The 286901-nt window shown below is 46.8% G+C and overlaps 7 protein-coding genes and 1 pseudogene across 7 annotated transcripts in view; 5 read left to right on the top strand and 3 right to left on the bottom strand.

The window, feature by feature from the left end:
- The first annotated feature begins 12871 nt into the window (after positions 1-12871).
- LOC135877633 (dispanin subfamily A member 2b-like) lies at positions 12872-19697 on the top strand. The gene is made up of 2 exons (XM_065403147.1): positions 12872-13115; positions 16586-19697. Exons 1-2 carry the CDS (start codon positions 12918-12920, stop codon positions 16724-16726), a joined length of 339 nt encoding a protein of 112 aa, XP_065259219.1. The 5' UTR covers positions 12872-12917; the 3' UTR covers positions 16727-19697.
- Positions 19698-25065: 5368 nt separating this feature from the next.
- On the top strand, positions 25066-27404 carry IFITM5 (interferon induced transmembrane protein 5). The gene is made up of 2 exons (XM_065404086.1): positions 25066-25251; positions 27186-27404. Exons 1-2 carry the CDS (start codon positions 25066-25068, stop codon positions 27402-27404), a joined length of 405 nt encoding a protein of 134 aa, XP_065260158.1.
- A 9649-nt stretch (positions 27405-37053) lies between these two features.
- On the bottom strand, positions 37054-55493 carry PGGHG (protein-glucosylgalactosylhydroxylysine glucosidase). The gene is made up of 13 exons (XM_065404151.1): positions 55236-55493; positions 52741-52951; positions 50475-50910; positions 49445-49564; positions 49177-49308; positions 47267-47378; positions 45235-45307; positions 44815-44951; positions 43230-43363; positions 43006-43110; positions 42119-42216; positions 37901-38115; positions 37054-37118 (listed from the first exon to the last, which is right to left on the bottom strand). The coding sequence occupies exons 1-13, from the start codon at positions 55486-55488 to the stop codon at positions 37054-37056; spliced, it is 2091 nt and encodes a 696-aa protein (XP_065260223.1). The 5' UTR covers positions 55489-55493.
- Positions 55494-63267: 7774 nt separating this feature from the next.
- On the bottom strand, positions 63268-78432 carry LOC135877786 (NACHT, LRR and PYD domains-containing protein 3-like). The gene is made up of 9 exons (XM_065403337.1): positions 78150-78432; positions 72696-74412; positions 72070-72159; positions 69754-69924; positions 68567-68737; positions 67616-67786; positions 66951-67121; positions 64705-64875; positions 63268-63511 (listed from the first exon to the last, which is right to left on the bottom strand). The coding sequence occupies exons 1-9, from the start codon at positions 78430-78432 to the stop codon at positions 63268-63270; spliced, it is 3189 nt and encodes a 1062-aa protein (XP_065259409.1).
- Positions 78433-104986: 26554 nt separating this feature from the next.
- On the bottom strand, positions 104987-127138 carry LOC135877785 (NACHT, LRR and PYD domains-containing protein 3-like; annotated as a pseudogene).
- A 22311-nt stretch (positions 127139-149449) lies between these two features.
- Positions 149450-197184, top strand: LOC135877392 (NACHT, LRR and PYD domains-containing protein 3-like). The gene is made up of 12 exons (XM_065402820.1): positions 149450-149732; positions 152633-152665; positions 153146-154910; positions 156522-156611; positions 169025-169195; positions 173096-173266; positions 174496-174669; positions 181171-181341; positions 183048-183218; positions 189599-189769; positions 193643-193813; positions 197094-197184. The coding sequence occupies exons 1-12, from the start codon at positions 149450-149452 to the stop codon at positions 197182-197184; spliced, it is 3462 nt and encodes a 1153-aa protein (XP_065258892.1).
- A 14843-nt stretch (positions 197185-212027) lies between these two features.
- On the top strand, positions 212028-257726 carry LOC135877394 (NACHT, LRR and PYD domains-containing protein 3-like). Its single transcript, XM_065402822.1, has 10 exons — positions 212028-212310; positions 215624-217349; positions 223168-223257; positions 228811-228981; positions 233435-233605; positions 238619-238792; positions 240583-240753; positions 243442-243612; positions 246424-246528; positions 257642-257726. Exons 1-10 carry the CDS (start codon positions 212028-212030, stop codon positions 257724-257726), a joined length of 3147 nt encoding a protein of 1048 aa, XP_065258894.1.
- Positions 257727-283257: 25531 nt separating this feature from the next.
- Positions 283258-286901, top strand: part of LOC135877784 (serine/threonine-protein phosphatase 6 regulatory subunit 3-like) — a 14621-nt gene continuing 10977 nt past the window's right edge. Inside the window, exon 1 of the mRNA XM_065403336.1 lies at positions 283258-283534. Within this exon, the coding sequence (XP_065259408.1) occupies positions 283258-283534 (277 nt within the window). The remainder of the gene's footprint in view (positions 283535-286901) is intronic.

The following is a 286901-nucleotide window of genomic DNA, read 5'->3' as shown; positions in this document are numbered from 1 at the left end:
CTGTTGCAGTCGTTGGCAGGGGATCCGGTTCCACCACCTTTGTCTGGGTCTCTGGTAACACAGACGGGGCCCTGGTGGACGGCTCAGGAACAGGGATGGGAGTGAAAGCTTGCTTAGCCTGGCTGCGGGTGACTATTCCCACCCTCTTCGCTAGCTTCACATGGTTGGCCAAGTCTTCCCCCAGCAGCATGGGGATGGGATAATTGTCATAGACTGCAAAAGTCCACATTCCTGACCAGCCCTTGAACTGGACATGTAACTTGGCTGTAGGCAAGGTTACAGACTGTGACATGAAGGGTGGAATTGTCACCGGAGCCTCTGGGTTGATGAGTTTGGGGTCCACTAGGGATTGGTGGATAGTCGACACTTGTGCCCCAGTGTCCCTCCACCTGATAACCTTCTTTCCGCCCACTCTCAAGGTTTCCCTTCGCTCCGAGGGTGAGAGAGGCATCTGGGCCTGGGGATCTTTGCTGTGATTGTGGTGTAATGAATTGTAATCGGTTGGGGTTCTTGGGGCAGTGGGCCTTTATATGTCCCAGTTCATTACATTTAAAACATCGCCCTGCTAAGGTATTACCGGGGTGATGTTGGTTGGTGGAGACTGGTGTGGTGGGGTGAGAAGGCGTCTGGGGTTTCCCTTGGGATGTAGGTGGAGCCTTGGGTTGTCCCCGGTGGTAAAGTTTTGTTTCGGGTTGCCCCTTCTGATATTCGCTCCAACTGCTACTAGTTTTTTTCTTTTCTGCCACCTCCACCCATTTAGCTCCAATCTCCCCCGCCTCGGTTACAGTTTTGGGCTTCCTATCTAGGATGTACCTTTCTATTTCCTCAGGAACACCCTCTAAAAACTGCTCCATTTGCATTAGGAAGGGCAACTCTTCCGTAGATTTAACATTTGCTCCTAATATCCAGGCATCCCAATTTTTCCCAATGTGGTAGGCATGTCGGGTAAATGACATGTCTGGTTTCCACCTTAGGGCTCTGAACCGCCGACGGGCATGCTCGGGTGTTAGCCCCATTCTGATTCTGGCCTTGTTTTTAAAAAGTTCATAACTGTTCATGTGTTCCTTAGGCATTTCAGCCGCCACCTCTGCTAAGGGTCCACTGAGCTGCGGCCTCAGCTCTACCATGTACTGGGTTGGAGGGATGTTGTATCCAAGGCAGGCCCTTTCAAAATTTTCTAAGAAGGCCTCAGTATCATTGCCTGCCTTGTAGGTGGGGAATTTTCTGGGATGGGAAGCGGTACCTGGAGAGGGGTTGCTAGGGTTGGCTGGATTATTCTGCCTAGCCCTTGCTAATTCCAGTTCATGCTTCCTCTCTCTTTCTCTCTCCTCCATCTCTTTTTCTCTCTGCTCCATAGCTCTCTTGTGGGCAGCTTCTTCCCTGGCTTTTTCTGCATTAATTTCTAATTGTTTTAGTTCCATTCGTCTCTTATGTTCATTTTCTTACTCTGTTGCTTCCAGTCTAGCCAGTTCTAGTTTGTTTGCTTCTTCACTGGTAGTCATTTTCCTGCTTTTTTGTGCTGGGCCACACCCCTCTGCAGTTCACTGAAACTGGGATGCACTCAGCTCAGGGCTGGCTTAGTTAACAGAGACTTTCTAACTAGCTATCCCCGAGAGGTAGAAAGAAAAAAAACAATTCAGCTTGTAAATTCCTTTTGCCAGCTGTTTGCTCACTGCTTAAACCCTTCTCTTAACAAAGACCCTTGTTAAAAAAACTTAACACCTCTGCATTCAGGCAAGGAGAGATAAGATATGCATCTACCTTCAGCTCTACTTTCTAAGCAGCTAGAAAGGAGAAAAAAAAATCTTACTGGCTTTTGGTTTAAAATGATCCCACCGCTCTGCCACCATGTCAAGGCTCCTTCCCCACTCTTAACTTTAGGGTACAGATGTGGGGGCCTGCATGAAAACTTCTAAGCTTAACTACCAGCTTAGATCTGGTCCGCTGCCACCACTCCCAATGTGCTAATTCCCTTCCCTGGGTAGCCTTGAGAGACTCTTCACCAATTCCCTGGTGAATACTGATCCAAACCCCTTGGATCTTAAAACAAGGAGAAATCAATCAGGTTCTTAAAAAGAAGGCTTTTAATTAAAGAAAAAGGTAAAAATCATTTCTGTAAAATCAGAAAGGAAAATAACTTTACAGGGTAATCAAACTTAAAGAGCCCAGAGGAATCCCCTCTAGCCTTAGGTTCAAAGTTACAGCAAACAAAGGTAAACACCCTAGTAAAAGACACATTTACAAGTTGAGAAAACAAAGATAAAACTAACACGCCTTGCCTGGCTGTTTACTTACAAGTTTGAAATATGAGAGACTTGTTCAGAAAGATTTTGAGAGCCTGGATTGATGTCTGGTCCCTCTTAGTCCCAAGAGCAAACTCCCCCCAAAACAAAGAGCACAAACAAAAGCCTTCCCCCCACCAAGATTTGAAAGTATCTTGTCCCCTTATTGGTCCTTTGGGTCAGGTGTCAGCCAGGTTACCTGAGCTTCTTAACCCTTTACAGGTAAAAGGATTTTGGAGTCTCTGGCCAGGAGGGATTTTATAGTATTGTACACAGGAGGGCTGTTACCCTTCCCTTTATAGTTATGACACCAGGATATAAAGGAGACCAGGTGGGTGAGGTCATATCTTTTAATGGGCCAACAGAAGTTGGTGGAATGTACAACCTTGTCTCTTTTGGCAACAGAATTTGGCCCAATAAAAGGAATTACCTCACCCGTCTTGTCTCTCTGCAAGGCGAAAGACAAGCTGCTAGAAGACTGAAAGGAGTGGGCAGGATGAGAGGGAGCGAGAGAGCTGGTGAAATTGGCTACAGCAAATCTATGGGGAGACTTAAAAACAAGGAGGGAACCTGGAACTTAATCTGAAAAGAGAAGGGCAGTTCTGAGGATGCAGAAGATCCGTGTGTGCTTCTTGGGGCATGTGAGCAGGCAGGTAGGGTGGTTCCACACGTGTTGCTGTCTTGAGGCGTAGGGCTAAGGGAGGCCACAGAGGAGTTGCTGGAAATCAAGGTGAGGGGAGATGAGAACCTATGGGGAGGAGGATTTCAGCCAAGGGGCTGTCAAGGCAGTGGGGCACTTAGGCGAGGTCGCAGAGTGAGAGGCAGTTCCATAGGAACTATGAAGAGAGGAGAGTTCAGGGCCCAAGAGGAAGCTAAAGTCACAGAGTGGGGAGGTCTCAGATGTGCAGAGTGTCGGGAGTCACTCTATTCATTCCCCCCAAGCCTCTGCCTGCCAGCAGCACTGGCTAGTTGGAGCTGGATATTGAGAGTTGATGAGCACCCAGAACTTCCACCAAAGTCTTGAGAGCCGCAAGTGCTCAGCCGCCCTGAGAGGCAGGCCTTGGTGCCTCATTTCACTCTTTACCCTTATTACTTCCCCTTCCTCCCCCCAGGCCAGAGATCGTAAAGTCCTGGGTGACACCGATGGAGCAGGAAGCTATGGCAAGACTGCCAAGTGCCTGAACATCACAGTCCTGGTACTGAGCCTCTTGACAGTGGTTCTGATCATCGTCCTCGTGACAACAGGAGTTGTGGCTGTCTCAGATGCAATTCAAAAGGAGAACCAAAACAGGAACAACTACGGCATTAACTACGGCAACTAAACCACCCCTCAGGATTCTCCCCAGCTGGATGACTTCTCCCCAAGCTTCCCTTTCTCCGCTCTGCTTGCCTTTGTTCTGCTGTTTAAATTGTCAAGGGCTGGAGTGCTCAGTTGCTGAGTGGATGAAGGGGCAGCGCTCTCCTGATGTTCCAGTTGTTCTGTAACTGGAACCCAGCAATTCTCTTTGCGATGTGGAGATCTACACTCCACCACCACCCCCTTACAGCCACCACCCTTCTGCTGAGACTGGCTAGCTGATCCTCTTTCCAAAGCGCCACCAGCCAAGTCCTACCTTAATAGGAGGGAGGGGTCACTATAGAGATGGGGGGAGGAGGAGTTTCTAACATTGCTCTGTTTCCCCCACCCCAAAGCCCTCCGAGATCCTGCAGTTGTTAGGGAGGATCAACATTGTTCTTCTTGTGATTATTCAGAATTTTCTCTTTAGAGAATTATTTTTGTAGAGCTATTCTTGGCAGAAATGTGCAGGGACTATTTTCAAATAAAAGTTTTTTTCCTCTTCTAAATGGTTTATTCTTTCAACTTTTCAAAAGAAGCAGTTGAGTTCCTCCTAGAACTGAAAGGTTCTGATCCCCAAACTCTCCATCCCAGGGTCAACAATCCATTTTTAATCTGGTAGCACCTGCCTCTTGGGAACACCAGTGCTCCTATTAATGCTGATCTTGGGAGCAGCATGGATGTGGGGAACACGGAAGAGGAAACCAATAGAGTCCTGCAGGGGACTTAGTGCATACGACCTGCTTGGTGCCAGCCCCACAGCTTTCCTCCTGGAGACCTTAAACTCCAGAGGAGCAAGCAAACTTTCTAGTCTTCTCATGGGCCCCATGTCTGTTGTCAAATCCCATGAGACAGAGAGCCAAATACCAGAGGTAGAGCCCCACTGACACACAGAAACATACAGCCCTCAGAAGTCTGTGTGCGCCTGCAGAAAATACCCAGGTCCCTAAGAGACATTTTACATAGGGGATTGTGGGAGGCTTTTTTTCCTTTCCCAGGGGAGCCGAAGGACAGCGCTTTTGCCTCATGAAAGAGGGATCCTCACCATGCTGGTTGGAGATGCTGGGAGTTTGCTTTAGGTGAGAATAACTACTCGAGACAAGGGTTCAGCCTGTTTAGTTTAGACTCTAGACTTTAGAGGCCTGTAATACTTCTGTTTTACATGTAACCAGTCGGTTTCCATCATCCTTACTCACTACCCACTTGAACCTCTGATCTTTAATAAATCTGGTCTTATTTTCACTCCCCACATATTTCAGCGCTGTGGTATTAAGCAGAGGAGATCCTGAGTTGAAATAATTCAGGCTGGCGTGTACTGTCCCCTGGGGGACGGCAACCCTCGTAATTCTGTGTGTGTGCAGTGAAGGGCTTGGGCACTGCAGGGAGCGCTCTGAGGATGCGGAGGTTGCTGTGCGCCTATTGGTAGCCTGCACACAGAGCGCGAGGTCTGCGGCAGCCTGGCAGGTCGTGTTTGTGTTGCCAGAGGCTGGTGGTGTCTGGGAGCTGATGCACAGACAAGACTTCCTCATGCTAAGGACAGGTCGTGGTGAGGTGCCTCACAACTAGGGTGACCATATTTCTCAACGGAAAAATGGGATACCACATGGAGCTAGCCCTCAGCCCCCTTCCCCCTCCCCATGCAGGGCTTGCCTGAGCCCTGTCCCCCCTCCCAACTTGTGGCTCGGGTCGCTGCTTGTCCAAGCTCTGCCTGCTCCCCATGAGAGGCTGGGGTCCTGCCTGCCCCATGCACGTGAGGCTGGGGCAGGCATTGTTGCTTGCTTGAGCCCTGCCTCCTCCCCCCCCCCCCTGCACAGGGCTGGCATCGCAACTCACCCCCCCGCAGCACGTTCATCCGCTCTCTACTTTCTTGACAAAAATGGGCATTTGATCAATTGGCAAGAGCAAAGAGGACAAATACCCACTTTTGCTAAAAACCTCTGCTGGAGTAGGGCTTAAAAAAGGGACTGTCCTGGCACAAATGGGACATATGGTCACCCCACTCACAACGCTGGGTATCCCTGGGGGGCATCACAGTCTCAATCCCTCTCCTTTACCCTCTGACTTCTCTCTCTCTCCTGTAGCTCCACAGGACTCAGCCCATTGACTGTAATAATTTAGATGGAACATAGGGTCCCTAAGGTGTTAACACGGCCCCAATTGTCTTAACTCAACACAAGGTTTGTGGTTTGGCATACAGAAACCACAGCCGGCTTGGCACCATGGCTGCACAATTAAACATTCTTTTAACGCTTTATTGACGATGCAGCAGAAGGACAAACAGTTAAAATGTAAAGCATTAAATAAGGCATCCTAACAACATCCCTTGTTCCCTTTAGCAGGAGAGAGTCTTTAGGACCCCCCAACCCTCTCCTCAGCCCTCATCTGACATTCACTTAGAACAGTGGTAACAGCTGTCCTGTGTGGGGGAAAAGCGAGAGAGTTAGCTGAGATGGGCTGGAGTCGGATCCTGTTTGCTTCACGACAAAACAAGACCCACACAAGGGGAAAGAGAAGAACAGCAACGATAGAAAATGCAGCTCCTGTCGCTGGTGTTGATATTTCACTTGCAACCTCACTGCTGGAAAAACACAACACGTGGTCTCAGCAGCCTCTCTGAGACTTGGCAAACTTGTACCTTATCTAGCTGTTCAGCCTTTTCCTTTGAACTAGTTCGGTCTGTATGTCTCCCTTCGGCACCTTTTCCCACCAACATTTATTATTATAGGCTTACTGTGACATTTAATGACCTTTAACTCACTTTTCACAGTGGAGCTCACAAGTGGGGTCAGTTTGTAGGCCCAATTATTACACTGGTGGTGACAAAAAGGAAACTCTCTGGAGTGTGGGAGCGCTGCAGGAGCAGCTGTGGCCGAAGGCAGCCGGCACAGCTGTCAGGTCAGTGGGTTGGTGTGCTGGAGGGTGAACTTGGGATGAGTGAGTTGTAACGATGCGGTTCTGGCGGGACCCAACTGAGAGTGCCAATTCAGGACTAATTGCTTAAAACAGGGCAGTTACAGCCCAAGGCTGGGGTTTTTCCACCTCTAAGGCAAACCAAACCAGCCAGACTAAGAGGACTTTGGTCTCACCCCACTGGCTAACCACAAGTCTTACAAGCAACTCCCATAGCCACTCCAGTTTCCAGTATCACCACCAGTGCCACTCGTTATGGGGACAAATGGTTATGAAAACCAATACCCCAATAAAAAAAAAAAGGTTCTCCTGATCCCATAGGACCAAGCCCCAGACCCAGATCAATATACAAATCAGATCTTACCCACAAATCACGCTGTTGCCAATCCTTTAGAATTTAAAATCTAAAGGTTTATTCATAAAAGGAAAGAGATATAGATGAGAGTTAGAATTGGTTAAATGGAATCAATTACATACAGTAATGGCAAAGTTCTTGGTTCAGGCTTGCAGCAGAGATAGAATAAACTGCAGGTTCAAATCAAGTCTCTGGCATACATCCCCAGCTGGGATGGGTCATCAGTCCTTTGTGTAGATCTTCTGTTTGTAGCAAAGTCCCTCCAAAGGTAAGAAGCAGGATTGAAGACAAGATGGAGACAAGGCATCAGCCTTATATAGTCTTTTTCAGGTGTAAGAACACCTCTTTGTTCTTACTGTGGAAAATTACAGCAAAATGGAGTCTGGAGTCACATGGGCAAGTTCCTGCATACTTTGCTGAGTTACAAGGCGTATTTGCCTTCTCTCCATGGGTCAATTGTATAGCTGATGGTCCTTAATGGGCCATCAAGCAGGCTAGGCAGAGCTAACACCAACTTGTCTGGGACGTCACCCAGAAGCATAGCATAAGTTTGAAATACAGACAGTATAGAGCCAATATTCACAACTTCAACTACAAAATTGATACACACATATAGACAGCATAATTATAACCAGCAACCCCTAACCTTGTCTAAGACACCTCATTTGACCCCCTTTATACAAGATTTGGTGCCACTACAGGACCTTGGTTGCAACCATGTTCTATATGGTCCCAGATTATATCAATAACATCACATGAGTGTAGATGCAATGAGCATGGCTCAGAACTATGGCCCTCCCTTCCTAATGTATTTCATAAGGAAATATAAGGGGGAAGGAAGGAAGAACATTTGGAGTGACAAAGCTCTGTAGAGGGTGGGAAGCAGTGACCCAGCTGTGACTACATTCCTCCTGTCAGCCAACGGTTCATGAAAAATGAAACAAATGCTCAGACCAAAACTTCCTTAAGCTGGAATTAAGGGTGAGAGCATGTCACACTTGGGAGCATGTCAACATCCTGGAAGAACACCTCAGTTTTCAAAGTGAAGAGCCAGGGCATTCCGAGTTAAGGTTAAACTGAACATCGCCCGATATTTGAATAGATGGTTTGTGCAGCAGCTGTTCCCAGAAAGCTAAATAGGAATTCTCACCCCCCAGCCAAAGCGAGGGGAGGGGAGCTTGGATGCTGAATAGAATTTTATGTCTGGCCCTCCTCTATAACGGGTCAAACCAAATCCCTAGATCCAACATCCTTCAGTTCTTGGGGTTCTGAAATAAGAGCTGATTCTTGTTACAAGCTCATGCCTGGCTCCAGATAGCTTTAATAAAATTTTTAATCTAATTAAAAAAAAATTATATAATACATAGGTTGAGAAAAGAGTGTCTGTACATCTGGGTATAGTGCTTACATTATCCACAAATACAAAGTTTGTTTTTAAAGTCATAAGATACATATAGTGCATAATCAGCAATAACCCAAATTCAGGTGAATGAATTTAAGAATACAGTTTAGATATCTAGCATCCATACATTCAGGTACGTTACTCATAAAAAACGTTATACAGAGATTTGGTGGTGGAAAGCAAAATATATCAGTGAGTGAAGATTGTCCCTCAGTAAGTGAGAATTTAGGATAGGTTGTCCATTTAGAGAAAAAAACAGTCCATCAGGAAAGTATTTGAATTACTTTTCCAACTGCACTCCAGTACTACCCTCCCTCCGGACCCAAGAGTGAGGGACCATTTCATAGCCACAGATTTTCTTCTAACTGTTGTTCGTGGCTGGTCTTGTTTTCTCCAACCGGATGAACATTAACTAAACCAGGGGTAGGCAACCTATGGCACACGTGCCAAAGGCGGCATGCGAGCTGATTTTCAGTGGCACTCACACTGCCCGGATCCTGGCCACCGGTCCAGGGGCCTCTGCATTTTAATTTAATTTTAAATGAAGCTTCTTAAACATTTTAAAACCCTTGTTTACTTTACATACAACAATAGTTTAGTTATATATTATAGACTTATAGAAAGAGACCTTCTAAAAACATTAAAATGTATTACTGGCATGCAAAACTTTAAATTAGAGTGAATAAATGAAGACTCAGCACCCCACTTCTGAAAGGTTGCCGACCCCTGAACTAAACTATGGCATTCAGCTGTGGATATCTTGGCTTGGGCAGGTTTTTCCATCCCAACTCCTGCCCACACACTCTTGTAATGGTCAGAGGTGCCTTCCATTTCCATTTCACTGCCATGCCTTATCTGGCGGCTCAACACACTGGCCTAACAGTTCCGGATTCCCCCTGCCCCCGCATATTTCCATCCAGTTGCTCAAGAAGAATTTGGGGGTTTGTTTTCCACACAACTGGTAGCACGTGTTCAAGGCACATTCTGATACCTTTAAAAAGCAACAGAGGGTCCTGTGGCACCTTTAAGACTAACAGAAGTATTGGGAGCATAAGCTTTCGTGGGTAAGAACCTCACTTCTTCAGATGCAAGTAATGGAAATCTCCAGAGGCAGGTATAAATCAGTGTGGAGATAACGAGGTTAGTTCAATCAGGGAGGGTGAGGTGCTCTGCTAGCAGTAGAGGTGTGAACACCAAGGGAGGAGAAACTGCTTCTGTAGTTGGATAGCCATTCACAGTCTTTGTTTAATCCTGATCTGATGGTGTCAAATTTGCAAATGAACTGGAGCTCAGCAGTTTCTCTTTGGAGTCTGGTCCTGAAGTTTTTTTGCTGTAAGATGGCTACCTTAACATCTGCTATTGTGTGGCCAGGGAGGTTAAAGTGTTCTCCTACAGGTTTTTGTATATTGCCGTTCCTGATATCTGACTTGTGTCCATTTATCCTCTTGCGTAGTGACTGTCCAGTTTGGCCAATGTACATAGCAGAGGGGCATTGCTGGCACATGATGGCATATATAACATTGGTGGACGTGCAGGTGAATGAGCCGGTGATGTTGTAGCTGATCTGGTTAGGTCCTGTGATAGTGCTGCTGGTGTAGATATGTGGGCAGAGTTGGCATCGAGGTTTGTTGCATGGATTGGTTCCTGAGTTAGAGTTGTTATGGTGCGGTGCGTGGTTGCTGGTGAGAATATGCTTAAGGTTGGCGGGTTGTCTGTGGGCGAGGACTGGCCTGCCTCCCAAGGTCTGTGAAAGTGAGGGGTCATTGTCCAGGATGGGTCCAGGATTCTGATACCTTTAAAAAAGTTATCTGCTTTCTCCCCGTTTTCCATTGATCTGGAAATATTTTTGCTGCACACCGTTAAGCTATGGAACATGCTGCCACAAGAGCCCTGGGGCTCACTTCTGGTTTATGTCCTATGTTCCTATAGGTCATACTTCACCGGGTGGGCCAGGGCTTTGAGGTGGCACCGAGTATGCTCTCTCTGAGGTGTTTGGCTGGGTGGTTCTTGCTCATATGCTCAGGGTCGAAATGATCGCCATACGTAAGGTTGGGAAGGAATCTTCCCCCAGGTCAGATTGGCAGAGACCTTGGGGTTTTTTGAGCTTCCTCTGCAGTGGGTGGGTGCGGGTCACATGCCAGATTATCTGGGTGTTTCTCACCTAATTCCATGCCACTGCAGGAGCCTCAGCCATTGGTGCACCTCGGGTCTCCTGTTCTCTGCTTTTGGCACACAATAGTCTAGTCTCCTGTGGGCTATAATTCTCTGATCTAATTGCAGTTGCTGGGTTTAGTGTGTGGGTGCTGGGTGGTGTTGGTGGCCTGTGATACAGGGGAGGTCAGACTAGATGATCTGGTCGTCTCTTCTGGCCTTAAACTCTCTGATGCTAAAATGTTATTTAGGTAAAGAGATTAGCAGGATCATTAGAACACTCCCTCTCTCATTAAATGAGACAAGTAAGAAATACAACAATACTTCAGGGCATACCCCTAATTGCCTGGGGTAGGAAGACATTTTGCCTAGGGGTGGGTGGCTTATTACATACAACGGCTCAGTACAAGCCTCCTTGTAACTTCCTCTAGTTCAGCTGCCAGTGTCAGAAACAGGACACTGAACGAGGTGGACAATTCGCTTAATTCAATATGACAATTCTTATGTTCCTAAATGTTATTTCAGCAGGCCAGGAAAAGCGGCCAATCAAATACCAACGGGAAGTGATTTCCTCACAGTGTGGGAGTTGCTTTCCAGACCTTTATCCAGTGACCATTTGTGATCTCTCTCCTTAACCTAGAGGTTGATATTTTCCCCATACATTAATATGAATTATTGTGATGAAATCTCACTGTGTTCTAGCCGTCGGCCTTTTCCTGTTTCCCTGCTAGTTGTCAGTGACTTAGTGGTGGTGTGGGAGTTGTGCTGACATATTAACCCCTGCGCTTTGTCCCACTTTACACAGCACTCACACAGTTAGGCCCCTAGACTGTAGACCAGGGGCGGGCAAACTTTTTGGCCTGAGGGCCACATCGGGTTTCCAAAATTGTATGGAGGGCTGGTTAGTGGAGGCTGTGCCTCCCCAGACAGCCAGGCGTGGCCCGGCTCTGCCCCATATCCAACCCCTCCTGCTTCTCGCCCCTGACAGCCCCCCCCCCCGGGACTCCTGCCCCATCCAACCCCCCCTGTTCCCTGTCCCCTGACAGCCCCCGGAACCTATGCCACCCCATCCAACCCCTCCTCTCCTTCCTGACTGCCCCCTGGGGACCCCTGCCCCCATCCAACCCCCCTGTACCCCGCCCTCTGACCTCCCCGCCCCCTATCCACACCCCTTTCCCCTGACTACCACCCCGAACTCCCCTGCCCTCTATCCAACCCCCCCTGTTCCCTGCCCTCTTACCGCGCTGTCTGAAGCACTGGTGGCTGGCGACGCTACAGCTGCGCTGCCCAGAGCACCAGGACAGGCAGCCGCGCCACCCAGCTGGAGCCAGCCACACCACCGCACAGCACAGAGCACCGGGTCAGGCCCCGGCTCTGCAGCTGCGCTGCCCCAGGAGCTCACAGCCCTGCCACCCAGAGCATTGCACGGGCAGTGGAGCGAGCTGAGGCTGTGGGGGAGGGGGAACAGCAGGGGAGGGCAAGCCTCCCGGGGCAGGAGCTCAGAGGCGGGACAGGAGGGTCCCGCGGGCCAGTTTGCCCACCTCTGCTGTAGACCCCTTAAACTGTAAGTCTCTTGGGGCAGGGACCTCCTTGTAGTTCTGTGTGTGCAGCATCTAGCAAAATAGGGTCCTGGCCTAGGACTACGGCCCCATGGCACTACAGTAATACAACTAATCCACTCAGCATTTTCAAGGCTAGCTCCTTAGCCAGCGTTGTCTCTTCTGTGTAACCTCTCCAAGGGGCTGACATTTCCTAGGGGTGGGGGAGGCTGGTAGAGGAGGGAGTGGAGCAGAAGGGATGCGTGGAGGGGAGAGGCTGGGAAGAAAGGAGAGACAGGGAGTGTGGGGTCTCTAAAGGAGGTTGGGGTGGCAAGTGGTGGTGGCTCTGTGTGTGTGTGGGGTGTTGGGGGGCAGGAGGGGGTAGCTCTGTGTGTGTGCGGGAGGAGTTTCCTGAGGGGCAGGAGGGGGTGGCTCTGTGTGGAGGGGGTCTGGGGGGGCAGGCTGGTGGCTCTGTGCAGGGGGGTGTTGCGGGGCAGGAGGAGGTGGCTCTGTGCGGGGGGGAGTGTTGGGGGTAGGAGGGGGTGGCTCTCTGTGTGTGCAGGGGGAGGTGTTGGGGGGCAGCAGGGGGTGGCTCTGTGCGGGGGAAGGCCTGGGGGGGCAGGAGGGGATGGCTCTGTGCGGGGGGCGGTGTGGGGAGTAGGAGGGGGTAGCTCTGTGCGGGGGGAGGTGTTGGGGCAGCAGGGGGTGGCTCTGTGCGGGGAGTTTCTAGGGGGCAGGGTGGCTCCGTGCGGGGGGAGGTGTTGGGGGGCGGCTCTGTGCGCGGGGGGGCGGGTTCAGGGAATTTGTGCTGGGGCGGGGGAGGCGGCTGGCTGGGGCCGGGGGGCGGTTTCATTTTCTGAGTCACGTTTCCTGTCTCCGCCAGCCCCGCTTCACAGTCGCCCGCTCCCCACCGCGCTCAGACGCGCACTCGCATCGCCCGGACATGGCGTGCAAGGAGCAGAACGTGAGCATCGACCTGCAGCCCCGGGGCCTGCCTCCCCCCTATCCCGGCACCCAGCAGGGCTTCCCGGCCGAGCAGCCGCGCGACTTCGTGCTCTGGTCCCTCTTCAACGTCCTGCTGTGCCAGAAGCTCGCCTGCCTGGGCTGCCTGGGCTTCCCCGCGCTTATCTTCTCTATCAAGGTGAGAGCCGGGCCGGACCCTGGGCGCCTCCCGCCCCAGATCCTCCCCCCGGATCCCCCGGTGCCCCCAGCGCTCCAATCTCTCCAGCCCGCCCGGGCCTCCCCCCCAGATCCCCCGGTGCCCCCAGCGCCTCAATCTCTCCAGCCCGCCCGGATCCCCCAGCGCCCGGTTTCCTCCACGTCCCCCGATGCCCCAGCACCCGGTTCCCCCCCAGATCCCCCGGTGGCCGGATCCCCCGGTTCCCTCCAGGTCCCCCGGTGTCCTAGCGCCCGGATCCCCCGATGCCTCTAGCGCCCTGATTCCCCCCCCCCCAGGTTCCCCCCAGTGCCCCCAGCGCCCGGTTCCCCCCGGTGCCCCCAGGGCCCGGATCTCTCCAGCCCGCCCGGATTCCCCGGTGCCCCCAGCGCCCGGTTCCCTCCAGGTCCCCCGGTACCTCTAGCGCCCGGATCCCCTCCCCCGGTGCCCCCAGCGCCCCGATCTCTCCAGCCCTCCTGGATCCCCAGTGCCCCCAGCACCCCGATCTCTCCAGCCCGCCCGGTGCCCCCAGCACCCCGATCCCTCCAGCCCGGCCCGCCGGGAAGTTGGTATCCAGGGCACATTCATCCCCGCTCTCCGACCCTCCCCCATCCCTTCCCGGAGCCCCCGGGTCTCTCCCGTCTCCTGGCAGTTTATTTTCCCTTCCTCCACAGCCCTGACTCTGGCTTTTCTTTCTCCGCTCAGCCCCCCAGTCCCAAGGCAGGAATCCACCCTGCGGGGCAAGCTGGGCTGCCCCACACCCGGGACTGTCCTGTGCTGCTCCTGCTATCAGCTGTCCATGGCCCGGACTGTGTGTGGGCGTTTAGGGTTAGGAGTTTGCAGGATGTGAGCATCCAACTAATTACAGCAGGGTGAGCCTGAGGTTGGAACTTGGGGGCCCTATTGGATGTGGGGGTATTTAGGGGCCGCAGGGAGCTTTCCAGCAGAAGGAGGTTTTCAAAAAGAGGCTGGAGAGCCAGCCCACTTGGGTGGGTTAGATTAGATCTTTGCACCCCCTTCCTAACCCTGTGGGTCTATGGTTTTGTGATGCTGAGCAGCAGCTCAGTGATCCTCCCAGAGGCTGCAAAGCCACTCAATCAGTGGGAAGAGTTGTCTAGTTATGGTGCAACATCCTGATTGTGTGGCGGTTGTGTTGTGTCGCTGGTGCAATGAGATGTGAAGACTGTGCCACACCGGCTGGCAGGGTGTGATGATGCAGTTTGGTAAAGCGGTGCTTCCCTCTCACTCCCTCCTCCCCTTTAGAGGGTCAGGGAAGGACCTGGCATGTCTGGGGCACTTGTTCAGTGCTCCCTGCATTGCCTCTGGTGTGTGTGTGTGTGTGGGGGGGGGGGTAGCAGTGGGAATGGTGCCCCACATTAGTGCTCCAAAGAGATGTGCTAGTCTAGTGTGCAGACTGAGACCTGGCTGGGAATGATCAGTGGGACAGTGCAATAGGAACATCAAACCACTATGCAAGGGATGCACTTCAGCTTCTCCACGGGCTGGTTTGGATGCCCAAGACTCTCTAGTAAGTGAAGGCTCAGCTTGGGCTGTAGCCAGCCTGCCCTAGGAATTAACTGGCTCCATTTTCCACAAGGAGAGACTCAGCCAGCGCACTAGTGGGGAGTAAAGGGCTCCTTGCAGCTGGAGTATAGAAACGACCCACAGAGGAACACATGGGTATGCTGTGCCAGGGAGAGCGCATGCAAACCAGGCACGCAGTAGAATGTGGACTGCTGTGTGTACAGCTGGGTCAGCTTTAGGAAATTGCAAACTACATACTCCCTAAGTTTTGGGAACTGTGCATTTGTTTTTCCTTAATAGTATCTATTCAGGCTCTCTGAGGTCCAGTCCTCTGCAAGAACAACGAAGACCTGAGGTGTACCAAGGAAAAAAAGAAATGCAATATTTATCATTGGGGAAACAGCATTATCATGCTCCCCTGTCTGTCTCTCCAGTTTTCTTTCTATAATGTCGTGACTTACACACAATACAACATTTCCACAGTGTTTAGGGCATCCAGTGTATATGTACAGGGCCTAGCACAATTGGTCCCTGGCGAGGGCTCTAGAAGCTAGTTTATAATGACAATTAGTAACAGGATTTCCTGTCACAAGTGGGACTTTTTAGCAGGCTTAAGGATCCCCCATGCTAGGTTTTCAGTCAGCCTTTGTCAGGATAGCAAACCATTCATAGACATCAGAGGTGGGAAAACGCCCCAGTTAGGTCATTTTGTCCCCCTCCTCTGACAATGCCATGTTTTCCACCTAATACATATTTCACCGGATAGTTGTACATATTCCAGGTGATGTGGGCACACCTCCCATTAGGGAGTCATTTTTCTGATCTACTGCATCTTCCCTTGCTCAGTGGCACCCTCTTATTTCTAGTTGTACCCCACCGCACGTGGGCAGAGAGTGGTTGTTCTCACTGCTGGGGCTTCACATCTTTGCAGGGGGTTATATATTTATATAAGTGGGAATGGGGATCAATTTTATGCATTTGCCCAAGTGCCAGTTAGATTTTAAAGCTGAAATCCAACACACCATATTTGCCTATTTGATGTGTTATAGTGAATGTTGGAATGGAATTCAGTTAGGATACCCCCTTTTTATTGAGTCCAGGAAGCATTAGCTTACTAATTTTAGGTGGAAAGAGACAAGATCTGAGGAGGAGGGAAATATCCTTTTTTGGACCAACTTCTGTTGGTGAAAGAGACAAGCTTTCTAGCTACACAGAGCTCAATTTTAGGAGCAGGTTCTTTTGAGGGCAGCTTTTACCTTGGACATCCTCTCTCAAATCAGGGCACTTGTGGCTAATCAACAGTTTATTAATCCCCCCCATTACCATATAAGTATATAGTCAACAGATGTGGTTGCTCAAATGAAAATTGCCTGCTTAGATTCATATTAGCCATTTCATACATCAATGCTGTTAGGCTATAGCACCATCTTGTGGTCATGCTTTTTGTTGCTTATTTAAACTTACCCCCCTCCCTTTGTTTCCTGTTTAGTTAAAGATGGCACTGTAAAACAGAACAATAGTGAATCAAGGATTTAGCACTGGTGGGTGGGACCAACATGCAAACAAGCAACATTATACAAATGATCATTATGCAAACGAGCTGCATATTTACAAAAGGCCATGAACTGCACGATATGGAATGCCCTGCACAAGCAGTGCTTTTTGAAATCTTGGCTATTTCGCAAAACTGTCACTTGTATTTTCTACAATCCTAGTGAAACCTCAATGAATAAACATCTGAACTAGCTCCCTTTGAACTCTGGCTTCTTCTCTTTCTGCTGCAGAAGTCAGGGAGTTCTCTATAGCTCAATAAGAAGGTGCATGGGCTGTGGGTGCTTTAGCTTGGCCCAGAAGGGGCTAAGCAGTTAATAAAAATTCTCCCACCCTCTTGACTGCTCTGATTTTTCACATGCTCCTGTTTTCTTTTCCAGGCCCGAGATCGGAAAGTACTGGGGGACCTGGAAGGTGCTCGGAGCTATGGCACCACCGCCAAGGTGTTAAACATCATCGGGTCACTGCTGGTGGTAGTTGCTATTGCTGTGGTCCTTTTCTTTTGCTTTTGGAGACCTTAACAGCATCCCTTTAATGAAGTTCCTGGGACTGACACCAGCCAGGCATTCAGAGAGGGGATTGGAAGATAACTCAAATGGCGAGGAAATGACCCACTGCTGGCTGTGCATGCTGTGATGGAAATTCACAACAGGTCATGAGTTCAAAAATTGACTCATTAATAGCACCATTGTAGCTTTGATGCTAGTTATGTGGTCACCCTCATTTCAAATCTGTGCGGGCCCCCACTTCTCTGCTCCATGCACTGTGGCCATGGAATCGGCCACTACCTACTTGTTCCTTTTCCAGCCTGATCCAGCTGTTTACCTTTTTTGGATTTCTTGCACTGAAAATCATCCGCATTCACTGCTGTTGTGACCCTCCCTCTCTGCAGCGCCCAACACAGAGAGTAATAGATGATGAGGTCAGAGGAGGCTCCAGTCTACCTCACTTTGTTCCTAGAGATGGACCAGAACCACCCACTCTTTGGGGTAGTTTGGATCCAGGCTTTGCCATTAGCCCCCATTTCTACAATGGGCCAAATCAAAACATGGGTTCAAAATCCCCCTCCCATCCCCCCGCTCCCCATGCTTTGGGACATTTAAATCTGGATTCAAACTTTGTGCCTTGGCCTAGTTTTATCTGTCTGTATCAACCCAGCAATAATGTTCGCCCGGGGCAGTATTTACAGCAGTAAAGCCATCTGCAGAGACTCCGGCCTGCTCTTTTCACTGCAGCGACCTGCCCTGCGGGGAAGAGAGAAGTGTAAAGGGGACAAAATGTTTAACTTGATCTGTGTGATGGGGTAACGCACTGTGCAACACAGAGCTAATGTGGGACCAGTTGGCCCCACCCCACCTCTGAGAGATGTCAGAATGGGGGGTGCTTAAATGGGAGAAACCCAGCTGAGTTGGTTGCAGAGTGGGGAGGGGAGCAGACTGCAGCTCCTGCAGGGAGGGGGGGCTGAAGGCAGGAGCTTTTTGTACAACTGCTGCCCAACAGCTCCTCCTGGAAGGAAGGGTGGGCTGGCCCTGCTCGATGTGGATTCACCATGAGAGGGAACTATTTCTCTCGGTTTTCTTGTGAATTCATCAGTTTAGGGCCCCAGCCCGGTGAGCACCTTCTAAAGAACAAGAGCCTTAACCCAGCTTGGGGATGCTTCATTTGTATTAATTCCCCTTTTGTTCTGGTCACTGACGCCCACAGCCAGGTGCTCTATCCAGGGCCCAGCTGGACGTCTGAGCCTTTTAGGACTAGAACTGGAGTGGGAAAACTACCCGGGCATCGCAGAGCAGGGGCCTGGGTGAGTGCAGAGGTCCTGCCTAGAGCCTAGGGGGTGCCTGGGAAAGGCAACTCGGGTGTTAATCTGATTAAAAATAAAAGGCCTTGTGGTGGTTGGCAGCAGCACATTCTGTCCCCACACACTCAGTTCCCTCCACACCCAGGCCTCCTGCTGCCAGTTCCAGGACCCCAGTACAGAAGCAGCAGTTGTACTGAAAGTGTGGGGAGTTTCCCTTCTCCCTGTCCCCTTGGGTCAGGCTGGGAAGAATTGGGCTGAGTCCTAAATAAGTGAATGCATCAGACTCTGACACACCCCTTACAAGCAGAAGCATCGGGCACTCGGGTGCCTTTATTCCAGTGGTTTTCAAACGTTTGTACTGGTGACCCCTTTCACATAGCAAGCCTCTGAGTGCGACCCCCCCCCCTAAATTAAAAACACTTTTAAATATATTTAACACCATTATACATACTGAAGGCAAAGCAGGGTTTGGGGTGGAGCCTGACAGCTTGCGACCCCCCCATGTAATAATCTCACGACCCCCTCAGGGGTCCTGACCCCCAGTTTGAGAACCCTTGATTTATTTAGTATCCCATAGCTAGGCATGTGCTTCCTTCACCCCCTGACTCCATTCCTCCTCTTTACCCTTGGGCCCATTCCTACAATCAGTGCATCTATAGGGCTGAATTGTGCTTCCAACAAGAATTTGGGGAAAAAAATTCTCAAGTGGACTTTGAGTTTGCTCCTTGACCTGCCCCCTCATAGAAGGGCAGGATCTGGGTCCGAGGTACAGAGGTACGAGCCAGTGCTCTGATGGAGCGGAGGGGCGGGAGGAATGTGAGTGTGAGGTCCTACCCACCAATCTACATAACTCAGGAGACCATCAATTTGGTGTCCACCACCTCTGTGCCTGCCAGGGAACTGGGGAGGTCTCTCTGGGGAGAAAGTGATCTACAAGAAATGGCAGAAGAGCCACAGATGAGAAAGGATATTGTAATCTCATCTAGTCTGGGGTCTCAATGCTGGAGACTTCAGAGTGAAGCATGTTAGTAGATACTAAAACTGCTACAATTATTTTATATATTTTTATACATATTTTATATATGTTAACCAAAATCCTTTTTGGGGTATAAACCAAAGTGTTTTGTATCTACAAATCTAGTGCTCTGTACCTATCAAACTGAAAAGTTCTTTGTACTTAGGTTGAACCTTAGTGAGGGACCAAAGGAATGAATGTTTGTAATCAGTAATGGAATGTGTATAATCCTTTCCTCTGACCCTGTTGACCTGTGAAGAATTGCATTCCCACGTCCAGAGAGGGACCACTGTTGATTGGCAAGGGATGTTTGTTATTACACATGTATTCTGTGATTGATAAAATAATGAACCACTGGTTGATGTTTAGGTCAATAAGAACCACTTATTGTCACAAGTGGTTTTGGTAATAATGAATCAGTCACAGATGTCTTTATCTTATTCATGAGGTAAATTGAGGCATCTAAGATAGAACTCGCAGTTAAATCAGCCCATGGGAACGGAATTTCTTTGTCCCAAGCTATGTATAAGGAAAGAGTTTTGGGGAGTTAAGTCAGAAGTGGATTGAGCGGCTGTCACTTCTCAAGTGATCAGATTGGTAACATATGTATTCCTTTCTGTATTCTGTATCAGGCTGTATTAATCTTTGACTAATAATCTTTGATTGAATTGCAAATGAACCAGCTATCTGACATCTTGTGTTATTAATATTTTCATTATTAAATTTGAACATGCAACAAGCATAAACTCTCCAGATTGTGCCTGATGCTGCAAGATTATGTCCTGGGTGAAATTACTGTCTGACCCCAACTGGTGTTCTGAAGCGTGTGGGTCAAGACTAGAGCTGGAAGGAAAATTGATTTTCTGTCCACAAAAAAAAATTCAAGATTTAGATTTTTTTCTTTGTTCCAAAAAGGAACAAAATGCCAAAATTTCTTGTAAAACAAAATTAAAAAAAAAAAAAAAGTTTTGGGTCAATTGATACATTTTGTTTCAATTTCAACCCTTTTAAAAATTTATTCTTATTTTTTAAAATAAAGTAAACGTCAAAACAAAGTCATTTCAAAATGAAAAAATCAAAACGTTTTGTTCCAAAAATGTCAAAATGGGGGATTTTCCCCCCCATTTTTTTCCCAAAATGGAATTTATTTAAAATTGATACTAAATTGAGGCACAAAAAATGTAGGCTTTGTCAAAACAGCTATTTTCCAGGAGAGAACTGTTTCAATGAACATTTCTGGACCAGCTGTAGTTAAGACCCCCTGTGTTGGGGCGCGCTTGCCCCACACTGGTATTGCAAGGGTTAACTCTACTCTTTGGCCAAGTTATTTACAACATTAAAGCAGATAAACATAGATAAACAAATGAGTTAAAAAACCCTTAAGTTTCAAAAGGTAATAGAAGCTTCTATGTTCAGCGAGCTCTATGTGTCCTTTTGGGCTAACCCAGGCTAAGCAGCTGGGGACCTCTTGCTTATGCCTAGAAAATATTGACCCCCAGAGTCTAAGCAGCACAGAGATAATCAATTCCTTCTATTGGAGGTTTTTATATCTCTTCAGCCTGAGCTGATGGGAGGAATTCAGTTGCATAACTCATCTTCATGGGGGTGAAGAGAACAGGACAACTGAGTCTTTTGTCCTCTTTAATGTCCCACAATAGTCCGTCTGGTGTTGATGGACCTTTCCCGTTGGGCAGGACGAAACATCTTCTGTTGCAGATTAGCACTTTACCCTAGTTAATGTTTCTCTCCTGTCTGGTGATTTACATTGTCACGCAGGCTTACAATACAACTGCTCAAATACTACCTTACAATATAGCATATGGAGATTAGTGCATGCAGCAGCTCACAAGCATTTAATAAAGTCTAACCACTACACACATCCTTATAAGTCTAATACCTACTTGAACAATACTAGCACACGGCACCGTCACCAGCAGCAGCACAGAAGTAAGGGTGGCATGGTACCCCCGCCCCTCTGGCTCCCCCTCCCCCTGGCAGTGTCCTCCATTTGGGAACTTGAAATATGGTAATCCTAGCTGCAGTGATTACATCGCTTGTGTGTGCGTACACTTAGCCCCTTGTGTCAGCGCTGTGTGGCATCACCCGGAGCACTTGTATAAATTATACTTCCCCAGTGTGGGGCATTGTGGGAAGGCTCCTGAAAGCCGGTAACAGGCGACATAAGCAACGCAGTGTCTGTGCTGACACTGCATCCACCTAACTACGTTGACCTTGACGCTATGCTGCTCATAGAGATGGAGTTAGTAAGTCAGCGTAGCCAGGCAGTTACATCGACGGGGAGCGAAATTTAAGTGTCGACACTTCCATAGTTAGGTCGACGCAAGGTGGTTTATGTTGGCCTAACTGTAGTGTAGACCAGGCCTCACACTGGGGCAACAAGCTTAGTTATAAGCTTTCTGCTTTTCCTTCTGGCTTAAGTAACTGTCAGCGATCTGGCTGTAGGCTGAGGCAGCTGAACTGTCTGTCAGGCAGTCATTCCCTTTGCAGTGGTGTGGTAGGCCCACCGGGAACCTAACTCAACGGAGTTTCCCAACTGAAGAGTGGGAAAATTCTCAAACCAGTCACTCAGTGAAGGGAGCTGGATGCTCCCTCTCTTCCCTTTCAACTGACACCCCAGAAGGAGTGACTGCCTCCTCTCTCTCAGGCATCTGGGGTCAAAAACCAACCAGAGCTCCCCTTTTTTAGGACATCTGGGCAGCTGCTTTAGTTCCGTCTCTCTGGCCTCCTCTCTGCTTAAGGGAGGGTTGCCTGGCAACGGGGCAGCAACCGCTTCTGGGACTCCAGGCCCAGGTAAGTTTCACAGCCTCACTTATGGTAAGGAGGATGCGGGGCAGGGGGGAGGGGAGGAGGGAAGTTACATTTGGTATTTTTCTTAAAGCCCACATGACTGCATGGAAATCTCAACTTTCATTTAAAAAAAAAAAAAGTGAGTAGTTTCTAACCATCTCGATTGCAGAGTAGATCACAAAACTGGGACTTGAGAATATCCTAAAGCAGGGGTGGGCAAACTTTTTGGCCTGAGGGCCACATTGGGGTTCCAAAACTGTATGGAGGGCCAGGTAGGGAAGGCTGTGCCCCCAAACCCTAACCCTAACCCTATTCACCCCCTCCCACTTCCCGCCCCCTGACAGGCCCTGCTCAGAACCCCCGACCCATCCAACCCCCCCTACTCCTTGTCCCCTGACTACCCCCTCCTGGGACCCCTTGCCCCTAACCACCCCCCCGGGACCCCACCCCCTATCCAACTCCCCCTGCACCCTGACTCCCCCTCCCCCTATCCACACACCTGCCCCCCGACAGGCCCCCTGGGACCCCACCCCCTATCCAACCCCCCTCTAAAGCCCCTTTCGGAACCTGGCCCTGCGAACATGGGTGGAGGACTCAGGAGGATCAGGGGCAGCTGCGCAGCCGGAGAGAAGTGGCGGTTTCCCCTTCAAAGTGCCGCTTCTCTCCAGCCAGCTGCATGGCTGCCTGGTGCTCCTCCTGAGTCCTCCGGCCGCGCTCCCGCCACCCTCCCTGCTCAGCTCCCCTGCCCCCGCAGTGCAGCCCCCTCCCGCCCTGGTGGCATGGCGAGCTGAGGCTGCGGGGGAGGGGCCAGGGGCTAGCCTCCCCGGCTGGGAGCTCAAGGGCCGGGCAGGACGGTCCCGCAGGCCGGATGTGGCCCGCGGGCCATAGTTTGCCCACCTCTGTCCTAAAGGCTCAAAAATAAATACAAAGAACCCCCAATGTATTATTTTTTAAAAAAAACTCATGATTTTTAAGCCAATATTATGACTTTTTGGAGTCTGAGTCCTGATGTTTGAACAATACCAGGGGCTGCAGGAACAGACTTAGAGCTACATGTCGATCGTCTTCAATTCTGATAACAGCAGGTTAGAGAATGGTGGTGGGCTCACTTGCTTCTCGTTGGAGGATAAGAGTCAGAGCCTGGTATAGAGTTGTTCAGCTGTTGTTTGTTAGACTCTGTGGTGGGAACACCTCTGCCTGCAGAAACTTTGCTAAGTAAAGCCTGCAGGCTCTGTACGTAGCTCGTTGGCTTTTCACCCACATCCTTTTTGGTACCAAGGAGCCTTGCAAATGATTCATCCCATCTTCAGCCTTTCCAAGAGGAGATCCCACTGCCCCAGGTATACCTTATAGCCATTACAATTATTATTTATTTTACTGCACCCCAACATGTGCTAGGCACCTCCTGGACCCTGTGAACTGCTACCCCCTGAACTGCAGTGGTTACTGTTACAGATCTTGAGGGGCACCATAGCGAAGACCCTGGCAGAAAGCTATGGTGGTAGAAAGGGAAGTATCCTGCAATATTACCAGTACGGCTGGATTTAACATGAGCAGCTCTTTCCTTTTCCAGGTGTGTGACTGTAGTAGCCTTGGTCATATGGATGGTGCCCTCTAATACTACAGCTCTCCCTATTGTGCTGTATCAGGGCTGGTACTAGAATCACTGCCATCCATCTAATCTGTAGAATTGCTAAAGTGCTTGTCTCAGGTATCTAAGCTCTGACCTCCTGTCTCTCACCTGCATTCACTCTTCCATTGATACGTGGAGGGTGCCTGAGTCCTAAGCAACCCATCCCCTGAACTGCAATATCCAGTTAGTCTTTATTCTGGGCAAGTGACTTTGAAAGGCAGCAATCTCTTGGTTGTGAGAGTTGTATGTACCTGTAGCCAACCTGGTTTGGTAAAGACTAGAATCCTTAGTGTGACAGCTGTCTGATGGCCAATGTCAAACCTGAAAAGACAACACCAACATATTCCTGTGAATTACTGGGGGTTGCACTGAAATAGCCAGAACTTCTGAGCACAGAGACGTTAGAAATATTAGACTTGCTGCTGATTTGTCTTTACTCTTACTGAAGTCTGGTTGGTCTTATGATCAGAGCTGCTCCAGCCACTGCTAGGGTTGAGCCCTGGGGTTTCAGAGAGGGAAAAACACCTGCTCTGGACTCTGGAAGAAGAAAACTTGACCTGGATATCTGCCAGCCTGGAATGGACCCTGTGGAGCAGATTTTACTCCTTTACGTCAATGTAACTGAGGGCAGATGCTGGCTTCACATCTCCTCCTTGAATATAAGTACTTCAGTCCCATGCCATGAACAATAGCCCCTTGCTCGAACAGTCCTTGGAGCTGTCTTGGAGAACACTTCTACGGGACAATCATTCCAGGGTAGGCACAGGGCCCAAATTCTCAAAGGTATTTAGGCACTTAACTCCCATTGACTTTGGTGCCTAAATACTTTTGAGGGTCTAGCCAGGGGTTTGCAAAGCTAGCTCCGTTAGGGCCCTGTTTCAGCCCCTCCCTAGCCTTGGCAGCAGCTCTCCATTTCAAAGTGCTTTACCATTCATGGATGATTCATTTGTGAAGTTCCTGACGTGGGGGCATCACCTTGGGTCTCAGAGCTGTAGATGGATGGGAATCGTACATTTTAGAATATTTAGCAAAGGATAATGCAAAACCCAGAGAAACATATAGAGGCGGCAGGGGAAATGCAATCCCCTCTGGGAAGTTATTGATCTTTTAGTGCTTGAGAAGAAAGAGCTCTTTCAATGCACTTGTATTGCCCTGTACACGTACCTCGCTGTGCCTCCAGCTTCCCTCTCTGTCCCCGATGGGTTATAACACAGAACTGCCACGCACAGTCCTGTATGGTCCATGGCCCTTTGCAGCGCTCAGGATCTGCAGCACGTCCTTTCGAAGCCGGGTTCCTGAATCAGTGCCTCGAGCTGCCCAGCTCTCTGGAAAAGGCTGACAGGGAGGCCACAGCCCATGAGGCTATAAAAAGCGCTCCATACACAATCAGGGGAGGGCAGGCTTACAAACCCAAGTATGTTGCTCTCAGCTTTGGCCAAACATTTCTGATAACCACAGCCAGGCGAGGGCTGTAATTTCCCTGTTTTATATATAGAGGGAGATGGAGCTGTGCCTCAGGCAGAGACTATAAAAAGGACCTGCCCTGCACTGGCTCCCCTTACAGGCTGCTACCACAGGAGAGCTGAGGATTTCACCTTCCAGGACCATGGACACGTCTTACCCTCGTGAGGACTACCTGCCCATGACGTCCCGCAAGCAGGACACTTCTCCCACCGTCATCACCATCGGACCCTCCGTAGTGCCCCGGGACCACCTGATCTGGTCCATCTTCAACACCATCTACATGAACCTCTGTTGTTTTGGCTTAGTGGCTCTTGCCTACTCCGTCAAGGTAAGACAGCCCAGCTCTCCTCTGCCTCTTCTACACAAGCCCATAAAGGCTGACTCTAGTGCAGAAACAGACCCTTTTGTGTCCATGTCTCCCAGTCACTTGGAGATTTCAGGATTTCCTAGGGGACTCGGCTAGGAAGTGTACATCTCAGTGCATCTAGTTTTACATGGAGATTCCTTCCTGGGGGTCTCTAGTAAGAATGATACACTCCAATGATACATTGAGTTGACCTAGAGATGCTAGGATTTCCCAGGGATTATGGTAGGAATTATAAACTTCACCCAGGTTACCTAGCGATTCTGGGATCTCTCTCTGTTCTCTGAGTTGTAATATACCCTAAAATCGGGAAGTAATGTGAAAAATCTAGGAGATGCTGGAAGAATGTCATGACCCTCCCCCCTCCGGAGGGGGAGGGGGCTAGCCCCAAGTCTTTCCGGTACCCCGTACCTGCTAAAAAATCTCCTGCCGGTACTGCGTACCAGAGGGTACCGCCCTACTGGCACTACTGTGACCCAGTAGAAAGTTATCGGCAGTTGGCTTCAATTTGTCTCAGCCCTAAATCTCACCTTGTTAGCACTGTCCTAGCGGAGGAAATTGCCCAGTGCTGCCCACTAGCTGGAATTCTACCTTTAAAAAGGAAAAATACTGTGAAAAATACAACTATCTGTGACAGCTGCTCTGGCATTTCCAAGACAGACTGCCTGAGCCTCCTGATTCAGTGGCTGGGTCTGAAAGGGCAGTGATGGGGCAGGATAGCTGACTGCAGTGTTTGTGTAAAGAGCATCAGGAATTATGTGAGCACCCTGTGCTGGTGCAGCATCCTTAAGCACCACGTCCTCATGCTGGCTGAGGCTGATGTGTATCATCTAAATAATATCCCCAGCTAGATTGCCACACATCAATGAGGCTGCGAGCTGTCCTGGCAATCACACTTTCCTGTTATCCCATAATTAGTGCCATCTGTATATGGATGAGGTTCTGGGGACTGACTTCTCTACTCCAGAGGATGCCCAGGGACCATGATCCATGTGGAGGGACTCCTCCATATCCCACACCTTGCAGCTGGGAATCTGCTCTGTTCAGGAACGGGGGAGGGGTATATCCTAAACTGCTGGGAATGGATTTAATGAAGTCAGCAAGAGGCACGTCCTAGAGAACTGGGGGAAGGAGAGGTTTAGAGTAACCGTTCTGTTCCCAGATCTCTCTGCTGAGGATCATTCATATAGGGTCAGACGTCAGAGCCACTGCTCCTCCTTGGATTTGATTTGCTAAGAGATGCCAATAGCAAAGGAGCGCATGAGAGAGTGTGTGATGAGATAAAGCTGAGACACAAAGAGGCAGACAGTGGGCTAAGGTCAGAGGTGCTGTAAATCGCTTACTGATGCATAAGGGAGCTGAAAGTAGTTTAATTAACACATCAGAGAGCTGGAGGAAGGTGTAAATTAAAGTGGGATGGGAACTACTTTAATTCACACATTCTTGCAGTGCCCTGTGATGTTTCTAGTTACAGACCTCTCTCCTGGCCCCTCGTCATGTTGAGTTACACCAGCTGAGACTTAGTGGGCCAAATTCAGAGATGACGTGTATAGTAAAGGAGGGGTAAGTTATCAGTTGGTGAGTGGGTGAGTCTGCTTTGCTGTGACATGCCCGGTGAGGGAGCCAGCAGAAGGTGTCAGTTATTTGCTTAGACTCACTGGATTAGGCTGACAGAGAAGTTCAGAGAGAATGGAGCGGGGAGAGAACAGTCAGCTCCAGAGCAAGGGGCAGATGGAAGTGAGGTGAGTGACAGACAGCCGCTGAGAGCTGCAGTGGGTGGTTGCAGTCTGTTCTGATGCTTGTAGTTCGATTGCGTTGCTCTCAGGGCATTGCCTCATCCTTTGCCTCCTCTGCCATGTCACTAACTCGCTGCACCCTTCCTGGCTTGGCTGTTGCAGGCGCGGGATCAGAAGGTGGCTGGTGACATCGAGGCCGCTCGCCGCTTCAGCTCCAAAGCCAAATGCTACAACATCCTGGCGATGGTGTGGAGCCTGCTGCTGCCACTGCTGCTCATTGCCCTGGTGATCACAGGCGTGATCCACCTCTCCAAGCTCGCTCAGGAATCGATGGACTTCTTCAACTACAAGTTGTTCGCTAACGACGATGATGGAAAGTGATCCAGGGGCCTCGCGGGCTCCTGGAAACACACGTGGGCCACTCTGGTAGCCTCCTAAAGACACTGCTAATCCAGTATAACCCAGAAAACCAAACCACTGCACATTGCAACCTCCGTTGTTGTAACCCAGAGCAACCAATGCCTCACACCAACTACAAAGCACCACTGAGGTATTCATGTGCCCCGGAACTCATTTCACAGCTTGCCCTTTGATGTGGCCTGAGGTGTGAAAATAGTTCCTTTTGCATCCTGGTAGTTTGCATGGACTCGTGCTCAAGCTAGCTGAGTCTGTGCACTGTGGTTCCTCTCCTCCTTTCCTCCTCCTTTGGTCTTTGCTTGTCCTGGGATCTTGGCCATGGGGTGTTATCGACTTCCCTTGGAACCTTATTCTTTTGTTACTGTATCTAACGCTGGCTGCGCCATCAGTCTAACCTTGGTTGTTACTATTTAATTGATTAAATAACTTCACAAATCACAAGTCTCTCTATGTGTGGCAGTTTCTAATGGCAATGGAAATGGGGCATAGTTACTCGGTTACCCTGAGGTCCTGGTTTCAAACTTCCCAATCAGAAGGGCTAGAAACTGACTGTTCTTCTTAATGAAATCTCAGATTCTGTTGTGATCATGTGATTCCAAGAGCTCGAGGGTCTAAACATGGGCCTGTAGAACCTAGGCCTTAATCCAGGCCTGCCCCCTTCCTCGCGCCCTGGGATGCCCAAGCTGCAATGTACATGTCGGGACTAGATCTGGGAGGCTAGTGAATACAGGGGCGTGCCCAAGGGGGGAAAGGGAAAAGAAATGAGCCTGGGTGTTTGAATCCGAATCCCTAGCTCCTGTTAAGGGACCAAGGCCACTAGATGGTAGTTTGGTTTGAGAGATATTACCTAATATGAATTGAGTTATGACTGGGGCTATGACTTTGTCACGGAAGTCACAGAATCCATGACTTCCAGAGACCTCTGTGACTTGAGCCCCAGCACTTGGGAGCTGTAGGGTTCCCCCACGCCTGGTGGCTGGGAACTGTGGAGCCCGAGCTCCCAGCCACAGAGGGCGGCAGGAGTGCCCCGCAGCTCCCAGCCACTGCGGGCAGCGGGGCCCGTCTGCAGCTCCCAGCCACCACGGGCAGTGGGGCCCCGGGAGCTCCCCACCGCCGCAGGCAGCGGGGCTGGTCCGCAGCTCCTGATTGCTGCAGGCAGCGGGGCCTTGGGAGCTTCCTGCCACTGCAGGCAGTGGGGCCACTCCGCAGCTGCCAGCCGCCACAGGCAGCGGGGCCCTGGGAGCTACCGGCCACCGCGGGCAGCACAGGTGCTCCGCAGCTCCCAGCCCCATGGCTGGCAGGGGTGCCCCAGAGCATGGAGCCCCTGCGGCTGGCAGGGGTGTCCCAGAGCTCCGAGCCAGAGGCACCGCAGGTGGCAGGGGTGCCCCCAAGCTTGGAGCCATCAGTGATGTGGGGACCCTGCAGTTCCGAGCCAGGCACCCCTGGGCGACCCATTTTGTCATGCATATTTTTAGTAAACATCACAGACAGGTCACGGCTTCCATGAATTTTTCTTTATTGCCCATGTCGTCTGTAACGTTTACTAAAAATATGCATGACAAAATCTTAGCCTTAGTTATGACTTACAAATTCATTATACTGAAGATTCCCATATAGGGATGGCTGCTCTGGTTCTGATCAACGAAGAACCAACCTGAACCTTCACCCAAAACATTTTTCAGGTTTGAAAATCTCTCAACCCCTTCCTTCATGATTTTTTTTTTTATTTTTGCCGTGCCTTGATTCCATTCAGGAGCAAGGATGGGAAATCCAAATGATCACAAGGAAGGCTGTTTGGCTGGGTTTCTGGCATGAGTGGAAGCATAAAGCAATGGAAATCTGCCCATCTTTGTAAAATGTCCCGCCTGACAGTGCACTTTTGGAGAATTGGGGTGAGGTTCAGAGAATCATAGAAATGGAAGGCTGAAGAGGGAATCTAGTCCCTCTCCCCATGCGAAGGCAAGATTAAGCATCCAGAGGGCATGATGCGCATCTGAACAGCACCTCTGCCCCCTTTGAATTTTGCCCATCCCTTGAGAGAACCAGGGTGGGGATCTCAGGGAGCAATTTACTATTTCTCCATCTCCTGGCCTGTCAAATGTCATTAAATATCCCCCTGGGGTCCTGAAGGAACTTTGATCTTTAGTCACACTCGCTCAGCTCCGCCCCTCTGCCTTGCACATGGGGTACCCCAGACTTCCCTTTTAGCTGAACAGAACAACAGTGGGTTTTCCCCACAGATGTGGGTAACTAGTTTGCAGGCTGCTTTTAATGCTCCTCTTGGTATATTTGGCTTTTCAGCCCAGGGCAGCTTGACACTGTCAAAGCTGCAGAGACTCCAGGAGAATTGTAGCATATCATTATCAGCCAAATATCGTGCCTTTTGACTTTGGAAGCCAATGGGTGCGCCTCTCCTGCCAACCAAGCAATCTCATTGGCTGCCAGACTCGAAGAAGCAGAGTTCTGATTGGCTAGTACACAGATTCAACACCCAAAACATGCAAGGAACTCTGGTTATGGCCAATGCTGAGAATGTCCAGTCAGCGACTCCCTTGCCTTTCACTGCAGCCTTGATTGGCTCGTTAACTGGCTTCTCATTCGTTTGTTCACCATTGATCTTTGTCCAGAGTTTAGTTGTTCTGGTTAGGCAGCCAATTAATCTGGCTCTAGGCTAGCTGGGCTCCTGCTCCCCCGGCCTCCTGTGGTCTCCTAGGGTGGAGACGCTGTGATATTTCTGTAGATAACTTGGGCTGTTCTGTTTTACTCCTCGGGCGGTCCCTGTAGCATTCCAAGGCTGGCAGGGATATCACTGAAAGGACATAGAATCATAGAAGATTAGGGTTGGAAGAGACCTCAGGAGGTCATCTAGTCCAACCGCCTGCTCAAAGCAGGACTAACCCCAACTAAATCATCCCAGCCAGGGCTTGCACTGTGTGTGTTCAGATGCCCCAGTGAGCTCAGGCCATCCTGGGGATTGGCAGAGAACTCTGATGTCCATGGTCAGCTCAAGCCATGCTGGGAGCTTTGATGGCCACTGTTGCTGAAGGGACATCCTAATAATGACTCCCCCGAATCCACCTCTCTTCTCTGTGACCTGGCCCTCGTCTGATATTTTGCATTCTTGGGAATCACCAGATTCTGGGTGGTGGGGTACAGCTTGGAGGTGTCCAAGGGACAAACAAGGCAAGGTAAGAGTAAGCCCCAAGCGTCACATGCCCCTGAGCAGAAAGGCAAATTCCCTTGCAGAATTGGTTGTAGGGTCCAGCAACACGAGTTGCCTCTCCACTGGATCTCCCTTCTAAACCTACTAGTCTCGCCCATTAGCTGCACCCCAGAGCCATACCAGGTGACTCTGTGGGGCACCACGTATGCTGGTGCAGCCCTAGTCTATTGGGTGATTCATTCAGAGGATGGGTGGGGCCCAGCCAAGAGGGGTTTAGGCTTTGGGCCCCATGGCCAATATTGCTCCTGCTGTTGGAAAGGGGTGGAGCTGCACGATCTCCCCAGGAGATCAGGACAAGCTGGCTGACTCCTGTTTATACTCCAGCTTCCGTTGCTGCTGCCACCAGTGGAGCTGGTGAATCCTGGTCTGATTTGGGGTAAGGACTGGGCTCATTTGGGGAGTACTATTCTTTATTATTTATAATATCGGAGTGTCCCAGTCATGGCCCTGGCCCCCACTGTGCTGGGCACTGTACAGCCCCAGACCAAAAGATGGTCCCGTCCCCAAGGAGTTTACAATCTAACTATATGACAAGAGACCACAGATGGATAGAGACAGACGGGGGAGTCCAAAAAACCAATGAGACACTACTGGTCAGTATGGTAGGCCGTGGTCTCTGCACACCAGCAGCCGGGCCGAGGCTGTCCTGACGGGAAGTGGCCCTGGGCTCTGGAAGGGGAGTGTTCCCATGGCCCCGGTGGGGTCAGCTGGCAGAGGGGATCTACAGCTCAGGCTCTCTGAGAAGAGGGAGCTCCATCCTGTCTCTGCTGCTGTCCCCCAACGGGGCAGGGAGCTGGGAATCCATGACTCCCTGCCCCGTCTAGAGCAGGTTATTTTAATTCCTTCTCAAATACTTTCCTCCAGGATCTAAGCATGGATTGAAACCTCGAGGCCCTCAGGGCTGTTATCAGGGGGGCTGCCTCCTCCCACCCCGCCCTGGCCTAGCGGCCCAGTGCTGATTAGTGGCTGTGCTGCTCTGACAGGACCTAATTTACAGACAGCCTAATTACAAGGCAGGCACTCTTATTTTCTCCCTCCTTAAACATTGCCACATGCTGCTGGTGGCACAAAGAGGCTCTGGGGCTTTTTATAAACTCCATCGAGGTTAGTTTGAGGCTTCTGGGTTTTGTTTACACAGGACGGCATGTTGCCAAACCAGGGAGTGGCTTTAAAATGCTCTGGTTTGAAACATTAAGAGTGGGAGATGGGGAAGAAAGGTAGAGAGAGAGAGAGAGATGGCCCTTGAGCCTGCACTCAAAAGAGGAAGAAGTACAACAAATGCTGATAGCAATTGCATGCAGTGACATAGCTGGAAGGGGACCTGGTGCTTTAGGGCGAATGTGCACTGTGCAGGGATCCAGGAGATATAGGACCCAGCAGGCCCTTCCTCCATCTGTCTCAAGCTGCAAGTTCTGGGTGCTTCCCCTCCTAGCCCTTTGCACTGCTGAAGACAATGGGGCATTCTCAGCTTAGCCGCACACAGTATCTGCAGTACACGGGTTTTTTTAACGGGGTTGCTCTGGATTCACACCAGGGAGCAAAATTTGGCCCAGTCTCTGGAGCAGGGCTGGCAACATGAAGGTTCAGGGGAGGATGAGGGAAGGGTGAATATTTAACATGGCTCAGATTAATCCACAGTACAGGGAGTCTGATTCCTCATTGCTCTGCACCTTACATAGACATTTATACCCATGCACAGTGGGTGTAAACTGGTCTGGTTTGCCCTGATAAGTGGCCACAAAAGGCTCTGGATAAGTGTGGATCTTATCCAAGGCACAGGGCACTGGTGATTCTAGCTCAGGTCCCCCAAATTGCTCTGCAGGGCAAGGAGAGGGGGTGCTGCTTTGCTGCTGGAAAACAAAATCAGAGAGCATGCTGGGGGGAAATTATGGAGGGCCCTTTGAAGCCCGGGGCTCAGCTGATCAGGTCCATTTAATCAGGCATTAGTCGGTGCTGGCCAGGATAGAAGGAAGCAGGAGGGTCAGTACAGACCAAAAACATGTTGACATTGTACCTAGATACAACAGGTTAGCAGCAGGGCTCAGCAGTGTTGCTCAGTTTCCAGCTGTGACAATGTGCCCAGGGCATTGTAAACCCTTTCTTTTCAGGGGGATGTAACTCAACAACATTTCAGGGGCAGAGTGGTTCTGTGTGCTCTCCGGGGGCCCCTCGGTCCCCCCTCTTTGCTCTGCCTGTTCTCAAAGCACTCCCTGGAGTCTGTAACACTGTGTGCAACACCCAGCGTGACATGAAGTCCTCTCCTCCTGGTAGGCGTGAGCTGTTGCCTCTGCAGCACTCTGTCTGCCTGGGACCAAGGAATTCCCTGGGTGTTGCTGCCTCCAACCACAGGGACAGACGGGAATTGCTTTTTGATTTCCTAGGAACCCACATGGCTGCGACCCCCTCTCTCACACTCACCCACCCACGCATGCTGTAATTTCAGTTCCTTTCTCAGATGCTTTTTTTGGCCCTTGATAGCTCTCAAGTGGATTCTGTTCCTCATCTGTGGTTCTGGTGGCCATTTTGTTAGCTTTCTAAGGCTAAGAGGGGAAGACACAAGGCCTCTCTGGGGCCCTCCAAAACACTTGCTGTCTCTGGAGAAGAGCCTGCCATGTCTGAGGGAGCAAGACCCCCTCACTCCTCTAGGGGGACATCCTAGGCCTTGCTCAGTGAACCTCAGCTTCAGGTTCAGGAGCCCTAGGCCCAGATCCTTAAAGGAAAGTTCTGAGCCTAAATATCTTTGGGGATCTGGGCCCTAGTGTCTAGGGGAGGACTCACCGCTGGTCAGAAGACAAGCTGCAGAAATTGCTGGAGAAGAGCATTTGGCACCTTTCTCCTTAGCTAGGGTTCAGTTCTGCACAGCGCTGAGCACTCTTGTCCAGCAAAGCAGGAGTGGGCCCTTCGGACTAGGATGGCTCACAGGCTTCACGTTAGCCAAGTGCTTAAGTGTTTTGCTGAAGCAGAGCTACAGTGCTCAGCGACTTGCAGGATTTAGCCTCTAGAGAGGGGCCCAGATACTGCCACAGCTTGTAACTCTGTGCACAAAGGATTGTTTCAGGGAGGGAAAAGCCCTGTGTTATTGCTACAGGCTGAGCACAGGAAAGTGAAACTAACCTTCTTTGGGCACCATGGCTGCTGTGAGCCCTGCTGAGAGTCTGCACGAGGAAGCTGCCTGTCCCATCTGCCTGGTGTATTTTACAGGCCCATAGAGTGTGGGCACAATTTCTGCCGAGCCTGCATCACACAGTTCTGGGGAGGAGGGGGGAATCAGGGCCAAGCTACTCCTGTCCTCAGTGCAGAGGTGTTTAATCCCCAGAGGAACTTCAGGCCAGACAGGCAGCTGGCAAACACCACAGAACTAATTAAGTGTTTTGGGTTATGAACACAGAGAGAGCCAGGATGGGGAGGAAACAGTGAGAAACACAAGGAGGCTTTGAGACTGTTCTGCATAGAGGATCAAATCCCGATCTGTGTGGTTTGTGATAGATCCCAGGAGCATAGGTCTCACAATGTGATTCCAGTAGAGGAGGCTGCCCAGGAATACAAGGCAGGAAACTGCTCTGTATTGTCCTGATCCAGCGATGTTATCTTTACATAGTGACTTTTTAATATTAATTTATATTGTTTCTAGTTGCATTTAGAATCCCTCGCCTAATGCACCTTGGCATTAGGATGTAGTAGTATTTGACTGGTATAAGAAGCCGCTAGTATTACCAATTCTAAGCATTCAAAACTCATGAGTCAGGCCTCCCAAAATCATAAGATTGGCTCAGAAATCATGACATTTAAAAACAATAAATATTGGGTCTCTTTATTTGCCTTCTGGCTTTTGAGGCTTTAGGGTTCATGTTTCCAAGCTTTGGTCCGTGGACATGTGGGCGAGGAACATATATTTTTGTTTTTAATGAAAGCGGTAAGTCTCATATAGTCACCTGACTCCAGGAGCTGGGGCTTTAAGAAAACCATCAGCTACTGCGAGACTCAGAATACAACCATGAGTTTGCAACGCTGATTGAACCTGATCTCTTCCAGCAGCTGGAAGTTTCCTGGGATCAGTGTTAGTTTTCCTGTTGGTTTAATAAATGGGATAAAGCTAAAGCACAACTTAAATGGAATCCAGGCAACAGTGTAATGTTTTGTTTTGAGGGGGTGGGAGAGACCAACCCAGAAAAGAAAAACCAGATTGAACCATTTCCCTTCCTTTCCCTTAGGAACATATCTGGGGTTGTCTGGAGATTCTGAAGAAACAGAGAGAAGCTGTCCTTGCCTTTATATCACATGGAGAAAAGGAAAGCCTGGAACTGTGCTGTTGTCACTCAGGGCAAATTCAAATAGGGGCAGTTTTATTACTACCCTCTGGGCCAGATTGTACCCCCTTGTTCTATGCATGGAAGGGAACATCTACATATGGATTTCACCCCACCTGTGCAGAAAAGGGAAGGTATCTGCAGCCCAGGAAAGAGTGGCTGGATCAGGGCTGGGTGAATCACGGCAGCCCTCCCACTAACCCTATGGAGAGTAGATAGGAAAGAGCCCCTGCGGTCCTGTATGATTACTCTCAGCGCTGGCCTACACTGAAAACTTATATCGGCATAGCCACCTCTCTCAGGGTGTGTGTGAAAAATCCACCCCCCGAGGGATATAGCCATGCGGACCTAACTTCCGGTGGAGACAGTGCTAGGTTGATGAAAGAATTCTTCCATTGACCTAGCTACTGCCTCTCCGGGAGGTGGATTAACTACAGCAATGGGAGACCCTCCCATCATTGTAGTGAGTGTCTTCCTGTAGCATTTTAAGTGTATATGTAAGCAGAGTCTGAATGAGCTCTCCCCTGACATCTAGTGGTGAACTGTGGAAAAAGACTTCAGGAGCTGATCTCGTCCGCAGAGTTCACCTCCCACCCTGTGTGGTAGGGGGCGGGGGGTAAGGAGGCATCTTACACACTCCACTGCTTGGGTACTCGCTCATTGCCCCAATTGCCGATTGCCGTGCCTCTCTGTGGGGCTCTACTCTGGCCGCACCTCTCCAACAGCCACCCTGCGGGCCGCTTGCCGCACCTCTCCAAAAGACCCACCCTCCTACCCACACAGTCTTCCGCAGTGTCCCCAAGGGAGCAACAACGACATTAGCCAATAAAATACCTCCTCTGGGTTCCCCAGCGTGTGTCTCTTTTAAAGCGTAACCAACCTGGGGCAGGGACTGTCTCCATTTTGTGCACTGTACCCTCCAAGCGCCTGGCCGGTGATTACCAAGTAATAAGTTTGATTCCCCAGTCCATTGCGCCCGTGCGACCCGCTGGCTTTCGGTGGAGATAATCCCACTTTATGCTGGTGGAATGGAGAATAGAGTCAGGCCCAGTGGGTCTGGAACCCCTGTTGAGCCCAAATGAGATTGCCAGAGCCAATGTGCCATTCTCGGGAGCCTGCTCAGAATGACAGTAAATTGTAGAGTTGGACACTAAGCAGTGAAAGGGTGGGGTTGGGCATGAAGTTTCAGCCAGGGGAAGCCAGCAGACTATGCATTCTCTCTCTCTCTTTCTGGTTGGTTTTCTGCTACAAAGCAATAAATAAAGCCAGACAAATTCTTGGATTTCAGCAGACACCTATTTTTAGGGAGTTGCAATGCAGGACTCACTTGCGCAATTCTGTTCAGAATGGGTAGAAACATTCCTCCTCAGTTCCCAAGCTAACCTACCCATCTGAGTCAATATTCCTTCGTCTGGTGTGTTTTAGGTGGGTGGCCAAAATCAGACTTTAGGGAGAGATTTTCAAAGGCACAAATGGGAGTTGGAGGTGGCCTAGCTGCCCCTTGTGCCTTTGAAACTCTCACCATGTGATGGAAAATGACATGTCATATTAACTATGGAGCAGCTGCTGTCACTCCATCATGTGTGTGTGACACATTGTACCAGGCACGGAGGGCAAAACCCAGCTCCCATGCTGCCAAAGGTACTAGGTGCAAGCTTAAGGAAGTGCCATAAATGAGTGCTCAAAGGGATGTTGCAGGAGCTGAGCCCAGCAGAGAAGGGGTAAATATTGGTCAGCAAATCTGCAGGGAGGTAATAAGGGCAGGTAATTGGGAGGTGAATCAAATTCAGCTGTCAATAAAACCATTTCCCAAGGGCAATAAGAGCAGGAGGATGGTGCTTTCCCCTCCTCCCCACCCTGGTCTAGCATTTTCCAAGCATCCGGTCACTGGCCACAAAGGAAGCAGGGAAGTCAAACAGCCTCCCCCCGGAGCACGTCACTTATGCGCGGGGCCTGTGCAGCCAAACCTCAGTCTGCTCCACAATGCAGCAGGGGCTCCCAGGCCACGCTGCTCTAGGACGCCTGCTCCCTGCCATGTTTGCATAGCTTTGGTGGTTTTAATACCTGCCCTGACAAATACAACTTAAAATGACTCGGTGGGTGCTCTCTGGATCCAGCCAGCAGCTGTGGCGAAGGAGACGCTCTGCCCTGCGATGGAAACAAACAAACACACAAGTTGTGAGAAGGACCCTGGCTCTAAGCACCCTCTCTCTGGTTATTCCCTTTAGTCTCCTATGTTAAGGTACCATCCAGTGCCAGTGTGTTCTACTGAGTCAGCTTCAAAGCAGGAAATGCAGTCAGATAGTTATGCCCCCAGCCTACTCCAGTAGGACAGGCTGCGGAGGGCAGGAGATTACAGCCTTGGCTGTGGGGAGCTGACAGCTAGTCCAGTCCCTGCCTCTGCCAGCAGGTGGTGCTGTAAGCAATGGTCTAGGAGTGCAGGTCATAGGCCAGCTTGCACTATAGCAGCCACAGCTTTTCCCAGGAGGCAGGGCCGGCCTTAGGAAAAACAGCACCTTTGGCAAACTTGTATTTTGGCATCCCTGGCCCCTGTTGTCTCCCCATCCATGCTCCCATCCGCCCCTGGTCCCCGCTACCTCCCCAGATTCCACACCCATCCCCCCGGTCCCTACTGACTCCCCAGGCTTGCCAGCCCCCCATCACCTCTGGGCCCTGCTGCCCCCCCCCCATTGCCTGGAGCTCCCTTCTGTGGTCTCGCACCCCAGGCCCACCCCACTTCTTGCCTCTTGACCACGGCACTCTGGGCGGTCGTCCACGTTGCCCTCCTGTAAGGCCGGCTCTGCCAGCAGAAGTGACTCCAGGGAAGGGTGTAGGACTGGGAGACCCAGATGCCTTGCTGCCCCCTAACTTTTCCCAGCAGCAAAGATCAGAGATGCACAGCGCAGTGATGTAGTGGGGAGACACTGTACCTTCGGGCAAGGGAATGTGCTGCCCCGATGCTACCAGCACAGCCTCCAGGGGGGCCAGCTGCGGGTCACGGGAGGACTTTGTCACCTTTATCCTAACGTTCTCTTTGGTGAGTGTGAAGTTCAACTTGCTTCCAAGATAAGAGACTCCAGTGACTTTGAGTTTGCTGATGTTGTCCGGGCATATGGGGTCGAAGTTCAGGCTGCTCTTGGTGATCCTAGGAAAGGCAGAGGGGAGTCAGGGGCTATGTTAGTGAATTCCATCCACGGGGGAAGAGACACTGGGTATTCTCCTTCTTGGGCTGTCATTTTCTTAGAATATCAGTGAGTCTTCCAGCACCCCCTCTTGAGCTGGGAGCAACAACAGGACTAAAGCAAATACCAGCTGTGAGAACCTGAGCATCTCCCAGAACAGCCTTGCTAGAATACAGCACAGCTGCTGGTTTGAGCATGCAAAGTGTCTGCTATTACCTCCACCTGGAGCAAACCAGCTCATCAAATAGGGAAGGGAACCTCTGTGTAAATCCAAAAACCACAGCAGATTGTAGAAGAGGGAGAATCAGTTCCCTTTCTGTGAATAACTCCCTCCGGGCAGAGTTTGGTAGTGATGGTCTCATGTAGCTCTTACTCTCTACGGCCACTGCAGAGATGGACTTTAGGCTACGGTGTCTTTAGTTCTTTACAAAAAATAATTCCTAGTCAATCTGCTTTTTGCCGGTTAGTTTCCTTAGCAGTTGCTAAGTGGCATGCAATGTGCCACAGCTCATGACTGACTCTTCCAGCACTGTCACCTGAGCTACTGGCAACAGCTTAACTCAGAACTACATCACAAAAGATTGGGTGGCTCTGGAGCATGCTAATGGCATGTGGAGCCTTAACCTAGGTTACTGGTTCAACTCTGGCCCAGTGTCCTAGTGACAAATGGTTGTTAGCAGCCGATGTGATAAAGCCCCGGCTTGACAAAGCCCTGGCTGGGATGATTTAGTTGGGGATTGGTCCTGCTTTGAGCAGGGGTTGGACTAGATGACCTCCTGAGGTCCCTTCCAACCCAGATATACTATGATGTCTGTTTGGAGGCCCACGTGAAATGAGCTGGAGGAGGGGTGGAAGTCATCTCAGTCTGCTTTCTAAGGGAGATTTGGATTCAGATTCAAACTCTGTGGCTTGAGTCCATGTCTAAGTGGAACATGGAGTCCAAATACCTTTGACTGGTGGAAAGATGGCGATTAAGGTTGGAGTTTGGATGGTGAAACCTGCAACTCACACCTGTGTCTACCAGAGACTTTGGAGTTTCTCACACCTAATACTGACCACACACACCAACAATGAATGCAACTCATTAGCACTAAGTATTTTGCTACGTATCAATCTTACCGCCTCTAAACTCGATCTGACCTCAACTAAGCTCTTTAAGAATATGTTCCAGGACCAGAATCACATCTGTTTTGGGTATAAATGCTGTGGCCTTAGCTTTGAAAATCCATCAGATCTGACCACTCTAAAGTGCTCTCTGGGTGCTGCTTTTAGGGCCACTGAGGAGACTTTAGTTAAGTTTTTTCTAACTCAGAGGTTCAATTTTTTTTTCAGAACCACAACTTCCCATGCAGCTAACTGGCTCCCCTTTAAACCATTTACTTATTGCAGGTGCAACTGGCTTTGACCCATAGGGCAGGAACACTTGGAAATGGCTCCACATGTGTGTCAGGTGAGCTCGCAACTCTTGCTCTGAATTGGCTCCATTCTCACCGTGCCAGCCCAAGTTTTTCAGTCTCAGCTGGATATTTCCCTTCCTCAGAAGTTGATGTCAGTGGTGAGTTCCACCACGTGGTCTATTTTGGGCCCTTTAGTTATTTACAGTTTCTCTGTCACTGTGGGGAAGATAGCAACAGAGGGTTCTGTGGGGAAGATGTTGTTTTTAAGCCTGGAGGCTGGTGTGCCTGGTCATTAGGGTGATATCCAGATCTCTACTTTGCTCTAATTCAATATTGATTTAGCTGGCTTTGCTCTGCTCTGGGTCTCTTGTATCTGGATATAAATTTTGTGGCTGCAGCCACTTTCCCCACAGTTAATTATGAATAAACCAGAAAAAACTGCGTTAGTAAAAGGGCTCAGACATTATTACCAGCTTCTGGCAAATCTTAAACAGATTGAACAGAGTCCCCTGCAGAGCCATGTTCCTTTCCTGTAATCTCTCTCCCTGAATGCTGCTCACCAGGATATTTGTGTGTCAGTAGGAAACAATCTCCTTCCCCTGATGTCACAATAAATCACTTGATGGTGATATCCCAGGCCAATGATTCGTACACCACTGGGTGAAACCAAACCTTAGGAGATGCATCTGGCTAGAGAGGAGAGCGCTTCTGTCTGCTCATCACCATCTTCCTACCCAGCAGAGAAGAGAAAGGGAAGGTAGAAAATGGCGTTGTAAAATGGTAGTTTGCTAACGGGTTATTTTGACACCCCCTGCCCACAGTGGGAGGGGAGGTCTCAGATAGAGCTAGTTGGAAACTAGAATTCCTGTTCCGTGGGAAATTTAATTTAAAAATAAATAAATTCTGAATTGGAACAAAAAGTCAAAACTTAGAAATATCACAGCAGATCCAAAATTCCTAAATTTTGTTTCAGAAACATCAAACCAAAGCAGTTTAATAAGGTTGAAATGAAATAATTTGATCTCAATGAAACATTTTCCATCAAATGTATTGGAATGTATCAATTTAGTCGAATCAGCATTTTCGGATGGAAAACTCTTCTGTTGGAAAACATTCAACCAGCTCTACTCTCAAGTAGTACCCGAGGCGAGAAAAGATGGTCTTGTAGCTGAAACACAGGATTGAGGCTCCGGAGATGTAGCTTCTCAGCTCTGCAACTGACTTATCATGTCACTTTGAGGAAGTCACTTGCTCTTCTGAGCCTCAGTTTCCCCATTTTTAAAATGGGAAGGATGCTAGTATTATTATCGAGAGGGGAGACCAGTCCCCCTGAGATTCAGGCCAACTTTAATATTTACAATGTCAAAGTTTGACTTAGCCTTTTGTCACCTCAAGAAGTGATTTCTGTGATGTGTTTCCAGTGATTTCCATTAATTTTGAGAAAATCTAATCCAGCATATATTTCAAATACACAACAAGAGTCAGTCTATTTATGACATTACTTAAGAGGGGCAATCTCTTGCTATCTAATTTATAAAGCATCAATAGGCAGATTTAAAAGCTTACGCAAAATGTTCCGTTCTGTAAGGCTATACAGGGCACATTCAAAGATATTTACTTTGTTTGCTTTTAAAAGTGTATTTTAATGTTGATGGTTGACTTCCATTTTTGGAAACTGGCCTATTAATATAAAGTGGATTATAAAATTTTTTAAAAAATTTGTTATGGGTATTTGCACTAATTTTTTAATCAAGATAGATCGAACTAATACTTTCAGAATTAATGGATTCAGGTCTTAGGGCTGGTCTACACTACAAAGTTAGGTTGACACCCCTGAGAGATGTAGCTAAACTGATCTAAGCTCCAGTGTAGACACTGCTAGCTACCGCCGCTCGGTGAGGTGGATTTACTACAGAAGAATCCCTTCCATTGTTGTAGGAAGTATCTACACTATAGCACTACAACTGTGCCGCTGTAGTGCTTCTAGTGTAGCCATACCCTTGGTGGCCTTGTCCCTCCCACCTTAGTTGGTGAAGAAGCTGGAGCTACCCCCTACTTTGACTTGGCTAGGTCTGGATACCTAAGATAAAAATCTGGGAGGCTAAGGCATGGAACCCTCTAGGGAGTGTTATGGGATCCTTTGATCCTACTGGGGTTTCAATCTCCATTGGAGAAGCTGAGTGGGATTTTCAGAAGGGCTCAGTGTTGGCCTGACCCTGCTCCTATTGATGATAATGGGTTTACCATTGACCTCAACGGGGGCAGAGTTAGGTCAGTGCTTTTGAAAATCCCACCCTGTTCTCTGCAATTCACTAGTTACCATCTGGGCTCCTAGGGGATTGTAAGCGTTGTTGTTTGTCCATTACCTGCAGAGAGCTGTCAGAGGATGTGGATGGGATAGTACCCTCCATTCAGAGATGATGCCATAGACTGGAAAGACTTTAAGCCCCAGCATCCTGAATGCTTTCGCCATAGGACCAGTCATCTTGCTACATTTAAACGTGAAGGTTCTTAGAGATCTTTTGTTGTGGTTGTCAAGAAATTCAATGGGTTGCACTAGCGCTCTCACCTGAACCCCGTGTATCCGAAAAGGATGGCCTGCAGGAATCCCCCCATGCCCGTCAGGAAATTCACAGCTCCTGACCCGTCGGAGTTCTCCACCCAGATCTACAGCAACGCGTGAGAGAGAAATGACTTAGGCCATGTCAGGATTTATTAGTTACGCTTCATAACATTACATGCGGTTGGAAAGTGTTAATTATGAGCATCACTTGTCTGGTCCCCTGGGAGCCCAGAGAACTGCCCCCACTCCTGCCACAGAAGGATAGGGTGGGTATGATGCATTCTTCCCACATAGTCCTGCTGCCCCACTGTAGGGAAAAGGGGAACCCTATTTAGGTCTTCCCTGCTCCTCAGCCCTTTGCCCAGCAGAAGGAGAAAGGGAGCCATGGTGGGTGAGATCTAGTCACCATTGGAAAGAGGGGAATTGGGAGCTGAGAGTGGGCCCTCTCCTAGCACTGAGGGGTGGTGGTGTTGCAATGCCCCTGGCCCTGCGGCCCACCCTTGATACGAGGAGCTGGCCGGGAGAGCAGAGCAGGGTGCTGCTTGTCTCACTGCCCCCACCCATAACGAGGAGAAGGAATCTGGGGTGAGCATGATGCCTGCACATTAGCCCTGCTTCCCCTGGTGAGAGGAGAGGGAGAAGGGTGGTGGTGCCATTCCCCCATTGCCCATCAGTGCGCAGGGAGATGGGGGTAGTGAACTGCCCTGCAGTAGGCAAGACAGAAATCAATAACACAGAAGAGGCTGCAGTAACTGATAATACAGTTAATGTAGGTGCCAGTCTGAGTGACATCTGTCAGCATCATGGGCCGCTTGTGACCAGCCATTACAGACCTGCCCAGATAGACTCGCCTTCCATCTATCTACAGTGGTAGGGGGCAAACCCCACTGCACCTGCCTGACCTTGAATGGCTCGGTGATGTTGTTGAAACACTTGTTCAGTTGACTCTGCGCCCTCTGGATCTCCTTCAGCTCCATCCAGCCAACCGCAAACATGCTCTGCAGGAAAGAGAACCAAACAGGTGCCTCCTGGGTGCACTGCGAGGAGCTGAGCCCTGCAGGAGGCTCACCCCTTTCACACTGAAACCACTTGGCTTCCACTCCGCTTGGCAGCTTACCCAGGTCATGGCTGGCCCATCCAGCTCAGTGACAGGTTCATACATCTCCAGGTCATTCCTTCGGACTTCAGAGCTCATGGGATACATCATTGGGTATCCGAGCAAGACAACATCAGCTTGTTTCACCTGCTTACCTGGGGAAGGGACAGACAGAGGGGCAGGGCATATATGGGAACTAGGAATGACAGGTGATGGGCCCAACTTGAATCTCAGATCCCAGGGGGAGCGTGCAGGGCTGGCAGCTAGAAAGAGCAATGTTTTACTAGTACATTAAGCTAATTTGATAGGGAGTCATTTAATGCAATACACTGAGAACCATGTGATGCCATTTCAACAGAGCAAAACTATAATTGAAGTGCAAAGCAAGCCTAGAGACGGTGGGTCATGGACACAGGAGATCAGCTGGGTATGGCTCAGGTCTGGCTGGCTGGAAGTTAGATCAAGACACAGCGATTTCCAGTTTGTTTAGAAAGTTTTTCATGGACATGGTCCTAGCAGGTACCTTCTCTGGAAGCTTGTGCAGGGCCAGGATATCACCCCAAATGCCCAGTTTTAACATGGTGTTAACCAGGCAAGGCAGCTTCTCAAAACAAGGCACAATGGAGTGACTCACAGAAATGCAGGTGCACACGCACGACCCCAGATTTAGGACCAAGCAGGCACTCTCGTGGCAAAGCAGATGTTAACTGAGTTAACGTTTCAGTGCGCAATTATCTTTTTTGCATACACAGAACCAGGGAGCTGCAGGCATTACCGTGGAGCTCAGCCTTGCAAATGTAGCTTCAATGTCTAAACAAACATTCAAACAGTAACCGTGCCACTCGCAACCAGGGAAAGGGCAAATTCCCCAGGCACTATGGACCTATCCCTGGCAAAGAAAATCTTGACATAGGCCAACTTCTTTAATAATAACTAGGTGTGGCAAAAGTCGATTTTTATTTTTTATAGTTTTGATAGATAATATTGATGTTTATTTTTAAACATGTTATTAGATTTGTATTCAGTTAAATGTTCACTGTTGTGGGAAATTATGGGAGGGAGTCAGACAATAATTATTTAATGACAGTAGACGTTGAGATTCAGAGTTAAAGCATTATAACGATTAAAACAAAAACTGTCAACATCACGTGTCAAAATACACAAAGGAAATCGCCGTAAATCAAATTCTAAGACGTTCCCAAGCAGCATTTTTCTTATTTTGCCAATTGGTAAAATTCAATTATTATCACTGGAAATATTTTTTCATCACTTTGTGTATGGACAGTGAAATTGACATTTACCAATAAAAATCGAATCCTTCCAAGCCTAATAACAACCCAGAGATGAGAAACATCCCATCCAGTGCAGAGAACAGCTCAGTAGCCACACCTTCTACAATAAGAACCTGGGTTAGGTGACCCACCAGAACTCACACCGCATCAGCATCAACCCTTCTTCAATAGAGAAAGTACCAGGCCAGCAACGCAGTGCTTGCCCTAAGCCTTACGTAGTCAGGATCCGAGGTTACTATTGTGCTGTAAAGCATCCTCAAAGGACAAATCGAGGCTGAGATGCAGCCCCTCCCCTTCCTGTTCCTCCGACTCACCTGGGCTGTACCCATCGTACTCTGGATGGTAGTTCCTGGCTGCATCAAACGGCACTTTGACTTTCTTGGCAACCTCCTGCCACTCCTCAGGGACAGGGATCTGGAAATCACGGGCCACGTCGGCTGCAAAGTTCAAGCTGTGGGCAGGGGAGTGAGGAGAGACTGTTTATATGATATCTGCAATGCTTTACAGAGCAAAATATAAGAAGAATTGGAAGCAAAGGCGCTAACCCAGCCAGTCGCCCACAAGGGAAATAGCAAGACTGAAAGACCATGGCCCAAAGCATGAGCTTCGGAGAGCCGCTGATGCCTCCTGGAGCCTGGGCTTTCTTCTGAAACCCGCCAGCTTGCTAAGCAGCAGGGAAGACTGATCAGAGTCTGGAAGAATGGTTCAGTGTTTCTAGAAATCATACGTGTTACCTCCTCTGGGCCACGGCGTTGGTATAAACAGAGTTATCGACACTGTAGTGATACTCATCTGGGGGCATGACACCTGGAGGAAGAGGGAGAAGACGTCACACCAGGGCACTGCCTGTCCTTTTGTTTTAAACCCCTTGCTCCGGGGATTGGTGAGAGGCTATGGAACCTTTCCCCTTGAGGTCGCTGGTTTGCATTGTAGCTAAGGGCAGGTCTTCACTACGGGGGGGGGGGGTCGATTTAAGATACGCAAATTCAGCTACGCAAATAGCGTAGCTGAATTCGACGTATCGGAGCCGACTTACCCCGCTGTGAGGACGGCGGCAAAATCGACCTCCGCGGCTCCCCGTCGACGGCGCTTACTCCCACCTCCGCTGGTGGAGTAAGAGCGTCGATTCAGGGATCGATTGTCGCGTCCCGACGAGACGCGATAATTCGATCCCCGAGAGATCGATTTCTACCCGCCGATTCAGGCGGGTATTGTAGACCTAGCCTTAGTGTTAGTGGGTGGCCTTTGGGAAGCAAGCAGGGATCTCAGTGCAGCTCCCAGTGGAGAAGTATACATCACTGGCACCTGTGTTGGCAGCCTTACTAGAGAGGTTACAGACTCTGGACTACCTTCTGAGCCATAGTGATGTTTCCTTAGCCTCAGGGTTGAGGCCCATTGGCAGGGTGATGTGGATGGAGCGGCATGCGTGGTACCTGTTCTTTGAATTAATAGTTAGAGCTCCTAACTCCACAGTGGTGAATCTGGTACCTTCCCCTAGCACTGTGTTCAATCATTTACTATATGGGAGTGGAGAAGCTTATCCCTGGGGATAGAGAGGCGTTAATTTCCCAGTAGCAGGGGGATCCCTTAGATTAACAATAACCTTTTCTTTAAAACACTGGTGCACAGTGAATGGGATCTCAGGAAGAAAGAGCCAGTTGTAGGTAGTACAAGGATTTTCCAATATTCTGCAACCACAGCTCTGCTCATGCACGTCCATCCTGACACACAACAGCCCCCATTATTCCATCCCAGGCCCCACACAGCTCTGCCCAGGCACCCCGGTCCTGATCTTACTCTTCCTTCTCCTGAGAGAGACAAGGTGTGGGAGGGAATGTCTTTTATTGGGCCGTCCTCTGTTGGGGAGATAGACAAGGTTTTGAGGCACACTGAGCTCTCCTTTGGGTCTTTCTTCTCCAGTGAGCCCAGACAAATGGCCCAACTCCCAGCACAGAGTGAAGGGGCAGCTGTGACGCACCTTTTCCCCTCTGGCCTGCTGCCCCTCACTCAGCAAGGGGGAAGGGGAAACCATGGCAGGCGTAATATGCTTTGTCCATCTCATTGTCCCTGGAGCTGGCAGGAAGGAAGAAGGCTCCGTATCTCTTCTGGCTCTTGGGAAGAGGTGATGCTATGCTAGACTTCCACCTCCCCCAGACATGCCAAAGTACGTGTTGGGTAGGTGATGCTGACTAATTCGCCTGTGGGCTGTAGGATGAGACAAAAACACCTTTTCGCATGCAACTCACTGCAGTATTTGAACGCAGGTCTGCAGAGGCTAAAGGCCTGTGTGCTAGCCCACTGGGCTGTGCCACCATCCTCTCCTTGCTCCTATTTCTACTCTGATGAGGGCCACATTCTCCATTTCCCGCGTAGCACAAGGCACATCCTTATCAGAACTGAAATGAGATCTGTTTCTGATGCAGCGACAACGGCAGATACGGGGAGCTCCACGCCTATGGCCATCCTGTCTGGAAGGGTGCAATGCAGGGCCCGAGAGAGTGGGAGACTGGGTGAGCCTGGAAGGTGCAAGGGAGCTGCTCCAGCCACTCTCTGAGCACACAGTAAAGCTATGCTGGGTCTGAGTGGGAGCTGGGTGTTAAGCCCATAGTAGCTGCTCAGGAATGCAGGGGACCTGAGAGCCAGTGCATTCCATGCAGAGAACAGCTGTTACCATATGCCAGAGTGAGGCAGGCCAAGCTGGAGAAGCTGTGGGCTTTCACCTGCCAAGTCCTCTCCCAGAAACCAGCTCCCAGGCAGGGGAATTACCTTTGATGTGGTAGCACTGCTCCTCCTGACTCCACACCACCCTGCTGCACCAGTACTGAGCCACCATACTGACCACGTCCCAGGCTCCTTCCTCCCTGAACAGCTTCTGGTCCTGGAGGGAGCCAAACCCAGAGAGAGAGAGAGAGATGGGGAGCTACGAGGAACAGAGACACTGGTACCCAGACCCAGAGAGATGGGGAGCTGGAAAGAAGATGGACATTGACCCAAGAGCCTGTTGGCTGAAATCACAGCAGCTGCTTCCCTTGCCTTTTTCCAGCGTCAGCACAAGCACATTCCCTTTGTCCAATTCATCACTTGACTGATACTGCACTGCTCTTTGGGGGTGCTATTCCCAGTGGAGTTTGTGTACAGGCTTGGATATCCCTGAAGTTTCAGCAGTAGTGTGCAATATATCCTCCACCCTAGACACTACCTCCACAGTAAAGAACTAAGGCCAAATTCAGCACTAGCATAAGTGGATGCAATTCCATGGATTTCAGCAGGAGTTGCACCAGGCTGAATTTGGCCCATTGACTCATTTGAAGTGTGTGTAATCTCCTTAGTGAGGAAATCTCATACCACCCACTCTAAGCAATTCCACACAATGGAGGGGAGCACCACCCTCTCCCTGTGCTTGATGGGTAGAGGAGACTATAGGAGAAAATGAACCTCTGTCCTGTTCTGCACACATTGTGTGACAGGCTTTTCCCAGAGGAAACAGCTCTGTGGACTGGACTTTGTACCTGCCAGTAATTTTCAGGCCTAAGAGACATTTCAGGTATGTCTACACTGTAGTGTAAGCCCAGGGTTAGTACAACTCAGGTTAGCAGACCCTGGGTTTGTTAACCTAGGGGTTTGAGCATCTACACTCATTTGTAACACCAGGGTAGAAATTGTTGAACCCTGGGTCCCAACCTGGGGCTCCAGCGTCTACACTGCTTTATGGGGCCCAAATCCAATCACCCATATCCCAAATGTCCTAGTGCCCTCCCATAGTGTGGTGCTGTGGGAAAACATTTGTGGTGCTGTGTGGGAAAACTTGACTGTCCGTCTGATTATGCAGAAGAAAAAGAAAGTCATCCTATCGGATTGTGGTATACTTTTGGCGGTCTTGCAGAGCATAAGTCTAACAGGTCTGTGTCTACACTGCAAAGTAATAGGGCTTGAACCCTGGGTCCTAGCTTGGCTCAGGCTTGGACCCTCCACACCGGTGGGGTCCTGGGATGCTGGGTCTGAGCCCTGGATTAGCACGATGTGTGTGTAAATGGAAGGGTTACGCTTGAGCCTAAGTCCTAACCCTGGGCTTACAATGCAGTGTTGACATACCCTTAAAAGGCTTCATGTCAGCCCCACCCACTTTTGAGAAGACAGGTTTCTAACTGGATGACAGAGAAAACTGACAGCTGCAAAAATCAATGGGGGCTATTTAATGCTTCTCTTTACTTGGGGTTCTTTAGCTCCTACTCAGAGAGCGTTTAGACTCAGGGCAAGGGAGACACGAGAAAGATAAATGTAATACTCAGGGCACGAGGAGAGCAGCAGGGCTGTTAGGGGGTCCAGGGGACTCTGGTAACTGGTTGTACCAGCAGTAGTTAGGGGAAGGGTAAAGAGAGACTAGTCCAGGGTTGGAAAGCAAGATGCTGAAGAGTGAAATAAGGAACTATATCTGAGGAGCAGGCGTTGAAGAAGGGCCACTGTAGATTGTGGAGAGCCTAGTCAGGGAGTGTTACTGGCCGTTGTGAATGGGGGAAAGGACAGCAGAGACGATCTGCTCTGGGAGGGGAGGAGCAAAGTGACCAAGGACCCCATCCAAGGAATTGCCCAGTAGACTGGTAGATTTGGCCACTGGGCCTGCCCTGTTCCCTGGCACCATCATCATACCTGCACCACACTGCGCGCGTCTCGGTTACCTGTGTGGCGTGATAATACTGCTCAAATGCCAACAAAACATCCCCATTGATGTGAACTTCTTGAGCTCCATAAATCTCTTCAGGGCAGACTTCCTGGCCCGTGGCTGCGCTCTCCCAAGGGAACTTAGCACCCTGCCGGAAAAAATACCCCCGGAGAGGCTGAGCATGACCCTCTGAACTGAACAGATCAGGGCAAGCTAAGCATCAAGAGGTTTATTTCCTTTGGTGGCTGTCGTCTCTGTTTGTTTTCTGACAAGTCTGTTCCTACCTTGTATCCCTGCTCCTGGGCGTTCTTCAGGGCTCCACCTAGTGCTCGAATACGGTACTTCAGGATGGCTCGGGCTGCTTCAGGGTAAAATAACAGGATGTTTGGGTATACCCACGTGTCCTGGAAACAGAAAATGAGTCTATATAAGGTCAGACACTTAGTGAAACTAGGGGAGGTTAGGACAATGAGTGTGCCAGGACCCAGAGAGAACACCAGGGCCAGGGCTTGCCCTCCCAGCCTCTGAATACTGTGGGATCCATACTCCCGGAGCCGCTGAGGCCCTGCCAACACAACCACTGTTAACTGTGCATGTAACTGGCTAGTTGCACTGTCACCTTAGCTCATTAAAAGTAACATGGTTGAGCTGTGCCCACACAGGAGTATTTCTGCCCTCACACCCATGTTGGTGTCTCCATACCTGCCACGCTCCCGAGCCCTGTTTGTATCAGAGCATTCTGGGGGAATCCAAGCAGTTCTCCCATAGTGCCCCAGTGGGGGGCAGAGAGCCTGGAGGATGTTCCTACGCAGCAGCAGCACTTGGGGTAAGGTTGTTCCACCCCACAGATTGCTAGGAAGAAGGGCCACCCAAACCAGTTCCAGAGACCTGGTGTAACTGCTGCCCACACTACAAAATAGTCCATGCAGTGAGCCAATTATAGGAAGAAAACCGTGTGCTGATATAAGCCTCTGGCAGGGGGGAAACACTCTGAGCTGACTTTGGTCACCACACTAAACATACTTAGTCAACCCTGCCAAGAATGGGTTATGAATCTGGCATAGGGACAGGGTCTGGGTTCAGCAGGTTCTACATCCCACCACACTCCTGCCATTAGTTGTCTTCCCAGCCTCCGAGTGCTGTAGGATACACACCCCAGGGCACGGTGACCAAGATTTGCCCTATCAGCCTCCCAAGACGTAGACTGTTGCCACGCCTCCCACCCAGTGCCGCATTTCCCACTCCCAGGCTGGAGTGCTGTAGCATGTCTGATCCCCAGAATGGAATTATGGGCTGCAATCCTCTGTAGCCCACCTGGTCCCAGAAGACGTGCCCCCAGTAGTCTTCTCCCTGCGTGCCATTGGATAACCCACCGGGGCTGATTCCATGGAAGAGGAAGTCAGGAGAATCCAGGGGAGGAATTGCACTCAGTAGGTAATAGAGACATCCATACAGGGCCTGCCTCAAAGGGAGAGGCCCATCTACATCGACCCGGCATCCTTTCCAGAGTGCTGCCCAGGCCTGGGTGTGAGAGGAGTATAAGGAGCCAGCAGCAATCAGGGACGTTCCTTCGCTAAAGCACCTCTTCACTTCCTCTTCACTCTCTGCCACGGCGGTCAGGAACTCCCAGGTTCTCTCCTGCTCCTCCCCTGGTAGGGTCACAGCCTGCGGCACCGGAGTCCAGATCATGTGCACCGTGGGCTGGGGAGCCCCCTCCACCTCGGGGATCAAAGTTTTCCCATAGATATATCTGCAAGATACAGCAAATAGCATGGGAAATTGCAGCTTCGCCTCAGCAGCCAGAGAGGGGTCACAAAGTGCATGACTCAAGGGGCCAGATCCTCCGCTGGTGTAAATCAGTGTCGTTCTGTTTACTCCAAAATAGTTATGTCAATTCATCGTAGCTGAGGATCAGGCCCATACTGTTGTGTGGAACGGGCCTTCCTTCCCCCCCGGCCCATTTAGCTAAGTGGGACTCTCACCGCCAGAGAGAGCTTCCGAGTCTGAAATGTATCATGACTCTCATTCCACTGTTATTAGCAAGAGCTGTGGAGCACAGCGTAGGGGTGGTGAGAAGAGAGCCCAATAGACATGCAGGGGAAATAGACAGATGACCCAGAGTAGGGGAGAGTCCAAGGTTCCCATTTACACCCCCTCTTTCCTCCCCTGGATTGTCTCGTTGGCCCAGATCCTCTAAGGCAATGGTTCCCAAACTGGGGTTTGAACCCCTGGGGGTTCGCAAAATGTTACAGGGGGTTCTTAGGAAAAAATTCCCTAATGGCGGACAGAGCTGTCCCTAGGGACTCCGGACAGCACGGGGCCAGCAGCCTGGAGCCCCTGGACTTCCAAGAACTAAGCAGATCAAAGCAAGCATGTCTATCACACTGAGATTTAAACTTCAAGACTCCTTATAAGAAATGGAAAGAGAGGTGGATATTTTTTGCTGTTTTTAAAATTAAATAGGTAGCTAGTTTTGTTTTTAAAATTATTATGAAGAACAAGTTTAAGCTTTGTTGTACCGTGTATTGTTTGCCTGGACTGCTCAAGACCTGAATGCTTGTGTAGGACGAACTCTTTGAGTTGGCTTCTTAAATACCTTCATGCTGTTTCACATCTGATACTCCTTGATGAAACATAGGAGCCTTGTCTTATAACAGGCTTATTCAAAGTGATACAAGCTACAAAAGTGAGATCTTGGAAGAGTGTTGCTGTTTTCATAATGTAATAAAAATACCGTAATAATAAATAATTAATAATAGTGTGTAATAAGCTTGTCATAAAAAAAATTATATTTCCAAGATCGCTGCTTTTATAATTTATACTCAGGTAAAGGAGAAAATCCCAGGAAATATTCATTTTTAGGAGGGGGGTTGCGAGACTTGACATTTTAGTGAAAGGGGTTCACAGGTTGTTAAAGTTTGGGAACCACTGCTCTAAGGTATTTAGGCTCCCAACTTTCATTCATTTCAAGCCTAAAAACCTTGTGCTCTCTTCCCCCTTCAGATTGTCTTCCTCTCCACGCCCCTGGTGGGAAAATATGGCAAGATGCCCCTCCTCTGGGCAGCACCCACCTGCAATGGGACACTGAACAGCTTGAAGTTTACCTCCTGGCTGGCACCACCCGATGGGGTGGGGGTGGGGCTGTCTCCGTCAATTGAATTAACACCCTCCCGCCCCCGAACATCAAATAAACATCAAACAGGAAACTGAAGAAATCCCGACTTAGGTCGAGCTGGACTCTAGAACTCTCAGCTTTCCAGACTCTCCCTTCTCCCTCCATTCTAGTCAGTGGCTGTTGTGGTTGATATGTCTGTAGCTGTGACACGTGGCATCCGTTGCCATGGCACCACCAAAAGTACCGAGTGCCTGAGGCAGCTCCCAAGAGCCTGACTCTCAGGCCCAGCCCCTCTGGAGCATGGGTAAAGTTGCTCAGAGTCATTCCAGCCTAGATGCCTCTCAGAACCCGAGCCATTGTCCTAGCTCTGTTTTTGTCACCCATTTGAAAGTTGGAAAGAGGGCAAGTCCTTTTGTTCCTCAGGCCACATCCCTGCTGGGTACACCCTACCATGACCACACTCACTGAACTCCCTGGAAGTCCTGCCCCTTGTGCAAGTCCAGATCTCGGCTCTGTGGCGTGAATTGCATCTGGAGCTGCACAGTCACTGGCGGGCCTTTGGTAGTCGATCGCTTGATGGTGATGCTGAAGGCCAGCAGGTGTACGAGGGAGTGGTGGGCGTAGATCCTGTGGGTGGCGGTGTAACCTGGCGACTGAAGCAAGTGGCTGAAAGTCCCTGCAGACACAAACAGAGTTATCATTTGGAGCTTCCGCTCTCAGATGTTTCTGCCTGTTCTCTAAATCTAGGGCCTGATCCTGCTATTGGATCTGGGTGGGTGCAGACCTGTCCTGTATGGAGTCCTGTTTGGAGCAGGGAGAAAGGACAGTCGGAGGTACCACTGTAACAGGTACATAAAGTGCACATGGGCCCAGAGTCTCAAAGGTATTTAGGCACCTAACTTCCATTGATTTCAATGGGAGTTAGACCGCTAAATATCATTGAGAATCTGGGCCATAGAGCCTACAGGAAATATGAACCTCCCCAGTAAGTTTAAACCCAGCAGTGATTTATTATCAAAGCAAGAAATGAGCCAGGACCAACCCTCAAAACTGAACTCTGGATCCAAATCTCACAAGCCTGATTCTCCACTCGCTCCCACCAGCTTTATGTTGTTGTAACTGAGAGCAGAATCAGCCCAGTGTCTCTAAAACAGACCTACCTAAGTACTCAAAACGCTGGATCTGAACTCTCCCAAACTTTAAAAAAGCAACAGAGGGTCCTGTGGCACCTTTGAGACTAACAGAAGTATTGGGAGCATAAGCTTTCGTGGGTAAGAACCTCACTTCTTGCATCTGAGCTTATTCTCCCAATACTTCTGTTAGTCTTAAAGGTGCCACAGGACCCTCTGTTGCTTTTTACAGATTCAGACTAACACGGCTACCCCTCTGATACTCTCCCAAACTTTGGATTTCAAGATCTGGACCAAATTCAAAAACTTTCTCAAGTGCCAGTTTTTTAGAGTGAGATAGAGTAAGCGAGATTAGGTGCAAACTGCGAAGAGGGAGACTAAACTGGATCCATTCCTTATGTTGTGATCCAGAATCTTATTTCTGGCTGATCCACTGTCTACACTAGTACTGGAACCATTTTATCCAAAAATGTTTAAACATGGTTCTTGCCTGTAAGTACCTGCTAATATAGTTTACCAGGACAGAGCAGCCATGGAAGGAATTATATTATAAATAGGCTTGTCAGAATTCAATTTTTTTTTTTAGAAATAATTTCAACTGGTAATATCAATGTTTATTCTTAAGCATTTTTAAAATCTATTTAAATGGGAGGGTTGGAGAATTATTTAATGACAGGAGACACTGAGATTCAAAAAGTTAAAGCTTCATAGCATCACATGTCAAAATATACAAAGTAAATAGCCTTAAATCAAACTCTGATAAATTCTCAAGAAGCATTTTTCCTACTTTGCCTATCTGTAAATTTCAATTATTACCAATGGAAATATTTTTTCATCGGTTTGTCTGTGAAATCAACATTTATCAATAAAAATCGAATCCTTCCAAGCCCAGTTATAAACTGTTTTACCGAATGTCATGGTTAAACATCATTTACTAGCATGGTTCCAGCAGGTGCATAGACATGGCATAAACACTAGTGTCTTATTCTCAGCTAAAGGGAAATTGACCAACCTTAAAAGTGTAATGTGAAGGTGGAAAAAGTCCTCTGTTTTCAGAGTCCAGTATAATCAGGCCTTACAGCTTTCTATGTGTGTGTTTATTTTTAAAGACATTTAGCCACTATTCTGTGAAATTCGCCCCTAAAATGTGCATGTGAGCGCTCCTTGCTAGCGCTGCAGAAGCCATTCACTGTTCCCAGACTGCGGGGTACTGAAAACTGTGTTTAAAGTGTAAGCTATCACTTTAAATTTCTAAGGGGTTTCCTGGTCCTGCTTGCAGGCTAGTGGGCTCTGTAGGGAAACATGCCATCATCAGACTCAGTTCTGCAGACAGCCAGCCTAGAGTAAGGTGGGATGAGTTGTGCCTCTCTTTTTTAGGGAGCAGCCTGCTTTGTCTCTCTCTGTTTTGGTTTTTTTGCGTATGATTGTTTTGAATTCTAAGAAATAAAGTCGTTACATTGCAACCCTTCCAACAAGAGTATTTTATCCTTTTTATCTGTCTTCACTGTGTGTATGCTATGAACATAGCACAGACTTATGCATGCTTTTGTCTGACCACTGTCCATGATGCCATGCACACAGCAAGAAGGAAACACAAAGCCCTGCTCGTTTCTGGCTCTATTAGAAACATGGGGCCAAGAATGGAGGAGAGAGAATGTGTCGATCCGATCACATAGAAAATGAAAACATTGGTAGGGAGATTTAGAGATTTAACTTCTAGGCTTCTAAGAGGGAGTCACTGACAATGAGGAGAAAAGAAAATCAGGCAAACAAAACATTAAAGCACAAGAACGTAGTTGCTACTTGGGAGCTGAGGCTCTGTCTGTTTACCTGTCCTGGTGTTCAAAGTGAAGGTCTCTGTCAGTCCATCCTCACCAGGCACGTTGATTCTGACGTTGACAGGGCTGGGGACATCGGCACGGTGAGTGTCCCCCACTGCCCCATTATACACCCCGTTCACATGGAGGATGTCCCTATAAACTCGGGTGCCCAGGTAGGCATTGGTCACTGTCGCAAGGAGGCGGGGATCTGAGGGCAGAGTGCTGGAGGTGAACACAGCAGGATCTGTCCCACCATCTGCCATTGCTACTTCCTGTAAACAGGGAACAAACAGAATCGGAGACGAGGATTAAATAAAACAACACCATACAGTGAATTTTTGTCAAAGACAACCCTGCACCCCCACAATCTTACTGCAACATTATCATGGTGCCTGGCTGAGATTGCAGAGTGAATTCAGGATGCTTGATGTAGTTGGTCCTGCATTGCTTGTGGGATGAGGAAATACCCCATTTGTTTGGTGGCAGATCGATGAAGGGGTATTAGGAAGTTGCCATGATTTGTAGCTGGTGGCAGGGCATTTCTGACAGTGAGAATGGTGCGTGGAACATGGTTATTTTCAATTTCTCAGGCCTCCATGGCCTCTAGACCCGAGGACTGGAATAGCCATATTGCAAGTCAGGGTTAAGGTGCATTGGTAGAATTGTGGTGAATTTACCACTGGAATAGCAGCCGCTGTTGCAGGTTAGGACTCAGGTAAACTGGTGGGCCTGTGTGGGGCCCAGAACTGGAAGCACAGGGCTGCAGGGGCAATCTGCATTCTCTCCCTGGAAAGTAAAGACTGGCCCAAGGATGAGGAGGAACCAGGAGGGAGTCTGCACTCATTGCATCTTAAAAACAATTCAAAAACTCCACCTGTCAAGGAAAAATACTAGCTGCAACTCACGTGACAATCCTCTCACCTGGCGATGGAAAGCATGCCAGTGCCCAGTTCTGTAATGCACCCCAGGCAGTCATTCTTACCTGTGGAAAGTGGGTGCAAAATGCTACCAAGTCACGCTCTAGCTCAAACAGGAATTAATTTGGGGGAATTCCTGTGTCATACAGGAAGTCAGACTAGATGATCACAATGGTCCCTTCTGGCCTTGGAATCTATGAATCGACGAACAGAAGAGTTTTAGACCCACTTTGAACTAAGTAAATGATTACAAGGCACCAGTCGAGAATCAGGCACATTCTATTTCAAATGAAAATGTTTCTGTCAGAATGTTGTAGGAAAATTCAAGTGGCTGATGCAGGATCTCCGTCCCCACCTGCATCTTACTGCAATGGATGTCTCCCTTCTCTTCTAGATAGTCACTGCACTGTTTGTTTTGGGAGAGAGACACAATCCCATGGGAGACTTTGAATTTAGGGATCTGGTCCAACTCCCTTTGAAGTTCACAGAGGAGTAAGATCAAGGCAAGCCTGGGTAGTTTTTCTCCCTGTAAGGGCTAGGCATGCAAGAACTTGGCAGGCCAGGCCAGGATTCATAAGTTGCTGGCTGTTTGGGACCTTAAGTAATGAGAACGCAGCCGGGTGGCAGCTCCCCTGCTATTAATCTCTCTTTCCCAGTGCCAGGCTGGCAGTACTGGAAATCCCTCCCTCTGCTCATGGCTGGCAGCTCTCCTGTCAAACTCTCATGGCAGTTTCCTGCCTGTAAATGCCTCTTTCTGTGCTTGTGCCTGGCGGCCCCCAGGAATCAGCCAGGCAGAAAACAAAACCCACAAGGTTTCAGGGAGAAGTTGAAAAGTTAGATATTGTATCTTGCCTTCTCCTTCACGGCTCGGCTGGACTCTGGCAGCTTGAGGCTGCTGCTGCAGCTGCAGGATCTCCTGTAGGAGGGGCGAGGGAGGGCAGAAGGAAGTCACTGAGCGGAGAGGAGAGGAAGGAAATAACTTTTTTTGAAAGAAAAACATTGAGACAGGTACTGCTCTAGGGGGATCTCCTGACACACTCCTCTCCGTGTAACTGAGCTCACTGCTTAATGTATACAAGGGGCGTGAAGTGCTGAGGCCTTATCCATAAGGACTGGCTGTCTAGAGATCAGATTGCTGCAGGGGCTGTCCCAGACTCAAGTTCCTGTAGGACAAGCAGAGGGAGGGAAGCCCCGAGCCGAGTAGTTTTCAGCTGCAGATTGCACAAGAGATTCCGTGAGGATTGGGATTATTACCAAGCATGATCTTTGTCTAGGGACTGGCTGTTTGTCCCTCCCCGTTCTCCCCCTACAATCCCATGGGAGGTGAGGGGTGGAAAGGGGGGAAGGTGGAAATATATCACTTTTAATGGTGAATGAAGGCAAGTGACAGGGAATGGGTTCAAAATGCTGTCCCCGTTTGCCATATAAAGGAGGGGAGAGCATGTCTACACTGCGGCCACTACAGCGACACAGCTACAGTACTGCAGCTGTGCTGCCATAGCATAAATGCTTCCTACATCGGCAGAATGGGTTTTTCCATTGATGTAGGGAACCCACCTCTCCCGGGGTACTTAGCAGGTCAATGGAAGAATCGTTCAGTTGCGCTAGCTGCATCTACACTGGGAAAGGGGGCAAGGGGGAGTTAGGTCAACCTAACTACAGTGCTCAGGGTGCAGTTTTTTTCAGTCTTTAGTGCCGTAGTTAGGTCAACCAAAGTTTGAGGTGAGTATGTTTACACAGCATTTTGGAGCAAGTCTCTTAGTCCAGATAAACAGACAGGCTAGCAGGGCTCCCACTTGCGCGCTAGAAATAGCTGTATAGACACAGCTTTGAAGCTGCGGCTCAAGCTCCAAAGCATAGGGGGGTGGGCTGATCTGCTGCAAAATATCCAAGGCCTTGTGAGCCGTCTGAGGCCCAGAGGGCTGAGAATACAGGCTGGCAGCATATTTTGATGATTTTACTTAGTAAAGAGCCAGATTAAGGCAATCCGGAGCCACAGGCCCACCACAACACAGGCCTCTTGGGTCCACTCCTGAGCTGTGGCCCCACTCCTCATTTGGAGTAGCAGTGGAAGGGAGGCCCATTTCCTCTCCTAAAGAGGATCAGGCCGTGGCATGGGCCTCCCCATCTCTCTCCAGGAGCAGTGGGGACCTCCCCCTTTCCTAGGGACGCAGGGGTGTGCTTGGGTGGGGGGAGTAGGCCCACTGTACTCTTCTCCTGCTGCCACACACAGAGTCCTCTTCTGGGGCGATGCCCCGCATATAGCTCGGTTGCCAGGAGGAGGTGCTGTCTACCCTCTCACACCTCACAGCCTCCCCGGGTGAGTTTCCAACCCTGAGAAGGGTTTGGAGAGCAGATCCCAGGTCTCCTGACTTCCTGCCGGCAGCGCCTGGCAGGCTGCCTCTCCCTGCCCCGCCCGTGATGGCTGCTTCCTCCCCAGTGTGAGCACAGAATCCGAGAGGGCAGAGAGCCAGGCTGGCTGCTCCAAAGCAGGAGCCCACCAGGGACAGAGCCTCAAGGCAGCAGGGCACAGAGGAGCTGGGACATGTGGTTGAGCGGAGCTAGGACACGGGATTGAGGGGAGCTGGGGCAGAGGTTTGGGGACTGAAGCTGAGGGGAGATGGTCCAGGGCAATTCAGGGGAGCTGGGACATGGGGTTGAGGGGAGCTGGTGTGAGGGCTCAGGGGGGCTGAAGCTCAGGGGAACTGGTCTGGGGCAGTTCAGGGGAGCTGGGGTGAGGGTTCATGGGGCTGAGGAGTTGGGGGGGGGGTGAGGGGAGCTGGTCCAGGTCAGTACAGGGGAGATGGGGCACAGGGTCGGGGGCAGGGGGAGAAAAGCATTTATATTTCTTTAAGCCAAACCAGCCCCATCCTCCCACAGCAGGTCTTTGCTTTGAATGGGTGTTATCACCTTGTGTATTGCACCAAGTGACCTCAGGTGTGTCAATAGCTTCTTGTAATTCTCAGGTATTAAGTTGTTATTACAGGATATACTGTAAGTAACTAAGTCTTATGATCTGTTTTGTATTAGCACCGGTGTCATCACTGTGCTATTTACTGTTTGTTTTTATTGTACTCAAATTCTTGGAAAAGAACTTGAGCAAAATTCAGCCTTGGTGTAATTTCCTTGAAGTCCGTGTTTAAGACAGGCTAGCAAGGCAGCTGGAAAGGTGATACTGGATAGCTTGGGACAGGGTGGTTAACCTGAGAGTTTTCTCTTTCCCCCATAAGCATCTATAGCTGTAAAGGCTGGAAATACATGAGATGTGGGGAAGACATTTGTATAGCACCATAAACTTACCTTGCACTTCAAACAGAAAGAATCATGATCCCTTGCCATAGGAGCTTAAAGTCTAATGCTGGATTCTGCAAACACTTATGCATGAGAGTTACTGTACTCATGTGAGTAACTTTACTCACATGCATATGCGTTAGCAGGCTCTGGGCCTAAGTCAGATTAGACAAACACAAAGCAAAGCCCAGGATGACAGCTGAGGGGAGGAAACAAGGGCATTTCTGAGATGTGATTTGAATGCAGGAGCGGGTGATCCAGGCACAGGGGCAGTGTGACAGAAGAAATGGAACTGAAAGCAGGTAAAATAAATGAAGGGAAAAAGCAATGACCAGGGTGAGTAATGAAGATAGAAACAAAGGGTTCGTTCGGATCCCTTTCTACTCTCTCTGAAGGAAGGGGTGTCATTGAAGCCCTGGAGTCTAGTAAACCAATTGGCATTTTATTAAAGAATTAAAGCAACCAAATGTCAAATAGAAATTTAAAAATACAGTTCATTACAGAAAAATTACATTATTGGCGCTTGCAGGGCGGACATAGCTGTCATTCTCAGCAGGGCACTGAATCAACATATCAGACAGTTATAAAGCTATCTAGGCAATTGCACCAGGTATAAGTAACTGTGACCTGTTTCCAGGTAGCTGATCGAGATTCTAACAACCTTTAAGAATCAGTTCGACATTCAGGCATTACAGCCCAAAGATCTTCAGGAACATCAGCAGAAAGTGGATGATTTCAAGAGTGATTTGGAGTGCTAGGATGTGTGTAAACCTACCTTCACCGGGAAGCTTTCACTATAATAGATAAGTGAATGTGCAAATTGTGTGTGTGTGAAGCCTTCCCCTTTGCACAACTGCACAAAAGCTTGACACAGCTGCAGTCCTTGTGCTCACAGGAACACAGACACTCTTTCCTGGTACCTGTGGGATCCAAGAGCAAGAAGACACTCTGAAGGGAGCATGGAGGAGCTGAGTCCTAGAGGGAAGCTGTAGCTCATGCCCAGTGCAGCCCAGTGAGTTAAGACATTAACCAATCTTGGCTTAGGAATTGGTGCTATTTGTCAACAAGTTGCTATGTCTGATAGTCACCACGCAAAGGCAATTTTAAAGCCCTTTGCTGAGACCATATTAAAGATGCCAGCCTGAACCAGTGTTGGATGAGCCATTTAGTGCTCTCATTAAAATAGCATGATTTCTGGGGTTCTAAATGTATTTTTCGGGGATTTGTGTGCTGGCTCAAAATGGTTTTCCCGTCCTGTGAACATTTTTGAGACTTCAAAAATGAAACTGAGACCTCTGAAAATGTTCACAAACAAGAAGAGACAGACTACCCACCCCAGAATAGCCAGTAGCTCAGTGGTTGGGACAATCAGCTGGGCTATGGGCCACCAATGTTCAAGTCCTACTCTCAATAATTCGGGCAGATTCAGTCTCTCAGATCTGTGTCCTGACCACTGGGCCATTGGCTATTGGGGGTGGGGTTGGGTTTTCTCTCTCTCTGGTTTTGACCAGAAATTCCATGCTGGACCTGAGAAGGCTTCCTGACGAAAGTTTAGTTGAAAATGATACGTTCCTGCGAAAAGTGTCTTTTTTGACGAATGAGCATTTTCTGATGAAAAACCTTTTTTGTTGAAAAATTTCCAACTAGCTCTAGTAGAGTGCATTGAAAAGGGCTGTTCTTGAAAGCCTTTTCTGCCACCTTTCTCATGATGGATATTAATTTATCCAGTGAGTAACCTCCAGTACAGGAGTAAGGTTCTACTCAGCATGAGTAAGGATGACAAAATTAGGCCCTTAATTCTCTTTCTCCCCGCCAGGGCTCATAGACTTATAGACTATTAGGGCTGGAAGAGACCTCAGGAGGTCATCTAGTCCAACCCCCTGCTCAAAGCGGGACCAATCCCCAACTAAATCATCCCAGCCAGGGCTTTGTCAAGCCGAGCCTTAAAAACCTCTAAGGAAGGAGATTCCACCACGTCCCTAGGTAACCCATTCCAGTGCTTCACCACCCTCCTAGTGAAATAGTGTTTCCTAATACTATATAGGGAGAGTATTGGTTTGTGCCAACCAAATTTGTTTCTATTTCTCAAGGTCCAAGGAGAGAAATCACTTTCTGTTAACAAGATAAGAGAGCATTGTTACTGGTTAGGGATGTTTTGTTTCTTTGATCCCATTAACTTCTCTAACATTCAAGGGTATTAAGTTTAAATTATTTGTCATAGCAACACAGGAATTGCCAGACTGCATCAGACCCAACGTCCATCTAATCCAGTATCCTGTCTCTGACAGTGGCCAGCACCAGATTCTGCAGAAGAAGGTGTAAGAACCCTGCATTAGGCTGATGTGGGACAATCTACTGGATGACCCTCATTTAAATCTCATCCTACTCTCTCATCGTTAGAGATCGCTTAAACATGAGGTTTAATAGTGCTGCCCCAAAGAGTTAGCATTAACTGTTACAGCTCCGGATATTCTTCATAGCCACACACTTGTCCAATCCTTTTTTGAACCTTGCTACATTCTTGGCCTCAGCAGCACCATGTGGGGCCAAATTCCACAGTCTAATCGCAAAGTGTGTGAAAAAGTATTTCCTTTTATCATTGTTGAATTTGCCATCTTTTGGGTGAAATCCTGGCTCCACTGAAGTCAATGGGAGTTTTGCAATTGAATTCAGCTGAACCATGATATCACTCTTTAATTTCATCGAATGGCCCCTTAGTCCTGTGGTATGAGACAAGGAGAACAGAAGCGCTTGATCCACCATCTCTGTGTCACTCATGATTTAACATACTTTTATTATGTTCCTTCTGATTTGTTTCCTTTCTAACATAAGCAATTTCAGTTTTTTCAATCTCTATTTGTAGGAGAGTTTTTCCAGGCCCTTGGTCTTTCTCATCACCTTTCTCTGAACCCCTTTAGTTCTGCAATATCCTTTCTGAGGACTCTGCACACAGAATTCCAGAGCAGGCCACACTGTTGATTTATATAATGACATTAAAATATTATCTGCATTACTCTCCATACCATTTCTTATGCATCCTAACATTTTGTGTGCAGTGTCTGACTGCAGCTACACATTGAGCAGAGGACTTCATTGAACTATCTAAAATGATACCAAGGTTGTCATCGTACAAGAAACTCAAATTCCTCCATATGATTTGACACTGCTGTTTTTCACTTTCTCCACCAGATGGCTCTCTTTTACTGTTGCAAGGTCAGTACGGCAGTTGTACTGAACTCTATTTCCTTTCTAGCTTTTCAGCGTATCCTATTGTGCTTTATGGAATTAGAACACCGCTGTTTGTGTCAGTCAATATAAATTAACTTTGTCCTTTTATGTTCAGTCTTAAATGTTTCACGGATCAAATAGCATTTTTTAACCGACCACCTATCTATTGCTAAAGTGCCCATCACCCTGGTATTTAGGCACACTGATTTCATGACACTGCTGCAAATCACATTCCTCTCTGATCCTGGTTCTCAAAGGATTTGTGGGACTGAGCAGGATTTGTGAAAGTCTGAACGGCAGCCAATATCCCATGAATAAAGCTGGCTGAAATTTCTTGAACTAATTTGTTGTTGAAAAATAGGCATTTTTTTAAAACAGAAAAACGCCTTTCTTTGGCAAAGCTGATCTCCAGTGATGTTATGCTATCCCTGGAACCTACTTTGTGGGATTTTAATCAGTTTATTCATGTATAATCTGTTTTCCCCTAAAAGAAAAGGTGTACGTGGTTTGTTTGATCATTTGCCGTTTCTAGAAGGAGAGGCCGAGTGATTTTAAAGCAAGTGGGAAAGGGTGAAAATCCCCTAAAGCGATATTCTGCTGACGTGGTCAGAGATGATCTTCAGGATTGTAGTCTTCATCGCCACTGTAGTCTTCATCACCATTGTAGTCTTCATCGCCATTATAGCCCTCTTCACCCTTGCCATCTCCATCTCTCTTAATAGCTTCTCCATTCAAGCTAGTGAGGAAGAAGCACGAGTATGTTGTGAATATGTCACCAGTACCCGAGATCTCAGCCCCTGCTCCCACGGCCACGCACACCACTGTGGTCACATACATGTGGTCTGTGGTGCTACCGGAAGTGCACTTTTGGACAGAAAGTGATTTAAATCTCTGTGCTTCCCCAGGAGCAAGGTCTGCCATGTGTGTGATGGAACCATGTATATCTCCCCATTTATCTTCTCTTTTAACCCCCCACCCTTCCAGCCAGTGTCTGTCAAGCAGAAAAGACAAGCTGGGATACTCTTTAGAGCCCATCAGTGTAATTCCTTAGTCAGCTGCAGGAGTTCTTATTAACTGATACCAGCCACACTCTGACCGTGAGTGCACTGTCTCCTCGGCATTCTCAGACCCTGCCTGCTGGGACAATGGCAGACTGGGATTAAGAAAATTGAACCCCTTGAATGGAAACAGGGAGCATGATCACAAGACTACTGGCCTGGCCCCATTCTCAGAAACCTGCTTTGGGGACGTGAGATAATTCAAAGCACAAATAAGTGGAAGGTCCTACTCTAGTGGGAGTTAGCACCAGGATTGATCTGGAGAAAAAGGGCCAGATTCCCTGGCCTGATTCATTCCCTCTCTGCTACTCTAAAGGTGCAAAGGGGACTGAAGCTGGGCCCATAGGCGCTGACTTCTATTGGTGCCGTTGGGTGCTCGACCCCCCCTCTACCCCCGGCCCTGCCCCAACTCCATCCCTTCCCCACCCCCTCCCACCCCCATTCCAACCCCTTCCCCAAAGTCCTTGCCCCTATTCTGACTCCTTCCCCAAATCTCCGCCCCTGCCCCGCCTCTTCCCTGCCTCCTCCCCTGAGCATGCCACGTTCTTGCTCCTCCCCCTTCCCTCCCAGAGCTTGCTACAGCTGTTTGGCGGCAGCAAGCGCTGGGAGGTAGATGGAGGAACGGGGACGCGGCACGCTCAGGGGAGGAGGCAGAGGAGGAGGTCAGGTGAGGTAGGGCAGGGAGGGGAGCTTGGCTGCCAGTGGGTGCAGAGCACCCACTAATTTTTCCCCATGGAAACACCCACGGAGTCGGTGCCTATGGCTGGGCCCATCTTCCCTGCTGGAGATTTCCCAAGCATGTGGGAGTCTATAATAGAGCCAATGCAGCTGGATCTTAGACCATGCCCCCTGTGGACCCCAGCATAGGGGTGTATTGGGGGCAGGGAGAATTGGGAAGGAGGGTGAAACCAAAAACCAGAAACAACTGTTAGTCATTTCTTATGACTTCTTTCTTTCTATGTCAGGGCAGCCGGTGGTCACTTACAGCAGTGTCTGCAGCTTACAGCTTGCGCTGTTCAGTCCATCACGCAGCCGTTTCATTCCCGAATCTCCCAGCGCATCGTGATTGATATTCAGCTCTGTCAGTGACTGGTTTGTAGTTATGACAACAGAGAGATCTTCGCAACAAGCAGGTGTCAGACCACACCCGGTCAGCCTGCAAGAGGCAGGGACATGCCAACACAGGCATACCATACATGGTGTCCCCCCTCCCCCTGCCATTGAAGCCAAATTCATCCCTGATAGATTTTAAGGCCAGAAAGAGCCATTATGATCATCCAGAGGCAGACTTGCAAAGGTACAAATGGTTGCTAGGTGCCGAACTCTCACTGGTTTTCAATGAGGTTTAGGTCCGTAATTACCATTTGTGCCTTTGAAAATTTCCCTTCTACTCTGACCTCCTGAATAAGGCTGGCCATAGAATTTCACTCGCATCTAGGTTGTGATCCCTGTATTTAGGCCGATCACATGTGGATGAGCCAGAACATATCATTTAGGATGACATGTTATCTTGATTTAAAGGCTCCAAGAGTTGGAGAATCCAGCACATCCCTTAGCAGTCTGTTCTAGTGGTTAATGACCCGCATAGTTAAAAAGTTGTGTTGCTCAGGAGATTTTTTATGCCGTAATTCAGTGAGAAACATCAGTGATTTTACAAAAACAATGAGGGGGACTCCTCATTGTTTTTGCTGATACAGACTAACACAGCTACCCCCTGAAACCTGTCACCATGCAAGGCAGTGATTTTACAGTGTGTTGTGCACATACTTCCTGCTGTGTGGATTTCGCTCTATGAGCACTTGCTGACTGTTCTACTCATTTATTTCTGTGTTATCTGAAGAGGAAAAGTGTTGGCCAAATTCAGCCCTGGCCTTATTCCACTGAAGTAAACTGGAGTTAAATCAGGGATTCATTTGCCCCCGTGATTCTAACCATATTAGGAAAAGCTGGTGCCATTTGAGAGTAGGTATGAAAACCTGACACTCGTCTTTCTACCCTGGTGGGGTTCGGCAGGATGTTCCCCAATTTAAGGTTGGCGATTTTTTATGAACATTGCTAGTGCAATGTAGTTCATTTGAAGCTCTTGAATGTTGTGCACAAATCTGTATCTTGACAAGCAGGCCTGGCCCAGCAGGCTCACACTGAAAAGGGTCACGCCTTAATCACCGCGTAAGAAAGAGATGGAAGCACAAGACAGAGACAGAGTCAGCAGAAAACACCCAGCAGCCGCTGGAGAGAGGGAGATGCAAGGAACAAGAACAGGGATTGTTACGATCTCACAATGCCAGTGTGACTCTAATAGGCGCATAGTGGCATCCAGTTTTGCACATCAGCTGAGGTTTCATTACAATGACACAGTGCCACCTGGTGGTTTTTGGGCTGTCACTCCTGTTCTTGCTGGGGAGTTGTCCATACAACCTGCCATCCCAGCGGGTAATACTTAATGATTTAGCTGGCAGGCTCCTCACGGGTACCAAGTTTTTGAACGAACCTGGATGGGTTTAGAGGCTGAACTATGTTGACCAGATGTCCCAATTTTATAGGGACCGTCCCAATATTTGGGGTTTTATCTTATATAGGCTCCTATTACCCTCCGCCCCCATCCTGATTTTTTACACTTGCTATCTGGTCACCCTCGGCTGAACATCACTCTCAGCCCAGGGCAGAGCCAGTTCTGCTTTCGGGGCACTTGTGGCACTTCCCTGCTCAGAAGGAGAGACAATAAAAGCAGGTGTGGACTCATCCCTATTCTCTGCACCATACCCAGATGTTAATTTAATTGACTGGACCCTGCCTACAATTCTGATCAAGGGCTGGCACTGTCAACAGGGAGGAGCTGGCAGTGAGGTCGTGGAGCTGTACCTGTTCTGTGGGCAAACAGAGCACTTCACTCTCCACAGCGGCCAGTTTGGCACATTTGATGACCACTAAATGCACAAAAAAAGACCCCACCTTAAAAAGAAAACAGAGACTGTCTACCGGCCTCCAGTGGGGCAAGCTGTGACAAGCTGATCCTGGCACTGTGAGGGGAATGGATGGGACTATCTGGCGACTCACATTGCTAAACGTAGAAAGATCCCACTGTTGCCAGAGATCAAGGAATAGCTGCAATTGCTGGAGATGTTTAATTTAAGCAGCCACAATGTGGTGATGGAGGAAAACGTGCCCAGATTAGCCAGAAAGAGCAGAGCCAAGACCAGCCAATCACAAAGGAAGCCACTGGTGACTTACCTTAGTTTCTGTAGTTTGCAGTCTGGCTGTCTCAGCCCATCACACAGCAGCTTCATTCCTGCATCTCCCAGTTTATTATAGCACACGTCCAGCTCTCTCAGGGACTGGCTTTTACTGAGAACGGCAGAGAGAGCCCCACAACAAACTACTGTGAAATAACAGTTCGACAGCCTGCAGGGGACAGACGGACAGAGAGGACAGTGATCAGGCCTCGTGAGTCTTGCCCTGGGGATTCCCATTTCCTGGCACCCTCTGCTAGCCTCCTAAGCAGCTGCTTCAGTCCTCTGCTCTGAGCAGCATCTCTATGGGTAGAGTCCTGGAGGAGTCCAACCAGAGAGGCATTTCCTACCCCCAGCCTACAGATATAGAGGTCTGCATAAAGGAAAGCCCTTTGGTATCAGTGGGCTCGACCTTGCAACGCTTTCACATGGGAATGTGTGCTGAAGGATCCAGCCCTTACTTCTGCAGACTTTGCCTCTTTATTTGAGATGCTGTAGCTAAATCCTTCCGCACGAAATGTTCTCTCTTTTAGTACTTCAGGTTGCTCATGCCCCCGGTCTCACTGGCACTGCACCTCCACCGCCCACCTGGGGAAACTTACACATGTGCCTCTGAAATGAGCAAACACTAATCGGAGGCTTTTAAGGAAGCCCGGGAGCACTCACACGAGTTTCTGTATTTTACAGTTCTCTCGTTTCAGTCCGGCACACAGATGTTTCACTCCAGAATCCCTCAGCTCATTATTTCTCAGGTCCAGCTCCGTCAGGGTCTGGTTGGTACCGAGAACAGAGGCAAGGTCATCGCAACAAGCAGCTGTGAGAAGGCAACACTCCAGCCTGCGGGAGACAGAGATGGACAGAGAGAAAAGTAACAACCTGTTTCTGCACCACTCACTGCACTCAGGGGGCCGGTTTCAGAGGTGATGTGCAAGGTGGTGAAAATTAGATTCCCTAGGTCAGATCCAGAGTCCATTAAAGTGAAAGCGACTCTTTCCGTTGGTTTCAGTGGGCATTGGAGCAGGCCTTCTGGGCTCAGTTCTGCGCCCATTTACACAAGTGTAGCTCCCCTTCATTTCAATGGGTGGTGTACCCCTATAGCTGACAGCATAGGTGCCGACTCCATGGGTGCTCCAGGGCTGGAGCACCCACGAAAAAAAATAGTGGGTGCTCAGCACCCACCAGCCACAACTGATAGGTTGCGGTGCCAATCAGCTGTTTGGAGGCTGGGGAAGGCATTTGCGGGAGGGTGGAGAGCAGTGAGCGTCAGGGGCCTGGGGGAGAGGTTGGAGGGGAGGCAGAAAGATGCAGATTAAGGGCGGGGCCTTGCGGAAGGGGTGGAGTGGGGGCAGGGCCTCAGGGCAGAGAGGGGATGGAGCATCCCTGGGGAAAAATAAAAGTCAGCGCCTATGGCTGAGAGGAGGGGTGATGTTAGAGAGGGTTTAAAGGATTAATAGTATAATATTTGGCTCTAGATTTCCAAATACTGCCGGAATAGCAGGAGCCCTACATCTGAATATGAGGCTGTTTGCCCATGCCTAGCACACACAGATCATTGGTGAAAAGAGATAAGGAAATACAGTATGAAGAAAATGCTCATCTAGACCAGTGGTTACTCACTTTATTTTCTGTAGTTTACAGTTTGGATGCTTCAGTGCTTTGTACAGCAGCTTCACTCCTAAATCTCCCCATTTACTATAGCTCAGGTCCAGCTCTGTCAGGCTCTGGTTTTTAGTGAGCACAGAGGCGAGATCGCCCAAGGAAGTAGCGGTGAGACTGCGACCCCTCAGCCTGCAGGAGACAAAGGTATACGGAACACACAATGGCTCTTCATTTGAACACAGCCACTTGTATCCCTGTCACAGCTGGGCTCCTAGGAAGCCAAGCTAGGCAGCTCGACACCTGCAGCAAAGGTGTGAGTTGAAATCCAGCAGGTCTGAGGGGTATCCTGGCTGTTCCAATGTTAAGGAAACCAGAATAGCTCTGGGAGTGCTGGGCTGGCCACTGCTACATTCTCTGAAAGATGCCATGCGAGCGGCCTCTTGAATTACCCTTGGTCCTATAATTGGTGCAGAAGACGAATAGGGCTACGGCCCCAGCCCCATCACACCATGCCCATTAGAGGACTCCAGTAGCAAAAGTGACACCATGGCTCTTCTCCTTCTCTCCCATTGTGTTCTGGGCATGTCAGGACTGGGGCTGTGTGCCCCTTTGGCAAGGGCGTATCAATGGAAGGCTCCTTGGTTGGTGCCCTTTTCCCCACTTCCACTTTGTACCCCTAGTCAGCAGCCACAATCTGGCCCATAACATGCCAGCAATTATTAATCATTATAATTGATCGTGACCAAGTCAAAGTCCCACAGGGGCTTTATCTCCCTACATCAGGGCTTGGTAATGTTAATCTTCCACTTTCAAAAGGAAACCAAAAGGTTTGGGACTAGCAAGAGTCAATTTGCTGCCTCCTTCCAGCTCAGAGATCACAGACTCGTGTTTAAACATTCCTGAGGACTTCTCCTCTGGCCTGAGAGTGCAGCATGGCCATTTTCAGACCACAAGGGGGTTTTCATGAAAGTTACTGGGGAATGGAAAACTGGGCTTCTGCTGGAAGGCTGCGTGCAACCTTCACCATAGTGTAACTAGCAGCAGCTCCATAATCCTGGGGCTGAAATCTTCTGAACCGGGTCTCAGAGCTGAGTAGAGGGCTATCACTGACTGTGAACTGAAGTGAAGAGTTCCTCCTGGATGTCGGTTTCAGTTATAATGCCATGACTATAACACAGTTATAATGAAAATCCATGGTTACTTACCCCAGTTTCTGAACACTGCAGTTTTGATGTTTCAGTCCCTTACAGAGCAATTTAATCCCTGTTTCCCCCAGTTTGTTACCACTCAGGTCCAGCTCTTTCAGAGACTGGTTTGTCTTGAGAGCAGAGGCGAGATCCTCACAACAAGCGGAGGTGAGACGGCAGCACCCTAAGCTGCAAGAGACAGATGTGGTTACTGCTTGTTTTTACCCAGTTGGCCGCCTCCACTTTATTCATATCAATGTATTCCTGTAAAGAGATTTAGAGCTTGATCCAAAGCCTAAAGACTCCTATCATCTTCCCTGGCTTTGGGTCAGGTCCTTAGCCAGCTGTATTGTTCTTAAACCAAAGTGATCGCTAGCCATCCTATGGCATGTGCCAAACACTCTGCTGATGTGACGTTGACATGGCAGAAGCGTTCCTAGGCAATTTACAGACTGGGGTGAGGGCATGTTCAAGTTGACCAGTGCTGAACAAGAGAACAATCTCAAGCCCTGCTCCTGGAAACACCTAGGTACATGTTTAATTTGAAGTACATGAGTAGTCCCATTAAATTCACATTTAAAAAATAATAGGAAAACTGAAGAACTTCATGTGACGTGGAAGGAATTTCTCTCTTCTACAAAAGGAAAAGACAGTGTGCAATGGAAGGCACATGGGAAGGTGGAATGATTTAGCAGGCCAGGATTTTATGTTTGTAACATGTTTCCTTGCTTCCCTATGATCATTTGGGGTGTTTTGCAAGCACAGTTTTGTATCATTGATTTAAAATAATTAAAGCCATTTTAAAAACAAACAAACACTATGCCAATGTAATAGGGAAACTGAGATTGTAGCAGAAGTCAGGACAGTCAGAGTTATGGTTAACTCGTCCCCTGGTGCATGCCTTCTGCTCTCCCCCTTGGCATGCATTCACTATAACAGGATCTTTCATTACAGGGAAGATGCTTCATAATATTCCATGTTTAATTAGCAATCCCAAGAGCTGAACTGTAATTGGTTTGTGTTTGATAAAGATTCAGTTGTGAAAAACTAAGCAGGATCTGGGTAAGTAAACAGGAGAAAGGGAAGACTGTTTAGGGTAGATTTAAGTCTATGTGCCATTAGAGAGACAAGTTAGATGAGGTAATTTCTTTTATTGGACCAACTTCTGTGGGTGAGAGAGCCAAACTTTCGAGCTACACAGAGCTCTTCTTCAGGGCTGGGAGATGTACTAAGAATGTCACAGCTAAATATAAGATCAAACAGATAGTTTAGCATAAGTAGTTATCATATATTCTAATCCAGGGACCATTCAAGGGGAAGTGGCCCCTGTAGTCATAGGACAAACAGGGGGGTTAGTGGGTTGCAGATTGTAATAAGCCATAACTCCAGTGTCTTTATTAAGACCATCATTTTTAGTGTCTAGCAAAGTTATGAATTCAAACTCCCAGGCTCATCTTTTGAAAGCCTTGGTCAGGTTTCCTTTGAGGGTGAGGACTGATGGGGTCAGATGTGGAGTCATCACTTTGTGAAAAGAGTTCACCCACAGTTGAAAGGGTGTTTTTGTCTTTGATCATTTTCCTGTGGGAGTTCATTCGAGCATGTAGTGATTGTCTTGGGGCCATTGACATTCACTGAAATCCCTTAGGTACCATACGTTTGAAAATTCTTCCTCATGTCAAATGTTTGAGGGGTTTAAAAACCAATCACCATTGGGACTTCTTGGTTTGTTAGTAGCATTCTTGGTCAAAATTCTCCTCTGAGATTCTTGCCTAGGCTTGCACTGACTTCAGTGAGAGTTGCTTCCATGTTGACCCCTGAATTTTTTCCCTCTGGGAACAGAGCTTCCCATTCAGGAAATAATGCAGCTGTGGAGCCCCACGCTAAGTGGGCATTTTCAGGAGCACATCCAGTGTGTCATAGACCTGGACACCTATAAAAACCATTATTCCCGTCAACCAGCTCTTTTTCCATAGAACATAAATAAACTGCTCTTATTTTGTATGGGTGAGGGGAAGCGAAAGAAGAAATCAGGTCTGTTACACTGGTCAAACATATAGGACATACTTAATAACAGAAATACATTTCATAATAATGTTCTTATCTAGATACAGTGCACAAAATGGCAATAATAAATAATAATGATACATAAATATGTCTAGCTCAAGTAACCTCTGAATTCCTGGGTCTTTATCACTAACACATCATGAAGCTGGCTGGTTCCATGTGAATTAGCAGTCACTCTGCTGCTCAGAGATTAAACCCCAGTGATACATAGCTGCTAAGCCCCTGAGAGAACAGCAGCAATGATAGGCTCGTAGAAGAGCAAACACTTACGATATTTTCTTTAGTTTACAGCCTGGATCCTTCAGTGCTTGACACAAAAGGTGAGGTGGGGAATATTTTGGCTCCTTCTCCTCCAACTCCCTGGAAAGAGAGAAAAGAAACGTTCCATTGTGGGTGCTGAAAAAAAAATTCACTCTCATTTCAAGAGGTTGGCTCAGTAGTTTTTATTCTGGAGGAGACAATTCAATTATTTTTTTGAAAAATAATCCTTTTAAACATTATCGGATGCTACTACCTCTTTATTCTGATGCAAAATTAGTAAATGGCAGATTTCTGGCATCAGAAATGTGTATTTTGAAAAGTGTAAGTGAATCGGGCTTATTTGACAGCCCATGGAATTGAAGGTGTCTGTTATTGGCCAGGACAAAGATCCTGAACGAAAGCCCATTAATGTTTATGGGAAAGACTCTCCTGTTGACTTGAATAGGCATTGCGCCAAGATTGTGGCAATGTAAGCTGTGGCAATGTATCATCAATACAATGTATTGAGTAAGGACGTCTGGATTTAGGCCTATGGTTGACAGATCCATTTGCACTCTGACAATAGCAGGTGCTATTATAACTACACATGCTGGATATTCATATCAATAAACCGACACACTCACCAAGGAACTAACTTTCGTAGCACTGACTCTTGTCTTTCCTCCTGCTCTTCTAGTCCAAACGTACAATCGTTCAGAGAGAGCGACTGCTCATTACGACAATTCTTTATGCAGAATGAAAGAACCATGTGGTCGACTTTTGTAAAGGGAATATTGCTCAGACCAATTTCTTGGAAATGATCCATTGCACTTTTGACAAACTCTTCTTCCTGAATCTCGTGCAAACAGTGAAGCAACTCAAGCTGGAATTGCTTTTCCTGGAGGTATCTGAAGGTCAGACCGCAGCTTCTTTTTGCTACAGATCCAAACCACTTCAATAAATTCTGTTTAATTTCAGGTGAAATTTTACAGCCAAAGATTTTCTCTGTGTTATTCATTCTCTCTTTGTTTAAGAGACCAAACAGGAAACGTACCGTCAAGGTAAAAGAATTATCTCTAGATTTTCCATAATTTTTCAAAATTTCATTCACATCTTTCTTCAGAGTCACTGAATCGCACCCTTTTTCTTTATCTTCCACCAAGAGATAGAACAAAGCTGCAAAGAACTCTTGGAAACTTAAGTGAATGAAGCTGTAGACACTTTCAAAGCCGATATCTTTTTGGAAAACATTCTTAGTGAGAAAGAGGGACTGAATGTCAGATCCATCCAAACCATGCTTCCTCGCATCTTCTTCTTCAAAGAGTATTTTATTGTTCAAGATCCCATCTGCAGCTAGGGAGCATAGCTTCTTCAGGTCAGTGTGTACGGATTCCTTTGAATTGGAATGGTTATCTAATAAACTGGACAGAAAGAGCATGTATACCGAGGTGGTTGTTTTTGAGCTTTTGGCTAGATCTTCTCCGCTCTCCATCTGTTGTTTCATCACCGTGCACAGGATCCAGCACACGATGGGAGCAAAGCACATGGTGAAGAGCATTTCATTCTCTTTTACAAAATCTAGAGCTTGTTTTGCTTGTATGGCATTTGCAAAGAATTTGCAGAAATACTCCTTCCTGTCCTCTTCAGAGAATCCCAGGATTGTTGCAATATGGGGAAACTTCAGACACTGCCGGAGTTTATCCAGAGCGGTGGGTCTCGTAGTGATTATTAAGTAGGATTTTGGAAGAATTGTTTTCCTTAATAAACTGCTCAGTATGATTTCCACTGGCTTTGTCTGACAGGGATCAGTGCACAGACTACTTTCTTGCTGATCAAAGGAAAATTTAAGTACATCAAAACCATCAATTATGAACAAAAGCTTCTCTGGATTCACCAAAATATCTTTGATGGGTGCGTTTCTGTCAGGACAATTGTTTAAAATCAGATCTGCGACGCTTCGACGCTCAGAAATACAGTTCATTTCCCTGCTATTGATGTAGAAGATGTAATCAAACTTGCCAGGATAGAGTTTTCCAAATGCCCAGTCTACCATGAGCTTCTTGGCTAACATTGTTTTTCCAATCCCAGCAGCTCCCTGCAGCACAATGGTTCTCAGTGGTGTTTGCCTGTTTCCACTAGCATCAAATAAAGTCTCCAGTTTAGTAGAACTAGCTCGCTTTGCCATGATTTCTGCATGCTCTTTCCCTTTGGCTCTTATTTCGTGCTTTCTCTCCTTCTGGTCACGATGTTCCTTTACAATCAGCAGCTTTGTGTATCTTGTGTTTAGTTCCACACACTCTCCAACTTGATTGTTCCTCTCTTCTATTAGTTGGTATTTTTCTCGTGTATGTTCCTTATACTTTGGTCTGTAATCTAATTCAGTGATATGGAGAATCAGAATCCGCGAATGCAGAAATTCAGGGGAAAAAGACAGATTTGTCATTAAGGAATTTCATGGTAGTGTTATTTAGATGCATCCCAGATTCTAGTTAATAAGGGGAATAACAGATCATATTGCTGTGGGGGTGAGGGGGATTTCAGATGATGAAAAATAGATATTTTGAAATTAAATTTTAAAAATTGAATTCAGCTGAACATTGACTATACTAGTGAAACGTTTCCAGAGATAGAGATTCTTCAGTATGGAGAGATGCAGGGAGTAGAAGGGAAAATATATACATGCAAGTTAATAGCTGATGTTTAAAAGTAGAATGACTCCCTCTATTTCAATGGTCTTTGGATCACCCCCCAACTCAGTTACTCATGAATTTGAGAATTTGGAAAACACACTGGGCCAAATTCTGGTCTCTGTAACACTGGAATAAATCAGAATAATGACTTAATTACAGGTACTCTAGATTTACACTGGTGTACCTGAGGTCAGATTCTGTCCCCAAATGACTATTATTTTGTCTACTGATACACTGAACACTTGATAGATGCACTGTAATGTCTGCAACGCTGCTAACAACTGGGTACTTTTTCAACACGTATGTCCCATATGTTACCTTGTGTCATTTTCAAACTCAGAGTTGCAACAGATAGAGATCGAGTAGATTGAGACTGAACCAAAACTGAAAGAGAAATAACATGGGGTTAGTATGAGTCTCAGAGAAATGAGATGGGCATGAGCCACATATCAATGGATCTCCACTCCTTTTGTGGGAATGATACTTATAGAGCCAAGACTCAATCCTCTTGTTCTCATTAAATATCAAGGATGCTTACAGGATTAGGGGAAGTACATTCTAAAGAAACTTCATTACACTTTGGTCAGTTGCAGTGAGGGCCAGGAAGTGATGAATCCTGTGATGGGGCATCTGCCCCGCACTGGCCCTGATAGGGTTAAAACCCAGCCTACAGGGCTGCAAAAAAACAGCCAATTAGGGCAGTGGCTGCAGCCAATTAGGGCAGCAGCTGGACCAGCCAATCAGGGCCCAGCTGTCCCATATAAAAGGAAGCTGCAAGCCAGAACCAGGAGTCTGCTGCAGGAAGCCCAAAGGAGGGGACTGGCTTCCTAGAGGGATGCAGAGACTAGCACCGTGTACAGGGCTGCTAGGGCTTGCAGGCCCGAGGCCCTGGGAAGAGGGTGAAGGAGCCAGAGGCAGGAGCCAAAGGTGCTGGGGCTGCGGGGAAGTGGCCCAGGGAATTGAGACAGACTGGTGCAGAAAGAAAGGAGGGGCAGTGGGAAGCTGTTGTTTAGAGGATCCCTGGGCTGGGACCCAGAGTAGTGGGCGGGCCTGGGTCCCCCCCTCCCCACTTGCTGCTGAAAAAGCGGCTAGGCTATGGACTGCCAAGTCGCTGCGAGGAGTGGCTAGACTGTTGTGGAAGGAGTCACCCTGGAAGGGGGGAACCCAGATTGTGACACAGCCAGAGGGCTGTGCCACGAAGCAGAGGCAGTGAGACTGGAACTGCAGTGAGTCTGCAGGCGGAGATGAGGACGGAAGAGCCACCACCACCGGAGGGCACACCTGTTGACCAGCACTATTTCCTGAAACGGCCAGCAGGAGGCACCAGTGTGGTGAGAGACCCCACCAGGGCCGGCTCCAGGCACCAGGCAACCAAGCTGGTGCTTGGGGCGGCACCTGGAGGGGGGCGGCCCGGCGCTCTGGCCGCCGGGGGGAGAGCCGAGCCCCCGCCGGGGCTCGCCGCCCTCTCGCCGCCCTGCCCCCGGCGCTCTGGCCGCCGGGGGGAGAGCCGAGCCCCCGCCGGGGCTCGCCGCCCTCTCGCCGCCCTGCCCCCGGCGCTCTGGCCGCCGGGGGGAGAGCCGAGCCCCCGCCGGGGCTCGCCGCCCTCTCGCCGCCCTGCCCCCGGCGCTCTGGCCGCCGGGGGGGAGAGCCAAGCCCCCGCCGGGGCTCCCCACCCTCTCGCCGCCCTGCCCCCGGCGCTCTGGCCGCCGGGGGAAGAGCCGAGCCCCCGCTGGGGCTCGCCGCCCTGCCCCCGGCGCTCTGGCCGCCGGGGGGGAGAGCCGAGCCCCCGCCGGGGCTCGCCGCCCTCCTCCCAGGGCTCCGGCCGCCCTGCCCCCGGCCGCCTCCCCCCCCCGCCGGGGGGAGAGCGGAGCCCCCGCCGGGGCTCGCCACCCTCGCCCCGGGGCTCCGGCCGCCCTCCCCCCGGCGGGAGAGCAGAGCCCCCGCCCGGGCTCCGCCCCCCCCGCCCGGAGGCTTTTTTGCCTGGGGCGGCAAAAAAGCCAGAGCCGGCCCTGGACCCCACGACAAATCCTTAAAATATGTAAAAAGCAACAAAGAGTCCTGTGACACTTTATAGACTAACGGATGTATTGGAGCATAAGCTTTCGTGGGTGAATACCCACCTCGTCAGACTCATTAAAATATGAGTCCAAAGCAACAGAATAATACTTCAGGTGGAGTGGAGGGGGAAAGTGCATCATTTTCAAACTAGTGTAACTCACAAAAATGGCAAAACCAATTTTATGCAAATTGTCCTTATATTCTCAATGGGCTGAGATCATCTTGGACACCTTGTTTGAGAAGGTTACGAAGTGTGTGTGTGGGCGAGGCAGAGGGTCTAGAAAAGGGGGGATAAGAATGGAAGGGGGAAAAGATCGGTAACTGTAGCACTATCACAGCAGCTTTGGTCTATATAGTGAGGTCCAGCAACTCTGAGCCACAGAGCCACCCACAGGCAGTGGTGTCAGGCTGCTGGAAATCTGAGCAGTCCCTGGGGCTGTTATAATTCATGCCAAGGGCCTGGGCCCTAGAGAAGCCCCAAATCTCAGGGGGTCACGAGGTTATTACATGGAGGGTCACGAGCTATCAGCCTCCACCCCAAACCCCGCTTTGCCTCCAGCATTTATAATGGTGTTAAATATATAAAAAAGTATTTTTAATTTTTTAGGGGGGTCACATTCAGAGGCTTGCTATGGGAAAGGGGGTCACCAGTACAAAAGTTTGAGAACCACTGGTTTAGCTCCTGTGTGATGGGCGGTGCTTTCTCCCACATAAAAATAAAATGTGGGGCGTGACCATGCAACCTGGAAGCGCAATAGGAGCAGAATCAGGCTCTTACAATAGCATTCTGCTTCTCCCAGGTCTCTCTCTTTCTCGGTTACCTGTATGGTGTCTGTCTATATTTTACATAACGACTTATGTAGAAATGTATTATACACTAACTACAGCTGATTCATGGCATAATAAATGCAGTGCTCATCTAGAGAACATGCAATAAGAGCTACTAATAAAAAAGAGGCACAATAGTTTCACTGTCATTCTAGAAAAATATTATGGACCAAATTTTCAAAGAGCAGCATCCCTTCTACTGGTGCAAATTGACGTATAGGTGCAAATCTGGGTACTCCCAGTAGGTACAGAGCAGGTTGTTAGAAGTGCAAATGCTCTGATTTAGACCTGCAGTTATGGGGCCGCACTTTTTGCAGGTGCAAAAAAAGGAGGCTGGAGTTTTGCAAGTTCACCCCATATGTATCTCTGCCTTGATTGGTGACTCCCACCGGTTTCCTCAGGGTTTTGGAATCCGTTAGGTGGCATTAGCTTGCTGCTGCTGCTACTACTGCTGTTCCTTCTGCTGGAGCTGCAGTGGGGAATATTAATGAAGAAGGACTCACAGGGGTAGCAGCTGCGTTAGATTTTTTGTACCTGTCTCTTTTTCCTCTTGGAGTTTCATGGCAGAGTTTTTCAGACCGATTTTGGTGAAGATTTCGATCGCTACGTTCGCTGCACTGTCTTCGCCATAGAACTCTATCAGGAGACTGGCCACATCCATTTCGTCGGCATTCTCCAGCTTGCCCCGGGGGATTTTACGTTTCGTCCCCTCATAACGAAAATCAGATAATTTGTGTTTAAATTTTTTTAAATCTTTCTTTTCGAGATCCTCCAGTTCCTGCACGAGGATGTCAGTCAGGGTCTTGTCTTCACTCATCGTGTGCTGTTAGGAATGGTCTGAAACTGAATCAAGAACATTAGAAGATTAAAGCTAAACTATTAAAACCAAGAGACATCATAAAGTTGCAGTCACTGCACAAAACAAACACCTCCCCATGGAACCAAAGGAATTAGCTCAGCAGATGTTATCGTCTGTATTGTGTGTTACTAGAGATTTCTTGTAACACTTATTTTCCTAGTTTACTCTTTACAGTGTAAGCATTGTCATAGCAGATCAGATCAATGATCCATATAGTCTGGGATCCTGCCCTCAGCACTGGCAGCCCCTGAGGCTTCAGAGAAACATGTAAAACTCTTGTAATGGACAGTTATTGAATGACTTCTCCATAGGACTTCTTCCTATCCTCCATCAGTTAGGGCGTGACTACAGTCATAAAGCAGGAAAGTTTAACCCCCTACTGGATGGAATCAGAGCTGCTCAACTGAGTGTCAGATTAACTGAAGCTGGTTGGAAAAATGTGAGTGTTTTCCCCCAAAAATGAGAGCGATGAGGTAGAGGAGGCAATGTCTTTTATTGGACCACCTTCTGTTGGTGGCAGGGACAAGCCTTCAGGCTCCACAGAGCTCTTTGTCTGGAGAAAGTTACCAGAAAGTCTGAGCTAAATACAAGATGGGACAGATTGTTAAGCATAAGGGTTTCACACATGTTGCAGGAGACACTTAAAATGAAGTGGGCAATCAAGGTTAGCAGACAATAGGGTATGTGACCCTGTCATAACTATAAAGGGAAGGGTAACAGCTCTCCTGTGTACAGTACTATAAAATCCCTCCTGGCCAGAGACTCCAAAATACTTTTACCTGTAAAGGGTTAAGAAGCTCGGGTAACCTGGCTGACACCTGACCCAAAGGACCAATAAGGGGACAAGATACATTCAAATCTTGGGAGCGGGGGAAAGGCTTTTGTTTTGTGCTCTTTGTTTAAGGGGTTGTTCGCTCTTGGGACTGAGAGGGACCAGACATCAATCCAGGTTCTCCCCATCTTTCTAAACAAGTCTCTCATATTTCAAACTTGTAAGTAAAAAGCCAGGCAAGGCGTCTTAGTTTTACTTTGTTTTCTCAACTTGTAAATGTACCTTTTACTAGAGTGATTATCTTTGTTTGCTGTACTTTGAACCTGAGACTAGAGGGGGGGTCCTCTGAGCTCTTTACGTTTGATTACCCTGTAAAGTTATTTTCCATACTGATTTTACAGAGATGATTTTTACCTTTTTCTTTAATTAAAAGCCTTCTTTTTAAGAACCTGATTGATTTTTCCTTGTTTTTAGATCCAAGGGAGTTGGATCTGTATTCACCAGGAGTTGGTGAAAGGAAGGAGGGGGGAAGGGTCAATTTCTCCTTGTTTTAAGATCCAAGGGGTTTGGATCTGTATTCACCAGGGAATTGGTGAAAGATTTCTCAAAGCTTCCCAGGGAAGGGAATGGTGGCAGCGGACCAGAACTAAGCTGGTAGTTAAGCTTAGAAGTCCTCATGCAGGCCCCCACACTTGTACCCTAAAGTTCAAAGTGGGGATACAGCCTTGACATGGTGGCAGAGCGGTGGAGATCATTTTAAACCCAAAAGCCAGTAAGATTTTTTTTTTCCTTCTAGCTGCTTGGAAAACAGAGCTGAAGGTAGATGCATATCTTATCTCTCCTTGCCTGAAGGCAGAGGTGTTAAGTTTTTTTAACAAGAGCTTTTGTTAAGAGAAGGGTTCAATCATTGAGCAAACTGGTAAAAGGAATTTACAAGCTGAATTGTTTTTTTTTTTCTTTTTACATCCTCGGAAGTAGCTAGTTAGAAATTCTCTGTTAACTCAGCAGCAGCCTGAGCTAAGTGCATCCCAGTTTCAGTCAACTGCAGAGGAGTGTGACCCAGCACAAGAAAACAGGAAAATGACTACAAAAGAAGAAAAAGCCAAAGAGGAGGCCCACAAGAGAGCTATGGAGCTGAGAGAAAGAGAAGAGAAAGCCAAAGAGGAGGCCCACAAGAGAGAGATGGAGTTAAAAGAAAGAGAAGAGAAAGCCAAAGAGGAGGCCCACAAGAGAGAGATGGAGTTAAAAGAAAGAGAAGAGAAAGCCAAAGAGGAGGCCCACAAGAGAACTATGGAGCTGGAGAAAGCCAAAGAGGAGGCCCACAAGAGAACTATGGAGCTGGAAAAAGCCAAAGAGGAGGCTTACAAGAGAACTATGGAGCTGGAAAAAGCCAAAGAGGAGGCGAGAGAAAAAGAGATGGGGGAGAGAGAAAAAGAAAGGAAGCATGAACTGGAAGTAGCAAGGGCTAGGCAGGATGCACCAGCCCATCCTAGCAACTCCTCTCCAGGTACCACTTCCCATCCCAGAAAATTCCCCACCTACAAGGCAGGCGATGATACTGAGGCCTTCTTAGAAAATTTTGAAAGGGCCTGCCTTGGATACAGCATCACTCCAAACCAGTACATGGTAGAGCTGAGGCCGCAGCTCAGTGGACCCTTAGCAGAGGTGGCGGCTGAAATGCCTAAGGAACACATGAACAGTTATGAACTTTTTAAAAACAAGGCCAGACTCAGAATGGGGCTAACACCCGAGCATGCCCGTCGGCGGTTCAGAGCCCTAAGGTGGAAACCAGACGTGTCATTTACCCGGCATGCCTACCACATTGACAAAAATTGTGATGCCTGGGTATCAGGAGCAAATGTTAAATCTCTGGAAGATCTGGTTTCCCTAGTAAAAATGGAGCAGTTTTTAGAGGGTGTTCCTGAGGAAATAGAAAGGTACATCCTAGATGGGAAGCCCAAAACTGTAACCGAGGCGGGGGAGATTGGAGCTAAATGGGTGGAGGTGGCAGAAAAGAAAAAAGCTAGTAGCAGTTGGAGTGAATATCAGAAGGGGCAAGCCGAAACAAAACCTTACCACCGGGGACAACCCAAGGCCCCACCCACATCCCAAGGGAAACCCCAGACGCCTTCTCACCCCACCACACCAGTCTCCATCAACCAACATCGCCCCGGTGATACCTTAGCAGGGCAATGTTTTAAATGTAATGAACTGGGGCATATAAAGGCTCACTGCCCCAAGAACCCCAACCGATTACAGTTCATTACACCCCAATCACACCAAAGATCCCCAGACCCAGATGCCTCTCTCATACCCTCGGAGCGAAGGGAAACCTTGAGAGTGGGCGGAAAGAAGGTTATCGCTTGGAGGGACACTGGGGCACAAGTGTCAACTATCCACCAATCCCTAGTGGACCCCAAACTCATCAACCCGGAGCATCCAGTGACCATTCAACCCTTCGTGTCACAGTCTGTAACCTTGCCTACAGCCAAGTTGCATGTCCAGTACAAGGGCTGGTCAGGAATGTGGACTTTTGCAGTCTATGACAGTTATCCCATCCCCATGCTGCTGGGGGAAGACTTGGCCAACCATGTGAAGCTAGCCAAGAGGGTGGGAATAGTCACCCTCAGCCAGGCTAAGCAAGCTTTCACCCCTATCCCTGTTCCTGAGCCGTCCACCAGGGCCCCGTCTGTGTTACCAGAGACCCAAACAAAGGTGGTGGAACCGGATCCCCTGCCAACGACTGCAACAGCCGTAGTGGATCCAATCCCAGAGGCCCAGCCAAAGCCAGTCCCAGAACCGAAACTGGCAACGCAGCCAGCACCAGAACCATTGCCAGCACTGAGTCCAGCGCTTGCAAACCCGTCTACAACTCCAACACCAGAGGGCACCAGCGAGCCTGAACTGGTGGAAGCAGCAGATAACCCTACCCAAGAGGCTCAGCCAGAGCCTGAAATACCACATAGTGCACCAGCGGACAGCGGTTTACAGTCAATGGAAACAGCCCCAGCACCTGCATCGCTTCCAGAGGGACCAAGCCCCAGTCCACAGTCCAAGGAGAAACTGATGTCTCCAGCATCAAGGGAACAGTTCCAGGTCGAGCAGGAAGCAGATGACAGCCTTCAGAAAGCTTGGGCGGCGGCACGGAGCACCCCACCGCCTCTCAGCTCTTCTAACCGATCCCGGTTTGTTGTAGAACAAGGACTTTTATACAAGGAGACTCTTTCTGGTGGGCACCAGGAAGACTGGCATCCTCAAAGACAGTTGGTAGTTCCCACTAAGTATCGGGTAAAGCTCTTGAGCTTAGCCCATGATTATCCCAGTGGCCATTCTGGGGTGAACAGAACCAAAGACCGGTTGGGGAAGTCCTTCCACTGGGAGGGAATGGGCAAGGACGTTGCTAATTATGTCCGGTCTTGTGAGGTGTGCCAATGAGTGGGAAAGCCCCAAGACCAGGTTAAAGCCCCTCTCCAGCCACTACCCATAATTGAGGTCCCATTTCAGCGAGTAGCTGTGGATATTCTGGGTCCTTTCCCAAAGAAGACACCCAGAGGAAAGCAGTACATACTGACTTTCATGGATTTTGCTACCCGATGGCCGGAAGCTGTACCCTTAAGCAACACCAGGGCTAAAAGTGTGTGCCAGGTATTAGCAGACATTTTTGCCAGGGTAGGGTGGCCCTCCGACATCCTTACAGATTCGGGAACTAATTTCCTGGCAGGGACCATGAAAATCCTGTGGGAAGCTCATGGGGTGAATCACTTGGTTGCCACCCCTCATCACCATCAAACCAATGGTCTGGTGGAGAGGTTTAATGGAACTTTGGGGGCCATGATACGTAAATTCGTAAATGAACACTCCAATGATTGGGACCTAGTGTTGCAGCAGTTGCTTTTTGCCTACAGGGCTGTACCACATCCCAGTTTAGGATTTTCACCATTTGAACTTGTGTATGGCCGCGAGGTTAAGGGGCCATTACAGTTGGTGAAGCAGCAATGGGAGGGGTTTATGCCTTCTCCAGGAACTAACATTCTAGACTTTGTAAGCAACCTACAAAGCACCCTCCGACACTCTTTAGCCCTTGCTAAAGAAAACCTAAAGGATGCTCAGGAAGAGCAAAAGGCCTGGTATGATAAACATTCCAGAGAACGGTCCTTCAAAGTAGGAGACCAAGTCATGGTCTTAAAGGCGCTCCAGGCCCATAAAATGGAAGCGTCGTGGGAAGGACCATTCACGGTCCAGGAGCGCCTAGGAGCTGTTAACTATCTCATAGCCTCCCCCATCTCCAACATAAAGCCTAAGGTATACCATGTTAATTCTCTTAAGCCCTTTTATTCCAGAGAATTAAACGTTTGCCAGTTTACAGCCCAGGAAACAGATGACGCGGAGTGGCCTGAAGGTGTCTACTACGAAGGAAAAAGGAATGGTGGCGTAGAAGAGGTGAACCTCTCCACGACCCTTGGACGTCTGCAGCGACAACAGATCAAGGAGCTGTGCATAAGCTTTGCACCGATTTTCTCAGCCACTCCAGGACGGACCGAACGGGCATACCACTCCATTGACACAGGTAATGCTCACCCAATTAGAACCCCACCCTACCGGGAGTCACCTCATGCCCAAACTGCTATACAAAGGGAGATCCAGGACATGCTACAGATGGGTATAATCCGCCCCTCTAATAGTGCATGGGCATCTCCAGTGGTTCTAGTTCCCAAACCAGATGGGGAAATACGCTTTTGCGTGGACTACCGTAAGCTAAATGCTGTAACTCGTCCTGACAACTATCCAATGCCACGCACAGATGAGCTATTGGAAAAATTGGGACATGCCCAATTCATCTCTACTTTAGACTTAACAAAAGGGTACTGGCAAGTACCCCTAGATGAACCCGCCAAGGAAAGGTCAGCCTTCGTTACCCAGGCAGGGGTGTATGAATTCAATGTACTCCCTTTCGGGCTGCAAAATGAACCCGCCACCTTCCAAAGACTTGTAGATGGTCTCCTAGCGGGATTGGGAGAATCTGCAGTTGCCTACCTCGATGATGTGGCCATTTTTTCTGATTCATGGACAGAACACCTGGAGCACCTGAAAAAAGTCTTCGCGCGCATCCGGCAGGCAGGACTAACTGTTAAGGCTAAAAAGTGTCAAATAGGCCAAAACAGAGTGACTTACCTGGGGCACCAGGTGGGTCAAGGAACTATAAATCCCCTACAGGCCAAAGTGGATGCTATCCAAAAGTGGCCGGTTCCAAAGTCAAAGAAACAGGTCCAATCCTTCTTAGGCTTGGCCGGATATTATAGGCGATTTGTACCACACTACAGCCAAATCGCCGCCCCGCTGACAGACCTAACCAGAAAGAAACAGCCAAATGCAGTTCAGTGGACTGATGAGTGTCAAAAGGCCTTTAACCAGCTTAAGGCGACACTCATGTCTGACCCTGTGCTAAGGGCCCCAGACTTTGACAAACCGTTCCTAGTAACCACAGATGCGTCCAAGCGGGGCGTGGGAGCAGTTTTAATGCAGGAAGGACCAGATCAAGAATTCCATCCTGTCGTGTTTCTCAGCAAGAAACTGTCTGAGAGGGAAAGCCACTGGTCAATCAGTGAAAAGGAATGCTACGCCATTGTGTACGCGCTGGAAAAGCTACGCCCATATGTTTGGGGACGGCGTTTCCAACTACAAACAGACCATGCTGCACTAACGTGGCTTCATACCGCCAAGGGGAATAACAAAAAACTTCTTCGGTGGAGTTTAGCTCTCCAAGATTTTGATTTTGAAATACAACACATTTCAGGAGCTTCTAACAAAGTGGCTGATGCACTCTCCCGGGAAAGTTTCCCAGAGTCAACTTGTTAAAAATTGTTCTTGGACTGGAACATATTGTTAGTTTTTATATAATCAGTAGTATGTCTAAAGGTACATGTGTCTTATTAACTCTGTTTTCTCCTAGAGCTCCAGGAAGAAATCACAGCCAGTGTGGAACCGGACGTCCAACACTATCTGTGATTTGGGGTGTGTGTCATAACTATAAAGGGAAGGGTAACAGCTCTCCTGTGTACAGTACTAAAAACCCCTCCTGGCCAGAGATTCCAAAATCCTTTTACCTGTAAAGGGTTAAAAAGCTCGGGTAACCTGGCTGACACCTGACCCAAAGGACCAATAAGGGGATAAGATACTTTCAAATCTTGGGGGGGGGGGGGGGAAGGCTTTTGTTTGTGCTCTTTGTTTAGTTGTTGTTCGCTCTTGGGACTGAGAGGGACCAGACATCAATCCAGGTTCTCCCCATCTTTCTAAACAAGTCTCTCCTATTTCAAACTTGTAAGTAAAAAGCCAGGCAAGGCGTCTTAGTTTTACTTTGTTTTCTCAACTTGTAAATGTACCTTTTACTAGAGTGTTTATCTTTGTTTGCTGTACTTTGAACCTGAGACTAGAGGGGGGTCCTCTGAGCTCTTTAAGTTTGATTACCCTGTAAAGTTATTTTCCATACTGATTTTAAAGAGATGATTTTTACCTTTTTCTTTAATTAAAAGCCTTCTTTTTAAGAACCTGATTGATTTTTCCTTGTTTTTAAATCCAAGGGAGTTGGATCTGTATTCACTAGGAGTTGGTGAAAGGAAGGAGGGGGGAAGGGTCAATTTCTCCTTGTTTTAAGATCCGAGGGCTTTGGATCTGTATTTCACCAGGAGTTGGTGGGAGAAAGGAGGGGGGATGGTTAATTTCTCCTTGTTTTAAGATCCAAGGGGTTTGGATCTGTATTCACCAGGGAATTGGTGAAAGGTTTCTCAAAGCTTCCCAGGGAAGGGAATTAATTTTTGGGAATGGTGGCAGCGGACCAGATCTAAGCTGGTAGTTAAGCTTAGAAGTCTTCATGCAGGCCCCCACAGTTGTACCCTAAAGTTCAAAGTGGGGATACAGCCTTGATAGTGAGTATCTGTGTCAGCCTGCAAACTCCATTTTGAAAGTGGGGCTTGCTGCCTTCTCTGTTTCCTTTAACTCCATGTTGGATTGAAATGCCTAGGGATGGTGGCCCAGGACTAATCATAGAGAGTCATTAAACCTTGATCTGTTTCTATTCAAATAGAAACAGCCTGAGACAAAAGGTTGGCTACCAATCAGGAGACCCAATCTGTCCAGGTGGGCTGGTAATTAAGCAACAGGTCGTATGATGAGTGACTCTGATCACCTGATGAGGTAGAACTTCAGTCACTTGACAAAGGAGATGGGAGGTTATAAAAGAGAGCTTCTGGGTCACCATCCATTTTGAGAAGAGAGCAGAAGCAGAGGAAGTTTGGACAGGAGAGCAGAAGGGTATTGACTGCAGAGGTCAGTGTCCGAGAGACTCCATGGTTCAGAGGAGAAGGCATGTGCAGGAACACATGCCTTCTCAGAGGGCTCTGCCCAAGCTCAAAGAACTCTGCAGAGTGGTTGGAAACAGAGGCAGGAACATGCATACAGGTGTGTATATTACTTTGTCTAGATCTGTGTATCTCCCATGCTATCTCATTAGAGAGCCAGGGTGTTTTAGACTCCTGTGCAAAGTCTGTGTGTGCATGTTTGCTTCATTATCACATGCCCCTGAAGAGATGAACTGTAAACCCAGAGTGCCCACACCGCTGGAGTTCTGGGGGAGGGTGTGCTTAAGCTACAGAAAAGTCTGAGGGGTCAGCACTGGTCCTAGGGGCTAGACAGTTGGACTACAGGATCTCAGCTCTCAAAGAAGGTGCTAGACAGAGAATCTCCACCCACAACTCCTTGTCAGGGCTTTCATTTCTACAGTTCTCAGATGGCCTCCAGGTAGTCCTTAGAGTACCTGTGGCCTGAGCTTTGCTGGAATAAGCACTCTGGTACCGCTCATTAGGCAATGCTGACCTACACTCAGCTGATTTTTTTTTTCAAACAAGAACAGCTGGAGGCAGTTGTTTGCATGCATTAGTCCATCCACTCATCACAATGTCATGCCCCTGGGCCAGCAGGGGATCATGTTGAGTATTGTGTTGTACCATATCATTTGTCACTGGCAAGGGGTCAGGACATAGTGACTGTCTTTGGTTCCACTTCAGTATTCTCACGTGTTGCTTTCAATGGCAAGTTTGACAAGCAATCCATACTCACATCATTGGCTGGTACTTTTGAACTCCGAGCAGGGCCGGCTCTAGGCACCAGCAAAGCAAGCAGGTGCTTGGGGCAGCAAATTTGCAGGGGCGCAAGAATCCAGCATGGGAGCTGAGAACCAACAGGGAGCCCTGAGAGCTGTAGTTCCTTGGTTAACTCCCTGCCTTTAGAGCCAGCCCTGGAGCAGGGAAAGAACTACATTTCCCAGCATTCCCTCGGCCGCAATTAACAGGAAAGGGAGGGGGAAGCAGTGTAGAACTGAAACCTCATGCTACAGCTTGCTGTAAATGGTAGGAACAGAGCCAGCTCTAGGTTTTTTGCCGCACCTCAGCCCTGGGCTCCCCCCACACCCCTGTGTTGCCCCAGCCCTGGACTCTCCCCCGCCCACACCCCCTGCTGCCCCAGCTCTGGCCCCCACCTGCACCCCCCTGCTGCTCCAGCCCTGGGTTCTCCCCCCACCCGCATTTCCTGCCGCCCCAGCCCTGGGCTCTCCCCCAGAGAAAGAATTGGGTGGACTAAATGGACATTGCACCTCACTATCTGAAGCCTAGCAAGGCAGGTATGTGGGATCCCACTTGAATTTAAAATGAAAAGTAAGGGAGGGGAGGCTCTACTAGACTGGGCAGCTTTAGATACAGTACCAGGCACGTAGGAGGATTTACACTTCTGAGCCACGGAAGCAGAAATTGACTTTTCTTTTCCAGATTTAGCTAATATTCAGAAAGGGAATCCAGCACCTGCCTTCCAAATTTGAACACCCTCAAAATTCAGGAGTGCTCAAGCTCAATTTGGGCAGCTGTTACTTCATTTCTCCCAAATCAAATATACTGATCCACTGTAACTTGCTGTAGGAAAAAGTAGAATAAATTGAGCAAGAAATGCTTCCCAGTGGTTATTAGGACTGGAATTGCTATTTTCAACAGCCATTGCTTTTTATTATTATTATTATTATTATTATTTTTAAGTTTTAGTTTTATTTGTTTAAAAGGAAGACAGTGATATTGCATTGGCAAATTCCCCATAGAAACAAAGAATGGAACAAAAGAATAATAAAGGCACCTCAACTTTTCCTCATTTATGTAGGACAGTCTTATAATATGCATCCAGATAGCCTTCAATCACACAAGCTGAAAATTGTTCCACTTTACTGCAGTTCTGTAACCATATGGGAACCAATCCTGTCTGTGTTCTGTGCACATCCAAAATTCCTGCTGAATGACCCGCCCTGGGAGCGAGTTACCAGTGACCCAGGGCTGGGGCGGCAGGAGGGTGCGGGGGGAAGGGGCAGCCAAAATTTTTTTTGCTTGGGGCAGCAAGAAACCTAGAGCCGGCCCTGACTCCGAGAGCCCCCCAAGAATATCGCTCAGCTCTGTAATCATGCTGGAGCCGTTGTCAGGACTCCTTTCGGTAGGTTAAAAATGGAAACTAGAGCTGGATGTCTATAACTAGAGTAAGGGCTTATCTGCACAGGGAAACAGCCCGGAATAGCTATTGCGGACTGGCTATTTGGCACTAACTCTCCATATAGACACTCTTATTGCGCACTAAGAGCGCTTCTGGACTTGCATCAACTTTCTTTTGATTTATGCAAATCATCTTATCAGTGGTGTAGCTGCCATGTGCAATTTGAGTCTTTGAAAAACTCACATTTAAGCTTATTTTGCTCTGTGACTACACTCAGCAGCCTCTCAAGCAGCCTTTCACCCCGCTCCAGTCAGAAAGGGGTTAAAACCAGCTCTGGGAAAGGGCTGCCCCGAGGAGCCAATCAGGGGAGGGCAGGTAGCAGCCAATCTGGGCCTGGGAGGGCTGGTATAAAAAGGGCTGTGAACTAGGAGGCAGGCAGTCTGTCTCACTCCAGCCTTGGAGTGGGAAGGACCTGGCTGTCTGGGAGTACAGAGTATCTTCAACAGAGCAGTGCTGGGGAAGGGGCAGTCTAAGATGGGGAGCTCGGACCTGGTGATCTACCAGGCTGAGGCCTGACAGGAAGGTCTAAGGAGGTACTGGGGCTGCAGGGAAAGGCAGCAAGTCCAACCCCCTAGCCAATGATGACTGGCCATTGCATACTGCAGTTTGCCCCTGAGTAAAGGGGCTAGATAAGGACTGGCAGTGGGTCGCTGAGGCGAGGTGGGATCAGGGGAGTGGGGTTCCCTGTGTGCGGGGCAGCTCCCGTGGTCTGGGAGGGACGTGGGGCCCTCACGTGCTGGAGATAAAGGGACTGCAGAGGGGCAGGTAACAGAGGGTGAGACACCGGTCCATAGAGGGCGCTCCAGGGCTGAAAGAGCTAATTCCAGGACGACCAGCAGGAGGCGCCGTGCCGGTGAGTCACTGCTCTGCTACACCTCCAAAGTGCAAGGCCTAGCTACATATACACACTGTTGTTCTGACTGGTATCTGAGACACAGAACACAGTGAGCAGTACTAGAGGGCTCACAAACTATTTAAAAGGGCACTACCCTATACACTACATTTTTGTAACTTACACCATCACTTACATGGGCTCTGAACGTAGACCTACAAAATCGATTTCATATAAGGTGTCTCAGCAAAATGTCTACCACATATACAGAAGTCAGGAGAAAGGGGTGTCTATAGAAAGTGAGACTGAGTCCCCACTCCATCTGGCAGTGGGAGTCAAATTTTAGACAACAGCAATTTGAGTCTTTGAAAAACTCACATTTAAGCTTATTTTGCTCTGTGACTACACTCAGCAGCCTCTCAAGCAGCCTTTCACCCCGCTCCAGTCAGAAAGGGGTTAAAACCAGCTCTGGGAAAGGGCTGCCCCGAGGAGCCAATCAGGGGAGGGCAGGTAGCAGCCAATCTGGGCCTGGGAGGGCTGGTATAAAAAGGGCTGTGAACTAGGAGGCAGGCAGTCTGTCTCACTCCAGCCTTGGAGTGGGAAGGACCTGGCTGTCTGGGAGTACAGAGTATCTTCAACAGAGCAGTGCTGGGGAAGGGGCAGTCTAAGATGGGGAGCTCGGACCTGGTGATCTACCAGGCTGAGGCCTGACAGGAAGGTCTAAGGAGGTACTGGGGCTGCAGGGAAAGGCAGCAAGTCCAACCCCCTAGCCAATGATGACTGGCCATTGCATACTGCAGTTTGCCCCTGAGTAAAGGGGCTAGATAAGGACTGGCAGTGGGTCGCTGAGGCGAGGTGGGATCAGGGGAGTGGGGTTCCCTGTGTGAGGGGCAGCTCCCGTGGTCTGGGTGGGACGTGGGGCCCTCACGTGCTGGAGATAAAGGGACTGCAGAGGGGCAGGTAACAGAGGGTGAGACACCGGTCCATAGAGGGCGCTCCAGGGCTGAAAGAGCTAATTCCAGGACGACCAGCAGGAGGCGCCGTGCCGGTGAGTCACTGCTCTGCTACACCTCCAAAGTGCAAGGCCTAGCTACATATACACACTGTTGTTCTGACTGGTATCTGAGACACAGAACACAGTGAGCAGTACTAGAGGGCTCACAAACTATTTAAAAGGGCACTACCCTATACACTACATTTTTGTAACTTACACCATCACTTACATGGGCTCTGAACGTAGACCTACAAAATCGATTTCATATAAGGTGTCTCAGCAAAATGTCTACCACATATACAGAAGTCAGGAGAAAGGGGTGTCTATAGAAAGTGAGACTGAGTCCCCACTCCATCTGGCAGTGGGAGTCAAATTTTAGACAACAGCCCCTGTGTCCTCTCCCATCCTGCTGCAGATCAAAAGGTCTCCACGCCAAAAGAAAACCTAAACCTGGACTGTTTCCTCCCTGAGATGTTACTGATATCAAGGCCTGTCATAACTATAAAGGGAAGGGTGACAGCCATACTGTGTACAGTACTAAAGTCCCTCCTGGTCAGAGACTCTAAAATCCTTTTACCTGTAAAGGGTTAAGAAGCTCGGGTAACCTGGCTGACACCTGACCCAGAGGACCAATAAGGGGACAAGATACTTTCAAATCTTGGGGGGGGAAAGGTTTTTGTGTGTGTCCTTTGTTTAAGGGGTTGTTCGCTCTTGGGACTGAGAGGGACCAGACATCAATCCAGGTTCTCCCCATCTTTCTAAACAAGTCTCTCTTATTTCAAAATTGTAAGTAAAAGCCAGGCAAGGCGTCTTAGATTTACTTTGTTTTTCTCAACTTGTAAATGTACCTTTTACCAGAGTGCTTATCTTGTTTGCTATACTTTGAACCTAAAACAGAGGGGATTCCTCTGAGCTCTTTAAGTTTGATTACCCTGTAAAGTTATTTTCCATACTGATTTTGCAGAGATGATTTTTACCTTTTGCTTTAATTAAAAGCCTTCTTTTTAAGAACCTGATTGATTTCTCCTTGTTTTAAGATCCAAAGGGGGTTTGGATCTGTATTCACCAGGAGTTGGTGAAAGGAAGGAGGGGGGAAGGGTCAATCTCTCCTTGTTTAAGATCCAAGCAGTTTGGATCTGTATTCACCAGGGAATTGGTGAAAGGTTTCTCAAGGCTTCCCAGGGAGGGAATCCATCGAGAATGGTGGCAGCGGGACCAGAGCTAAGCTGGTAGATAAGCTTAGCAGTTTTCATGCAGGCCCCTACATTTGTACCCTAAAGTTCAAAGTAGGGATACAGCCTTGACAAGGCCCAAGGCGGGCTGAAATGGAATCAAGTTCTTGACCATCTTCGCAACACACTGTCAACCTCTGGAACTCCTTGCCAGAGGGTGTTGTGAAGGCCAATACTATAACGGTGTTCAAAAGGGAGCTAGATAGATTCATGGAAGATAGGTCCATCAATAGCTATTAGCCAGGATGGGCAGGAATGTTGTCCCTAGCCTCTGTTTGCCAGAAGCTGGGATTGGGTGACAGGGCATGGATCACTTGTCTGTTCATTCCCTTTGGGGCACCTGCCATTACTGTCAGTATACTGTCAGAGGACAGGATACTGGGCTTGATGGACCTTTGGTCTGACCCAGTATGGCCATTCTTATGTTCCCTAAAAAGGAATATACCCATGAAGGGTTGGCTGGCCCTTTAAAGGAGGTTACAGGCCCGGCAATGCCCTGTTCCTAGTTACGGTCTAGGATTTCACAGCAAGAGATGTTGAGAAGGGGAGTCTGGGGAAACAAGCAGCCCCATTCCTTCAGAACAGGGAGAGCCTGAGGGGAACAGGGAAAACCCTCTGTGCATCTCTGTGTCTCTCTCTCTCTCTCAGGTTCCAGTTCTTATGAGTGTATCGCAAATCTCATGCAATTTGGGTGGGGTTTTTTTTAAGTTTCTCATGATCTTCTGATTTCCCACATCAAACCTGAACATTTTCACTTGCAATGGCCACCCATTATTTCCAAGGGGACTGAAATCACAGGCTGCCTCTGCCCTCAGTCAAGAGGTGTCTAATTCCCTTATAAGTTGGGATGTAAAAGTGAGGCTGCCCTTGGTAAAGCTTGATGATGTTTCCACTGGGACTGAAGCCAGGCCTCCCACCACCAATATGGCTTTTTGTGGCTACAGAACAGGCCAGGACACTGGGACATGGAAGGGGAGTGTGGGATGCAGGAGGAGTCCGAGGAGCTGCAGAGGAATGTTATGGGAACAGAAGGGCACTGGCAGGGTACAAGGGAATATGTGGGGCAGGAGGGGACTGAGAAAGTGTAGGGGAATGTGGAGAAATGGCACACGGCGCCATAGGGCAGCCATAAGGGCTCTAGACCAGACACGGGCCTCTATGCCAGCGCAGAGCCCATGCAGTCAACTCACAACTGCCTCTGCAGTAGCCACAGGGGCCATTCCTGGGTAGGGAGCAGGTGTGGGATGGAGATAGGCCAGAGAAGGGAGGGGGCATGTTGGGTATGGGAGGAGGAGTGGCCGGAGTGATTCTGAACCTCTGCAATGGTCTCTAAGTGCCTTCCAACAGGGGCACAAACTAGGGTAGCCTTCCCGCCTGGCCTGGCCTGCACCGAAGGCCAGGCTAGCTTTTGGTAATGCCAGAATAGGGCAGCACAAGCTGCCGTCATGTGATTTGTCTTACATAAATATGACACCTCGTAAATGTCTTATGTCTACTTTCGTTCTGAATTTATCGACTGAGTTTGCACTGTTTGAAGAGGAGATGGCAGATAAGCCAGGTGAATAGTCCCTGTAGACCAGTTACCTGCTATAAGGGAGCTAGGTGCTCAGCAGCAGCTACGGCTTTAGATAAGAGCAGTTCTGCACTTCACTTGAATGATAGCACAGCTCACAAGGCCAGTCCTAACAGCTTAATGACTGATCATAAAGAACAACAAAGGACGTCTGTGATCCAAGAGCCTGGTACCTGCAGGGTTTCCCAGTGTATTTTGCTGTCACATTCAGAAAGTGATACTTAAAATTTCTATTATAAAACCTACATCCAGGTGTTAACAGTCAACGGAAGTATTATGAATTGCTGCTGTAAACCCACTGCATTCAGTGGCCATTATACAAGGGATGGATTTGACCCCAAATTTTAAAATGTGCCTGGTGAATTAGAAGCAGTTTTGTCTCTCACACAGATTCACGGCAGTGTTGCATGCTTGGTAACAGGAGAGCCGTGAAACTCTCAGGCCCTGGGTGGAACTCTGGCATGTCGTTCAAGAGAAGAGTTCTAGGCACAGGAGTAACACCATATCTTCTGTGAGAGCACCTCTGGCTAGATGATCCATAGACCAGTATTAGCTTTGGCTTTAGAAGAGGCTGTTCACCCACTCGGACACATGCTGGAGATCTCATGCAGCCAGCAGCAAAGCATCATTAGAGTTTCTGGAACTTATAGATAATTTTCTAACACAAAAGGTTTTGCACCCAACCAGAGGCAACTCTATTTTGGACTTTGTTAGGATGGATAAAGATGACTTGATCACTGGACTGGAAGTTGATGGTTGCCTAGGGACCAGAGATCATAGCCCGATTACCTTTATTCTGGGAAAAAAGAGAGAGTCAATTCTTTAAGAAGTGATTATTAGATGGCCCAAAAGCCACACTTCCATAATCAAGAAAGAGGACAACATTGGCTAGGAGCCCATCCCTGTTCAGTGGAGAAGCGAAGTCAGCATTTAGAAATAAAAGCACAGTATAGAAAAAATGGAAAGAAGAGAAATAGATAACAACCAATATAAATTAGAAGTTATGAGGTGCAGAAAATTCAAAAGGGAAGCTAAAGATATTAGGAAAAATCCATGCTGGCAAGATGGTAAGAAGGAGTTTTTTAAAGTTGATCAGGAACAAAATAAAACCTAAAAATGCTACAGGCCTGCTATTAGATGGAGGTGGTGAAATTGTTAATACAGATGTAGAAAAGGCAGAAGTGTTCAATAATTGTTTCCGATCTGTATTTGGAAAGAAGCAGGATAATGTATTCATATCACATAGACTCATAGACTTTAAGGTCAGAAGGGACCATTATGATCATCTAGTCTGACCTCCTGCACAACGCAGGCCACAGAATCTCACCCACCCACTCCTATAACAAATCCCTAACCTATGTCTGAGTTATTGAAGTTCTCAAATCATGGTTTAAAGACCTCAAGGTGCAGAGAATCCTCCAGCAAGTGACCCGTGCCCCACGCTGCAGAGGAAGGCGAAAAACCTCCAGGGCCTCTGCCAATCTGCCCTGGAGGAAAATTCCTTCCCGATCCCAAATATGGCGATCAGTTAAACCCTGAGCATGTGGGCAAGACTCACCAGCCAGCACCCAGGAAAGAATTCTCTGTAGTAACTCAGATCTCATCCCACATGAGGATGAAGAAGTAGTTTCCAGTCCATTAGTAACAACTGAGGATGTTAAACATCATCTACTAGGGATAACAGGCCCCAGATAACTTGCACCCAAGCATCCTAGAAGAGCTGACTAAGGATATCTCTGACCTGCTGATGTTAAGTTTTAATAAACCTTAGAATCCTGGAGAAATTCCCAAAGACTGGAAGAGTACTAATGTCATGCCAATATTCAAAATGGACATGTGGAATGCATATGTAACTATAGGTCGGTTAGCTGGACATCAATCCTGGGCAAACTAATGGAAAAGCTGATATGGGATTCAATCAATAAAAAAATCAAGGGTGGGAATACAGTTAATGCCAATCAACATGGTTTTATGGAAAATAGGTTTCGTCAAACAAACCTGATTTCATTTTTTGGAGTGATTACAAATGTGGTTGACAATAGTAACTGTTGAGATGTAATAGACTTTTGTCAGGTATTTTGTTTAGCACTGCACAACATTCCGATTACAAGATTAGTATGATACAATATCAAAGCACACATTCAATGGATTAAGGACTGATTGACAGAAGTCAGTTGGAATCAGTATTAAATGGGGGTGGGTCTAGTGGAGTTCAGAAGGGTTTGGTTCTAGGCCCAATGCTAGTCAATATTTTTATCAATGATCTGGAAGTAAACAAAAATCACTGCTGGTAAAATTTGTGAATGACACAAAGGTTGGTGGAGTAGTAAATAATACTGAGGACGGGGCAGTCACGCAGGATATGTCTACACTGCAATCTGAGTTGCTATTGCAGCATGGGTAGGCATACCCGAGATAGCTTGGAACAAACTAGCTGCCCAAGTACATACCCAGGGTCCTAGACAGAATGGTCATTGGGCGGCTAGCCCATCCTCTGCCCATGCTTTGGTGACTACACTGCTGTTTTTAGTTAGCTAGCTCTATCAAACTAGCTCAGCTGTGTCTACACATGCTGCAATCACACCTCTGGTTGCAGTGTAGATATACCCACCACAGAGCCATATGCATTGCTTGGTAAACTGGGCCCTTCAAACAAAATCCAGCCAAATGAAAGGTCATACATCTAGGAACAAAGAATGCAAGCCCTGCCTACAGAATGGGGGACTGTATCCTGGAAAGCATTGACTCTGAAAAAGATTTAGGGGTCATAGCAGATAAGCAACTCAACATGAGGTTCTAGTACGTTGCCATGCCAAAAAGGGCTAATGCAAACCTTGGATGTGTCAATGAGGGATCAGTGAGTAGAGAAGTGATTTTTACCTCTGTGTATGGCATTGGTGAGACCAATACTAGAGTATTGTGTACATTTCTGATGACCACGTCTGTAAAAGGAGGTTGAAAAATTACAGAGGGTGCAAAAAGGAGTCACAGAAATGATTCAAGGGCTGGAGAAAATACCCTTCAGGGAGAGACTTAGAGCTCCATCTGTTTAGCTTATCAAAAAGAAGACTGAGAGGTGATGTGATTACAGTGTATAAATATCTTCATGGGGAGAAGATACTGGGTACTAAGGGACTCTTTGATTTAGCTGGGAAAAGCATAACAAGAACCAATGGCTGGAAGTGAAAGTCAGACAAATTGAAAGTAGAATAAAGGCACAAATGTTTACCAGTGAGAGCCCCTAACCATTGGAACACACTACCAAGGGTAGTTGTGGCTCCTCCCTCTCTTGATGTCTTCAGATCAAGACCGGAGGCCTTTCTGGAAGATATTCATTAGTCAAACACAAGTGATTGGGCTCAATACAGGAGTAACTGGGTGAATTTTAAGACCGTGTTATCCAGGAGATCAGACTAGCTGACGTAATGCTCCCAACTGGCCTTAAAATATATGAATCCATCTTCTCAAAGATGAGCTTGTGAATGTACAATTAACTCTTGGAACTCATTTACACACTGTATACCTTGTGGCAAAGAGTATTTATTAGTTTTAAACTTGTTGCCTTTCAATTTTATTGACTATCTCCTTGCTCTCATTTTGTGAGAGGCTAAATAAGACCTGCCTTCTCTAACCCATTCATTACTTTATGTTCCGTTCTATCTTGTCACCTCTGATAATATTTGCAGTATTTTCTATTCCATTCTTTACACATCATAAGTACTTTTTGGGGGAGGGGTGGGCATGTTGACCTATATTACACATTCAGCAGAGGTTTTCACTGAGCTGCTCACCGTGATAACTTTTTCCTCAGTGGTTACACTGGATGTGGAACCTAGTAATGTGTATGAATAGTTCAAATTATGTATCACCTTGCACTAGTCAACATTTAATTTAATCGGTCAGTGTGGCCCACTTGCCTAGCTTTGCATGAAGTCCATCTGACGTTCCTCGCAGTCTTCTCTAATCCTGAGAAACCCAAATAGTTTTGGCCACTTCACTATTCTTGCCCTTCTCCATGTCATTAGTGAATCCAATAAGCAGCAATGCAATGCACAACTGGATGGTACTTCACTTTTAGCCTTTTGCCATGTTGAAAGCTGACCATTTATTCTTATTCTTTGTCTGTCCCAAAACCAGTTTCTAATCCATGACGGTAATTTACTTCTCACCTGAGGGTAAATTTCTTTAATACCCTTGAGAAAGGCTTTGTCAAAAGCTTTCTGAACATCTAGATAAACTATGTCAACTATCCACTTCCAATTTGCCCACTATTTTATCATCTTGCTCAAATAATTCTGGAAGATGAGAGGGGCCTGGGTTTCCTTTACAGAAGTTATGGTGGGACTGTTCCTATCACATTGTATTTGGTTTAAGGCTTTTATAATTGTTTCTTTCATTTTTGTTTCATTCAGTTGACCAGGTGCACAAGTAAGGCTCACTGGTATATAATTCCCAGGAGCACCCAGCACATTTCTTAAAAGTAGGTTTGCTACTGATCTAGGTTCTCTGATATAGCAGCTATTTTTCATGAGTTTGCATATTGTTGTCAGGAGCTGAGCCATTTCATCCTTCACTCCTCTCTGAACTCATGGGTGTGACCCATCCAGGCCTGCGTGCCTGATGCTCTTTGATGGACCAGTTTGTTCCAGGAGCTCACTTGTAACCCCACAATATTATCTGAGAAAGACTCTTGGTGGATTTCTCCTTCAGCTTCCAAAAACTCTCCCTCCCATCTTCTCTGGGTACCGCCCCACAACTTTCAATGTTCCATCACCCTGCAGGTCTTCTTTCTCTCCTTAGTTTCCTATGGGCTTGTCTATACTACCAGTTACGTCGCTCAAGGGTCTGAAAAAACCACCCCCTTGAGCGACGTAACTTTCATCGACTTAAAGTGGTGTCTACACCATGCTATGTCGTCTGGCTGAGGTGGAATAGTTACGTTGACGTAATGCGTCTTCACCAGACGTGCTGCAGCGGCAACGATTTAGCATGGTAGTGAAGACAGGCCCTATAATTCTTCCTCTCTCTCCCACCCTCCCCTGTTCCCATTCCACATCTCTTCTCTTCTCATTCCATGTGCCCTTTTCCTTCCCATGTTTCCCCTCTCCTTTCTCCTCTTGCCACATTCCATCTGTTCCCCACTCCTTTCTCCTATTTCCATGTTTCCCCTTTCCCTCTTCCAGGTCTTCTCTTCCCTCCTTCAGAATACACAGGTGTGTGATGGCTTTCAAGACAGCGAGAGATCATAAACAACCACCTGTGGCTAAAACGTTTCAAAGCAGTCTAGGGGATTAAGATACCTCTTCTTTAGAAGTTAATGCCAGATGCGTCTAAAGCCCCTATACTGCTTCAAAAATCTCACCCTATGATTTTAGGGGGGAAAAAACCTCCATGACAAGATGATAGCTCTGGTGAGCAGCTTACTCTTTGAAGACTAACTTTACCACCAAAAAGGCTACAAGCTTAACTTCTATTTTAAAGGTCTCCGCTATGTTTTCATACTGATAGCCTTATACAGGCAATTATTGATGATTAAATATTTGACCACTAGAGTCACAGGTGTCTAGTTCCAGGGCCGCCCAGAGGATTCAGGGGGCCTGGGGTCTTTGGCGGCGGGGGGCCCCCGCCACCGAATTGCCGCCGAAGACCCAGCACTTCGGCGGCGGGTCCCGGGGCGGAAGCACCCCCCGCCGTCGAGGGCCCCGGCCCCGTGAGAGTTTTCCGGGGCCCCCGGAGCGAGTGAAGGACCCCACTCCAGGGGCCCCGAAAAACTCTCATGGGGGCAAATTGCCCCACTTGCCCCCCGCCTCTGGGCAGCCCTGTCTAGTTCATGAGTTTGCAAGAAAACTCTTTATAACTTTCTAAAGACCAACCGTGTTCAAAACGGCAAATGCAGGTCGTTCAGGTGCAGGCTTAGTAGTGGCTATGGAATCCTAACCTCTGAAGATGTAAAGCTGCCAAGGAAGCAAAAAGCTGCAAGATACTAGCGGAGCAAGGGGAAAGATTCCTCCTTAACACAGCTTTAGGTTTAAAATTGACAGACATCAGGCAGCATGAGATAAATCCCCTCCTCTAACTTCATAAAGCTTTTGATTAAGCAAGATTAATTTAAGTCAAGGTAAAACAGAGTGTGATGCACTTACTGTGAAAGTCCACAGAGAACTTGGGAGCCAGCTTCCTTTCTTTGCTCCGGTTTGCTGTTTAGTCCCACAAATACAGAGACAAAAAGAACCCAGGACAGGGAACAAGCAGCCCTTCCACCCTCTCTCCCCAGCCTGCAATCTGCTTTAGAGAGTGAGGAAAACACCACCTGTGAAAGTGAAATTCAGAGCAACCACTTTACAAAGTTAACCCTTCACCCACCTTAACACAGTCGGAGCCTCTTAGGACCAATTTTTGCCTGGCTTTTAGTGCATGCATGGGAACAGGTGGGGGGAAGTGCAAATAAGCGTTCCCCCCACCTTGCATGGCCTGTGCAAAGGCCAGGTAAAATTACAGTACTGGCACTCAGTCCCTATGTACACTGAATTGTAGGAATATAGGGGTGGGAAGGGATGTTGAGAGGACATCTAGGCCAGCCCCCTGCACGGAGGCAGGATCAAATGAACCTAGAGCATCCCAGACAGGTGTTTGTCTAACCCAGTGGTTCTCACCCTATTTACCATTGTGGGCTGCATATGTAGCTCTCTCTGTGTTATGTGGGCCGCATCCACACAATACATATACTACCTGGATGGACTTGAGGATGTCACATGGGCCACAGCTGTGTGCTGATTGGACTGCAAGCTGCCTGCGGGTTGAGAACCACTGGTCTAATCTGTTCTTAAAAATCTCCAATGATGGGGATGCCACAGCCTCCATAGGTAACCTGATCCAGTGGTTATATATCCTTACAGTCAGAAAGTTTTTCCTATTATCCAATCTCTCTCCCTTGCTGCAAGCTGAGCCAATTACTTCTTGTCCTACCCTTAGTAGACATGGAGAACACTTGATCATGAGCCTCTTTATTCTGATCCATTGTTTTACAATCTATAAAATCCAGCTTTTAGGTGCCCGGCAGCTGCAGACATTTTTGGCAGATGTAAGCTAGGAGGAGCTTTTCCAAGCTTTAAGCCCCACTCAAAATGGCGACTGCGCTGGGGGACATCACTTCTAAAGCAGATTGTTGGCCATAAAATGGAATGGTCGCTGGCCCCTGCCAGGCTGTAATTCACCATAAACCCCCTCTTTCTCCTCCCTTTCCCTGCCCACATCTCTACCAGCTGACCAACGCGCCATCCACTCCACCATCCATGTGCCCAAAATGGCGACCACATGCTATCTCTTCCCCCACCCCCGCTCTCACACAGCTAATTCAAATAATCAAACTTTGAACTGGTGAATAAGTTTACTGAAACATGATATAGAAAAACAAGCCATAAAAATAAACAGTTTGCATGCCCTGCATGAGGATAAGGCTATCATAGCGTTGTATAAGGTATCTTTAACATCATTTTATGACGGCATTCTAGGTAGCATATGTCACCTCATAACAATTATTGCTCATAGAGATTGCACAGCCATACTAATCTTATGGCACCAGGAAGAGGTGTATTTAATAGTCAATTCATCATTGCAATCGAGGAGGTAAATGTAACATCATAACATTTCACAGGCATAGGAATTGCAGAGGCAACGACCTAGCAATTATTAATTATTAAAGTTCTCGACAGTCACTGTGGAACTCCCCTCGATTTTTCTGTGCACGTTGTGCATGTCTGAAGAGGATAGAAAGCAGTGTTTAAGGCAAAGAAAGTGCTCCATTTTGGTAGAGCAGCCCTATCATTTGTGCTGGCATAGGCTGCAACAGCCTTCCAGTCTTGCAGCAGTCCTTGTGAATAACATCACACATCTTGCTGATCTGTCCTTAGCCTTCTTGAATAAGCCCCTTCTCTGCTTCCTAGTCACCTGTATCAGCGTGATGTCATCCAAAGTCAGGGTGGCCTGAAGAGGCGCTTGCAAGTGCGTAAGTCTTTAAAACATAACATACTATATGTGATTTTTTTTTCAGCTGTTTGAATTGCCCCATGCTGTTAATTGTTTGTGCTGAGCTGGGATCTCCAAAAAACAAGCCTGAAACTTGAGTTTAAAATCTCATGATGACTAATCTTTTCTACTGGGCTTGTCCCTTCATGGGATGAGAAAGAGAGAGACACACACACACAAGAGGATGTTTGTTTTTCAATATTTCTTGGTGTTATCCATAAAAGACTTTCCTGGGTGACTGTCTAGAGCAGTTCCTCAATCTGTCCAAGTGTTCTTCAGAAAACAAAGGTTTTGGGGCCAGCTAGGGCCTGAGCTGAGAAATGGGCCCTGCTTGGTACATCTCCACACAGAAAAGTTCCCCAAGGAATCAGTGTAGAGGGCCTATTTCATGCATCATTTTTACAGTGCAATCATTGGGCCTAACGTAAAGGTGCTGCACATCCTCAGGCTGCCAGCACCGTTACTAACCTAGCATTCCTGCCATGGTTAGTGCGCCAATGGGGAATTTTAAGGAAAAGGTTTAGGGTAATCCCAGCTGTACAGTATGTCAGTGTAGACATGACCTGCCTTTCTAATGTAAAACAGCAAACAGAAAAACTAAGTTGTAATGGGGATGGGAGGGGAGCGTGTTAAGACGAACACACTCCAACCAGAAAACAAACAACTTTCTCCTCTCTGTGACTTGTGCCCCACCCCCAGAACCCAGTGGTGGAGACAGACTTTGGTCATTGACCCACCTCACCTCAGGCATATTTGGTGCTGTTCTCTTATGTCCTGACAGGCAGAAGGGTGATTTAATTTCCCCAAACTCAAAACTTAACTGCATTCTCACCAAAATGTCCTAAACTGTCACATGCAAATGAGACTGTTCAGTCATTTCCCCTTGCTCACCAATAGATGGTGGCAGAAAACTCCCTCGCTTATGGAGCTTCTGTTCATTTCGTGTTCTCCCAGCCCTGCTCTTCCCTCTGTTCACCAACTAGTGTCAACAGCGAGCTCCTAGATCTCATGGGCTTCAGGCCACAGGACCTATATTCAGGGGTGAAAGTAACTCTGTAGACTTACCAGTACGGGGGCTGGCTCCAGCCCCCCCCCAGAAGGGGCAGGGCTTTGGGTGGAAGGGGTGGGGCTGGGGGTCAGCATCCCCCAGTAACTCTCCCTGGCCCACGCTGCCTGGGGCTCCAGTGGCGGTTTAAAGGGCCCAGAGCCCCGGGCCCTTTTAAATCACTGGCCCAGGGGCAGCTGTTCCTTTTGCCTGCCCCCGTCAGCAGCCGGGGTGGAGGGTGGTGGTGGGGAAGCAGGGATGTTAAAGCATCCTTTGCCATGGCAGCGCTTTAACATCGCGGCCACTTCCCCGTGGGTGGCCCTGCCAGTACGGACCCTACCGTCAGAGCCGCCGACAGGGGAGGCAAAAGGACCAGGAACGTTAAAGCACCTCCTTTAATGTGGGCTGCGTATGGGCCGGTATGGCCGACTTCTTACCAGTACCAGCTCACTTTCACTCCTGCCTATATTGGTTATTCCACGCAACTGCGGGAGACATGGTGTAACAGGGTTGGCACCCACCTCTCATGAGTGCCCCCTTCTGGCTGGGCGTATCTGCATTCTTTAGTTCTGGTGACCTCTTTCGGTGGTTCTCAGGTGGGTTTGTCAGTGACACAGCGCTCCAGCCATGTCACACTGTCTGCCTGTTGACCAGCAAAAACTCCTTCCGGGTTATAAGGCCTATCGGAGCCTGTCTCTCTCTAGCCCTCCCTGGGCTTTGGTCTTTAAGTAGTCCAGCCCTGGTATGGGGCTGTATCCCCAGGGCTTCCTCCCTGGAGACACTATCTTCCTGCAGCCCTCCCCAGGCTCAGTCCCTACTCAGTCCTAGCAACCAGCCAGGAGCTCCCTCAGTGCTCCCCCAGCCCCCGCTAGCAAACCATCTGTGGCCCTACTGCTCTTCCAGGCAGTCAGACCTGCAGTCCTTTCTTCTCCTGCTCCAAGCAGCAATTGACTACTGTGTTCCTTTGCAGCTCCTTTTATATGGCCCTCCTGGGCCCCGATTGGCTGCTTCCCCTGCAGACACTCTAGCCTGCTTGGAGGACCTCTCTATTGCTCCATCCCTGGGATGGGTGTGGCAGAATCCAGAGGCCTCCAGCAGGGGGCCTTTGGGCCTAGTCCACCTCATCACAGATGGCCAATGAAAATCCACGTCCACATGCTTGTGGGGGGAGGCTCACATTTAATGTCCAGTAACTTCTCCTGTAGTCCTAGGACTCATCCTAAAATGTCTTTACCTTCTGCATTATTTTCAAGAATGTCCATTCTCTTTGTAAGATTGTATTGTATGAGAAAGCTGAATAAACACCACTCAGAGCATAATGGCGCTTCATCTAGAGTGTCAGCACGTGAACTTGTCTAGGCCTCTCCAAGATGCTCCTTTTCAATTACAGAGTGTCAAGAAATGCATTATAGTTCAGGTTCTGTTGCAGTTTACGGCTAATTTTCCAAAGTGCTTTAAAATCCATACGCATTGTCAGATTGCCTGAAAATTGCCAGGTTAGTAGAGGTCTAGGGGGAGAGTTAATGGTTCAAATATGGAATCATTCAATCTAGGGGTCCTTAAGCTACAGTCTCCCCACCCCTCACACAAATTACCTTCTTTCAAAATGTAAATTTTTTCTAACATTTTTTGCACTGTGCCAGGGAAGGCCCAGTCCTGCTCCTGCCCAGGCCAAACCCAGAAATACGAGCTGTTTGTCTCACTCAAACTTATACTCTGTGTGTTTGGGAGGTCTATCAATCAGTGTGAGTAAATAAACGTCTATGAGGCAAGTTTTTTCACGAGTACCTGATAAATTAGTTGTGTGTCAGGCATAACTAGCGTAGCAGCATCTGTCTGAGTACATGGGACTCCTGTTAGGGTTTTTGAAAATGCCAGGAGATCAGCCATAAACATAGCCTTCTCCCCATCCAAAGCCTTTGTTCTCCACTCCTCACTGGGCATTCAGAGACCTTTTACCTTTTGGAAAAAGCTGGGAGTGCCCCGAGAGGAAAAAAACAAGCCCTCTTCTAGCTGCCTAAATGGAAATTTTCCCTGAAAAATCTTCTGACAGTGTTGACTGTATTGGATAAGAACCTGGGACCATGAAAAAATGCCCTGACAGACTGAACAGGGGCAGTTACCAGATCTCTCCATCAAGTTTCCACATCTCTCCCTCTCCTGGGCCCTGACCCCCTTCCTCCATCTTGATCACTCCCCCCACAATCCAACTTCCCCCACCAAGGTCAGACCAAAAGCAGAGCAAATCCTGCTCCTACTCCTGTCTCTCTCACTCTCATGCAGGAGGGTTGGCCCTGACAATTTCTACCTAGCTGAAATACGCTGTTGGGAGTCCCTGGGGATGGCAGGGATTCTCTCAAAAAGAGGCAAGTGTCCATCTGTCCCCAAGCTGTTGCCCCACCTGGGGGCAGGCCAGCCAAACCAGACCCACAATGGTGCAGTATCTCCCGCTCACAAGCTCTGCTATCTCTCTATGACCAGATCAGGTTTTATCTTTTTCACAGCATCCAGCTCTGCCTGTGTTTCTTTGGTTACATGCCACTTGGACAAGCTGTGGGGAAAACAAGGAAAGAAAAGGCAGTGTTAATTCTCTCAGTAACTGGTTGAAAGAGAGGAAACAAAGGGTAGGAATAAATGGTCAGTTTTCACAATGGAGAGGTGAACAGCAGGGTCCCCCAAGAATCGGTACTGGGGCCTGTGCTGTTCACCATATTTATTAATGATCTGGAAAAGGGGACAAACAGTGCAGTGGCAAATTTTCCAGACAATACAAAATTATTCAAGATCATTAAGTCCAAAGCAGACTGTGAGGAGTTACAGAGGGATCCCACTAAAATGGGTGACTGGGCAACATGAAATTCAGTGTTGATAACTGCAAAGTAATGCACATTGGAAAAAAAAATACAAGCTATACACCCACAACGATGGGTTCTAAATTAGCTGTTACTACTCAAGAAACATCTTGGAGTTACTGTAGCTAATTCTCTGAAAACTGCTGCTCAATGCGTAGTAGCCATCACAAAGGCTAACCAGTATTAGGAAAGGGAATAGATAATAAGACAGAACCATTAGGAAAGGGAATAGATAATAAGACAGAAAATATCATTAATGACACTTATGAATCCATGGTATACCCACATCTTGGCTACTGTATCCAGTTCTGGTCGCACCCATCTCAAAAAGGATATAATGGAATTGGAAAAGGTTCAGAGAAAGGCGACAAGGATGATCATGGCTATGGAACAGCTTCCATATGAGGACTAAAATGATTAGAGCTGTTCAGCTTGGAAAGGAGATGACTAAAGGGGATATTAGAGGTCCATAAAATCATGGATGGTGTGGAGAAAAACTGTTGTTTACCCCTTCAAACAATGCAAAAAACCAGGGATCATCCAATGAAATTAATAGGCAGCAGGTTTAATACAAACCAGAGAAAATACTTTTTCACACAATGCACAACTGACTTGTGGAACTCATTGCTATGGGATGCTGTGATGGCCAGAAGTATAACTGAGTTCAAAAAAGAATTGGATAAGTTCATGGAGGATAGGCCCATCAGTGGCTCTTAAACCAAGATGCTCAGGGATGTGACCCCATGCGCGGGACAATCCTAAACCTCTGACTACCAGAAGCTGAGAGTGGAAGATTGGGTGGATCACTCCAAAATTGCCCTGTCCTATACTCCCCCTGAAACTCTATATGGGCCATTGTCAGAGACTGGCCACTGGACAAGATGGACCATGGTCTGACCTAGTGTGGCAGCTCTTATGTTATATTCTCTGCAGACATAACGCCTGTCACCACAGTTTCTCTAAGGCACAGTGTGCTACCCACCACTGGGTTCTTTCTCATCTGCCTGCCAGAGCCCACAGGATCTGTGTCACTGTCACTCCCCTGCCTGCTGAGCTCACTGCCAGCAGGTGCCTTTCCCTTGGGGGAAGGGAGGAGAAGTGCTGGTGCAGTCTGTAGCCTGGCCTGCTCCTCCCACACCCCATTCACCCTGTGAGCTCTGGGCAGGGACAGCAATGTCCTTTCTGCACATAAAGGACTGGATTGTGCAGCCTTTGCTCAGGGCTGGGAGCACTTACTGACACGGACAGTCCCATTGATCGCTGTGGGGCTACTCAGTGCTCACAGGGAGCAGGGGCTGCAAAATCCAGCTCACAGACTCTCTCCATGGAAGCAGAGTGATCTCAGCTCTCATTGCTGCAGGGGATCCTCATGCCCCCTCCCCACAGGCTTCAGTAACACGGCCCTTGAAGGGGGAGAGTTTGCAGCAGCTGTTGTGGGGCTGCAGACTTGGCCGGAAACTACTGCAATGCAGATGGGAGCTCAACAACCATCCCGGCTGCAGGAAGATATTAAAGTTTCACTTATCCTTGTGTTTCTTTTACAGCCAGTTCAGGGGAATGGGGTTTGTCTGTTTACAATAAACGTGGGCGGGCAGGCTCCCATGCTCTAGTTAAAAGAATGGTGCTGTTCTACAGGGACCTGCTGGTGTAACCCACCCTTACCCACTGCGGCTCTGTCCCCCTCTAGTGGCTGGTTTACATAAAAGTTTGAGACGGCTACAACGGTCAGCTAACAGATCTGGGGGTCTCCACATTACACTGGCCCGGTTACATTTACATCCTGCCACTTATTCCCAAATGCTTGATTTAAAAATATAAAGTTTCCAAATCTAAATTGTTCTGAAAGCTGCCTTGAGGTGTCTCTGCACAGGCCCATTTATATATCCCAGAAATAAACGGGGATCTCTAGGACTGTGCGCACACATCTTTTTTTAAAGGTATTTGCTACCCCGAAGCTCCACAGAATCTGCTTCCGTTCCTCCCATCTGGCTTCAATCTGCTCTAGTCTTGTTGTCTCTCCTGTCCTTCTCTCTGACTTGTTTAAGCAGTTTTCCTTTTCCTCTTCAGGAAAACCACTATATTATCCAACTTTTTTAACTACTAAAATGATCCCTACCAGCACCGCAGTGGAAGAAGCATGTGAGCCAGTTCCTGGGTTGGGGGCATGGCCAGTAATACTGATTCTAGTAAAAAGGGATCATTGTAACCCCGTGTGACAACCACAGATTACAGGGGCCCAGCTCTAACGTACACCAGTTTCTGCAGGTTGCAGGCTGGCTGTGTCAGCCCCTCACACAGCAGCTTCACTCCGGAATCTTCCAGTTTGTTCTCCCGCAGGTCCAGCTCGGCCAGGGTCCGGCTGGTGCTGAGAGTGGAGGAGAGCTCCCCGCAACACGCCGCTGTGAAATCTCATTTCTCCAATCTGCAAAAGCCAGAGCTACACCAAGAGGAAACAATGCTTATTTTTTGCCCCATTCCCTGGTATCAAAGGAGATTCTCTACGCTGGACATGCAGAGATACATCACAATGCTCCCATTGGCACGACAGACCCTGGAGGGATTTCCTCTCCACGTGCACCTGTTGCGTCAGTTAGTGTGTAGAAATGTCATTGATATTGAGGGGCCATTTCTAATGAGTTGGGGAGTCATAACAATATGCTGTAGTGAGCTGCTGGTCCAGTACTGGGTACCCCACCATCGAGAATGGGGTGAAGGGAAAGAACTGGGCCCCGAGGTTATTCTGTGAGAGGCAGGGACCCAGAATGACAAGGAAAGAGAAGTGACATCCTTGGGACAGGGGGGAAATCAGGCAGAGAGGGAGATGGCCAGTGTGGCGAGCAGCAGGCAGCAGGGTGGGAAGGCCAAGTAGCAGCATCCTGAGAGCCAGGGCAAGGAGGCAGGTGGGAAGGTGAGAGCTGATCAGGGAAGAAGGCTGTGGCTGGCAGGGGCTGGTAGCAGCAGCCCCAATGCGGTGGGGGGAGGAGCCCGCAAGCAGGAGGGGAGAGATAATTGCTAAGGTTGGGTGACAGGAAGAAAATGCAGAGGGACCCCGAGGAGATCAGAGATGACAGGGCTGAGCTCTGGCCATTGGGGCCACAGACCAGCACTTAATTATCTGCCATGAGAAGGATGGGCCAGAAGGGCACCGGGGGCAGCCCACAGCCGGCTCTCAGTGACACACTTGCTGGCTGGGCTGTGTTATCAGTAGCTGGGTGACACTGCAGATTTTGGCCTGAAATGACAGGTGATGAGCAGGGGGAGTCCCAGCCCCTTTGTGGGAAATGCATTCATCCTGATGTTATTTATTGTTTATGGCCAGTTTGGGAGAACAGAGCAGTGCTTTGTTTTCTTTTCTTTCCAGACTTTTGGGAGAGCAGGAGTGACGGCTCCAGTTCAGGGCAGTGTGTACGTGGGTGGCTACTGTCTTAGTGAGTAAAGTAATTGTCTTTCTAGTATCAAACTATGCTGTGATTAGGGTTTGCTAGAAGCCACTGGACTCTGTCCTCAGTTCACATGTGGCACCCATGAGGAGACTTGGAGGTGAAGAAATTGGCACTAAGCCACCTTCTGCTCCCCTGATCCAGGGCTAGATGGGGGCTCCAGTGGCCTCTCATATAGTTCAGAGAAACCTCAGGGCTGCTCTAAGTTACCCCAGCTGCTGTGCCAGCTTGGAACCTGGGGGAGCACCAGGCACTCTCTCTGCTCTGCTCCCTTATATCTATCCATGCAGCCTACACAACCCCTAAGCTGAGCAGGGGAGATGGGTGGCACTGAGCTGGTAATACTTGCTTTGCACCTTCCAAGGTTGACCCCCTGCCAGGGGGATCCTTGGATGCCCCTTTAGGGCAGTTGCTCAGCTGCTCTGCCCTGCTCAGCAGGGGCTGGGGACTGAATAATGTAGTGGGCTCAATTATTTAACTAGTAAAATGTGACCAGTGAACACATTGGAGCAGAGTGGGGCTGGTCCCTGGCTGGGTTCTGCGCACTGCAGGATATTGCGATTCTGGTACATAGAGTGTAACTCACACCACTACCGTGTTAACAGGCTAAAGGGAGCCTGCTGTTACTACGTTAGTTTCTGCAGTTTGCAGTTGGGATGTTTCAGCCCCTCACACAACAGCTGCACTCCTGACTCTCCCAGTTTGTTCCCCCCTATGTCCAGCTCTGTTAGGACCTGGCTGGTGCTGAGAACACAGGAGAGGTCCCCACAACAAGCAGCTGTGAGACTGCAAGAGTGTAACCTGCAGGAGACAGATGTACAGAGAGTAAAATGACTGTCTAGTGTGCCCCATTCTCTGTGCTTCCCTTCCTTGGTATCCTTGTGTAGCTCTACAAAGATTCTTAATTTGGAGACAGCTGAGAGAAATCATTTTGTTGATTTATTGTGATTTAAATGATAATAAAGACACTTATATGAAGCACTAGGCCCTTGATGTACATCAAAAAGCAAAACAAACCAAAAACAAATTCATGTTAAAAGAACATTAAGGCTGCAAAGTCAAACACTGAGAATGTAGGAAATGCCAGACATAGGTTGCCCATGCAACCTTAATTGTGAAAGCTGCCATTGATGTGTCTGTCCAAGGAACCTGTTGCCGTCTTACAGAACTAAAATGCGGGTGAGGGATCTAGGACAGTGTAAGGGATTGGAGCTTCTAGAACGGTATTATTAACCCCAAATGCCACAAAAACGTGCTTCCATTCACTCGCATCCATCCCTCCTCATTTTCTCCTCTCTGGTTCGTTTCCTTCCCATTCTCTGGTGATGAAGAAGCCAGCCCAGAGACTTTAAATCCACAGCTCCAAGAGAATGTTGTAACCACTCAGCCAGGTGTCTGGGCTGGACTGAAATGGCACTTAGGCTCCTACTCTGGGATTTCATCAACTAAAGAGCTTCACAATCATTTATAGCTGCCTGGAATTGTTGCCTGACCAGGCAATTGGACCTGCAGAGGTAACTGGACCTGCCAGTGCCTAGATAGATGGGCAGGCTGAGGAAGAGAGGGGTGAAGAATAAAGTACCTGGGCCGCCCCCATAGACAGTCCCCAGCTAATGATTGTTCCTGATTCATTTCATAGTCTTTTTATTCTTTCCCACTTCCTTTTTCCTCTTTTTCTAGTTATCAGGCTTTGTCCCAGGATTAGTTCTTGTGGTGATGGTAAAGGGTTATTCTAATCAAACTGTGAAAGTCTCCTATAACTGTGTTCTCCTTCACACTTAATGAATAAAATGACCCAAGTACCTACTTTAAAATGCACTTCATTTATAGTTTATGAAGTATCATTGTGTGATCCAACTCAGTTAGTAACATATGACAGATCTATACAGCAGTGGGCCTCTTTCCCACTCCTTGGGAAGAGTAGGTGTTTTTCAAGAGTTGTTGGTGCATTCATAGCATGCTGTGATCCTAGGAGAATGAGCTGAAATCAGGATAGTGCAATGTTTACTAGCACAGACTAGAGGAAATCAGCTGTTCCTTACCCTAGTTTCTGTAGTTTGCAGTTGGGATGTTTCAGTCCCTCACACAGCAGCTGCACGCCTGAATCTCTGATGGTGTTGTTCTTCAGGTCTAACTCTGTCAGGGTCTGGCTGGTGCTGAGAACAGAAGAGAGATTCCCACAACAGGCAGTTGTGTGACCGCAACTCGGCAACCTATAGGAGACAGATATATACAGAGAGCAAAATAACTACTTGTTTGGGCCCCATTCTCTGTATTTCCTGTCACTTATCAACATGCATCTCCAAAGAGATTCCTAATTTAGAGACAATAGTGAGAGATCATTTTATTTCAATTTAAATATAGACACCTGTGCAGAGCTCTAGGCCCCTAACACATAATTAATACTATAGTCAATCCACAGCAGCATTAAAATAAATAGTCAAAGCTCTACACAAAAATTCCTTCCTACCCCTACATCCTTCTGGGAAGCAGCCCTCTCCAAAACCCAGGTTAAACAGGTGTCCTTTGCATCATGTCTGGAATATCTGCAGGCTATTTTGTACCAAGCTGGCCCTTCTCTTTTATAACAAAGGGGACCCAGTTCAAACATCCCAGCTGTGGCAGCCTGTCACAGGAAGAGAGGTGATTTCTCAGGTGGGCTGGGCCCAGGTGATTTAGAAAACCAGCTGTTACATAAGAATGGCCCTACTGGGTCAGACCAAAGGTCCATCTAGCACAGTACCCCGTCTTCTGACAGTGGCCAGTGCCAGGTGCCCCAAAGGGAATGAACAGAACAGGTAATCATCAAGTGATCCATTCCTTGTCGCTCATTCCCAGCTTCTGGCAAACAGAGGCTAGGGACACCATCCCTGCCCATCCTGGCTAATAGCCATTGATGGACCTATCCTCCATGAATTTATCTAGTTCTTTTTTGAACCCTGTTATGGTCTTGCCCTTCACAACATCCTCTGGCAAGGAGTTCCACAGGTTGACTGTGTGTTGTGTGAAGTTACTTACTGTATCTTCTGCTTTTTGCAGTCTGGAGGTCCCTCCCACAGCAGCTGCACTCGGGAATCTCCCAGTTTTTTATTCTCCAGTTCCAGCTCTGTCAGGCGCTGGCTGGTGCTGGAAGCAGAGGAGAGATCCCCACAACAAGCAGCTGTGAGACTGCAATGCCCCAACCTGCCCAAGACAGAAACATACAATCACTCCCTGTTTGCTGCGGTTCCCTCTCTGATGTCAGCATCTGCCTGGAAGGGGGTGGTACATTCAGAAGAGACCAGCCAGGGGGCGCTAGCAGGACTGCGGGATGTCGGCACCAAAGGCCCCTGTGTGAGTCCATGTGTCCCTGGCTCTGTCAGTCACTCTGTGCTCCACAAGGGAATGTTCAGATGAGCTGAAGGGAGGGGACCAGCACATGGGGGCATTCACAATGGGCTGGAGAATCTTAAAAGACACCAAGGAACAGTTCAAACCCTCTCCCAGTGCTGGTATCCTGGTTCCTTTCTGCTCAAGCAAATGAAATCTAAGGTTCTATATAAGCTCCCCTGCCTTTCCCCAAAACATTCCCCAGTGTGTAAAGCTATCAGCCCTGACGTAGGAGCTGAAACCTTCTCAAACGGGAAGACAAGTTACCCTATTTTGCTCAGTCAAACTCTCAACTATTTATATTGCTCATGATATCTGGGGACTGGGAAGGGCTCAGCTTCCTAGGCAGAGAGTCTGGATGGGGCTGTGGGAGGCTCTTGTTGTTCTGCACAGCCTGTTTGGAGCTGGACACAGAATAAGAACCTAAGCACTAGTGATCACTCGACACCACAGATATGATGCGCAACCCACTTCCACAGTCTGTCTCTTTAGCACCATTGGGTTCTGCTCTTCCAGAGGGATTTTCTGGGTGCTTGAGAAATGATCTTCCTCCCCTCCCTGTATCAGACCCACTTACGAAGGCCAGAGATGGGGTTTACAGTGCTTGTAAAATGAAGGATTTGCAGTGAATCCCACCTAGTGCTCCTTGTAATGTGTTCCACAGCTGGGACACGTGATCTCAGGAACCAAGAGATCCCAATAAACTACGTGCTGTTGTGCTGGCTCCGCAATCAATAAATGCCTCTGAATGGGGTGGTGGTGGGGAGAGGGTGTTTCTTGGCCTATTGAATTGCTATGGGAAGTTTGTGGTTATAAAGGGTTCACCCATGGAGGTTAAGTGGCTACATATGAAGGAAGCCTGGGCGTGGATCACAGAATGTATTACTGGCACATCTTGGGACACTCAGGTAAAATCTCCCTTACCAGTAAAATGGGGATAACAACATTGACCTGTCTCAAAAGAGCGGCCTGGGGATTGAATAAATTATGTTGTAAAGTTCGACCTAAGCACAAAATGTTGTTAAAGTCCGTCACTGGCAGAAGTGGGAATAGATGGCAGGGATTCATGGCTGTTTGTTCCTCTGCTCCGTGCTGTCTGCAAATATAGGTTCAACATTTATTACCTTCCGATCCTCTGGGGCAGTCGCTGACAGATTGCACATTCCTGTAAGCAACTCAGCCACGTCATTCTTCAAGTCCTTCAGAACCCTTAGCAGTGCAGCATCTGTGGACTGGTTGCTCTAATTTATCAGTTTGTTCCAATACCACCTCCGTGGACATCTCACTCTCATAGTCCTTCATCTCTATTACTGACCATGGCTGGCGTTGGTGTCTCCCCAACAATCGCTGAAGACTGAGGCAAAGAAATCATTTAGCCTCTCTTCAGTGTCCTTATCCTACATAATTGCTCCCTGTATCCCCCGGGGGTCCAGTGGACCCACTGATTTCCATGCAGGCTTCCTGCTTCTGACGTACTTAAAGAATTCCTTGCTGTTTGTTTTTATAACTTTGGGTATTTGCTCTTGTCATTTTGCTTCCCTCTCTGATTTGAGGGGTGTGGGCCTTTACAGACTCTATTATTGCAGCCTCCAGGAAAAATCTAATTGTAATGTCTTGACTTTTGACTGTAGTGCCTTCCTCATTTTATTAAATCTGCCTTTCTAAAGATTAGCATCACCATTCTACCTTCCCTCCCTCCCCCCACCCCCGGATGTTGAATTTAATTATACTGCGGTCACGGTTACTTAGTGGCTCAAATATCGTTACTTCTCACACCGACTCCAGGGTCTTACTTTGGATGAAGTCATGAGCACCCTCTCTGCATGTGTGCCTTGCTACTAACCGTTCCAAGAAGCAATCATTGAAAGTGTCAAGAAATTGCATCTCTAAACCTTGCACTGTGAATACTTGACCATTTTAGACAAGGGTTGTTGAAGTCTCCCCTTATTCCCAGCTTCTTAGACTTTGTTGTCTTTGATCACTCTTGTACCCTTCATACCCCTTCCCCGATAGGGAGCCCTTATTGGGCAAGGCTATGTTTTCTCCACAGAAACAATGGTGACCTTTTCAAAGACCAATATATAAGCTGAAAAATTCCCCCTTTGCAACAAACCTGATGGTTTGGGTAGTTTTTATGCAGTTCTAAAGTCCATTGTTTTTGTCACAATATGTTGCCAGGTTTTCAAATTAATCAACTTGCAATAACAAAGCAGGACTGTTTAGAGCCTCCAGGGCCAAAAGTGGCCTGCAGACCACAGGTCTGATGCCACTGTGATCGACAGATCCAAGGGCTAGATGTGCCTCATCTCCTGCCAGGCCCTGGGGAGAAGGGCCAAGAAGGCAATCCTGTGTCACATCCTGTGATATTGGAGCACCTGAAAGAGAGCAGCAGGGCAGTGCTGACACCAGGGGGCCCTTACATCAGCCTATGCCTGATGGTGGAGCTTCAACGAGCACTTCTGACCAGGGGTTGCATCTCTGGTAGTGAAAAATGGTCTTCTCACAGCAGCCATTTTTGATTGGCTGTGACTCTCTAAGCAGGAAAGTCCATCTCAAAGTTCGTGGGTCTATGCAGCAGTAGCTCCTGGGTCCTGGAGCTGTAGATTGAAGAGCCTTGCTCCAGTGGGCTAATTGAGTGTAAAACAATTCTGTGTGATCTTCCAGCTGTACCCCAGGAATGGGTTTGTTGCTAGTAGAGGACACTATGGTCCTGAGAGAGAATTTCCTGGGTGCTCGGCTGAACCAAGTGATGATGGAGGAGTTTGAGGAGTAATTGCAGATCCTGGGCTTAGAGATAAGGTACTCAGCACATTAGAGCATTTGGTACATCCATGAGAGCCTTGTGACTGAGATTTCAGACTTGTGATCATTCGGTATGGGCAGTAATTGAATGTTACTCCATGTCATTACAGGAAGCAGACACCAGCCACACATGCTGGAGAGCACGTTACACAGAGGACACCTGTAAATATGCAGAGGAAGCCAAATGTTACTGACCCCAGTCTCTGCAGTTTGCAGTTTGGATGTTTCAGTCCCTCACACAGAAGCTGCACTCCAGAATCTACCAGAGAAACATTATCACGCAGCTCCAGCTCCGTCAGGCTCCGGCTGGTTCTGAGAACAGCAGCGAGATCCCCACAGCTGGCTCACTTGAGATCACAATTCCACAACCTGCAGGAGAGAGAAAACGCCAAGCAAAGCAATCACAGCATGAACGGGACTCATCACAGCTGTTATAGCAGGTGGCCACACCCACCAGCCCCTCTGCCCAATCAGCATAAAAAAATGGGCCTGAAGTCCTGCCCTACACCCTGTCCCAAGACCCATCCCTTGGACAATGAGAAACCAATGTTGGATGTGACATCCTGCTTAAGCCTCACTGCTTGCACTCCACCCTGACCAATCAGCAGTGAGAATGGACCAGCAATTTCAACCCCCCAAAACCTCTGCCATTGGCCAATAAGAAATAAGGGTTCGGGTAATTCTTCCTCCCTAAGCACCTCCCAGCCCTTTCCACCCACCAACCAGAATTCAGCCTGGGCAGAAGGCTGGCCCTTAAGTCCCACCCACTCAGCTCTCAACCAATCCTTCTGGACTTGGTACTGATCAACCCCGGAATGGTGCAACCCAGTCACAGCAGGCCCATCACTACAGGGAGACTTTAGGGGGAGCCACCTCCCCGGGCAGCTGGGACAGGCTCAGAGCAGGAGCTGGGAGATTCTGCTCCTCCCTGTCCCTGGCACTAGTTTGGTTGCTCTCCGTCGAATGCAGCCATTTGTCTATCTGTCTCTTCCACCAGCTCCCAGCTCTGACGATCAGGCCTGGGGAGGAGAGGCACTGCCAGGCCTAGAACTGGCAGCATCACACCCACCTTCCGTTGAGACCAGGGATCTAAGGGAGGAGATGAGTCCCATGAGAAAGGGGATCTCTGAGATTTGAGGAGAGCAACCATGTGAGCTTGTTCACAGGGCCCTTGTGGGGTTATAAACACAAGTTTGGTTGTGTTCTGTAAATTCCCTGCAGTCTGGGCTCCTGATGGAGCTGCTAGCCAGCTAAGCTGGGAACTATGGTAGCAGTCAGCTGCTTATCTCCATATGCAGCTCAAGGACCACCTGCAAGCATGTCTGCCACATAATGCTACTTCGCCCTTCCTCAGAGTCTCACAGGGAGCCTCCTTGACTCCCCCGACTGATCCCGCTCCACTCACAACTGCTAAATCCGTCACACGTGTCCCAGACACCCCACCCACCAGAACTGGCCCTTGTACAGCCAGTCCTTCATAACTATAGTTGCTTTGAAACTTATGTCACTCTACCAAAAGGGGAGGGGAGCCCACAAAGTTTGGGAGAGAAAAAGGGCCCTTGAGGACAGTATGGGGTAGAGACGTCTCCAATTCTGTAATGGTGAGTACAACCCAGACTCGGGCCCAGACACTAGAGACGCACACCCCCCTGTCAAGCACTTTACATAGAGGACACCTGTAAATACACTGAAGAGGCCAAATGCTACTTACCCCAGTCTCTGTAATTTGCAGTTTGAGTGTTTCAGTCCCTCGCACAGCAGTTGCACTCCGGAATCTCCTATATACTGATTATAACCCAGGTCCAGCTCTGTCAGGCTCTGGTTGGTTCTGAGAACAGCAGCAAGATGCCAACAGCTAGTGATGCTGAAGAAGCATCCGTTCAACCTGCAGGAGAGAGCAATGCAGAGAAGAGCGATCATGGCATGTATGGGGCTCATCACAGCTGCTCTGACAGGTGGCGGAGAGAGAGGAGGAGCACTATCAGAAAACCAGGAAATACTCAGTTAAGGTTCCTTGGATAGAGATTTCTCAAATAAAAACAGCTTGACCCTTTTTCCTGAGCCTTTTGAGTGCACTTTGGGAAGGAATGATGCACCGAGTGATATTCTGGTACACGTCCCTCCCTGAGATAGATAAGGCATGGACATGAGTCTGCTACGATGTAGAAAGTTGTACAGGGGGTAGGACCCTTGGACAGGGTGGCAAAAGGGGAGAGATAAAAACTATTTAGATTTTTTGTTAAGCCAACAGGCAAAGGAAAGTTAAGAGGGATTGTGTACTCTAGTTTATCTATAACACACCTATCGCTAAGTCACACAGTGAGCAAGGGACACAAACACAGCAAGTGTGGCACTTCAGAGCCATGGGTGGTAAAAAGAAATTGAGGGGCAGTCGGGCCTGCTCTGTCCTTTATGTTTTCAGCTGGGGAGTTGTCAGAGCACACCCAAGGCACAGGTGTGGCCCCAACAGACACTGCTATTCAAAGAACCTGATGCACACGGGGAGCATGCGCACCAAGAATGGAACCCATGTGGACAATCACTTGAGGAATGAGTCTATACTTATTTTGTCCTCCTTGGGACATTCCCTTTCCCGATGGGAATTTAATACTCAATATTTTCTTTAGTTAAAAAATGTCTACTAACCGCCTGCCTCTTTTTCAGTGATACTGCCTCACAGAATTCTCAGCAGTGTGTGAGGAAGGTTTGAAGAGGATGTTAATAAAGTTCTCCTTCCATCATCCTTATACATTTATATTGTGCAGTGCCCCAAAGCACCAATCAAGATTGCAGCTCCATTATGCTGGGTGCTGTGCACTGAGTGAGACAGTCCCTCGCTAGAAGCTTTACATCTAAAAGGCACAAAACACAGGGTTGAGGAATGGGACATAACATTCACTTCTTTGCATGTGTGGTGGTGATTGGTGCAATTTTGTTAGTCCCATGTTTTCTTGTTTAATTGGGGCAGAGCGTGAGTTAATAATAGTAAGAAGGAAAAGGGACAACATCTTCATTCCCTGAAGGACCTTCTTTCCCAGGAAGACATGCAGATGATCTTGATATAGCTGTCAATGGTACAAGAAACAGCAAAGCACCACCTTTCGGATACCCATTAGTCTAAACAACTGGGATCATTTATTGTTTCTAATAATGAAGGTATCCTGGAGCCAGCTAAATATCTTCAGACTCACACCAGCAATCATCTCCCATCTCTATGTGGGCAAAGTGCCTCTATCAGGGCCCTCCAAACAGGTTTGAATATTTCTATTCCCACCTTGGCACTGGTTGTAACAGCTGCTAGCAGATGCCTGGATCTTCTAGCCAGAAATATGTCTTCTCTAGCCGCACTCTAGGTGCAGATGGCCAACCACCAGGAAGTGCTGGCTAATTATGATTTCCTCACATGGAAATCACCCTTCCCATCCTTTCCTTGCCATCATCTGGGAGCTGTTTGAGAAGTACATGAAAGTGGGTTGTTTCTGAAGGTCAGCAAGCAGCTATTCCAATTATGATGCCTTGGCTACTGTGCCAGTGCCCACAGTACTTATGAGTAGAGTCTCATGGCTGAAGAGTTCAAGTCTTTGGCCACCCATCCAGACTATGACTGAGGACACCTTTCAAAGGTTTGGGATTGTTCAGTGTTAAACAGATGATGTCTTTCAAAACTGTAAAGACTCTACAGCTGCTCTCAGGCCATTCAGCCTGTGCCCACCCACACCGCCCTCCCAGTCTGCAAGAAATCAACACTCAACTATTTTTAGAGGCCAGGTGAGGGATTGGATTTTATTCATTTCTTTAGTAGTTTTGTTAGTTTTATGTTTGTTTTTTCCAGTTCTTGTTTTGTTGTTTCATGGTTTGGTTTTGGAGCTGAACTAACAGTTTCTTTCTATCCTGTGTTTCCCTTGTGGGGAGAGAGAGAGGAGAGTGCTCTGGGCCCAGAGGAAAAATACCCCTCGGGGTCCTCCCTGCAGCTCAGAATTCTTACCCAAGTTCTCCCGCACCTACAGGACTAGGTCTCACCGTCTCTGGGTGATGTGCAGCATCTTGGGGGAGGTTGGCAGCAATGAGTGGACGATGGAGAACCATGGAAAAGTGGATTTAGTTGGGATGTAAGAGTAGAGGGGTCATCCAGCTGTTAATTCATTAATTAATTATCTTGCTCTGTGTTCTCCTTTGCAGATCTCAGGAGTGTGGAAGTTGCTGATGAGACAGTGAACAGAGAGCCATGGCAACCCTTCAGTGAGATCAGTGGATTATGGGAGGTAGATGAGCATGCGCATGCCATGCCAGTGCGAGCTAGCCCCTGATTTTGCCTTTACATTTTTCAAAAGAATTCCCAAGGGATCAAAGCAATATTTTTCAAAGTTGACATGTTTTTGAAATTCAAATGCTATCACATTATATTTCTTATTCCATCTGTCTTTGTTAGTCCAGGGTTGGGGGTGTTTGTGGGACGTGGTGGTGGACAGGAAGTGATTGCAAGAGATTGGCTCTGAGCAAGGCTGATGTGAGCACTTGTGTGTGTGGATGTGCAGTGTGACGGGGTGGCAGGTAGCTATGCTGCTGCTGGCAAGGCCAACTTTCTGTAGCATAGACCTAGCCTCAGAGACTGCTTATCCATCCAGCACCCTGCAGAACAACTCGGCAGCTAGACCCTGGCCATAGAATTCCTCGTCAGAGGGGATCAGAGTGAGCCTTGGATTGGCCACATTCAGAGCAAAATGCAAGATCGTCTCTTTGCCAAAGCCTTTTCCAGTAAGACCACCAGGGTCAGCAGGAGATGCAGACAGTGAGGGATGCGAGTGTAAGAAGAGGAGAGGGAGGGGGCTGGAGGTAAAGAGAGACAAACTACTATTCCCCATACCACCTCTTCACCCAAAACAATCCCACAAACCAAACCCACCTACGAATCAGGGAGAAGTGAGATCACATGAGGATAGGTGGTTGTTACATGGATTGTTACTCAAGAATATTTACAGGGCTTAGATACCATGGTGACAGACATCTTAAAATTCCATACAATGGACAGATCTTCTCTCTAGCCTCTGGAGTCTTTCCTGAGCTCCAACAATTTCCCCTGGCCACACTGCTTACCTCTGTCTCTCTCCCTCATCTCTTCATATGGTAATTGGATTAAATGTAATTGAACTGCTAAGGTGACCAATAGCCCTTATGCCAATTCCACACAAATTAAATGGAAATTTAAACACATTCCTAAGTAGTTAGAGGCAGTTGCAAACAGCAGCCATGCCACAGAGAGCTGAACGGCTGTAGAATTTCTAGGCTAACAGCAGTAACATGGGGATTTTAAAAAGAAGGCATTAATTTCTTACTGTAGTTTCTTTAATTTACAATTTGGATCCTCCAGTGCTTGACAGAGCAAGTAAATACTCGATCGCTTTGGTTGTCCCCTAAAACGAGAGAACAGAAATTTTCTGTGGTGTTCTCTGGAGACAGATTTTTATTTCCTGAACATTAAAACAGCACCTTGAATGCTGTGATCATATACTACACATGAGCTATTCTGCAGTTTCAGTTCATTGCAAATCCCCCAGTTAAAAAATGTATCTAGTACATGAAGATGGACCTTAAATGCACAGAGTCAAATAGAATAGCTTTTGCCAAGTGTCACCCATTCATTTTCTGAACCTGTAGTACTCTTGGGCCAGATTTACTGGAGATGCAGATAGGCACCTAGTGGGATTTTCAAAAGTGCCTCAATACCTAATTTTCACTGATTTCAATGTACTCTAGTACACTATCAATCTATCAACCCCTGCCTCTACTCTGCCAACAATGCCAGCCTTCATTAAGCTTTAATCCAATTCTCTCTCAAATATCTATTTTCATGTTTTCTCCCACAATGCCTGTATGCATGAGCAGAGCCCACTATAAATTCAGACATCAACTACATTAATCTCCTCCAAATCCCGCCTTGAAACTCACCTCTGCTATGAATTGTACAAAACACTTGTCAAAGCTGAGCTCCTGGGGTGCTTGCCCCCTGCTTATTACCAATGCTCATTATACTAAACATTATTTCATTGTTACCCATAACAAATGAGAGGACGAGGTAGCTGTTATCTCATATGCAAAGACTACGTTCTTTGGGGCAGGTGCTGTCTTTATTATACGTGCTAGTGCTTTGCACAATGTGGACCTTCTTTCTAATAGGAGCATTCATTTGCTTATATTTGAAGTATTCGGAGTACAACAATTCACTGGCTGCCTCCCTAGATACATATAATACACCCTCGCTATAATGCCCTTCATTATTACGATCCTTCAGCTATAACTAACCTGGTCTCTGAATCCCAACTACTGTACAGTGCTGTATTCGGGGGGGAGGAGGGGGAGGGGAAGGCTGCTGCACATGCATGCATAATTTTTTATCCAGCATCATATGCTGAGCCCAAGAGTAGAAACTAAGGAGTGGGCCCCCATCTAGCCTCCCAGATCCCCAGCCCCACCCTAGCGGGGCTCACAGCCCAGAGCCCCAGCTGCTGCAGGGGCTGACAGCAGACAGTCCGAGCCCCGCTGCCCTGGCTGAATGCACCAAGGTCACCTAAAATCATAGAATCATAGAATATCAGGGTTGGAAGGGACCTCAGGAGGTCATCTAGTCCAACCCCCTGCTCAAAGCAAGACCAATCCCCAGACAGATTTTTACCCCAGTTCCCTAAATGCCCTCCCTGAGTTTAGCAGGCCAATGCTCAAACCACTGAGCTATCCCCCCCAAATCATGCTCTGTGGCTGACTCCTAGCCTTAGGTATCATTATGAATAATAATTAATTAATTTAGCTAATGCCTCTGTCTAAGGCGACTTCATTAACTTACTCCAGCAGTTTATCTTTCCTTTTGATTGTCCTTTTGCTAGAATGACCCCCTGGCTATAACGAACAAAAGGCTTGGATCCCGACAGGTTCGTTATAGCGAGGGTGTACTGTACTCAGGCAGCTAGCCCTCTCTGCCACTTGCCCTGCCACAGCTCAGCTTTGATTTAAATGCGTTAGCGCCATCAGAGCTAGCATGGGTATGGCTACTCAAGCTGGAAGTTACACCTCCTAGCTCCAGTGCAGATCTACTAAGGTACTGAGGTACTAGGGGTGTGATTCCCAGCTCGCACAGACATACTCTTGCTAGCTCTCATTAAGCCAGCAGGCTAAAAATAGTGTAGCCACAGTAGCACTGGCATATTTGTACTGTCCTGAGTACAAAGCCCCTGTGTCCCATGGGTATGTACTTGGGCAGCTAGCCCGTGCCACTGTCCAGCACCCTGTGCTATCACAACTACACTGTGATGTTTATCATGCTAGCTTAATGAGAGCTAGCGAGAGTATGTCTGAATCACACCCCTCACTCCAAGTGTAGACGTAGCCTAAGTGAGCAGTTCTCTACCTTTCTTGGAAAATTTTTGACACAAAGCAAGCTCACTCTCCCCCCCCAAATCATTGGTCTCAGCTACACCTCTGTTCGTATCCCATACATATAAGATTACAGCAAACATTTGAGTTGCTGAGAGGGCAGGTCAGACGAACAATCGTAAGAAGAAAGGAAGAATATTTTTTGTTAGTGTGAACCCAAGAAAGCCTCCATAACTGTACCATAGCTTGCTGAAAGATTAGAATTGCTATGTGGTAGGTCACTCAACCATTTATTATTTATCAAAACACAGGGGAAAATAATGTTTCATTGGTTAAAGAAAATTTGCATGTTTCTGAGCTCAAATACTTACTGACATAGCCACTTTGGTAAGCTAGGAGATTCTTCTTCCTCATGGTCTTCAAATCTAAATACACAGTAATGTATAAGAAGTGACTCCAGTTGATGACAATGTTTTACACAAAATGAAAGAACCATTTGATCCATTTGGGTAAATATTTTTTCCAGTGAGGGAAAGAGGGGGAGAGAATCTACCTGATCTAAGCCATACTTCTTGATTTCTTCTTCCTCAAATAGTATCTTCTGTTTCCAGATTCCATCAACAGCCAAGAAGCCAAGTCTCCTCAGGCTAGCTTGCATGTGTGGCTTTGAACTGCTGCTGGGAGACTGGACTAAACTGAAAAGATAGAGCAGATACACTTCAGTGAGTGTTTTTGAAATTTGTGCAAGATCTTTACCCTTTCCATCTGTTGTTTCAGAACCGTGCAGATGATCCAACATACAATGGGGACAAAGCACATGGTAAGGAGAATTTCATTTTCACATACAAAGTTAAAGGCTGTTGTTGCTTGTTTTTTATCTCTGAAGAATTTGTTGAAATATTCCTCCCTGTCTTCCTTGGAAAATCCCAGGATCTCTGCATAACGTGGATATTCCAAACACTGCCTGAGTTTCTCCAGGGCAGTTGGTCTTGTAGTGATTATTAAGTAGCATTCAGGGAGAACTGTTTTCCTAAATAAACTGCTCAGTATGATTTCCACTGGCTTCTTCTCCCAGGGATCAGAGCACAAGTTATCTTCTGGCTGATCAAAGGAAAATCTCAGTTAATCGAAACCATCAATTATGAACAGAAGTTTTTCTGTATTTTCCAGAATGTGTTTAATTGGGGCATTATTATTGGGACAGTGTTTTAAAATCATGTCAGCCATGTTTCCCTGCTTAGTAAGAAGGTTCATTTCCCTACAATTTATGTAGAAAACATAGTCAAACTCCTGATAGAGTCTTCCAGCTGCCCAGTCCAACATGATCTTCCTTGCTGTCATTGTTTTCCCAATCCCTGCAGCTCCCAGCAGCACAACAATTTGTGGCGTTTGTCCATCTTCATCAGGTTTAAATAAAGTATCTATGGTAATTGAAGAATGAGCTTGTTCATTCATGATTTCTGCATGTCTCCGTCCCACTGCCATTATTTCATGTTCTCTCTCCTTTTCATGACGATATTTGTTAACAGTAATCAGCTTTGTGTATCTGCCGTTTAGATTCACATTCTCACCAAGACAAGCGTTCCTGTCTTTTATTAGTTGGTACTTTTTTTGTATATGTTTTCTATACTTCACCCTGTAATCTAAGACAGTGACAGGATGCTTTAGAAATTCAGAATAAAGATATATCTACACAATAAAACTTTTTAACAATAGAATGATAGTACCTTAAATGTATTAAACCTCATCATAAAGGACCCCCAAAACCATTTAACTATAGCGTGATCCTGCAACCCTTACCGAAATTGCCCATGTGAGTAAAGACTGTAGGAATCACTTCACCCACCCCTGAAATGCAGCCACCTATAGGGTGAACTATGATAGCACTGCACAGTGCCACTTGTAACAAATGAGGACACAAAAGTGGGGAAGAATGTCACATCCATTTAACACAGCAATGAGAATGTAGGTGGGAAGATTGTAACTGCACGAACTAGAGAAGTTGCTCAGGACACAGGGGATTTTAAGAAGCGCTGTAACATCTTCTACGACCATAAATGGGGATTTCCAATTTCTGCCTCTCTTAGACAATGGTATCCCGCAGCAGTGTGGGTCCTCCAACACCATCCTGGTGCAATCGCTCTGTACTGACTCAGGAGGTAGGTCTCCAATTAATCACCAGCACCATTCTCTGCAGCACCTGGAATTTTTCCTTGAGGTCCCCCGTCCATTTCCTCACCTCCCACCCAACCCTGCTGAGCTTGAGTGAGCTGAGGAGACGATCGTCGGAGAGGTTATTTGTTATTCTACAAGTAGACAGAATGTGAGTGATCTGTTTTCATGCCTCTAATCATTGCTAATAACGAAACATTTTCTGTTAGAATATCACATACCTTCTGCAGATGTTCCTGGTGTCTGACTGGGACCCAAAGCTGAAAGAGAAATTGCATGTGAACATCAGTGTAACAGTATCACAGAGTGTGTCACACAAGTGAGAAAGCTGGGGATAAGTAATTCCTTCAGGGGTCTGGGCTTTAATAAGCTTCCCCAGGAGCAGGCAAGCAGAATTTCTTTGCAGGCATTACTTCAGTGAACTCTGTTAATAATGGCCACCACATACCTTGCTCATTGTTTGGCCATTCTATGTAGCTATTAACACAGGCTTCACTGTCCCCTTTTCTTTCTATGTCTCACGTATTTAATGTGATGCACACACAAAGCTGTCCCCACCCATCCAGGCACTAAGGATAAACTCAGCACTGGTGACACCCTGATGCAGGAAAGCTATTTTTGACCTGTTGGAGTTGAGCAAGAACTGTTCTTAAGGCTGACATGTTCTATTGATTCTCACCACAAAGGTGAATGTTTCTGAACAGTCTGGTAAAATTCCTTAGCTTCAGTTTTGAGAAATCAGATACAAAAGGAAATTTTTGTACTACAAGAAATTATTCAGCTGCTCATTTAGAGCTTGGCAATGAAAACCAGCATGTTAAACAGGTATTTGTTCTCAGTGACACTATGTCCCTTTGCCATGTTTAGATATATTTGGTTTAGAAATAAAAAAGGTGTAAGTGCATGCAAGTCATGCACAGTACCCAGTTCTCTAGTCTTGTGTAGATTTTTAAACAAATCATGCACAGAGGTGAAGAACTCCACGTAGATGCACTATAAGGCAACTAGATAATCACCCTAAGTAAAATATTGGCCAGATCCCAGGGTCTAGCTGAGCAAACTGGACTGTTCTAAGTTACACCAGCAGCACTGTACCAGGATTGCTGGAGTTCATTGCAACTCCAGCTGTGCCCCTAAAATATGCTTGTGATGGGCTATACCAGACCCTCTGAAGCCCACTCCTGGAGGCCTTGTGGCCCTGCCACACCCCACCCCAGAAAAGGGCAGTAGAGAGGGTCCTCTAAACTGCCTAGAGTGGCTGTGTGGGGGACAGCCAATCAGGGCCCAGCAGCCTAGTATAAGAAGAGCTGCAGGGGCAGAGGGCATTCAGTTCCTTGCTGGAGCGGGAGGTGTGTGACTGGCTGATGGAGCTGCAGAACCTGGGACAGGGCAGTGCTGCCAAAAGCCAGGGAGAGTGAGAAAGGAGGAACCAGAGCTGGTTGCTGGGACTCCATTAGGAAGGCCCTGAGGGTAAGGGTGAAGGTGACATGGGGCCATGGGGAAGTGGCCCAGGGAACTAGAGCAGTGGTGTGACATAAAGGGACACAGCAGATGGCTGCTATCTACAGGGTCCCTGGGCTGGGACCAGGAGTAATGGGCAGGCCTGGATCCCCCCCATTAGCCACTGGGGGGAGTGGCCTGGACACGGAGGCACCACAGAGGGGGAACTGAGCTGTAGTGGCCTAGGTGGAGAGCTGTGGCCAGAAAGGCTGAAGACCTTGTCTCCAGGGAGGGAGCCCTGGGGCACTGCCCATTCCGGACCAGGGATAAAGTGAGAGAGTGCAGGCACGTGCACTTGGCCAAGGGGGTGCTTGCGAGAGATGAGTGTGCCCCATCACAATGCCCTTTAATCCACATCAATTAACCCTGTGCCAGGGCAGGGATGAGGTGACAGAACTGACTAGATCAGAGAGATTCCCAGCTGCCCGCTTGAGGCAGCTTTGCACTGCCTAAACAGAGCAGCCAGAGGCATGGCCAAGGTCTGGCCTGCTGTGTTTATATAATAAAAGTATTATGAGCATGTCCCATGTCCATACATTATGAACCCCATGGACAATAAGTCAGGAAATACAGCAAGAGATAAAGGGACTCATGACAGCAATCCTTAAAATGGGGAAATCCATAGATACAGCAGTAAGAGCTATTCTATTAATAGAGAATCTACCCAGTCCCCCACACTAGAAAAGAACTGTATCCTGGGCTACTTGGACATTTTCAGGCTTCCTTAGGATTTGGAACATGTTCCCTTTCTTAGTTTGCTGTTGTTCCTTCTGCACCTGTTTCAGGGACTACTGAAGGAGAGAGGCCGAGATGTTGCAGTCACTGTAGGTTTTCTTACCTTTCTCTGTGAGCTTAGCAGCAGCATCTTTCCTATTGATCTGGGTGAGAACACAAATAGCTACATTCACTGCATCATCTTCACAATAGAAGGTACACCGCAGATCCACAAGTTTAAACCGAGTGTTGGCCTCCTCCAGCTGATATCTGGGGATATCCTCTCTTCCATCATAATCAATATATGATAATCTGTGTTTAAACCTGTCAGACTCATCTGCCAAGAGGCTTTCCAGTGTGTTTAGAAGGCTGTCTCTTAGATTCCTCTCTCTTGTCCTCATTGGATATCATACATAATCTGAAAAATGTAGGAGATTAAAACTAAATTCTTCATTCTTTAATCCCAGACCCACCACAGCAAGTTTGTAAACAGGAGCTGCCACGCACCGGTATTGTAGGCACAGTACTTCCTACTTTACCAGTCAGAGACAGACACCTGCAAGAACTGAAAAGGCAGCAAGAGGTAGATGAATTACTGAACCAAATCACTGCAAAGAGCTGGATAAAACTGACAAAGTCAGAAACTTCTGTGAACCATACTTGGCCATTTTCAGGGATCTTCAAGACTAGTGAAGAAGGAAGATCAATACAAAACGATTAGAAGGGGGATTTTGACAGTGCATCTACAGTGCAAAATTATTTGGCAACATTTAGGTACATACATGAATAGCTACCCAGCATGGGTATCAATAGCAGGGTAGAGGGTGAGGCACAGATTAAGCCAGGAGAATAAAGACACAGCTGAAGAGGGTGGACCAGGGTATGTACCTCCCTGTTCTCTACTGGCCCAAGCTTTTTAGCAGTGTAGTGTCCCTCTGGCTCCCATTGCTGGAGCCCTTCCTCACTGGTGGGAAAGCAGCAGGGAAAGGCTGCCAGCTCCCCGCTGCTGGAGCCCTTCCCCACCACAGTGCCAGGCTCTGGCAGTGGGGAGCAGCTGAAGCCCCTCTCCCAGAGCCTTTCACTCGCATGTAGCTACACACTGCACGGTGAACATGATGTGCTTTTCAGTGTCGTATGTAGCTACACGTACAGTAGAACCTCAGAGTTACGAACTGGCCAGTAGGCAATCAGGCAGCAGCAAAAACTACCCCCCCAAAGTAGCAAATACAGTACAATGTTTAAACATAAACTACTAAAAAAAAAGGGAAAACAGCATTTTTCTTCTGCATAGTAAAGTTTCAAAGGTGTATTAAGTCAATGTTCAGTTGTAAACATTTGGAAGAACCACAGTAATGCTTTGTTCAGAGTTCTGAACATTTCAGCATTACAACAACCTCCATTCCTGAGGTGTTGGTAACTCTGAGCTTTTCCTGTACATGCCGCCTACCCTGGTGTGTAGTGTACGTAGCCAGGAGATCACAGTTGGGGTGACAGATTCTCAGGAAAAGGGGACTACACAGCAATGTACTAGCACACCTGGACTCTGCTTTGTGAGGGTGCCAGCAGGAATCATCCATTGGAACCACTGGCGTCTTATTGCGTTACCAGGTGGATCTCCAGTACACCCGGATCGCTACCCCGCGACTGCACTTGTGAACAACACCCCACCTGTCCCCCACAGAGCCTCCAGCCTGTTCTCCAGATCCTTTCCCTGGTGTCAGGGTTGGGGAAAGGATCCCAGGTCCTAGCCACACACCTCTGCACAAACACTAACCCTGCCTGCTAGAGGCTGAGAGTTACCCCCGGAACAGACACCGCACCTAACAATAACACCACACTTGTAGCTAGCCCAGGCAAAGCCAGGAGCAGACCCGGGTCAGGATCTCCCCCCAGCACAGCGCAAAACAGCTCCTCCTCTCCCCATGTGTGGCTAGACACACACTGACTCTGCCTCTCGCCCGTGCTTGCAAGCCCTCTGCCCGCCTTGAGTCAGCCCAACCTGTCGGGGTGCCAGGGGCGGCTCTAGGCACCAGCAAAGCAAGCACGTGCTTGGGGCAGCCCATTTGCAGGGGTGGCAGGGATCCAGCATGGGAGCTGAGAACCAACAGGGGGCCCTGGGAGCTGTAGTTCCTTGGTTAGCTCCCTGCCTATAGAGCCAGCCCTGGAGCAGGGAAAGAACTACATTTCCCAGCAGTCCCTTGGCCACTACCAACAGGAAAGAGGGGGAGGGAGTGAGGAAGCTGAGACCTCATGCTGCAGCCTGCTGTGAATGGAGAGCTGCACTGTGAGTAGGGATACCATATTTTAACATTCCAAAAATAGGACACTCCATGGGGAGGGAGGGTAGCCCCACCCTGCCACCAGCCACTCCCTCTGACTGCCCCCACAGAAACCCCAACCTATCCAACCCCCCTGCTCCCTGTCCTGGAACCCCTGCTCCAACTGCCCCCCAGGACCCCACCCCTATCTAAGCCCCACTGGTCCTTGTCCCCAACTGCCCCCTCCTGAGACCCCCCAACTTCCCCCCTAGGACCCCACCCCTTACCTGTCACCTGACAAACCCCTGGGACTCCCATGCCTATCCAACTGCTGCCTGTCCCCTGACTGCCCCCCCGAACCCCTGACCCATCTAACCCCCTCTTCTCCCTGCCCCTGACTGCTCCCCTGAACCGCCGCCCCATCCAACCCCCCCTGCTCCCTGTCCCTTGACTGCCCCCCCCCGGAACCCACTACCCCTTCTCCAACCCCCTATCCCCCTTACCGTGCCACTCAGACCAGCATACATGCTGCCGTGCTCCCCCACAGAGCCACAGCCCCCCCCCAGCACCTGCCTTCCAGATTTGAACACCTCAAAATTCAGGAGTGCTCAAGCTCAGTTTGGGCAGCTGTTACTTCATTTCTCCCAAATCAAATATACTGATCCACTGTAACTTGCTGTAGAAAAAGTAGGATAAAATTGAGCAAGAAATGCTTCCCAGTGGTTATTAGGACTGGAATTGCTATTTTCAACAGCCATTGCCTTTTGTTTGTTTGTTTGTTTAAAAGGAAGACAGTGATATTGCATTGGCAAATTCCCCATAGAAACAAAGAGTGGAACAAAAGAATAATAAAGGCACCTCAACTTTTTCTCATTTATGTAGGACAGTCTTATAATATGCATCCAGATATCCTCCAATCACACAAGCTGAAAATTGTTCCACTTTACTGCAGTTCTGTAACCATATGGGAACCAATCCTGTCTGTGTTCTGTGCACATCCAAAATTCCTGCTGAATGACCCGCCCTGGGAGTGAGTTACCAGTGACCCAGGGCTGCGGCGGAAGGAGGGTGCAGGTGGGGGGGGGGAGAGCCCAGAGCTGGGGCAGCAGGGGTGTGTGTGTGTGGGGGAGAGCCCAGAGCTGGGGCGGCAGGGGTGTGTGGGTGGGGGGGTGAGAGCCCAGGGCTGGGGCGGCAGGAGGTGTGTGTGGGGGGCAATGGTGGGGGGGCAGGGGGAGCCCAGAGCTGGGGCGGCAGGGATGTATGTGTGTGGGAGATCCCAGGGCTGGGGCGGCAGAGTGGTGCGGATCGGTGGGGGAGAGCCCAGGGCTGGGGCAGCAGGGGGGTGCGGGTGGTGGAGGACAGTCCAGGGTTGGGGCGGCAGGGGGGTGCGGCGAGGAGCCCAGGGCTGGGATGGGGGGCAGCCAACATTTTTTTTGCTTGGGGCAGCAAAAAACCTAGAGCCGGCCTTGCGGGGTGCGCTCCGCTGGGGTGCGGGGGGAGCTCAGACTGCAGGTCAGTTACCGGGCTCGGTCCCTGCCAGCTCCAGGCTGGGCATGTGCAGGAGTGTCCTGGCTCCAGCAGCTCCCTCCCAGCCCAAGGCTCCTGCTTCGTTTCTGTTTCTGTTCTCAGCTTCCCACTGGCCTCAGCCCACCCCAGCCTGCTCATTCTCTCCAATCCTCCCACGGCTCAGAGATATCCCCAGTCTTGGCTGGGGCTCAAGAGGGGGAGGGTGCCAGCCAGCCAGGGGTGTGCAGAGTTTGGGGGCGGGGGGTGGAGAAGGGAAGGGGATGGAGCTCTCTTGCCAACTCCCTGCAGGTGCAGAGCTGTCCAGCAACAGACAGATGTTCTTCCTGCATTCCTGAACGATGACCTTAGGGCTTGACAGTTCAATAGATCCACCCTGACGCGAGGTTGAAGGTGCCGGCAGCTTGCCCTGTCCTTCTCGGGGCTGTTTGGTGTTGGTATTTCATCCCGGGTGTACACACTGGGGTGGTGCTTAACGATACGTTTAGAAAAAAGTTTTATCACCCCTCTCCAGAAAGTTTTCAACATTCAGAGTGACCACTAGGTGGCATAAAAAGAGTCAAGAGTCTGTGTAAACAGGAAATTAATCCAGTTTTGCATTCACTCCAGCCATGGTGTGCTGGGTCTTTCTAATCTTGGGGAAGGAGTGGGAGTCCAGGGAAGAGAATAGGGGCTGAGTAAGGAGGGAAAGGCAGGAGCTATAGAGGAGGAGGACAGGAGCTGGGGGTGGTGGGACAGGCAGGAGGTGGGAGAGTGGAGAGATAGGAACAGAGGGGAACAAGGAGAGGCTGGGGACACAGGGTCTGTAACCACTAAAGCACCAGCTCTCCAGAGCTGGAATGGAATGTTCCTTTGCTGTCTGGCAAATAGCTGTGAAACCCACTGGCAAAGTGTGCGTTTCCATCCCTCGCTAGTGAGAAGGCCACATAGACAATAACAAGCTTCCGTTGCTACCGGTTACTTCATTAGCTCCAGAGGTGCTGTGCTGGGAATCTAAATATCCCAGCCCTGCTGATGACCCATGTGTGGGGTCAATATGGTTCCACATGGTAAAACTTTTGATTGTTCAGTTAAAAAAAACCCAACAACAATGTAGGAAACTACATTAAAAGGCACGTTCAGGTTACAAAGTCAAGCAGTCAGAAGTTAGAAAATGCCAGACTTAAGGTTGCCCATGCAACCTCGATCAAGCCCTCTTGTGCTTATGCATTAGAATTAATTACATGATCACATACTATTTTTGTCACAGGACCCCTGCCTCATTCAGTGCAAAGGATGAATGGAGCAGTGAATAGGTAGCTATTTAATTCTTTTTATCTTCATCATTCACTGGGTGGCCCCATCGTTTATTTACCTCACACCATCCAAACCCTGCTCTGAAGACAGAATTATTAATCTCCTCTTGGGTTTTTATATCATGCCCTCAGCATAGTATCTTTATTCTTCATTAACATTAATTCATTAATCTTTACAGCACTCCTGTGAGGTGAGGTAAGATAGGATTATTACCCCATTATACATATAAGGAACATATATTAAAGCCAAAATTTTCAAAAGTGCCAACTAATTTTGGGTACCCAATTTGGGAAGCCTAGGGCCTGGTTTCTTGGGCTATTTTGCATTTTGAAGCACTTTATATGTTCAGAGCAGAGCTCTCACTTCAGATGCAGTTGTGAGTGATCAGCGCTTCTGCAAATCAGACTCCAGCTGTCTGAAGCTAAGTATACAGAGAACAAGGAACACACCGTGGCTGCCTATGGAAAGTTTAGAGTATGTGACTTGCTTTACATTACATCAGAATTCTATGACTGAGACAGGGGGAGAATCCAATTCCATAAGGCAGCATTCGATTGCTTTAGCCACAAGAGATCCTCCTTCCACTTCCTGCAATCCCCTGCCTTCTTCACTACATACCTTCCAATGTCTGTAATTAGTGAGTCAGGGATCCTATAGACAACAGCCTTCTTCCGTACACAATCCTGATTTGTTCCCAGAGCAGGTCCATCCTGTACACTGAATAAGGTTGTGGTTCTCTCGAAAAAAAGAATAGTATGTGATCATGTAATTAAAGACTGTATCGTAATGTATACACACTAGAGGGGTGGGTTGCACAGCCTAAATTGTGGCATTTCCTAACTTTCAAGTATTTGATTTTCAACACTAATAGTCTTTTAACATAGTTTTTGGATGCAATTATATTTATCCCTCCACTGTAAAGCCAGGCTGTTTAGGACTGTACCAGACTCCAAAGGTACAGGATTCTGCGGGAGAGAAAACAATAACCAGTGCATTTTAGAAACCTCTAAAAACTACCTGGGATGAGAATTAGCTGCACTTGGCAGCTGTTTGATGTCACCCGGCTCACCATTCACAAGGCATTTCTAGCTCCTGCTGTGCTAATTACCTTTAGGAGAGCCATCTGATCATGCTGAGGGGGTCACTGTCGATCTGTTTTATATCCACAGGGCCCTACAACTACTGTACTCATTACACCAGAGCAAAATAAGTGCACCGTGGGAGTAAAATGTTCCCCAGTCAGGATGGTGGCTTGTACCTGCCCCATATAAAGCTCCATTATCGTAAGGGCTATTTCTCAGTCATTCATTCCCAGACAACAGCTGCTCAAACTCAGAGGCAAATCTTAATATGCAGCAATGTAAGTACATGGGACAGAAAGTAAACTGTGCACATTGGATGGAAACAAAGCCTGGCAGACAGTGCACTTTGGTTTCACTCATCTGTTTCTGCATGTGATGTTATCACAAACAAGAAGTAATTAAACCTCAAGAACAGAGTGGCTTTCTATTTCCTGAGTGATAAGCAACCATTTAGGCAGTGACACTGAGTATGTCATAAGAGATCTGGACATCAGAATGCACCAGTAGTAAAATCTCAGGCAAAACTTCCGTCAAATGGCTCGACACACTCAGGGTGATATTCTGCCATCTTCACTCATATTGATTTCAGTGGGGTTACTTACCTGTGAGCAAGATATACTCACGGTTAGTAGAGGTGACAGAATCCAGCCCATACAAATTAAGTCAAATTTTGCTTAACAAAAACATTTTGTTTTTGAATTTGTTTTGTTGAATTGTTTTTGAATTTGAACAAACCAGTTTTGGTTAATCCTTTGCAGGATTGTGGCTTTAGCCGACAGGCTAATGGATGGTGCCTACAAATCAGAAAGACTTGTAAATGCCATCACTGCAGCCAGGAGCGCCACCAGCTTTTTTGCCGCCCTAGGCGGCAGAAGGTCCTGCCCCCAAAATGCTGCCCCCAACAGAGGCGGCCGAAGATCCGGCCGCCGCGGTTGCCGACCCCCAAATGTTAGTGCCCTAGGCGACCGCCTAGGTCGCCTAATGGGTTGCGCCAGCCCTGACTGCAGTCCATGATTCAAACTCCCAAAATGGAGCCCCCCATTTGATTGGGGGGCAAAATTGGAGGCCAATTAAAAAAATTGCTCTTAAATAGAATTTTCACCAGAGCTGTAAAGAATAATAACTAATTTGGCCACCAGCAGATAGGCACTATAATCAAAAAGCAAAGAAAAAAGAAAATGGCTTCACAACCAAAAATAAAGACAAATGGTGACGAAATCTAGGCAAAATAACTGAGTGCTCTTCCTGAATTTCCCACCAGACACCGCTGAGCTGCAATGCTTAACCACAGTCAGATTCTATAATGAGGAGAAATTTATCGTGAGGACTACGCTTTGAAGGAAAAGAGATTTAAAACATATTAGGGCAAGTATGACCATTCTCTCAAAGGAACAATTATTTAAAAATGAAAATGTTTCAGATACCCCATTCTTTCCTGTCTACAGCCAAATCTATGCATTTAATACTCAGGATGTGAAGGGTTTCCAGAGACCTTTTACAGAAGTGGGAATTGTAATATCCTGGTTTTTAGGCTATGAGCCTAAATTTTATAATGTAACCAGTTATTCCGGGTACCTTAGTTTCTGGGTGCCTAAATTTAAACAACTTAAAAATTAAGCTCTTTTCAAGTATCTCCTGTTGGGCACCCAAAATTACCAGTCAGTTCTGAAAATCTTAGCCTAAATGTTCGATTGCCAGCTTCTATATAGAAATCACAGACATTGATATGGAGGAAAAAATGCGGCCATTAGTTAAAATGGGAGAAAACTGCGGAGAAATCTCTTAAGAGCAGTGGTCCTAGATTTGGAAGAGAGCTGCCACCACCTCCTCTGTGTGTTTCTATTAAGTAACTCACTGTAAGGTGCTGTTCCAATGACATATCACTACCTCTTAAAAAATTTAAAGCAGTTCCGAGGTTTACTAGAGACAGCGTAGAGGGAAGATTCCATTCACAACATCTGAAGGGACATCCATCCTCAGTTTGATCTATGAAATCAATGGATCCTGAGTGCCATCGGACCACTTGGTGATATTGCTGTGTCACCGTGTAAAAGGGAAGTGTGAACTAGGGATAAATTCCTGCCCTCATTGAAGTCAAGGCAAATTCCCATTGACTTGAGTGGGGCCAGGATTTCACCCTTGAAAACTCTAAGCTTGGGCCTAACATACTGATTGCAACAAAATTCCCCTTAGCTGCATGTTAGTAAAAGAACAATCTTACAGGAGCAGTCTCTTATAGAGCAATTCACGTGGGAAAAAGAAAGAGAACTGCTACCAGTAACAAGTCAGCATGTATGCCCATCATTGGGCAGGATCCCCTGGGAGAATAACATGAAGGGCAAAAAGCAACAGAGGGTCCTGTGGCACCTTTAAGACTAACAGAAGTATTGGGAGCATAAGCTTTCGTGGGTAAGAACCTCACTTCTTCAGATGTAAGAAGTGAGGTTCTTACCCACGGAAGCTTATGCTCCCAATACTTCTGTTAGTCTTAAAGGTGCCAGGGGACCCTCTGTTGCTTTTTACAGATTCAGACTAACATGGCTACCCCTCTGATACATGAAGGGCAAAGGGGTCCAGGAGAGCTGGCTGTATTTTAAAGAATCCTTATTGCGGTTGCAGGAACAAACCATCCCGACGTGTAGAAAGAATAGTAAATATGGCAGGCGACCAGCTTGGCTTAACAGTGAAATCCTTGCTGACCTTAAACGCAAAAAAGAAGCTTACAAGAAGTGGAAGATTGGACAAATGACCAGGGAGGAGTATAAAAATATCGCTCAGGCATGCAAGAGTGAAATCAGGAAGGCCAAATCGCACTTGGAGTTGCAGCTAGCAAGAGATGTTAAGAGTAACAAGAAGGGTTTCTTCAGGTATGTTAGCAACAAGAAGAAAGTCAAGGAAAGTGTGGGCCCCTTACTGAATGAGGGAGGCAACCTAGTGACTGAGGATGTGGAAAAAGCTAATGTACTCAATGCTTTTTTTGCCTCTGTCTTCACAAACAAGGACAGCTCCCAGACTGCCGGACTGGGCAGCACAGTATGGGGAGGAGGTGACCAGCCCTCTGTGGAGAAAGAAGTGGTTCGGGACTATTTAGAAAAACTGGATGAGCACAAATCCATGGGGCCGGATGCGCTGCATCCGAGGGTGCTAAAGGAGTTGGCGGATGTGATTGCGGAGCCATTGGCCATCATCTTTGAAAACTCATGGCGATCGGGGGAGGTCCCGGATGACTGGAAAAAGGCTAATGTAGTGCCCATCTTTAAAAAAGGGAAGAAGGAGGATCCGGGGAACTACAGGCCAGTCAGCCTCACCTCAATCCCTGGAAAAATCATGGAGCAGGTCCTCAAGGAATCAATTATGAAACACTTAGAGGAGAAGAAAGTGATCAGGAACAGTCAGCATGGATTCACCAAGAGGAAGTCGTGCCTGACTAACCTAATTGCCTTCTATGAGGAGATAACTGGCTCTGTGGATGAGGGGAAAGCAGTGGATGTGCTATTCCTTGACTTTAGCAAAGCTTTTGATACGCTCTCCCACAGTATTCTTGCCGCCAAGTTAAAGAAGTATGGGCTGGATGAATGGACTGTAAGGTGGATAGAAAGCTGGCTAGATCGTCGGGCTCAACGGGTAGTGATCAATGGCTCCATGTCTAGTTGGCAGCCGGTTTCAAGCGGAGTGCCCCAAGGGTCGGTCCTGGGGCCGGTTTTGTTTAATATCTTTATTAATGATCTGGAGGATGGTGTGGACTGCACTCTCAGCAAGTTTGCAGATGACACTAAACTGGGAGGCGTGGTAGATACGCTGGAGGGTAGGGATCAGATACAGAGGGACCTAGACAAATTAGAGGATTGGGCCAAAAGAAACCTGATGAGGTTCAACAAGGACAAGTGCAGAGTCCTGCACTTAGGACGGAAGAATCCTATGCACTGCTACAGACTAGGGACCGAATGGCTAGGTAGCAGTTCTGCAGAAAAGGACCTAGGGGTCACAGTGGACGAGAAGCTGGATATGAGTCAACAGTGTGCTCTTGTTGCCAAGAAGGCTAATGGCATTTTGGGCTGTATAAGTAGGGGCATTGCCAGCAGATCGAGGGACGTGATCGTTCCCCTTTATGCGACATTAGTGAGGCCTCATCTGGAGTACTGTGTCCAGTTTTGGGCCCCACACTACAAGAAGGATGTGGAAATATTGGAAAGAGTCCAGCGGAGGGCAACAAAAATGATTAGGGGTCTGGAGCACATGACCTATGAGGAGAGGCTGAGGGAACTGGGATTGTTTAGTCTCCAGAAGAGAAGAATGAGTGGGGATTTGATAGCTGCTTTCAACTACCTGAGGGGGGGGGGTTCCAAAGAGGATGGAGCTCGGCTGTTCTCAGTGGTGGCAGATGACAGAACAAGGAGCAATGGTCTCAAGTTGCGGTGGGGGAGGTCTAGGTTGGATATTAGGAAACACTATTTCACTAGGAGGGTGGTGAAGCACTGGAATGCTTTACCTAGGGAGGTGGTGGAATCTCCTTCCTTGGAGGTTTTTAAGGCCCGGCTTGACAAAGCCCTGGCTGGGATGATTTAGTTGGGAATTGGTCCTGCTTTGAGCAGGGGGTTGGACTAGATGACCTCCTGAGGTCCCTTCCAACCCTGATATTCTATGATTCTATGATTCTATGAATGTACGGTTCTGTGTCCTAAAACAAATATTAGAGATACAGAACTAATTGGTAAAACATTAACGCTGGGCTTGGGGGAAAATGTGTGTGTGGTTTTTTTTTTTTTTTTTTTTTGCTTTTCACACAACAGACATAATATGAAGGATGGCATGGGCACAGTGTGGTCCAGATAACTATGTTCATTGAATATACACACCACACAAGGCTGTCTGGTTGGGTTCTAATGCATAGAACACAGTGAGTGTCGCTAGAGGGTTCACATATTTTTTAAAGGGATATTACACTATTATGTACTACATACTCCTCCCCCTTTGATGTACAGGATGTTAAAGTTACAAATACATTTCTGTCAAAACTACTATCAGTAAATATACACCGTGCTACAAATTCAGTCTGAGAGGTAGTTTACAACTTCTCTCTGGATAACACGGGCATCACAACAGTATCTGGGACAGTTTCTGCTCTATCTGATGCAGCTGTATCAGCAACACCTTCCTGTTCTGTCATTTTAGGGTAATCTGTCATAGAAACAAACATGAGGCTCACTGGTACTAATACAAGGAGTTTAAATTCTCTCCGCACTGGCACTGCTCTATTAATTTCCTTAATTCAGCCACTATTCAGAAATTGTTTCATTTCCTCTTCAATTCTGTCTGTAAGTGCAGAAACGTTCTGCAATCCCCGGTGGCTTTGGGGATGGGGGATTTTATAGAATTTTCGCAATCAGCAAATATTGTGTCTGTGGGTTTAATAGTAGCTGTCCTGCTGTGCAGCGGGTTACACGTTTGAGCCCCCGTTACACTCAGTAAAAATGCCACCTTTTTCTCCTCAGTTTATATCATTGGCTATTATACAGTGTTCCAGTCTCTCTAGTCCTCTACTGATCCATCAAAAAAGTCCCTTTCCCACCAACGACCAGTCACTTTTAGCCTTTGTTTCCGCCTAAATAAGTAGTTTACTCCCAGCGCCAGTGGCTGCAGCTTTCTTTTTAGTTTCCCTTCCTTGAGACCTCTGCAGTCACACTCTGTCACTGCAGTCCTGCATTAGGACCCCAACCTGATCACCAGTTGTCTTTTTCTCTTCACACAACATACATAATACGAAGGAACCACATGAGCACAGAGGGGGGGCAAATACCGACGCTGATGGAATATACATACCATGCAAGGCCTAGCTATGTGCACCCTACTGCTGTGGTTGAGTTCTGGCAGCTTCTAAAATATAGAATATAGTGAGGAGCATTAGAGGGCTCACAAACTATTTAAAGAGATACTACCCTACTCCTGTACACTACAATTACATATACACGACTTGGGCGATCTGAACCAAACCTGTTGGGCAGGGCTACAAACCTCTTGTTCACCCCCCTCCTTTTTACTTATTTCTTCTAATCCTCTTCCTCAGCACAAGGGCTAGTGGGGCCGCGCTGTCTAGGCAGGAGGGATAGATAGATTCTGCTTCCTTCTGTCTGCTCCTGTATCGTGAGTGTTGCCTCAAGTATCCATTTAAAAAAAAAGCCTTTGCGTGATCGCACTGGATGGGCTCTTGGGCCTTCAAAGCCATCTCTGGGGCAAAAACAGGCAACTTCCGCTGCTCGAGTCTTCTTCAGAACCTGCCCCCCTCAGAGCCTCAAACCCCCTCTGCTCCTCCTCAAAGGCCTCCATAGAGCCACCTTGCTGTCCTTCAAATCCCTCCTTGAAACTCTCCTCGGCCATCATGCCTACAAAATCTCAATGGTCAGGCAGATGGTGTGCTGTGACCACCCCTTCCACACTGACCAGTTGGTTTCCTTTTGCTCCACATGTCTCTTGCCTTACACTTATATTCTGAACTTCTTGGCTGGTGGCAAAAGAATAACAAAAGAGGGTCGTTGATGTTAAGTGATTTCCGGTTGAAATGAAATAGCTCTAAATAAAGCACTGACTCCCAACCAGGAGAACTGGTTTATCAGGGGAGAGGTTTCCTTGGCAACAGAGTCATCTGACAAGGGACAACAGTCACCTTTTGAGGCTGAACAGAGAGTCACCTGACAGAGAGGACTGGGACATTATAAAAATGTCAGAAGCTGTTCTTTTTGGTTTCTTTTCTTGGGTCATTTTTCTCCAGCTCAAGGGAAGGGAGTAGTAACCTAGCATGTCGGAGCCGGGTGAGGCAGGGGACACTGCCTATCTTCCTGAACAGAGATGGTCCCCCAAGAACTCCCAAGGGAAGGGTGAGCTGCATTGAGGATGTTTGGTGTGTTCTATGTAGTCTGTACTCTCTTGTGCTTTATCTGTTACGTAAAAGAGCAATGGTGTTAGAAGCTGCTCTGTGTCTGTATGTGTTATAGGCTTTACACTTCCCTTGTGCCTCCTGAGTTAAAATGTACTCCAGAAGGCTCACAGAGGGTGTATTTAAGCTATGGGGGAGTGTAAACGGTCAGCACTGAGCCCGCGACCAGGCAGCTAGACAGGGCCTTGCAACGCATAAGGATAGTGTACTAGGCAGAGGGTCTGCATCCCAAGACTGTGCCTAGGGACCCCAAACACTGGGGCCATGTGGGTCCCAGGTCAGGCTCTGGAGGTTAAAAACATGTGGGGACCCAGCAGCTGGATTCCCTCAGCAGTGGCCGAGATGGGTTCTTGACTGGGACCTGCAACAAGGTAACACAAGATAGCTGTGACCCAAAGCATGGAGGTATTGGTAAGCAAACATGGAGTCATCAAATTATGTTAACTAGGGCCAAGATAACAAGGAGTCAGATGTTCAAAAACAGGAGCCTGAAGTGAGGTTCCCTCCAATAAGAGATCTGAGTTTCAAAAATGCTGAGCTCCCATTGACCTCAGCTGCTGACCTCAGAGACTAGACCAGGGAACAGAGTCTTCAAACCTCAACTGCCCGGTCCTTTTTACCTTCTAGGACATGAGATTTAAGATTTCTGCTAACCCTTCCTTAGTGTATCGTTTCTCCCTCTTCCATTTTCTCTCTGTTCTTTTCCATCCTTTTTGTCTTCTCTATCAGCAGTTTCAGGCTTGGTCGATTTTGGAATTGGCCCGGTTCCATTATATGATTGCTGTAATCAGTTTGGAAGGCTAAAGCAGCCTGAGAATCCCTGCACTGGCGTGAGAGAGAACCGGTGGGAAGAAACCAGTGCAAACGTCAGCTGAAACTGGAGGAGTGAAGTGAAACCCAAAGGTCGAGCGGCCGGTTTATGACCAAGTTGTCCATGTGTCCTGCCTGCAGCACTCTGGAGAAGCAAGAATCATAGAAGTTCCTGTTCTTTTCTATCATTTGCTTAGAGTTGGTAAATCATTAGAAAATAGGGTATTATAAAATCATAGAAATGTGGGGCTAGATGGGACCTCCCAGCTTGGTGTCATCCACAAATTGTATAAGTATACTCTCCAATCCATTATCCAAGTCATTAATGAAAATACTGAATAATACCAGACCCAGGACAGACTCCTTTAGGACCTCACAAAATACACCCTCCCAGTTTGACAAATAATCACTGATATCTTTAAGTGTGGCCTTTCAACCCGTTGTGCGCACACCCTATAGTAATTTCATCTAGACTGCATTTCCCTAATTTGTTTATGAGAATGTATGTGGGACTGTGTCAAAAAGCTTACTAAAAGCAAGATGTATCCCGGCTACTGCTTTCACCTATCCACTAGGAGAGTAACCTGAAGGAAATTAGGTTGATTTGGCATGATTTAGCATGGTTTGGCATGATGACAAATCTATGCTGGCTGTGTCTTATAAACCTATTATCCTCTAGGTGCTTACAAATTAATTTCTTAATAATTTGTTCCAATTCCCTGGGATCTCTTTGTTTCCCCTTTCAAAGATAGGTACTATGTTTCTTTCTTCAGTCCTCTGGGACCTCACCCATCCTCTAGGAATTTTCAAAGATATTTTCTAACAGTTCTTCAGCTACTTCCTTAAGTACACTATGATGGATTTCATCAGGCCCTGCTGATTTGAATACATCTAACTTATCTAAATATTCTTTAACCTGTTCTTTCCCTATTTTGGCTTGTTTCTTGCCCCTTGTCAATATTAATTTAGTTGAGTATCTGGTTACCATTAACCTCTTTAGTGAAGACTCAAGCAAAATAGTTATTAAACACCTCAGCCTTCTTGATGTCCTCAGTTATTAACTCTCCTTCCCCACTAAGTAGAGGACTTACACTCAGAGCCATCCCTAGGGTATGGTGAATCGGGGCCACCGCACCAGGCCTTGCGCTTTGGGGGCCCCCACGCTAATCGTGAGGAGGCGGGCGGGGACGTGAGGCAGAGGTGGTCGAGTGAGCGGGGTGAGGAGGTGAATGCGGAGATGAGCGTCAGGCAGGCGGGGGGAGGGCGGCGAGGAGGAGCCCCCTTACCAGAACCTCCCCCCCCCAATATTTCCCACCAGCCAGCAGGCCCTACCAATCAGTGCCTCCCCTCGCTCTCACGCCTCCCCCTGCCACGGATCAGGTTTCACAGTGTCAGGAGGCTCTGGGAGGGATGTGTGTGGGGAGGAGCGAGGATGCAGCGCACTCAGGGGAGGGATTGGAACTGGGTGGGGAAGAGGCAGGGTTGGGGGAAAGAGGCGGTGGTGGGATGGGCAGGGGTGGAGTGGTGGTGGGAAGAAGCGGGGTGGGGATGGGGCCTTGGGGGAAGAGGTGGAGTGGGGGCGTGGTCTGCGCAGAGCTGTGGGGAGTGCCCCCTGACAGATTAGAAACTCGCGCCTATGTCCTGGGCCCTGCATCTCCCTAAGGACGGCCCTGCGTACACTTTCCTTCATTTTCTCTTGCTCCTAATGTAATTAAAGAACCTCTTTTTGTTGCCTTTTATGTCCCTTGCTAACAGGACTTATTTTATGCCTTACTCTTTCTGCTTTTGTCCCTACATGCTTGTGTTATTCTTTTGTTCCTCCTTAGGAATTGATCCAGGTTTCCATTTTTTGCAGGATTCCTTTTTGATTTTCAGGTCATTATGGAGTTCCTGATGGAGCCATATTGGCCTCTTACTGTTCTTCCTATACTTCCTTTGCATCAGGAAAGTTTGCAGTTGTGTGTTTTAATATTGTCTCCTTGAGAAACTGCCTGCTCTCCTGAATGTCTTTATCCCTTAGATTTTCTTTCCATGGGACCAATTCCTACCAGTTCTCTGAGTTTGTTAGTGTGCTTTTTTTTTTTAAACTCTTCCTTATTCTGTGCTCTCACTCCTTCCTTTCCTTAAAATCATGAAATCTGTCATTTCATGATCACTTTCACCCAAATTGCCTTCAACCTTCAGATTCACAACCAGTTGCTCCCTTGTGGTCAGAATCAAGTCTAAAAATGGCTGTCTCCCTGGTTACTTCCTCAACTTTCTGAAACAAAAAGTTGTCCCCCGTACTCATGTTTTGCCATATTATTTTTCTAACAGATGTTTGGGTAGTTAAGGTCCTCTTGTGTTTTGGATGTTTCAATTGTTTGTTATAGAAATGCCTCGTCCACCACCTCCTCTTCCTGATTTGGTGGTTTATAGTAAACTCCTATCATGTTATCACCTCTATTTTTTTTCCCTTTTACCTTCACCCAGAAACTTTCAACTGGTCTGCCCCTTACCTCCTTTTGGACCTCAGAACAATTGTATATGTTCTTGCTGTATAATGCAACACCTCCTCCCCTTTTTCCTACAAATCTAAACTAAAAGTTTCAAGTTACTTTTTTCTGAAATGTTTTGGATTTTCCCCACTTTCTGTTTCACGAGTTTTTCCAGTAGGAAAACAAAATAAAGTGGCAGGGGAGGGGGAGACAGACCCGGGGCTACTTTTTCAAACTTTTTTGCTGTTTAACACAGTGAGAAAGTGTGATGAAGTAAGTTTTCACCCCACTTTCTCACATTTTCTTACTGTTTTCCAACCTAAGCAGCCTTTTTGTATGACTATAAAAAGGTTGTACAGCAGTTTATGAAGTCTTGGGTGTTAGCAATGTGTTGCGGAAAGAGGGTAGAAGTAGGTAAGAGTTGATAAGTTTAATATTGGTGCAGGTAGCGAGCATATAGATGTGTGTTTTTTGGCCTGTTGTTCTTAGCTCCTCAATGCTTGAGGAAAATATTACAGTTGAATAGAGCTACCTTAACTAATAAATGATTTGTTGTGTGTGTATACATAATATATATAAAATTACCCTTTAAAAAAATTAGCAGCCAGCTAAACCTGTCATGGGTGGGTCATGGGCAGCCAGCCGTAGTAGTCAGAGCCAAAGTCCGCAGTCACAAGACAGGAGACAAGAGATGGCTCGGCGGGGACACTGAGGCTGGGTTTCATAGGTCTCAGGTAAGCTATTGCCAGGAGGCTGTTAGATGGAGGGTTGGAACATTCCTGCTCCTCTGAACCTTGTGGACCTGGGTTCGGGGCCCATGCCAAATTCACACATACAAACCCCTACAAAACAGAGAACTCATCAGTGAAGGCAGGCTTCATTGTACCATAAAATCCATACATCCCATCAACATCTCGCGCAGTCAGACCCTGTCCCTCCCTAAGGGACTCGCTTCCACCACACACACATGGATACCCAGTGAGACACAGTATTCCTCTCACTCACTCTATAATGCAACTTCTGAACCCCACCCCCGCTGCCCATATGTAAGGATACTCCTCAGTCTGTCTATGGAGGCTGGTAGGTTTTGGCTCATAAAGCTCAAAGATTAGTATAAAAAATTAAAAGAAGAATCAGATAGTTTAACATTTCTGTCTGAACCCAAGTCCGGGCAAAAATGAAATTAATTAAACAATATTTGATCAGTGTGGTTATCTTTGGTGTAAGATGTAGCGTGTTGATATTGCTGTGTTGTCAAGGGAAGGCGAATTAGCGGGGAGTGAGTAGGTGGCACATACGATGGATGGTGTGTATATATTCACGTACTCAGTATGGAATGGTGCAGGGGGTGTCTGTCAAGCTTAAGACATTTGCTCTAGAATGATAAAGTTCAGTGACCCTTTAGGGTGACTTCACTCTGCATTTTCATACTCCACAATATGTTTTTTAAATGAAACTTTCCTTTGTAGGTTTAAAAGGGAAAAAAAATTGGAAAGACATTCATATCTCTAATAATAAATTTTACCTTTAAAGTACTGATAGATATTTGCAACCTTAATTCCTGTTGCTGAACTTTTTTTTTTTTTGACTAGGAAAGGGGCAGGGCTGAGTCTAATAGTGACTGATTTTAAAGACACTGGAAATGCAGAGCCCATATATATACTATGAGAGCACTCTCAGATTTCACCAGATTGCAGAGAACAGCATTCCTCCACTTCAGCATGAAAAAGTTCTAAAAAAAAATTCAAGCTAAATAAGCTCTCGTCAGCGCCTCAAGGTGAGTCCACGATGCATAATATTTTTATTGATCTGTCATATTGCTGTCAGTCAGGTTCTCTGAAGAAATCCAGAGTTTTCTGTGCAGACAGAAAATGGACACACATGTAGAGAGCTCTCTGGTCCCTTGTAGAGACAGAGGGGTGTATGTTCCAGATAATATTTTACAGTGATTTCTCTTGTACGAAAACCTGAAGGGAGAATGTGTGTCATTTGCTCTAGTTTCTGAATCTCTTGTCAGGTCTCTTGTATTTGTGTGTGGAAAAGTGGAAGAAAGAGACTCTGGGGGGAAGAAGCAACAACCCCTTCGGTGTCTGCAAGTGGAGGCTAGAGCTGGGTGAATTATTTCAGATGAAACCTTTTTTCACCAAAAAATGCAGATCAGTGTTGGCCAAATCATTTTGCAATTTGATTTTGACAAATTTTTTTGGTCGGGGGAGGGAGAGGGGAAGCAAAAAATATTTATTTATTTTATTTTATTTATTTTGGAAAACTTGAAGTGGTTTGTTTAGGCATTTTGGAAACAAAATATTTCAACTTTGCATTTAGAAATGTCTTGGTTTTGGAATCTCCTTTGATTTTTATTTAAAAGGTTAAAAATGAAATAAAAAAAAGAAGGGTTTTGTTGCATCCAAAACAATTTTGTTTTGATTTTACAGAACTGCCACTACACTGAAAAATCAGTTATTTGCACAGCTGTAGTGGAGGGGAGAGGGGATTTGAGGATCCCAGCTCCACAGGGGAAGGAGAAAGCAATGCTTGCTCTGCAGCATCTTTCTGTTTTTGCCCCCAGTCCCAGTGATGCCCTTCCACAGAGTTCAAGCTCTCTTATATGGTGAGGAAAAACAGTCCTGGGGTGGGCAGGAGAAATAGACCCTCTTTGTGACATTCTTGTATCTTGATTAAAAAGCCTCCTTTTTTTTGGTACCCTCCTGTCCCATTGAACTCCCTGTTCTTTATCTACATTAATATTACATTAAATCTGTGAAAGCCAAACTTTCATGTGGCGTTTCAAGATCACAGCTACTTCACAGATTGCCGACAACATGTGCATGTTAAAGTTACTCTGAGACCCTTAGCTTATGAACTTCCTGGACTCCTGCATTTTCACTTTCATCCTTCATATTGTATTAACACAGTGTATTTTTGCATTTAAATATAGTGCGGTGTGTTATTCTGTGTAGTGTTGCCTGTGCTGTGTTGCTTCTGGTTCCCAGCTTTTGGGAGTGTTCAGTTTCAATGTTTCTAGTTCCCAGGCAATAAGAGTTCCTTTACCTGGTTGGTAGAATTTGAAACAAAATAACAGACTTTATAGGGCTTGTGATCTGCTCTACAAATGCCTGAAAAGTAACATTAGTAAAATCTTTAGAGTAAATATTTTACACATCTGACCTCAACTTCCTTCATTAACGAAGGTAAGGTCAGACCTTCCATATTGCTGACCTTAAACACAGAAGAAAGGCTTTGCTGGTTTAATTTAATATAAAGAATAACAAATATTATTAAAGTTGTTGCGTTTAGAACATACTCTAGCTGGGATGCTTTCCTGCACTTAATCTTTGTCAGAAACATATTGGGCCTTATTGTCACTTCATGACACTATTGCTATGCCGGTGCAACTCAGAACAAGGGAGTGACACCAGCAGAGCACTAGTGAAATACAGGAGGGAATCAGGCCCATTTAGATTTTGGCAGCAACTTTTCTGAGGCACTTTCCTGCCTTAGACAAATTCTTCTTAATTTGAGTAAGTAACTGAGGTTTTGACACACATAAAAGAGAAAATATCTGTCCGGTCACCCCAAGTCACACGTCTGTAACTGTTAGCTCTGAATATCTCAGAACTTGCCGCTTCCCAACCCAGAGCTTATTTTGGCCCACAAAATGCTGCCCCGTGTCACACCCTCTCTCAGCCGCCATTTTGCAAGTGCTCATTGAATAACAACATGGGGTTTGAACGTTTTCTATTAATATTTTTAGTAGGTCAAGAAAATGTATAATAATAAAAGCATCTTTGTGACTTTTTTTTCTTGCAAAGTGTTTTCAGAAATAACACAAAAGAATAAAAGAAAGATGATATGGGAGAGATAGGACACCATAATCAGAAAGGAAAAACATACAGTAAAAATTATGAAACAGAATAAGAAGTAGGTACCAGAAACAACAAGGAAGCCCAAGTTACATCAGGAGAAGACTTTCATGTCCATATCATATAGTAAAGCAAAGTGGTTAAATTCATCTGGTGGCTTATGGGACATGGGGGATAGTTTTGTTCAAATGCTGAAAAGTGGAGCCAAATTGTTGAGAAATAACTAGGACCCCCATTTCCCTTTTATTAGTAAAGTTCTTCATAAAACCAAATGAGCCTGCAGCATTGTTTAATCAAATAATTGTGTATGGAGACTTGTTCTCTTACTAACATGCAGCTAAGGAGAATTTTGTTACTATCGGGCGATTAGGCATAAGCTTAGAGTGGTCTAGGGTAAAATTCTGGCCCATTCAAGTCAATGGGAATCTTGCCTTTGACTTCAATGGATCAGAGTTCGTCTGTGGTACTCCCCGTCACAGGGTGGCACAGTAATATCACAAAGAAGTCCAGCTGCAATCTGGATCCAATGATTTCAAAGATTAAATAAAGGGTAGATATCTAAACATTTGCCACCTTCAGACACTTATCTGAATGGAACTCCCCCTTCCCCCACCCCACCCCACCCCACCCTATTGAGCTGCTTTATTTTAAGAGCTAGTGAGGCATCATTGGAACAGCAGCTTATACTGAGTTACTTTCAGAGGAATGCATACAGAGGAAGTGGTGGCTCTTGTACAAATCTGGGATCACTCCTCCAGAGATTTTGCTGAAGTTCTTTTCCCATTTTAACGTATTGACACTTTTTCTTTCCATACCAATGTTTGTGCTTTCTATGGAGAAACTGGCAATTACACAATTTAAGATAAGGTTTTCAAGAGTGGCTCATAATTCTGGGTGCCCAGCCTGAAACACTGAAAACTGGGGATTTTTCAAGTAAGTGACGAACACTCACCCTCTGAAAATCAGGCCCCTTCAAGATGTCTCAATTTAGGCACCCCAAGTCACTGGTCACTAATGAAAATCTTGGCCTCAAAGCCCAAAACACAGGATATTACAATTTCCACGTTGGTAAAAGGTCTCTAGAAACCCTCCACATCCTGATTATTATATGCATAGATTCAACTGTAGTCAGGGGACAATCAGGGTCTGAAATATTTCCATCCTTAAATACATGACTGTTCTGCTGAGAGAATGGTCACATTTGCCCTAATGGCTTTTTTTAAGCTTCTTTTCTTTCAAAGCTTGATCCTCCCTAGAACAAATGTCTCCCCCCCCAGTATAATCTGACTTTCTGTGACTAAGCGTTTCAGCACAACAGTGTCTGTGGAAGGGGGCGGGAGTAACTCAGGAAGAGCACTGAGGTTTTGCTTAGATTTCTTAGGTTTGCTTAGGTTTTGCTTAGACTTTGTGGTTTTGCTTAGATTTCTTAATTTTCGATTGTTAAACCATTTTCCTTTTTTTTTTCTGTTCATTTTTTATGGCTGCTGTTTGCTGATGGCCAAATTAATGATTCTTTTGCAGCTCTGTGAAAATTCTATTTAAAAAACTGGCCTCCAATTTTGCCCCTAATCAATTAGGGGCTCAGATTTTTGGAGTGCAAATAATCATGGTGTTCAGTGTTGGCATTTAGAAGTCTCTCTGATTTGGGGGCACCGTCAGAGAGTCAGTCAGCTGAGGGCACAGTAGTGCAAAGGAACCTGTATGTGTGTAATGGTGGCCCATCTGTCCCTTGGCAGGCTCGGGGCCAGTCACCTGTTGTGCCTACAATGATTTGCACCCACAAAACTGCACCTGCTACTGATCGCAGATAGAAAAATTGAGGCTATTTTTAAACCTGTGGCCCTAAGTCTCTAGCTAGTAGATTTGATGTAAATAGGTGCATGGGGATAATTCTTATTTAGGTAAGCATTTGTCATATTTTCAATCAGTGGCTTTTCAGGGATCTGTCAGACTTTCCTTTGTTCATAAATTCATTAGGAAATTTCTAGAGATTTGATGAACAACAATTCACCCCCAAAACTTGGTTTAATTTTTAGAGCTATATTCTGCCCCCATTATTCACCCCGAGTATACCTTACCCACATGTAGTCCCACTGAAATCAACCTGAGTAAAGATGGCAGAATATGTCCCAGAACACACAGAACAACTGGGATGTAGTCACACAAATCTGCCTGAGTGTGGGTGCAGGATGATGTCCAAACCTCTTATGACACAGTTATGGCCTGTGAGTTAGATGAGTATGATTATCCCCATTTACAGATGGGAAAATAGAGGCACTGTGAAACAAAGTGAGCTGTCCAGTGCTTCATTTGTGAGGGAAAAAACTGAGGAGTTATGAGACCCCATGATTTACTCTCATTACTAGACTACACTTCTGTCCTCTACATGGGAAAAATTGCTGTTATACCCTATTAAGTATGAATAACAGGATTTTATTTTGTGTATTAGTTTCCTTTCCTGATACCCAGTGATGGAAAACAGAAGCAGCAGGATCAATGACCTGCTCATACATGCCCTCAACAACCTCTCTCAGGAAGAGTTCAAAGGATTTAAAGACAAATTATCACACTCTGGCTTTGAGGGGAAAGGTAACATCCCCCGAGGTCGGCTGGAGAATGCTGATGCAATAGATACGAAGAACCTCCTGATGGCATTCTATGGTGGAGATGCTGCAGTAGATGTGACCATAGAAGTTTTCAATCAGATCAATCTCAGAGAAGCTGCTGCTAACCTCAGAGAAGAAAGAGAGAATGGTAAGAAACCTAAAGTTCCTATAAAACCTGGGAGTCTCCCCAAGGAATCTGCCCTGGGCCAGCAGCAGCAGGAGCAGAAGGAGAAACAGGCTGATGGCAGGAATGACAAATGCTAAATCCCAGCAGGAAGCCAGGGGAACTCAGAGCAGAGATGCCCACAGTGGGCCAGATTCTCTGACTGCTCCATTGCCTTTTTTCCACTCAGTGGGCACCAGGGGAGCAGAGTCAGCCTGTAACTCTCCCTCTGAGGAAATCCTCAGGGTGTAGAGCCAACAGAGCGGTGCAGAGGGAGTGTCCTGGACAGAGAGAGGTGGGGAGGAGGAGTGACTGGAGTGCATCCCCACCTGGGGGACCATTCCTTGGGGACCAGTGGCAGCTGGTGTGAGTTAGAACAGCCCCCAGGCGGCTCTAACCTGTGCCGGGGCTGGGACAGAGAATCAATGATCTGTAATTGGAAACTGATCACAGAAGAGAATCTGACCCAGCATATTCTCACTAAACAGCTGAATGGGACCTTTCTAGGATTCCAGGCAGGAACTTTATCTTCAAGGCTATATTTAATTAAAGAAACAAATTTAGTGGAATACAAATTGTTGAGTAGCCAGCAAACCTAGGGAGCTGCAGTTTCCAAGGCCTCCAGCTGCTTTTCAATGTCCCACAAGAGAGCGAAGTCCAGTTCATGCAATCAGGGTGGTGCTGGCCTGGGGCATCTATGACACCACCTTCACAGTCCTCGAGACTTGTCTACACATAAATTATATCAGATTAAGGAAGGTCTGAATTTAAATTAGAGTAGCTGTTCCCGAATAACTCCATGTGTGGACACCTCTTATTCCAGAATAAGAGTGCCTTTTTTCAGTTTAGCTTAATCCACTTTCAACATATATTAAGCAAACTGGGAGTAAGAGTGTCCACATATAGAGTTGTTATTCCAGAATAACTCCAGATGTAGACAACCCTTCAGACCATGGTTAATGAAGTGCATGGCTGCTCGTACAATCTCACATGTACAGTTTTAAGAGTATAGACTGGCACAGGTGTGGTTAGCTCAGTACCAAATCCCATCCTCAAAGTTAGGTCCTATAGAATTAGCACCTCCTTTACTCAGTTTCCAGGTGTGGGGAAAAGCAGACCAGATCCAGTCCATTTGAGATTTTTCCAGGCCTTGAAAGAACCAATTCTAAGCTGCTGAGAGATTTGAAATAAGAAAAACATGTAAGGTGCCATTTTAGTTTTTACATGATGCCTTAAAACCTTTTATTTTTGTATGTAGAGGCCTCTTCAGCTCATGGTTTAAAAACCTTTGCCTCAGGCAGGTCTTGATTGACCAATCTTTTGGATGGGAGCCAAACACTCTAGCCAGCTGAGCAGTTATGGCCAGTATCCCATCCTTATTTCGACCCCTTAAACTGTCTTACATACAACTTACCTGTGACTTGGCTCTGTTTGAATTGTTTGGGGTCTCCTGGTCAGTTCCAGAGTTTCAAACCACAGCTGTGCCCAAGGGCTGGCCTCATGCTTTGTCTCTGCACTGTCCTTGTGATGACATTCATCGTCCTTTACCATGGTTGTGCAGCTCTCATGGCTTGGTCGTGGTGTATCAAACACCAATTGTACCAAAGGCAGATGTGTTTCTTCAGTTCCCACCGTCTCGCTCATATAACATCTGTTTATGAGCTGCTTGGCTATGGGTGGTGGCAAGATCCAATTCAAGGTGCCTCCATCTTTATCCCACAGGCTATGTCAAATGGCACATCCTCTTTTATACAATGGTTGGACAGTGCTGCAAAAACTGTCCCCCTTGCACACAGCCTGTGGGTCCAATCTTTATCTCTGACTCATTGCCTGCAGACAAAAAGTATTGCAAAGGCTAGATACCTCCTAGAATCATAGGGCTAAAAGGGACTGCCAGGGTCATTTAGTCTAACCCCCTGCTAAGAGTGACCCTCACTCTTAGCACCTTCTGACAAGACTGACACTGTCAGAAAGAAAACCAGCTGTCTCCTTCTGAAGGGACAGCTTGTGAGCAGGGTGGCCTCCCAGGATTTGCAGGGCTTCTTTTGAAATGTTTTTTTTCTCTGTCAGCCATAATATATTTTCAGTGTGTGCACACATGCATTCAATGTAATTTTTGTATTTTCTTTGTAGTTTGCAAAATAAGCCAAGTAATAATGGTAAATATTTTCTACTAAACTATTTAAGATATGTAGAAACTTAAAGAAAACCTTTGGTTTGCATTTCCTGCCCCATAATTACTAAACTGTAGCTTCCTCTAATATTTCAAGGCTATTTTCATGTATTAAATCCATGTTTAACCATTTTCATAACATTACTCTCCATTATTGAAAGCACAATAAAAGCAGATACACTTGTACTCCTATATATGGATACCTTAAATTTGGCAAGTGTTACAGTTTAACTTACAAAATGGGCACAGAGTGTGGTAAAAGCAGTCAAAAATGTCATCAACAGCTTTACAGAGAATAGTTTAAACGAGGCTTGCATGTTGTCTCATAATTAATCAGTTTTACTAAAAAAAATATAGATTATTTGTATCTTGGTTAGTAAATTAGCAGAAAAAAAGTAAAATGGATATTTCTCATACAGCTAGATTTCTTTTGCGCTAGGACATGTGTATATTTTCTATAAAATAATGTCACGATTGTCAGCTCGTTAGGGCTGCTGCCATCTTTTCGTTCTGTTTGTACAGTGAGGTCCTGAGCCAAGGCTAGGGTTCCTGGATGCTACGGTCATACATATTATTGCTTGTGTATTATTATAGCTAATTAATTCTTATTCCTGCAGAGACCACTGATTGGATGAATTGCCCCATCTTCCTTAACTGCGTGACACACTGTGATTCTGTTACACTAACGTTCATCTGCAAATTTCTCTTTCAGCTTTATGTCCTAAACAAACACCTGGACGACCAGGTATGTGACATTCTAACAGAAAATTGTGTTGATTACAGACATTGGATCAGAGCAGCCAGATGTTTAGTTTACCACTAGAAATAAGAAATAACACCTCAGACTGTGTAGTCTTATCACATCAGACTGTGTAGTCGGGGGAGGCAGTCAGGTACCCCACACTTCCGGTTATCTGAACACCCAGTTAGCCAACCGCCCAGTTATCCGAACATTTCAGATGTCCTGCAGGCCATTCAGATAAATAGAATTCTATTGCATGTGCATGGAAGGTCCTATAGCTTTTACTCACATGACTAATTTCAATGGGACAACTTATAATCAGGCCCATAGTTAATTGATTTGGGGATAGTTTATGCTGGAAGTTGCACTATAAACTTAATGTAGCATTATTATTGTTTAAATAGCTTAACTGTAACATTAGTGATAAGTCTTTTTTCTGAATTTCTGATTCCATATTTCTAATGCTTCACGTCAATCCCTTAGATTACAGGGTGAAATATAGAGAACACATACAAAACAAGTACAGAGTAATAAAAGACTTGAACTCTCGGCTTGGTGAGAGCGTGACTCTAAACAGCAGATACACAAAGCTGATTATTGTAAAGAAACATTGTCACAAAAAGGAAAGAGAACATGAAATAATGACCTTGGGATGGAGACATGAAGAAATAATGACTAAGCGAGCTAGTTCTATCACCCTGCATAATTTATTTAAATGTTATGAAGATGGACAAACACCACAAATTGTTGTGCTGCTGGGAGCTGCAGGGATTGGAAAAACAATGACAGCAAGAAAGATTATGTTTGACTGGGCAGCTGGAGAGCTCTATAAGGAAAAGTTTGATTATGCTTTCTACATAAATTGTAGGGAAGTGAACTTTGGCAGTGAGGAAGGAAGAATTGCTGATTTGATTTTAAAGAATTGTCCTAATAAAAATGCACCAGTTGAAGAGATTTTGATAAATCCAGATAAACTCCTGTTTATAATTGATGGTTTTGATGAATTGAGATTTTCCTTGGATCAGCCAGAAGACAATCTGTGCTCTGATCCCTGTGACAAGCAGCCAATGGAAATTACATTGAGCAGTTTAGTTCGGAAAACTGTTCTGCTTGAATCCTATGTAATAATCACTACGAGACCAACTGCTCTGGAGAAACTCAGACAGTGTTTGGAATGTGCACGTTATGCAGAGATTTTGGGGTTTTCTGCAGCTGAGAGGGAGGAATATTTCCACAAGTTCTTTGGGAATGAAGAACAAGCAAGAAAAGCCTTTAATTTTGTAAAAGACAATGAAATGCTGTTCACCATGTGCTTTGTCCCCATTGCGTGTTGGATCATCTGCACGGTTCTGAAACAGCAGATGGAAGCAGGTGAAGATCTTGCACAAACATCCAAAACAATCACTGGTGTCTATATGCTCTATCTTTTCAGTTTATTAAAGGGTCACAGCAGCAATTCAAAGAAGCACACACCAGCTAACTTGAAGGGACTTTGCTCCTTGGCTGCAGATGGAATCTGGAGGCAGAAAATACTCTTTGGGGAAGAAGAAATCAAGAAGCACGGCTTAGATATATCTGACTCTCTCTTTCTGAATGAGAACATGTTTCAAAAAGATATTGACTGTGAGTGTGTCTACAGCTTCATTCACTTGAGTTTTCAAGAGTTTTTTGCAGCTTTGTTTTATGTGTTGGAGAAAGAAGAAACAACAACCGTGGAAGATTCAGAAACTGCTATGAACAATGTGAAAAAATTGTTAGAAAATTATGGAAAATCTAGAAATTACTTAATGTTAACAGTGCGATTCCTGTTTGGTCTCTTAAATGAAGAGAGAATGGAGGAGATGGAGAAAAAACTTAGCTGCAAAATTTCACCCAAAATTAAACCAGATTTACTGCAGTGGGTTAAAACAAAGCCAAAAATATCGTCCTTGTCCCTGGAGTCTGAGGAGCTTTTTTTGGAGCCTGATGAGGAGTTGTCATCCTTTAAACGTAATGCTGAGATGATTTACCAGCTTGAGGAGTTTCACTGTTTGTATGAAATTCAAGAAGAGAGTTTTGTGCAAAGTGCACTCAATCGCTTCACTGAGCTATATTTAGCTGAATATAATTTTACCAAAATGGATCAAGTGGCTCTTTCATTCTGTCTAAAAAACTGTTGTAAGCTGGAGACGCTCTATCTAAATCTGTGCACATTCGGATTTGAAGACCCGAATGAAGATTCCCTACGGCCACCCAAGCAGCCACGTTTGTAAGTAGTGTCTGAGATAGGAAAAACACCTACATAATTTCTTAAGTAGAGAAACATACATTGTGGAGGGAGAAGGTAATTTAAAAAGGAAAGATGGCAGCAGTATGAATGACAAAGGTCTTACAGATGAACTTCAGATCAATGGGAGAAACTGGGCAGTCGGGTGACATGTCAATGAGGCATTAAGTACCAAAGCAGCTGGTGATTTTAACAGTAAAACTGAAAGGATCTTGTGTATGTGACTTTCTGTTCCCTCAGCTGGGCTGACACCTGTGAGCACTGCTGCCTCCTGTTTCCAAGGAGGCTGGGAAGATGGCGCTGCTCTGGGGCTGCAGAGAGTCACCCTCTCAACCACATTAAGGTGTTCACTGAAAAGACACAACTGCTGAAGCTGGGTGCCCGAATAATGACATCCAGGGCAAGGCACAAAAGGGATTTTTAAAATCTAAGTTACACAAGTTACTAATAAGTGCAGGGGAGGGGGAGGACAAAAACATCCCCACACACCTACCCTTTTCACCTCATGTGGAGGGTCAACAATCTTCTCCTCCACCCCTGTAGGCCTCTCACCCCACAGGGGTGCTCCTCCTGACCCAGGCCAAACACTCCAGGAAGGTCCCACTCCCTCCCTTGTCAACCTCTGTCTCAGTAAGGGGATTCGCATCTGCATAATCTTGTCCCCTGCCACAGAGATGGGACACTGGGAAAGAGTGCCAGAATCAGGAGAGGGCCAATTCACTGAACATGTGTTAGCTGATGACCGGAAAAAAAAATCTGTCCCATATTATCAGTACATGCTGCACTTTGCGCAAAATAGGTGAGGGCAAGAGTGAGGTGATTATGGGTGGCTGGGAACAAGGAATGCAGAGAGGGTCTGCTGGTTCTGGATTCATGTCTTCAAGCTGGTTGACTTTTACCAGCCCCCCCAAAAAACAGTGCAATGCTCGAATCCATTTCAAGCCCTTTTGTTTTATATCAGTTCTTATAGCATGCTCATCACTATCATCTGAGGGATTGCCAGTAGTGTTTGTTCTCTCATCCTCTCCCCAGAGGGAGAAGTGTGTGCAGCAGGGGTGAAAGCAATGTAAAAGACTTACTGGTACGGGGACCTGACTCCGGGCCCCTGGAAGGGGCAGGGCATTGGGCAAAAAGGTCGGGGCTGGGGGGGTCAGCCTCTCCCAGCCAGCCCTTCCACGCTGCCCGGCCTGCACCACCTGGGGCTCCAGCGGTGATTTAAAGCAGTGGCAGCTGCCCCTTTTGCTCCCCACTGTTGGCGGCTCAGGCGGGGGGGGGGGGAGATGGGGACAAAAGGGGCACTTTAACGTCAGCTGTGTACAGGCCAGTACCGGCAGCCACTTCTTTCCGGTACACCGTACTGGCCTGTACTGTCCACTTTCACCTCTGATGTGCAGTGTCATGTTTTGTGTGTGTGTGTGTGTGTGTGTGTGACCATGGGATGGCTCCCTTGTGAATCCCACTCACAGACTCATGGAGTAACTCATATGCAGTGTATGATTACGCCATCCAAGAGGATATTAGCATGTTCAGGAAAGAGAATTAAAATCTGTTTACAGAGATCAACATAGAACATTTCTATTCTCTCTTATTTAGGGAACGGCATCAGGATGAGCCGACATGTTCGCCTATTTACCTGCTCTGTCAAGCATTGAAGGATCCAAACTGTAAATTAAAGAAACTAAAGTAAGAAGCTATTTTTTTCTTTTTAATATCCTCCTATTATTGCTGTTATCCCAGAAGTTCTACAGCACGGTAGCTCTCCTGACCCTGTCTGCTGTAGTGACTATATAGAATTGTTTAGGTGCTCAGGAATTTAAATTTCCATTTACAGTATACTCCCTATTGCCCAAATAGCTTGGGGGACACAGATTTTATATGGATAATTGGGAGTTTGGATAGCCAGGAGCATGTCCCCTCTCATTCACTCCCATGACAGTGGGGCTGTAGTGAGCTCCCTGCACTGCTGCAGGATACACGATCCCTGCAGGAGCAAGGTGCAGCGACTGGTGTGGTCCTCAGGGGGTAGAGCAGAGAGCCCCAGCCGGGACTGCTCTGCCCTGCCAGTACCACAGCCTTCTTGCACTTGTGTAACGCCGACAGACCCCGGTCGCTGGCGTGCAGGATCGAACCGGGGACCTCTGGAGCTTAGTGCATGAGCCTCTACAGCATGAGCTAAAAGCAAACTGGCTGTTAGCTAAAGCTGTAGAGCAGACTCATTTTATCTCTCTCTCTAAGGGTACGTCTTCACTACCTGCCATATCGGTGGGTAGCAATCGATTTATCCAGGATCGATATATCGCGTCTTGTTAAGACGCGATATATCGATCCCCAAACGCGCTCACCATCGACTCCGGAACTCCACCAGAGTGAGCGGCGGTAGCACAGTCAACGGGGGAGCCGCGGCCGTTGATCCCGCGCCGTGTGGACCCCAGGTAATTCGATCCAAGATACTTCGACTTCAGCTACGCTATTTGCGTAGCTGAAGTTGCATATCTTGGATCGATCCCCCCCCAGTGTAGGCCAGCCCTAAGTGGTCTTCGTGCCACAAGATGGAACAGAACAGCACACCCAGGAGGTGCGTGGGTTACACTTGCACCTGCAGGGAAGGCTACGGTTCTGGTGCGGCAGAGCAGAGTCCTGGTCCGGGTTCTCTGCTGACACACACCAAGATGTAGGTGGTGCAACCTAGTGGTCGGAGCAGAATCAGAGGGCAGAACCGGAGTTGTGGTCAGGAGACAAGCCAGTGGTCAGACACAGGGGTCAGAACAGAAACAAAGGGCAGAGCTCGGGTTGTGGTCAGGAGACAAGCCAGTGTCAGAGTTAGGACTCAGGAGTTCAGAGGCAGGTAGGAACTAGGCTGGAGTGGAGCAGGCAAAGGCTGGACAGGAGGCAGGTCTGGTGCCAATGCAGGCGTGGAACGCATTAAGCAGCCACAGTGCTGTTCTTGCTACAGAGCTTCAATGATCAGTCAGGGAGCACAGTCACTTAGTGAGGGTTTATTGGTCCCAGCTGAACTCATGGGTTGCTAGGCAACCAAGCCTGGAGGCAGTTGAGTTCATGACATCTGCTCTGCCCTGCTGGGACTGCAGCCTCCCCTCCACACCTTGCACCCACAGGTGTCACCAGCCCAGTGGCAGTGCAGGGAGCCCTCTGCAGCTCCATTGGCATGGCCCTGCTCGCTCACTCTCATGGCAGCAGGGCTGCAGAGGGCTCCCTGCGCTGCTGCTGGGCTGGTGACAACCGATCCCTGCAAGCCCAAGGTCTCTGCTCTAGTCCACATTATCCGAATCCCTAACTTGTCCCCCAACATGAGATGCATGCTGCAGAGGGTATGTGTCCCCCAGCGTGAGGTATGTGAGACAAGAGCTGTGAGAAACATGTAGCCAGGATGATGGGCACATTTAGGTGAAAGTTCAAGATGCTCCTGGGAAGGAATCTCAGAGGAGTCTATACTATGACCTTATCTTTGTAATGTCTGGTAAGGTGGATCAGTCACTAGAGTCTGAGGCTCACTTGCTAGCTGAGTTACAGTCATGCTCAGTAGGAAAATGATCTTCCATGTAAGAAAATTAAGCTCATGTTACAACGAATGCTTCAAAAGGAGCTTATGACACAGGGGCTGTTTAATGGGGGTTCAGAAGTGTCAATCCCCATATGAACCAGAGGATAAGGGCTGCAGAGACACTTTGTCTGGTTCCTGATAGGCTGGAATGGCTGACAAATGCCCCTGGATGGAGTTAGTCTTTAGTGAATACTCAGATGAAGGAGTCAGTCAAGCTGTTTTTCTGTGGCGCAAATACAGGGGTCCCATGGACATGTCTGCATCCCACCAGAAACACTTTTCACTGGACATTATTGGTACTTCTTGTAGCTGGCAGATATGATTCCAGGAAGACATGAGCCGTGTGCTCTTGTCTATGGCCTGGTCCACACTAACCCCCCACTTCGGACTAAGGTACGCAAATTCAGCTACGTTAATAACGTAGCTGAATTCGAAGTACCTTAGTCCAAATTTACCGCGGGTCCAGACGCTGCAGGCAGGCTCCCCCGTCGATGCCGCGTACTCCTCTCGCTGAGCTGGAGTAGCGGCGTCGACGGCAAGCACGTCCGGGATCGATCCGGGATTGATTTATCGCGTCTAGACAAGACGCGATAAATCGATCCCAGAAGATCGATCGCTTACATCCGGACCAGGAAGTAAGTATAGACGTACCCTATGGCTCTGTACACTGTCAGGAACCAAGCTATCAGGGAGAGGGCTCCGGCGTAGGATGGAGCAAGATGTCTTCATTTTACATGATGATTCAAGACTAGACTCTCAGCCTGATGGGATCATCTTTGATCATCTGCGCCACAGCTGAGAGCCATACCTGTCCTGGCCAGTATGAGGCTATGAGGATACTAGAACCCTTGTCTCTTCTCTGATGTGCCAGTGCCTTTGTTATAAGGTGCTGGTATCAAGGTATGCAGGAGCATCCTTCTCCAGGGATAGAGAAGACATCCCTTGCAGCACTCTTCTCGGGGCTATAGATTCATGGATTCCAAGGCCAGAACACACCATTGTCATCCAGAGTGACCTCATCTAGAACACAGGCCATAGAACTTCCCCTAGAGCATATCTTTTAGAAAAACATCCAATCTTGATTTTAAAATTGACAGTGAATGGAGAATCCACCATGACCCTTGCTAAATTGTTCCAATGGTTAATTACTCTCACTTAACATATATGCCTCATTTCCAGTCTGAATTTGTCTAGCTTCAGTGTCCAGCCATTGGATCCTATTACACCTTTCTCTGCTCGATTGAAGAGCCCATTATAAAATATTTATACCCCATGTAGGTACTTATATGCTGTAATCAAGTCACCCTTTAAACTTCTCTTTGTTAAACTAAAATGATTGAGCTCCTTTAGTCTATCACTATAAAGCAGGTTTTCTAATCCTTTAATCATTCTCATGGATCTTCTCTGAACCCTCTCCAATTTATCAATATCTTTCTTCAATTGTGGACACCAGAACTGGACACAAAATTATAGAAGTGGTCACACAAGAGCCTCATACAGAGGTAAAATAACCTCTACATCCCTGCTTGAGATTCCTCTCGTTATGCATCCAAGGATCGCATTAGCTCTTTTAACCACAGCATTGCACTGGCAGATCATGTTCAGCTGATTATCAACCACAATCCCCCAATCTTTTTCAGAGTCATTGCTTCCAAGAACAAAGTCTCCCTTTCTATAAGTATGACCTACATTCTTTGTTCCTAGATGTATACATTTACATTTGGCCATATTAAAACATGTATTTGTTTGCTTGCAACCATCTTACCAGGCGATCCACTGTGTATCAATGACCTGTCCTCTTCATTATTTACCAGTTCCCCCAATTTTTGTGTCATCTGCAAACTTTATCAGAATTTTTTTATATTAAATTAAATTATGGAGATGTACCTATCTCATAGAGCTGGAAGGGACCCTGAAAGGTCATCGAGTCCAGCCCCCTGCCTTCACTAGCAGGACCAATTTTGCCCCAGATCCCTAAGTGGCCCCTTCGAGGATTGAACTCACAACCCTGGGTTTAGCAATGTTTTCTTCCAGGTCATTGATAAAAATGTTAAATAGCATAAGGCCAAGAACTGCTCCCTATCAGACCCCACTAGAAATACACCTCAATGATGACTCCCCATTTACAGTTACATTTTAAGACCTATCAGTTAGCTAGTTTTTAATCCATTTAATGTGTGGCATGTTAATTTTGTATCATTCTAGTTTTTTAATCAAAATGTCTTGCAGTAGCAAGTGAAATGCCTTGTAGAAGTCTATGTATATTACATCAGTAGTGTTCCTTTATTAGTCAAATCTGTAATCTCATCATAAAGAGCTATCAAATTAGTTTGGCAGGACATGTTTTTCATAGAACCATACTGATTGTCATTAACTGTATTACCCTTCCATAAATCTTTATTAATCAAGTCCCATATCAGCCACTCCAGTAACGTGCCTGGGATCAATGTCCGGCTGACAGGCCTATAATTACCTGGATCATCCCATTTACCCTTTTTAAATATTGGCATAATACTAGCTTTCTTCCAGCCTTCTGGAACTTCCCAGCTGTTCCAAGACTTACTGAAAATCAACATTAATGGCCCAGTGAGTTCCTCAGTCAGCTCTTTAAAATCTCGGTGAGCACGGGGGCATGGCTCAAACAGCAAACAAGATAGTGGTTTAATCTAGCTCTCCACAATAAATGGGGAAGAAATGAAAACAAATTAAGAAGATAAAAAGAACTAAGCCAACCTGAATCCACAGATCTGTGCCCTAAATATGAATAACGCCTCTTGGAGCCAGTTTTAAAAAGAAGGCTGAAGAAAGTTGGACAGCTCCCAATCCCAGAGAGCAGACTCTGAGTTAGAATATCCAACAACAGAATCCAGAGCCCTCAGCCTGCAGAATATATTGATAATTACTGTGCAAACGGGGAGATGTTGAACTGGACCCTCGTTATCCTGTAAAGAGACAGAGGGTGAGTGCAATAAAAATAATAATTAAAATTGTACTATTGTGTCTGGGGGAGGAAGTGGGTCATCAATGGCCATTTTGGAAAGGTCAGACAAACAAAGGGGAAGTGTGGTGGCAGCCATCTTGAGAGAGGTGTAACAAGCAGGAAGGAAAGACAAGAAGAAGATCTAGGTGTCTGGGAAGGAAAGATCTCCTCTTGTACAAACATCTGACCCCCCTAAAACAAAGACACGGCCACAAAAAGTAGTAACGGCCCTTCAGCAAACAAACTATGGAGGCAGGTGGAGAAGCACCAGTCACTAAGGCTGATGTGAAAAACCCGCTGTTAGAAATCAAAGAAGTGAATAAGTAGGGTGACCAGATGCCCCATTTTTAAAGGAACAGTCCCATTTTTGGGGACTTTTTCTTATATAGGCACCTATTACCCCCCACCCCCTGTCCCGTTTTTTCACAGTTGCTATCTGGTCACCCTATGAATAAGGAAATGAGGGAAGAGTAATGCAGGCTTACATTAAAGATATAAAAATTAAATTAATGATAAACGAACAGATGTGGAAATAGGATTAAATGAACAATCCAACAGAATTACTAATCTAGATTGAAGAATCCAAATAATTGAAAAAAAGAGAACAAGAAATAGAATTGAAGCTGCAAGACATGGAAATTAGAGAATGCAGGAATAATTTAAGGATTAAAGGTTTTCCAGAGGAGACTGAAGGGTGAAATCTGCTGGACACATTGGTCAATATTTTTCATACCATTAAAACTGGGTAATAAAGATGCATTCGTACTGAGAGGGCTCACAGATCTTTTTTCCCCAGGCCCCAAGCAGACTCCAGACCAGAGATGGGATTGTCCATCTACACTATTATCAAGACAAGGATAAAATACTGAGGGCTATGAGGAAGAGAGCTGAACCATTGATGATTCTTAGTCAGCTCATACAAATGTTCCAAGATCTGGCATCTGCAACCTTTAGAAAGTGAAGAGAATATACAAGGTGACCACAATTCTTAGAGAGAACAATATAAGATATAAGAGGAGTTTCCCATTTAGATTAGCCTTTAGATGGAAGAGCAGATGTCTGTCTCAGATCCAAAAGAAAGGAAACTAGTACTTATGGACATGGGTACAGGCAAATCAGCTCAAGAACAATCTGAAGGGGATCAAGGGCATCGGTCCCCCAGGTCGCCAAGAGTCAGTGAGATTAAAGAGAGCCAAAATAGCTCAAAAAGATGCATCATTAAGACAACTGAACAGACATGAGAGCAGAAGAAAAAGTCCAGATCCCAAAGAACATGATCAGTACTGTAAGACATTACAATAAATAATGGATATTATATCCATGTGGTTATAATGATAAAGGGTTAGAGTTAAATGGAAGCTGCATGCAGGATAGTTTACTCTGTGTGGATATAGTATCTTTAATGGTTATAAGAATATAGGTTTTTTAATGTTGTGAATTATATTTATATTATATAAACAAAAATTAACAACAAAATAGCAGGAGACCTAGATCTGCCTTATTGAAGTAAGTTTGACTTTAAAGTAATAACAAACATTCCAAAATTTACTTTAATTGAAAATGGGTCATTGTCAAGGCTGCTTTCCCACTCTGAACTTTAGGGTACAAATGTGGGGGCCTGCATGAAAACTTCTGAGCTTAACTACCAGCTTAGATCTGGTCCGCTGCCACCACTCCCAATGTGCTAATTCCCTTCCCTGGGTAGCCTTGAGAGACTTTTCACCAATTCCCTGGTGAATACAGATCCAAACCCCTTGGATCTTAAAACAAGGAGAAATTAACCATCCCCCCTCCTTTCTCCCGCCAACTCCTGGTGGATCAAGATCCAACCCCCTTGGAGCTAAAAACAAGGAAAAATCAACCAGGTTCTTAAAAAGAAGGCTTTTAATTAAAGAAAAAGGTAAAAATCATCTCTGTAAAATCAGGATGGGAAATAACTTTACAGGGTAATCAAACTTAAAGAGCCCAGAGGACCTCCCTCTAGCCTTAGGTTCAAAGTTACAGCAAACAAAGGTAAACACCCTAGTAAAAGACACATTTACAAGTTGAGAAAACAAAGATAAAACTAACACGCCTTGCCTGGCTGTTTACTTACAAGTTTGAAATATGGGAGACTTGTTCAGAAAGATTTGGAGAGCCTGGATTGATGTCTGGTCCCTCTTAGTCCCAAGAGCGAACTCCCCCAAAACAAAGAGCACAAACAAAAGCCTTCCCCCCACCAAGATTTGAAAGTATCATGTCCCCTTATTGGTCCTTTGGGTCAGGTGTCCGCCAGGTTACCTGAGCTTCTTAACCCTTTACAGGTAAAAGGATTTTGGAGTCTCTGGCCAGGAGGGATTTTATAGTATTGTACACAGGAGGGCTGTTACCCTTCCCTTTATAGTTATGACAGTCATCTATGGTGGAATATTTTAAGAATAAATGAACTCAAAGATAGCATTGTAATCTCAGAATGCCCAATGTTACAAAGGTGTTTGATAAGATTATATAAGACTTGGTTCTTGAAACATTAATAAAAGAAAGAAAAGAAAACCTTCCTTCAATAGGGAGCTAACGTGCCCCCGGAGGACATAAGGAAAATCTGGATCCTCACAGATAGAGGGGACCAGATGACTATGGGAGAATCAATAGGGAGGGGAATGAGAGGGAAATAGAGGATAAGAGAACAGTAACATGTTAAATATTGTTATATATTTCAACAGAAAAATTATACTAAAAACTTAGGGCTCAGAATTGAACATTATAGTAAATCAGATGCAGAATCAAGGTACAATAATATAGGTGTTAAAAAAAGGAAAAGTGATGTATGTGAATCTTAAAATTACTATGTGTAGGATGTGAACTCTATCTAAAATGTCTTATTTAAAGAACAGGCACAAATGTAATGGGGACATGGCATCTGACTGGGGTAATATACTGGGTGAGAACAGACTTGGTACTTATGGGTGAGTTTATTATGCAATGACTGTTAATGTTAAGGGGGATAAACAATCCAATAAAAAGGAGAAGGGTATTCTGCTCACTGAAAAAGGATTTTCCTAGTGTAATCTAGTTACAGGAAACACACTTGAAGAAAAATGATGATAAATACCTGTATACATCTGGGACACAGCTACCTTGTCTCCCCAGGGCAATCTAATAGAAGAAGGATGGCAATATTCTTTGCCAAATGCTTCCATTTATTTTTTCAGCACAACTCATAGATACAAAAGGCAGATATATTTTAATTAAGGGGCCCTTGAAAGATAAACTTCTCACATTAGCCAATGTACCTGCTCCCAGACAAGGGCAAGCTTCCTTTGTTAATAGTTTTTTAGGGGTTTATGAAGTTTTAGGGAAGGGGATATTATTCTAGGGGGGATTTTAACGAGGTGCTTAATCCCACTTTGGATCTATCAAATGTACCCAGAGGGCGTTTGGGAGGAGCAAGTGCAAATTTGTTGCATCACTTTAGAAAATGTCTGGCAGGAGATGAATCTGGATGTTAGGAACTATACATATTCTGCAACTCATGGATCTTATTCCAGTATTTATATGATTTTTATTTCTAGGACCTTGGCTAATTTATTAAAAAAAGAGCTTTGTTATATGACCCCCTTAGAATTCAAGAGCTGAAATACAATTTTCAGAAGTGTGTATATATAGTAATAAGAAAGGGATTAATAAAAGTGTGTTCTGGGATGCCAAAAAGGTGGTAATGAGGGAGCACCTTATAAATAAAGCACCATACCTCAAAAAGATGAGAGTTCATGAAGAAGAGAGTTTGGTTAATAAACTTTCTATTTTGGAAGGTAGACATACAAGAGTGTATAAGAAAATAATTGAGATAAGAGGGAAGATTAGCTTATTACAAACAGGTACAGATGAGTAAACACTTAAATATATTAAACAAAAATATTATGAAAAGGACAATAAGGCTGATAGTCTTTTCCCCAGAAAGTTAAAAAAGAAATCAGCTTTCCCCCTGATTAGAAATAAAAAAGGGAGATTTAGTAACTGGCATCAAAGAGATCCCTGAATTGTTTGCTAACTTGTCCATTCTTAGTACACTTCATAACAGCCAAACCCTGAACTTATAAATAGATATTTGAGAAGTGTGACGGTACCTCAACTCTCAACGGCTTATGGGGCAGCTCGTGATAGGCAAATTGCTGCAGAGGAATTTGAAGTTGTATCCAACAAAGCTCCAGGTGCCAGTAGGTTTTCTGGCATCTCTCTGATAATATCAGAAGAACTCTCAATTTGATCTATAATGTTAATTCTAGCAATTCTTCCTGTGTGCTGCTTTCTTTGGATGCTGAGAAAGCTTCAACCGGCTGGAGTGGGAGTACCTCAGACAGATTTTGGTAAGGTTTGGTTTTGGCCCTGCATTCTCATCCTCAAGTATCTGCTTTGGTTAATGGTCATCACTCCACTCCCTTTAATTTGTTTAGGGGTCTGAGATAGGGTTGTTCCTTATCCTCCCTACTGTTTGCTTTGGCAATGGAGCCATTTGCAATAAATGTGAAAAACAGCCCCTTGTAAAAGGCATCGAAACATCTTCTGGATTAGAACACAAAATAGCGTGTATGCTGATGTCTTGTTATATTTGCAGGATCCAGAAGCCTCATTAAAAATGATAGAATAATTGATTTTGGAATTTGGGCTTCAAAATAAAGGATGACAAATCTGAAATTTTTAGGAATTAATATTCCTGAAGGGGTCAAAACAAACTGTTGACAGCTACATAAATTTAAAAGGGCTAAGGAATCTTTAAAATATTTGGGAATAAATATTGTGGAGAAACATAAAAATTCTTTTTAAAGGCAAATTATCCTGCACTGTGAAATAAAATAATAAAATACTTGGAAGAATGGAACTAATATGAAATTTCTTGGCTAGGTAGGGCAGCCTCGGTAAAGATGAATTTCCTCCCAAAGTTATTATTTTTGTTTCTGTGGATCCCTGTTGGTATCCCTGACATGACATTAAAAACATGGCAGGATGTGCTATTAAAATTTATATGGAAACATAAAAGACAAAAGGTGAGTTCTAAAGTTCTGTTTAAGCCTATAAAGTGAGTTGGACTAGTTTTCTCCTAATTTGTCGTCTTCTTCTTATGCATCACAATGGAAAAGATATGATAAATTAGGTTCACAATAGACCATCTGAACATTGGGTAAAACTTGAACAAGACTGGAGCTCAGATAAAGCTATTTATAGTAATTGTTGGTTTTAAGAAAAAATTTAGGTCACCAAATATAAAAGTCACCTGTTCATCCAGTCTACCTTAACCACTTTGGACAATTTTTTAAAATTTGTGTTGCGAAAGGCCCTCTTCCTTAGCTATTTTCATTAATAATCAGGAAATTATCCCTAGGAAATATCAAAGTGACTATTCATTGTGGGTAAGAGTTGAGATGACTCAATTTGGACAGCTGTTCCCGGGTCCTGATTTAAAATCACACCAAGAGATATGTAATAAGGTAAAAATCCTGTATTTTCAATATTTACAGGTCGAACACTTTATTGTGAAATCTAGTTACAAGACAGCTCTATCTAGACTTTTAACTGCATTTCAGGAGTTGCCCCAGGAGCAAGCTGGAACAAAAGGTTTAATTGCTAAGACATATACAATTTTGATTGAAAAAGATGTTGATAAGAAAACAACCCAGATGAAAATATGGGAGAGGGATTTGGACAAAGAAATTGATCTGGATGAGCAGGTCCCTATATGGCAAAGGAGATATACATCTTCAATTTCTATAGCTCATAAATATTTATTTTTTTATAAAATACTGTATTCATGGCATGTTGCTCCAGTTAAGATCCATCATATTTTTGCTACTAGGGAGGTGCTCTGTTGGAGGGGTAGCAGGGAAAGGGGAAAATACTTGCATATGTGGTCACTGTGTCCAAGAATTTGATAGTTTTTGGTGGAAATTGTTAAAGATTTTCATCTTATAACAAAACGCCAGCTTCCTGGGAGACTCCCTGACCTGCTTAATTAATGCTCCAGTACAGGATCTATGTTTTAAACTGAAAAACAAATTAATTTCTTTTTTATTGTTAGCAGTAAGACTTTGTATTGCACATTATTGGAAAATTCTGACTTCTCCTATGGAATTGTGGTATAATAAAATATGTACTGTCCTTGTACTGGAAATGCTTTCAGACCAAATACGTACACAAGAGAGAGGCCAAAAAGAGGATAGGCATTTAGAAATTTCGTTACCCTTTTTAGCATACTCAGAGGAGGAGAGCTCCCCAACCAGCAAGCCAATATCTTTAGCCAGTTTCTATGAATATTAACTGGATCCTGAATAAGTAATGTACAATGTGGTATTTTATTGTAACTTTGCCTTACTAAAAAGTTTCAGAAAGAAAAAATCTGTATGAGCAGCAGGCTAGTAGCTTCTTGTTCAGATGGGTGGCAAAGTCCTCTGGTGTCCACCAATGGAGGAAGATATGATCTCTTTGTTATAATTTCCTATCATTGTATTACAGCTGGTGCAGTTCCCCTGCAGGTAGCAACAGACACCAGCATTTTTACTAAGAGCATGGTTAGGTGACACCCTGGTTAATGACACTGGCAGGCAGTCTGCACCAAGGGAGCTGCAATGGTGAGAGACTATAAGAACAATTTCATTGTGGGTATGTCCACAATGCAACAAAAAAATCCTGTGGGACCGAGTCTCAGAGCCCAGGTCAGCTGACTCGAGCTGGTGGGGCTCAGGCTGCAGGGCTATAAAACTGCAGTGTACACGTTCAGGCTTGGGCTGGAGTCCAGGGTCTGAGACCCCATGAGGCTGGAGGGTCTCAGAGCCCAGGCTCCAGCCTGAGCCTGAACATCGACAATGCAGTTTTATAGCCCTGCAGCCCGAGCCCTGCCAGCCTGAGTCGGGTGGCCGGGGCCAGCCGCGGCCGTGCCATGGGTTGTTTATTACACTGTGGACATGCCCTGTAGGCCCAGCCTATGAGACTTGGCTTCCTAGGGAAATTCCAGCCTTTTCTAGTCTATGGTCAAGCCCAGAGAAAATGGGAGAGGGAGGGAGGACTCAAGAGCTGGCAAAATGGAACCCAACCCTAAGTCCTGAATGTTCAATATTAAATATCCCATAGATGGAGGCTTGTTTGCTGAGCCCTAAGAAGAAATGATGGAACAAAGAGAAGAAAGGGCTCCCCACCCATTCACAGAACTGTAACATACCTTCCAGTAGCATGTTCATTATTTTCCAGTGAGATTCCTTTTGCTTCCTTTCTTTCCCATCCTCTGACCCCTCATTGATGATAATTTCTTTATTAAGGGAAACCCAAGTGTTTCTGCTCAGGGAATGGAGTTTGGGAATTTTGCCTTTGAATAACATTTGTATGTGGAACAAAGGATTAGTGAGAGCTACAGGTGCATGTGGATTGAAACCCACAAATGGTCATATGATCCTCAGCATTCACTAGCACAATGCTGTGATTTTATTCCCAGAACAAAGGACTCTTTCTAGGGACACACTGGTACCCACCGAGGAACCGGACAGACAGAGGTGCTCATTTCCCTCTCTGTTTAACTGTCTCCTGCAGGCTTACTAACGGCAATCTCACCGACGCTTGTTATAGGGATCTCTCTTCTGCTCTCAGTACCAAACACACCCTGACTGAGCTGGACCTGTCCATGAACAACCTGAGAGACTCGGGTGTGAGGCTGTTGTGTGAGGGACTGAACCATCCAACCTGCAAACTGCAGAAACTGGGGTGAGTATTTGCAGGTTTCTTTCTGTAAAGAACTCAGCAGGCCAGGAGGATGGTGTGTGACATCAGCTCTTGTAGGAGCACAAAGAGGCTGAAAGCTGAGTGTCCCTCCAGCATCAGGAGTGTCAGTGGCTCCCCACAGCCTGATGGCTGGTCATTTTTGGAGAATGGAAGTTATAAATAAGGATGGTCCCAAACTGGAACACTAATTCCAAATTCCCCTAAAAGTGGCCTTCACTTAAATGGATTTTTGAATAAAAATTGAAGCATAATCTCATCTTCTGAGAGAAAAGCCCACTTTAAACACCACTTTATGATCTTTAAAACAATTTTACATATATTTTGCATCTAAGCATCTAAGGCAGAGGTGTGAAACTCACTCAGCGAAGAGGGCTGATTTGTATGGTTAATTTTAGTCTATGGGCCAGGGTATAAATACAATGTACTCCCTATGATGCACAATAGACTCCTCCCCTGATAGCAACGATCAAGGGGACAATTTGGGCTTATGTAATAACTAATTGTTTTGTTTATTATTTGTTCTGCACTTTCTTGCCACATTCTTCCTCAGTGAGAAAATCTGCTTCCCTTTAAGGCCACTGCATTTCTGCCCTTGATTTCGCTTCCTTCTCCATCCTGCTTTCTGTTTCTCTTCCTCTTGCTGGTGTTTGGGAGTTTGCTCTGTTCCATGTCTCTGCCTTTTCTTCTCTGTAGCAACTTCCAATCCGCAAGCTACTGGGTTTCACTCCCACCGCTTCCTCCCTCTTCCAGCCACCAAAATGATCAGTGTTTTATAGCCCATTGATGATGGTTCAGTGTCAGTGTTAACTAAGTTGATACTCATGTCAGATTATTAGGCAACAGGAGAGTTCAGACCCCCCGAGTCATTGTTTCAGGCTGTCCACCGACTCAGGTAAACATCATTGTATCAGTTACACTGGATTCACATTGAGAAGGTGATCTCTGCTGCCATGAGAGCTAGAAACTTACTTTGTTTAAATGGCAGCTTAGATTCTGGAGAATCTGAGAATGTCACATGGGCTGCATAAATGTATCATGCACATCAGATCCTCCTGCAGGCTACATGCTTGGTGCCCTCAGTGTAAGGGGTTCCCAGGTTCCATGGCTGATCTGGGCAGGATTAAGGAAGTAAAGGGGAAGCCGGTGTGGAGGAAGCTGCCTAATGGGGAGGCACTGTCCTTTCCCCTTCCAGCTGACAAGGTCTTGGGAAGTTATTACCCAGTATGATGAGTTGATTTCCTCTTGCTTTTAGATCTTGTTTTTCACAGTAAAGCAAGACCCAATGAAAGGGACTTGAAGTGAGTTGTAGCTGGGACTTAATTTTTCCTCACCAGCTGGTGAGTCTGCCCATTGGCTTACACTGTGCCATAGGGAAAGAGGAAACCCTGTATCTGGAATACTCCCTTGGGAAAGGCCAAACTCAGCCTTTGGTGAGCAACATCCAGGCCTCCGTGGACAAGCCTATGCCTATGTCATGGTTACTGGGCTAGCTATACCCTGTCCCCTTTCAGGTCTCTCTGAGTGCCCCCATCTCAGGCCCCGGGCCTCTAGTCCTTGCTTCTCTCTGGGTGGAATCATGCAACTTCCCCACTCTTAGACCAGGCCCAGGGTAGCAGTCCCCTTTGTGTCCACTGTGATTGCCCTGCAAGTCTGACTGGTTCAGCCAGTACCTGTGTATCCACCGCGATTATCCTGCAGGTCTGAGTGGGTTCGACACCTGCGATCCTTCCCTTCGGGAGTCTGTGACTAGTCAAACCCAGTGGCCAGAACAGCCTTCTGAGAACACAAGTATTGCTTATTTAATAAGAAGAAAGCCTTTTAGGGGAAAAAAGGTTTCAAAACAGCAGAGTCTATATGCATAGCTATCTTCCCCAGAATCCTATCACCCCCACCCCCATCTCTGCTGGAGATCTAGGCTGGCCTAGCTTCCTCAGACACTCTAGTAGATTCTGGGGTGTGACCCTCTGTTTCCCTTTGCCTTAGCTCTAGCTCCCTATGTGTGTCTCCTTGAGGAAGCATGTCTCTCCTTAAACCCTTCTGTGGTCCCCTAGTGTAAAAGTGGAATCTTGTGTCCCAGCAGGATGGGGAGCCAGTAATACCCAGGCTAATAGTTCTGGCATTGTCTCTTGAGGGTGTGGTGTTAGGTGGTTATCTCAAGCAATCTCCCCCTTCCTGACAGCCCTGCTATTAAGCTGGCAGCACAAAGTTGGTCATGGCAAGTCAGCAGGAGCTAGAGTTGTAGGTGTTTCTTCTGGAGGTGGGCAGATCCACTTGCGGGAAGTGTGCATTGCTTATTTGCACCCATTTGAAGCATAGTCAGCCTTGCATGCTGCAGGTCATTTTCATCCGTTATGGCCCTCCAGGCAGTTTTAAGAGTGATGGCATCTCGTTGAAGTTTTGGGGGATCTATATGAGCCAATGCATATAAATTAGATGTGAATGTGTGGCTAAGGCGGCCACAGCCACTAAAGATATGGGTGGCTGTGTTCAGCTCTGAATCAACGAGATGCGTGGGCTGACTCCTGCCCCACACTGCTGCACAATATTCTGCTGGAGCAAACACTAGTGTCAGGACTGAAGTTTGCAGAACATTTGCCTCTGCTCCCCAGGCGGCACAGGAGGTGAACTTTTTCTTTAAATGGGACTGGTATGTTAGCCTGCAGTCCAGTTTGAGTCCTAAATAAGTGACAACTGGTTGGAAAGGGAGTGGATGATCCTCCACACAGAGTGTAAGAGGCTGATTAAGAAGCACTGGCCATGTGCTCCCTGATCAGTTTCCACGCTAAGGGCCAGATCCTCAGCTGCTGTCAATCAGCAAAGCTCCACTAACTTCAAAGTCGCTTGTCTGATTTACGCCATCTCAGCATCCGGCCTTGCGCATCACTGGGAATTCAGTCGCGGTTTCTTAAGGGAAGTCATTTGGCATCTATTGGTTTCTTCTTAACATTGTGCACTTGTATGTAACAGGTACAACACATCAGGGCTCAGTCATTCTATCCACCTTTCAGTGCTTCCCGAATGCTCTGCAATCTAACTCCTCCACTTCTGATCTCTCCCCAGCCGCATCCCTTCCATAGCATTTTATGATAGTCCAACACACACACATTTTCCACAAGCACCTTTAGGTCACTGTTTATTGCATTGTCTGCTCGGAGCTCTGTTAAAATGTCACTAAGAAAACGGCACTACTCCCAGTGCGGCTGCGAGGGTGTTAACAACAGATAGTGGCATTTTCCCTAAGAGCAGGGCTAGGCGCGCCAGTGGCTGAGAATGTTGGCAGGCAGTCTGCCACTGGTAGAAATGCAATGGTGAAAGACAGTAACAGTTTTCATTGTAGGCCCAGCCTGTGAGACTGCCCTCCCTAGAGAAATTTAGTGTGTGGTCAAGCCCAGGCAACATGGAGAGTGAAGGGGGACTTGAGCTAAGGCAGTACTCACCCATCCCTGAATATTCAATACTGCGTAAGCCATAGTTGGTGCTTGTTTGCGGAGTCCTAAGTAGAAATGATGCAGCAAGAGAGAGAAAAATGGGCTGCCCCCATCCACAAAACTGCAATAGACTTTCCAGTGAAGTTCCTTTCCCCCCCTTTCTTCACCTTCCTATCCTATCAGGTGTAATAAAGCTTTTTTAGTAGGGGAAACCCAAATGTTTTTGCTCAGGAGATGGAGTTTGGGAACTTTGCCTTAGAATATCGTTCAACTATGGAACACAGGATCAATGAGAACTACAGATGCCCAGGATTGAAATCGACACCTGGTCATGTGGTCCTCAGCATACAATCCTACAACTCTGTAATCTTTATTCCCAAATGAAAGGAATCTTCCTAGAAACCCACTGAGACAGAAGGGCTCATTTCCCTCTCTGATTATCTGTCCCCTGCAGGCTTTCTAACTGCCATCTCACGGCCGTGTGTGGTGGGGATCTCTCCTCTCTTCTCAGCACCAAACCCACCCTGACGGAGCTCGATATAGGGGAGAACAACCTGGGGGATTCAGGCGTGCAGCTGCTGTGTGAGGGACTGAAACATCCACACAGCAAACTGCAGAAGCTGCGGTGAGTATTTCTAAGTTTCTCTTCTGGAAAGAACTCAGCAGGGTCTGGGGATGGTGTGTGATGTCAGTTCCATGCAGGTACAAGGCGAGGCTGAAAGCCGAGTGTCCCTGCAGCCCCTGATGTGTCAGTGGCTCCCAACATCCCAATGGCCCCTCATGTTTGGGAAATGGAACTTATAAAGAAAGACGAGCCCAAACTGGAGCCCTAGTTCACCCCCCCCCCTGAAATTGAGGACTAAGTTGTAGTAATATTCACTAAAAATATAAGTCCAATAAGGCTTAAAGCATGATCTCACTCCCTTCGATAACAGCCAATTCTTATAAATATTCTAACGATCTTTAAAACAATGTTACATTTACTGCGATTTAAGATGCATGAAAGGACAAGAGGCCTTACAAAGCCTCAGACTCTGAAATCTCTCACAGCCCTGCCTAAGGGAGGGAGGTGAGAGAGATTCTGTCTAAGGGAGGCAGAATTCTTCCTGCACATCCTTCACCTGCAGGGGAATTTGCCTGCAGCTAAACCCTTCCAGGAGCTGCACCATGTTCTTCTGTTTGTCCAGCTGGCCGTGCTGGCCAGCGAATCGCGGGACTTTATCGTGCCCCCTTCTGCTCTGCTCTTGCCTACTTTGGTGCTACTTTTGCCACTGTGGTGGAGAGAGAAGGGATCAGACCTTTTGCTCAGGGGAATACAAGGGCTGTGGCTGTGCCCAGCCGTAGTGTGGGGTTGCAAGGAGAGGGAGGCTTCCTGTGCTTTTCCCTCCCCTCGAGTACCTTGAAATGACTTCATTTTCCCACTGCTGCTCTGAGTCTGCCCAGTGGCTTACAGCCTGCCATAGGGAAAGGGGAAAGCCTGTATCTAGAATGCTCCCCTGGGAAAGGCCAAATTCAGACTTTGGCGAGCAACATCTAGGCTGTGTTGAACATGCTCAATCCTGTGTCACAGTTACAGGGCTAGCTACACCCCTGTCCCCTTTTGGGTCTCTCTGGGTGCACCCACCTCAGGTCCCGGGCCTCCACCTCTCTCTGGTGGAATCAGACAATTCTCCCACTCTTAGGCCCACTGAGAGCTAAAACTGCATGTGGACTGAAATCCTCATGTGGTCCCCAGCATCCACTACTACAGCAGGGTGATTTTATTCCCAGAATAAAGGACTCTTTCTAGAAACCCACTGAGGGAACTGGACAGACAGAAGTGCTCATTTCCCACTCTGATTATGTTTCCCACAGGTTGATGAATTGTGGTCTTACAGCCGGTTCCTGTGGGAATCTCTCCTCTGTTCTCAGGGCCAAACCAACCCTGACTGAGTTGGATCTTGCGCTGAACAACCTGGGAGAGGCAGGAGGAATGAAGTTGCTGTGTGAGGGACTGAAACATCCTGACTGCAAACTGCAGAAACTGAGGTGAGTATTCACACATCTTCCTGCTGGAAAGAACTCAGCAGGGTGTGCGGATAGTGGAAGATGTCAGGTCCATGAAGGAACACGGAGTGGCTGAAAGCTGTGTGTCCCTCCAGCACCTGATGTCTCAGTGGCTCCCAATATCCCTATGGGCTATTCCGATTGGAGAACAGAATTTATTAATAAAGATGGGTCCAAACTGGAGCAGTACTTCAAATCCCCCTGAACTTGAGGATTGAGTGATTTCCACTTGCATATATTGTTTTCAATAAAAATTGAAGCAGGGTCTTTTAAACACCTGTTTAGTCATCTTTAAACAATACTACATTTATTTTGATTTAAAATGAATAGAAACACAAGAGGTCCAAGGTGCTGGGGAGCCTAAATCTCTCTGCCATCTGCCTCAGGGGGAACTGTGGGAGGGATACTGTTTTAGAGAGGAAGAATTTTCCCTGCACATGCAATGCTGACAGACCCTGGTCGTCAGCGGGCAGGATTGAACTGGGGACCTCTAGAGCTTAGTACATGAGCCTCTACCACATGAGCTAAAAGCCAATTGGCTGTTAAGCAGACTCATTAATTGCTTTCTCTTTAAGTGGTCTCAGTGCACTAGATGGGACAAAACACCACACCCAGAAGGTGTGTGGGTTACATACTTCCCCTAGCTGAGGAAGTGTGTCCTGAGCTTCAGAGACTTCCCAGTTGGAATCCCGGATGAGCCCCCACTTGTAATGCTGACAAACACCGGTTGCCGCCAGGCAGGATTGAACTGGGGACCTCTGTGTATGAGACTCTACCACCTGAGTTAAAATCCACCTGGCTCTTAGCTAAGGCTGTAGAGCAGACTCATTTTATCTCTCTCTCTAAGTGGTCCCGGTGCCACTAGATGGGACAGAACACCACACCCAGGAGGTGTGGGGGTTACACACATCCTTTTCATGCCAAGGGGTCGGGGAGATTTGTCTGTAGCTAAACCCTCTTCAAGAGCCACCATTTGTTCTTCTGTTTGCCCAGCTGCCTGTGTTGGCCAGTGCACTGTGGGATTTTATCATGGACCCCTTCTGCTCTTCATTGGCTGCTTAGTTGTTTATTTTGCCCCTAAGGGCAAAGAAGGGATCAGGCCTTGTGCCCAATCTATAGATTATAGAGGAATATAAATATAATCCCCAATTATCACTTTGAGGGTTGACAGGTTCTTGTCCCAAGATCAGGCCCAGTATTTATGCAAATCATTATATAATGGGAAACTCCGATGTGCACAGCTGCAACACTCACACTACAGGAACTCCTCTATATTTACAAATAGTTTATTAATACATTTAGCACAGTCACAAACACCCCAGGTCAGGATACTACAGAGTGTACATCTGCACATCCACATACTCACGCCATCCCTTGTAGAACAACCTGAAATGTGAGCCGTCATAGAATCATAGGACTGGGAGGGACCTCAAGAGGTCATCTAGTCCAGTCCCCTGCACTCAAGGCAGAACTAAGTATTATAGACCATCCCTGACAGATGTTTGTTCAACCTGCTCTTAAAAATCCCCAATGATGGAGATTCCACAACCTCCCTAGGCAATTTATTCCAGTGATTAACCACTCTGACAGTTAGGAAGTTTTTCCTAATGTCCATCCTAAACCACCCTTGCTGCAATTTAAGCCCATTGCTTCTTGTCCTATCCTCAGAGGTTAAGAAGAACAATTTTTCTCCCTCCTCCTTGTAACAACCTTTTACATACTTGAAAATTGTTATCATGTCCCCTCCCAGTCTTCTCTTCTCCAGACTAAACAAACCCAGTTTTTTCAGTCTTCCCTCAAAGGTCATGTTTTCTAGACCTTTAATCATTTTTGTTGCTCTTCTCTGGACTTTCTCCAATTTGTCCACAGCTTTCCTGAAATGTGGCGCCCAGAACTGGACACAATACTCCAGTTGAGGCCTAATCAGCACGGAGTAGAGCAGAAGAATTACTTCTTGTGTCTTGCTTACAATACTCCTGCTAATACATCCCAGAATGATGTTTGCTTTTTTTGCAACAGCGTTACACTATTGACTCATATTTAGCTTGTGATCCACTATGACCCCCAGATCCCTTTCTGCAGTACTCCTTCCTAGGTAGTCATTTCCCATTTTATATGCGTGCAACTGATTGTTCTTTCCTAAGTGGAGTACTTTGCATTTGTCCTTATGGAATTTCATCCTATTTACTTCAGACCATTTCTTCAGTTTTTCCAGATCATTTTGAATTTTAATCCTATTCTCCAAAGCACTTGCAACCCCTCCCAGCTTTTTATCATCCACAAACTTTATAAGTGTACTCTCTATGCCATTATCTAAATCACTGATGAAGATATTAAACAGAACTGGACCCAGAACTGATCCCTGCGGGACCCCACTCATTATTCCCTTCTAGCATGACTGTGGACCACTGATAACTACTCTCTGGGAACAATTTTCCAACAAGTTATGCACCCACCTTATAGTAGCTCCATCTAGGTTGTATTTCCCTAGTTTGTTTATGAGAAGGCCATGTGAGACAGTATCAAAAGCCTTACTAAAGTCAAGATATACCACATCTACCGCTTCCCCCCATCCACAAGGCTTGTTACCCTGTCAAAGAAAGCTATCAGATTGGTTTGATACGATTTGTTCTTCACAAATCCATGCTGACTGTTATTTATCACCTTATTATCTTCTAGGTGTTTGCAAATTGATTGCTTAATTATTTGCTCCATTAGCTTTCTGGGTACAGAAGTTAAGCTGACTGGTCTATAATTCCCCAGGTTGTCCTTATTTCCCTTTTTGCCCTTTTCCATTCTTCCGGAATGTCTTCCATCTTCCATGACTTTTCAAAGATAATTGCTAATGGCTCAGATAACTCCTCAGTCAGCTCCTTGAGTATTCTAGGATGCATTTAATCAGGCCCTGGTGATTTGAAGATATCTAACTTGTCTAAGTAATTTTTGACTTGTTCTTTCCCTATTTTAGACTCTGATCCTACCTCATTTTCATCTTCCTCATCACCATCATCTTCCCCCTCATCACCAGTGGCCATCATTCTGGCACCTCCCAAGGGCTACATCTCCTTCTACTACTGCCCCTAGGCGGGGATGCAACTTTTATAAGATGTTATGCTGATGCCACTATGTTTGATGCAAGGCTTTCCCCCCTTTTCCTTCTTTGTATTTCCTCACCTTGATAACTTTGGAGTGTCCTTCTCCTGTAGGTTAGTATATCAGTGTTCTCAACTTATTATCACATAGGTCAATTTGTTACCATGGCCATTTTGTTGTTAGGTATTTGCAGATGTAGCTCATGTATCTGTTACATATGTCAGTTCGTTGCCATAACACTCTTGTGGTTGGGCCATGTTCCTGTGGTCAGAAATCCCCCTTAAGCACTCTATTTGGGGCATTTATCTGTTCAGAGTTCATAGGCCTCAAGCCTTATGCCAACTTGCTGAAGTCAGTGTCTTATAGGATACAGGCCTGTAGGTTCCTTGCATTACTGATGAATATAATGTGAAGTCCCTGTAGTGGGAAGTGAAGCGAGGCTCAGCCAAGAGAAACCACCAGTTTGTAGAAATACCCTTGACAAGAAGCCCCTCCGGGCATAGAAAAGTGTTTCTAGTTACTAAGGTAGCAGTGGGTGGTGACCTCTGTCATGTGACAGGCCATTATCACATTAATCCAAGTCGTGGGACTAGGCAGGGCCAGGAAATAGCAACCAGTTTCTCTCCAGCACTCCTTTGTGTCAGACCCTTATCACCTGGAGGCACAAGTGAACTAAAAGCTTTCACTGAATGAAGCCCCTTCAGTCTCTCACTCGGAAAGGTAATTTGGCAGAGATGGCTGCACTTCCAGATTTTCCTGGAAGCAAATGGAGTTGCAGAGAAACCAGTGAGAGCGACCTCCTCCGTGCTGCTACAAGTGGGATTGGCAGTGGGAGCAGATGAATGACTTCCCAGCCCCCCCAGAATCCTGTTGCTCAGTGACCTCCAACTGGGGTAGGGTGAGCTGCAGCATCACATCCATTTTCCAACACTGACAAATAGGGTTAGGGGGGCCTCTGACATGTTGCTTAAAGGAATTGCCAGGCCCAGCCTGGGCACTGGAGGCTGATCTGCTGCTGTGACCAAGAAAGGGGGCGGTTGATTTTCTTGGATGGCGGGGGGAGCCTACTGATGGGCAGTTTGTATTGGTGCTCTGGAAGGCTTTGCCCTTTCTCAAGAGATCTTCAGGTGAGTTGGGGACCAATCTATCTCAGCCTGGGGCAGCTGCATGAGCATTGGCTGCTGGATTTCAGGTCACTGCTACATGTGGGGTTGGAAGTTTGCAACACATCCCAGTGGGAGCACCCAAGCTGCTGTGAATAGTCAGTCACAATTATTTTTAAAAATACAGTGATCCAGGCAGCAGTATCTCTTGGGAAAGGCACTTCCCCAGCAGCAAGGTGACATCACTGACCAGTATGTACAGACCACAGGGCTGCCAAATGTCAGGTATCTCATCTGACACTCGTTTGGCAACCCTGTCACTCCTGTCCTTACTGCAGGTGGAATCCAGTGAAGGCAGGGACTGTAGTTCCTCCTGTCAGTCACTAGAGGTCACTGTTGCTTCATATTTTGGAAGCAGGCAGGGGCAGGGAAGTACTTGCGAAATGTTCCGTAACAGGTAACATGTTGTCAAGTTGATGATGCACACAGGGCCGCTGTGCCAGGTTATGAAATGTAAACGTTGTATTTCTGCTTATATAAGATGCTTTGCTTTTCCTTGGGGAAATGTCCTGGTTTTCTGACCTTTAGGGTTTGCCCCTCCTGTTCCTGATGGGGCAGAGGAAACTTAACTGGTTTTCTGAACTTGAAATATGAGCGTGTACCACTCCACGTTCTGGAAGGCTGCGTGCTGGGCAGTAATCAGAGCTCCCTGAACACAGGGCTCTGTAAGGGAGCAGAGAGGCTGGTCTGGCATTTAGATCTGAACATGGACAGGCGCAGGCTCAGTCTGATCTTCCCTGGGAAAGAGCTTCCCAGCCAGGGCCTGCTGCTGAGAATGCTCCGCCTGTGCCCCAGGAGTCTGACCTGGGCTTTGTTAGCTGTAGTGCCCCTGGGCAGTGTAGCCAGGTTGGTGGATCACGGGTGGGTGAACAGTCTCTGAGACAGCGTCACCTTGAGGTATTACGAGTCTTGTAAATCAGGGCTACTGCTAGGGTTTGGAATGCTATCCTGAAACTCATGGGGGTTTGATACAGTTTGAGAGCCATGGTGTGATATGCTCAGATAATTTGGCTGCTGCACACTGTCTGAGCTGTACTTTGTGTGTGACATTTACCTTCAGTCCCAGAGAAGGAATTCCAGTCTCAACCAGGGGAATTCAGGAGTGACACCACTTTGTAGAGGCTGAAACGTCCCAACTGTAAAATACAACAATTAGCGTCAGCAGCCACTGGCTTCCTTTGTAATTCCCTCCCCAGTCTTCATTTCCCACACCAATCCATGTATCTTTTCATCCATTGATAAATTGTGACTCCTTACACTATATGTCAGGGAGTTTATGGCCACTGAACTTCCACACTAAGGGCCAGATCTTCTGCTGGTACAAATCAGTATAGCTCCACTGACTTCTAAGTAGCTTCTCTGATTTACACCAGCCGTGGATCTGGCCTTGACCATCACTGGGAGTTCCTTTGAGCTTTCTTTAGGGAAGTCCTGAGGCACCTATCGGTCTCTCCCTAGCATTATGAGCCCATATGTAACACAAACACTAGCTCTGGGCTCATTTTATCCCACTTTTTAGCTCTTCCCATATTCCTAAGTTTCTGACATCTCTACAGTCACTCCCACAATGCTGCTGTCACAACAGTGGGGCTGCAACGGTGAAAGACTGTCACAATTTAATTGTAGGCCCAGCCTGTGAGACTGGGCTCCCTATGGAACTCCCAGCCTTTTCTAGGGTCTGGTCAAACCTAGGGAAAATAGGACAGGGATGGGGGAACCTGACACTCAGCAAAACTGAGCCCATCCCTGAATTCTGAATGTTCAGAACTAAGTACGCCATAGAGGCTGGCTTCTTGGCTGAATCCTAAGTAGAAATGAGACCGTGAGAGACAACAACAGGCTTCCCACATCTGCAAAACTAAAATATAGCTTTGACTGCAGGAACAGTTTCATTATTTTCCATTGAGAATCTTGTCCCTCCCTTTATTTCCTCTCCTCTGGCTCCTCCTTTATTGCTTTTTCATTAGCAGAAGCTACAATGCTTATGCTCAGGGGATGGAGTTTGGGAACTTTGCCTTAGAATAACATTCATATGTGGAATACAGGATCAATGAGAGCTGCAGCTGCACATGGATTGAAATCCACACATAGTCACATGGTCCTCAGCAACCACTGCTGCAGCTCTGTGATTTTATTCCCAGAATAAAGGAATCTTGCTATAAAAACCCACAGAGGGAACAGGACAGACAGAGATGCTCATTTCTCTCTGTTTACGTGTCTCCTGCAGGTTGATGGGTTGCCAGCTCACAGCTGCTTGTTGTGAGGATCTCTCCTCTGTTCTCAGTATCAACCAGACTCTGACCGAGTTGGAGCTGAGGGGGAACCTCCTTAGAGATTCAGGCGTGCAGCTGCTGTGCGAGGGACTGAAGCACGCAAACTGCAAACTGCAGAAACTGGGGTAAGTATTTACAGGTTCCTTTTCTGTAAAGAACTCGGCGGTTGTGCCGATGGTGTGAGACTGTCAGCTCCCTGCGAGTACATGGTGAGGCTGACAGCTGAGTAACCCTGCAGCACCTGATGTGTCAGTGGTTCACAACATCCCCATGGCCTGTCATGTTTGTAAACTTGAAGTTATAAAGAAAGATGGGCCCAAACTGGAGCTCTACCTCCAAACTCCTCCTCCTCCTCTCTGAACTTGAGGAATTAGTGTTTTGCCTGTAACTGAATACATGTGCTGGTAGTATCACCTATTATTAACTTTGCCTGATACTTCCTATTGTAAGTCTGTCTTCAGTTGCTTATAAATTGGCTGAACTCTAACTGCTTGGGTGGAAATTTTCCGCACCGGGTGTCTGCTTCAGGCTGAACTTTTTTAGTAAATTTAAGCTCAACAGTGCAAATGCTTCCAAGAACAAGGTTAGGGTGGACATACATTTTTATCAGCTATTTTGTTGAGGAGATCTCGCCCCCACCCCCGCATACGTTGGAGCAAGGACTCAACATTTAGCGGGTCACAGCCTCTTTGTTAGATGTTCCTTTTGCTTTTCCTGTGAAAATCTTCCCAAACAGGCATCTCTGGGCCTTCCTATGCTCTGTCCCAAGCCTACAGACCAGCTCAAGTTATTTGCATCCTCCAAAGAGGCTCAAGGGCTGTCCAATTAGACAGCAGGCTCTTATGTGTCACAGCCTTTTGTAGGTATCCCATGCCTGCCTTCCAGCAGGACCTAATAATTATGCAGGGACATTTGCTCTATGGCCAATCAGACTCGGGGAGCAGGGACAAAGCAAGAGGTTTGGGATAAAAGGCTGAGTTGATCTTGACAGAGGGGTCCTCTTTTTTGATTTGACAAATGGCTGTGACCTTTTGTCCAAGGGGAGACTCCACCCTGCCGAAGGGTTGTTGGGACTGGAACCTGCCTGGGTCTCCATAGAGGTGATGTGGGAGGGGGAGCATTTAAATCCTGTTATTATTTTATGTTTTCTCTGTATGTTTTTGTCCTTAAATAATTGCACTCTGCTTTGAGAGTGCTGGTTGGTTACTAGTAAACCACAGTTATAGCCTTTGGAAAGAGAGCAAAGTCCAGGGGCTGCACTTAGTCAGACCTTCTGGGGATAATCAGAGTGCAACTACCAGCTGCCACAGCCTAAACCCCCGGCCAGAAGGGAACAGGATATGGGTCCCTGCCCAGAGAGAGGCAGCAGCTAGAAGCCCGAGGGAGTTTTCCTTGAGCAGACCACAGAGGGGATCAAAGGTGTAGTTACTCTAAAACTCTGACAGCTGGGAGTACAGGGGCCATCCTGAATTCTGGTTAGTCAGTGGAAAGGACTAAGGGCGATGCTTAGGGTGGAAGTCTTTCCCCACCCCTTATTCCTCATTGGTCATTGGCAGAGGATTGGGGCTTGAAATGTCTGGCTCATTCCCAGGGCAGTCCAGTCAGGGTGAAGTGCAAGGAGCAGGGCTCACGCAGGAAGTCCCAATCAACACTGGTTTCTCATTAGACTAGGAGTGGGGCTTAGGACAGGATGTGAGGCAGGCCTTCTGGCCCATTCTCAATGCTGATTGGTCCAGGAGAGAAGCAGGTGGGCGGGGCCACCTGTCATAACAGCTGGGACAAGCCCCATTCACATTGTGATTGCTTGTCTCTGCATTTCTCTCTCCTGCAGGTTGAAGAATTTCCTTCTCACGGACGCTTGCTGTGAGGATCTTGCGGCTGTTCTCAGCATCAGTGACAGCCTGACAGAGCTGGAGCTGGGTATTGACTATCTCAGAGATTCTGGAGTGCAGTTGCTGTGCGAGGGACTGAAACACCCGAACTGCAAACTGCAGAAACTGGGGTAAGTAACATTTGGCCTCCTCTGTGCATTTACAGGCGACCTTTGTGTAAAGCGCTTGGCAGGGTGTGTGGCTGGTGGCTCATGTCTGCTCCCTACATGGAGATGCTGAGAGATTAGTGTCTCTCCAGCACCTGTGTCATTGGCTCCCAACATGCACCAGACTGCCCTGCTTGGAAAATGGAAATTTTTCAGTAAAGCTGGGCCCACACCAGAAGCTGGCTCCACAGCCCCCTGATATTTAATGAATAAATAGATTTGTTTAAAAAAATACTCTTACTAAAATGCATTTGCTTTAAAATAGTGCAGTCTTTCCCCTTCAGCTAGCAGCCTGTTTTGTAGAGAACTTTAATGACTTTTGACAACTTGACATATTGATTTAAAATTTATTAAGGCAAAAGAGGTTCCAGGAGTCTGAGGATTCTTAACCTCACAATCTGAGCTGAACTATCCAGTGTGATTTCAACTTCAGCCCTAGCCATGGTAGCTCCTGCCTTGAAATTCACAGAGTTTTGGGGCGGAAGCTTCTCTCAGCTGAGAGGCACCACCAGTTTGGAGAAATACCCTTTGAAGTGCAGCCCTCTGGGAGTGGGGACATGTGGTCACAGTAACAAACCGGGCAGGTTAGAACAGAGGCCAATGCTGGACTCATTATAAAACACAAAACCCTTTGGGGCAAGCTGTGGTTCCTCCCTTTTCTATTCCAGTACATGTCTGCTCGGTGGTTCTTCTTTCACGACTGAACTTCAAACCTGGTGTGGGGTGCTCCTGGGGAACTCCCGGGACTTTGGGCCAGATTTTCAGAATTGCTCAGAACCCAGCAGCTCCCATTGTTACTCTTCTGCCCAAGTTTTCCAAAGACCTGCACGTTGGATTCTGAGATCTCTTAGAAAGCTGCAAAAGCACAAGCAGAGTGAACGGCAAAATCAGCCTCCCAGCTAAGGTCCATCATTGGAGGTTTGGGGTTAGTGACACTGACCCCTAATGCAGGGATCCCCATTCCCTCCCAAGAACATCAGATCCACAGCCTGGAGGGCTGACCTGCTTCTGTCCCCATCGCTCCCCTTCAGCCATCAAGGGAAGCCTCAAAGCTCTGCCTGTCTGTGTGTAGATGGATGGGATCCAACTCAGGGCTAGTTGATTTCTCCTTTTATTCTCACCACCAGTGTCTCTTCCTTATCTTCCCTCTTGAGGATAAGGTGCCACTCTCCATTACACAGCCTGCAGAAAAGAGAATCCACCAGCTGCTATCAAAACCCCCCCTCTCTGTAGGGAAAGAAGACATCTGTTAGTGGTTTCTCTTCCCATCACCCCATTGACTTTCCTTCCCTCCCCCTTGCTCTGGGAGCCTTCCGCTCAGGACACCTGCAGCCTCCTGTTTCCTCCTGAGGATCAAAACCTACGGATCACTGGTGCCTCCCATCTGTGTGGCTCTGCAAAGAGTCCTGCCCCTTTTATCCCTCATAGGCTGGAGGAGTGTTGGGAGTGAGTCATTCACAGATGGTGGCATGAGAGGCAGTGATGCCAAATGGTCAGACAGCTCAGGAATGTGATAGTACCTCATCTGCCCCCAATTCAGCTCCATTTTCATTGCTTGGCTGAGCCTGGAACTATGAAATTCCCACCTCACTGGGGGAAACATCTTTGGGTTTCAAACAATAAAATATACCTTCATTACAACTGTCAGAAGCCCTGCCTCTGAGCCCCTGGCTAGGCAAAGATGCCCATCTGTCAATGCCCCATCCTGGTCTCTAATCTCTGTGCAAGTTCTCTCTTCCCTTTCACACTACACCCCGATTTCCCTGTCTCTCTCTTTCCTCTCATTCTCTCTTCCCGCCCCACCTCCAATGGGCTTGCTATAGGACACTGACCTTTCTGAAAGTGCATCACCCCAACCCCTTGTCTTTCATGTTCAGTGTAAAATTAACCTTTGGACACGACAGCTCCCTGACCCTCAAAACCACAACTTGTCTGGTGGGCGATTCATAGGCCTCATGCACTAGACTTGTATTGTTTGAGTTTCAACTGTTTTTTTGAATGAGCAAACCACAAGCAAGTCAATGTGTCCAACTAGCCATGGCTGAATGGGCTCAGCATTTGCCCTCCATACTGGCACTGTCCTACCCAAAAGTATTGGAGCTAAATCAGTGCATCTGTCCTCATGCATATAGATTAGAAGGCCAGAAGGGACCTTGTGACAGCTAGTCTGACCTGTACAACACAGGCCAGAGAACTTCCCTGAATTAATTCCTGTTTGAACTAGGGTGTCTCTCTTAGAAAAAAGATCCAATCCAAACCCAACCACAAGTGTTGCACAAGAGGAATGGGCCCACAAACAAACCCTTAAAAACAAGCAAACATCCTATTTAAATATCATCACCCCTCACACAACACATTCACCACTTCCACTGACCGACTCTGCTCCTCCGTAAGTCCTATGCTCCGCCATGTGCAGTAACGCAACGCACACATCACATTCCTCACAACCGCACTATAATGCGGACCTTCACTCTGACCTTGGGAGCGTGTGTATCTGCTGGACACCCGTGCCTTCACATTTCCGAGGACGGCATCATTTGCAATAGCTGAGACAAAGCTAGTACCTTGGTTTCTCTCTCAGGGGAACTCCCAGGACTATAGAGGGATGAGGATCCCTTTGAATGGTGTGAGGGCTGAGGGTTGGCTGGGTACTTACCCTCTGGCCTGTCCTTTGTGAGGCTGGGAGGGCAGGAGGTTCTGGCCTGCCTGTGCTCCTCAGAGGCAGGAAGGAGCTGACTGCAACAGCTGGTTGTGAATCCCCCCCCCCCCAACGCACACACGAACATTCACAAAAAATGGACTTTTCTGTGTCGTTGAACAAAGCCATTTTCCATTTTAAAAAAAAAGTTTCAATGGAGAATTTTCAGCCAGCTCTGCTAGCTGCTGTACTGGGAGCCTCCAAAGCTGCTTTGCCCACTGGCAGCTCCGGTGCCAGATGGCCTGACAGGGACTCCACAAGCTGAGCCACTGTTTCATTGTAGCCCTACCTCCCGAGGGGGCTGTGCCCCATGTGTAGAGGACAACCGGGGGACCTGGCTTCTCCTATACCACTCTCTGGTTTGGCTGCAAGGTCTTACCTACAGCTGGGGCACTCGGGCCCTTGAGGTCCTGGCTCTGAGAGAGCTGCACCATCAGAGCATTCCTGGCTCCTCTTCTTTCCTCTCTCAGCCATGACCAGAGAGTTAAAGGAGGAAAGACGGACTGCCCCCCAAACGATCCCTCTTGTGGAAGAGAGCTGTGGCCAGAGCAGATGCAAGACTGGCTCGGAAAACCCCCTGGCCAAAAGGGAGCCTGCTCATTGCTATTTTTATAATTTAATATAGCGTACTTCAGTTTAGAGTCATTTGTATGAGCCTCCAATGGAATCCAATTTAAAAAGATCTTGAGACTCTGCCACAAAGAGGAGACCCCTGGTGTGCTGATTACCCGGGAGTGGAGGCAGAGAATTCTGGAAGCTCCACAGAGGGGCGGTTCTAGTCTCTAGCTGCCTGTCAAATTTTGGCCATCTCTAACCAGCAGGAAAAAAAGGAACACCCACAATACATGGATGGGGTGAGAATTATCAGTCTGCCAGTTTTCAATCCATTTCATATGTGTTGTATTGATTTTTGTACAGTGCTATTTTTTAATCAAAATGCGGTGTGCTAATAAATCAAGTTTCTTGCAGAAGTCTAAGTACATCATCTCAGTAGATACCTTTATCAACCAGACTCATAATCTCAAAGACGGGTGTCAGGTCTTGTCAAACAGACCTGTTTTCTATTAACTAAATTGACTGTCATTATTGATATTCAATCCTTTACCTCTTTATTACTAGATCCATCTCTGCTGTTCCATTATTTTTTCCTGGGTTGATGGGAGGCCAAATGGACTATAATTCTCAGTTCATTCCATTTGTCATTTTAAAATATCAGCACAGCATTGGCTTTCTTTTAGTCCTCTGGAACTTCCTCAGTTTCCCAAGATTTATTTAACATCAACAGTCCAGAAAGCTCCTCAGCCAATTATTATTGAAAAAAAATTGGTGCAGTAAAGACCTTCTGATTTACAATAATTTAACTCTCAGATGCTGTTTAATCCTCTTTAGATAGTGTTGGAACAGAAAATATTTTATCACCATTATGTGTTATGAATAAACTCTCCAGCTTCCTGGAAAAAAATGGGTTTGTTTAGTCTGGAGAAGAGAAGACTGAGAGGAGACATGATAACAGTTTTCAAGTACATAAAAGGTTGTTGCAAGGAGGAGGGAGAAAAATTGTTCTCCTTAACCTCTGAGGATACGACAAGAAGCAATGGAGTTAAATTGCAGCAAGGGCGGGTTAGGTTGGACATTAGGAAAAACTTTCTAACTGTCAGGGTAGTTAAGCACTGGAATGAATTGACTAGGGAGGTTGTGGAATTGGAGACTTTTAAGAGCAGGTTAGACCAGGGATGGCCAACCTGAGCCTGAGAAGGAGCCAGAATTTACCAATGTACATTGCCAATGAGCCACAGTAATATGTCAGCAGCCCCTCATCAGCAGAGCCAGGGGTTGAGCAGTGAGCATCCCCCGGCACACTGGAAAGTTGGCACCTGTAGCTCCAGCCCTGGAGTCAGTGCCTATACAAGGAGCCGCATATTAACTTCTGAAGAGCCACCCTTGGGTTAGACAAACACCAGTCAGGGATGGTCTAGATAATACTTAGTCCTGCCATGAGTGCAGGGGACTGGACTAGATGACCTCTTGAGGTCCCTTCCAGTCCTGTGACTCTAATTCCTGTCAGCTACAAAACAAAAGTAGATATTTAATATTTCTGCCTTTTGTTCCAGATATATTAAAAAACATTCCTTTTAATTATTCTTAACCATATTGTCCATAGATGCTTTTGCTGTTGAGACTTTTAGCTTCACTTATCAATTGCCTGCCCTTCTTAATTTATGATTTATATTAATTGCCATTAACCTGTCTTTTATCCTCTCCTATCCTTACTAAATAGGTTGTAGTCATTAATTTAAACATTCTAATTATGTGAATCCTCTCATAGGTTCTAGTAATACCAACTACGACAGAATTTCTCGTGTGAGCATTTCCAAATCCTCCTATTTATTACCCAGACTCCTAGTAATGGTACATAGAAAACTAAGGAATTTCCTTCATGTCATCTTGAGTGTCCCAGAATGACCCAGTAATACATTCTGTGGTCAATAATAGGTTTCTTTTATATGTAGCAACTTCAAGGGTTCAGCCATGGAGGTTAACTACAGACTTCCCATAGCAATTCAATAGGCCAAGAAACACACTCCCTTTAGAGAGAGTTTTTGATTGTGGAGCCTGCATACCAGCATGCAGTGAGATCATGTGTCCCAGGCCTGGAACCTTACAAAGAGCACAAGTCGGATTCACTGTAAATTCCTTCATTTTATAAGTATTGTGAACCCCACCTCTAGCCTTTGTAAGTGGTTCTGATACAGGCAAGGGAAGAAAGTCATTTATTACAGACCCAGAAAGTCTCTCGGGGAACAGGGAACCCAGTTGTGCTAAACAGGTGGGCTGGGAGCGGGGTCTGTTCTGTTATCAGTAATATATGTAGCTTGGAGTTTGGCTGTGAGGAAAAATGTCATCTGTCTTCTAGTTTGGAAGGGATTTGGCTCCCACATACCCTGGCTGATAGGGTACGTGGTTACTGCAGAGTTAACTTGGGCTGTTACCAAGGCTTTAGCCCTATCTCCTCTGCTGTCCACAGACAAAAGCCTTTGACCCAGGTTTGGAAGTGCTGTAAGCCTTGGCTAGCTTATCTGACTAGGGCAATGGTGCCCAAACATGACTTGAGTGTGGCTTAGCAGTGTGGACACTCAATGCCCTGCTTGGCTAACCTGGGTTCCCAGAACTAGACATTCAGAGCTGGGGTAACTCTGCAGTGATGATATAGGCATAGTTTTAGACACTGGGGAATGTTTTGGGGGAGGCAGAGGAGCTCACACAGCAGCTTTAGATTGAATTAGCATAAGCAGAAAGGAGCTTGAGTATAAGCACTGGGAAAGGGTTTGAACTATTACTCCGTGCCTGTTAGGATTCTCCAGCCCATTACAAACACCCCTGCAGTCTGCTGCCCTCCCTTCAGCTCATCTGAACATTCCCTTTTGGAACACGGGGTGACTGACAGAGGCAGAGGCACGTGGACAGGAATCCACACAGGGGTCGTTGGTGCCAACAGTCCCACTGCCCCCTGCTAGAGCCCTGTGACTGGTGTCTTCTGAATGAATCATCCCTTTCCAGACAGACAGTGACATGAGTGAAAGAATTGCCACAAACAGGAGGGAAGTGATAACTTGTTTCCTTCTCTGTGTGTTTCTGTCTCCTGCAGGTTGTGGGGTTGTGATCTCACAGCTGATTGTTGTGGGGATCTCTCCTCTGCTCTCAGCACTAGCCAGTACTTGACAGAGCTGGAACTGGGGTATAATGAACTTGGAGATGCCGGAGTGCAGCTGCTGTGTGAGGGAGTAAAACATCCAAACTGCAAACTTCAGAAACTAGGGTAAGTAGCAGCTGGTTTCTCTGTGCCTATTGACATTGTCCTATCGCGATTTCAGCTCTTTCTACTAGAATCACAGCACTACAATGAATGCAGCAACAACCCTTAAAAAACACCTACTGTCTTCCCAAGGAGTCAGAAAGAGACCCACTGCTATGTAGATTTATCACCTGTATTCGATGAGAAGTTGGATCACAAAGCCACTCTACATGCACCGTAAATGCAGTGTATTTTACTGAAGACCCTTCGATTAATTTACTCACTATGTGTGAATGAGAATACGGTCATAGGAGAGTTCACAATTTGACTAGAATAACCCTCTGTCATTCAAATCCTTTACCTTCATTGTAATCAACGAATCCTGGGATAAACCTAACAACCTGAGAAAGAAACAGAAAGAGGGAAGAGGGAAAGGACAAAAAGACAAAGAAATTCAGTAGAAATAATCATTAGCTGGGGATTGTCTATAGGAGCAGCCGGGGTGTTTTGTCCTTCACCCGTCTCTTCCTCAGCCTGCCCCTCTCTCTGGGCAGCAGCTTTCACTGAGGTTGACAGCACTGTAGGTTCCATTAGCTCACCCTGGAACTTCTGCTCTAGCCAATGACTGACCAGTGTCAAACCTCCCATTCCTGAGCAAGTTCAAAGAGAAGCTAGGAAAAGGCCAACTACAAGCTCCACCTGACTGAAGCCAACATTCCAGACCCAGCACAGTCTGGATTCAGGCTAGGATATGGAATGGATGCTGCTTTAATGGAACTGATGGATGCTCTTCTCTTGTCACTGGATAGAAAACGAAAGATGAGTGCGCAATGACTAGATGTCTATTTTTCAAGAAATGATGATTTCGCATAAGCATGGGCCTCCTGTCCATTAACCAAGATGGATGGATGGTACTGGTACTTCCCTCCTGAGCCCACGCACACGCTGTTTTTTTTATTTGGGAGACATCTGTAATGCACTCAAAACAGCAGATTGTACAAGATAACCATCATTCCTGATGGGACTTTCCCTAATGACCCGAGACCTAAAGACTATGTGCTGCAAGAGGATTGGGCCACATCAACGGCATCCAGAATGCATGGACCATCTAATTGGCCCAACGCTACAAAGGTGGTCCCTGAGATGGCGCAAGCATGAAATGACACCTATCAAGGTCCAGGCCTGTCACAAGGCACTTCTCCAGCTGTCAAGTGTGCAGCACTGCCTAGTCAGTTTTCACAGCCTCTCCATTACAAACACATAGTTTGTTATTTTTCCATCACATGCACATTGAATCCTCTGTTTTCAGACAGGGCAGGATATAGCACAGTTACACACGAGGAGAAGCCTGCCCCACAGCTCCGCTCCTCCTCCACCCAGCTTCCTGTTCCTCCCAGTTACTGAGCCAATTGTCTCATTAGCCCAGCAATTACCACCAAGTGTCAGGAATCCCCAATGGAAATAGGCTGATTGGATCCTATTAAGCCTGCAGCTTTCTCTGTACTGCAGCATCTTCAGTGACCAGGGTGTTACAGCCATTGCGCTGTAGCTAGTCCATGTGGAAGAGAAGGGAGCTCTCTTGGTTCACCAACAACATCTGAAGCAAAGTTCCCTTCTCTTCCCTGGTTGGGCTGTCCAGAGGAAGAAGAGGTGAAAGATTCTGGTCATTAGCTGTACCAGCCTGAGCAGTCTGCTGTTGCCTGAAAGACCCCACTGGCAGTAGGAGCTCTGACTATATGATTCCATTACTTGGTTCCAGTAAACAACCACCACCACCTGAGGTAAAGATCCTAAAAAACAAAGCAGAAGGAGGTTGATCCTTTTCTTTTTATCTTTGTCTTCTATGAGGGATGCCTCCTGGCTCCGTGTGTGTGGGGGTGGGGGTGTTGGAGGCAGAGCGGCAGCATTAATAGTTCCCTAGGAAGGAACACCAAATGCCCATGGCTGTCCTCTATAATTACTGAGGTTCTCCTGGTTGGTGTTCCAAAAGCTGCTATTGTGTGTGATTTAACAATTACTGCTGGGTTAAGGCTTTTTGGAAAGATTCTGTGCTATTTATGATGTGAAAGGTGGAGGAGGGAAATGGGAATAGTAGAAAATAGCTTGTAACAACACAGGGATTTAAGAGGGAAGTAAGAAAGTGGTGACTTGCAAAGAAATCACTCTTTGGGTGATCTCACTTGACAAGGGCCTCAGACCAGAATGGACACTCATGTCCTACTGCCTGGAACGCTGTCTGGGGATTTAGATTAAAGGGAAGACAGCTCCTCCTTAATTCTCCTAATGCAGGATCAACAAAAGGAATTCTTTGTCAGCTGCCTAGTTTGGTCTGCTTACTTGTTACCTTGATTTGATAATTTGAACTAATTCATCTAGTGAGTCAACCTCAGTTTTGACCTTGATTTGATCATTGTGGTGTTCCATTCTTAATTAGTTTAGTCAGTGATACATATGTTCAGTGTTTATATAAAATCCATAAAAATTACCCAGACCTGGTTTATTCTTTCAGATTGCAATATGGGTCAAGTAAAGCTGAGGGCAAAGGTAATCTAGTCAAGCTATTTAAAAGACAAGGTGGGTGAGGCATTATCTTTTATCAGACCAACTTCTGTTGGGGGTGGGAAGAGGCACTACACAGAGCTTTTCTTCAGGTCTGTGTAAACTTGAAAGCTTGCCTCTCTCACCAACAGAAGTTGGTCCAATAAAAGACATTACCTCACCCACCTTGTGTCTCTCATATCCTGGGACCAAAACAGCCACAGCAACACTACCTATGAGATATTGAAGAGCTATTTGGCTTTGGTTCTAAATTTTTAACCTAGGTCTCTCACAGTAGCCCAGTGGGGTAGTTTGTGTAGTGTGAGGGTCCCCGCTCTCCCAAGCTGGGCTTCACAGTCTGAGGCATTGGGTTACTTTCTGAGAGAGCCAGGCCAGTTTACACAGCAGCAATGGTTCCCTGCAGTTTAAGGGAATGAAAACCAGAGTGCTGACAATGAATGAGCTTGTGACCTATTTCCCAGGTGTTTCCTTCTGTGTAGGGAGGGATTCCCCACCCCACTAGAAATACACCTACATCCTACCCACCCAGTTCCATTCTTGGCTGACCATCCCTTCATGGAATACAGGGTAACTGCTATAACTGGGCACGTGGAAAGGAATCTACTCACTACCAAAGCATTCTGAGTAGCTATGGGCTACACTTCAAACCATTCAGAGAGTGAAGCTGGTGCAGACATAGTGACTTGTTTACTGAACGGGGCATCTTGCGGTGAGCACATGATGCGGTGTTCTGCAACGGCTGACAGCTGGTCTCTGGGTGGAGTTTAAGGTGTTGGTTATGAGCCTATGAGCTATAAAGATCTAAAGGGCCTGTTGGATCACTTCTTCCCATGCTAATGCTACAGCTGCGGTCAGCAGGGGCACCTGAGTTGGATTCCCCCTTGTTGTAAAGGAGAGGGGCTGCTGGCAGGGCGTTCTGGAACTTACTTTCCTCCTTGGCACAAAATAGCTTCAATCTGGTGACCACTTGGGCATGCTGCAAAAGACACTTGTTGGATCAGGGTTTTGGGTTTGCTGAGGGTCACTGAGGGATGCCTCCCAGAGCAATGAAGGGATGGGAAAGAGATTTTTTGTGTGTGTGTGTGGCTAGCTGGCTGAGTTCCTGTCTGAATATTTATTTTAATGTTGTTGGAGTTTTGCTGTAGTGTTGATTCTGCCTTAGGAGCCTAGAACTTTGTATAGGGGTATTTTGATAATGATTTAAATAGAAATAGCTGATTTCTCTCTCATGTCTCTGAATTCAGAGTCTCTTTAGAGATACACACTGGTATCAAGGAGGGAAACACACAGGTGTTGTAAACAAGTAGTCCTTTGCCTTTCTGTATCTGTCTGCTGCAGGTTGGAACATTGCAGTCTAACTGCTGCTTGTTGTGGTGATCTCTCCTCTGTGCTAAGCATGAACCAGCACCTGACCGAGCTAGATATAGGGAGAAACAAACTGGGAGATCCAGGAGTGCAGCTGCTGTGTCAAGGACTGAAACATCTCAACTGCAAACTACACAAAATAAGGTAAGTACCAGCTGATTTCCTTTAGTCTGTGCCTATTAACACGGTGGTGGTGTGAGTTACTCTCCATTTACCAGGATCACAATACCCTTCATGGAACCCAGCCATGGACCAGCCCCACTCTGCTCCTGAGACAAAGAACAGAGACCCACTGATGTCTTCATTGGTCACATTTTGCTAGTTAAACAATTGAATAATGGAGTTGTGAGTTCAACCCTCGACCCTTCTTAAGCAGAGCACGAATTGGCATGGACTCCGCTGGCCCAGGGTAATCATTTGGTGGTGCAAAGCAGATATAGCCAACTCTGTGCAAGCCAATCCTGCCACAACTGAGTGGGTCTGCAGGGGCATGGAGGACCTATGTAAAAGGCAAGATGGGCAGAATATGCTCCACCAGCTCTTAGGCGGGCACAGCAACTGGGGTAACTTTAGAGCAGCCCTGAGATTTCTCTCAGCTAAACCAGAGTTCATTCTGGCCAGGATCAGAGTAGGGGAAAGGTCACTTAGAGCCTATTTCTCCACTTCCAAGCGGGGCTGAGTATAAACTTGGTGCAGCTGAGGACAGAGTCTAGTGGCTTCTAGCAGCCCCGAAATGCAGCATATCTTGATGTTACAAGCACAATGACTTTACTTACTAAGGCAATAACAACAACCCCACACATGCACACGCTGCCCTCAACTCCAGCTGTCACGCCTGCTCTCCCAAAAGGGCTGGAAAGAAAATAAAATGAATGCTCATTCTGTAACAGAGCAGTACCCTATCAGAGAGAGAGATCGGATGAGAATATTACTGTATATTTCTCTAAACAAAAGCTTACTGTTGGAATTGTTTTCTCTTTGCTATTTCCATACACCTGTTAAAACTTCCTAAATAAATAGTTTTAAAAATTGTCCCACTCTGTTCTCCCAAACTGGCTGCAAACAAGAAATGTGAATAAATAACATCAACATAATGTGTTTCCCATAAAGGGCTGGGATTCCCCCTGCTCATCACCCATCATTTCAGGCCCAGTCCGCAGCGTCACCCCTGTTCCTGATAACACAGCCCACCCAGCAAGTGTGTCATTGGGAGCCAGCTGTGGTCTGGCTCTGGGTGTCTTTCTGGCCCATCCTTCTCATGGCAGATAATTAAGGGCTGGGCAGTGGCCTGAGCTCAGCCCTGTTATCTCTGATCTCCTTGGGGTCCCTCTGCATTGTCCTCCTGTGTCACCTAGTCTTAGCAATTGCCTCTCGCCTCCTGCTTGCAGGCTGCTCCCCGCCCCCTTCGGTGTACTGGTGCTGCTGCTCCCAGCCACAGCCTGAGTTACCCTATGGCCCAGGGTTACCCTACACACCACTCAAGCTCCCCCCTACTCCTTGCCACTCCAAACCCCTCGTAAGGATTCAGGGGCTATAGGGAGGTGGGATGGTGGGGCTGTGAGAAGTGACTGTACCAGCTGGAGGCAGGAGAGTGGAGCTGTGGAGGCCAGACCCCTAATCTGGTGTATGGGGAAAGGGGCTTTAAACATTCATTTGCAGCACAGGAGGCTCAGAGAGGTGTGAGTGGCCCATTCCTCTTGATGGAGTGTTCTTAGCTGAATGAGAACAGCCCTGGGAGAGGAAACAATAGGGATGAGAGGTGTGAACTGCTCCATCCATCTGGGTGGGTGTTCTCATTCTCCCCCGTGTGGTTTTGGCTCTTGTGGGCCTGGGCCATGCACTGAGCATGCCTGGTCTCAGCTCCCTATCCTGGTCTCATTGTTGTCTTGCTGTCTGTAATCAGAGGTACTAACGCTTATGTAGGGCAGTAAACTCTGAAATATTTCTAAACTGGTCATTGGTCCCGTTCAATAGCTAATCTCAGGGGCAGGCCATGCTATCAGTTTCATGAAGGCCAGAGCCTTAGATTTTCCCCTAACTCTACACCACAAGAGTTATGCGCTCCGTTCATAGGGCTGTGTATCAGGAACCTCTTGACAAAATGACCCCAAAACTTGCTTTTCTTTGAGAACACTGAGTCCCATTGTTTAGGGAAGAGGAGAAGAGCTTGAGTCAGGATTACAACTGCATACCAGAGTCTTTCATCTTCCCTCTAGTTATTTAATGCTATTTTCCTTGACCAATACCCCTACAGTACAATTGGATTCTGCATGTGGAATTTAGAGCAACTTAAAATATTGCTATTATGCCAGAAATGTTGGTCTCTGGGCAAAACAAACCTCTGTAGAACACGAGTAACATGCACATCACATGTTGGCTGGAAGCTGCCAATGGCAGGGCAGACCGCAGCCATGGGTGCTACTTTGATTCAAAAGCCACAGCATGTCTTCTTGAGCCACCAGTTACTGCAACAGGAGATTGCCAGCAAAGCCTCTCATTAGCAGTGGAGCCCTACAGTTGCCACAGGTGTATTTCACTCTCTTTGGGCAGTCACTTTGGGCTGACCCATGTTGAGGTTCCAAATGTTATCGTGAATAGCTTCTTAAATATTGCTTCCCAAAGGGGCAGCGGGTGGGGTGCACTAGCTGAGAGAAATTGCTATAAATTTGGGGAGGGTCAGAGCCATAGTTTGAGTCGCTGGTGTGGGCAAAAAAAGTTATAAAAAATGTCAGATTCTTCTATCCCATTACTTTTCGGGGGCCGTATCTCAGGAACTCCTTTCTCAGATGGCCCCAGATTTGAACCTCTAGCCCCTCCCTGCCCTGGCTCCCCATGACACACAGGAATGTTCAAGACAATCCAAGTAAGCATGCGGGTGATAGAGCACTTAGAAAAGCCATCTGCAGCCCCGCAACAGCAGCTGCAAACTCAACCCCTTCAAGGGCTGTGTTACTGAAGCCTTGTGGAGAGGGGGTGTTAGGAGCCCCTGCAGCAATGAGAGCTGAGATCAGGCTGCTGTCATGGGGAGATTCTGTGACCTGGATTTTGCAGCCCCTGCTCCCTGTGAGCGCTGAGTAGCCCCACAGCGATCAATGGGACTGTCCGTGTCAGTAAGTGCTCCCCGCCCTGAGCAAGGGCTGCACAATCCAGCCCTTTACATGCAGAAAGGACATTGCTGTCCCTGCCCAGAGCTCACACGGTGAGTGGGATGTGGGGGGAGCAGGCCAGGCTACAGACTGCACCAGCGCTTCTCCTCCCCTCCCCCAAGGGAAAGGTATCTGCTGGCCGTGAGATCAGCAGGCCGGGCAGCGGCAGTGACACAGATCCTGTGGGTGCAGTTCATGGTGCTTCATAGGGGCAGTGGGCTCAGATGTTGTCTGCAGAGAGAATTAACATGTCCTTTTCCTTCCCGGTTTCCACACAGCTTGGGCTATCAGAGTGTAACTGAAGAAACACAGGCAGAGCTGGATGCTGTGAAAGACACAAAACCTGATCTGGTCATAGAGATATGGTAGGGCTGGTGAGCGGGAGCCACTGAACCAGCGAGGCTCTGACCTGGCTGTCCTGCCACTAGCTGAGGAAGCAGGCTGTGGGGAGGGGGAACCCTGCCCCTTTTAAGGGGGACCCCAGCAACATATTTCAGTATCTGTGGTACGGGGCTGAGTAGAGATTGTCAGGCCCAGCCCTCCTGCCTGAGGGTGAGAGGCGCAGGAGCTGGATTTGCTCCATGCTTGGTGTGACCTTGGAGGGGGTAGTTGGTTTGTGGGGGGAGGGAGGATGCAGTTCAGGGCCCAAGCGAGGGATGTGGGATCATGGGAGATCTGGTAACCTCCCCTTTCAGTCTCTCTACGTGAAGGATGGAGACTCAAGAACCATCCTCGGATCCAGAGGGGAATTGTCACTCTGTTACAACAGATTATCACTGTTATTTGTGTATTTATAATAGTATTGTAGTTTTACACAATTCCACAGCAACTAAGCTGGCATTTTCCACATTACATCTCCCAGCATTTGTTCGTCCCTGATGTATGTTTCTGTGTCAGTTTTGTTGAGTCCAATAAAGATCATGAACCAAGAAAAAATGCCATCCTTTAGAGTTTGTATTTCTTGCCATAGTTTCTGCTAATGCACAAGAATTCTCCAGGCCTAGGAGAGACCTCAGGGATGGTTTCTCAGACAGTTTTTTTTTTTTTTTTTTTTTCCCCCCCATGGTTCTTGTTTCTCATCCATTATGGTCAACACCTTCAGAAGCTCGTGCAGGCAAAATAACAGAGTGATTTTTAATTTCTCTGGGCTTCTGTCAGAAAGCTGGTGTAGGTGACCCCTAAGAATCCTGAATGGCCAGTTAGGAGCAGAGATCAAAGGTGCAGGACAGGGAGAGGGTTAATTGTTGTACAAAATCCAAGATAAAGATGTAGGTTTTACCTACGATTGTGAGGGAGCTCAATAGCAGAGTCATTTGGGAGCCTGTACTGTATGTATTAAAAAGACATTGTTTCCTTTTCTTTAAAGTGTTTGGGCAAAGCACTATTCCAGTGTCCCCCACTCCTCAGATGCCCCATGATGTCTGTAGAGGTTAGTCCCAAATATTCAAACTTGGCTAATAGAAGCAGGGCCGGCTCCAGGGTTTTGGCTGCCCCAAGCAGCCAAAACAAAACAAAAAAAAAGCCGCGATCGCAATCTGCGGCGGCAATTCGGCGGGAGGTCCTTCACTCCCAGGCAGAGTGAGGGACCGGCCGCCGAATACCTGGACGTGCCGCCCCTCTCCGGAGCAGCCGCCCCAAGCACCTGCTTGAGAAGCTGGTGCCTGGAGCCGGCCCTGAATAGAAGTTAGGCACCTAAATCCATATTTAGGCACCTAATTAAAAGTGGCCTGACTTTTCAAAAGCAGTTCCCCACTACTGTCAACTACAAATGTTCAAAAAGTCAGGAGTCAGGCCCCCAAAATCATGAGATTTTAAACAAGAAATACATTTGTGATTCTTTTCATTTGCCTTCTGTTTTCTGAGTCTTTAGGATTCACTGTGGTCACGTTTTCAGACTGTTCTCCACAACCAGGAGGGTTTTAAAAACTTTTTATAAATGGAAGCTGAGATTCTCCTGTAACTTCAGGACTCCAGGAGCTGAGGGTATAAGTGTAACCCTTCTGCCCATCTAAGTTGGCAGCAACAAGGGCCGGGTTCTGTATCTAGGGGTTCCGTTTCAATAACGCAATGCAAAACCGGCTCGAGCCCCCACCCAGTGACCTGGGACAATTACATACCACCCCCCTGGGTACCTCTAAGAGGCAATATTTCCCCTCTCGCAAGCACGGAGTCTGAGTGTAGCAGAAAATGTTTAATAACATGAGGTAAACGACATCAGCATAAAATTGGAAAAACACCACAAACCATGAGCAAAACCCACCCCAGCAAATTGGGCTGTGTCCGTTCCCTTTGGCTCTTGAATCCAGCAACCCAAAAATCACCAAGAGTCCCCAAAGTCCAACACCCCCAAAGTCTCTTGAGTCCAGCAACCACCCAAAGTCCCAAAAGTCCAACAACCCCCAAAGTCTCTGTCCCTGGTCAGTGCAGCCCCAGAGTAAAAAGGGGGGGGGGGCACACAGGGTGTTAAGGGGCACCTTACGTGACCCAAGGCTGGCCAGCCATCTGTTTCTCCATGGGGGTTCTGCTGCAGCCTTCACCACGAGCCAGTCCACTTTCCTGCCATCCCACGAACTGCTCCACTCTACAAGCTGCTCCGCTCCGCTCACCGACCTGTGAGCCGTTCCAGCCGTCCCCGCAAACAGCTCCGCCCGCCATTCCTTGGGCCACTCCAACTGGCCCCACAAGGCTCCGCGCCGCTCGCTGCTCCTCCAGTCGTCCCCACAAATTGCTCCGCTAGCTGCTGAGCAATATAGCTTCAGGCTCCCTCACTAGTTAACACAGCACTCAGTGATCTCAGCTCTTAATAACTTTAGCTCTCATTGTGATTTCAGCTTTTAGCAATTTCAGCACATAGTATAGTAGGGGAGCCCCAGTGCTGGTGCACCATTGGCCCAAAGTGAATTCAGCTCAGCAGCCTGTAACTAGACTCCTAATGGAATGAAAGTTAGCTCTGACATTCAACCGTGGAGAGAGGAGGTGGTGCAATTGGTGTTTCAAACCCTCAGAGGGGGCCCATACCATTAGGCACAAATACCTGTCCCCATCCTCTCTCAATTCACTGGGTTTTGTAACCCATGCCCCTTGTCAAGCAAGTGCTACTTAGGTAATGGTGAAGGACTCACTCAGTCCTTCTGTCATACAATAGTTCCACTGGCCTTGATTCACAGAATCAGGGTAACAAAACTTTATTCTTCCTGCCCCAATAATTGAGAAACTGGGGATCCCACACCAGCCAAAGTAACCACTTTCAGTTGCTGTTGTTTCATGCCAGGCGAGTGGGTGTGCCTATGCAAACAAGATCAGCCCCTGGAGTTCTTTTCCACACTCACCATAATTCACCACCAGATGTCAGGGTAGAGCTCATCCTGACTCTGCTTACATAAGAAAAACACCAAATGCTGTGAGACTCCCCAATAAAATCTCTAGATTTGGCAATACTGGTTCCCACTCACTTCAGAGTGACTTGTAATTGCTCAGCAACTCTGCAAACCTGGGCACTTTTATTTTGGTACCTAATTCTTGCCACCACTGAACATTTTGGCCTAAATATCTGAAAGTGGTAAATGTGGGTAAATGAGATGAGAACAGTTTACAGCTCATGGCAGAACTTGCTGATCTCTGCAGAACTAGGTCATCTATATTGTTAATATTCTCTTTTGCTGGATGTTTACTAGGCATTTGTTTTACGTGTGAGGCTTTTTGCTGCACTGTTTGTTCTAGCACTGTAGGGACAAAACAGTCCTGTTTCTTTAAACAGGGAAGGGGAGGCGAAAGGAGGCTAGTTCTGAGCTGAGAGAGAGAGACAGGAAATAGGCAAGGAAGTCCTTGCCAGGGATTACATTTAGAGAGTGAAACTTCTTGAATTTCATCTGTTTGTGGGGATTTGCCCACTCATTTTGAGAGGAAGAAAAGCTGATTATCATTCCAACGGAGCCAGTGCTCTTCAGTGCTTCAGGGTGAGCTCAGCATACAAAATATTTCACTTGGCTGAAATCATGTCAGAGCGGGTTTTTGTCTTGTAAAGATCAGCGACTCTCCTCTTGAGAGAAAGGGGTGGGGGAGGTGCGTCTCTGCTGAGGTCTCTAGAGTCCCTCCTGCAGGGCAGCAGAGGAGGTCTCAGGATTGCAGTGTTTCCTAAGTGACTAAACCAGAAAGGAGAGGACTGTTCTGCCATCCCTCTGCTTTCCTGCTGTCTGCTTTCAGCAGCTGCGTGTGAGGGAGATGGAGACTGAGGAGGCGCTTGGGTGGGGCATGAGACGAGAGAGAGAGAGAGTATGTGAGAGACAGAAATGAAGAGTGAGTCTGAGTGTAAGGTACGGGCTATAGATCATAACTGTCCCATGGGGAGGCACACACCCCTCCCGCCCCCTTCCATCATCACGAACAGCTGAGAAAACCACAGGAGCCACTGGACTGCTGTAGGGCACAGAGTGGCCATGAGGGAGCCTGGGGGCTCTCTCCCTTTGCCAGGTGGAGACCCATCCCCAGCCCTACTTCAGCTGTTTTGAGATGTCAGAGACTGGAACTGCTGAGGGCATCCTGTGGCTGTTCTTCCCCCAGGCTGCCCACAGGCTGTAAGAGGAGGAGGAGGAGGAGGAGGGTATCTCTGGGCAGAGAAGGCAGATTTGGGGACTGGTGCTGAGGAGGGTGTTGCTAAGGAGGTTGTTTAGGGTGGAAATAGAAACCAAAGAAGGAGCTAACCAAGGTGCCCTCCTTTCCCCAATCCCAAATCTGGATTAAAAACTTCCTTTGCTGGAAGTTCAGGCAGCTTTGAGACATAGATCCAAAATCCCCACAGGAAAATCACTCTGTGAATTACACAGCATAGATCACATGCCATGACATTTATGGACACTGTAATATTAACAACTGCTGAACAAAATACACACCCAGCCTTAACTCCCATTTATACCGGTTTGTTTACACACATTACAGTCAGTGCATGGACTATATAAAACAGGATTTAAAAACAATCCATGTATATTTCAGTCATTTTGGGGCAGAGACTTTGGTTTGTGTCTACATCTCTGAGGCTCCCCTGAAGGAGCTACATAATGTTATGGCTGGTGACCATGTGTCACTGTTACTTGGGCTGTGTTTCTTGGTGTGCCAATGGGCTGCTGCTCTTGGGGGGGGGGGATTAAAGGGGGGTGTTTTTTGGTTTCATAAATTCATAGACTTTTAAGGCCAGAAGGGACCATTAGATCATCTGGTCTGACACCATTTGTTTGATTAAAGCAGATCTTCCAGAGAGGCCTCCAGCCTTGATCTGAAGACTGCAGGAGATGGAGAATCCACCACTTCCTTTGGTAGCTTATTCCAATGGTTAATCACCCTCGCTGTTAGACACTTGTGCCTTATTTCTAACTTGAATGTGTCTGGCTTCAGTTTCCAACCGTTGGTTCTTGCCATGATTTTGTCTGCTCTGTTATGCAAGTATTTTCTGTGTGGAGGCAACTTTGGGAGAAAGGGAGCTCTGTGGTCAGCCTAGGGTGACCAGATCACCCAAGTCAAATATCGGGACGCGGGGGGAGGGGCAAAAAAAAACAAAAGAAAAAACAAACCCTTCCTCCACAAGCGCTGGAGGGAGGCACCGGGAGACGCAGGGGAAGCGCGGGGCCAGGGTGAGTGAGAGTCTGGCCTGGCCCCGAGCAGGCAGGACTCAGTCGGGCGGTAGGGAGAGCAGGGGGGCGGCCCGCGGGGCCAGGCGGCGGCTGTTCTCCCCCCCGGGCAGCGGGACTCGGGAGCAGCTGCTGCTGCAGCTCCCACTGCCGTGGGGGGAGGAAGCAGCCAATGGCCAAGCTCGGCGGCTGCGGCTCTGGTGCCCGGGCCCGAACCCCCCGAGCCTGGGCCTGTTGTGGGGACCCAGCAGCGCGCACGCTGCGCCCAGCCCCTGGCCAGTCGCGTCTGGGCTGGCTGCCCAGCTGGTGCTATCCCGCGGCAGCCCCGGAGTGGGGGCAGCAGGCCCCAGCCCCCCCGTCCCGCTCGGGTCCCGCAGGGGAACGAATGGGCCTGGGCTGCCGATGCCTCCGCCCCGGGGCTGCCGCGGGATAGCACTAGCTGGGCAGGAGCCCAGACGCGACTGGCCAGGGGCTGGGCGCAGCGTGCGCGCTGCTGGGTCCCCGCAGCAGGCCCGGGCTCGGGGGGTTCGGGCCCGGGCGCCGCAGCCGCCGAGCTTGGCCATCGGCCGCTTCCTCCCCCCGCGGCAGTGGGAGCTGCACCAGCAGCTGCTCCCGAGTCCCGCTGCCCGGGGGGGATAACAGCCGCCGCCTGGCCCCGCGGGCCGCCCCCCTGCTCTCCCTACCGCCCGACTGAGTCCTGCCTGCTCGGGGCCAGGCCGGACTCTCACTCACCCCGGCCCCGCGCTTCCCCTGCGTCTCCCGGGCCTCCCTCCAGCGCTTGTGGAGGAAGGAGGAATGGTGAGCCTGGGGAAGAGGCAGGGATTCAGGGAGGGAGCCAATGGGGGGAGGAGGGGGCGGGGGTGCGAGCACTTCCGGGCTCCGGAGCATTTCCTTGTTTGTCCAGTGTCCCGACCGCACATCGGTCGGGATGTGGGACAAACAAGGAAATATCGGGACAGTCCCGATAAAATCGGGACGTCTGGTCACCCTAGGTCAGCCTGAGAGTTTGCTCTCTGCCATGGACTCTGATTGAAGTCTCTTCTCTGAGAACTGGGCGTTGGTGCTGGGCTGAGATTCCTAATACTCTGCTCCATCCCTGAGCCCCCTCCTGCATCATGAACCCCTCATCCTCAGACCCACAGCCCTCACCCCTCCCCCTTCCCACACACCCCCTCCTGCCCTCAAACTCCCTCCCAAAGCCTGTACCCCCTCCCTTTGCATCTCCTCCCACCCCCAAACTCCATCCCAGAGCCTGCACCCCTCACCCCCTTCTGCACACCCACCCCCTGTCCCAGCCCGGAGCCTGCACCCAGCACCCAAACTCCACCCCAGAGCCTGCACCCTGCACCCCTCCTGCACCCTAATCCCCAGCCCAGGACCTGCACTCTAGACCTCCCCCCCCAACCCCCCCCCCCAGAGCCTTAGGCAGGTGGGGGGGGCGGAGTTGTGGGGGGCGGGTTCTGGGCACCACCAAAATTTCTACAAACCTGCCACCCATAAGGGTCGGGGCAGTCAGGGGACAGGTAGGGTCCTAGGAGGGCAGTTAGGGTGGGGGGTTCTCAGGAGGGGGCAGTCAGGGGACAAGAAGCAGGGGGGGGGGTTGGGAGTTCTGAGGGGGGCAGTCAGGGGGTGGGAAGTGGGAGGGAGTGGATGGGGGCGGGGCAGGGGCAGGGCTAGAGCGGAGCTTCCCCCCCCCGTGTCCTCTTTTTTGATTGTGGAAATATGGTAACCCTAGTTAATAGGGATCCCCAGACTAGGGCTAAATTTACTACAGCTAGGGCTGCCTGGACTAGGGTTAAGGCTTCTATGTGTAGGCCTCTCCAGGCTAGGTTTAGGCCTGTGGTGAGTAGGGCTTCCCAGGCTACGCTTAGGGTGACCAAAAGTAAGGCTCCCTGGAGTCAGTTTAGGCCTGGTGTTGGTAGGAATCCTGGTCTTAGGGTTAGGATGAACAAGTCTAGGGGTCCCTGGAGTCAGCTAACACTTTAGACTGTTAGGGCTCCTTGGTCTGGGTTAGGGTTACTAAGGTTAGGGCTCCCTGGGATAGCATTAGGGTAAATAATGGTAGGCGTCTCCAGGCTAAGTTTAGGCATGGGCCCAGTAAGGCTTCCCATGGATAGGGTAAGGTTAAAAAGCACCTGGCTCCCTAGATTAGAGTTAGGATATCTTTATTTATTTATAACCCCATCTCCTAGAACTGGAAGGGACCTTGAAAGGTCATCGAGTCCAGCCCCCTGCCTTCACTAGCAGGAACAAGTACTGATTTTGCCCCAGATCCCTAAGTGGCCCCTTCTAGGATTGAATTCACAACCCTGGGTTTAGCAGGCCAATGCTCAAACCACTGAGCTATCCCTCCCCCCCTAAATTGTTCCCCAATTGTTCCCCGGAGTAGGATTAGGTTACTAAAGCTAAAGATCCCTGGGCTAGGTTTAGGCCTTTGGCCAGTAGGGATCGTCAGTCTAGGATTATGTTTACAAACAGTAGGCCTCTAAGGGTAGGGTTAGGCCTGGGATCGGTAGTGCTCCCCTGATTAGGGCTACTAAGGGTAGGGCTCTCTGTGCTAGGGTTTGGCCTGTGGGTAATAGGTCTCTGCAGACTAGGTTTAGCATTACTCAGGGTTGGGCTCCCGGGCTAGTGTTAGGCTTAAAAAGAGTAGGTCTGTCTGGGCCAGGGCTGATAGGGTTCCCCAGGCTAGAGTTGGATTACAAGGGGTAAGTCTCAGACGGTTATAAAGGGTAGGGTTCACTGGGCCAGGGTTATTCCTGTGGTTGGTAGAGCTCCTCAGGCTAGGGTTAGGCCTTGGTGGATAGCAGGGGGGCTGGGGTTTGAGTTAGAAAGGCTCCCAGGGGCAGTCTTGGGCCTGGAGCTTGTAGGGTTCCCCGGTTTAGGGTTACCAAGTATAGGGTTCTCTGGGCTAGGATTAGTTCTCAGACTGGTCGGGCTCCCTGAGCTAGGGTTAGGGACACAAAGTGTAGGGCTCCCCAGTCTAGGGTTAGGCCTGGAGCCAGTATGGCTCCCTGAGTTAGGTTTATGGTTGGAAAGGATAGGGCATCCCAGCTGGGGTTAGGTCTGGGGGCTGTACGGTTTCCCGGGCTAGTGTTAGGGCTATGGGAATAGGGCTCTACAAGCTAGCGTTAGGCCTCAGGGTGGTAGAGTGTCCCATGATATGGTTAGGCTTATAAAGGGTACGGCTCCCCCGGCTAGGGTTAGGCTAGCATACTAGGTGGCGAAGTGCTTTATCTATCCAATTAGAGATGCCAACGACATGGGTTTGGGGTGAGCCCCTTCCTTCCCTCAGAGACAAGCACCTAAGTCGGGCTGCAGGGAGGTGCCTATCTGCTTAGAGATCCATGAATGGGAATCAGGCAGTTCAGGCACTTAACATGTTTCTTGAGGGAGTTAGTTAGGTGCCTGCCTTGCGCTACGTAAAACAGCTGGAGGAGGAAGTGGTGTTGTCTGTCTTATAACTTTTAGGGTAGGGGTTAGAGCCCTTATCTGGGATGTGTGAGACCCAGGTTCCTTTCCACTCTCTTTGTGAGAGGGGGAGTACAGATTTGAACAATGCTTCCCATCTGTCAGTAGAACATTGTAACTACTGAGCTATGGGATATTCTGAGGGGGCTTTCTCTCTATCTCTCCTCTTGAAGCTATCCCACTGTGGATAAATAATGAGTGATTTGACCAGGGGGTTTGGGACTGGGGGTCTCCAGTCTCCTAGGTGGGTGCCCTAACCACAGAGCCATTCACAGTTGCACTTTCTGGCCCAATGACTGTTCCACTGTCGATACATACTTACATAGTCAATAGTGATTTTGGGTGCCCAATTTGAGACATTTGACAAGATCCTAATTTTCAGAAAGTGCTACCCTCTGAAAATCAGGACCCTTCAATATGTCCCCATTTAGGATTTCAAAAATCACTGGTTACTTTGAAAATCTTGTCCTCAGAGCCTAAAAAAACAGGTTATTAGAATTTCCATTTTTGTAAAAGGTATCTAGAAACCCTTCATGCCCTGAGTACTGAGTGCAGATTCAGCTGTAGACAGGGCAGAATAGAGTGTCTTGACTGTTCTGATGAGAGAATGGTCATATTTGCTCTAATGTGCTTTAAATTTCCTTTCTTTCAAAGCTTGGTCCTCAATGGAATAAATTTCTCTCCCAATATAATCTGATTTTCTCTGGCTAAGCATGGCAGCAGTGTCTGCTGTTGTCTGTAGGACCCTGGCCTCATTTGTGGCAGAAGCTGGAATTTGTATTGTGAATGAGGCAGTTTATTCTAGGAAGAGAAAAGATGGTGTCATGGTTAAGGCAGCTGCATACTGTCCTGGAAAGCTAGATTATATCCCTGCCTTTGCCAGAATTCCTGTGTGAGGCCAGCAAGTCATTTTAAATCAAAGTGCTCACAATTGTGTGTTCCTCATTTTCTGGGTGTCTGGCCTGAGGCACCTGAACCAGATTTACAGAAGTTCTTGGCACTCACAATTACATCTGAAGTCGACTGGAGCTGTACTTTAAATGCATGAATTGCTGGACAATGCTCTGTACTTTGGAAAAATCGGGCCCTAGGTGTCCCAAGCTGAACTAAAATTAATGGATACTCCTGATAGTCTAATCTCCCTGTGCTTCAGTTCCCCAGTTGTAAAATGGGGACAATAATAACCCCCCACCTCACAGGGAAGTTGCGAAGATAAATTAATTCATGTTGGTTAATTCCTCAGATACGAAGTTGAGAGCACCATAGAAACACCCAGAAAGAAATTCATTCTGAAAGGGGTGTGTTGCATAAGGCCTGAGGCCACACATTGATTCAGGAGGATAACAAGAAATACTAACTAGCTGCCCATTCACTGAATGAGGGCCAGGTCCCGTGGAAAGACTAAAGTAGGGTTACCATACGTCCTCTTTTTCCCGGACATGTCCGGCTTTTCGGCACTCAAACCCCCGTCTGGGGGGAATTGCCAAAAAGCCGAACATGTCCGGGAAAATGGCGGCTCTGCTCCTCCCCTGACTCTTCGGCTCTGTTTAAGAGCCGGGCTGCCCGAGCGCTACCGTCTTTGGGCAGCCCCCATACCTCCGGACCCTGCGCCGCCAGAGCCCGGGAGGGGAAGTGCCCGGCTGGGGGCGCAGGGTCCGGAGGCAAGGGGGCTGCCCGAAGCCCAAGCGCTACCGGCTTCACGGTTTGCTGGGCAGCCTCCAGACCCTGCGCCCCCGGCTGGGCGCTTCCCCTCCCGGGCTCCAGCTGGGAGTGGGAGGGAGGAGGGGGCGGAGTTAGGGCGGGGAAGGGGCGGAGTTGGGGCGGGGCTGGGGGTGGGGAAATGGGCGGGGCCAGGGCCCGTGGAGGGTCCTCTTTTTTTATTTAATAGATATGGTAACCCTAGACTAAAGACTGTATCGTGGTGCACTTGCCCAAGGGGGCAGGATTCAGGTGGCACAGCCAGCCTTAGTTATGGCATTTCCTAATTTTTGGTTGCTTGACTTTGCAACCTTAATGTTCTTTAACATAGGTTTTTTTGAGGTATAAGAGCCATTTCTGAAGGAGATGTCCTGGGGAGTTTGTCTGGGCTAACGGCTGCAGTAGGAGACTAAGCTGAGAGAGGGACCATAGCATCCATGTTGCTTTCCTCAACAGATGGATGTCTCTAGGGCAACACTTATGATATTCACTCTGTGTGCAGGGCTGATACAAGCACATCTAGGCCCCCTGTGACCCCACTCATTTAGGGACCCATATATTGTGACAGACCCAGACCAGTGGGGTACAGGAGTCTGGTAGAGGGCAAATATACTGGTCACTGGATGAGTAGTTTTCTGTTCCCTGAGTGACCAGAGCAGGGGCTGCACTAGAGTAATTAGGAACCTGCTAGAACCAGTTAAGGCAGGCAGGCTAATTAGGACACCTGGAGCCAATTAAGAAGAAGCTGCTGGAATCAATTAAGGTAGGCTAATCGGGGCACCTGGGTTTTAAAAGGAGCTCACTTCAGTTTGTGGTGTGAGTGTGAGGTGCTGGGAGCAAGAGGTGCAAGGAGCTGAGAGGGTGTGCTGCTGGAGGACTGAGGAGCACAAGCGTTATCAGACACCAGGAGGAAGGTCCTGTGGTGAGAATAAGGAAGGTGTTTGGAGGAGGCCATGGGGAAGTAGCCAAGGGAGTTGTAGCTGTCATGCAGTTGTTACAGGAGGTACTATAGACAGCTGCAGTCCACAGGGTCCTTGGCTGGAACCCGGAGTAGAGGGCGGGCCCGGGTTCCCCCCAAACCTCCCAATTGACCTGGACTGTGGGTTCTTCCAGAGAGGAAGGTCTCTGGGCTGTTCCCCAACCCACATGGTGAATCTCTGAGGCAAGAAAATCCGCCAATAAGCGCAGGACCCACCAAGATAGAGGAGGAACTTTGTCACTATATATATATATAGTGGGTGAAAGACCATATTCAAAAAGTAGTTATCGATGGCTTGCTGTCAAACTGGGTGGGCATATCATAGGAGTCAGTCTTGGGTCCAGTACCAGTTAATATTTTCATTAATGACTTGGATACTGAAGTGGATGAAGTGCCTTATGAAATCTGTGGATGACACCATGGCTGGGTTGCGAGCACTTTGGAGGACAGGATTAGAATTCAAAATCACCTTGCCAATTTGGAGAATTCATCTGAAATCAACAAGATGAAATTCAGTAAAGAGAAGCACAAAGTACTACGCTTAGGAAGGATAAATCAAATGCACAGCTACAAAATGGGAAATGACTGGCTACGTGGTTATGCTGCTGGATTTGGGGGTTACAGTGGAGCCCAAATTGAATATCAGTTAACAATGTGATGCAGTTGGGAAAAAGGCTAATATGTTTCTGGGGTGTATTAACAGGAATGTCATATGCAAACCATGGAGGAGGTAACTGTTCTGCTCTACTTGGCACTGGTGAGGCTTCAGATGGAGTCCTGTGAACAGCTGTGGGTGCCACATTTTAGGAAAGATGTGGATAAACTGGAGAGATTCCAGAGGAGAGCAAGAAAAATGATAGGTCAGGTTTTTCTAAACCTTTTATGAGGAAACCTGCATGTTTCAGGCTGGTCTACGCTGAAAAATTAGGTTGACCCAGCTACATTGCGTAGGGGTGTGACAAATCCACACCCCTGAGCAATATAGTTAAGCCAACCTAACCCCAGATGTAGACCAGCACTAGGTCAACGAACGAATTCTTCTATCGACCTAGCTAGCCTCTCTCAGGGAGGTGGATTTACTACAGCGACAGGAGACTCCTCTAGTCATTGTAGATAGTGTTTAAACCGAAGCACTACAGCTGTGCTTCAGCTGTGCCACTGTAGCATTTTAAGTGTAGACATAGTCTTGGTCTTGAGAAAAGAAGGCTGGGGGAAGGGGGGTGCACCTGATAATCTTCAAATTGTTAAGGGCTGTTATAAAGAGGACAGAGATCAATTGTACTCCCTGTCCACTGAAGGTAGGACAGGTAATAATGGGCTTAATCTGCAGCAAGGGAGATTTAGGTTAGATATTGGGAAAAACTTTCTAACTATAAGGGTTGTTAACCTCTGGAATAGGCTTCCAGGGGAGGTTGTGGAATCCTTGTCATTGGAGGCTTTGAAGAACAGATCAGACAAATGCTTGCAGGGATGGTCTAGGTTTATTGGTCCTGCCTCAGTGTAGGGGGCTGGACTAGATGACCTCTCAAGATCCCTTTGCAGCCCTACATTTGTATGATTCTATGATATGGGCCACCTTGTTGCATTCTTCCCAGACCCTGGGTCGTTTCCAAGACAGGAACAGTCCTTTGGCCAGATCCGCAGCTGGTGTCAATGAGGGTGGCTCATTGACATCCACAGAGCTGCGCTGACCTACGCCTACAGAGGATCTGGTCCCTTGTTGTAAAACCAGGCAGAAACCACCCTCTGTATTTCCATCTTAAAAGGATTGGGGCTAGTGGATCCCTTGTCACCATTTTTCTCATTTCTCTGCTGAAATGAACGGCTGATGTCCTGTTTCCACTTTTCCATTGGGACATGGGCTTTGGGGAGCTGCAAACAAATACAACAAACATGAGAAATTCTCAAAATAAGAACACAAAGCCTCAAATGGTGCCAGGCATTGGGGTGTGAGCCAGTGGGGTGGGGGCTTTGCACCCCAAGTGGAGCTGCTTATTTGATCTTCGAGGGAATAAAGGGGATTGCCCCAGAAAGATAGCAGTGATAAAGAATCTCACAGGGGTTCATCAGAAATGCCTCCTCCCTTCCTCCATTTATCAAGCAGCAACTTCCTCCTGAGTCACTGTGAATGTGACTTGTAAAGCTGTTTCAGGTTCACTTTTTCAGCTTATGATATTCCTGGCCCATGAAGGTCCACTTCTGCTTCCTTTATTTTTTTCCAAACCCCTCTTTCTCATGAGGTTTTAAAATTAAAAATAGTGGTAATGTTCCACCTCAGAAAAACACGAGTGAGAAGGACTTAAGCCCCACCATCTGTTGAGATCACTGCTATTTGAATATTGAGCAAATACTCAATCATTCTCTTTTTATATGTTGTTTGTTTTGATTAGACTTGCTACTTGCTTGGTTAAAGCTACTACATTATTTTCTCCCAACACAGAATATGAGGGAGGTGAAAAAAGATGAACAAGTCCATGGAGTTTGTGGTGTCAATAGATCACTGAAAAAGTTGTGCCAGTTGTTGATGCCAAAGGGGTGTAGCCAAAAGACAAACTTCCAGAAGGAATAAAAACCAAGAAAAGGTTTTATATCTATAAAAAATCACCAGGAAGGTTTAGAACCTTACTTGCTGTCCTATGAGGGCTGTTCTAGAAATTCAAAAAGCTTTGAAGATTAGCTTTAACTGGAGATGCTTTTGTTTCTCTTTGTTGTGGAAATAAACTTTGAGCAAATTTCCTGTTCTTTCTAGCTACCCTGTGCATCTGTGGTTGAGCATCAAGAAGATTAAGAGAAACAACTCTAATTAGGGACATCAGATGTTGTTTGTAGTAGCTTTCGGGCTAATGGTAAGTAAGTCACTCTCTTGGGATGGGCTAATTTTGATCGGAACTAGTTAGTTTATAGGTTCAGGGTATGGGGCCTGATCACTGGCAGAAATTACCACAGCTACCTTTCACTTGGTGTGCTCTGCTATGCAAAAAACCTTCTGAGGTCATCATAAGCTAGCACTGGGTCTCAGTACATGGGGCCTGATTCCCCAGGGCTGTGATGTGCAGATTCCAGACTGAGTGGTTGTTTTCTGAAATGTAATTAATTTAGGGCATCCCAACCTTGCATTTTGAAATTCATTTGGGTGGTAATTACTGTTGTTATTATTATTATAGCACCTTTCATCCTAAAACCTCAACAGGCTTTACCAATGCTGGCTAAGCTGCACAACAGCCCTGTGAGTTAGAGGAATATGATTATCCCTATTCTACAGATGGAGAGACTGAGGCACAGAGAGACAAAGTCCAGTGTGTCATTTATGAGGAAAAGCATCCAGGAGATATGTGCCCCAGTGATCTACTCTGGCCACTAGATTGCACTTGTTTTCTCTACTATATCATTTATTAATAAATGGACTTTTCATTGTATTTTAGTTCATTTCCTGATATCCAGTGATGGGAAACCAAAGCAGCAGAATCAGTGACCTGCTTGTACGTGTCCTCGACAACCTTTCTCAGGGAGACTTCAAAAGATTTAAAGACAAACTATCACACTCTGCCCTTAAGGGGAAAGGTAACATCCCTCGAGGTTGTCTGGACAATGCCAACAGGATAGATACTAAGAACCTCCTGATGAAATTCTATGGTGGAGAGGCTGCAGTAGATGTAACCATAGACGTTTTCACTCAGATCGACCTCCGAGATTCTGCTGCTAAACTCAGAGAAGGAAAAGAGAAAGGTAAGAAACCTATAGCCACTTTAAAACCTGGGAGTCTCCTCCTGGAATATGTCCCAGGCCAGCAGCAATAGGAGCAGAAGGAGAAACAATAGGCTGATGGCACAAATGCCAAATTCTAAATCAGGAAGCCAGGGGACACTAAGCCGGGATGCCAGTGGTGGGCCAGATGCTCTGACCTACCCCACTCCCTTTTCACCACACAGCTGTCATGAGGGGAGCAGATGTGGCCTGTATCTCTCCATCTGAGGATACCCCCAGTGTGGGGGATTCCCAGTGGGTGGACAGCCAATGTAGTGGTGCAGAGGGAGTGTCATGGACAGAAGGTGGTGAGGAGGCGGAGTAACTAGAGTGCATCCCCAGCTGCGGGACTGTTCCTAGGGGGCCACTGGCAGTTGGTCTAAATTAGAACATCCCCCAGGCTTCTCTAATTGAGGATCTGTAACTGGAAAATGATCCTGGCCTAGGATATTATCCCCAAACAGCTGATGGGCCCCATGGAACCTTTCTGGGGTTCCAGGCACAAACTATATCTCCAAGGCTGTTTTTCATTAAAGAAACAAATTCAGTGCAATACAAACAGCCAGGTAGCCAGCAAACCTAGAGAGCTGTGGTTCCAAAGACTCCAGGCCGCTTTGCAGTGTCTCACAAGACTGTAAGAGCCAGGGCCAGTGGGGATCCATGCGTTAGTGGAGCAATGTTAGAATCCATGTGGTCTGTGATGGAGCTAAACTCAACCTTGTTACAGTTATTCCTGTTCCTCTCCCCTGTTCCCCACAGTTACAGAAGAGCTCAGCTGGGTTGGCCCTGCCCAGGGTCCCTGGGATGGAAGCTCCAGGGCTGGCAGTGGGGCTCTCCCTAGAGGCCTTTGGAATTCACTCCCCTGGACAGACCCCCAGGGGGAGAGTTTAGCTGCCTCCAGAGCACAAGGCAGGGGGCATTTTGTTGGTTTAGTCTGTGAGCTTTTTCAGGCAGGATTTGTCTTTTTCTTATGTGTTTGCACAGAACCTAGTACAATGGGGCCCTGATCACCAATTGGGGCTCTAGATCCTACCAGAACATAGTAATATACTATAGGTTTTAGTTTATTTTGATGAGCATCTGTTAATAACTAAGTTAGGGGAATAAAATATCTGCTTTCCACCCCACAAAAGATAATGTAAATTGTTTTCAAACTTATTTTTGTAAAATAACATCTGATTGAGCAATGAGCATTATATGAATAATTGAATATAGTAAATACTATACTACCCTCCAAACCAGTAGTTCCGTCTTGATTATAATTGTCCCAAATAAAAATCCCTCTGCTGCTCTCTGTGTCTGTCTTAGTTCCCTAAGTTTGGAAAGGCTTTCGTAAGCCATCTAGTGCACCTCCTGCACTAGGGCAGAATTGACACTGGACCTTTAATTGTTCAGTCTAATCTGCTTAGAAACATGACTGCTTGGAAGGAGACTCGCTCTCTTTACAAATGCACTTAAATGACTCTGCCCCAATTTAAGTTGTTCTGTTTTCCTGATGATGCAGCCTATTCATTATGTAAAGTGCAGACCAATCCAGAACAGAAACAGACAGAGGTCACGCAAACATGACGCCTCTTGCTGTATTCCACAAACAGAACTTCATAAAGTGACTGATAACTACACGGGAAATATTCCTAAGTACATTGGGTTCCTGCTTTTTCATTTGGATTCTTTGCTGGAACAAATACCTTTCCAGATCATACTTTTAGCACAGAGTTTCCTTATTATTTTCTAGTCTAGGGAATATCATGAATTCAGCAATAAGGCTACCTACTGCCAAAGGCAACAGATTTCAATGGTGGCTGTGGTAATAGCACTGGAGGTGAAGAGCATTTCCTAGGGTTTAATGGGCAGCAGCCAGCATCAGTCCCCAGGAAATGCCTTTGTGTTGCTGCTGAAATACTTTTAAAACAAGACAAATGCACACAAAGGGGGGAGAAAAGCATAGCAAAGGGAAAATGCAGGCCCTCTCTCTAGCACTGACTTTCACTTCCAGCATCACTGCTGGAGACTTACAGGTCCAGCACATGGTCTGATCAGTCACTTCAAGACCCGGCAAATTTTTACCAGAGTCAGGCTGTTTAAGGCATTGCCTTTATCTCCCTCTCTGGTTTGGACTCGCAGCAGTGTTCCAAAAGATGGAGTCGTCTTGGCTGGCTAAGCCATGAACTTACTAGACAGTAGGTATAAAGGGAAAGACTGGGAAGGAAAATGACACAGCAGGGAGGGGGTGACAGCAGGAACCCCAAGCTGACATGCCAGGATTTAGCCAATGGAGACAATGATGTCATTTGGGTCCCTCCCTCTGGCTCAGTCTGGTCAGGGTGGCTTTCAGGCTCAGGATGATGAAGGTCCAACAGTGTCATGGTGGATCACGGGAAATGACAAGGATGGCAGCTATGATGGTAAAGATCCATACGTCCCACTGCCCTGTTTAGTGACACCCCTCTGCCCCAAGATAAAGAGTGCTCAAAACGGGGAGCAACCTCATGCCAGCAAAATCAACTGACCACAACGCCATTTGGCCATTTCAATTATAAACACTTCCTCCCATGTCTAGAGTCTCTCAGCTCTGTTGTCATGCCAACCTGTCCTTTACCAGGAGCTTTTCAGCACCGGTCTTCTAGACCGTAAACACTTCAGTTGTACCAGCCATTCTATTTTCAACTCTGGCTGACTTTTACAAACAATTCTATATAATGGGTTGAGTGGGACTCTTGTTACCTCTGGCAACTTCTAATACAGATGTGGGCACAACATCTCTTTGGGTCAGTACTGAGCCAATGCACCAGCCTGGTGCCAGAGGATGTTCTGCTGCTAGGGGCACCATCTCCTAAGCAAAGAAGATAACTGGAGGCATCCAATTGTGGTCAATAAAGACACTATGGCACCTTTATTTAAACCCAGGTGCCTTGGGCAATTTCTAGTTTATGAAGTTACATTTTCTCCACCTAAATTCCCAGCACTGTTTCAATTGCACTTTGTACATTAACTTGTTGTATAGTGTTGCTATGCACTGATAAACAGTTGCCAGGTTTCTCCCAAGAGGTGGCTGCATTACAGTGGGGGGTAAAGTGATCACCACAGTCCTTACTCTCACAAATCATTTCAGTGGGGCAATTTTATCTGAGTTAGGGCTGCAGAATCAGGCCCATAGTTAAATGATTTCTGGATTCTTTGAAGATAGGTGCAATATCAGTTTCAGGTACCATTATTATTTGTTTTATTGTAACAGATCAAGTCTTTTCTCTGAGCTTCTGGTTCAATATTTCTAATGCATCATGTACTGATTTAGGTTACAGGAAGAAGTATAAAGAAGATGTTAAAAACAAGTATGAAGTCATACACAACATGATGAGTCTTACTACTGACAATGTGATTCTAAACAGAAGATATCCGAAGCTGATTATTCTAGACAACCCTCATCATGCAAAGGAGAGAGAACATGAAATAATGGCCATGAGTCAGAGAGACAAAGAAATCAAAATTAAACAAGCTTGTTCTGCAGTTACGATAGACACCCTATTTACACGTGATAAACAAGGACAAACACCACAAATTGTTGTGCTGCTGGGAGCTGCAGGGATTGGGAAAACGATGACAACAAGAAAGATCATGTGCGATTGGGCAGCTGGGGAACTCTATAAGAAAAAGTTTGATTATGTTTTCTACATAAACTGCAGAGAAACAAACCTTACTGAGCAGGGAAGTGTGGTTGACATGATTTTTAAAAATTGGCCTAATACAAATGCCCCAGTTAATGAGATTTTGATGAAGCCAGAAAAACTCTTGTTCATAATTGATGGTTTTGATGAACTGAGATTCTCTTTTGATCAGACAGAAAATCTGTGCTCTGATCCCTGGGAGAAGAAGCCAGTGGAAATCATACTGAGCAGTTTATTCAGGAAAACGATTTTTCCCCAATCCTACTTGCTAATCACCTCAAGACTGACTGCTCTGGAGAAACTCTTGCAGTGTTTGGAATGCTCACGTTATGCAGAGATCCTGGGGTTTTCTGAAGTTGACAGGAAAGAATATTTCCACAAGTTCTTTGGAAACAAGAAACAAGCAAGACAAGCGTTACAATTTGTGAAAGCAAATGACATTCTCTTCACTATGTGCTTTATTCCCATCATGTGTTGGATCATCTGCACTGTTGTGAAACAACAGCTTGAAAAAGGTGAGGATCTTGCACAAACTTCAAAGTCAGTCACTGGAGTGTACGTGCTTTACCTTTCCAATTTAGTCAATCCTCTCAGCAGCAATTTGAAGCAACACATGCAAGCTAACCTGAGGGGACTTTGTTCTTTAGCTGTTTATGGCATCTGGAAACGGAAGATACTGTTTGAGGAAGCCGAACTCAAGAAATTTGGCTTAAATCAAGCTGACTCTTTCCCCCTGTCTTTGAATAAGAACATTTTTCAAAAAGATATTGACTGTGTGAATGCCTACAGCTTCATTCACTTAAGCTTTCAGGAGTTTTTTGCAGCTTTGTTTTATGTGCTGGAGGAAGATGAAGAAACAATGGAAGATTCAGGGACTCCCAAGAAAGATGTGAAAACATTATTAGAAAACTATGGAAACTCTAGAAATTACTTAATGTTAACAGTGCGATTCCTGTTTGGTCTCTTAAATGAAGAAATAATGCAAATCATGGAGGAAAAATTTTCCTGTAAAATTTCACCTAAAATTAAGCCAGATTTGCTGAAGTGGGTTCAAACAAACCAACAAAAATATTTACCTTTGTCCAATGTGGATCAGGAGACATGTCGTATTTATAACCTTGAGGAGTTTCACTGCATGTTTGAGATGTATGAAGAAAACTTTGTGAAAAGTGCATTGGATCATGTCACTGCACTAACGTTAGATTCAAATAAACTTACCCAAATGGATCAAATGGCTTTTTCATTCTGTGTAAAAAATTGTCATCGACTGGAGTCACTTTGCATATCTTACTGTACATTTGCTTTTGGGGACCATGGGGAAGATGTGCTTCCAAGACGACAGAAGTGGCTATATCAGTAAGTATCACCTGAGTTCAGAAATCTGTAGTTTAATTAACAGGTGAAACATTATTTTTCTTGTGTCTTGATAACTTTGCAAAGTCCATCATTGTGGTACAACGACACTACAAAGAAACAGGGAATATCCACGCCCCCAGTGTAAAACTATGTTCTCCTCCTCAATAAGGCAGAAAAAATAAGTCATTTTCAGATTCTCTTTATCCAAACTCAGCTGTCCTTCCTGTTCTAAATTTCACTAAACACTGAATTTCAAGAACAGGCATTTCTGCCTATACTCAGTGAATGTCTGAGAGAGAACGTTCGCCTTGCAGAACAGAACACCCACAAACCCCTGCCTTTACACACAGTAGCTGGGTAAAACTAGTTGCTGACTTCCAGGTTGATGGTCCAAATTGCTTTCGTAGTTTGGGTGCTGTCCTCAGAGTGCTCAGTAGCTGTTGGGACCAAATGACAGTGAGTTGCTCTGTACTTGTTTGTCGTTCTCAGACTACTACAGTTGATTTGAGCAGTACCCTTGTTGGCATTGTGTGCTGCAGGCATTCATCTCTGCTTTAAATCTAGTTGAACCACTTCAAGCAAAACTATAAGCTTTAAATATTGTTATGAAATGGCCAAAGTGAAGAACTGCCCATAGTCAGTCTGTGCAGCACCTCAGCATGCAACAATCTGAGAACGGACCCCCAAGACTGTGAAGAAAATGTCCTGTGCTACTAAGAGGTTGTCTATTCTATACCAATGAAGCTATATTGGTAGAGTTCATCACTACAACACTGCCAGTGTAGAATCATAGATACAGAGAGCTGGAAGGGACCTTTAGGGGTCATCTAGTCCCTGTGCTGAGGCAGGACCAAATAAACCTAGGACCATCTCTGACAGGTGTTTGTACAACCTCTCCTTGGAAACTTCCAAGATCTGTCACACATTTCTGCACAATCAGTGCAACATCATGCTTTTTCCCCTTTTTTTAACTGAAAGTGCCACCAAATACCCTGTAGCCTAGGGGAAGGTGCACTGAGATAGCACAGGAGTCCTAATCCCCATCTTCTACTGGCTGCTTTAACAAAGGCCCTTAGGGGAGGTGAACTATCACTCATCCATTTCACAGCTAAGATAACTGAGGTTGGACAAGGCCAAAGCGGGCAGAGCTGGGAGTGGAACCCAGTAAGATGACAGACACTCATCTGCTTTGCAGGTGAAATGGGCCAAAATCTCTCTGTGTGTGATGCGTGTCCTCACAGCGTAGATGTTTGCTCCTCTCCAGAGACTATGGCACATAGAAGTTGGAGTCTGTCACTGCATCTGTGCTAACAGTAGTGATACTTTAGGTCAAGAGTAGTTAATTATTTTTTGTCAATGTCCAAATTTCCTGGTCTAGGTCCAGACTCCAGAGACAATAATAAAAAGTATAATGATAATATGTAAATAAAAAGATTTTCAGAAAGCCTTTGACAAGGTCCGTCACCAAAGGCTCTTAAGCAAAGTAAGCTGTCGGGATAAGAAGGAAGGTCCTCTCATGGATTGGTAACTGGTTAAAAGATAGGAAACAAAGGGTAGGAATAAATAGTCAGTTTTCAGAATATAGAGACTTAAATAGTGGTGTGCCCCAGGGGTCTGTACTGGGACCAGTCTTGGTCAACATATTCATAAATGACCTGGAAAAAGGGGTAAACAGTGAGATGGCAAAATTTGCAGATGATACAAAACTACTCATGATAGTTAAGTCCCTGGCAGACTGCGAAGAACTACAAAAGGATCTCTCAAAACTAGGTGACTGGACAACAAAATGGCAGATGAAATTCAATGTTGATAAATGCAAAGTAATGCATATTGGGAAAACGTAATCCCAACGATACATATAAAATGATGGGGTATAAATTAGCTGTTACCACTCAAGAAAGATCTTGGAGTCATTGTGGATAGTTCTCTGAAAACATCTACTCAATGTGCAGCGACAGTCAAAAAAGCGAACAGAATGTTGGGAATCATTAAGAAAGGGATAGATAATAAGACAGAAGATATCATATTGCCTCTATATAAGTCCTTGGTATGCCCATATCTTGAATACTGTATGCAGATGTGGTTGCCCCATCTCAAAAAAGATGTATTGGAATTGGAAAAGGTTCAGAAAAGGGCAACAAAAATTATTAGGGATATGGAACGGCTTCCATATGAGGAGAAATTAATAAGACTGGGACTTTTCAGCTTGGAAAAGAGATGACTAAGGGGGGATATGATTGGGGTCTATAAAATCATGAATGGTGTGGAGAAGGTGAATAGGGAAGTGCTGTTTACTCCTTCTCATAACACAAACACTAGGGGTCACCAAATGAAATTAATAGGCAGCAGGTTTAAAACAAACAAAAGGAAGTATTTTTTCACAGAACGCGTGGTCAACCTGTGGAACTCTTTGCTAGAGTCTGTTGTGAAGGCCAAGGCTATAACAAGGTTAAAAAAAGAACTAGATAAGTTCATGGAGGATAGGTCCATCAATGGCTATCAGCCAGAATGGGCAGGGATGGTGTCCCTAGCCTTTGTTTGCCAGAAGCTGGGAATGAGCGACAGGGAATGGATCACTCGATGATTACCTATTCTGTTCATTCCCTCTGGGGCACCTGGCATTCGTGACTGTCAGAAGACAGGATATTGGGCTAGATGGACCTTTGGTCTGACCCAGTATGGTCGTTCTTATGTTCAAAAGCATCTGTCCATCCGGATTTGGCCAGCAGTCTGCCTATTGACTACCACCGCTTTAGGTCAAGTGGTACAAGCTCACGTTTTCAGAGAGAAACTCCAGGTTTGCTCCCAGCAGACACCCAAAAAACGGGTATTGTTGTACTTAGATTTGCTGTACCTAAGTAGACTATAGTAGACCCAGACCCAGGAACAGAACCTAGTCTAACAATCCTGCCCCCCAGTGTTCTAGTGCTAATTCATGCTTGGCTGCCGAGCTCTCTCTGACCCATTCCTCATAGATAGACTTGGCAGCATTTGATTTTTATATTTGTATAGTTTTGATGGATAATATCAATGTTTATTTGTAAGCTTTTAAAATGTTCATCAGTTTAACTTTTCAGAGTTGCACAAATTATGTGTTTTTAAGCATTATTTTTTTTTAGATTTTGATGAATTTAAATGTTCAGAGTTGTGGATATTATGAGAAGGGAGTTAGACAATAATTATTTAATGACAATAGATGGTGAGATTCAAAAAGTTAAACCTGTATAACCGTTGAAGTACAAATTGTTAAAATCACATATCAAAATATACAGAGTAAATATCTTTAAATCAAACTCTGCAGCATTTTTCTTACTTTGCCTATCTGTAAATTTCTATTATTATTGATGGAAATATTTTTCATCAGTTTGTGTGTGTATGGGGAAATCAGTGTTGTTATAGCTGTGTTGGTTTCAGGATATGAGCGAGACAAGGTGGGTGAGGTCATATGTTTTATTAGACCAGGGGTCTCAAACACGCGGCCCGCGGAGCTATTAGCTGCGGCCCACCAAGCTCCCCTTGCCGCCCCCCACCCAGCGCTCCGCATCCCCACTCCTCTACCTACCTCCAGGCATGTCCCACCACCAAACAGCTGTTTGGCGGTTCTTAGCGCTTTCCGGGGGGCGGGGGGAGCGGGGAGCCGCGTGCTCAGAGGAGGAGGCGGAGAAGAGGCAGGGCAGGGGCAGGGATTTGGGGAAGGGGTTGGAATAGGGGCAGGGATGGGGCGGAGTTGGGGTGGGGACTTTGGGGAAGGGGTGGGAAGGGGCAGGGGCGGGGCCTAATGGAAGGGGTGGAGTGGGGGGCAGGGCCGGGGGCAGCAGGGAGGCAGTGTCAGTGATGTGGCCCTCCTGGTAATTTGAGTTTGAGATCCCTGTATTAGACCAACTTCTGTTGATGGAAGGGACAAGCTTTGAGCTTTACAGAGCACGTCATGTCTGGGTAAGGTAGCCAGAGTATTGTATCTGAAATACAAGCTGGGACAGATTGTCAAGCATAGGGGTTCACATATGTTATAAGAGACCACTTCAAATGAAATGGGCAATTAACAACCCTGATGTCATAGGATGGAGGAGGGTTAATAGGAGTAGGGTGTGTTACAAATTGTTGTAATGACCAATATAACCAGGGTGAAATTGATGTTTACTGACATTTACTGTTAAAAATCTAATCCTTCTATAAGCCTACCCACAGGGGGTTAATGGTATTTCTTCCCCAAGAGGTTTTTTTACCCTAGCACTGAGGTGGTAGAGGTCTGGGCTGTGCATCTTAAGGTTGTGATTGGGTGATACCCCATATGGGAGAAAACATGTTAGTGTTAGGATCCTGGATTAATTGTTGAAATTATTTTTCTGTAGCAAAATACGATATTTGGAGGTGAATTTGGGCTGTTATTTATAATTATTTGCTGTATTTTAAGTGTATTTTGGTTAACAGGTGATGTTCCTTAGAGAACAGGGTGGGGCATTTTGTAGGGTTTGTCTGAAGGACACGGGGAGCAGCATATAGAGGATGTTGCTGGTGTATGCAGAAAGTGAGAATCTCTGCCTTGCCAGCTCCAGAAAGGTCGTAAATTGATTTAATAAACATTTCTTTCCAGAAAACAAGCTTCGCGATCTATGGGTGCAAAGTGCTGAATGAGAGCTGGGTACTGTTTTATTGAAAGGGAAATGGACCTGAGGAGAAGGGAGAGCTTGAGGAGACAGGTGAGGGAAGGAGTGAGAATGGCACAAAGATAGATCAGGAGCTGGGATGCTGGAGCAAATAGAGGGATAGAAGGAGGAGAGCAGAGCCAATGATTGTGCCACACAAAATATCAAATCTGTATCATTATCTGCTTATTCGAGCTGGGTTTACGATTAATATTTGTCTCCCCCTCCCAGATTATTTGAACAATATATGTGTTAAAATGTATTCGTTCAAAATTATTCATTTTGATTGGACACACGGGTCATCTCACAGGTTTTTGTTCCGTGTATGGATGAGCATAAACATTAGAACCAGAATTCCAATATGAAAGCTCAGGATTACAAATTCAGATTTTTCTTCCATGCAAACATTTTGTAATATTCACGGTTTCAGCAACATTCCTGTCTGTAAACTTGTTTGCTAGGATATTTCTAGAACATGAACAATAAAGCTGTGTGAATACAATGGAAGTAAATTTACTTTAAAGTTCATCAGAATATTCTTTAAGTTTTGCATTATTCCCCCTGAACTGTTTCTTAGGGAGATGCTGCCTTAAAATTAACTTGCCCTCTTGTACTCTTTGGGGTCAGGAACTAATAAACCACCATTTCTAGTTACTTATAGGGATGTAAGTTCACAAAGTGTAACACCAGTTACCAATACCGAGTGATAGCCAGCATATGTAAAGTTATAAACAAATACTCGGACTATTGGCTTTTATCTTTATGGGTAAATTAACCCTCCTGGTTAAATAAAATAGGAATGAACGTGTTTATCTCCAGAAATGATGCAACAATTACTGCCCAACACGAAAACATGTAAACACTGGTGACATTCCCATTTGTGAGAGTCCTTAGAATTTCATTTAACTACTCAAAGGACCAGCATCGTAGAAATCCAAAAAATGAATGGATTACACGTAGTAGAACCTATTCTATTTGACTGTGTATGTAAAGTACATCATAATGTGCTATATATACATTGTTTGGGGGTATTTTCAATTAACTGAAACTGTAGAGTAACTCATACATAGTGTATGATCGCGCCATACAAAGGGCTGTTTTAATGTTCAGGAAATAGAATTAAAATCTGTCCCGAGATGACAACATAGAACATTTCTATTCTCTCTTTTTAGGATACAGCATTGGGATGAGCCGAAGCATTCGCCTATTTATCTGCTCTGTCAAGTTTTGAAGGATCCACACTGTAAATTAAAGAAACTGAAGTAAGTAGCTGTATTTTTCTCCTTTTAAACATCCCATTATTATTGATGCTATCATGGAAATTCTACATCAGTGCAGCCCTCTTTGCCAGGGCAGGTGTAATGACCATATATAACTGTCTAGCTGCTAAGAAATCTGTTTAAATTTCCCGTCAGTTTGCATGGGGTTGCTTTAGTTTCAGCCTAGCAGTTTAATTACATTTAACCCAGCTACCAACCAAGAGGTGAGCAGGAGAGACTGAGGTAAGCCGTGAGTCCAGGGGAAATTACTTGAGGTCAGAGAAGACTCAAAAGGCAAGAAAGATTATTTGAGCAATTTTAATCATACGTATTTCTAAGGTGCCTGTTATCAGGGTATCTAATCCCTGTCCATGTCTATTTATTTAACATTCATGTATCCCCATCTGGCCTAACTTCTCCCTGATTCAAATGTGGGGTGTTTTGGGGGGTGGGATTTTCATCTCCTTTTCTATCTCTGTCCCATCCCAACCCCATCTTTTTTTTCTATTTTTTTCTTTTTCTTCATTTTACTCTCTCATCTCTCACCATCTCACACTGACTGGTGTTGTTACTAGCAAAGAGACGATCTTGCATTTTGCTCGGGACATGGCCAGGCCAGGGCTCAGTCCAATCCCCTCTGACAAGGGGTTCTAGCTGTGGAAAACATTCTGCTCCTACACCCAAGAGTCTGAACCTGGGCTCCTTCAGCTGGATTGTCTCTGTGGTGCACAGCTGTTTCACAGAGTGATGAGGGGATTAGCAGTCTCTGAGACGGTCTATGCTAGAGAATAGCATCAGTGCATCTTCCTAACACACCTGTAACACTGCACATCCACACACATGCGTGCTTACAACAGTGCACAATGGATGACATCACCTTTTATGTTTAACCTTGCTCAGAGCCAATGCAATCGCATCATGGCCACTACCATGTCCCTCTGCACTGTTTCAGCACAAGGACTGGCAGAGCAGCTGAGGTGGCACAATGAGTCTCTTCCCAGTGCACTTCCACACTGCCGCTGCCATCCGTTTGTGACAGCTTTGACAGCTCGGCATTATTGGGCTCAACATAGGGGTGTTTGGGTAAAATTCAATAGCCTGTGCACACAGCGGGTCAGACCAGATGATCTAACAGTCCCTTCTGGCCTGACACTCTAAGAAACTGGCCCCGTCAGCTGTCAAGCGACTCGCTGGAGCAAGTCAGAAAACCTCCTAATTTTGATAAAAATGGACAAACTGTTTTCTTTTCCAGCCAGCTCTGCCACTTGTACCTCTGCTTCATGCCATCCCCAGAGCAGTTGAGGGGAGACTGCCAGGTCTCTGCTCGGCCTGGCCCTAAGGCCATCCTCTACCCATCAGATTAACAAAGATATAGCATTGCATTTCTCATTCGAACGTTTGAATTTCAAAAATGTGTCAACTTAAAAAAAACACAAAAACCCCTCTGTGTTTGCTTGGTCCCTTGGGGCTTCTTCTGCAAAACATAAAAGGCAAAATCTGCGGTTCATGAGCACTGCCATGGTGCGTGTGTGCACACTGCAAGGCACTGATTTTTACTGAGGGTTGCCATGCCTGTGCACTCACTGTCTCAGTAGCAGCTTCCATGCTCCTGAGATCTGCAAAAGAGAACACAGAGCCGGATAATTATATAATGAAAGAACTCTGGATTAAAAAAAAGCTGGTCCCCAAAGTGGGGAGGATGTGAATTAGTTTGGGAATCTCAGTTGTAACATCATATCCCCTATTTAGCACATGGTCCAGTAGAGGAACTCCCAGAGTACTTGAGGTCATTGCTGTGAATTCCTGGTTTTGTGCCTGGCAGAGGAATGAATCTCTCTCAGCTCTTCTGGCCCATTAGAGGGTAGGAATGGAAATGGAAGAGCATTGGCTTTTTGCACACTGAGGGGACATACAGGTCAGATGGCCTCAGCGTGGCCATGGAGCCCTTACGGTTTTGAAAGGTCTCATCTGTTTGACACTTGAACAATCCCAAACCTTTACAGAAAAGGTCTTCAGTTATGGTCTGGACAGCTGGACCTGAACTCTTAGGCCATGAGACTGTCTTTGCTGTAACTGGTGTGGGCACAGCATCCAAGATGCTTTTGTTGGCATGAAAGGCGTGTGTGGCTACTTGCTGACGTTCAAAAACAACCCTATTCACCTGCTTCTTGCCATCATTCTTCCAAGTGAGGAAATCCTATTCAGCCAGTGCTGTCTGATAGTTGGCCGTCTTCATCTAGAGTGCAGACATTTGCCTAGAAGATCCAGCCTTTGGCCTCCTCATCCTCGGGGACAGATCTAGCAGCACCAGCTTGCCATCACTTCTGTTAACAGCTATTACAGTGATCAAGGGAGAAGGTGGGAATAGAAATATTCAAACCCAGTCGGATCGCCCTGAGAGAGGCAACCTGCTCACATAGATTTGGGAGATGATTGTTGGTATAAGCTAGACACTTGAGCTGGCTCCAGGATGCCTTCATTATTAGAAAGAGTCCACCCCATTTAGGCTAATAGGTATCAGAAAGGAGGTGCTGGGCCTTTTCTTGCACCATTGACAGCTTTAGATCAAGATTGTCTGCAAGTCTTCCCAAAAGTTCTTGTAATTTTTTTAAATCTGGTGGTGTGACTGTGAAAGAAGATCTTGCAGCTTCTCCAGGGGCAGAAGACGGCATCTCTCTTCCTGCCTTTCCTACTTCCTTACTTTTATTAATTCAGACGTTCCTGCCATTCCTCATCTCTATCCCAATTTCACATTAAAAAAAACAAAACACCCAGCAGTAACAAAAGTGGCACAATTTTTAGTTCCCCATCACTAGGTTAATTTGTTTGTATGTTCTGTCCCCATCCTTAACCCTTTATCAGTTTTTTCTCTGAGACTATAACCCTCCAGGGTAGGTACTGTCTCGTTATCTTTGTTTGTAGAGCACCCAAAACAATGGAGCTGCAATTCTGCTTGGAGATTTGGGGCACTACTATCTTCTAAATGTAGAATAATGATGGAAAGAGATCTTTATTAACATCCTCTTAAATCTTCCTCACACGCTGCTCAGAATTCTGTGAGGCAATGGTGATGGGGGGGGGGGGCATGACCTGAGAGATGGATGGTCTCTGGGAGTGAATCTTCCCTGGAGTTGATGATCTTTGAAGATGAGGCTTCCTCAGATAGCAACGGTGAGGTCAGCTCCACAGCTCCATGGATGGGGGAAGCCCATATGGGCTAATAGATCCACAGAGATTTGGAACCTTAAGGCTGTGATGATCCTAGAGCTCCACATGAAGGAATAGATCCCCAGGGAAGGGATGTGGATGGGGCATGTCAGGGTCTCAGAAAGCACCCTGATCAGAGGCAGCACTAGAGGGATGATGGACACTTCCTGTCCCTGGGTTCTGGGGAACTTCAGCATGGGCCTCATCCTCCATTCCAGAACATAACTAGGCTGGAACTAAAGCTCCCTTGCTGCCCCGTTTCATTTCCCCTGTGTGTTGCCTTGATGCTGTAGAATGCAGAGATGTAACTGGGGCAAGTTTCTGGGCAGAAGCCACAGGGGAGAAGAAGGAAAACTAGCACTGGCACCACATACCGCTCATATCAATTGTGCCAGCCTTGATCCCCAAAGGTTAGTACCCCAGGTGCTCAGGTTTAGCCTGTGCATCAAAGAATCCCATTTCTATGAATGCCTCCCCATGGTCAAACATCCCCAAGCCTTCCTCACAGGACCGATCCTTGAGTCAGGTATGGAACTGCGTTACCGTGTCATGGCTTCGCCCTTCTTCTCCAGGGATTGGAAGTATTCCACTGACAATCACCCAAGCCTCCACTTTTTTGAGCATCTTCCCCAGCCAAACTTAGCTGTCCTTGGTGTCTTCTAGCAGGAGACTGGCACTGTTATTTGTCCTGACAAGTAGGACAATCAGTGGATTTTTTTTTTTTTTGCCACGCCTATCAGGCTCCATTTCAGCTTCAGGTCCATATCTCATATCCTTGCTCCTGGCAGATAGCACACCCTTCTGTTCTCTGGATCTGCTCTGGTGACAGGCCTGTCAGTCCTTTTTAGTAAGGAGCCCTTAATCACATAGACCTGCCTCTTCCTGGTATTGTTGTGAATCCCAGGATCCCTCCCATTTGTTGTTCTTTCTAGCCGCATATCATTCAGACCTATGTTCTCTTATAGTCCCCTCATCCTTCCTAGAGCTCTGATCCAAGGGTATCTCCATCATCTCTTTCTCTCTTCTGCCGGGACTCCTTCTTCCTTGTCACCCCATCTTCTCATTGCTTCTCCTCCTCGCCTTCATCAGCTGGTCTCTTCCTCTGCCTTGTTCTTGTGGTCACATTTTTCCAAGAGTCACTCCCTTGTCTAGCAGACACTTTTCAGGTCCTCTTGTTCAGCAGGTGTCTGCAAATCTTGAGTTGTGTGTGCAGCTTCCTCTTTTCCATCATGTCTTCAAATCCCCATCTGAACTCCATTGTCTCCAGCTGCATCTTTGCTCCTCCGATCTTCTCTGCCATGAGCGCTACCAGGCAACAGTTCATACATAATTCACTTCTTTCAGGTACTGATTCAAGGATGATGTACATTCCGTAGCTTCTTCACCCAGACATCTTTGTCTCCTCTCCTGTTTAGGTCACCTCTATTGCTGCCTCAGTAGCCATCATTGTCTTCTCTTCCTAGTCCTTCGCCTAAAAGAAAAAAGGATGAAGATCCCCCTACCAAACTCCCAGACAGATTTCCCTGTTTGCTGTTCTTTGGTCACTGTTATTTACATTGTAGCCTTGTCTGCTCTGAACACTGCAAACTTCCCACATTGCACTACTGCTGGTGCCGCTCTCTGGGTTGCAGTAATGGCTTTTGGCGTTTTTTCTAAGAGCAGGGTCAGAGGATGCAATGGTTACTAATGCTGGCAGACAGTCTGCCACGAGGGGAGCTGCACTGGTGAAGAACTAGGCCTACAGTTAAACTGTAGTTACAATCCATCAGATTGGCCTCGCTAGAGAAATTCCAGTCTTTTCTGGTGTCCCGGGGTACTAGGAGAGGAAGGTGGGGCTTGAGACTTGGCAAAACTGAGCCGCTCTATGAAGCGTGAATGTTCAATACTACATATTCCATGGATGGTGGTTTGTTTTCTGAGTGCTAAGTAGAAATGATGTAGCAAGAGAGAAGAACGGGTTCCCCCATCCACAAAACTGTAATATACCTTCCAGTGCAGCAGCATTTCATTATTTACCATTGAGATTCCTTCCCTCCATTGCTTTCCACTCCTTTGACCCCTCCTTTATAATCATGGTTTTTTTTAGTAGGAGAAGCCCAAGTGTTTCTGCTCAGGGGATGGAGTTGGGGAACTTTGGCTTAGAATAACATATGCATGCAATCAATGAAAGCTACAGATGCATGTGGATTGAAATCCCCCCATAGTATTTTGTCCTTAGCATCCACTACTACAGCACTGTGATTTTATTCCCAGAATAAAGGAATCTTTGTAGATAGTCACTGGTACCCACTGAGGGAACTGGACAGACAGGAGTACTAATTTCCTCTTCTGTTTATCTGTCTCCTGCAGGCTTGTGAATTGCTCTCTCACAGCCAGTTGTTGCAGGGATCTCTCCTCTGTTCTCAATACCAAACCAACCCTGACAGAATTGGACCTGTCAGATAAAGTCCTGGGAAACTCAGGAATTAAACTGTTGTGTGAGGGACTGAAACATCCAAACTGCAAAGTGCAGAAACTGAGGTGAGTGTTTACAAGTTTCTTTGAAGCGAAGAACTCAGCAGGGTGTGAGGATGGTGTAAGATGTCCGCTCCCTTTCAGGTACATAGGTGAGTGTCCCTCCAGCCCCTGACATGTCTGTGACTCATAACAGTCTGAGAGCTTGTCTTATTTGGAAAATGGAAATAGAGAGAGGTCCAAATTGGAGCACTAATAACAGTCCCCCCCCTGCACTTCAGGAATAAGTGTTAGGGTGAGGTCTTTTTGTTTTTATATCTATGTTAAAAGAGCATTAAGGTTGCAAAGTCAAGCACAGAAGTTAGGGAATGCCGGAATTAAAGTTGCCTGGATACCCTTAATTCAGCTGCCCTGTGCATATGCATTACAAAACATTCTTTAATTACGTGACCACATACTATTTGTTCCAGAGGAGCCCTGCCTCATGCAGTGCACGGGATGGAGAGCGCTCACTGAATCAGCAGCTGTTCACTATTCTGTTTTATCCTCAGTGTAGCACTGGATGTCCATGCAGTTGAAGGTGGGGTTGGAGGTGAAGCGGTGGCTCTTGGCCTCACACAGGAGGCTACCCTCGCTGCATGGTGGTGCTGCAGGGAGCTCTGCATGGTCAGGGTGTAGGTCGACTCGCAGTCCGATGACTGTCTCAAACATGCTGCAGTTCTTGGCCTCACTCCTCTTCAGTTAATGCTCCTGGCTGGTGTTCCCATCTGCCTCTCCATCCATCATGCTGTCCAGCTGCAGCTTTGAGATCTCCAAAGGCCAGGCCAGAGCTGTGCTGCTCCTCTATACCCTCGGCAGGAGTCACCATCTTCTCCTCCTCTGAGGGGGCTCTTGGGGGAGACAGGCTAGCCTTCTTTGTACCCCCTCAGTTGCTCCTTCTGCAGCTGAGTGGGCATCACCCCCTGCCACCTTCTCCTCCTCAGAAGGCTTCTACACATCTGTCTCAAGCATCTCCAGAGGTGGCAAAAGGAAAGGAAAGTATAAGCCAAGAGGAGTCAGGAATATCCTCCATTGTCCCTGGGGTCCGTGTGCCAAGGGGGGTGGGGGATGTCAGTGGGTAGCAGTCCCTCCCAGAGAGTGGTGCTGGGCTATGGAAATGAGGAGACATTCTAGGTTGACAGAGTGATTGACAGTCCTGAATAATTCAGTGGGATGTGACTTAGTGGCTGCTGTGGCAGAGGAGAAGGAGGATCTGTTGGCCTCTGCCATGGCCAATGAGCAGATGTGAAGAATTCTTTGTGCAGGTATTTGTTTCTTCTTAGAAACACTGACACTTGGGTTTTGTTCCTTCCTGCTCCATCTGTCCCAGGTAAGACAAACAACAGAGCTTTGTGAGGGCCATAGAGGGGAGGAGTGTTTCAGAAACCAAGTGTTGATGGCAGTGGTCAGTCAATCATTCTGATGTCTCGCTGCTACTTCCAGGCCTTGCCTGCTTGGTAGGGGATCAGTGTTTGATTTGCTGTAATTTAATTCAGACTAAGTTACAACGAATTAAGGCCACTTTCTTCATGTATATGAGCAGTCAAATGGAGGTTTGACATGCTTTAATTTATGTGCCTGGATGCCATGCCTTTTTAATTGATTTGGGTCTCCCAGTCAAGCTAAAGAGATCAAACCTAATTCTGACAGAGTCAATAGAATTCATCAGGGTGATCTTGGTCTCCAGAATTGCAAATGTCTTTCTCCTTCAAGAGAGATTTCAGAACACCTGTCAACTAATATCTCAGTTTGAGATTTGCCCTCACAACTCATAAGGGTCTATCTTTGACTGTTAGGCCACATAACCTCAAGTACTTACCTGACAGCCTTTGCAAGACTCGAGCTAAGGCTGTTACAGTCAGAGATCGAATCAGTATTTCACCCAAGCATTCACCACATGAAGAAGGGTTAAAATCCCCCAAGGGGTCATTTGTCTCTTCAGTGGCGGCTAATCCCTAACAATATATGTCAAGGAATTCCATTTCAAACTCCAGTCCTTGCCAAGACTCCAGTCACCACTGCATCCAGACAGGGGAGCTCACTTAGTTCAGTTGCAGACTTATGGTATTGGATCAGTAATGGATTCAGCGGGCCACTTAAATGTCTTGGCGCTGAGGGCTATCCATTTAGCATGCAGGTCCTTTCTCCCAGTTGCAAAGGGCCTGTCAGTACAGAACATAGTGGACTATTATACAGCCATGTATATCAAGAGACAGAGGCAGCAAGATTGGACTCTTTGTCAAGAATCCATACTGCTATGGGAATGATGGATTCTGCATCAACTCAGTATCATAGTATGACTTCTCCTGGTAGGTGTAATAGCCTGATGGATCAGCCAGGCAGGAAGAGCACATCATCTCATGAGTGGACAATAAAAGGTACAGTCCTTCAGTTAGTGTCCCATGAATGGGGATTTCTTCAGATAGATCTTTTTGCCATCAAAGACAAGTGCCCACTATTTTGTTCCCAGGAAGGAAGGAGCTTGATGTCAGAAGAGGTCTATTCTACTGAATAGAAGAAGGTATTTTAGAAATTCACCCAGATGATTTTTTGTGGCCTATGGTAGTAAAGTCAAAGATAGATTGATTTCTTCACAGAGACTGTCTAAATGGATTTTTGACTATATCAGTACAGCTTATCAAATTTAATAAACTAGATCATCCTGCACATTTAATGAGAGCTCTGTCTTCTTCAGCAGCATGTTTCAATGAAGTACTATTAGTAGAAATCTATAGAGCAGCAACGTGGTCTTCAGTCCAACCAAACATTACTCATTGGTAGCAGCATGGACAGCAGATGTCCAGATTGGCAGGGCATTTCTCCGGTCCTTATTCACACGAACTCCTGACTCAGACCTCCAGACCAACCAACCTGCTGGGTAATCACCATGAGTGGGTGTCATAAACATACAGCTAAGGGTAGCATAAAATCCCTCTTTACCCTGTAAAGGGTTAATTCCTCTTTTACCTGTAAAGGGTTAAGAAGCTCAGATAACCTGGGTGGCACCTGACCAAAAGGTCCAATAAGGGGAGAAGATACTTTCAGATCTGTGGGGGAAGGTTTTTTGTCTGTGTCTCCTGGAGTCAACAAGGAAACAGGGCAGGGAAAATACATCTCCCTAAGCCATATCTGAACTAAGCATCTAGTCTTGCAAAAATAGTAAGTAATAGCAAAGAAATGCGTTAGAATATCTTTTGTTTTAGCTTGTGAATTTTCCCTGTGCTAAGAGGGAGGTTTATCCCTGTTTTTGTAACTTTAAAGTTTTGCCTAGAGGGGAAATCCTCTGTGTTTTTGAGTCTTTTGTTATTCTGTAAAGTACTTACCATCCTGATTTTACAGAGGTGATTCTTTTACCTTTTCTTTAATTAAAATTCTTCTTTTAAGAACCTGATTAATTTTTCATTGTTCTTAAGATCCAAGGGTTTGGGTCTGTGTTCACCTGGACCAATTGGTGAGGATATTATTCTCAAGCCTCCCCAGGAAAGGGAGTGCAGGGACTTCTGGGAATATTTTGGGGGAGGTAGGGCTCAAAGTGGCCCTCCCCGAATGTTTGTTTAAATCACTTGGTGGTGGCAGCGATACTAAGGTAAGGAAGGAATTTGTGCCTTGGGGAAGTTTTTAACTTAAGCTGGTAAAAATAAGCTTAGGGGGTCTTTCATGCGGGTCCCCATGTCTGTACCCCAGAGTTCAGAGTGGGGAAGGAACCCTGACAGTGGGATCCACATGCACAAAAATTTGAAGAAGAACGAACAGTGATGTACCTTACAGGAACTGTGATTTTTCGAGATGTTCAATGCCTGTGGATCCCACGACCTGCCCTCCAAGGCCATAGCTCAGAGTTGTTCTCTGTGGAATCTGAGCCTCAAAGGAACCGAGGGGTGGGGTAGCTCCACCCTTTATGCCCGCAAGAGGGGGAACATGAGGTTATGCAGGGTGCATGCATGACCCCAATGGACGCTGCTAGAGACAACTTTCTGAACTCCTGTACAGAGGGTGAACACACACAATGGGTGGGATCCACAGGCACAGAACATCTTGAAGAACCAGTCACTGTAAGGTAAGTAACCATTCTTTTTACCCTGAGCATTTTGATGTCAACACAGATTAGGTTATTTCCCTCCTCCATTCTGAGGAACGATGGACTCTCGTGCCCACCTATCATTCCCAACTAGGCGCCTCAGCCATGTATTGTCTGATGTCTGACCCTGTTGCCATCTCTCGCAATTTTATCAGAAATCTCTTGTAATGATGCAGGGGGCTATGCAGGGGTCAGTTTTGGTGGCTAGGGACAGTGCTTTGGGAGGGAGCTTTACCCCAAACTGTATTTCCCATTGGTCAATGGCAGAGGTTTGGGGCTTGAAATGTCTGGGCCATTCTGGATGCTGAATGGTCAGGCAGAGGGTCTGCTGGGCAGGGCCGCCTATCAGAACAGTCCCATTCATGCCGTGATCACTTTTCCCTGCATTGCTCTCTCCTGCAGATTGCAATATTGCTGCATTACAGGTGCTGCCTGTGGGGATCTCGCTGCTGTTCTCAGAACCAACCAGAGCCTGACAGAGCTGAACTTGAATGGTAATCCTCTGGGAGATTCTGGAGTGCAGCGGCTGTGTGAGGGACTGAAACATCCCAGCTGCAACTTGCAAAGACTGTGGTAAGTAACATTTGGCGTCCTCTGGATTTACAGGTGTCCTCTATGTAAAGTGCTTGACAGGGTGTGTTGCTGGTGTTTGATGAATGCTCCCTGCAGCTACATGGAGAAGATGAAAGTTAAGTGTTTTTACAGCACCCGCATCAATGACTCATAACGTGCGCCCAGCCTGCCCTGTTTGGAAAATGGATATTGTAAGTAAATCTGGGCCCACACCGGACAGCTGGCTCTCCAGCCCCTAATCATTGCAGAACATATATATGTTTAGGGTACGGGAGGGAGGGCAGGGGTGTAAATATTTTAAACAACTTTTTGTGATTTTTTTTTTCTGTTGATTTATTTTTTTTGTAAAGAAAGAGTCTGTAAAAAAAAAAAAAATACAAAAGGGAAGATCCACATACAGCTTGTATGTGTTCCCAAATACCATATGAAGTCACCATAAAGTTAAGCAATTTTACAACTCATGGAAGCTGCACAAATACCTGATAATGCTACCTGGATATAACCCATTCAGGAGGAGGTTACATTAATAAAATAGACGTACATAAATAGAAGAGGGAATGAGGGAGAGGGAAAAGGCAGGAGTGGTTAGGTGCAATGAAGGTCTGGCACTCTTCATGCAGTCTCAGCCTTTATCCAAACATCTCCACATTAGCAAATGTCTTAGCTGTAAGTTGTGCCACTCTGCTGAGGGTGGCAGGTCATAGCACTGCGTTAGCCTTAGAAAAGGAGCAAAGCCCTCGTCATTGACTCATTGGGAAGCCCATACAATGCCCCTACTCAGCCAGTTCTTCCAACTTACAGGTTTGCATCTAATTTGCAAGTCTGGGTTGCCCCATAGAGATGCCTTGCATGAAGGCGAGGATGAAATGAGTACCTCTTCGCTAGGACAGCCCAGATGGCGTGTGTGGCCACCACGGTGAGCACCCTATTTTTCTCCATTAGACAAGGAGTCCTGCAGAGGGGACTGGGTGCAATAACACAGGTTCAGTTTCCACCCACATGGATATAAAGGCATTAGCACACTGGACCCAGCCTGACATCTGTGACCTGAGAAAAGCAAATAGTAATTTTGTAGATCTAGGAGACTAACCTCACCCCCTGTCTGTAAGGAATTGAAGTTTTTTAAATGATAATCATGGCCATTGGCCAGGGCCCCAAAGGAAGGCTCTAATGATGCTATTAAATATTTTAAAAACAGACATGACAGGAAGGGCAGAAATGGTTAGTTTGTGTAGCTCAGCAACTCTTGCTGGTCTTCTCTTCCACTCCACTGGCCTGTAGATGGCGCTGCTGCATCCCCCGGCTCCTACACACCTTTCCATGATGTCTGGCAAGGAGGAGAGCTCTCTCTCTCTCTCTCACTTCCAGTGTGTGCAATGTCAAACTACTGGGCACTAAGGACCCCCCGCAGCAAGATGTGGCGACATGCCGGGGTTTTCTTCTGGTACCAGTTTTTCAAAGTGGAATTGGCATCCTCAAGTTCCTACAATGGAGCAGGAGGCTGCCCACTTCCGCCGTCCGGTGATCTCTTCGGTAGACTTTGGCGCTAAGCGAACACACAGACCTTGTATAATCCCCAAACAAACTGTTCATATTGATCTGTCTGGGCCAGTCATCAATTGTTTCATCAGCTCCCCAACACAAATGGAGGAACAAAGGCAATTATTACTGATAAATACAGTGTAAATAAATCCTTTCTGCAGACGGTTCACTCCCATCAGATGAATTTGGGGTGCGGTCTTCCCTGAACTCCCCTGCTGGGGAACTTCACATTCTCATTTGAGGAGAATTGATGTATGTTTTCCAACCATTAATAAAATATAAGCTTGGAGCAGACGAGAACCTGGAGAATTAGGTTAGTCACAGTCACTGGATAGGTTTGTGTGTGCAAGCACAGCAGACGACAATAGAGAAGTAAACTTGGTGTAAAACAGAAGAGTTGCTCAATTCACTGCAGGCTGTTTAAAAATCTTTCTGCTTCTAGTGGCTTTTAAAGCAGAGGCACTTCCCCACCAATCCTGACATGGAACTGAATTGGAAACTTCATAAAATATTTAAGCCCTCGCTGCCTGAAGTTCCCTAACTTTTCTAAAGGCTGAGCTTGAAAAACCATTGTCTTATTTCATGGTGTCCCCCAAATGGTGTGTTATCAGGAGCTAGCTGCAGTATTTTCTTTTATAATGAATTTGAGAAGTTTAACAATCAGTGCATGAGGTTTCAGAGTAGCAGCCGTGTTAGTCTGTATCTGCAAAAATAACAGGAGTACTTGTGGCACCTTAGAGACTAACAAATTTATTAGAGCATAAGCTTTCGTGGGCTACAACCCACCCACTTCGTGGGTTGTAGCCCACGAAAGCTTATGCTCTAATAAATTTGTTAGTCTCTAAGGTGCCACAAGTACTCCTGTTATTTTTGCATGAGGTTTGGCTCTCAGGGCCATCTCAGAGGTCCCTGGTCCCTAAGATCTTTCCAGATCAAATTCAAAATCACCCAGCAGGCTGAGTGCCTATGTCAGGAGCAGGGGGACAAATTCTAGGGATTTGCCTTGCTCAGCTCCTTCAGGTACCTCCACACTTCTCAGATTATTATGGTGCGAGTGCCACTTGAGGTCTGACGGCTTACATTCTGCAGAGGATATGCCTTTAAGGCTTCTCTGTATCTGAGCCAAGAGCCCCTGTACTAGGTCCTCCACTGCTGATATTCTCCTTCAGCTTCATTCATCAGTCCCTTTAGTGCTTTCAGAGAGGAATCCGCTGAGGTAACAGTCAAGTGCATAGTCGTCGTTGTGGCCTTGATTTCTAATGTATCTGCAGAAGCTTTTTTCAACAGGGCTATAATAGATTCAGTGCCCTTGGTGGCAGCCTTCTTGCTGGGGTGTGGGGGGGGGGGGGCGTCTCCATTTCCCTCATCTTTTGGCCACTGGCAAAGCCCACAGTAGTCACATCACTGCCTATTGGCATTTAAAAGGTTTGGGGTACCTGTTCCTTTGTTGGGAGAGGGGGGTCAGGTGCGGGTTCCCGATGCCGAATGGAAATGGATGCAGAGGATGGCTTTGGAGTGCAAGAGATTTGCTCCACCATGCCAAACAGAACCCCCTAGACTCCCTAAAACCCCAAATTATTAATAATTATTTAAAAGAGCTCACTCTTAACCTTCAGCTACCAGCCTATTTTACAGATCACTTTACTAACTTTTGATACTTTGATCTTTCCATATAAAACTAATAAAAACAAAAGAGGCCCTAGGACCCCCGAGGATTCTAAACCTCCCTGTCTGAGCTGAAATACTCAATTTGGGTTTCAGCTTCAGCCCCAACCACGGTGGCTCCTGTGAGTCCTCCAGTGCCAGCTGGCAGAGGGCACATCATGCCGTAACTCACATCAGGCCTGACACACTCGCTGTCCCTGCTCACTGTTGTCAGAATCTGTATCTAGAAGGTGTCATGTAAGGGATCGTATGTAAACTGGGGACACGGTCATTAGTATTATTGTGTGATGTATGTGCAGTCGGTGTATAAAGAATTATAGTGGTGTGCTGGAAGTATGGTCTTAAAATGCATTTGGCAGGCAGTGTGTAAGCCCAGTCTGTCCTAGACAAAAGAATGTTGTTTCACCTGCTTGACTGTGTCTCCAATGTAAGTTGAGCAAGGTGAGGTCAGTACGTTAATATAGAAGGTAAACAAAACCATCAAACTAGCAAGTCAGGGGCGGGGGGTGGCGGCCGTGGCCATTTAACAATCCCACCAGGGGACGGAGGGTGTACCCCCAGGAAGCCTTCCTGGCTCTTGAAAAAGAGACAATGGACTTTGGGAAATGGGATGCATAAGCAGAAACAGACAGCCATTTTCGCATCCATCACCTGAAGGACATGAGGTCAGAGCTCTTGAAATCTAAGGAAAGATGGATCCTTCAACCAAGGAGGTTGAAGTCTCTAGAAACTGAGAAACCATAGAGCTCTGTGAGGCTCATACAGGGGAGGTGGTACTCTATAACCCATGTCTTGATGGCAGGGGTCAGTCAGTGACTGTGATGTCTCACTGGTTCTTCAAGTCCTTGCTTGATTGGTAGGGCACCATTATTTTGTGAATATAGCTGGGTCTGTGAGCTTCTGGGGACAGGCCACCATGGCCAGAACTTTTTCCTGGAGATGAGGAGAGTTCTGTTCTCCATTTTATGGAAAGGATGGTCTGATTGGGATAGGACAACGATTTTTGCTTACGTCGACGTTCATTATGAAGATCAGGTACAGTGTGTGACCAGTTTTGTGTGTGTGTAGGCCCAGAGACTCCGTGTGACAATCGTTGGGTGAAAAGGGTAGACTAGATCAGATATATTGTTGATGTAAATGTTGAAGTCTCCAGGGATGGTAATTCTTGAGAACTCCATCACCATATCAGGCAGTGTCTCTGTCAGCTTCTCTGGAAAACCTGTGCTGTCTGAATGCTAGTATTGATCTTGTCATTGGTCTCTGAGATGAAGTAGATACACTCAAAGGTCAGGGGAAGAGGTGGGGGTGGTGTTGGAGAGGAAGTCTTACCCCGAACCTTATTCCTCATTGGTTGATGGCTGAGGTTGGAGCGTGAAATGTCTGATTTATTCTTAATGCTGATAAGTCAAGGGTGACGTGCAAGCAGTGGGGCTGAATCAGGAAGTCCCACCCAACACTGGCTTCCCATTGGACAAGGGGTGGGGCTTGGGGCAGGGCCTAGTGTAATATGCATGAATTCTTATGAAGGAGACTTAGACAAAGCTGAGAGGGGTGGTTACTTATTAGAAGCAAAGCACGGGCCATCTCCAAAGTGTGATTGCTCTCTCTTTCTCTTTCTGAACCTGCATGTGCTGCCAAGCATGGCTGTCTAAAAAATATCCTCACAGCTAGAACTGGACTCTTGGCCCAATTTCAATGCTGATTGGTCAGGAGAGGGGCTGGCGGGCAAGGCCACTTGTCAGAACAGCTGTGATGAGCGCAATTCACGTGGTGATCGCTCTTGTCTGGATTTCGTCTCTTGTGCAGGTTGGAAGGCTGTCATCTCAAAGACACTTGTGGTAGGGATCTCGCTGCTGTTCTCAGAACCAAACAGAGCCTGACAGAGCTGGAGATGTGTCATAATTATGATCTGAGAGATACTGCGGTGCAACAGCTGTGTGAGGGACTGAAACATCCAAACTGCAAATTGCAGAGATTGATGTAAGTAACATTTGGCCACCTCTGTGCATTTACAGGTGTCCTTTGTTTAAAATGCTCACCCATGAGGGTGGCTGGTGTCCGATCCCTTTACTGTCTCTCCAGCACTTGTGTCAGTGGCTCACAACGTGCATCAGCCTGCCTTGTTTGGGGATTGTAAGTAAAGCTGAGCCCACACCAGACAGCTGGCCCCACAGTCCCAATTTTGGGGGGGGGAACCTACCAGGAGTATAAAAGCTCCAGACAATATAGCTCTGCGGGTCTTTAGCCGCAGCAAGGTTGCGGTCCATCAGAGAGATTATATGGGAATACTTCCCCACTCGCAAGCCCTGAATCTGTGTATAAACCAAAGCAAACTTTTACTAAAGGAGGGGGGAACACACAGCAACAATGACTCAAAACTATGCAAATCATTAACCCCCACCCCTAGTATTGGAGGCAGTAGTCTTTTTCCTCAATTCCCCACCTTTGGGAGAGATTGCCAACATAACCCATAGGCTGGGGGTTAGGGCAGGGAGGAGTCTAGTCTCTGCTCCAGAGTGGGGATTCAAACCAGGGTCTCCCACAGACCCAGGTGAGTGCCCTACCCCTGGTCTAAAGGCTGTAAGGAAGCCACTAGTTCCTCCTTCAGGTTCGTGAATCTAGCCCTGAAAAAAATGTTGGCCAAAACTGTTCAGCAAATCTGTGCCAAATTCATGAATAGTTTTGGGTCGCCCCAAACCTGTATCTTTTGGTGAATAGACTATTCACCCCCAAAACTTCAGCCAGCTCTAGTTATTATCCCCATTTCACTGATGAGGGAAGTTGAGGCTCAGCGATCTTAACTGAGTGTCCCAAGATGTCCCAATAATACATTCTGTGATCCAGGCCCAGGCTTCTTTCATATGTAGCAACTTAATAAAGGGTTTAGCCACCACCACCAAACTCCCATAGTAATTCACCAGGCCAAGAAACATGCTCCATTCAGATGTGCTTTGATTGAGGAGCCAGCACAACAACATGCAGTTTATCTGGGGGATCACTTACTTGGTCCCTAAGATCATGTGTCCCAGCTATGTAACATATTAACTGTGAGTCCCTTCATTTTACAACCTCTGTAGACGCCCCCTCTAGCCCGTGTAAGTGGGTCTGATACAGGGAGGGAAGGAAGGTCTTTTCTCACACACCCAGAAGGTCCCTCTGGTAGCAGGGAACCCAGCTGTGCTAAACAGATGGGCTGGGAGTATGGTGGGGGGTCAAGGATTCTATCATTAGCCATATGCATAGCTGGGAGTCTGACTAGGAGAGAACTCGTGTAACTCGTCTTCCAGTTTGGAAGGGTTTTGGCTCCCACAGGCAGGGCTGATAGTTCTAGACACTGGGGAATGGTTTGGGGAAGGCAGGGGAGCTTTTACAGAAGCTTTAGATTTCATTTGCATAAGCAGAAAGGAACCAGAGTACCAGCACTGGGAAAGGGTTTGCACTGTTCCTCAGTGCCTGGTGTTAGGATTCTCCAGTTCATTACAGACACCTCCCCCCCCCCCCCCCCAACCACACACACACACTCTGCTTCCTTCCCTTCAGCTCATCTGAACATTCCCTTCTGGAGCACGGGGTGACTGACAGAGCAGGGGCAGAAATCCACACAGGGGCCTTTGGTGCCGACATCCCGCAGCCTCCTGCTAGAGCCCTGTGACTGATCTCTTCTGAATGAACCATCCCCTTCCACAGAGACACTGACATCACCGAGAGAATCTCAACAAATAGGGAGGAAACAAGTGATTATCTTCCTTGCTGTTTTCCATCTCCTACAGTTTGAACTGGTGCAATCTCACTGATGCTTGTTGTGGGGCTCTCTCTTCGGTTGTCAGCACCAGCCAGACCCTGACAGAGCTAGTCTTGGGGTATAACAAAGTGGGAGATCCAGGAGTGCAGCTGCTGTGTGAGGGACTGAAACATCCCAACTGCAGACTGCAGATATTAAAGTAAGTAACAGCTTGCTCCCTGTACTCTGTGCCTCTGAACATTGCACTACTGTGATTTCAGTGCTTTCTACTAGGGTCACAGCCCTGCTGTGAATGCTCCTCCATTCAAATCCTTTACCACCATCACAAGAACTAACCCTGGGACAAAGCTTAGCAACTAGACAAAGAAACGTGGGAGAAAAAAGGAGGGGTGGGGGGTAAGGAAGAGGGAAAGAACAAGGGACGATTTTGCAATGATTTAAATTTTGGCTGTGTAGATTTTAGGAGCGAGTTATTTCCCCAAGTCTCTTCTTTGGGTCTTGACATAAAGGTAACATGGCTGCCATGTCCCTCCCCTTAGAACTGCAGCGTCCCCAGAACTGGAGCAATGGAATCCTCTTCTCCTGCGTAGGCTGGACAGAACCTGCCCCCCCTTCCTCAAGTCCTCTGATCTGGTCCCTTGGTTACAGCAGGCCTGATTCAGTTTGACTCCCTTATGCTCAGTTGGATTCACTGAGCCACATTCAGAATTGAATTGGGGCGGGGGGGTCACATTTGGTAAGTGTGTGTGAGGGAGTGTAAAGGGAGTCTGAGCTGGTGGGACAGCCATGCTGAGAGGAATGGAGGAAGGGAGAAGTTACGGCGTAGATGAACGAATTCCTATTCAGAACATTAGAAAATGCTCTGACCTCATCAGTATCCAAAAGTGTGACCCAGCTATGTCTGCAGCTGACACCTCCCTGCAGTTTTCCCCCAAGGCCACATGGTGAGGTGACGGAGGACGCTGCATGGGTACTAGTGCCTCCCAAGGGGTGCATCCTCCATGGGCAGTTCTGAGTCCAGGGTGCTGTGGGAGAGGGGTGGCCCTCACCGGGCACCATTTAACCCTCTCCCACCCAGTGCTTCTGCAGCTGCTCCCACCGGCTTGATTCTCAGGATATGTTTACACTGCACGCGCATACAGAAACCTGGGTCCTTTTCTTGGGTTAGCTACCCTGCATTAGCTAACTCAGGTTAAAACAGCAGTGAAGACATGGCTTCTAACTCATGTTAGCAGCTCACGTTAAAGCCCAGGCTCCCCTATACACTTTAATTTAAGATGCTAACCTAAATTAAAAGCAGAGTTTGCTGTGTTTTCACTTCTGTTTTAACCTGGGGCAGCTAACCTGAGTTAAAACACACTTTTTATTCTTTCTTTTTTTTTTTTTGCTATGTAGACATACCCTGCAATAGCTGTGAGACACATGCTTTGCCAGTGGATTTAATCTCCCTCTAGTGCCTGATCCACATAGAGGATAGCAGCCTACTACTGTTACCAGTTAGTCCGTAGGCTCAAGTGATAGCGCTCTGTGGGGAGTTCTAAAGGTGAAAACACTGCTGATAGCCCAGCTTGGGGGTCAATTATGATTCCATGTAATAGATTTACTGTGTTCAGGATTTTTTTTTTTTTTTTAATTAGGAAATTATATTAAACCTGTTAAAGGAATGTTACCATTGCTAAGTCAAACATTTAAATGAGGAAATATCAGACTTAAGGTTGCCCATGAAAAACTAATTTGACACCCCCCCCCCTCCCTGGCATGTGCATTAAGATGCAGTCTTTAATTATATGTTTTCATGCTATGAGGCAGAGGTCCTATGGAAGGAAGTCAGTGAACAGCAGTGGACTGAACTCTGCGGATGAATCAGGGTTGTGTAGTGAATGAGGCCATTGTCTGTAGGACCACTGCCTCATCTGTTGCGGAAGTCAGAAGGTGGGTAGTGAATGAGGCTGGGTATTACAGGAAGAGAGAGAAGGATTAAGGCAACTGAATGCTGCCCTGGAGTCTGCTCCCTGCCTCTGCCAAGAAGTGTCTGCGTGGTGCTGGGCAAATCACCTAAACCAAAACGTTCATAGTTAGACACTTTCTGGGTGCCAAACTGAGATGCCTGGGATCTGATTTGCAGAAATGCTGAGCACTCATGACTGCAACTGAGGAGCTGTGCTTCGAACATGTAATGTGCTATTAAAATGTTAAGGAATCTGGAAGACCAGGGTCTAGGGGTCTCGAATACCCAGAACTAGTGGACATTTTTTAGCTTAATCTCTCTGTACCTCAGCTCCCCGCCTAGAAAGCGAGGATGATAATACCATCTACTGTCCTGGAGTGTCGTGAAGATAAATAATCCATTAGTGTTTGTGAAGCACTCGGATACTATGGTGAGAGCACCAGAAAGAGGCCCAGGAGGAAATTAATATTTCTGTATTTGGTACAGAATTAAGGTCTGGGACCACAAAGTGAATGATGCAGGTAAAAAGAAATTTTGCATGGCTGTTCCTTTAGAGTGCACCATCTACCCTGTCTGCTGGATCAGGCAAGGAGCTATAGAAAAAATAGTATGTGGTCATGTAACTATAGATTGTCATAATGCAAACAAACAAGGGGGCTGAATTTCAGTTGCAAGGGAAACCTAAGTCTAGCATTCCCTATGTTTTTGAATGCTTGACTTTGCAGCCTTAAAGTTCTTATAACATAGTTTCTGTTGTTGTTCTTGATGTAATTATATATTTTAAAGCTTTCTATAGATGTCTATTAGTTAAACTAAAATCAATATTTGTCTGTGAACTAAAATCACTTTAGAGATACACACCAGTATCAAGGAGGGGAAATGCAAAAAATGGGGCAGAAACAAGTAGTTCTGCCTTCTATAAATGTCTGTCTCCTGCAGTTTGCCTCTCTGTGAGCTCACAGCAGCTTGTTGTGGGGATCTCACCTCTGCTCTCAGCACCAACCAGACCCTGACAGAGCTAAATATAGGGGGCCACTCATTGGGGGCTTCAGGAGTGCAGCGGCTGTGTGAGGGGCTGAAACATCCAAACTGTAAACTACAGAAACTAGGGTAAGTAAAGTCTGTGCCTGTTAACAGTGCAATGCTGAGTTACTCTTTTTACCAGGATCACAACATCCTACAGGGCATGGAACCCAGCCATGGACCAGCCCCACCCTGCTCCCCAGGTGAAGAACAGAGACCCACTGATGTGTTCACTGCTTGTATTTTACTAGTTAAACAACTGAACAACATAGTGGGCTCTGGCCTCAGCCTTTGTTGAGCAGGGAAAGCAACTGGGCAGCTGCCCTAAAGGGGCAGCCAAGGATCCCGTGACTTGGGGTAATTCTCAGGTGGTGCAAAGCTGGTATAGCCAACTCTGTCTCCCTCCCTTAGCATAGGGCATGTGTGGTATGGAGTCAGATATTAGGGGACGAGAGGATGGGGCAGAGTGCAAGGTGCCTCAGCAGACCCTAGGCCAGCACAGCAGCTGAGGTAACTTAGGGCAGCCCTGAGGTTCCTGGAAGTTAGACTGGAAGCTGTTTAGGCCCCAACTTTGCCCCAGGATCAAGGAGCAGAAAGGTGGGTTAGAGCAAACTTCTCCTCCAAGTCTCCTCAGAAGCACCAAGTGCAGCCGAGGACAGAGCCAGGTTCTGAAGTCATTGCACGACTGTAGATATGTTTCCAGCAGCCTGTTTATACTTATCACCCCGAGGACCACAGAGCATGACAATATTTCCTCTATGCTGCCTGACAGCGCTTGCTTTGAAAATGGCTCAGGCTTACAGAAACAAGGAGGATGATGGGAGGAAACAGGAGGAATCATGGGAATTATTCTGTTTGTCTCCAAGCCCCAAGGTGCCATTGTCTTCCAGTAGGAATCCCACGGTGCAGAGCATTGAAAATTCCCAGAATGCATAAAGAACAGTGGGGTGGGAGCAGTGACTCATTGGATGCCTGACCTGAATGTAGAGTGCTCGTTTCAAAACAGTGCTGTCCTTGTGTGGCTGGAAATCAACAAGGCAACATTAACTTGATTGCAGGATAACAAAGACGTGTTATCAGTACGATCTGGTATCGCCCGTCAGCTGACGTGGATATGCAAAACCAGCAACAAGTTGAAAGTATAGAGGTGTCCTTAATTTGAATAAACCAAAGAGAACTGCAATCTCTTAACCCTGGCAACCCTTGGAGGAGGGGAGTGCTATTCATGGTGGGTGACCTGAAGCGTCATGAAGGTCTGATCATATTTAATGGATCAAGCAGCCTCTGAGGTGGTCCTTAGGTTTTATACAGTTTTCAGGGATTGTTGGAGGGGGCTGCCCTCTTCTCTTCCTATTTGACACTTGCCAATAGGCATCAGGTTTCTGCTGCTCCAGTTTCTCTGGTACTTCTGTCCACGTCCAGTAGCTGGTGACGGTGTGTAATAAAGTTTGTGAGTCCTTTCTCATCAGAGGATATTTAAGTTTCATTAATTTCAAAGATCGTTTTCTATATTGACCCACATTGTTAATGAAAATTCTCCTTGTTAAGCAGTTCTGTTAATATTCCAAAGCTACACACATGTCAGATGCTTAGCCCTGTCAATATCTTTTTCTCGGGCTGTACTATTCATATCAGTATTTCAGAGTGGTTTCATCACTGTATTTCAGAGTGCAACAACCAGTCAAAAGGAAAACAAACAACATCTTTTACAATTCCTCTGAACTGAGTAGAAATGTTTTGTATATTCTCTATTCTCTCTGGCACATTTCATTTGATAGCTTTTGGGGCTTACAGTGAAATAAAAGACAAAAAAAAAAGGAATAAAACAGATTATCCACATGTAGAGGGGGACTGTATCTGATTCATAAGGCAGATAAAGTGCAGTTTATAATTTGGGGTGAAAATGCATTTTGGATTCTTAGTGTTTCAGGAATTGTGACTTATGGAACCTTCAGTTCAAGTAGATCAAGCAGTGGATCTAACCAGTTTAAATTTACAGTGTCCAGTCTTATCTCTGATCTACTTCACTACGATTTGATTGTGTCCCATGAGTTAATATGTCATGCTTTACATGCTCTTTCCTATAAATGTGTTTAATCTTTGGGTGGACCTCTTTAGCTACACCAAAAAAGCAATTTCATTCATCTGTAAATTTATAAAATGTTTTCTCTGTTCCTCAGTTGACTTACCTTTGTCAATTTCTTTAAGCTAATGTATCTATAAACTTAAGCAAAGTGAAGGAAATTTTTGTAAACATTCCCGTTTTATCCCTGGGAGAGTTCAGAGTCTAGTTTCAACTTATCTGGCTTTCTATAGACAACCTATCTGATACCTTGAAAATGGAATATCGGCCTTCTATTGTCCTGCTTTCTAGGTGGAGTTAGAATTGGAATACTCTTTTGGGGTAAACAGAGATAGCTGTCAGCAAGTTTTTCTGTGTTAGGATGGGGAAAGCATTCATCGACTCTTGATTTGGAAATGAGATGTGATCATAGTGGTTAATAATTCCTAATATATTCAAGGCATATTTAGTGCCCATGTACATCATCTGTGAACCACGCCTTTCACTCCAGTTTGTTCTAGAAGATGGGAGTATCCAGTAATGAAGCAGCAGCTCATTACAGCAAATTACTAGAATTCTCAAACCCATTAGAAATGGACTCCCAAAGTTCAGCTTTCCCTTAAGTTCAGCTGGACGTTTGCATGCAGAATACACAGTAACTGACACAACAGGTGCACATGGAAAGGAATTCCCTCAGGGGCCTGTCGTGCCAATGGGAGCATTATGGTTTATCTGTGCATGGCCGGGTAAAGAATCTCCTTTTAGACACCACTGACAGCAGTGAATGGAGTAAAAATAAGCATTGTTTCCTCATGGTCTATATTTGGTTCCTGCAGATTGTGGAGTTATGACATCATAGCCGATCTTAATGCGGGAGATTCAAGAGCAATGGTACTATGTGATGGCCTGAGGTTTGTAAGCTGTGATCTTCGGAACTTCTTGTAAGTTACTGCTGGGTCCTTTTAATTCATTTGTGTTAACTCAGGGTCATGATTAAGGACTTTTTACTTGAATCACAGTGTTTCTTTCCATGCCCCCTAACCCAAGATCTGGTTGTCCTTCTTTCCCCACGGTTTTGGTGATAGGCTGCAGTTTGCTATTTGAAAAGCTGAATAACATAGTGGCGTTCAGTGCATACTAAAGGCAGCATTTTGTCATATTAGAACAGCATGTTATTTTATTCAATAGGAAAGACTGAAAACAGAAGTCTGGGATTCTTTCACAATTTAATGAATGGAACCCTCCTGTACTCAGATAATTTACAACCATTACCATGATTGATCCTGGGACAAAGACTAACAGACAAAGAAAATAGACAAAGAAAAGAAGAGTGAAAGGACAGAAAGAAAAGTACTTAAGTACCATTTATAATCTGCACAAACGCCCAGCCAAATGTTTTTAAGGTACAGATAGCAGTGAGGCCTGGCTTCCACCTAAGACTTAGGCTGATCTACCTACATTGCTTAGGGGTGAGAAAAAAATCACATCCCTGAGAGACATAGTTAAGCAACCTAAGTCCCAGTATAGAATTATTCCATTCACGTAGCTACCAGGAGGTGGATTTACTGCAGTGACGGAAAAAACCCTTCTACCACCGTACCAAGTATCTACATTACAGTGGTACAGCGGCAGCTGTGCCGCTGTAGTGCTTGTACTGTAAATGTAGTTTGAGTGTTGTAAAGTGTCTAGGCCACAAGCCTGAAGGGGAAAAGAAAAACTGTTTGAACAAGTCCTACAGAATGAGAAGGACGAGAGAAAATGAGACTAAGGAAGATAGAATCATAGAATATCAGGGTTGGAAGGGACCTCTGGAGGTCATCTAGTCCAACCCCCTGCTCAAAGCAGGACCAACACCAACTAAATCATTCCAGCCAGGGCTTTGTCAAACTGGGCCTTAAAAACCTCTAAGGATGGAGATTCCACCACCTCCCTAGGTAATCCATTCCAGATGAAAGACAGATGGATGGGAATAGAAGCAAGTTCTGTGGAGCTTTGGGTTAGTAAAGCTTTTTAAACATGTCCAGTTCTGTGCACAGTCCTAGAGATCCCGCAGACAGGGCTTTGGTTCTGGGGGACACATCAAGGCAGCTTTCAGAATAATTTTGATTTTCAAATTAATTTTGAATTTCAATTTTTAGCTTTTTAAATTAGTTACTATTTGGGAAAAAGTGATTTTCTCAGCCTATTCGTTCTGGCATGTTACAAATGCAATAGGGCTGGTGTAATGGGATATCCCGAGGGGGAGGGGGCAGGGTCATTGGTAGTGAGCGAAGCCCTGAGAGCTCAGTATCGTAGAACACAGGCCTTTTTACTGCCTGAACTACACCACCCAGCTCAAGACTGTAGCTGATTCAAACCTGTATATGATCCAGCCACTAGAGGGGGACAGAGCCACATGGGGTAAGGGTGGGTTACACCGGCAGGTCCCTTTCCTTAGAAGAGCACCATGCTCTGAACTGGAGCACAAGCTCCTGCTCACCCACATTTACTGTAAACAAACCAACCCCATTCTCCTGACCTGGCTGTAAAAGAAATACAGGAGTAAGTGACCTATCAATGCCTTCCTGCAGTCAGGCTGGATTTTGAGGTCCCCACCTGAATTTCAGTAGTTTCAAGCCAAGTCTGCAGCATCACAACAGTTGCTGAAAACACCCCCTTGAAGAGCTGTGTTACTGACGCCTTGTGGGGAGAGGGTGTAAGTAGGGTGACCAGACAGCAAGTGTGAAAAATCGGGACAGAGGGTGGGGGATAATAGGAACCTATATAAGAAAAAGACCCCAAAATCGGGACTGTCCCTATAAAATCGGGACAGCCGGTCACCCTAGGTGTAAGGAGCACGTGCAGCAAGGAGAGCTGAGATCTTGCTGCTTCCATAGAGTCTGAGAGCTGGATTTTGCAGCCCCTGCTCCCTGTGAGCACTGAGTACCCCACAGCTATCAATGGGACTGTCCATGTCAGTAAATGCTCACCACCCTGAGCAAGGGCTGCACAATCCAGCCCTTTACGTGCAGAAAGGACACTGCTGTCCCTGCCCAGAGCTCACAGGGTGAGTGGGTTGTGGGGGGAGCAGGCCAGGCAACAGATTGCACCAGCGCTTCTCCTCCTGTCCCCCAAGGGAAAGGCACCTGCTGGCAGTGAGCTCAGCAGGCAGGGCCGTGGCTCTGGCAGGCAGCTGGGACTGTGAGCTCTTTGGGGAGGGACCATCTTTGTGTTCTGTGTTTGTGCAGCGCCCAGCACAATGAAGTCCTCGCCTATGACAGTGGCTCCTAGGCGCCATACTGACCAAGTTTCCCAGCATGTTAGGGAGACTCCCAATTTAATAATGTTATTTCCTGCAGCTACATATGCATCAGCCACACGTGCATTAGCCCCTCTCTCTCTCTCTCTCTGGGACAGAGTGAGAGACACTGATGCTCGTGTATGGCTGATGCACAAGATTCCGGGTAATGTAGTTGACCTCTGCTGAACGCCAGATTAACCTGTCGTTGGCTCCTGGGTGACCAGTGGGTCACAGTGCCACTCAGGTTTGACCATGCCAAATTTGAGTAAGTGGTTTTGTGACTTCATTTGTGGGGTTGTCATGCTGCTCTGGTTTGGCCAGGCTGCCCCTGAAATAAATTTGCTAGGCGCTACCGCAATAAGTAGTAATCATAAAGAACCCAATGGCGTGCAGTGCCCTCCGCCTCAGATGGACTGTCAGCCATCATAGAAATGTAGGGCTGGAAGGGACCTCGAGAGGACATTAAGTTCAGCCCCAGGACCAAGTAAACCTTAGACCATCCCTGATAGGTGTTTTTCCAACTTGTTCTTAAAAACCTCTAATGATGGAAATTCCACAACCTCTCTTGGAAGCTTATTCTAGAGTTACGTATCCTTCTAGTTAAGAACATGAGAATGGCCATACTGGATCAGACCAAAGGTCCACCTAGCCCTGTATCCTGTCTTCCAACAGTGGTCAATGCCAGGTGCCCCAGAGGGAATGAACAGAACAGGTAATCATCAAGTGATCCATCCCCTGTCGCCCATTCCCAGCTTCTGGCAAAGAGCGGCTAAGGACAGCATCCCTACCCACCCAGGCTAATAGCCATTGATGGACCTATCCTCCATGAATTTATCTAGTTCTTTTTTGAACCCTGTTATAGTCTTGGCCTTTATAACATGCTCCGGCAAGGAGTTCCACAGTTTCACTGTGCATTGTGTGAAGAAATACTTCCTTTTGTTTGTTTTAAACCTGCTGCCTATTAATTTCATTTGGTGACCCCTAGTTCTTGTGTTATGGGAAGGAGTAAATAACAATTCCTTATTCACTTTCTCCACACCAGTCATGGTTTTACAGACCTCAATCATATCCCCCCTTAGTCGTCTCTTTTCCAAGCTGAAAAGTCTCAGCCTTATTAATCTGTCCGCATATGGAAGCCGTTCCATACCCCTAATAATTTTGTTGCCCTTTTATGAACCTTTTCCAATTCCAATATATCTTTTTTGAGATGGGGCGACACATCTGCATGCAGTATTCAAGATGTGGGCATACCATGGATTTATATAGAGGCAATATATTTTCTGTCTTAGAATCATAGAACTGGAAGGGACGTCGAGAGGTCATCTACTCCAGTCCCCTGCACTCAAGGCAGGACTAATTATTATCTAGACCAAGGATCTCAACCTCAAATCACCATGAGTGCCACATGAGGACTAGTACATTGGCCCAAGGGCTGCATCACTGACACCTTTTCATACAAAGATACAAAAGCCCCCACCTCTGTCCCTGGCCCCGCCCCCACTCCACTCCTTCCATGGGGCTCCATCCTGCCTCTTCCCATCCCTTCCCTGCCCCCATTCAAACCCCTTCCCCAAATCCCCGCCCCCGCCTCTTCTCCGCCTCCTCCCCTGAGTGCCCCACTCCTCCCCCCTGCCTCTTGGAAAGTCCTAAGCGCCGCCAAACAGCTGTTTGGCAGTGGGACACGCTGGGAGGTAGGCAGAGGAGCGGGGACGTGGTGCGCTCGGGGGCGCAGAGGCAGGGGGGCAAGGGGAGCTATGTTGGGCTGCAGGAAATAACTCCACGGGCCTTGTGTTTGAGACCCCTGTTCTAGACCATCCCTGACAGGTGTGTGTCCAACCTGCTCTTAAAAATCCCCAATGATGGAGATTCCACAGCCTCACTAGGCAATTTATTCCAGTGCTTAACCACCCTGACAGTTAGGAAGTGTTTCCTAATGTCCAACCTAAACCGCCCTTGCTGCAATTTAAGCCCATTGCTTCTTGTCCTATCCTCAGAGGTTAAGAAGAACAATTTTTCTCCCTCCTCCTTGTAACAACTTTTATGTACTTGAAAACTGTTATCATGTCCCCTCTCAGTCTTCTCTTCTCCAGACTAAACAAACCCAATTTTTTCAATCTTCCCTCATAGGTCATGTTTTCTAGACCTTTAATCATTTTTGTTGCTCTTCTCTGGACTTTCTCCAATTTGTCCACATCTTTCCTGATATGTGGCACCCAGAACTGGACACAATACTCCAGTTGAAGTCTCATCAGCGTGGAGTAGAGTGGAAGAATTACTTCTCGTGTCTTGCTTAAATACTCCTGCTAATACATCCCAGAATGATGTTTGCTTTTTTTGCAACAGCGTTACACTGTTGATTCATATTTAGCTTGTGATCCACTATGATCCCCAGATCTCTTTCCGCAGTACTCTGTCCTAGGCAGTCATTTCCCATTTTGTGTGTGTGCAACTGATTGTTCCTTCCTAAGTGGAGTACTTTGCATTTGTCCTTACTGAATTTCATCCTATTTACTTCAGACCATTTCTCCAGATCATTTTGAATTTTAATTCTATCTTCCAAAGCACTTGCAAGCCCTCCCAGCTTGGTATCGTCTGTAAATGTTATAAGTGTACTCTCTATGCCATTATCTAAATCATTGATGAAGATATTGAACAGAACCGGACCTAGAACCGATCCCTGCGGGACCCCACTTGATATGCCCTTCCAGCATGACTGTGAAGCACTGATAACTACTCTCTGGGAATGATTTTCCAACCAGTTATGCACCCACTTTATAGTAGTTCCATCTAGGTTGTATTTCCCTAGTTTGTTTATGAGAAGGTCATGCGAGACAGTATCAAAACCCTTACTAAAGTCAAGATATATCACATCTACCGCTTCCCTCCATCCACAAGGCTTGTTACCCTGTCAAAGAAAGCTATCAGGTTGGTTTGACACAATTTGTTCTTGACAAATCCATGCTGACTGTTATTTATCACCTTATTATCTTCTAGGTGTTTGCAAATTGATTGCTTAATTATTTGCTCTATTAGCTTTCTGGGTAAAGAAGTTAAGCTGACCGGTCTATAATTCCCCAGGTTGTCCTTGTTTCCCTTTTTATAGATGGGCACTATATTTGCTCTTTTCCAGTCTTCTGGAATGTCTCCCGTCTTCCATGACTTTTCAAAGATAAATTGCTAATGGTCCGTTATCTCTTCCGTCAGCTCCTTGAGTATTCTAGGATGCATTTCATCAGGCCCTGGTGATTTGAAGACATCTAACTTGTCTAAATAATTTTTGACATGTTCTTTCCCTATTTTAGCTTCTGATCCTACCTCATTTTCATTGGTATTCACTATGTTAGACGTCCAATCGCCACCAACCTTCTTGGTGAAAACCGAAAAAAAGAAGTCATTAAGCACCTCTGCCATTTCCACATTTTCTGTTATTGTCTTTCCTCCCTCATTGGGTAATGGGCCTACTCTGTCTTTGGTCTTCCTCTTGCTTCTAATGTATTTGTAGAATGTTTTCTCGTTTCCTTTTATGTCCCCAGCTAGTTTGATCTTGTTTTGTGCCTTGGCTTTTCTAATTTTGTCCCTACATACTTGTGTTATTTGTTTATATTCATCCTTTGCAATTTGTTTCCACTTTTTGTAGGACTCTTTTTTGAGTTTTAGATCATTGAAGATGTGTTCTCTTGCCATACTTCCTATCTTTCCCACACAGTGGGATAGTTTGCTCTTGTGCCCTTAATAATGTCTCTTTGAAAAACTGTTAACTGTCTTCAATTGTTTTTCCCCTTAGACTTGCTTCCCATGGGATTTTACCTACCAACTCTCTGAGTTTGCTAAAGTCTGCCTTCTTGAAATCCATTGTCTTTATTGTGCTGTTCTCCCTCCTACCATTCCTTAGAATCATGAACTCTACCATTTCATGATCACTTTCACCCAAGTTGCCTTCCACTTTCAAATTCTCAACCAGTTCCTCCATATTTGTCAAAATCAAATCTAGAACAGCCTCCCCCCTACTAGCTTTCTCCACCTTCTGAAATAAAAAAAATTGTCTCCAATACATTCCAAGAACTTGTTGGATAATCTGTGCCCCACTGTGTTATTTTCCCAACAGATGTCTGGGTAGTTGAGGTCCCCCATCACCACCAAGTCCTGTGCTTTGGATGATTTTGTTAGTTTAAAAAAAAGCCTCATCCACCTCTTCTTCCTGGTCTGGTGGTCTGTAGTAGACCCCTACCATGACATCACCCTTTGTTTTTTACCCCTTTTATATTTACCCAGAGACTTTCAACAAGTCTGCCTCTTATTTCTATCTCAATCTCAGTCCAAGTGTATATGTTTTTAATATATAAGCCACACCTCCTCCCTTTTTTCCCTGCCTGTCCTTCCTGAGCAAGCTGTATCCTTCTATATCAATATTCCAGTCATGCATATTATCCCCCCAAGTCTCCGTGATGCAAACTATGTCATAGTTGTGTTTATTTACTAGCATTTCAAGTTCTTCCTGCTTATTCCCCATACTTTTCGCATTAGTATACAGACATCTAAGATAATTATGATTTGATTTCCACCCCCAGTTCTGTTTTGTCTCTCCCTTATTTCTGCTAGAACAGCCCTTGCTCCCCCCAGATTCTATCCCTTTCTTAATGATGCCCAAAATTCTGTTTGCTTTTTTGACTGCCGCTGCACATTGAGTGGATGTTTTCAGAGAACTATCCACAGTGACTGCAAGATCTTTCTTGAGTGGTGACAGCTAATTTATACCCCATCATTTTATATGTGTAAGCAGAGTCAGGATGAGCTCTACCCTGACATCTGGTGGTGAATTATGGCGAGTGTGGAAAAGAACTCCAGGGGCTGATCTTGTTTGCATAGGCACACCCACTCGCCTGGCAGGAAACAACAGCAACTGAAAGTGGTTACTTTGGCTGGTGTGGGATCCCCAGTTTCTCTATTATTGGGGCAGGAAGAATAAAGTTTTGTTACCCTGATTCTGTGAATCAAGGCCAGTGGAACTGTTGTATGACAGAAGGACTGAGTGAGTCCTTCACCATTACCTAAGTAGCACTTGCTTGACAAGGGGCATGGGTTACAAAACCCAGTGAATGGAGAGAGGATGGGGACAGGTATTTGTGCCTGATGGTATGGGCCCCCTCTGAGGGTTTGAAACACAATTGCACCACCTCCTCTCTCCACTGTTGAATGTTAGAGCTAACTTTGATTCTATTAGGAGTCTAGTTACAGGCTGCTGAGCTGAATTCACTTTGGGCCAATGGTGCACCAGCACTGGGGCTCCCCTACTATACTATGAGCTGAAATCACAAAAGAGCTAAAGTTATTAAGAGCTGAGATCACTGAGTGCTGTGTTAACTAGTGTGGGAGCCTGAAGCTATATTGCTCAGCAGCTGGTGGAGCAATTTGTGGGGACGACTGGAGGAGCAGCGAGCGGCACGGAACCTTGCGGGGCCGGTTGGAGTGGCCCAAGGAACGGCGGGTGGAGCTGTTTGCGGGGACGGCTGGAACGGCTCACAGGTCGGTGAGCGGAGCGGAGCAGCTTGTAGAGCGGAGCAGTTCGTGGGATGGCAGGAAAGTGGACTGCCTCGTGGTGAAGGCTGCGGCAGAACCCCCACGGAGAAACAGACGGCTGGCCAGCCTTGGATCACGTAAGGTGCCCCTTAACACCCTGCGTGCCCCCCCCCCCCTTTTACTCTGGGGCTGCACTGACCAGGGACAGAGACTTTGGGGGGTTATTGGACTTTTGGGACTTTGGGTGGTTGCTGGACCCAAGAGACTTTGGGGGTGTTGGACTTTGGGGACTTTGGGTGATTTTTGGGTTGCTGGATTCAAGAGCCAAAGGGAAAGGACACAGCCCAATTTGCTGGGGTGGGTTTTGCTCATGGTTTGTGTTATGAATCCTGTTTGTGGTGTTTTTCCAATTTTATGCTGATGTCGTTTACCTCATGTTATTAAACATTTTCTGCTACACTCAGACTCTGTGCTTGCGAGAGGGGAAGTATTGCCTCTTAGAGGTACCCAGGGGGGTGGTATGTAATTGTCCCAGGTCACTGGGTGGGGGCTCGAGCCGGTTTTGCACTGTGTTATTGAAACGGAACCCCTAGATACAGAACCCGGCCCTTGTTGCTGCCAACTTAGATGGGCAGAAGGGTTACATATGTATAGTTGGGATTATGTTTTCCAGTGTGCATTACTTTGCATTTATCAACATTGAATTTCATCTGCCATTTTGTTGCCCAGTCACCCAGTTTTGAGAGATCTTTTTGTAGCTCTTCGCAGTCTGCCTGGGACTTAACTATCTTGAATAGTTTTGTATCATCTGCAGATTTTGTCACCTCACTGTTTACCTCTTTTTCCAGATCATTTATGAATATGTTGAATAGGACTGGTCCCAGTACAGACCCCCGGAGGACACCACCTCTCTCCATTCTGAAAACTGATCATTTATTCCTACCCTTTGTTTCCTATCTTTTAACCAGTTACCAATCCACGAGAGGACCTTCCCTCTTAACCCATGACAGTTTACTTTGCTTAAGAGCCTTTGGTGAGGGACCTTGTCAAAGGCTTTCTGAAAATCTAAGTACACTATATCCACTGGATCCCCCCTGTCCACATGCTTGTTGACCCCCTCAAAGAATTCTAGTAGATTGGTGAGGCATGATTTCCCTTTACAAAAACCATGTTGACTCTTCCCTAACAAATTATGTTCATCTGTGTGTCTGACAATTTTGTTCTTTACTATAGTTTCAACCAGTTTGCCCAGTACTGAAGTTAGGCTTACCGGCCTGTAATTGCCAGTATCCCCTCTGGAGCCCTTTTAAAAAATTTGAGTCACATTAGCAATCCTCCAGTCATCTGGTACAGAAGCTGATTTAAATGATATGTTACAGACTACAGCTAGTAGTTCTGCAATTTCGCACTTGAGTTCCTTCAGAACTCTTGGGTGAATACCATCTGGTCCTGGTGACTTATTACTGTTTAGTTTATCAGTTTGTTCCAAAACCTCCTCTAATGACATCTCAATCTGGGACAGTGCCTCAGATTTGCCACCTAAAAAGAATGGCTCAGGTTTGGGAATCTCCCTCACATCCTCAGCAGTGAAGACCGATGCAAAGAATTCATTTAGTGTCTCCGCAATGGCCTTATCGTCTTTGAGTGCTCCTTTAGCATATCGATCGTCCAGTGGCCCCACTGATTGTTTAGCAGGCTTCCTGCTTCTGATGTACTTAAAATTTTTGCTATTACTTTTTGAATCTTTGTCTAGCTGTTCTTCAAATTCTTTTTTGGCCTTCCTAATTATATTTTTACACTTCATTTGCCAGAGTTTATGCTCCTTTTTATTTTCCTCACTAGGATTTAACTTCTGCTTTTGAAAGGATGCCTTTTTGCCTCTCACTGCTTCTTTTACTTTGTTGTTTAGCCACAATGGCTCTTTTTTGGTTCTCTTATTATGTTTTTTTAATTTGAGATATACATTTAAGTTGAGCTTCTATTATGGTGTCTTTAAAAAGTTTCCATGCAGCTTGCAGGGATTTTACTTTTGGTGATGTACCTTTTAATTTCTGTTTCACTAACCTCCTCATTTTTGTGTAGTTCCCCTTTCTGAAATTAAATGCTACAGTGTTGGGCTGCTGCGGTGTTTTCCCCACCACAGGGATGTTAAGTTTAATTATATTATGGTCACTATTATCAAGCGGTCCAGCTATATTCACCTCTTGGACAAGATCCTCAGTGCGAAAGGATACCACAACATCATCTGGAATGAGGGTCCCAACTGTGGGATCATTTCCCTTTGCTCCAGTTGGATGTTCCCCTTCCCTGAGACGTTCATCCTCCTCAACAGCACAGAGTCTGTCAGACTGGGGGGATGAACCGTTCTATTGTGTCCTGGAAAGTCTCATCTATGTACCTCTCTGTGTCTCCCTTAGCTACTCCAGCTCAGCCACCCTGGTCTCCAAAGTCCGTACATGGTCTCTTAGGGCCAGGAGCTTCTTGCACCGAATGCACACATACGCTACCTGCCCATAGGGCAGGTAATCCTACATGCTGCATTGGGTGCAATAAATTGGATAGCCCCACTCTGTTGCTGGACTTCTGCCTGCATTCTCTTTCTACTCCTGAACCTCATTCCTTTGTTGGTGTTTTGTTTTTATCAGGGGGTGTTTATAGCTTAAAGTTTAAAGAATGTTAAGTTTATCTAGCTCTCCCCCCACTCGCCCTGGAGAACTCCCTTGCAAAACTCCCCTGTTAACCACTCCTGTTCACTAGCACCTCTGGTCACTTACGAGCGAGCAGGCTTTTTAAAGCCCTGGTCTTCCTGAGTAGCCCCGCTTCCTGGTTAAGGGTTGATGGGAGCTAAAGGGCTTAGGGATCAAAGCCTTGTTGAGAAGTTCTCAGCCTTGCCTACCAGGCCGCTAGGCTCAGCACACAAATGGTCAGCCCAAAGTCCCCCAAATAAACAGACCACATGGTATATTTCAGTCAAGCAGGAAGCACAACACAAACACACACACTACAGACAACAAACTTACCCCAAGGGTCACATAATCGCTCCTCCTTCACCTGGAGAACTCCCTTGCAAAAATCCTCTGGTCGCTTAGGAGCGGGCTTTTTAAAGTTGGAAAGTTTTTCCTAATAACTAACCTAAATCTCCCCTGCTGCAGATTAAGCCCATTACTTCTTATCCTACTTTCAGTGAACATGGAGAACAATTGATCGTGTCTGCATTGAGAATTAACACTTCTTTTCTTTCTTGCTTTTCCCCACAGAGTGAACTGTATCGATCTAAGCGAAGAGAAACATCCAGAGCTGTATGCTGTGAAAAAGATAAAACCTGAGCTGTACATATGGTAGGTCAGTGATACTCAGACCTCAGTGGTTCAGGAGCCAAATATTTAGTTTTTATAATATATAATAAATATATATAACACACTCACAGCAAATAAGTTAATAACTTAGTGCAAGTTGATAATTTCTTTGATTAATAACATAGTAAAAGCATCCTGATTGGTTAATGACTTAAATTGGTTAATAATTAAATCATCCAGTGTTTTAATATCACGTGCTGCAAAGAGCCGCAGGAGACACATCAAAGAGCCACTTGCAGCTCACAAGCCGCAGTCTGAGTATCACTGTGGTAGGTTGATCAATGGGAGCCATTGCACCAAGGTGGCTCTGGCTTGGCTGCCCTGCCACTCGCTAGGACAGCAGCGGGGGCGGGGGACCCCATGTACCACCTCCAGTGACTCCAGCAGCTTATTTCAGCATCTGGGGTAGGGGGGTAGGTAGAGATTGTCAAAGCCAGCCCTCCTGCCTGAGGGTGAGAGGCTCAGGAGTAGGAGCTGGATTTGCTCCATGCTTGGTCTGACCTTGGGGGGTGGGGGGAAGTAGCAGGAAGGGGGCCAGGACCTAGGGGAGGGGGAGATGTGGGATCATGAGATGGAGGAGTCTGGGAACCTCCCTTTTCAGTCTCTGAGTGTTCAGCAGGGAAACTCAGGAACCATCTTTGGATCCAGAGGGGAATTGTCATTCTGTTCTGATAGCTCAGTCACTGTTTGGGTCTTTACAAAGGGTTTGTAGTTTTACACAATTCCACAGCTATTAAAGTCAGTATTATCTGGATCTACCTGCAACACTTGTTTATCCTGGATGTACATTTCTGTGTCAGCTTTGCAGGAGTCCAATAAAGATCATGAATCAAGAAATATTGTTCCACTTTAAAGTTTGTGTTTTTTTGCCATTGTGTGTGCTAATGCATAAGAATTCTCCCGTTCTCCAGAGCCAGGGGAGTTCTCAGAGGTGTTAGCCAGACATTTTTTCATGGTTTCAGTTTTTTATCCGTGACAGCCAATACTTTCAGTACTTTGAATGGGCAAAAATGACAGTGTTTTTTTAACTTCTTTGGATGCTCCTGACTTTTTCAGAAAGTTCTAAACTAGTTCACACACTGTGACTATATAGATGAAGATCCATTACCTTCTGAGTGGGCACTTGTACAGTGTTCTCCTACAATACAGTCTTACACAATGTTTTGGAAATTCTTGAAAATGATGCAGAGGGGTGAGATGCTTTAGGGACAGGCCCAGGACTATTGGAGAAGTTTTTGGTCATAAAACATGAGTCCCCTCTCCCCCCCAGGCACGTGGAGGTGGGTTTTGATAGGCCATGTCTGCTGCCAGGTGCATGGAGTGATTAGTATTAAGAATACAGAGAAGGTGTCACACACACACACACCATTTCCAAATGCTTCTCATTACTCTTGGGCATGTGAAGTGCATTAGATCTGATTTTAAAAAAGTTTCAGCTCTCTGAGGAAACACTCATTTGTTCCCTTCCATACCGAGGGCAACTTAGCTCAGGAGCCATACACTGGATTTTTCAGTGTGTGTGTTTATAGTGATTGGAGCAGGCCCTGCAACAGTTTATCCTGCTAACCCTGGGTTGGTTTATATGGTAATGATTCCTCTCTTACAGGACTAGGATGGAGCCAATAGGTTGTTGTGACACAAGGTCCAAATTCTGCCCTCAGTTACATACGTGCAGCTCCACTGACCCATCGAAGTTACATGTGGACAAGACCCAGGATCTTCCTGGTAGCACAGGATGGTTCCTGCAGAAGCCAAAGGGGCTGCACGGGGGGTAACTCAAGGTGGAATTTGACCCTAACACGCTCTGGGTGATTCTCCCCTGCACAGCCCCATGTTCAGACAGCTGCGTCTGACCAAAGCTGGTGTGAAGAACGTATTAAACCTTACTAGGGAATTTCACCTGCTCTATAGGCCTAAAACTGCTGCCATTGGAGTCAACTGGAACACTTCCGTTGAGTTCAGTGGAGCCGAAATGGGCTTTATGGGCCTGAGCCAAAGCCCACATGAAACAGGTACCTCTAGAGAAACCTCCACACCATACCCACTATATCCCCCAACCAAAGGGTTGCTCTGCCTGGTTCCCCCCAAAACCCCAGCACTCACATCCCCACTATCCTTGAGCTCTTAGCTCCCTGCTCCACCCCCTCTGATGGGAGCTGGACTTTGTCAGTGAGGCCCCCAGAATCCCCAAACCCCCCACTTGAGGTGACTGCCAGGGGACTCCCAACCCCTGACCCCCTCTGTGTGGTGTGCACCTCTGACCCTTCAGTCCTGCCCATCTGCCATCCCATGTGGCTCTGACCCATGGCTCTCATGTACCTGTGAGACCTCATGTGCCTCTGCTACCCCATCCCCTCCCCATGTGTCTGTACAGCCCCATGCTGGGGGAGGTGTGGAGCAGCACTGCCCCAGGGCGAGGTCAGGGAGGAATCCTGGATTTACAGGAGGAGCACAGCACCTGCTACCCCCTTCAAGGTGTGTTACACACCCCTATGTCCACCAGTCCCTCTCTGCGGGCTGATGCCTCAGCCCCACCTCTCCTACCTTCCTGCCCCGGTGGGGTGACGTGGAAGGAACAATCTCTGCACTGCCTTGAGCACAGGGACTGCAGTTGTGCCTGGCCTTACACGGGCTATGCAAGTTGGAGGGGAAGCGCCTGGTGCCCCTCCCCCTCTGTACACCCGTGTGAAAGCATTTGAGTTAGTCTACAGTAGGGCAGTCTGTGAGGAACGTCAGAGGGACCCTACTGTGCCAGGCAGATGTAATTCAGTATTGACAAGCCCAAAGTAATGCACGTAGGAGGGAATAATTTGAACCACTCGTACACATTACTGGGCTCTCAAAACTGGCAATTACTTCCAGAGAAAATATTTGAAGGAGGAGAAAAAATTATTTATTTGAAAATTTTAATGGAAATGTTCAGTTTTTCTTTACCCGAATAAGGTATGTGTGTGTTTGTGAAGGGGGGGGGGGAGAGGAGGTAAGAGATGGAGGGAAGCCCCCTCCCCCCCCAAATATTCATCCTGATTTGAATTGAAATACATTTTTGATTTAAGAGAAAAACTGGACTATTTTGAGTGATACAAAAATGAGAAACGTTTTGTGTTGTTCAATGATCCATTTTTTCCATTAAGTATCAGAGGGGTAGCCGTGTTAGTCTGAATCTGTAAAAAGCAACAGAGGGTCCTGTGGCACCTTTGAGACTAACAGAAGTATTGGAGCGTAAGCTTTCGTGGGTGAATGCCCACTTCATCAGACGAAAGATGAAGTGGGTATTCACCCACGAAAGCTTACGCTCCAATACTTCTGTTAGTCTCAAAGGTGCCACAGGACCCTCTGTTATTTTTTCCATTGAGAGGCTTTGGTGAGAAGATTTCAACAGCTCAGGGAAAAGCCCTCAACGACATTAGGGACAGTTCAGTCTTAATTTCAACTCCCCCAGCCCCATCCCACACAGAACCCTTGTGAAGCCCCTGAAGGAATTGTGGACATGGAGGGCAGGAAGGGACCTCAAGAGGTTGTCTAGTCCCTTCCCCACACGGGGCCAGGATTAGGGATGGGAAGGCCTGCGGCACGTTTGCGAATAGCTGTTTGTCTTTCTGTTGGATTTTTTCCTCCTCTGGGCCCTGGAAGTCCAGTTCTGGTGTCAGTGTTTTAAAAATGTTGAAAAATTAGAGATGGTGCAGAGAAGAGCCACAAAACTGTTTGAGGGCTGGAGAAAATGCCTTACAGTGAGACTTAAGAGGCTCAATCTGTTTAAAGAACAGGAGTACTTGTAAAAATAACAGGAGTACTTGTGGCACCTTAGAGACTAACAAATTATTAGAGCATAAGCTTTCGTGGGCTACAACCCACTTCTTCGGATGCATATAGAGTGAACCATATATTGAGGAGATATATATATACACACACATACAGAGAGCATGAACAGGTGGGAGTTGTCTTACCAACTCTGAGAGGCCAATTAAGTAAGAGAAAAAAAACTTTTGAAGTGATAATCAAGATGGCTCAGTACAGACAGTTTGATAAGAAGCAAGTGTGAAAATACTTACAAGGGGAGATAGATTCAATGTTTGTAATGGCTCAGCCATTCCCAATCCCTATTTAGCCCTGAGTTGATTGTGTCTAGTTTGCATATCAATTCCAGCTCAGCAGTCTCTCGTTGGAGTCTGTTTTTGAAGTTTTTCTGTTTTAAGATAGCCACCCGCAGGTCTGTCAAAGAATGGCCAGACAGGTTAAAGTGTTCTCCCACTGGTTTTTGAGTATTATGATTCCTGATGTCAGATTTGTGTCCATTAATTCTTTTGCGTAGAGACTGTCCGGTTTGGCCAATGTACATGGCAGAGGGGCATTGCTGGCACATGATGGCATATATCACATTGGTAGATGTGCAGGTGAACGAGCCACTGATGGTATGGCTGATGTGATTAGGCCCTATGATGGTGTCACTTGAATAGATATGTGGACAGAGTTGGCATCGGGCTTTGTTACAAGGATAGGTTCCTGGGTCAGTGTTTTTGTTCAGTGATGTGTGGTTGCTGGTGAGTATTTGCTTTAGGTTGGGGGGTTGTCTGTAAGCGAGGACAGGCCTGTCTCCCAAGATCTGTGAGAGTAAAGGATCATCTTTCAGGATAGGTTGTAGATCTCTGATGATGCGCTGGAGAGGTTTTAGTTGGGGGCTGAAGGTGACAGCTAGTGGTGTTCTGTTATTTTCTTTGTTGGCCCTGTCTTGTAGGAGGTGACTTCTGGGTACTCGTCTGGCTCTGTCAATCTGTTTTTTCACTTCAGCAGGTGGGTATTGTAGTTTTAAGAATGCTTGATAGAGATCTTGTAGGTGCTTGTCTCTATCTGAGGGATTGGAGCAAATGCGGTTATATCTTAGAGCTTGGCTGTAGACAATGGATCGTGTGGTGTGTCCTGGATGGAAGCTGGAGGCATGTAGGTAAGTGTAGCGGTCAGTAGGTTTCCGGTACAGGGTGGTATTTATGTGACCATCGCTTATTAGCACAGTAGTGTCCAGGAAATGGACCGCTTGTGTGGATTGATCTAGGCTGAGGTTGATGGTGGGATGGAAATTATTGAAATCATGGTGGAATTCCTCAAGGGCTTCTTTTCCATGGGTCCAGATGATGAAGATGTCATCAATGTAGCGCAAGTAGAGTAGGGGCGTTAGGGGACGAGAGCTAAGGAAGCGTTGTTCTAAGTCAGCCATAAAAATGTTGGCATACTGCGGGGCCATGCGGGTACCCATAGCAGTGCCGCTGACTTGTGGCACCTTAGAGACTAACAAATTTATTAGAGCATAAGCTTTCGTGGGCTACAGCCCACTTCTTCGGATGCATAGAATGGAATATATATTGAGGATATATATATACACATACAGAGAGCATGTAAAGGTGGGAGTTGTCTTACCAACTCTGAGAGGCCAGTTAAGTAAGAGAAAAAAAACTTTTGAAGTGATCATCAAGATAGCCCAGTACAGACAGTTTGATAAGAAGTGTGAGACTACTTCTGTTTAATTTATCAAAAAGATCGAGGTGACTTGATCATGGTGTAAAATACCTTCATGGTGGAGAAAATACCAAGGCATGACAAGAACCAGTGGCTGAAAGTTAAAGCCAGACAAATTCAAATTTTACCTAAAGCACAAATTGGTAACAGTGACAATGATTAGCCACTGGAACAAACTATCCAGGGAAGTGCTGGATTCTTCATCTCCTACAGTCTTCAAGACTGCTGCCATTCTGGAAGATCTACTTTAATCAAGTGCAACTTATTGGGCTCAATACAGGGTAAACTGAGTGAAATTCAATGGCCTGTGTTATACAGGAGGTCAGACAAGATGATGTAATGGTCCCTTCTGATTTAAAATCTCTGAATCTGTGTGTGGCTGGGTTTTCTTACCTGTTACTGTCTCTATTGTACCATTTCCTTCTTTCTCATTTTAATCCTGACTTTGTGCTGGGGGTTGAAATGTGGGTTGGTTTGTAGCTCTGTGCAGAATTCTATTTAAGGGCAAAAATGCCTAAGCTGCCTCAAGCTGGTCTGGCTACTGCTGTTGTTGTGAGGTTGCAGCCCCTGTACGCCAGGTGTTCTCAGGGCCCTATAACCAGAGGGAGCATGTGGCTCAGAGGAAGCAAGGCCGGCTGGGAAGGTGGAAGCGGGATATAAAACAGCTCTGTGGGTGCAGGGGGGAAGCCAGGTGAAGCAGTGGCAAGGTGGACTAGAGGAAGCTGGGATTGTAGCTAATGAGGGGCTGTGATTAGCTGACTCTGTCTGAGGAGGCCTAGCAGGAGGCCAGTGGAGAAGTTTGAAGCAGCCCTGGGCCAGGTAAAGCAGAACAGTTTGAAGTTTGAGGGTGGGCAGTTGCGCCATAACACATGGTCCCATGGAGCCTAGAGCAGAGGGAGGGCTTAGGTACCAATTAGAGGTGCAACCAGGGGATGAAGAACTTTGTACTTTATGTCAGCACTCAAGGGACCCCTGTAACCAAGGTTTGGAGGATTTTGGGAACCCCCTGCCTTGAAAGAGACTGCAGGAGCCTCTGTGCCCCCTGGACTCTAGGAGGGGAAGGACTAGTGGAACCCCTGACAGAAAGTGTTATGGTTTGTGGAAGTTGTGTGTTGAAGGATTGCACACACACCCTCTTGGAAGAGGGCTGTGGAAGCCTGAGTGTTTATGGGAACCCATGGAGGGCTTGAGCCTGGAGGGCCTGGAGCACAGACAGCACTGGCCTGGAGCATGTGTGTTATGAGAGGAGATGGAGCACTTGTAAAGCAGAAAAAGGAGGAAGCCACATCCTGGGAAAGTGGCTGCTGTAGGCAGCCATGGGAAGAAGAACTACAGGAGCCTTGGAGCAGCAATGAGAAGGGGGAATGGGAGGTTTGTGGTATTAGTTTATAGGCCTGTTTCTTAGCCTGAGATTGGGGTTCGACCTTTTGATACTCTTATATCCTTTACTAATATGTGTGAACAAAGACACTGTGTGTTACATCTGCCCACAAGAGATGGGGTGATAAGAGATGGAGTTAAAAGTGTTACAGGCTATGGTGGGAGTATAAAAGATGAGCATACAACCCTCCAAAATGGAACATGACCATAAATTGTAAGGGGTGGGACTAGGGACATGTACTGCAAGTATGTTTGGGCTTGCTAAGAAAGAGGAGGTGGGAATGGGGACATGGGCAAATGCCATGTGGCATCAGAGCTGGGAGCAGAACACTGGGAATCAGGCTCTGCTAGTGGCTAGAACTATGGATATTCTTGCTTGGAACTAACTCCAATAAACATCACATTGCCTGCACTTTGGACTTCTGGTCTTCTGCTTTCTCTCTGCGTGACAAGAACCAGGGGAGAGGGTGAGGGGAAAGCCCTCTAACATCTTGGTGCCGTGACTCGGAAGCATCACACTGGACAGGTAAGTAGCAGCCAGGTAAGTCCTTCTCCCCAACAGTCCGCGCAGCTGCTTGCAGAGGGTATGGCAAGTCTCATAATGGTAGTCTAATAAGCCCAAATGTAAAACTTCAACAGCAAAAAATCAATGAGCTACTGGCACAGCAACTGTCTGCAATCACAACATGACAGAAAAAGGGAAGCAGAGGTGAACCCGCCGTTAACTCAATGGACAGGAAACCTTGTGACGTGGGTGGGGGATGGCTAAGAAAGAGGAGGTGCGAACGGGGGCACAGGCCCTGCAGCGTCAGAGCTAGGGTGATGAGATGTCCCGATTTTATAGGGACAGTCCTGATTTTGGGGTCTTTTTCTTACATAGGCTCCTATTACCCCCCCCACCCCGTCCCGATTTTTCACACTTACTGTCTGGTCACCCTAGTCAGAGCTGGGGAATGGGGACATGGGTAAAGTTAGGGTTACCATATTTCAGCAAGCAAAAAAGAGGACGGGAGGAGCCCCGCCCTAGCCCTGCCCTGCCCTAGCCCCGCCCCTGCCCCTCCCACTTCCCGCCCCCCTCAGAACCTCCAACCCTCCCCCCCGCTCCTTGTCCCCTGACTGCCTCCTCCTGGGACCCCTGCCCCTAACTGCCCCCCAGGACTCCACCCCCTACCTAAGCCTCCCTGCCTCTTGTCCCCTGACTGCCCCCTCCTGAGACACTCCCCCCATCCTAACTGGCCCCCTAGGATCCTACCCCCTACCTGTACCCTGACTGCTCCAACCCTTATCCACACCCCCACCCCCAGACAGACCCCTGGGACTCCCACGCCCCATCCAACCACTCCCCACCCCCTGACAGCCCCCCCCAGAACTCCCGACCCATCTAAACCCCTCTGCTCCCTGTCCCATTGACTGCTCCGATCCCTCACCCCACTCCTGCCCCCTGACAGCCCCCCCCAGAACTCCCAACCCCCCCCCCCCGCTCCTTGTCCCCTGACTGCCCCCTCCTGGGACCCCTGCTCCTAACTGCCCTCCAGAACCCCACCCCTACCTAAGCCTCCCTGTTCCTTATCCCCTAACTGCCCCCTCCTAAGACCCCCCCTAACTGCCCCCCAGGACCCTACCCCCTACCTGTACCCTGACTGCCCAAAACCTTATCCACACCCTCCCCCAGAAAGCCCCCCCCCGAACTCCCGACCTCTCCCCCCCCCGTCTCTTGACTGCCCCTTCTCCAACCCCCTGGCCCCTCTGTTGTTGGCCTTCGCCTAATGTCTCTGTGAACTTGCTCAGGAACGGCCTGAGCTGTTCGTCCCGGCAGGCTGGCTGGCAGGGGAGGAGGAGCGGGGGAGGAGCTCCAGACTGCCGGAGGCGATCTGCGAATGCAGGGAGGGATCTCTGCTGCAGGGGAGAGGAGGAGGGGCTCTCTCTGGCAGGGCCGGCTCTGGCTTTTTTGCCACCCCAGGCAAAAAAGCCTCCGGCCGCCCCGCCCCCCCCGCGCGGGGGGGGGGGGCGGGGGGGGAGAGGGCGGCCAGAGCCCTGGGAGGAGGGCGGAGAGCCCGGCCGGGGCTCCACTCTCCCCCCGGCGTCTGGAGCCGGAGCGCCGCACCGCCCCCCTCCAGGTGCCGCCCCAAGCACAAGCTTGGTGGGCTGGTGCCTGGAGCCGGCCCTGCTCTCTGGCTGTCGGAGCCTCATGTAAGTGGCACCATCTGTCCGGCTGCCCTGTTAGCCGCACGCACTCTGCATGGGGAGGGAGAAGTCCGGACATTTACAAATTCCCCCCGGACGCTATTTTTAGCTCAAAAATCCGGACATGTCCGGGGGAATCTGGACGAATGGTAACCCTAATAAAGTCTTTGTGGCATCAGAGCTGGAAACGGAACACTGGGAAACTGACTGCCGGCGTGTAGAGCTATTGCTTGCTAAGGAACTAACCCCAGTAAGCATTGTGTTGCCTGCGCTTCAGACTTCTGGTCTTCTGCTTTCACTTTTAAAAATAAGACCAATGAGAACAGAAGGCTCTGTGCACACTGGGGGTGGTACGTGGATATTTGCAAGCCCACCAGTTATTCTGGACACCAGGTGGCACTGCATAATTAAAACCTTAGCTTCAATTTAAGAGTGTTTTTTCCCCCACTGGTGACAGGGCTAGTTCTAACAGTGACTGCTTTTGAAGAAACAGGAAACGCAGGGGCCACATGCAAAAGTGAAACTATGCTCTGATCATACCAGATTGCAGAGAACTGGTGTCCTCTCTTTCTGGATGGAAAAAAACCCTCAAATTCTGTCTGAACAAGCTCTCTCCAATGCTTCAAGGGAAGTCCACAGTGCATGATATTTTTATTGAGCTAAGATCATATTACAGTCAGTTGAATTCTATGGAGAAAGCCAGAATCTTCAGTGCAGATAGACTAAGGAATGTATGGGTGTGGCAAGTTCTCTGCTCCCTCCTGGAAATGGAGGGCGTATGTTTGTAGGTTTATATATTTGTATAGTTTGTTTATATATTTGTATTAAAGCCAGAATGGAGAATAACAGATTCCATTTGCTCTGGCTCCCAAATGTCTTGAAAGATCTCTGGATCTGTGTTAGAAAAAGAAAGTAACTGGGGTGGGGCAGTGGGGGTAGGAGCTGTAACAGTATGAAGGGCGAAATGTTCCTCTCTGCTTCCCCAAGTGAAGGGATGACTGCGGGGCGTCCTTAGAATTTATGGGGCCCTATGCAGTATTATTAAAGTGGTGTCTCTCTGCCCAACTTGCTCTTAGCAATACAAACATGCTTATCTTGCTAACTTATGAGCTCGAACCCAATTGCAATTAAAATAAACGGATCGCCCCTCCCGGGGCTCCTTGCTTGGCTAGCTGTGTCCGTCTCTCCTTATTCCTCAGCTGGAACAGACAGAAATTTCTATAACCGTTTTGGCGACCACGAAGGGACTTCTCCAGCTCGGAACCTCTCCGGGGCCCCTCCCTCGAGAAGGACCAGTGCGCGCCGAGGTGAGTTTACCTTGGGTTGTATTGTCTTGGGAGTTGGCCCCCGGCGGGGACGATAAGGAGGACTCTGAGAGCCGGACCACAAGCAACGAGACAGATCGCGTTGGAAGAGGCCTCATCAGGAGACTGGTAAATTGTCTCTGTTTTATGTTATGTGTACACGGGGGTCTTAGACCCTACGGTTTCCTTGGGACAGCCTCGGTGAAATTACTGGGACATCCGTCTGGCAGTTAAACACTTTTAGAGTGCCAGCCCAGTATAAAAACAAGTTTCGGATGACAGGAGATTACTCAGGCAGAAACAGACTGGATAGGTTGGGTGTTCTCCCCGGGACATAAAGGAAACCGTCACTGACTCCAGGGCTTTGTTCTCGGTAACGCTGCGGATGTTGGAGAACTGAAGCAGGGAATTTACGAGTCAGTTAGACCTGACATGGGAAATTGTCAGGGGAAATTCGATGCCGGCACACTTCTGGGATGTGTTCTCAGGAATTGGGGAAGACTTCGCCTCAAAACCTTGAAAACCATCCTGGAAAATTTAAGACCAAAACGAATGAATTATTTGTATTTGTTTTATAGCGCTGCTCCAATTTGCAAAGATAAAGAGTGCACTCTCATGTTACAACAAACTAAACCTCCTCCTTACCAGCAGTGTAGAGTAGAGGAAGATAATTATAGGCCTGTTCCCCCACCAGCTGCATCCCCTCAACCTCTTCCCGTTCAGGTAAATCGGGTGGTCCCAGGGACCGCCTCTGCACCGGTGTAGGATCTGCCTCTAACCCTATCCCGACCCCGAGCCACATTCTATCCTAATCTGCCAGTGGCCTATAATACCCGAAGCCACGTTCACAGGCGAAGTCTGCCCGACTCCTTGACCGGCTCATAAAGTTAGTCTCCCGAGTGTGTTCCTAAAGACGTCAATTTCAAGCTCATTAAACAAGGACAGGACCCTCTGGTACTCCAATTGCCCTTAAGACAGTACCCTGTTCATACCGGAGAGGGTCAGGTTGTTAACCGCTATGTCCACACTCCTTTCTCTATCAGTAACCTATTGAATTGAAAAATTACCACCCCAAAGGTCAGGGACGACCCAGAATCTGTACATAGGACATTAAAAAAAAGAAAACAAGTGCTCAGTCGAGCTCAGGAGTCTATAGGTAATTTACCCCCACCGCCACCAGAACGAAATGCCTTGACAGCAGGAGATGTAACTGGGGGTGATCCTAACAGATTACAACAATGCTAAAGAACAATATAAGTTAACCTCTTTAAAAACTGTAATTTTAAACGAAATTAAGAAGGCTGGGCAAAAAACTACTAATTGAAGTAAAGTAACTTCTGTCCATCAAAGCCCAAATAAACACCCCTCAAACTATTATAAAAGACTAATAAAAGCTGCTAGGTTGTTTGGGGGTCTAAATCCTGAGGCAAAGGCAAACATGCCAGTAATAAAAGAATTAAATTGTTTAAAAACCAGGCTGTAAAAGATATAAGGTGAAGATTAAATAATGTAAAAATTTGCAGGAATGCTTCTCTCTCTCAAATAGTGGCTGTTGCCACCAGAGTGTTTAGTGGGTAAAAAGCCCAATAAAAGGCTAAGAGGGTGAAGGAAGAAAAAAGGGAATATAAAAATGTTGGTGGCTGTATTAAAGGGAGCAAAGCCTGGTGTCGGCAGAGGCCGAGGAAGAGGACAAGGGTTCATTGGTAAAGTGGAACCCAGTAAAAGGGGGTCCAGAGAACTTTTAATTTGTTATTACTGTCATCAAAAAGGGCACATGAAGAGAGATTGTAAACTGAAAGCCCAGGGACAACTTAAACCTCCTCAAGGTGTTAATAAGGACCAAGGTCCAGCTTAAACACCGCCTCAATCAACCCTTCCAGGGGATGATGCAGGATGGGGACTTTATGACGGATGAAGGGGGTTCCATGTTGTTATGTTGCCCAGTGTTTTCCTTATCCCGCAATAATCCCCTAGTTCCTTTGATAATTAAAGAAAAACAGTATAATTGCTTATTAAACACAAAAGCCACCCTTTCCACCCTTACTAATTTGGATCTTCTTAAAAATGGCAAAATTAAACGTGTTATAAAATTTTTTAAAAAATCCTTTTCATTGTCAAATTTCCAAACCTTTAAGCATACACATAGGGCCCCTGTCTTAGGAACACGCCTTCCTACTTACCCAAGGACCAACCAGTTTATTGAAACACAATTTGCTGTGCAAACTCCGGGCTATTATTCACTGCTCTAACCAAGGCATTCTTTTAAGCCTGCCAAATGACTCTGTCATTCCCTTGATGGCTCTAATAAATCCCAAAACTCCTTCATATTTAGCAATGCTCCCCAGGGATTTAAAAAATGCTGTCCCACCTTGGGTATGGGAAACAAAAAACACTGACGTGGAATTATTAAAGTCAGCTGAGCCAGTTCGGATACGTGTTAGGACAGACATTCCCCCTCGCATTCCCCAATACTCTCTCCCACAAGAGGCAATAAAAAAACTGACTCCTTAATTAAGTCATTTTTAGGGGGTCATCCCAGATATCATGGGGGCATCTCCCTCAGGGGTATGTGAAATCCCCCACTATATTTTCAGCTGTGTTGCATAAAAATTTACAAAATGTAATTCTCCCAGAACGGTCCATGTTGCTTTTGTATGTAAATAATCTTTTATTATGCTCAAAAACACAAAAAATTAATAAGCAAAACTCAATAAAGTTTTTATGTGCCTTAGCAATAAAAGGACACAAGGTGTCACCCTCAAAAATTCAATCTTGCTCACGAAAGGTAAAATATTTAGGGCACATACTAAAACCAGGAAAGAGAAGCCTTGCTCAGAAAAAAAATAAGTGCAATTTTTTAAATGTACCCCAGCCCACAACAAAAAAACAGTTAAGGGGTTTCCTCGGCATAGCAAAATTCTGTAAGTCCTAAATTCCTAAGTATAAAAAAATGGGGGTCTAAATCCTGAGGCAAAGGCAAACATGCCAGTAATAAAAGAATTAAATTGTTTAAAAACCAGGCTGCAAAAGATATAAGGTGAAGATTAAATAATGTAAAAAATTTGTTATTACTGTCATCAAAAAGGGCACATGAAGAGAGATTGTAAACTGAAAGCCCAGGGACAACTTAAACCTCCTCAAAACCACTAGTGCAAATGACCACTAAGAATAAACTTAACCCAGTGAAATGGACTAAAAATGCTACCAAATCCTTTAAAAGTATCACAACAGCCCTTGCATTGGCACCTGCCTTGGAACTTCTGAATTATAAAAAACCTTTTACCTTATTTGTTCATGAAAGGGCGGAAGTGGCCTCTGGTGTTCTTACACAAGTGTTAGGATCACAGCAATGGCCAGTGGCCTATTTTTCAGCAATACTGAATTCTGTTGCAAGAAGGGCAGTAAAATGTTAAAGCCCTAGCTGCTGCAGCTTTGTTAGTTAAAAAAGCTCAAAAGTTGGTACAGAAACATCACCTAGTGGTAAAAGTTCCACATGCTGTTACTCTCCTTCTAAATTAACAAAATACCCAACCTTTCACTAATAAAAAATTAATTAAAAAATCAGTAAATCTTGCCTAAACTAAAATTTAAATTCCCTCAACCCCCCCCCCCCAAATAAGGTCCCCAGCGCGGAAGCAACGCTTGTTGGCCGACCGGCAAGGCCAACCCAAAGTAAATGACTACAGGGCAGCCAAGGCCCTAAACAACTAATATCAAAGTTTTCGATAAATATAAAAAATTGAACTGTATCATTTAAATTAGGGTTTATTGCTCTTTTTTCTTTTATTTGTTGGTATTTTAACCTATTGTAAAAATGTTTCCTCTGTTAATTTTGTTGTTTTTCCCTTCCCTTTCTTATGGCCATAATAATTTCATTAAATTTAGCCATGTAGTAAAAAATAAAATCCCAAAATGGGAAAATAATTCATGCTGGGTGTGCACCTTGGTGCCTCCCGATGCGAAATAAAAACTTTCTTTCCTTCCTATCCCTTTGATGGCTGCAAATATTACTCATTCATAGGTGTATGTTGCTCCCCATCAGGCTACAACTCATACCTAGCAACAAAAAGGTATAAGCCCTAACTCCGGGTATTTGTTACCCTGCGCCTTGAAGGTTAAGTGGTGTCTCCTGGGAAATGGGCTAGGCCTGTTTTTAGAAAATAGTACTTGCAAATACTATGTGGGCCCAAATGGTAATAAAAAGTGGGTCACTCCCCTCGTTTATTGTTTTAACACCACTAACAACATTAACCACAAGGGTGTCTGCGCCAATAGTGTCTGCTATAAAAGCTGCACTATGGTATAAAAAAAACTCCAATAAAAAATGTCTGTATGCAGGCAAAAATGTAAAAACAAAAACATCTCCTCAAAGCACGGGCCTATTGGGTTTATAAAACGTTATACATCCCTGTTACAAAAAGCGTTGGAAGTAACATGAAATACTCCTCCCGGCTCTGTTCCAGCAGGGTTCAGTTCTTACTGGGTGTATAAAAATAAAGCCTATCATACCCTTCCAGTACACTTCTCAGGTCCTTGTTATCTTGCCTGGTTGTTACCCCCGCTCGTATTGTAAAGCAATTACATAAAGGCAAAATTAAAAATGTAAAAAACACTAGCAAACCTCAAGCTAAAAAAAATGCAGCCTTTAAACCAATAACATAAACAACATTCCCTAATAATCGCAAACTTAAAAAAGGGGTTATAAAACTCCAGGGTATTTTAAAAATTATGGCTAATAAAACTGCTACCATAGTTACAAATCAAGCCACTAAGCTTAAGCAACTTAAACAGTTAGCTTTACAAAATCATATGGCTTTAAATATTTTTTTTGGCAGCTCAAAAAAAAACTTGTGCCCTTATAGGCCAAAAGTGTTGTATATTTATAAATAACACCTATAAAAATACCTTTAACAAAGCAGCCCACTTAAAAAACATTGCCCAAAACAGGTCTAATAAAGGTAGCTAAACACATAATTGGTTTAATAGTTTATTTTTCTGGTTCCCTTCCTTAACAGGCTGGTTAAAGAAACTCCGAAAAGAAGGTGTTATAATTTTACTAATAATTGTGTTTATTTTTGTGTGTGTTTAAACTGTCCATGTAAATAATGGCTAAATGTGCTAAAACAACTAGCAAATCAAAAAAAATATTTCTCTCTTTACAAGAAAGAAGGGTTTTGGCAAAGGCAAAAACCATGCCAAATGCTAATATTCTAACCCCTACATATTTGCTGTAATACTCCTACTGCTGTAAAAGTGTGATCATAAGCCCATTACATGGGCCATGATCAAAGGGGGGAAATTGATATAAAATTATTCTGCTTAACTGCCAGGGGGCAAATTTGTCACGTACACATGAAAAATATACAGCACAGCTATAGCTATGTCTTAACTCAGGAAGTTCCTTCAAGAGGAAATGTAGCCAAACTCCAAACCTGGAGACAATAAACCTTTCTGTGCCTGCGTCCTGTAGATCAACTGCTTAGTTTGCAAAATAAGCAAGAAGGAGGGGGCAAGTAAATGAACAATAAGGGGTCATAAAAGGGGCAAATACATGTAGCTTGCTAATTATGTATGGTAATAATGGCAAATTTTGGCCAATCATAGAGCAATAAATTATCATAAGCAACTGCATATAATGCTTTGGCGTAAGTGTTTTCGTTGTTCTTGCTAACTTATGAGCTCGAACCCAACTGCAATTAAAATAAATGGATCGCCCCTCCCGGGGCTCCTTGCTTGGCTAGCTGTGTCCGTCTCTCCTTATTCCTCAGCTGGAACAAACAGAAATTTCTATAACAAACATAAGCTTAAAGTATTGGAAAACTTGCCACATGCACTTTATTAAAAACAGTTTAATTGTTCTGCCTTCACCCCAACCCCTGCATTTCCCTCCCACCTGCGCCCCCAACCCCAGCCCTGCGCTGCCAGCGTGCCCTGCCATACCGCGCCCCTGCCCAGTATCCCCCACCCCCTTATGCCCAGCAACCCTCATGCCCAGTGGCCCCTCACCCAGAGATTTCCACCACAGATCCCTATGCCCAGCGATCTCCCACCCACAGACCGCCCCCACTGCCCAGCACCCCTCTCACAGCCCCCCCAACTGCCCAGCACCCCATATTCCTGAGGAAATTCAGCACCAAAAAATTAAATTCTGTGCACAATATTTTAAAATTCTGCAAATTTTGTCAATAATAAATGTGGAGGCTACAGCATGGCAGTGGGGAGCACAGGCCACTGGCTGCATGGAGGTGGGAGATCACCCTGCAGCCTTCGCCCTCCCCTCCCCGCCTAGGATAGGGACTTGGCAGTGAGATACCTCTGTGTGCATGTCAAAAGGCCACAGGGAAGTGTTTTACATGATGTCTGGGATGTCAGCCAGGACCCGAAATCCATTTGAATGACAAAAAAGAAATAGCTGATACCAATGGCTGAGTCCAGCCCTCATGCAGGCCCTTGTCTGCCACTGCTCTGGGCCATCAACTCCCAAAAGGCCGTTCACTCTCTCTAAAACAGAGCATTTCCCTCTAATCCTGAAAAGTAAAGAGGTGCTTGGGATATACAGTTTAATAAGAAAAGGAGTTATATTCAGGCACCAGTCTTTTTTTCTGCCCTGATTTATACACCTGGTTGCCACACACACCTCAGTGGGATTGTACTGGGTATAACTCAGCCCACAGTTTCAACAATGCTTCAATAGTGGGTCTGGAGCCATAACCAGCCAAGTCTCATGTGAACAGTGGTTCTTGTTTTGGATTATTTCAGGCCGTTTTTAAAGCTCTTTCCCACGGGTGAGGAAGAAGGTGCTGCATTCTTGAAGGGACCTTTAAAATCCCACTCGACTCTGCACTGTTTAGAACTCTCCCTCGTTCAAAATGCTACCAGCTTGAGAGACAGCCCTGGAGATACTTGGATCCACAAGAAAAAAAATCATGTCCCTTTTCCCTGAATAAAAGTTTTCAGCTACTCCAGCCTTGTCATGTGCGAGTCCATCTTCCTCCCCAGCTAAGAGGTTGCTCCCTCCCTTACATTCTGCAGCCCTGATTGCTGTTTTTTCTGCGCCAGGTACATCTCCCGCCTCCCATTGTTTTAGTGTCAGTTTCCTCCTGTTGACACTGGAATATTGTGAATGGGCAGGAAAAACAAACACCACCACCTTTTATTTTCCTGTAACTTTCCCTCCTCCCCAGCCTGGCTGTGTGTGTGCCTCTCCCTCCTCCCAGCCCGTGTCTGCTGCTGATCCCTGCTGGGGAAGGGAGGAGAGGAAAGGTGATTGTCCAAAGGGGATCCTCAGCATCTGGGCTTAAACTTCAGAGAAGAGGGAGGCGGAGTGAAAAGGAGACTAGGAGAGAGATTGCAGGGAGTTGCCAGCGGGGCAGGGCACGTGGGCAGAAGAGGGGAGAGGTGCAGGTACAGTATGGGGCTGCTCGGAACAGCTGCTCTCCCCTGAGGCCAGCAGCCTGCTCTCCAGAAGGCCCTAGCGCGTTCGCTGCTGCTCACTGAGCCAGACAAAGAACCCCCCCTGCTCTTTTCCCTTCCCAGCCCGGCTCCCCCCAGCAATTCCCAGCCCGGTTCCTCTTCTGCCCCCCCGCTCTGCCCCCCCAAAGTCCCATGCCCAGCTCTACTCCCCTGAGCTCGGCTCCCCCCATCTCTTCCCAGACTCCAGGTATCCCTCCAGCTCTGTTCCCAGCCTGGCCTGGCTCCCCCTGCCTGGCCTGGCTCCCCCTGCTCACTCACATGCAAACTTTCGTTCCTGGCTCCGTGAGGCCCCACCTGAGCCGGAGCCCTCAGCTGGCCAGCTGAGGAGTGAGTGGGCAGAGGGGAGGGACCAGGAGGTTGGGTCGGGGAGAAGCCCGCTGGCCCAGCATGGGGGAGGGGCCGGAGAGGAGAGGAGTCCACTTCGCAGCCAGTGAGGGTGGTGCCCTACATTTTTGGGTGCCCTACGCAGTCTTTCATGCGGGGCCCCACATCTGTACCCCAGAGTTCAGAATGGGGAGGGAACCCTGACAGTTACAGTATTTCTAGAGAGTGGTCATGTTCTCATTTAGTTCAGGTTATTCATGCTCTGCAGCTGAGCCCTATTTTTGTGTCCAGCCAAGCTCCAGTTTTCATAGTACTTAAGGTGGCATCAAAGGTAGCTGTATACCATGATTATGTCCCATTTCTAGCCAGGGATTATGGGAGCACAACAATGTTCCAAATGTGCCCTCTTTTCCTGGTCTTATGTCCTATATCGGGGCTGGGATGGTGGTGGTATAGAGCCCCGACCTGGGGAATCCAGCTGGCTGGGACAATCCTGAGATGGCCATCTACTATGCCTTTACCAGAGCCTTTGCTTTACCAGAGTGTCTCATTTCCCTTTCCCCAACCCCTAGTCTGTTCTAGTCCAGATAAAAACTTGTTTTGCTGGAAATTCATGCTGGTTTGGACATAACTGTTTTTGGAGGTAACAATTACATGAACTATGGAACACAGATCACATTTACACCACATTATGTACATTTAAATATTAACAGTTATTGATCAAAATACACAAATCATTTTACATCATGCAGCCTTAACTATGCTTTATTCCTGTTGCTGTTCACATTGACTGGAATGTATGTAAAGAATGTCAGACAAGGTAAAAAAAAATAGGTTTCAAGCATTTTGAGGCAGAGACTGTGTTTTCAGATACATTTTTGAGGTATCAAGCATGTTTGGGGAGCTACATAAATAACACAATTCTGGATTATATTTCAGATAAATTTCATATCAAGAGAAATTACTTTGTTTATAGATTAGTTGGGAATAATTGTTAGGAATCCTACAAAATGTGGAAACACAGACAAATTGCTAAGGAGGAGTATAAAAGAATAGCACGAGCATGCAGGGATAAAATCAGAGAGGCTAAGGCACAAAATGAGTTACACTTAGCAAGGGACATATAAGGCAAAAAGAAGAGATTCTTTAAATACATTAGGAACAAGCATCACTTTGGATGAGTCATGCCATGCACAGGATAAACCTTATTATCGGTATTTGTCCGCACTGTGTCTGACAACTGTGTTGTAAGGGAAGAACTCCTCAATATCGTGTCACTTTCATGACAAAGAGATTGCACTACAGTACTTGTATGAGGTGAAGTGAAAAATACTATTTCTTTTGTTTATCATTTTTACAGTGCAAATATTAATAAAAAATAATATACACGTTGATTTCAATTACAACACAAATACAATATACATGAAAATGTAGAAAAACATCCAAAATATTTAATAAATTTCAATTGGTATTTTATTGTTTAACTGTCTGATTAAAACTGCAATTAATCAGGATTACTTTTTTTAATCACAATTAACTCAAAAAAATTCATTGACAGCCCTAATAATGATTCACTTGATCGTCTGTGTGGAAGCTCCTCAGTCATTATGTGATCTGTCTCTGTTTAAAAAAATTAAAATATCCTGTCATGGAGCAGGAACAGTGCTGCACAACATAGGTGACAAATAACACACTGTAAATAATTATGAACATTTGTGAATATCCCAGAATCTGAACATTGTTTGTCCTAACTCTTTGGTGAATAGTTACAAAAAACTGAATCTGTCTACTCAAATCAGGGAAGAGTTAAGACTGTTTGTTTGTTACCCCAAACAGGAGCTGGAATGGTACAGAATGTTCTCTGTTCTGATTCATTTTGACTTCCTCTGAATTCATTAATCAGTAGGTGAACATTAAAGATGTGGGGTCAGACAATGCTCACTTTCCTCTCACAGCTAGTACATTGGCTTCAACAAAATTACTCTAATTAAAATAGCAAAAAGGATTTGATCCCTGACCTGTAATTCAGTGATTGTGGAGGAAGCCACTTTGACTCTTAGGCCTTGTCTACACTTGCAGATGTAGAGCCCCGGGAGTTAAACTAGCTCTCGGAGACAGCAGCAGGGAAAGCGCTGCCGTGTGTTCACACTGTCAGCTGCAAGCACAGTGGCGTGGCCACATTTGTGGCACTTGCAGCGGCATTTGGAGCCGTGCATTATAGGCAGCTATCCCACAGAGCACCTCTTCCCATTCAGCTGAGGTTTGTGGGAAGGGGGCATCCTGGGTCCTGTCCCAATGCCCCATGATGTATTGCTTTGCATCCCAGCAATCCCTGTGCTTCTGTCCACATTTGGCGCCATCTTTCAACAGTTTTTTTACTGTGTGCTCTATCTTCCCTTTCAGTCTGAATGGATCCTGAATCGCTGAGGAATATGCTCATGGGTCTCACCAGCATGTCACGAATTGCAGTCGAGTTACTCCTTAAGCTACAAAGTGAAAGTGAGGAGTCCGACAATTATGTTGACACGCATAACGCATACAATATGCGATTGCTTGTGGCATTCACGGACATGTTCACCACCGTGGAATGCCGCTTTTGGGATCGGGAAACAAGCACTGAGTGGTGGGATCATATTATCATGCAAGTCTGGGATGACAAGCAATGGCTGCAGAACTTTCGGATGAGGAAAGCCACTTTATGGGACTGTGTGCTGAGCTCTTCCCCACCCTGTGGCGCAAGGACACGAGATTGAGAGCTGTCCTGCCGGTGGAGAAGTGCGTGGCGATTGCAATCTGGAAGCTGGCTACTCCAGGCAGCTACCGATCGGTTGCTAACCAGTTTGGAGTGGGCAAGTTGACTGTTGGAATTGTGTTAATGCAAGTTTGCAGGGCCATTAATCGCATTCTGCTCAGAAGAGCCGTGACTCTGGACAACGTGCATGACATTGTGGATAGCTTTGCATAAATGGGTTTCCCTAACTGCGGAGGGGTGATAGATGGCATGCATATTCCAATTCTGGCACCAGACTACGTACATAAATCGGAAGGGATATTTCTCAATGGTTCTCCAGGCACTTGTGGATCACCGTGGGCATTTCACGGACATAAATGAAGGCTGGTCTGGATAGGTGCATGACGCATGCATCTTTTGGAACACTGGCCTGTTCAGGAAGCTGCAAGCCAGGACTTTCTTCCCCGATCAGAAGATCACTGTAGGGGAAGTCGAAATGCCCATTGTGATCCTTGGAGACCCCACCTCCCCTCTAATGTCATGGCTTATGAAACCATACACGGGGAGTCTTGATAGCAGCAAGGAGTGGTTCAACAACAGGCTGAGTCAGTGCAGAATGACAGTGGAGTGTGCTTTTGTTCATTTAAAGGCCTGCTGGCACTGTCTGTATGGGAAGCTGGACTTGGCCGATGACAACATCCCTACGGTTATAGCTGCATGCTGTTCCCTCCATAACATTTGTGAAGGGAAGGGTGAAAGATTCACTCAGGCATGGACCTCGGAGGTTCAACACCTGGAGGTTGAATTTGAACAGCCAGAAACCAGGGCTATTAGAGGGGTCCAGCACAGGGCCGTAAGGATTAGGGGTGCCTTGAGGGAGCAATTCGATGCTGAAAGCCACCAGTAATGTTTGGTGCCCTGCACTGGAGTGAAGTGCAGTGGTTCCAATGCTAGTAGTCATCTGTGTTTGTTACTTATGATGCACTGATTATCAGTGCCTGTTGCTTTCCTGGGCTATGCTACCTTTTAGTTAATGCAATAAAGAATGTTTCCAAAACCAAAAAAACCCATGTATTGAAAAGAAACACAACTGCTGGAGAAACACACATGGCATGACACATCTGTGCTGTATGGGAGGAGGGAAGGGGGTGGGGTGGGGTGGGGAACGGAACAATCACAGATTTGTGTATGTCCTATTATCATATTCAGCCTTCCTGTCTGGAGTGCCATGTAATGAGTGCTGCACTTCAGGCTGGCTAAAATGCATGGTGATAGGGGTTGAGTGCAATGGATAAGGGTCATAGTTTGCAGGGCTGGGCGGTGAAGGTAAAGGTGTTGGAGGCAGCTGGTGGTGATAATAAACCAGATGTTGGGAAAAGTGGGTTGGCAGTGACATGGGGGCGCAAGGGAAAGAGTTTTGGGACAAGGGCTGCAGGGGTGGGGGGTGCAGATCTGCTCCATATGCAGTGCTAATGAGTGCCTGCATCGAGTCCGCTTGGCGCGCCATAATGCTTAGGAGCCACTCCGTGATTTGTTGTTGGCGATCCACATTCTCCCGATGGACCCTCCTTTTGGTCTCCCGCCACTCCTGTATTTTTTGATTTTCAGTAAGGGACTACTGCATGACTTCATGCAGAAGGTCCTCCTTGCTTCTTCATGGCCGCTTCCTGAGTCTGTGCAGCCTTTCGGCCATTGATAACAAGGATGGCTGGGATCTCAAGGTTGCATCTGTAAAGCCAAAATGCAACATTTAACAGAGGCAGCATTGTTAACACTAGACAGAGCAATAATTCGTGTGCAGCAATGGTCCCCCTGCCCCTCACGGCACAGTGACACGGATATGTTAGCCTTACTGGTGTCATCAGACACTACTGGTGTGGTGCTCTGCTCTGTTCAATGTTGATATCAGTTGGCTGCGTGCGTGTTCCCTCTGTGTGCTGCCCCAGCTCTGCGCAGATAGCTGACACAGCAGACCCTGAGAGAACCCCCAATTACCACAGACTCTAATAAGGTACGAAGGCACCCGGGCCAGGTTTATTGTTAAACGAAGCACAGTAATAGTTTCCTATAGACTCTACAGGACATACTACGAATTTGTGCCCCCTGACAATGGACACAGCTCAGTCAGTGGCGGGACTTTCCATTGCCCCCTAGGCTGGACAAAGACGTCCACTCAGAGATGCATTCTTATACACTTTTTCAAACAGATTACTCATCACTCCTGACGCATTGAGGTACAGCCCCTCTATTAGGGGGCTGCCTTCTCCTGGCACAGGATGGTTTGAACAAACTATACATCATACTATTCATCGTATTGTCCTTTCATATCATGTTGTCTCCACTGTATTGTCCTTTAATATTGTCTATCCATCATATTGTTCTTTTATACTGTCTTTAGGCTAGGTCTACCTGTTCCTTGTTATCTGTGTGGGATGTGTGGGACATGTTCCTACCCAGCTGTTCTGGTGCTGTCTTGGCACATGTTCATTTTATTAGTGACTTCTAGCAGCCCTCTTCTTGCCAACTTCTGTGAGTGGGAGGGACCTGCCTCTGGCTCACAGCCCAGCTTTGCTTAACAATGTCTTGACTATTACTCTAGTTCAGGCCTCAGGCCTCATACCAGGCCCTGATACCAAGGGTTTATGTCTCATGGACTCATCTTACTATAACTGGCACAAGGAGCACAGTAGCTCTGCCAAGGAACGTGCGCAAGCGGATTGCCCAGCTTCTGCATGACACCTTCAATGAGATCACTGAGGCCGATTACCGCGATCTGAGAGAGCACATCAACGCCCTATTCCGCATCTAGGCATGCACACAGCCCTAACCCTTCTTTCTGCAACCTCCTCACCCCAACAGCCCGCACCCAACAACTCCCTTCTCAAAATAAAAACCGCTTACCAGGCACCACCTCTGCTGTTTGTTCTCCCCCAAGCACCGTCCGCTGCGACTGGCTATCTTCCTTCTGGCTTGAAAATAAGCTCCTGGCTGCATGCATCTATGGATGCCGGGCTTTCCTCTCGCTCTGGGCCCCCCTCCTCAGCACTCTTGCTCCCACTTTCTTCCTCCTGCCTTGTTGCACTCTGGGCTGCCATGGCCTCTGAAGTGTCCATGGTGCTTTTCGAAGTGGAGGTGGGGTCGCCCCCAAGTATCTTGTCCAGCTCTTTGTAAAACCGGCAGTTCGTGGGGGCAGCACCAGGGTGGTGGTTTGCCTCCTGTGCTTTGTGGTAGGGGTTCCGCAGCTCCTTCACTTGAACCCTGCATTGCACTGCGTCCTGGTCATGGCCCCTTTCTATCATAGACCTTGATATCTGCCCGTAGGTATCGTAATTCCTACAACTGGAGCGCAGCTGGGACTGGACAGCTTCCTCCCGCCCAAGAAGTGGGATCTCCATGATCTTGTGCCTCCAGACCAGACTGTATTCAGCAATCGGTTTCTGGGCAGGGACTTGGTCTGTCATGCACTTCCTTGACCCTCAACCTGGAAAAAGTATTGGACAGGGTGGATCACTAGCATATCCCAGCAACTCTGTTTGGGTTCAGCTCTGGGCCTGCTCTGTGTGGTTCTTCTGGGTGCTGTGCATCTCTGTGCAGTGCTTGCTCAAGCTCCATTGGGCCCTGACTGAGCCCATCACCTTCAGACGAGGTGTGTGTATAAGGGAGGCCTTCTGTACAGCCAGCTCTACTCTGTATACATTGAGCCCTCCTCCGATGGTGTTGATGCTCAGAGACAGCTGTGGGCAGAGCTTTGCCTGTGGCTGGTGTTTCAGAGAGTACCACCAGGTATCTTGTTTCCAGTCTGATCCTGGGTCACAGGGCTGCCAAGCACTGAATGTCTCTCAGGACACTCAGGCATCAGGCAGCCTTGTCCCACCTACCCACAGCTCCATCTGAACGTCACAGGGGCTGCACTTGTGCATTTTGTCTTCTAGAGAATAGTGTGGCCTGGCTGGGTCCTGTGTAGGAAGGAGCAGAGAGACATGGGAGCAGCATAAGGTGGGAGGCCCATTATTGGTGCCAGGTCCCCACCAACCTCTGCAACAGCAGCATACACCCCCCCTGTCCAACCCACCAGCAGCCACCCTCGAACAGTCATCAGCACCACCCCCTCCCTTCAGGAGCTGCCACCCTCACCCCAGCACCAGACATCCCAGCACCAACCCAGCAGCCAGAAAACAACTCCAGGCACCCAACAAATGCCCATTCCAAGTAACCCCAGCACTCATCCACCCCACACCTCCAGCTACCCCACGGTGCCCTAGCACCCACTCAGTGACTCAGAGAGCCACCAGCTTCCACCAGGCACAGCTGCCAAATTTTGTACAGTAATGTGATACCCCTGCCACTGCTTGGCCAGGATGTGATCCCCACAAGCTGAAGCTTGTTATATGCAAACTTACAAATGTACAAATTATCTCAGTAAGTAACTTAGATAAAATGGGACACATGGAATTGCACAAGACGTGGTAGCTGTTGATACGTGGAAAGGTGTTTTTGCGCAGTCACTGGGTGCACTTAATGATGGGATCACAACTTTATGATGTGCACAATTTTGCCTTAATCCTCTGCTTTGCTTGTTTACATTTCAGATAGTTCTTAATATCCTCATGATGAGCAGAAAGACACCGACTGACATCCTTCTGCAGGGACTGGAGGATCTTGCAGAGCAAGACTTAAAAAAATTTATACACAAATTATCTGAGTTTGCCTTTGATGACAAACCCTCAATTCCCTGGTGTAAACTGGAGAAGGCTGACAGGATAGATGCTGTGAGACTCCTGAAAGAACCCTATGACCAGGAGAGCGCTGTGGACATAGCTATCAAAATCTTCACTAACCTCAATCTCAACAACTCTGCCATGAAACTCAAACAGGAAAAAGAGACAGGTAAAAAAATCCAAAGTGACTCTAACTCCTGAGAGTCATTTCTCCATGAATATCCCCCACAGCACCAGTAGCAGGAGCAGCTGCGGGAGCAGCAGCAGACTAATGACACCTAAGAGATTCCACAACCTGGGGGTAGTCAGAGTGAATCAAGGGAAACTGCAGAGCAGGGTGAGGCCTGACCTCCCAGGTTGCACATGCATTTTTAGGAACATAGGAGCTACCATGCTACCACTGGTCCATCAAGTCCAGTATTCTGTCTCTGACAGTGGCCCCTGCCAGATACTCCAGATACTGCCAGATACTGCTAGAAACCCTACAGTAGGCAGTTATGGGACAACCTGCCCAAAGAGTGAGTTTTCTTGTGACCCCAGTAGTAAGGCAGGTGTGGGGGGAGTTGGGGGAGGGATCAGGTCTTATGCCCTGAAGCGCAAGTTTATATCCTTTCCAGAACTCTTGTTCGTTTTTTAAATGTTTAGTATTATAACTAGATAGGCCTGTTATCCCTATAAACAATAATTCTTTGTTTAATTCTGCTAAACTTTCAGCCTCAGTAGACTGTGGCAATAAGTTCCACAGGCTAATTAAGCATTGTGTGGAGAAAGTATTTTTATCAGTTTTGAATTTGCCATCTTTCAAGTTCATTAAATGTCCCCTTGATATCATATCAGACTGGGAACTTCTATTCCCCCTGTCTTCTATCGTCTCTATACTAGACATTGTTTTGTCATGACTGTTTTCTCATTTGTCTTCTCAAAAAGGTAAAGGATTCTAGTCTGTTTGGTCTCTTCATTTGAGTTTTTCCATGCCCCAAATCTTTCTTGCTGTTTTCTCTGAACTCACTTTCATTCTGCTATGTACTTTTGGTGTTGGGATGAATAGTATTCCGGGTTAGAGCCCACTATTGATTTATGTAATGCCATACATTTTGTGCACCCTATTTCTTATGTAATATTACATTTTGTCTGATGTTTGTAGCACTGCTACACATTAAGCAGAAGCTGTCACTGAGCAATCAGCAGTTGCCATTGTGCTGTCCATAGTGAAGCCCAGGTCTTTTTCCTGAGTTGAAGGGGCAACGTGGATTTTCCAGGGCTTAATTTGGCTTTTGTGAAACATCTTGAAGATGGGGCTTTGCCTTCCCTCCAGCACTTTGATTTCATCTGCTACAGGGGAGGTTTTGCCTGTGGTGAGGTAACACCCTTTCCAACTAGGATGGAACTTTTTGACCCTTCTCTTCTTTTTGGTATAGTCAAAATAAAATACTCTGTCCCAGTATGACGTTCTCTCGGAAACGTTTCTAGCATAGCAAGGCTTTTGTTCCTTGGCATTCTTTTCTGGCTTCTGTCAAGCAAATGAAAATATGGTTTGCAAGAGATGCTTTAATTCTACTAAGCATTGTTGGATGACAAATTGTAATGTTTGTGTCTGGAATCTGGGCTAGCAGATTCATGGGGAGGACTCTAGTCATACCTGTCAGAAACTTGAAAGGGGTGACATTCGTGGATTGTTTGGAATTGATCCCATGGCCAATTAATGCTAATGGCAGTTTCAGGTCCCAGCCAGTGGTGGGCATTGTCTGAGACCAATATCTTAGTGATAAATATCCTTGTCCAGTTCATGTACTTGACCTGTCTGGAGGATTGAGGGTGCTGTAGAATATGGAGCTTCTGTTTTAGTCCTAGTGTCTTGCACAGCATATGTATCACCTCGGAGATCAAGTGAGATCCTCTGTCTGAGTTTCTGCCAAGGAACAGACGCCATCTACTGAAAACATGATGTAGTGGTAGTGTGGCTGTTGTATGAGCTGTATCACTGGCAGGTAAACCTTCCACCCACTCGGTGAACAGACAGGTTATTGTGATTTCATTGGAAGGAATGGGTCTCTGGGCCTTTTGTCAGTTTCTCAGATGTGATAGGATGGGTCACAGGGTCCTCTATGTATTGATAAAGCTTGGACACCATTAGGTCCTTCTAGATGTGCCTCTACAAAGTTTTCATAGGCAAAGACCAGGGTGCTTTGAGAGGATCCTCTCTTTCAGGAGTGACTACCATAGTTTCTGATTCCCAGTCCTTAGCTTGCTCTTGGGTAACTATGGTTACTGTAGCTATAGGAAGAGCTTGGAAATCCAGGGAGTGCAAGTCAGGGTTTTCACCCAGGCTAGCTGATCAGCCATGTCATTCCCTGTTTGTCAGGGCCTTTCTTCTTCCAATAGACTCTCAGGTCATTATCCTGAACTGATTGATCCACTGTAGAGATTAGTTTGGTGCAAACATGATCTTTTCCTTTCTGGTTTTTGTATTTTCTCCCTCCCCATCAGGGGTTGATCTACACAGGGCCCTGGGCTGGGACCCAGTAGAGAGGGAGGGTCCGGGTCCCCCTACACCCACCCTCTTAGCTGGTCTTTCAGTCTGGAAGGCCAGAGATCTAGCCACTAGACCACCTGGCCACAGAAGATCCTATCAGAGAGGGTGAAAACAGTGGTCAATCCATCACAGCTCAAAGATGGTCCAAATGAATCAGACTCTGTATCACAATTGTTATGACTTGGCACGCATTCAGCCCCCTGAAAATATTGGTGAATATTCAACTAGACCTAAGGCAATTTCCATAACATGCTTTCTTACTGTATTCATTAGAGAGTTTACAAGGCTGCTATCTGAAAATCTGTACATGCCTGAGGCAGCTTTTTCCCTTCAACTGGAATCTGATTTGGAAGAGCAAGGTTGTAGTCGTTACTATTAATCTTAATCTGAGACTTAAAAAGAGAAGTTACCTATCAGTAACTGTGGTTCTGCATGAGAGTTCCCTCTACAAAATCTCACTCCCCACCCACCTCACTTCTTTAGAGTCTGAGGTTAAGTATTCCTGAATTAGTGGAAGAGCAGTGGGGGGACAATCCCCACTTTATGCCCTAGGAACCCTGCATGAGGGGAGGGAGAGAGAAGAATGAACGATGCTCTTTAGAGGATTTTGGAAGCTCATAGCACAGTTCCTTTGCAGGAATCAAATTAGAATATGCAGGGGCAACACTCTTGAACAACCCCCAGTTACTGTTCAAAAACTTCTCTTTAAGCACCTGAAAATGTGCAGCGGCAGTCAAAAAAGTGAACAGAATGTTGGGAATCATCAAGAAAGGGATAGATAATAAGACAGAAAATATCATGTTGCCTCTATATAAATCCATGGTACGCCCACACTTTGAATACTGCGTGCAGATGTGGTCGCCCCATCTCAAAAAAGATTTATTGGAATTGGAAAAGGTTCAGAAAAGGGCAACAAAAATAATTAGGGGTATAGAACAGCTTCCATATGAGGAGAGATTAATAAGACTGGGACTTTTCAGCTTGGAAAAGAGGCAAATAAGGG

Source organism: Emys orbicularis, chromosome 4 (genome assembly GCF_028017835.1).
Source record: "Emys orbicularis isolate rEmyOrb1 chromosome 4, rEmyOrb1.hap1, whole genome shotgun sequence".
Taxonomy (NCBI): domain Eukaryota; kingdom Metazoa; phylum Chordata; order Testudines; family Emydidae; genus Emys; species Emys orbicularis.
Note: the sequence above shows the minus strand (reverse complement) of the source record. Positions and strands in the feature narration are given on the sequence as shown.

Bases quoted from the DNA above. Each gene is read 5' to 3' on its own strand.
- LOC135877633 (XM_065403147.1), top strand. From the start codon at position 12,918: ATGGCGTGCAAGGAGCAGAACGTGAGCATCGACCTGCAGCCCCGGGGC. The intron at 13,116-16,585 runs GTGAGAGCCGGG...TTTCTTTTCCAG, and splicing joins CGCTTATCTTCTCTATCAAG to GCCCGAGATCGGAAAGTACT.
- IFITM5 (XM_065404086.1), top strand. From the start codon at position 25,066: ATGGACACGTCTTACCCTCGTGAGGACTACCTGCCCATGACGTCCCGC. The intron at 25,252-27,185 runs GTAAGACAGCCC...TGGCTGTTGCAG, and splicing joins CTCTTGCCTACTCCGTCAAG to GCGCGGGATCAGAAGGTGGC.
- PGGHG (XM_065404151.1), bottom strand. From the start codon at position 55,488: ATGGCAGATGGTGGGACAGATCCTGCTGTGTTCACCTCCAGCACTCTG. The intron at 52,952-55,235 runs GTAAACAGACAG...TTGTGTCTGCAG, and splicing joins CACTTTGAACACCAGGACAG to GGACTTTCAGCCACTTGCTT. The intron at 49,565-50,474 runs GTGGGCTACAGA...TTCTGTTTCCAG, and splicing joins GGCACGTCTTCTGGGACCAG to GACACGTGGGTATACCCAAA.
- LOC135877786 (XM_065403337.1), bottom strand. From the start codon at position 78,432: ATGAGTGAAGACAAGACCCTGACTGACATCCTCGTGCAGGAACTGGAG. The intron at 67,787-68,566 runs GTGAGTAACCAC...TGTCTCCCGCAG, and splicing joins TGTAAACTACAGAAAATAAA to GCTGGAGTGTTGCCTTCTCA. The intron at 67,122-67,615 runs GTGAGTGCTCCC...TGTCCCCTGCAG, and splicing joins TGTAAAATACAGAAACTCGT to GCTGTCGAACTGTTATTTCA.
- LOC135877392 (XM_065402820.1), top strand. From the start codon at position 149,450: ATGGAAAACAGAAGCAGCAGGATCAATGACCTGCTCATACATGCCCTC. The intron at 152,666-153,145 runs GTATGTGACATT...TCAATCCCTTAG, and splicing joins ACAAACACCTGGACGACCAG to ATTACAGGGTGAAATATAGA. The intron at 193,814-197,093 runs GTAAGTACCAGC...GTTTCCACACAG, and splicing joins TGCAAACTACACAAAATAAG to CTTGGGCTATCAGAGTGTAA.
- LOC135877394 (XM_065402822.1), top strand. From the start codon at position 212,028: ATGGGAAACCAAAGCAGCAGAATCAGTGACCTGCTTGTACGTGTCCTC. The intron at 223,258-228,810 runs GTAAGTAGCTGT...TGTCTCCTGCAG, and splicing joins TGTAAATTAAAGAAACTGAA to GCTTGTGAATTGCTCTCTCA. The intron at 233,606-238,618 runs GTAAGTAACATT...TCTCTTGTGCAG, and splicing joins TGCAACTTGCAAAGACTGTG to GTTGGAAGGCTGTCATCTCA.